The following is a 285,233-nucleotide window of genomic DNA, read 5'->3' as shown; positions in this document are numbered from 1 at the left end:
CTTTTAAAGAATATCTCAGCCAGACTTACAGCCTAGGAAGTATGAGGTGGAGGTAGTTCAGTAGTCCAAGCGCAGGACTTGAGTCAGTAGGATTTGGGTTTAATGGGCAGTCTCCTGCACTCTTATCTTTCAGTAGGCCAGGCTTACCGATTCTTTTTTTCCCCAGAAATATTAATTTCCATTGCCTAACTTTCATGGCTGGTAGTGTGTAATCACCAGAAATGCTCATAACCTTCACTGAAATAGAGAGATAGCCTGAATGAGTGACCACTCAAAGACTTGTTGAGGCTGGAAGGGACCCCTGGAGGTCATCTAGTCCTCTTTGCTCAAGCAGGGCCACATCCAGTTGGGTTTTTAATACCTCCAAGGACTGAGACTCCACAACTCCTCTGGGCAGCCTATACCAGTGTTCCATCACCCTCATGGGAAAAAAAAGTGATGTTCAGAAGGAACCTTCAGTTTGTGTTCATTGCCTCTGATCCTGCCACAGGGAATCACTGCGAAGAGCCTGGATTCTTTACAACCTCCCTTCTTTACACCCTGCTTCTTATTGAGGCTTGTTAGTCCCAGCTCTAATTCCCATGTATAGAAAGCTTACTGACTTAAAATCACAGTCTTAAACACAGGCTTACCTAAACACTCACCTGTGATGGGTCCTCTCCAGGATGCCTTTGAACCTCATCAGCAGACCACTACAGAGAAGACTCAGCTGCCCTGAGCTCTTGAGTAGCTGTTGGGGGTTTAAATGGGAGGTCTGTCAGTGCAACACCTTCCATCCAGCATGGTTTAGAAGTGGTAAAATTCCATTTGTTTGGAAGGTTTGTCCCTGTGTTTAATCACTTTCCTTGTTTGCTCTTTGATAATGCTTGCTTTGTTTCCACATCTTTTTTGTGCATGAATTTAAAATGGGTGGGGGGAGGTATTTCTCAGGGAAAAAAAATATATATATATATTAGTAAAAGAGTTTCATGCAACTATAATTCCATTTAGATCACTGTCAGTGACAGGCGGAATTTACTTAAAGATATTTTCTGTGCTTTACGGTTACTCATTCATGCAAATAAAGATAGCCCTTGAAGCCAAGTCACCTTGCCCTCTCAATCATCCACCTTGCCCTCCAGAGCTCTGGGGGGAATGCTAAATTAAAATCTGTCTGCTCTGGCAGAGGTGGGTTTTTTGATATAAAGCCAGAATAATTATTCAGACATATGTTTACAGCTGCAAGGTTATATTTTGCTGAAGATTTTTTAAAGTGAAAATGTAACTTGGTTGCTAAAGGGTTTTCTGTTTAATCGCTGCAGAGGTATGAAGACAGGGAAATTTGTGAATTTACCCTCTTTCATCTCACTCCTTCCAACTTTTGTTTGTTTAGTTCACTTTTTTCCTTTCTTTTGTTTTTTTTTTAAAATAACCTAACATTTTAGAGGGTTGAGAACATTTCCAAATCATATTATTTAAGGAGCTTCATTATATTTTGGTGCGTAGAAACAAAGTTACAGTTGTGCCCCTCTTTTGGACTTCTGTGATGATTACAAACACCAGTCAGGCTCAAGTAAAAGGCTACAGGAAGGTTATGTTAGTCATGTTAAGAAGGGTTCAACAGAGGTCTTCAAATAATATTTGAAGTTGTTTTGGAGCACTGAAAATTACCTTAAAGGATGACAAATGCAAATTGAGAAATGCCAGCTGGAATTTACAAACTCTCCTGTAATGAAAAGAGATCCAGACTTTAATTTTTTAACTGTAGCAATCCTTGAAGCAACAGGAGGAACAGAAGAAACAGAAGAGGGAAATTCTCAAAAGGAAAATGACTGTGTCTTTGATGTTTTAATGGCACTCACGTTGCATAACCCTTGCAGGAACAGGTAACACGATACAAAATAAAACTTCCTCAAATGGGGCAGGATTCCACTTTGGGTATTAAACTCTCGAGTACTGATGCATTTAAACAAACTTTCATAATCAGAGGCCTGAAATACCTCTAGATGCTTCTCCCTACTTTTTATTTAACCCAGCTTGAGCTTGCAAAACAATGCCTGTTGTGACCCAGGTCTGTCCAGTTTGGTAGGCTCTGCATTCCCACCTCCACAACTGGAACACCCATACAGCGAATGAGTGTCGTGGTTTCACCCCGGCTGAGAGCCGAGATCCACGCAGCTGCCTGCTCCTTAAAGGAAAAGAGCAGGTTAAAGGGAAGGGGGGGGGGTGGGGGGGGGGGGGGTGGGGTGGTGAGAAGTAAGGGAAGGGAAAAGGAAGAGAAAGGGGCAAATAACCCCAAAATCAAGAAATTAAGAGGCCCGTGGGTTGGGATAAGGATAGTTTACTAAGATAACAGAAAGATACAATGTAAGAATGCTAACAGGACTTCAAAACAAAAGTATATGAAGCTGTTGATACACAAGGCAGTTTCTCACCAAACCACACAACTCAGGCCGTGCCACCCAGAGCCGTCCCAGAACCCGACCGTCCCCCAAGAACCGCGCGTCCCGGCGCCGCCCCAGGCCTTCCTCCCGTCAGCCCCCGATATCCTGGGCAGGACGTAACTGGCGTGGAATACTCTCTTTGGTCAGTTGGGTCACCTGTCCTGGCTTCGCCCCTCCTTTCTCATGAAGAGCTGAGAAAGTCCTTGACTGTCTGACAGCAACTAGAAACATCAGGGTGTTATCAGCACTACTCCCATTTTACTCTCAAACACAGCATTCATCTGCTGTTACAAATGAAAATAACTCCATCCTGACCAAAACCAGGACAATGAGATACATAGCAAATCCTGATTTCCATTAGTGTGTTGTCTAGCTGCTCTCAGAAAAAAAATGAGTTATAGTTAGATCAGGGGTTTTCAGCTGTTCACCTGGCTTGAGCTAGGAAGCCCCTGGCAGCACGACCTGATGAAGCTGCAAAGCCAGGAATGTGAACGTCCAGATTCTGAGCAAGTGGAAATTGGAAACACTGGAAAAAAACCTCAGGTTGTAGCAAATGTTCAGGAAATTTGCCACAGAGTAAACCTCCAGAACATTAGTTATATTATTTAAAAAAAAAAAAAAAGTGATTGATTGTTGTGGTTTTTAATTCAACAGAAGAAGACATGCAGGAGTTAGAAGCCAAAGCTAGAGAAAAAAAAAAAAAAAGGTAGAAACAGAGTTTTTAAAAGAAGCACCTAAAAGAATCATGGGATGAAGTTTTGTGGATCCTTTAAAGCTTTCACTTCGGGACTGGATAGGTTTCTAAAGATGTAGGAGCTGCCTGGGTGCAGACACCTGAGGAGAACTTGGCTGTGTCCTGAGGAAGGTTGCACCAGATGACCACTGAGCTTCCTCTGGCCCTGTGGGCTGATGGAAACAGTCATGAGGCTCCAAGTTTCAAGTTAGGAAGCTTGTAGATAGAGAGCAATTACCTAGACCCTACAAATCCTTACTTGCAGTCCAGAATCACTTCAGATAAAATCTTTGAAATTAACTCTCATTTTATGGGGTGAGAATGGGCGAAAGGAGGAAAAAAAAATTCCATGATTGATTCAGAGAAGGCTTGCTTGTGTGTTTCATTCATCTGCCTGTCTCATACTACATTATACGTAGCAGTGTTGAAATTTTTTAATGCTATCTAATAATCAAGAGAGTTTAGGAACAGATTTATGTACACAGCCAAACTTTTTCTCAGTTATAATCTCTAATCCTGGATAATGACATTACGTTTTTGAGACACTGAGATCAACATTGTAACTGAGCCCATTCCAAGACCTATCAGCTTTCATTAGCACACTCATTCATCCCTGCTTTAATCTTTCTTCTTAAACTAATCAAACTATGAATCAAAGAAAATGTCTGTGTCCGTATGGCTTAAGCTTTACTGAAGTCTGGTATTTAGCTCAGGGTCTGATTCACAAAAAACATCCGCTTGCCAGTCTAGATTTGTACATTAATTTCCAGGTAAGACACCTTTTTTGAAAAGACCATACTTCATACTGGAATGTAACACTGACTATAGGAAAAAAAGCATCCTGACATTCAGTTCAGGGGCTTAGTGAATCAAACCAGAATGATTCAGGCCTTATTAGCCCTAGTTATGTGTCATTTCATCTTATACAATCATTTTCCCCACCCATTTAATTTAAGAATAATCTTTTTTTCACAGTTATTTTTTTTAGCACTCAGGAATCAGATGGGCTGCCATCAAGACCACTTTCTGATACAATTGATTCATTTTTAATGAATTGTCAAGATGCTTTCTAGCCTTCCTGCAGGCAGCTCATAAAAGGCACTCCTTGTGTTTGTTAACAGAGTGGGTTTCTGCGCTGTGGATCTTCCAGAGGATTTGCACTCCCTTTTAATAGAACAGCAGACATGTTAGATGGAGAAATTCCAACCTATGGTTTGACTGCTGATCTGGGAAGCAGCAGTGTCCTCTCATTAGCCTTCTGCCTTTAAGGTTTCCAAACCTGACGTTGGGTTCACCGACATTTGCCGGTAACAGGATTTTTGAATGCCAGCAAAAGCTCATCTGCTCTCTGACACTTTTGAGGTATCTAAAATACTAAGTGTTCTGTTTTAGTTGCATTACATTGTGAAAAGACAAGAAGTTAAGCTATTTGTAGCAACACAGAGAGATAGACACCATCACCTGCCCTTGGGCACTTTAGGTCAGTGCTGCAGTCCTGTAAACAAGTACCACTACTGTTAAATAACATAAGTTTAATAAAGAAAGTTTAAAGAAAATAAAATACCTCCTTAGAGAAGTTATTTTCAGCACATGCAAATCCTGAAAGTTTCCTTTCATCGCATACAACGGAGTGACAAGCATTTACAGGGTGTCCACTGAGCCCATAATTACAACTCCTTGTGAGCACATGTTGCTGAAAATAAAGGTAAAGGCTGAGGAACGGGAGAGTATGATTACATCAAGTTGCACAGAGAATACCAAATCCTTGCCTCCTTTCATGATCAATTTTTGAAGTGGTGTTTGCTGTCAACATGAACAACTAAGAGCTAGATCCAAACCCTTTCCTCACTAACTCCTTACTCCCTGAGTAGTCTTGCTGATGGAGAGGTAAGGAAGTGTGGGAAGCCTTTGGTTATATAGCAAGCTGAGGAGTTTGCTACCAACCATGGTGCAAATATCTAAGCAAGGTGGCAAGTCCATTGCAACCATTGTATGCTTACATGAGCTGATATACAGACCTATCTGCATCTACATATGTGACACTTATCAAATCCCACTGATTGGATGTAATGATAAATAGAAAACAAGATTTTTTGCAAATGGCTGTCAAAAAATATCCTGCACCAGCAGAAAGATCAAGAAAGAGGCAGAACAGGTCATGAGCTGTTATAAAACATCTCTCTTCCTCAGTCCAAAGTCCTCTTAAAATGTATTGTGACAGTTCCATGAAGAGCTACAGTTGTCTCTACACCCTGTGAGCCAACCCTCATGTCCTCTAAAAGACAAAACTCTGCACCAGATCCTGACAGCCAGCCAGCTCCATCCCAAGGCTGAGTCCCTCTCATGCAATGGGATTCACCTTCCTTCTGAAGGCCTCATGTCCAGGATCTCTGTTGCTATCCTTCCACTCCCTCCCACAGCCTCCTGATGCTGATGCCTAGAGAAGACCAGACAAGCTGGAGAGCTACGTAGTGCCACGGAGATAGCTGAGGTATGACAGTGAGGAGACACAAGCCTATGCAGGTGGCACTCATTTCACACTGTGTGTTGGAATGACAGATTTGAAGCAGTCTGATGTGTGAGGTTGGTTTTCTGTCTCCTGGAACACCACTGTATGCAAGCAGGAGAGTTTTCATAGATACCTGGAGAGAAAGACGCGTGACTTTGCCATCTCCTTTAGCACCACTGGAAACAATGCTCTCGGTGAGTAGGTAATACCTTCACCTCCGTCCTTTGCAACTGGCACTGCAGTGCTTGGTAGCCTTGTAAACCCATAGCTGACTCAAGTTAGTATCGACCCTAGGGAATAGGAGACTTGCTTGTAGTAGGTCCTATTTAGCTGCTGATGTTCCTAGCAGAGGTAACACGCTTTTAAAGTGGACTTAGTGCAATTAACCCTTTTCTTTGGGAGGAAAAAAACATGTAGCTATCAGACATCTCCTGAGATCAGGAGAACGTGTGTGCCCAGTACTTAAAAACTGTAGCAGGCTCCTGTTAGTTGTTAAGAGAGACAGAGTACCTCCTGCTTAATCACTCATGTCTTAAATCATTTTGCAGAGATGCCTCGGGTGAAAACCCTGTGGTCCTCAGAAGAAAATAAGCAGGACCCAGGTCTGAATTTTAAAGATATATACACAATCTGGTGCTGCAAATGAAGCCAACAGAAAACAGGTATTAAACACAGAATTATCTCTTATCAAGTTATACAGGGGTGGTTCACCTAAATGAGAGCTGTAGCAGCCCTTGCAAAGGAAATATGTTTCCTCTAGCAGACCGGAGAGAGAATTTATGTTCTTCCGTGATGAAGCCTAGGTAAAGAAAACCATAACCTGTAGATGACAAATATATGGATGAATGAGACAAGCTCTATTTTGAAGAGGAAATTGTCATAACTACATAAGGGGATACAGATGGGCATTATAGTTGCCTCCAGTAACTGGGAGCAAATGTAAATTGCAAAATCTGTCTTCACTGCTTGATGAAGAGCCTTCTTAGCAGAGACCGGGTATGTGCTCTCCATACTGAAGGACTGCCCAGCCCACATGTTTCCCAGAGCCCACCTATGAGGATGAGCCCTCAGTCAGCTTGTATTGACTAGTGTCCCAGTATGCAGCTGATGCTGGGAACATGCCTTGTCTGGGTGGGACAGAACCACACAGAGTCATTAAGGTTGGAAAACACCTCCAAGATCATCTAGTTCAACCATCCCTCTGCTACCTGTATTACTAACTAAATTAACTAAATTAAACCATGTCCCTATCTTTCCTTGAACACCCCGAGGGATGGTGACTCCACCACCTCCCCTGGCAACCCATTCTAATGCCCAACCCCTCCTTCTGAGAAGAAATTTCTCCTAATTTCTAACCTGAACCTCCCCTGGTGCAACTTGCAGCCATTCCATCTTGTCCTATCACTACTTATCTGCAAGAAGAAACTGACTTTCAGCTCACCACAACCTTCTTTCAAGTAGTTATAGAGAGCAATGAGGTCTCCCCTCAGCCTTCTCTCTCCAGGCTAAACAGTCCCAGTTCTCTCAGCTGTTTCTCATAAGACTTGTGTTCCAGACCCTTCACCAGCTTTGCTACCCTTCTTTGTACACACTCCAGGGCCTCGTTGTCTTTCTTATAGTGAGTGGCCCAAAACTGAACACAGAACTCAAGGTGTGGCCTCACCAGAGCTGAGTACAGGGGGACGATCTCCTCACTGATCCTGCTGACTACGCTATTCCTGATGCAGGCCAGGACGCCATTGATCTTCTTGGCCACCTGGGCACACTGCTGGCTCAGGTACAGGTGAGTGTCAACTGACACCCCCAGATCCTTTTCCTCTGTGCAGCTTTCCAGCCATTCTGCCCCAAGCCTGTAGCGTTGCCTGGGGTTGTTATGACCACAGTGCAGGAACCAACACTTTGCCATGTTGAACTTCATCCCATTGGCCTCTACCTATCAATTCAACCTGTCCAGGTCCCTCTGGAGGGCCTTCCTACCCTCCATCAGATTGGCATTTCCCCCCAACTTGGTGTCATTTGCAAACTTACTGAAGGTGCACTCAATTCCTTTATCCAAATCATCAATAAAGATATTAAAGAGGATGGACCCTAGGCCCCTGCAACTGCATAATGGCATTAAACATCTCACCATTGACACCCCCCACTGAGACAGAGCAGAATTTTGTGATGACCCCAAGGAAATAGACACCGTACAGAACTCCTCAAAGACAAATCACCCTGTTTTCCTGTCCTCCACTTATACTTGGGTAGGTCAACCAGTGAAACTCATCAAGCTTATGGGCTATGCTTATCTGCAAGGTGGGAAGGGTGTCAAGAAAAGTAAAGGAAGCCTAGCCAAGATTTTTAATAACTGACACTATTAGCACAAAATCCTGCCATCTAAAAACTTTCAATTGAAGGTGTGCACTAAGCTTCTGGATCACTTTTGTTTTTCCTGATGAAACTTCCCGTTCTTGTCTTCACGACTGTGCAGGAACATTAAGTGCCTGGAGTATGTTGGCATGCACCGACTCCCTCATAACTTCTCCCCTTCCTAGGCTCCCTTACTTACAAAGTCTTAGGCAGAGGAAAAAGTTTCTTCAGCTTTTTCAACGTTTCTGCTATAGCACCTGGCCAAGCCAGCCTGATCGCAGAGAAAGAAAGTGACAGTGTTCACTGCCTCATCTCCTTTCCTCTCTCTGCATGGTATAACCAGCCTGGATAATACTGGAAGCCACCAGTCTGGTGCGCATTGGTCTGATATGAACCTTTACTGATCATGTTTATCCAGCACCTACTCGGGTTGATCTGCATACCGAGCCACATGAAAGCTGTGAGGCAGAAAGTGCATTTCCAAAATGTGATTTTCCTTTCAGATAAATGCGCTTTACTCAGAGCAAGCTGAATTCTAACTTCTCTCCCAGATTTTGCATTTAAAAATTGCTCTTGAAAGTTGAGCAGCTAAGCGTCCAAACCTATGGGGAAAGTTCCAGTGTCAGTCTGTAAGGCAGGAACCATCCTCTATCCATGCCCTGTGCTTTCAGCTTCAGCTTTTGGCTCACCTTGAGTTTATTTTATTTTTTTTGTTGTTACAGTCAGGACAGATTTGGGTGGCTCTGAAAGCCTAGAAGACTACTGATCAATTAACATATTTGTAGATCCATTCCTAAAATTACCAGAAATGGGAACATTTTTCATTTTCACTGGAGTTACTTAGCTGGACCTCTTTAATTGACATTAGCTGTATCAAAAGTGAAACTGATGGCTGGGAAGCACCTGCCCAGCTGTCACTGCCCAAAGCTGCTGCCATGGCTCACTCACGGCTGCCTTCAGATGAATTTTCTTTATGTAGGACACTGTGTTGTGTGGGAGTAGCTGGTGGCTGCCTTCAATATTGTAGCTGTGGTCTATAACGAGGTTTCTTGTGATGCCCCTTGTCCCTTCAAAGGTGAGGGAGAAAAAGCTGCCCCTCTCAAAAACCTCTCTCAAAAACCACAGCGGGAGTGAACGGTGTCAGGGAATCAAAGAGGGACCAAGAGCTAGGGAAGAATATGAGGCTAGAGCAAGAGCCTTCACACCACAGTGTGTGAAGATCAAGATGGGAAAATGAGCTGAAACAAAAGAACAAAAGCTGAGACAAACAGAGCAAGGAGATGGGTCACGGTGACCGTGCATTACTTTATAGGTATATGCTTAAATGTCAGTACAAGTGGTAAGGGAAAATAAAGCCCAGGCCTCAGGCATTTCAAGCTGACCACTGGAAGGAAATCTACCTGCCACCCCTCCATGCCTCTGCTCCTCATCTGTAAGACTGAAACAGCCCCTCCCCACCCCTACCCTCACCGGAGAGCCATGAAAACAAAACAAGGCTTCTGAGGCACCGCAAAACCCCAGTGGTGGACAATACATCAAAACCTCAAGAAAATTAACAACTTCTGCCTGCGGAGCCGAGTTTGAATAATACACAGGGACCACACACAGAATAAGTTAAGAACGAAATGCTGAATAGTTGCCCGTTGAGTAAGTATTGCCCCTTCCACGTACAGAGTGAGGCCACAGCCCCGTGGGAAAAATGTTGTGCAACGCTATGACTAAAGCTTGTTATGCAGGGGGTAAATTAAGGGCTGCTTAGAAAGCTTGGACACTATTGATGTATCTCTTCTGAGTGCTTGTCCACATGATAATTTCCTTTGAAAGCATCTTTCAGTGTAATGGATATAACAGAGGGGAAACAAAATTATTCGGAGCCACGTGAAATGCAATTAAAAAAATTGTTCTGTGCTTTTGAGTGGACTTCCAGATGAGTCCCCCTTGGATGGATTTCACACCCTGTCTGCAAACTTTCCTAAAGAAAAAAATAAATAAATCTAGAAGCCAAAATAAACAATTTAATTGCTAAATTTGAGGGTTTTCCGATTTTTTTTTCCTTACACTTCTACACAATCAACAGCAAGTAAATGCCTCTTTCTTTCTGATAAAATATACATAAAAAGCAACTATAGCTGTTTTGGGGACTTTTTTTTATTTATTCACTAGGTTGGTTTCTGAAGAGTTTATCTCAAAATTTCTACCCAACTTGAGATTTATAGTTGTCTGACCTCAGATTTTGAGGCATCCCAGCAAAACCTCCTAGAAAAGTATACCCATCTCTCTCTATCTCTATATAAAAACATCTATGTATGTACTAAATACGTATATTTACATTTCTATTTCTATTTAGATGAATTCATACACATAGAAATACAGATGCGGATGTAAGTGAGTTGGAGGACAAAATTTTGACTCCCCTGTGCAATGCAGACCCAGCCTCAACATACAGGGGAAGCAGCAGGGAAAGGGAAACCCCTCATGTGCTGTTGCGGCCGCAGCCTCCTCATCCCACCCCACCGCTGGCGGAGGGTGTCTTGGCCAGCAATAGCACCCCCAGGGGACCCCGCAGGGCTGGAGCTGGTGGGAGCAGCAGGATGGGAGTAGGACTGGAATGGGGATGGGGAAGGCTATGCCTTGTGCCTTGCCGGCGGGGTCCCCAGTGATGCCGCAGGTATCCCCTGCTGCAACTCGACCTTCCCTGGGAAGGAGGGGCTGGGGGAGAGGAGGAGAGGTTTGGTTCCCCGATTAAATTTTATACATCCCTCCACTGTTTCTCAGGTTGCTTTCAGAATCAGAAAATCCAAGAAATATATTCACAGATGTTCCCTTGTTTATTTGTTGACTCTATGTAATTTGTTTGCCCTAATTTGTTTTTGTCTATCATGGGACTTCCCTTTTTAATTTCCCTTTCTCTGTTTACCACTCTTTGTGGAGCAGCGGTCTGTTAAGCTGTGAGAGGCACATGCCAAATTAAAAAAAAAAAAAAAAAAAGCCAAAAAAAAAAAAAAAGAGGCACTGCAGATTGTTTTAAGCATTGGCTGCCCCTTTGGGCCTGAAGGCCTTGCTTGCAGCCTGCACCTGCTCCTCCTCTTGAGACACGGGGCTCCTGATCTTTATCCCCTGCCTTTAAGCTGCCTGATTCCTATTATCCAAAGTCAAACAGCGTTCTCTACATTCACGCCTCCAGCACTTGGCATGAAATTAATAAGCCTGGCTGATATATTTCCCTGGAAGCCTGCCACTCTTTAACAGTGGTGTTAGATTAAAAATTTTGGCATGGTTAATGAACAGGGAAAAGCTGAAGCCAAAAGTTTCATGCAGCAATGCAAAGATTTGGGGGTTATGAAAAGAATACCAACTTTGTTCGCATTTTCTGAATGCCGTCCTAATTACAGGGTTAGATAACAGACACAACAAAATAGTCATGGCTAGAAGAAAGGATGTGTTCTCATCCTTCCCTCGCATTTGATTTTATCTGTAGCCTTTTCAATCTCATCCCATTCTGCTGTATTGTTGTCGTGGTTTAACCCCAGCCAGTAGCTAAGCCCCACGCAGCCACTCGCTCACTCCCCCTACGGTGGGATGTGTGAGAGAATTGGAAGGGTAAAAGTGAGAAAACTCACGGGTTGAGATAAAGGTAGTGTAATAGGGAAAGCAAAAGCAAGACAAGGAATTCATTCCCCACTTCCCATGGGCAGGCAAGTGTTCAGCCATCCCCAGGAAAGCAGGGCTCCGTCATGCATAACAGTGACTTGGGAAGGCAAACGCCATTACTCTGAACATCCTCCCCACTTCCTTCTTCTTCCCCCAGCTTTATGTGCTGATCGTGACATCATATGATATGGAATATCCCTTCGGTCATTTGGGGTCAGCTGACCCAGCTGTGCCCCCTCCCAACTTTTTGTGCACCCCCAGACTCCCTGCTGGTGGAGTGGGGTTAGGAGCAGAAAGGACCTTGGCTCTGTGGAAGCACTGCTCAGCAGTAATGAAAGCATCTCTGCAGTGCTTTGGACACAAGTACAAAACACAGCCCCACAGTGGCTACTATGAAGAAAATTGTCCTCGTCAAAAGCCACACAGCTCTGTAGTCTGAAACATGGCAGTGCTCAGTTGGGTTCCCCTGCCCATTTTCTCCTCATTGCAAACACATATTTGTCACCATGCCTTGACCAAAGCCATTTAACATCTCCTGGCTCTTCTGCTACTCCCAACTTCTCTCATTACCTCCTGCCTCCTGGAGTTCATTTGTTTTCTTGTTTGTCAAGGCACCCTTTGGAGCTGTGTTTTCCTGGTCTTTCTATGTCAATTTTCTCTATCAAAATTTCTTCTTCTGTAGTCTGTAAGGACTTCTGTCTGAGTCAAAGGGACATCTCTTCCACCTTAAAAAGGTTTGACCATTCTACAGCCATTGAGGTAGCCATACTCCTTTCCCTTTGAAGAAAAGGCCCATCCTCAGTACTATTTCTCTAGAGTGGAATGTGTTTCTCCCTTGGATTATCAACATGAGGTGCACTGGTTGGACTGGCTGTGAGCTCTTCACCCACAACGCTGTCTGATTTTGCTCAGAAAGTGACAGTATCACACAGCAGCTAATGCATTAGTGGCTAGCTTACACTACCACATCAACTGTGGCCTCAGCTGATAATGTAGAAAAGTGTGAAACGATAAGGAAATTGCTAATCTGAGTGATAGGGCATGGCTCTGTGTGCAACTCCTACCTTTCACAGCTGGTCTTTCCACATGCATGGCCTTGGACAGCTTCCCAGGCTGTCTCACTCCAAGGGTCTTCCGTAACACTCCTTCTCTCCACCTAGGGTCAAGTCATCTTCTCCTACACTAGCACCAACAGCTGGAGGCCAATGACATATGAAGTGCATGCCGAAAGGAATAAGAGTTTACAATGCTAATAACTTAAGCAGGCAGCATTTGACCGAGGCGTAAGTGTGAAATGGCAAAAAAAAAGTGATACAGAAGTTTGGACAGCACAACTTGTCAGGCTTTGCATCTTACATCCAGATGAAAGAGGGCATCTGCAAAACATGACCTTTCCTAAGCTGTCCTGCTTGACCTACGGTGGAGCTGTTCCAGGAGTCAGGAGGGACAGGCGCATGGGGAGCTGATTAGACAGTGGGAGCTTTTGTTCAAGAATTTTGAAATTTTGCTGAGAATCTAGAAACCTTTTTTTTTTCCAATTCTCTCCCAGTGAACAAAAAAAAGAAGGAAAAAAAAAAAGAAAAAAAAGAAAAAAAAAAGCATCTTATAGGTTTTAATTTGCAAGCAACAATTTAAAGGAAAGTGATGCTTTTTTCCCCATCAAATGACCAATTTTCCTTTTGAAGTATACAGGTTGGAAAGAAAGCTTTTGTGCAGTCCCTTCCACCAAACATCAGTTTCTTAATTCTACAATCCTACTTTATAAGTTCTTGGAACTCAACTCTTCCAGCCTGCCTGACGACATCAGGCATGGAGAGTTTCTCTGTACAGTCAGAAATGGTGATTAGATTAGAAATGGTGATCCATTAGATCATAGGGCCAGGTAGTCCCACCCATGTGCCCCAAATATTAGCAGTTATGTTTTGAATGTTCCCCATGCTTCTATTTTTTTTTACACTTGACATTTTGTCATCAATCAAACAGAATCAAAATCGATCAATGATGAGCTCACTGTGTATTAGTCGGCATCTTCTGCTACTACCATGGTTAGCAATTATTCTCTATCACTGTGGGAAAAACAGAGGACTGGTTTAAATAACTGGTAAATCATCATTTATGCAGCTCCTGCCTTTCTGGTGTCTCTATCCCAGATAAGAATGGCAAAACCAACAAAAAACATGTAGCACATGATGATATTGCATTAACTACTGCTGGTAGAAACAATAATAATACAGAAATTATTTGTTTATGTGACATTTTGAAAAGAATGTGACAAAAATGCTAAATATCTCTCTAGATAATCTCGCTACATAAGCTGTTTCTAGCATCTGAGGCAGCCATACTACGTGATACTGCACACTCTTCAGATTACATGAAGTTTGAGAAGTGCGGATAAACACAAATGTTATAATTGCCAAAATAGAAGAGTGTTAAGACAGGGAGCATCCAGCTTAAAGCCTAGCTTAAGAGACTGGATCCGTCCTCTTTCTGAGGCAGCCTCATCTGAGCACATTTAGAAATCTCCCTATACATCTTCCTCTGTAGCAGCGTTTATTTCTTCCATTCCCCGTAGGCAGCCCGATACCTCCATGGCTTGGAACTTTTCCTTTACATTAATTCTTGCCCCTCATCCTTACATTTCAGCTGACTTGTAACTATCTTTCCCCCTTTAATCTTTATTATTATGTTCACATATGGAAATTAGCGATCATAAGGGTAAAAGACATCCATACTTAGCTTGGGCTACTGGAATCATTGGTTCAACAAAGGGTGGCTGGAACCTGGTTTGCAGTGTTTTCCCAGTAGATGCTCCTCAGACAGGTATGGACTAGAGAGCTGCAGCTTAACTCTCTGCAAAGACCTCTGCATGATGTTAGTCCCAGTTTCAGGCCACATCTGTCCCTGTTCTGCCACATCTGTTTGTCTGTTTTCACTGTCCCCAAAGCCTGTGAAAGCAATTCCCAGGCTAAGGCTGGCACAAGATGAGACACCAGCAGAACAACCAGCACGCATCAACATTTAGGGCTGAACGAGTCGGGGAGATAAACTCCAGTATAACATGGCAGGACGTGCTGAGAAATGAGGCAGTGAGGGTTATCCAATGTAGGAGAAGTGGATACTATGTGCAAGAGGTGTACTTGTGTTTTGGAGACCCACACAAAAGAAAAGTCACAGGGACAGTAAGCTAGAGAAGGTACACCAGAACTGGAGGTGAAGACAGCTGTCTGCCATCGTGCATTCATTCCCCTGGCTTCTTCCAAGTGGCATCAGGTAGTCAAAGGTACTCCCCCTCCCCCAAGTCTCCCCAAATTATGATTGAATTGTACTAATTTCAAGATTTTCTCACAATGATTTTTCTAGTGGAGGGGGTGCCAGATATTTTCTCTGAGACCTATTTAGCTGGTGCCACTTTCCAGGGAGGGGTGCAGCTGCTGCAACACCACCTCTCCCAGTCCCCTCTCTGCAGGACGCTCCTCACCACTAGTCACATACAGGTGCTGGGAGAAGCAACACCAGTGTGGGACATGAGAAGTATGTCTCCCACAGGGTCCAACTCCCCCAGCCTGCAACCCAACATATTCAGGGGCATCGCTTTTGCTTGATCCAATACTTGTGGCTGCAATCATTGTATGACTCAATGCACCAGATTTCCAGCCCAACACATGACCTGTCTAATTCATACCCATCTAATTACAAGTCACAACTCATCAGTTCATATTTCCTGTCTTTCTATAGGTTTCCCCCTCCTCTTTTTCTTCTTTTCCCAACACCCCCCTTATTTTTTAAGGCAATGGGTGGTTGTCAAACATCTTATCTGCACAGATCAGTCCCAGTTGAAGCTGGAACGTACCACTGGAGCTTTTCCCTGGGGTTGTCTGGGAACTGTGCTCGCTGCTCTGTGGCAAGCTCTCCCTTGCTCTGCAACCAGCAAAAAGATCTTAAACTACCCCAGGTGCCAGCTGCATCCTGCCAGATGGTCAGGGATTTTTCTCTTTCGGTTTCAGACTGACCCAGCAAAGATGGCACGCTCCCACCAACTCTACGTGACCCTCTGCAAAACTATGTCCTTACACTCCAGCAGCTTTGAATGGCTGATCTCCCATAAACCTGCTACCGTCTCTTTTTTTGGAAGAGATCTGGGAGGGGAGCATCAATCTTCATTAATGTGTGGAACAGGGACCTTGCTGTTACTGAATGATTCCTTTCCTCAGCACCTGGGAGCGCGCTGCTACCTCCAGCCCTGGAAAACCCCAGTTCCAGGCACCAGCAGGCACCTGGTGCAAAACTCCGTGCCACGGACTCGCGTCTCGCCGTGCATTTGCTGGAATGCCAAAGGCCAGAGACGCTGAAGATGCCATGCGTTATCCTGGGGGCTCTGCTGACACCCTGCCAGAGTCGGGCTGGCAGGAGCTGCCGAGGCAGATGCTTGCCCACATCTCCCAGCAGAAGTGCAGCCGAGTGGTGACTATTCAGGAGAGGGGAAGAGGTACGAATAAAATCCTCAAAGTAAGAGCATGGTGTGCTCATGAAATCTGATTCTTTCCTAATTATTTCGCTTAGCACTCTTAATGTTGCCAAATATACAAGAGGGTGCAATTATTCATGCTGTAGGAACTGCGACATGAGAGCAGGTCAGCGGACTTTTTACTATTAGATAAAGTTCATCTCTCCAGAAATATTCTCGTGGGCCAGTCTGTGGCAGCCGAATGAACCCTCAAAAGAGTGATGAACCGTCGCTAATTCTCCACTCCTCCATATGCAGAGCACGTTTCGCCATCCTCATCGTCTTTAATGCTATCAGCAAGGTACCTTTCAAAAAATCTGAAAGACCCTACAACAGCTACCTCCACAGTTCTCTGCCCTGGGAACAATATAAAATTTAATATTGAAAAGAAATTAAAATATACACTGCTTAATGTAGGACAGGAGAAGCTTAGTGTAGACACATTGGATTGTGTTATTGTGATAGAATAGAGCAGAAGAGAATGGAGAGGAACAGAGCAGAAGTCACTTCTTTCTCCAGATCAATTAGCCTATATTCTGGCAATTAGGAGTAGTTAACATTGATGATGCAGTCAGCTATCTCTTAGAATCATTTTTATCAACAGGCATGTACACAATGCCCTGTTCCCTGAGCAGAGCAGGAATCATGAGGAGAGTTTCCTCAGTCCCAGCTGGGGGAAACTTTTCCATTTACAGCCCTTGCTTTGCCCAGAAAGGTAATTCTCTTCCTCTGTTTTGCAGCATTGTATTTCCTGTCTTTTTCTTTCTGTTCCTTGGATTTTCTTGGCTACATAGTTGGTCCAACTTTTCCTCTCCTTCCCATAAACAAGTTAGTTTCTGACCAGGCTTACAAAAATATTTACAATTTATGCAACTGTTGTATCTATTTTGGTCCTGAATGGTGTACTGAGGTCACATTCACCAGTTTTGATCAGGTTTCCCTTAATCTCCATCATAAAAATAGAATGGGAAAACCAAAGTTCAGTAACGTGCAGTCACAAGTGCCTTGAAGAAAGCTGTAAGATGTCTTCATACAGGTAATTAATGAGAAACCTGCTCTTGGAGGAAGTGCCTGCTTAACCCCTGTCTCTTGAATTGCTTCTTTATTCACTGAGGCAAGAGAGTTTACATCCCTTCTGCAATTTCATCCTATGAAACGTGGCTGCAGACTTCTTAGCTAACTGTAATTGCCCTAATAGTAAATGTCTAATCTGCTCTTAATCCTGCTAACCTCTTGGAGCTCTACGATAGGTAGCCACCACAAGTTTCACAAGTTTATTTTTGCTTAGTGTTTAAAAGAGCACTTCTTTGGCTTTGAAGTAGCAATAGCTCTCTTTAGCTTAGAAATTAATTTCATCTGGCATTACCAGAAAGAGTATGCAGTCTGTTTACTTTCTCCATTTTCAGCATTTTATATTCTGCCAGTATGTTCCCACTTCCTCGTCTTCTTCCCAAGCTAAGCAGTCTTAGTCATGTCAACTGCAACTGATGGAAGGACCTTCTATTTTTACAACCACCTCTGCTACCGAGATGGCAGCTTCAGATTCACGCTTCTTTTTGAGACAAAGGAAGGAGAATGTAGACCAGAATTCTGGATGATGTCATATTTTATGAACTGTGTCTTCACAACATGTCAGGTGTGATTGCAACCTGTACGGTATTCAGCCCCATTCTTTGCACGGCCAACCTTTCAATCCTTTTCTCTATAGCTGCATATTGATCAGCCACTTTCACCAAGCTCTGGGCTACCCCAATTATTTTCTTAGTTATGCTGAACCAAGATCCCAACAATATTTATGAGTAGCTTAAATTATTCTTTACAATGAGCTGTATTAGAAGGAATAATTTAAGACTCCTTGTATTCACTAAAAATTCACTTTCCATGTCACAATCTGTAAAGTAGTTTGTTTTCTTTTCTAAATCATCTTTTCAAAGCCTGACTGTCAGCACCCTAGTTTTTGGCATAAGCTCTGCTCTTGGGTCACTGAACCCTTTTTTTCCCAGTGGTCTTACTTTTTCAGCCACTTCCCTGTACTTCCTACCTGCTCTACGCAAGGGCTTACATGTCCATCCTCCTCCAGCAGTTCATGGCATAAAATAGAGCAGCTGATTTCCCTCCCTGTATACCATTAAAATTTACATTCAAACAAGGTAAAGTTTACACCCTGTGTCAGGAGCCTCTGATGATTGTGCATATGCTTCTTGGTACTTGGGCCTTGGGCTGCTGAGGAGCTGGTTTTGCCATCCTTCTCGTAGTACAACGTAACTAAAAACTAGCAGTTCATTATGTCACTCATTTTGTTTTCTGTAAACACAATGTCTGAAAGTACATTTTAGTATACAAATTAATATACAAATTAGTATGGTTTCTTTTGCTTTAAGTGATACAGAATAACTTCCAACATTCCCACCACAAGGTAAAGTGGGGGAGTTAGAGAGAGAAGCATGACCTGTGGAACTGAACATGGCAAACCCTTTGCAGTAAGTGGAAGAATTTCTCCCTTTGGTTTTATACCCATAGACACCACAATCGATGTATTAAGCTATTCATAATTGAATGTCTTAGGCCTGGCTCTTCCAGAGTGTAAATTGATTATAACTACCGACATACAGGAGAAAAATGTGCAATTAGGCTTGGCCTCAAATATCCTAACAATAAAATAATATCGCTGACCCATCTCCATGACAGAAGAAGTGCAGCCTGGACACTGTCAGAAGATGGGGTATAATTATGTAACAAGGAAAGAGAGAGACCGTGAAAGAGGGAATGATATATGGGAACCTAGCACTCTGACAAAAGGATTTGTCTGCCCTAAAGTTCAGGGAGAAAAAGATGTCAGAGCCTGACCTTGTCAATTTATGTTTTTTTAATTATCAATGGGAGGAAACAGAGGTCTCCAGAAGGGATTCATTGTCACCTGTTGTGGGTGTCTCTCTGAGGCTGTTACTAAATGCTCTCTGGAGATACATGTTCTATCCATTGGACTCCGAAGGGAGCCTTCATGATCTAATTCCAGTGTAGACACCTAAGACCTATAACATAATTAGCTTTGATATGGACATCTAACTTCAGGACAGCTGAATTAGGCTGGGTGCACTTCACCCAGTCTTCCTTTTGTTTAATGCCATCTTAATACCTCATCAATAAAAGGGTAGATGAGGTGTTTAGGGATATGGTTTAGCATAGGACGGGAATGGTTGGACTTTATGATCTTCAAAGGTCTTTTCCAACCTTGTGATTCTGTGATTCTTCCCTTTCCAGAAGGCAGAGAAGGAAAAGATTGTGACCCCAGCACATAGTGACCATGCATACACACTGTACAAGGGATCCAGAGAGATGCTGAGCTCAGCAAGAGCCCACAGCATCTGGCATTCCAGTGGCCCAAACCTCAGCAGCAACTTCAGCAGAGGTGAGCTTGGCCACCTGCCTTTTTAGTTCTATACGTCTTCCCAGCGTATACATAGTTCTGCTTTTTGCTGTAAGCCACAGAAGACTCAGGCTAGCAGCTCATACACCTGTGTTCACAGCAAAGAGTCAAAATTGCATGCAGACTGCAAAAATAAACTAAAAAAAGAACCCAAAACTCGAGATTTTCCCCATTACCCCATTAAATCCACACAGAAGACAAGGAAGGGAAACATGAGTGGCTGTGAGAGGCACACTGAAATGACTAGATACAGCTGGATCTAATCTGACTTCAGAATGATAAAACAGAAGGGCATGTTAGTGCATGGATGTGCTCCAACCTAAAAACTCACCCCTATCTCTCCTCAGACCTCAGCTTCCTTGCAGGAACACTGGTGGGAATGGCAGTTGTGAACACCTGCTCAACAGAAATGAGTGTGAAATGCAATAGTGCTTGATCAGCTCTTTGGTTATGTTAAGTGCCACTAAAACACTGCAAGTGCTAAATATATTATTCAACTTTTAAAGGTATAACGGGAACTGGCAATTATTATTGGCCTGGCCAGAGTCTGTGTCAGATTTGTTCTGGCTGGAAATAAAAAGCACAGCTATTACAATTTGAGCAGGAAAACTTGATCATTAGCTCATATAATTGCCTCATAATATATAAAGACTGGTTTACCCTTCTGTGATCAGGCCAGGGAAATAAGTTCATAATTCTCACACTGCCAGTCCCACCCGTTTTACTCCTGGCCAGGCACAAGCCAAAATATCCATCACAAATGCTGCTCTGGTAGAGACTCCATAGAGACCCAGCACAGGGGAACGAGTGGGTGGAACATGAATTCTTGTGATAACAGCAGGGAACAAGAGGGGAAAATGAACCACAACACAAAATACTGCACCAGAAAACAAAATAAATAAAGAAATCCACTCCTACCTTAACAACAGGACAACACAACCCCACCAGTTCATTGCCACTGGACTTCCCTTGCAGTCAGACTTCATCAGCCAGACCAAGGCTGTGCACCAGCAGCTGCCTTGCCCTTGCACAGGACCAGTAGGCCCACGGTCACAACTGGCCAGGCAAGAGTTATTTCGTCCAGAAGGTCCTACAAAACATCTGCTCCAGTGTTACCACACTGCCTAGCCCAGAAAACACTTTCTAAACACAATCATGACCCTTAGCAAATGCCAAAAGTCATTTCCTCAGAGGCATAGAAAAAGAGCAAAACATATCTGTCACCATCTAAGCAGCTAAGACCATGCTGTTTATATAATTATTATATTAATAAATGAGAAAGTAACATAAGCATTCAGGAGTTAGGAAATGACAAAGTGGATGTTACCCTAAAGCTGTCTTATGTGCATGTTTTACAATACAGTCCTTAATTATATTACCACTGGGTTTGATCTTCCTTTCCATACCCAGGATATTTGGTGCAGGAATTGCTCTTTTCTGCTTAGAATTTACTATCAAAGCACCCAGCCTTTTCTGCCAGCCACCCACATCAATGTAGCTACACACCCTCCAGCAGCTGTCCCACATCCCCATGTTAGGTCTGATGCTTCCCAGAGCATGAGGTTAACAGTGGGGATGCGGGGTACCCCGTCAGCGGGTCTGACAGCCGGGTTTAATGCACTCACTCGCAATCACAGACCCCACACAATACTTCTCCTGAGTCCGCTCCATAAACCTGCTATTTCTGGGAGCACCTGCATGTACAACACCAAGCCTTCAGTGGGGTAATGCCATCTGGATGAACCTTTTCCCCCTCTGATTGTGTCTCAGCCACATAGTTCCTGACTTCAGCATCAGCTGTTAACAGTTCAGCGGGAGGAGTAAGCACCAGTGCTGCCTGTTTTGTTGGATAGCCAGCATTTTTGTAGTAGCTGCTCTGTTTGGATCAATCTCCATGGACTCCATTTATTGCTGCATGTTTCTGTGCTCTGAGAACCAGGGGCTGAGTGACTCAAGCTGGACAGCCTTCAGAAGGGACTGCATGAGTGTGGCTACCTGCGAATACACAGCCACTTAAATTACTTGCTCACTATCATCAAAAAACTCTATCTGGGCTGAAGTCTGACTCTCCAGGGTGGTATTAGACAACTAAACCATGGTGCTGTCCTTTTCCTTGCTGCAGTTTTCTGGTTTGTTCACTACTCACTTCCCATCTTCTACAGAAGACACTCTATAGATGCTCTGGAGGCAACGTCTCTTCCTCTGCCCAGTCCTGCTACCATTCTGGCACACCCTCCCAGCTGTGCTCTGGGCTCCTGGCAGCTTTCCCTGCTCCCATACCCACAAGGCTTCAGGAAGAGCTAATTGAGCAAGTAAGTTGACAGACTTTCTGGAGAACTTAGCTCCTCTGCACTGGAAGTGGGAAAAAAGTTTGCTGAATGTCATTTGAGTGAAAACAATGGCCAACGAGCTCATAAAGATCACTAGACAAAAGTTTTAAGTGCTCTTAAACTACACTCTGTCCCCTTTCCTGGAATTAAATACACCATGGGCACATCTTCTTGAGGAGTAGGAGAGCATTTCAGGAAGGGTGCAGTTTGACAAGCAAAGAAAAAAAGGGTAAGACAGGTTTTTTCAGGCCAAGAGATACAAACATGGAGCTCACCAAGGTTTAAAAGAATAAAAATTAAGGGATGCAGTGAAGAAGCCCCAGGACTGACTACACAGTAAGAAGTTAATCTGACAGAGCAGGATCAGAGGGTCTAGAGGATGAGAATGTTTTTCGATTAAGAATCAAAGGAATGTTACAAAGGGGAGGAAAACAACAGGTAATGAGGTTAGCTTTAAGATACCACATCTGATCTAAAGCCCAGAGGAACCCGAGACTGTCCAAATATCTCAATGAAAATTAAAGAGAGCCCCCAGCACCAGAAATTAAGAACTTTGCCTGAAGCTCTGACCTGGCTACAGCAAATAGTGGTCCTTAAGTACTGGGGAGCATAAACAAAACTCTTAAAAAAGAGGGGGGGGGGGGTGTCTAAATGCAATCCTCACTTCAAATGGGCTTGGTGATGAGTATCTACTCAAGATAACAGAAAACCTTATCCTTTCTACTCTGCAACTTTCACCTGCAAGCTTATCATTAGGCTCTTGAGATGCATCTGTGACTGTTCAGGAAGTTGAAATAGTCAGCAGGGCCTATTTCTGCCTGAGGGTCATCTGCAGAACCAAAGACAAAGCACAGAGCTTTCATCAGCCTTCCCAATTTCCTCCATTAAAATCGGGCTTATGTAAAGCAATTGGGTTTGGAAACACCCCGAAAACCTCTTGAAGGTCTGTTGGAAGGCAGATAGCACTGCCCTTGCTGGAAGTTCAACCAGGACTGACACAGCAGGCAAAAATACAGAAATAAATTTGGTCAGAGGTATCTGAATTTCACTGGCACGCAGCAGGGGTGGACTTGACCCACTGTTTTGATGCTGTAATTATCTGCTACCTGATTTATCCTCTACCCTATAAGATGCAACAGTGTTTACTGAGCAAACACAGCTATTTTTTCTGAACAAAAAGGGGTCAGAATCTTCTGGTTTAGGAACCTGTGCCTGGCCAACCAGATCTCTTTGTATTAGTATTCTGAGGGTGGCCTGGCAGCAGGGTAGTATAGAGGGGAGAAGTTGTTTTGGTTTGAGTCCACTTTGTGTTTTTTAGCCCCGAGCACTGCCTCTGGCCACTTGCACTTCCTTAAGAGGATTATCTGCTAGTGATATTCCTTGAAAAACAACATCAACACAATGTGATGCCATTGCCTTTGCTTAGGAAAATAAAAGAAGTTAATGACCAGGCATATGTCCTGGGGGATTACTGATGTCATTTATATTTCTTGTTTATTTAGTGGCTTAAAAATAACAACAGTGACAAAAGCAGATTTCTCTCAGAACTTTGTTTAGTGGAAATTACCTGATCTTAGTAATAGCATGTCCCTCTGTCCAGTACCCACTTCCATTGTGTAGCCTGGGAGGAGGATTTGGCTTTTAGGTCTACAGGCAGCACAAACAGCTCTCAGAACCAAAGTGTTCTTTTAGGTTGACCCAGATCACCATTTTCTTGCACCATTTCTGGTGAATTTAAGCTGATGTTGGGATCATTTTTGATAAAGACTGGATCGCTGAGAAGAAGTCAATGTTGAAAAAGTATCTCTTGGGAGGGGAGGTCATGATGGGGAGAATTTTGTGCCCTGGTGCTGAAGGCACTGGTGGAGCTTGGGGTGCATTGATGTGGGGACCACTGTCCTTCCATGAGAGCAAAGAGCTAAACAGAAACACTCCACCATTCAGAGCAGTGCCCTAAACCCTCAGCAGTCCCTCATTGTCTCTCATTGAATGGATACAGGGGATGCTTTTTGGGAGGACAAAGGAGTCTGAATGCAGACCTGCAATCCATCCTCTTTGTTCTCCTCCTGAACCTACAACTGCTGTGCTGGGGACTGTGAAGAGCACATCCCCGCCTCCTATGTGTTCGTGAACCTACAGAGCACTTGTACAAAGCAGAACAGCTTCAGCAGGAGAAAGTGGGAACACGTCGCTACAGACCACACAGCACTCTGGTGGAAAACACACAAGTTTGGATCTGGTTTGAATTAGAGGAGGAATTTGTAGCATCACCTGCCACAGTCCAAGTGACTGTCCTAACTCAGCTGAGAAGATCTACTGTGTAATAGAATGACTCACAGGTAATACATGAATAGAAAAGGTTAAAAGTCATTATGGATTGGGACTACAAGTCAAAATTAACATCCTGTTCTGGAAACAGTTTGTCATTTCCATGTCCTGCTTCCCTCTACCTTCATGCAGGCCCACCAGCCATAGGCAATAATTCCCTTTCCCTGCAGAGAAAGCTTTTGCTCATGGGAGAGACATCAGTACTCTTTAAATGGGAAGTCTGTAGGTATGTTCCAGGTGGGACCTTTATGTGCCACAGCAGGTTTCCAGCAGCACCATTTCTCTATGTCCTTACATGGTGCTCCCAGCAAAGCAGCACTCAATACAAAAAAGTAAAAAATACATAGTGTGGGCAATGGTATGTCTCTGTCTCAGGACATGAGAAACACACAGTTTCCAGTGGACTTTTCCTCAGAAGAGGAAATAATGAAAGAGTACCGTTCCTGCTTTATCAATAGGGAACCTGGAGGCCAAGGTGGCTGCCAAGACCTCACAGCAAGGAGCTGAGATTTTAGAACTGATTGTTGACGTGCTGAGGAAAGCTCCAGATGTTAAAAGAGGGGGTCTTGGGGTTTATTTTTTTAAAGGAAATACCTATTTATTGGTAGCTGGGTCACAAGGAGCCAACTGACAGTGTGCAATATTCAGTATTAGAAACAGTTGAAATGGTTGTCACCCCCACGGTGTATTCACTGCTTGGAGAAGGTACCATGAACGAGCATCTCTGCAGATACAGCTTCCCAGTTCCTTCCTGTGGTGTTACTCAAGTAACTTAAAATTCACTTTACTGGGAGATGCTTCTGCCAACAAACCTACTGGCCCCAAATATTGAGGGAATCAATCAGAAAAGGGAACAAGAATCAAATAACAGCAACACTTTCCCTGCCTTCCCCCACCAAATCGGTCACTGGTGGTCTGGGGGGGTTGCATGCACCCATGCCCTGCTGTCGAGACCGAACCCAGAGGCTGTTTGAGCAGTGAAAGCACAGAGAAATCCTGCTTCTCAGAGCTTATACACAGTGTTGGAGGCACTGTGATCAGTTCAGGTTCAGATCAGATGTTAGGAAAATATTTTCACTGAAAGAGTTGTCAGGGCCTGGAACAGGCTGCCCAGGGAGGGGGTTGAGTCACCATCCCTGGATGTGTTAAAAAAAGGATAGATGGGGTACTTAGGGATATGGTTTAGCATAGGACAGGAACAGTTGGACTCGATGATCTTAAAGGTCTTTTCCAACCTTGTGATTCCGTGATTCTGTGATCCAAGCTGAAACGTGTTGCAAGCCAAGGCCAGTGACAGGCCACAGTCCCATGCTAAATAAGCCAGATTTGTAAATTCGAATAAAACCACAGAGAGATAAATCACATATGTCCCCACACAGCGAGTCCAATCCTCTCACAGTGGGCATGCGGAGGCTGACCCAGCAAGCGTCAGGCTGGCCAAAAAGGAGATTTTCATCAGTTACCCCGTGGTTTCTGGTCCGCCCTTCACAGTTAAGGGTCAGGCTCCTGCTTTTCTGGTGCCATCTGAGCATCCTCTCCTGTCAGCATGGGCACGCTGAGCCTTGCATCGGGAACTGGTGTCCAGCCAACCTGGCAGATGAAGTGACGGGTCGCTAACCTACTGGTATCTGTATCTGGCCGGTGTATCTGCTACGTGGAGTCATAACGACTCCAGTACAAGTCGCAGAGCTCCTGCTTGGTCAGCTGCTAGGGGATGCTCTTCTGTAGTTAGTTGATGGATCTTGCACGTGGGCAAATGCGAGCTTTGCTTCTGCTGCAACCTTTCTTCCACAATGGCTCAGTACAAAGACGGGCTACTCTACTGCAAAGATCTAAAAGCTCCACAATGATGCAGAGATGATACTACTAATGGTAATAATTAAAATTACTAATGGTAATAATACAAATAGAGAGGGGGAAAAAGTTAGTAAATCAGCTCCCTGACAGCCATTTCGAGGTACTTTTGTCCCAGATTTGTGATAGGGAAACTGAGGCACAGCATGCGTGGGTGACTAGCCCAAGGTCATACACGCCAGTGGGAGTTCTGGGAATAAAGCCCAGAAGCTTCTGGCATATTGAGACACAGGAATATATTTCATACCGCCTTGGCAGGCTGCGGATGCTCTCCTCTCTCCTCCGCGCACTCAGAGTGCCACAGAAACAGCCTTTGTTCTCCTCAATTTGCTTCCAAATATTTCCAACATCACTTCATCTGTGAACTGCAAAACTCAGATTCAGTCCCTATTCTGCACTTGTCCAGCTGGTACATGGCTGTATCTGCTTGTTGCTGGGCTGGACTGCCTCAAATCCCATGTATATACCAACTTCTGTACCTTTGATCGAGGAACAGGGATGGTCTGCAGAGCTTCTCCTGGCATTTTTATCTGTCTTTTCTCCATCACAGAGATGCTCCAACACTTACAACGAGGAGACCTGCTTTCACTTGTTTTTACCAAAAACATTTACCGAATCACAAGGTTGGAAAAGAGCTTTAAGATCATCCAGTCCAACTGTTCCTGTCCTATGCTAAACCATATCCCTAAGTACCTCATCTACCCGTCTTTTAAACACATCCAGGGATGGTGACTCAACTCCCTCTCTGGGCAGCCTGTTCCAGGCCCTGACAACTCTTTCAGTGAAGAATTTTTTTCCTAACATCTAATCTGACCCTGCCCTAGCACAGCTTTGTGCCATTTCCCCTTGTCCTATCTCCTGTCACTTGGCTGAAGAGACCATCGCCTACCTCTCTACAGCCTCCTTTCAGGTAGTTGTAGGTGGTGATAAGGTCTCCCGTCAGCCTCCTCTTCTCCAGGCTAAACATGCCCAGCTCCCTCAGCCAATCCACGTATAATTTGCCCTCTGATGATAATGACAACAGACAATCGGATTTAATTCTGAGGATAATGACAACTTTTCCCTTTGCTCACTTAGGCTGGATTTGCCCGAGTAGCACAGCATCACAAAGGCAGACCAGCCCATCAGCAAATCTTTAGGCCACAGGAGGGTCTAGAGCTGTGGTTTTGCCATTAAACTCCTAGTTGGCTGAAACCTGGGCTGAACATGGGGCAGATCTTCCAATGAAGGAAGAACTCGGAGAGCATCGAGGAGGGTTTGTGAGCACCACAGGTAACCATTGAACTGCTTGTGGGCTCCCTGTTAGGTTGTGCTTAGAGGGAAGTGCTGACCTTGAAAGCTGCGTGAAGGCAGGAGCTGTACGACCACGCTTCCCCTCACGCCCCGTGTGCAACACCAGGGATGGTACCACACGCTCTCTGCACGCTGAGGATAACCTGAACTAACAAGAATATGAAGAAAATGTGCCAAAACCGCAGAGGGAAATGAAAATCAAATCCCCTTACTCGCATCAGCGTCAAATTCTTATTTCATGACAAGATAGGAGCTCAGCAGAAGGGAAACTAAACGATTAAAAACCCAGATAAAAAACTAGGAGGAAAACCGCATATCCAAGTCATCCACTGCCCTCCCGTGGCTGTGTGTGGAGCACCTCCGGAGCCCCTGGGAAGAGGGGTGCCTCGTCTCCACCTCCCTTCAAACACATTTCCCAAATTATTAGATCGCCTTTATGTTGTCTTTCTGCAGCGCTTAATGCTTGGCTTTGGGCTGAAAGGTTGTTTCTAACTTAAATAGTGGGAGGACATTAATTAAAAACCCCCAAAACCCAGAGGTATGTTACGTGCATGGTTTTAAAAGCACAGGTAAGTGTAATGTAGCAATAATTCTCTGCAATTTTTAGGAAAACATAGTGGTGTGCTCTCGTGTCTAATTCAATTAAAACTCTTGCTATTATAACATTAATCTTCCCAGATTAACCCTGGATTTTTTTTCCTTAATACAAGGCAAGTGTCCCTGGAAAATTCCTGGATCGAGTGCAGACAGGATTAGGAAGCCTTGCTCGCTTTCCTGTGCCGCTGCCGAAGGAGCAGGACCGGGATTGTCGCGTGCGGTGGAAGCGTTTGGTCCAGCGGCGCTTTTGGCGTGCGGTGTTATTTGCTGCCAGCGCACGTACGCCTCAGGTGTAGGAGATGCTCAGGAAGCCTAAATCACAAACCAATGGCATTTTTGGAATTCCCGCTGGCAGCGGGAGCTGCTTCCCACTCTCTGCAATCAGTAACCTACCGATCGCTAAATATCACCACCACACCACAGAGAGAGCTTCATCTCGCTTCCATGAAGATAACGGGAAGATGTGCCATCACCACAGGGGTGAGGGCCAAAGGTCAGGTGATGGGCAGGTTGCCAATGGAGGCAGTGTCAGTGCAGACGTGATAATTAAGGGACAGCTGCTCTGCCACAGGTGTCCCCACCACAGCATGCAGCTGTCCTGTGCAGTGGCAAGGGAACCCGGTGGAGGGATGTCCCAGGCTGCCCACGCCCACCATGGGCCTGCCGTGGGCAGGGTAGTCACACAGACTGGTCAGCTTGGGGATGCTTCTACTGAGAAGGGGGAGTTTTGAAGGGTGTAGAATTCTTCCTACTTAAATATGGCTCCGCAGGAAGTAGATGACATGGAGGGAGGAGGAAGGGCCCTTGCTTCCTCTCCACCAGCACACAGAAGTGATGGCTGAGTTGGTGACACGCAGCGAAGCCTGAAGGCATTTGTTTCAGCACAGCATAGGAGGTACACATGGACAGCTGCGTCCCAGCCACCGCGAAAGGAAAGTGTTGGTGCTCAGGAACTGGAAACAAGGGAAACTAAGGAGGCAGATTTGTCTCCACGGGGGGAACCAGGAGTCATCTGAGCACACTGGCAGTACTCCACTCCTTACATGTATCCGTCAAAATAAGCACAGAAGAGGTGCCTGCAGAGGAATGATTCAGGACGCAACAGGGACCTTCCCTGCAGCTGACAGCCATCCATCATCAGCGAGGATCCTGCAAAAGGAGGCAGAAGGGGCACAAACAACAGAATTATGTCGCTTTCCCTGGTGTATAAATACAGTAAGATTGGATGGGACATCTCAAGTCTCCCTTCTAGTAACAACAACAGTGCCACGCGGGCAGCCTCTTGAAGAAAGATGTCGGGGTCTTTTCTGCGGCTTCTTCCAGAAGATCGCTTCAGAGTCTCTTTCAATATTTTTACCTCAGGAAAGAAAACTGGAATATTTATGGTCAAAACGTTCACTGCTGGATCCTCTCCTGGTGAGATGGCAGGCTGCACGAACAGGAGGGAGCACATCATCGCGTGCGGGAGCAGCCGGCCCTGCTGGAGACTCGTCAGAACAACCAGGAGGAGGTTGAATTGCTGGAGCAAATTGAAGGTAAATAAACCAGAAGCACCAACTTCAGTCCTCTGCAAAGACAGTTTGCTGAATGAAAAGTTGATGATTGTTTCTCCTTCCTCACGTACGGCTGCTAAGAGCTGAAGTACCAAGCAGGAAGCGATAGCTATTTTTAGAAACATGGTATATCTACCTTAGGTGATGTAACTGTGCCGCTGAAAGCTCGTGGCATCCTTCGCTTGGCTTGAATGTTAAACGGGCTGACTGCACCCCGCTCAGGATGGGGAGGCTGAAGGAGGGGAAGGACCAGCACCTTAAATTACAGACGTCGTTCTCTCATTTAGAGTTCTGGATAAACAAAAACTAATGATATTTGAATACACATGGAACAAAATGCTGACTAAACGAGGCCGGGAGGGGGGCATCTGAGGGGTCTGACACCTCCAGCGTCAGTCAATCACTCATATCTATTTCATTTCATTCACATGTCAAAGAGAAAAAAATATTTACTTACCTAACAAAGCTTCGGTTGCTTATGTTTGCAGTGGCCTGATGACACGAGCTACCCTCAGCTCTGGTGCGGCAGCAAACGGGCTTAGATTACAGAGAAGAACAGCACTTCTGTTTGACGGAGATTACACGGAGCCAGAATGAAAAGCCGGCTAAACAGGGACTTTGTGGGGCCTTTCCTTATTCGGGGCATTGTTATACCAGATCAAAATCAGGGTGATTGACGCCTAAGTTGTCATTTTAACCCCAGCACAGAAGTTTGGGGATGTGCAATTAATAACTGGCCCCGGCACCTCCCATCAGCAAGGAATCAGATAAGCACGAGGGACCATACGAGGCTGCTGCTCGGGCCAGGGCCACCTCAAACTCATTTCCCTAAAAATATTTCAAGCCTCCTTCCATCTTGAGTCTGGGTGGAAACAGGGAAGTTTAATAAGATTTGTGAGCAGAAATGCTGCAGGATGACACGTTCTGCTTCAACATCTTTTTGCCTCGTTGAGTGCCACGGTGCGTGGGGAAAGGCTGCCCCAGAGGGCAGCATCTAGCAGGCTGCAGGGATGTACTCAAGCCAAAATAAACGACTTGTGTCTCCTCTGAGTCATTCCAGACATGTTTTGGTATCCGTTAAATTTAATCATTGATGTTTGCAATCAGGGCTGTACAAATTATGATTCTATAAACATGTTTAGCTGAATGTTAAGTCTTTTATTTATCCTTTCCTTCCTCACCCCACTTTCTTCTCCCTACTCCCGTCTCCTCAGCCACCAAAAGGCAGTAGAATAAGAGATTTGTAGAGCTGAGAAACTGTTTAATTTAGATGATGAATGAACCTCTTTCTGACTTAAAATTCAATGAGACATGTACTTATGTTTCTACAAGTGAAAATTGTCACAGAATCCACTAATGTTTCCTCACGGTGCTAAAAGAAACCCGCAAAACCAGAAGCTTCTCACTTTATTAGCACAGAAACTGCTGAATTTTAAGATAACCCCATAGAACCCATTCTGAAGCCTTCAAGATGCCACCAAGCCCAGGCATCATCTGGTTTTAGGCAGGTAAAAGTTTATCACAAAACTTACCTGGCCTCTTTGCCAGCATCTGCTCCTTACAGAGAAGGACTGAACCATCGTCGCATGATCTTAAAGGTCTTTTCCAGCCTAGTGATTCTGTGGTTCTGTTGTCATAAACCAAGCTGTTTCATAAAGACTTTGTGAATGGGAATGTGCCAGCTGCAGCCTCTCCATCTCTCTTGTTGGATACCACAGTGTTAAATATGACGGAGACACCCTCCCATGGATCCCATCCCTCTTCCTCCCCACATAGCAACCATTAGGTTTGCCTTTGCAAGACCATTGCTCATCTTCTGCATCCTCCTGCTCCTATCAGCAGCTTCTGGTTCAGCCCATTGGATTAAATGTTTCCCTCTTCTTTTCATCACCCACCCGCCGCAGCTATTTGCCAGCAGGTATCACATACATCATCCTTCCTGACATCTGCCCAATGCTGTCTCAGGAGAGGCACATTTCTAGAGCTCTCCAAAAACCTATCTACGGATTAAATATATATATATATAAAATAATAGATAAAGCAAGTTGTTACTAAGTACCTGACTTTCACCCATCTCGTCAGCCAGCTCCAAACCTATGGAGAGATTAGTTAGCTATCACACCCTTTGTTCTTCCTTGTCACATTTTTTAGGCTTGTTGCAAAAGCACTAATATTGTCATGGCTTTCAATAAAAGTCTGCAGACTTCTTCAACAACTAGTCTAAAGGATTCGATATTGTGAACCACTTCATTATGCAGGCCTTAAAAAGATTGCTCTTCCCTCTGATTCCCCCAGCAGGTTCCAGAATTATCCATTATATAATTTATTTATTATATAAGCAGCGTGTCAGATTTAATCACTCCCTTCCCCCAGCTTTGGTTAAGATTTGCAAGTAAATAGTGGTAGCAGCTACAAAGTTTTTGTATCATTCTCAAACTTTTACAACCCCTCGGTGTTCTGCAGGGTTTCCACAGAGTCATCACAGAATTGTGAAGGGGTTGGAAGGGACCTCCAGAGCTCATCGAGTCCAAACCCCCTGCCAAAGCAGGGTCCCTAGGACAGGTCAGACAGGTAGGTAGAAAGATCACTCTTTCTCATTGCAACGGGGATGTTGAGAAAACAAACCAATTAGTATTTTCCAAGGACCCAGAACCCACAGTGATGGCTGCAACAGAGAACCTCATGAGGAAATTAATCATTCTATTGCCACTGTAGGGCTCGAGTCCCACGTGGTATGCAAGCCTCAGAGAGTCACACAGCCACCCTTGCCTTTTTGGCATTGTCAGGCCTACCGCTGGGTGCTATGACTGACCAAATTCCTTCTGGGAAGGCTGCAGTAAGCAGCTGCCACGTACCCACGTGGCCCAGAGTAACAGTGTAACACGCAGAGTACTTCTCACATGCCGTCATTTAAAGGTTGTTTTCGGACCAGGGGATAAACAGAGTTTGCATTTCATTGAGACAGAAGTTCAGTGGAACGGAGAGAGACCTGACCTTGTCAGGGCTCTCAGTTTTGGCTGCCAGCTCTTCTGTGCTTGCAATATTGAATGTTTCAAGTCCTATACTTCAACCTCGGGGCCTGTTTCTGCCCGCCGTGTTTATTAAACACATTGACACTTCCAGCTCTCACGGAGAAGGAGTCTATAAATATCAATGTCACTGGCCACAGAACAGGAAGGCAGCGAGAGGAGCTGACACCTACTCAGAACGGTACCGCAGGGTCGGTCCCGACTTGTCTTTTATTTCCTTAATGTCCAGGGAGACGAAGAGCACCTGCAACACTGGCATCAGCACTTACCAAGCAGGATTTGGTATCACGCCTCTGCGAGGTCTGAAGGCACCTGTGTGCAGTCTTGCAGCAGCATCACCTGCGCGCTGTTGTCCTGTGTTGCTTCCAGCAAGGCCGTGTGTCCTGCCGTGCAGTCCTGCTGCTGCGTCTGGAGCAGCACACCAAGTCTGGCTAAGGACTCAGGCTTGCTGATAAACTTCCAGCATATTATTGTAGAGTTAAACTAGCCAGTGCTTTGGGCAGAGACCTTAAAGCTTTTGCACTCCTCTGATGGCATTCCCCTCTCAGCATTATTTATTGTCACCCTGGTAGCATTAACCATGAAAAAGAGAGAGGAGCAAGGACCCCTTCTCGACCCCAAGCCTAAATGCAGTCCTTCCTGCCATGCTGCCCCCTGAAATCCTTCCTGCAGTGCCAAGGTGAGAGATGAGCAGTGACAGAGTGACCCCTTCCAAATAACCATAGAATGGTTAGAGCTAGAAGGGACCTTAAAGACAATCAAGTTGCACCTGCCTGCCATGGGCAGGGACACTCTCCACTAGCCCAGGTTGCCCAAAGCCCTGTCCAGCCTGGCCTTGGACACTGTCAGGGAGGGGGTAGCCACAGCTTCTCTGGGCAGCCTGTGCCAGGGCCTCACCGCCCTCATAATGAAGAATTTCTTCCTAACATCCAATCTAAATCTACCCCCTTCCAATTTAAAACCACTCCCCCTCATCCTATCACTACATGTCCCTCTAAAAAGCCCCTCCCCAGCTTTCCTGTATGCCCTCCCCCTTCAGGTAGTGGAAGGCTGCAATATCTCCCTGGACCCTTCTCTTCTTCAGGCTGAACAAGCCCAACTCTCTCAGCCTGTCTTCATAGGAGAGGTGCTCCAGCCCTCTGATCATCTTCATGGCCTTCTTCTGGACCCATTCCAATAGTTCCATGTTCTTACATTAGGTATTCCAGAACTGGACACAGTACTCCAGGTGGGGTCTCACAAGAGCAGAGTAGAGGGGCAGAATCACCTCCCCCAACCTGCTGGCCATGCTCCTTTTGATGCAGCCCCAGATACAGTTGGCCTTCCAGGCTGTGAGTGGGCATTGTCAGCTCATGTCAAGCTTCTCATCCAACAACCTACCCCGCCCCCCCCCCCCCAAGTCCCTCTCTGCAGGGCTGCTCTCTATCATATCATCTCCCAGCCTGTATTGATTATGAGGATTGCCCTGACCCAGGTGCAGGACCTTGCACTTATTCTTCTTGAACCTCATGAGGTTCACGTGGGCCCAGTTCTCCAGCTCCCTCTGGATGACATTCCGTCCTTCCAACGGGTCAACTGCACCCTTCAGCTTGGTGTCATTTGCAAACTTGCTGAGGGTGCACCCAACCTCACCATCAATGTAATCTATAAACTTATTAAATAGTACTGTTGGTAGTACAGACCTCTGAGGGACACCAGTTATCACAGGTCCCCATCTGGACACCAAGCCCTTGACAACTACTCTCTGGGTGCGACCATACAACCAATTCTTTATCCATCCATCAGTCCCCTCATCAAATCCACATCTCTCCAGTTTAGAGAGAAGGATGTTGTGGAGGGACCGTGTCAAAGGCTTTACAGAAGTCCAGATAGATTATGTTCCACTGCTTTTCCTGTGTCCACTGATGTGGTTACCCCATCTTAGAAAGCCACTAGGTTGCCCAGGCAGGATTTGCCCTTGGTGAAGCCATGCTGACTGTCATGAATCACCTCCTTGTCTTCCATGTGCCTCGGCATAGCTTCTAGAGGGATCTGTTCCATGATCTTCCCAGGCACAGAGGTGAGGCTGACACGTGGGTAGTTCCCCAGATCATCCTTTTCACCCTTGTTAAAAATGGGTGCGTTGTTACCCTTCTTCCAGTCACCAGGGACATCCCTGACCACCATGACTGTTCATATGTGATGGAGAGTGGCTGAGCAACCACATCAGCCAGTTCCCTTGGGACAATAATGGTGGTGGCTGAAACATCTGCCCGAGGAGCTGTGGGTTAACTCAGCGGCCATGAAGGTTTCACGAGCTCCCCACTCTCACACCTAAGAGCAGCCCACTGGTCCACAGCTCCACAGCAAGCAGAGAGACGTTCAGAAGAACGACACGAGCCAGAGGAGTATTTTAGATCCCGTAGTTCTAATTTGCACACCAATGACGTACGGCATAAAGACAAAATATACACATCTGCCATATATACACACACGGATCAACACAGTGCACAATCTGAAGTTATGTTACAATCAAGTGTACAGCTGTAAGTATGGCTTTATAAACTAGTAGTAATAACAGTGCTAAAATAACTTATGTCTCAGGTAAATTCATAGACAAACAACATAATGCAGCTACAGCATTAAAGTCCTCATTTAGCAATGTGTTGCTTCGTTTTGTTAATTAAACCCTGCACACCGCGTCTAGCTGGATATATACACATCCACAAGTACTTTACTCCTGCTGGATTGCACACCCCAGTGGTTAAAACTTTGGGACCTGCATTCTTCAAGTATCCTGAAAAATAAAAACCTGTACATTCAAGGAAAGGTCAGTCGTAAGAACAAGCTACAAAGTGAGGGAAAAACACGCGCAAACACGGTGCCCAGTGAACCACGACCGGTGAAGCTTAAAAATGCACTTTTTTTGTTGTTTAGAGAACTTTAAAAACAAAAACAAACCCAAGGTCACATCCTGTCTGCTTATTGCCCCAAATAAGGCAAATTTTTAGGTGAAGAGAATTAGAGGAATAAGAGAAGTGGTAAATTCTGGGTCACTTGGAAGCTTGGTCAGAAACTCCGGCCTCACTGAAGCAAACGGCACTTTCCTCAGCGACTTCAAAGGGGGAAGGATTTTATTTGTTCTGGAAGAGTTGAATGACTTTTGGAAGCAGATGCTCCATTTCAGCTTCAGTTTGCTGAGCTGAATGTGGAAATCGTTCCATGAAACCCTACAATCCTTTTTATGCACTAGCCAGACTAAACCCCTGTAACCATCTCCAGCCTTAAAAATCCAGGAGTGGGGCAGCCAGGACATGGCACTAAGTTCGGCACTGCAGGGACACATTGAGACTCCAATGGTGTACATGGACATCCCATTTCTGTTCCAAACTCCTCAGGGAGCTGCAGAAGCCTTTGCTGAGAAGTATTGCACACCAGGGTACTTCCATAGGGAAGGAACACAAGAAAAGCCCTCCCTGAATGCCATATCAAAGGGGGGATTGCCCAAAACCACGGAGACAGAGTCGATTCGCGTTTCAACACCTCTCCACTGAGGCAAAGCTGCAAAGCTGATGGTCACCAGCCTGAAAATTAAATCCCCCCCTCCTGCCAGAACCCCACACGGTACAGGGGGATGGGAGATGCCTTCCCTTGACAGGGCACCACTGGAGACCACAGCCCACAATCACCAGTGACCTCTAAGCTGTGCTCGCTGCAATGCTCTCTACAGGGGTCAAATCCAGCTGGACCTTTGTCCTTCGTCACCAGGACTGGGACAACTCTGCAGGATGGGATGACAACAGGCTGGCAGCCTCACTGGGGACACAGCTACCAGGAGGAGCCTCTCTGCTGCCTGCCTGGTACTAACAAACACCCAAAGCACAGCACAGCATAGCACACACCAACACCTGCAGCACTAAGCAGCCGCCGGAAATCACCACAGTCAAAGGTACCTCTAGTTCTCTTGGTCCACAGGATTAGACACAACTACTTGGTGGCTGCTCCTTCAGATCACAGCCACAGACACTTACAGGCACAACTCACACCTACACTATGTACATCTATCTCCATAGACCAGCTATGAGGTCGTCCAACATAATTCTGTGTTTAGGGAGCACGATTTTATTTCGATCTCGTGCCCAGTTCTTAATTTTGCAGCACTGGGGGGTGAGGGGGGCTAGACTAAACAGCCACTTGTCAGAAAACAGATTCAAATTCTTATTCAAACATCTAAGGACAAGACCCGCTTGAATTCATCCTCTGCCACAGAAATTTCACTTGGTGAGCTGCCCTGCATAAATCTGCACATAACACACTTTTCCAGCAGGCAATATTTTGTAAGGCTTAGTATCTGACAGATACAGCCCTTTCAATGAGAACAGTATGGAACTGCCATGATTACTCGAGCAGACATCACTGACAAAAGGGAATTTGTGCCTGAACTGTTGCTGCAGAAATATTTCAGGCAATATTTTTTTTCAAAGAGAATATAGATCTGGAGGGACACTGACAAGGTTTTAGAGATCAAAACATGCAACTTGCAGTGTTATAATTGGATGGGAACAGTCCTCCAGATCTGAAGCATCAGGTTGGGTTTGGTTTTTAAATCAAGCACCATGTTTGTAGGGTTTCTGTAGGACCTATACAACCCAGCATCTGTTTCCCCAGCTTGGTAACAGTCAGCGCTGCTGACAGAGCCAAGGAGTCCAACAGGGGTAAACAAATCCCTTCTGACATGATAGTGTGTTATGAAGTCAAACACTGCAATTCACATGGGAAAAACCAGCCTGCTTCAAACCTAACTCTACTGGAAGCACAGGGCTCCCTTTAAACTCCCATTTGCCAAATGAGGAGCAGACCAATTATCCCTTCTCTCAAAGCAGCACTGGGAGGAACTGTGCTGTCTCCTCACCTCCTGGGCAGGGCAGGGCTCCTGCCTGGCTGCCCAATGGCATTAGCCAGGCCACAGGTTCACCATGTGTCTTTCTGTGGCGACCTGACACTCAGCACCCGACTCAGGTCCCACCCTCTCCTCCCCCACCCACTGCCTCCTCCCCTGACCATCCAATGCCCCCCTTGCCCTAATTTGGGATGGGACAGACAGCATAGAGGACAGACAGCACAGAGGAGCCCCAAACTAGTCTTCCTCCTGCCAGCATCATGTACCACCAAAACCAGCCCAGAGCTGCAAGTGGGATCACAACCACAGTGGGCGCTGGCAGCTGCGATGCTCTCAGAGACCTCAGGGACATCTGACTCTTGTCACAAGGGTCCCTGAACTCTTTCTAACATCTCCCCACAATGAGTGCCTGGCCATGGTGGCTGGACCCCCAGCCAAAGAAAAGCCTTATGTAGTCCATGTCACCTCAGACACATCATGGCATCCACAGCTCTCCAGCTCCAGCCTGATGTGACCACCCCAGCTCACCTGTCGAGTGGCTGGCCTCCCACAGCTGTCCCAGGTGTCACCTGATGTCTGCTGACCCCCATCAGCAACACAGACAGGGCATCCAGCATCCCCACAACTGACTGGCTTGCAAATTTTGATCAGGGAGGGAAAGATAAACAACAGCAAAACCAACAACAACCAAAAACCCCACACAGAAGAAATAAAGATGTTCTCCAGCTATTTTTAATTCTGTATAGCCCCTCAGCACTACGATAAAAAAAAAAAGAGATGACTGAAGGGGCAAAAAAAAAAAACCCCAAGACCACAAAACACCACTAGGAAAACATTGCTCTTTCAGCAGAATTCTGGGAAGTCAAAAAACCTGATAGTTTTTTTGTGCTTTTTTCTTTTTTTTAAGAAATCTCATTTCCTCCTTCCTCATGCAAACCAACTAACACTATTTCACAGATGTTTAAAAAGTAATTTTTAAATTATTTTTTTAAACACTCTTCCCCCCTCCCCTCCCTGGAACACTTTATCAAGAGCAGCTTCCAAAAGAAAAAAAAAAAAAAAGCTTTGATTAAGTCCTTTTGAACAGACCTACCAGTCAGCATTTGTTTCTGGAAGGGATAATTAAACCCAGGGATTTCCTACAAAACCTGGACAAAACACTACACCTATGAATTCCTAAGGAGTTTTCCAGTTTCATCTCTAGTTTGAAACACTGCCAAACACCAAAACTTTACCAAGAGTAGCTGTCATGAGGAGAGAGCCAGCTAACTTCTCCCGACTAACTTCTCCTCTGAAGTAACCTGAGTAGTCCCTCAGAAAAGGGAGGCATGTGATGAGCTTCAAAATACATTCACCTCACTGATTAGCCACCTAGAAAACCACAGTAAAAAGCCACTTTTCCTACTGCATCCCCTACCTGTCCTTCCTTCTTCACCCTCCCCAGGGGTGAAACCTGTGTCCTGGCCTTTCAGGGTGAGGTTCAACCTCCCTGAGGCACGCTGATGACTCACAAAAGCCAAAACACACAGGGCACAAACATAACCATGGCCCCACGTGGCACCTACATCCTCGGTGCAGGTACCCATGCACAGGCTCTACCCACCATGCCAGCTGCTCTGGGGGCCGCAGAACAGGGCTGCAGCACGATAAGGGCTCAGCACTGCACCAGGGTCTCCTGTCTCTGCACCCAGCCACACAAAATCCAAGCCTGGCTGGGTGCACAGGAGGGCAAAACGCTGTCACCAAGCTCTGGCTAACCCACATTTTGGCATGTCACACGGGCCACTGTCAGGGACAGGTCTGTGACCTCACTGAAATGATAAAGGTGGAAGTGTCTGCTGAACTCAGGCTGGTCTTTAGTGACTGTGACTCACAGTTGGGACTCATCTGCTGTCAGCAGGAGCCTCCAAACCTACAAGCACACCCTCCCAGCACTGAGGGGATGGAGAAAGCACAGCCTTCAAACACACATGAGGAAACCTCCATTTGAATTTCAAGCACACATAGGAGTGTGTTTTTTTCCTCCTTTTGAAGAGGAGCTTATTCACACAGGTGCCATTTATCCAGGATGCCAACACCTACATCTTTGCAGGTAGCATCTGCCCTAATTTAGCTACTGAATTTCACAGGCATCTTGGGGACATAATTTCTGTGCTTTCATGCCCAAGACTTAACTTCTTGTGCCCTATTCCTAAGCTTAGTTTCCTGAAAAGGGTCCCAAATAAATGGATGACATCTCCTTCCTTCTCAGTTTTGGTTCTGTACAGAGAGTGGTGAGGTGCTGGAACAGGCTGCCCCAAAGAGGGGGTGGGTGCCCCATCCCTGGAGGTGTTCAAGGCCAGGTTGGATGGGGCCCTGGGCAACCTTGTGTAGGTCATGCCTGGAGGTTGGTGTCTCTGCCTGTGGCAGGAGGTCGGAACTCTGTGATCCTTGGTGTCCACTCCAACCCAGACCACTCTGTGATTCATTTTGCAAGTGATACTTGCCCACAACAAAGACCACTGACTGGGACACGGCTCCAAGGACATGCCTGGGGAACTGAGGAAATGGGTACAAATTCATACCCCTCTCAGAGCACACCAAACTCATCAGCTCTCACTGCAGTGGTTCCCATGCATAAAAAGACCTGGAACTCACTGCAGACTTGTGTGTCCCTGCTTTCAGAGCCACATCTGGCTCACTGTTTCCCCAAAACAAATGCTTTCCTCTGCAGGAGACACTCCACAATCAAAGAAATAGGGGTGTTCTTTGAAGGCTGGAGTTATTTCAAGCTCCAGACTGCTAGGACTGTGAACAACTAACATCCTAAAACAGTTGGCCTATCTGACCCCAGCCAGCACACTGCAAAAATTTTGCTGAGGGATGCTGGTTCATCTAACTGCACCTCTGAGAAAGTCATCACTAAAATATTTTTAAGTGGGCCACCACCAAAACCTGCAGGCAAGCAGTCGGTTTTATACGTTTACAAGGACTGCAGCTGTCTGTATGTCCTATAAGCTTTATCTCTACTTAAAACCAACCAGTTATGGCCCAGCAACACTGATGCATATGCTTACATTCACACTGCTAAATCCAGTGGATTCTCACCTTCAACCTGTATTTTAGGGAGATATGAACAGAAAACATGTCAGCACCTGTGCAGTTGCTTGGGATCTGGGGTTCCAGAGTCACAGATGTGTTAGCAAAGGTGCCTTAAAATCACTTCTGGTCACTCGTTCAGCACCTGGAAATCCCTGCGGAAGGACAGCTGGGTCAGCACCTCCAATCTCAACTGCCTCCCTCCACTGGTTTTAGGGATCCTGCCCTATAAGCCAGCACAGCACCCAGCTCCCACTGAACCACCCTCCCAGGCACCAATAAAGCACCTGATCGCAGGGACAAACCTTCCTGCATTTACACAGCATCCCATGCCTACAGACACCCCAAACTGCTTTTCAAGGTTCATGGTTTTGATGTGTCTGTTGGTAAAGAGCACAAAGCACCCACTGCTGAGACATACCAGACTTTCAGTAGCAAATCCCAATTCTTTACCCTTGTCTAGCAATAGCAGGCAACAGCCATTGACAGGAAGCAAAAAAAAAATAATAATTCAAAAACACAGAAGAAATTGAGATGCCTGAGGCTGGCTTTGGCCAACACACGTTCCAGATGAGCGTTTGGGAGATTATACATTAAAACTGACATTTCCCCTCTGAATGAAAATATTCTAGAGCAGCAATTTCAATCTTCTGCAAAAACCAAGAAACACTCAAAAGCTCCTTTCTGTAGGAATATGCTTCCCTCCTGCCTTCTTTGACTGTTTCCAGAAGAACCAGAAGTTCTTTCCAGCAGACACTCTTATAACATATGCACCCAGAATGTGAGTGGCTATCAAATAAAATCACCCCAGAACTTTGCCAAATTGATACAGCATCAATCATCTTCTTCCCCAGGAGAAAGATGTGCTAGTCATGCCTCTTCCATTTTTGTCCCCAACCCATTCCTGTGAAGATAAAATACCAATGAACAAGCTCTGGCAAATGCCCCACTTTCCAGAGGTCTGTCTGACCCGGTTCCGAGATCTGGTTTTGAATGTGAACAAGAACACAGACTGAAAGGTCCTGTTGCCCTCCAGACTGCCCAGATGTGTTTTAAATACCTGTTTACCTCGGATCCACCTGAACATTTACACAAAATGAAATAAGGTTGAAATAGTCCAGGTAGCATATGACAGCTGAGTTCAGCACAAAGGTCTCTTCCAACGTGGTATAAACCCCTTCCTGCCCTGGAGGGAAAAAAATAAATCGGACTGATCCCAAGAAACAGCTTGACTGCAAAGTGGGAGATGCTTGTCCACATCACTTGCATTGTTCATGATCTCTGTAGTCATCCATGTCCACATCCGAATCGAAGAGGGAGTGTCCAGTGTAATCTGTGTCAGGGGTTTGAGAAATACTGTTCCCCTCCTCATCAAATGTTTCTGTCCTTGAATAAAAGCTGAAGTCCTGCAAAGGGGAGTAAGTTTTGCTTGCTTCGCTGCTCTCCTCGGATTCGTAGAGGGTGTTATCATCGTCGTGGTGCCACTCCGGCCAGAATTTCCTCCGTATCCTCTCGCAATACATAGCCAGGTTAATCAGTTCGCCTGCAACACAGCACAACAGACCCCAGTCAGCACACCCAGCCAGCGCGGCTCCGGCAAAGGCCCTTGCCAGAGAGGTTTCACCAGTCCTCTGAGCGGACCCGTTCCCCTCCACGCCCGCGAGAAGGGTCAGGCGGGCAGGAACACGGGCAGCAGCGCGGAGCGGAGGGGCCGCCCCAAGTGCGGCCCCCGGAGGGGACAGACCCGGCACCGGCACCGCGCGGAGCTGGGCGGGAGCGCGCGGGGGGCACTGCGGGGGTTCCGCCGCCAGGTGGCAGCGCTGCCCGCCAGATAAACCGACGTGGCGGCGCCCCCACCCCACCCCCCCCACCCCCCGCCCCAGCCCGCCCCCGCCTCGCGCTGCGCCGCTGCGCGTGCCGGCGGGGCTCACAGCGCGCTCGGCGTCACGGGAGCTTCACAGGGCAGAGGAATGACCGCACGGGAACGGGAATGCCGCCTTAACCTGGGCCAGCGGTGTGCCCCGGCGGCCAGGAAGGCCAACGGCACCCCGGCTTGTGTCAGGAACAGTGTGGCCAGGTCTGGGGAGGTGATTGTGCCCCTGTACTCGGCACTGGTGAGGCCGCACCTTGAGTACTGTGTGCAGTTCTGGGCTCCTCACCATAAGAAGGACATTGAGGTCCTGGAGCGAGTGCAGAGAAGGGCAAACAGGCTGGGGAAGGGGCTGGAGGGCAAAGCCTGTTAGGAGCGGCTGAGGGACCTGAGGCTGTTTAACCTGGAGAAGAGGAGGCTGAGGGGAGACCTTATCACCACCTACAACTACCTGAAGGGAGGTTGTAGAGAGGTGGACGATGGTCTCTTCAGCCAGGTGACAGGAGATAGGACAAGGGGAAGTGGCATGAAGCTGTGCCAGGGCAGGGCCAGATTAGATGTTAGGAAAATAATTCTTCACTGAAAGAGTTGTCAGGGCCTGGAACAGGCTGCCCAGGGAAGGGGGTTGAGTCACCATCCCTGGATGTGTTAAAAAAAGTGGGTAGGGATATGGTTTAGCATAGGACAGGAACGGTTGGACTTGATGATCTTAAAGGTCTTTTCCAACCTTGTGATTCTGTGAATTTTATCTGTGTCTCCCCAGATGCCAAGGGGAAGAACTGCAGGAACAATACTTAAGTCTTCATCTCAAGTATTTTTCTCCTCTAAGTTCAATATTGAGCAAATCTATTCCTCCTGTTGCTTTAGTAGCGCTCTCTTGCGCAGAGTAGATCTACAGGGCAGATTCATGCCTTTTACACCTATTTCACATGCTTCTCATCCTTAGCTTTTCCATTTTTCATACTGCATGGCTTTATTCCAAAGAGAGATGTAAAGATACTTTCACTTGCCTATACCAACTCACAAGAAAAGAAGAAAAACCAAAGCATGGAGGGGAGGAACATGTTTGTTTCTGATTTATGGAATAACACAGTGAAGACAAATCAGGCTGGCCTTTTTCCTTGCCCAACACCTTCAATAACAGCAAAGGTTGTAATTTTAGTGGGACAACAGCTCTTGCAGTTCCACTGTCAATGAAACTACTCAGTTCAGAAGAATTTGGCTCGTGGCCACGCTTCTGTCTCCTCATACTTTACCCAGCATTCGCCCCTTAGAGCCACTGAGTCTTTGCTATGTTAAACAGTGACAAGATCAAGTACGGGAATAGAAACAATTACCACATAGAACATTAAAGAGGAAGCAAGAGAGATTTTTAAAAGAAAACATTACAGGCTCCAAACACTACATCAAAGGTGAGAAGAGTCTGCAAAGTGCTGCTGCAGTTCTCAAATGTCCTTACAAGGTGCTCCAAGTTTAAACACAGCAAATACCACCAGGAGCTTTTCATCAGAGGTCACCTAAGCTTTCTTACCTTTGATTAGTCTCTCTGGCCGAGTCCCTGGTAGCGTCCACATTGCCTGTGCCAGATGCCCAAAGACAGTGGCATCAACAGTGGAAACGGTTGGTCCCATAATGTACTTCTTGTCACCTGCAAATACAACAGCAAACATGTCTCAACCAGATCCCACTTGTCCTCAATTTTAAAAAAAGATAAATACATACATACAGTCCCAGGTTGTACCTTTAGTATATTTTCTTTTACTGAAATCATTTGGCTAAAAAGGTTCACTGTTTCAGAGGGATTCATCATTGAATACAATTCAGAAGCTGTTGCTAGGAGGGTTCAGCAGGTGAAGTCCATTACTGCTGCTTCCCTGTCCTCACCACTTGTGTAACTAGGCCAATTACAGAGCTACCACTGGCCAAGTAACCTCCTCCGCTCATCACAGCTGGCAGTGCATACACACTGTGCTCTTTCTCCTGCATTTAAAAATCTTCTCTGCAGCCAGCAGGTGCCTGGGAGCATAGTTTCCTCCTTTGGTGCAAACCCAAAATCGTTCAATCATGGTTTGAAGTCATGAATGCACTCTGCTGAAAGAGGCTGGTCACCCAGCGTCTCTCGTGCGTGCAGACCCAGCTTCAGGTTACTCATCCGACCACACACAAAAAAGTCATACCCAAAGCTTTCCTCTCCCACCAGATGTTCAGGCTGGACCCGATGCACCAGTCAGACTGACAGCAACTGCTCTGAAGTTACCTACATCATGGAGGAGGACACAGCCAAGCAAACTGCTCCTCTCACACGCCACCACTGCGGTGCCCCCACCCCAAACACTGTTTTCTACCTGGCAGTGACCAAACAGAGGCACATCAGGCACACAGGCAGGCAAGTGGAACAGCAGCTGCTTGGGAACTGGCCTGGGTCAGAGCAGGGACATGACTGTTTCACACCATTAATCTGCTTACTTCTCTGGGCACCCCAGAACCATGATGGTCCCAACTGGCCACCACAGCACTAGCAGGTGGATAACTACCTTAGGCAGGGAAGAAAATCATGTTTCAAAGCCACTGTTTGCAGAAATATATCCAGTATAAACTTGTTTCCTCAACACAGGCACAAGACATGAGGCAAAGCCCACACCATGGTGCCCGCAGGTGAAATGTGCAGTACTGCAGAGGTCAGGTTGGATGGTTGCACTGTCCCTGCCTTGGCCCAAAGCACTACACACTCTGTGAAACATGGTATGTAATTGAATTCTACAAATCCAGTTATCCCATCTCCCCAGGACATTCTTCCCTGCCCAATATAAGCTGCCTACTGTAATTCACCAGGTTATTAAACGTTAGGGTTATTGAGTGAGTTTAGAGAAACTGTCCAGCAGTAAAATGCATCAAACTCCAGAGCAGGGCACAAGGAATCCTGTACTGCAGCATAGCCAAGCAGTGCTTGGGAACAACCCATAACAGTAACCTCCTCCAGCCTGCCACCTGTAATTTTAACATGGAGTTAAGTCTCCCCAGGTCTTCGTGGCTGCATCAATCTATTGTTTGAAAACCATGTACAGTGTGAATGTTGTGTTTTCGGGATTTATGTGATGCCTGGCATTCACTGATCTCAAACACAGCTCAGGAATTAGTCCCCAAACCACAGTTACATGCCAACACTAGGATTTAGCACCTTACAACTGGGTCTGAGACTCGACCCGTAACGATGCGCTGGGAAGCAATACTGCCGCTTCCATCTTGCTACAACTAAGGCAGGCAGTGAGTGAGGGCTGAACCATCCCTCCCAGCAGCTCCCCAAGCACACCACTGGCACCTTCAGGTGTGTGGAAACAAAGGGGAGAGGAGGAAGTAGAGCTGTGGTTCCAATAAAACTGTCAATCTGGGTTTTGGTCACCCTGCATCACATGAAGCGGCCCCCATGTACATTCCCTTCTACCAGTTCCAATCTGTTCCCAATGCTCCCAGTGCAACATTTGTCCAGAAGACACTGTGACAGACCAGATATCATGTCTCAGTGGGTAGTTCTATGCCAGACTTCACAGCACCTGTCACATGGAGGCTGCCACAATGCTAATTCTCCCAAACACCTCACTCCATCCCCCAGCTAATCCAACAGAAATAAATCAATCACCTGGTCACACCAGACTTGGATCAGATTTATACTGCCTGGGGATCTGACCATAAACAGCTCCACTCTTTATGAATGCATGCAACCAGAGGATTAAAAACCAGCTACTTCAGCACAGGGTAGAGACAGCTGTATGGGACACAGGGCTGGCAGCACACCTGCACCCTTCCACAACAGCACGTACAGCCCACCCAGAGCATTAGAGGCTGGCATTCAGGTTAGTCCCACCTCTGTGTTTCAGCTCCTGGCAGCCCTGCCCTCCACAAAACACCAAGTGCTTTTCAAAAGCCAGTTCAGCCTGCTGCCCTGCAACTCCCTGCTCAAAATCCCCATTTGCCCAAAAGCCTGAGGCAGGCAGACAGCTGAGCAGGCACCAACAGATTCGTAGGCACGGCTCACTCATTTATCTTTTAAGTCATTACCAAAATGTGTGCTTGTATATATTCCCAGTTCATATGCCCAGTTCCCCTCACTTCCTTACACTACTGACTGGCAGCAGGGAAACTATTACAACACAAGGGAATTATGTTTGTGACTTAAAGACTGCAGGACAGAGAGCAAGATGACATCAAGGGGACAGGCTGATCCATCACAGGAGGATTAGTTTTAATTTCCATCTTTTTAAGAGATCTGAAGGAGTCTGTTAAGGAACCAGGTAAATGGGAGAAGGAAAAATGATTCTCAGAAATTAAAAAGAAAGTAAAAAGCACCAAAGATATAACTGGGGATGTCAAAATGAGTGGCACAAGACCTTATAGCTGCCAAGTTATTCTCTGGAAGCAGCTTTTGGAATTTAAAAGTTATTCTTGCTCCCATATGAATTGTCTCTCTTAAAAAATGGGGAGCATTACTCTGATACACCAAATGACTGACAGCTAGAGTCTGGTATGCACAGCTATTTTGCATGATAAGCATCCTTTTTAAGATCTTAAGATTACCCTCTAATTAACAGCCAAAATCCCAACTGCTTCCTCTTCCAGTAAAATACATGGGAACATATACATGGAGGGGAATCTCACAAGGATTTCTGTGCAGACAACAGGCTGGCTCACCACCTTCCCTTTCTCCCAATGAAATGGAGGAGTCTCCAGTCAGGATGGAAGTCCTCACCCTGCCTTCCATCCATATCCCAGGATACCTACCTGGAGGCCACAGTTGGAAGACCCAACCATAAGCAGCTCACCAGGGAAGACCTGAGCATGCTGGTGTTTATGAAAAATTGAGGCAATTGTAGAAAAGTAGACAAAGGCACCGATAATCAAAAGTGCACATACATGAATACATAACTGCACACTGATTTATCTGGTATCCATTTCAGAAGAGAAGATGAAAAAAAAATACAATATTCAGCTGGCAATGCAGCAAAATAGCAAGAATGCAACAGATGCCTATGAAAGCTTTTTGAAGCACACAAGGCACAACATTCTCATCAATAATCTGGAAATATAAAAAAACCCCAACCCTTGCTGATAACATATGTATCATACAGTTTAAAAATTTGATATAGTGAAGAAAAAAGCCTTATCTCTTTCCTGTGATATTTTTTCCACTAAAAACAAAACTAAGAGACTTATTATAGTATTTACCTTCACAGAGATGACACAGGCCACCCAGGGAAGAACTAAGAAGGGGCATCTACCTTCAGACTGGACTCAGACAAGCTCTGATTTGGAACAGGTCAGACTTTGAACAGATTCTAATGGGGATTAGCATCTACCACCAATTACTAATAAATGTGGTGGCATGTCCACCTGTTAAAACTGGGTGCCTTTTAGAAAGAAACACTTCAGCCAGAGAGACAGGCACGGGCCTCAAGACAGCAACCAAACAGCAGAACTCTCACAGATCTGTCTAGCAGACTTAACGATCCCTTTTGAACTCCAAACCATCAATCTGAGTGTGAGAGGAGACTCCAGGGACAGAAGGATGCAGAATTCAAATAAGCAAACCAAAAGTTTTATAAGTACTCAGGAACGAGTCTCAGGTTTGTCTTCAAGTCTACTCTTGGCAGACAGGGATGACTTTAGCATAGGCACATCCACTGCTGCTCCATTCAGCCTGCTGTGTTGTCCAGCCAGAACCAAGAGGCTCTACTGAGCTCCAGAGTCACAGGCTGAACTTGCTCCAGCTCCCACTCTAACCCTGCTTCTCTCTGTGACATACATGGAGCCATGTGGCACCAACCCCAAAGCTACAGCAGCAGAGTCCCACAGCTGTGGACACCCTGAACCAGCCACAGTTCTGCAGCAGATGTGCCCAGGCCACCTCTTTCCAAAATGAGCTGCTCACTCCCTTCCTTCCCCAGAAAGAAAGAGGACCTCTTAAACTCCAATTCCATGTTTTCTTTGAAGAGGCACTAGACTAGGTAATATTTTGTTAACAAAATACATCATCAGAAAGCATTGGCAGATGAGGAGCTGTCAACAAGCCTTCCCCCTTGCATCACATGTATTTTTCCACTTTGTTCCCAATCCAGCAACTCAAGAGGTTTGTCTCAGAAAACAAAGTTACAGAAAAGCCTACACAGCCCCATCTGCAAATAGCTTCCTTTCCAAACCACTCTGGAAGCCCAGAAGCACCTCCCTCCCTCCCTTTCCCAGCAAGCACTGTTTCTGTCCCCTCATCTTACCTCCCTCCACCCACTCCACACTTACCTATTTAGAGCATGTGCAACATGTGCATCCCTCCCACCCCTTTAAAGCGATCACAACAGGGAACAAAGCAGCCACACAAGTACTGTCTCTCTCAGTTCCTTGCATCAGAGAGACACAAGCTCAAGGGAAGTGACAATCTGCCCCAAACAAATTCCTCAAAATGCAAATTTTACACAGAAGTGTGGTATGGTTATCTCTCAGCAAGCTGCAAGGTAAGAAGCACAGTGTAGGCAGCTCTGGTGCAGACTTCAGCCTAAGCTACACAACAGAAATGAGGCTCATGTGGTTCTAGCTAAGTGGGCTCAACTCCAAGACTAACCCTATGGGGTCCACCCATGACAGCCAAGAATCTACCTCCAACCAAGAATCTACCTCCAACCAAATACAACAAAGTCCAGCTCATCAAAATAACACCTGGAAAGGGTTTTCAAATGGCAGCCTCATAATGATCTACCAAACAGCCATGAGCACCATGAAAAAACCAAACAAAAAGGAAAAAAAAAAGAGAGAGATTTTTGGGGGCAGTTTATGGGGGAGGGGGCCAGGAATAAGAGGTTTCATTTGCATAACACCACATTTTCTTAAATTGACATAGCAAAACGCTCTTCCCAAGTCACAGGCCATGTTCTGCTCCTCTAGACACGCACCCCCAGAGCTCAGAGAAGAAAGCCGCTCACCCCTCTAGAGACACAGTTTGGTAGCAAACAGTAACACCACAGCAAGGGAGGCACTGAATGACAGCTGCAGCACAGGCTCCAACCTTCCAACACAACACTCAGGTAGGTGTGACTCAGTGTACGTTACCCAGGAGGCCGGCCAGAGTCCGCATGTCCTTCTCCATCAGCGTGTACATCTCCTCCTCGGAGAAGCGGCCAATGCCGTGGCCGTACATTTCCCGCTTCACGATCCCTTTGGTCAGGTGGCAGAAGATCCACTTCAGTAAGTCGCTGAAGGGGCCGAAAAGCGAAACCATCTTTTGCGTCTCGTGAAGGTTTTCCACCCACTGGCAGTACGCTAGAGTCCTGGAAGGATGCACGAGTGAGTTACAGCAGTACGATGCCCTGCCAGCCTCTCGCCACCCCCCAAGAGCTGACACAAAGGGCAGGCAGCCAGCTTCCCTAACGCTGCCCTGGTGGAGAGGGAGCAGTGAAGGGGATCAAATCAGGGTGACAGCAGAGAGAACTGACTTTGCAACACTTTCAGGGGCTGCCCAGCGCTTACCCTCTCAGTAAATAGAATGAGATTCACACTGAAATATACTACAAAAGGTGCAGAGTTCTGCTGGAGGTGCACAACAAAAACACAGTGCCAGAGGGATTTATTAGCTAAAGGCCTCTGCACAGATTGGAGAAAAACAACTGAACAATGCACAAGGAAACCAACCCTTCCCAGCAGCCTGTTCTCCTTGCTTTCTATACTGCTGAAACCCAGCCAAGCGGTAACTTTGTCTCAACATAAATACTACAGCAGTCATTTTTCAGGAGATCTCTGCTGTCCTCAGAAGCCAGCAGAGATTTTTTAAAAACAGAAAAGTGAAGGGGTGGTGATTATAGGGGCACTTCTGTACTCCCCCTCCTCCCTCACCCCACCCCCCTTCCAAAATGTAGATTTTATGAGAGACATATTTCTAAACAGCTCTGTTGTATTTCAGCTTTATTAAATAGCAAATATAGAATTTGGAAGTGTCTTTTTATTAAAGAAAATTGTCATACCAGATGAAATTTGTTTCCTACATTAATTTTTGTTCTTCACAGTAGACAAACAAAAAATTAATTTGCTGCTGTTGCTGATCAAGAAACTTATGAAAAACAAGAAAAGAAACATTAACATTTTTATATCTAATGCCTTCTGACATTGCAAAGGAACCAATATTCAAGGGATGCTGGAAAAGGGCTAAACTCACCTCAGAGTAGACATGACAAGCATACAAAGCCAACAGGGTGTCAGAAACACTGGGAGTCGACACCCATATTCCATTACATTCATAGCAATTTTCAAACTGAAAAATCCCAAAGGGGATTTACATATTTCAGATCATATGAAAACAGGCTCATGGAGACACAATAAACTGGCAAAGCTACAGCAGAAACTTGAAACATCAAAAGTTGAATGTACTCAATTATATGAGCTATTAACTTAATGCTTCCAATATCAGAGCTCGGGTTTTCTTTTTTTTTTTTTTTTTCCTCTTTAGTTTGGAATATGACTTCATTTTTACCACTGTACATATTTCTAATTGCACATAATTTCCTTAGTGCTGATATGGACAGAAGTTGAATTCAACAGTACCATCAGGAAGCAACTAAGTTTACACCATGAAAATGGACTACTCTAAGTTTCTGGAAATTCTTCATGTGAATTACTAGTAACATGAGGTAAAAGAAAGTATTTGGCATAACAGCTAAAAAAACCCAATCCACGTCCAGCTCAAATTTAGAATGCTACCAGCAGAGTGGGCAAAAGGCATTTCAATTCTGTTAAAAATTGTCAAACTCTGCTGTGCTGAAGCCAAGGCAGACTGAGCGAGCGGCACCACCACGACAGGGGGGATGTGATGCCAGCAGGCACAGGAATAAACAGCTGTGGGAAGTCCTGAAGCATTAACTCTGGCTAGGTGGTGTGGTGCACGACTGCCTTGCTCTGGGAACAAAGGTGAAAGAGGATTTAAGAAGGATGGAAATAAGACTGGCACTCCATAGAGCAGAACGTTTCAGCACTTGTGTTTCACAGGCCTGGGAAAGGACAAGGTCTCCTGAGCAAGTACAGATCTGAATAGGAAGAAAAACTCCAGTCTTAGCATGAACACTGGGAAATAACTGCCAATACTACCTGTATATATAAGTTATTATTTATTACTTGAATAAGGTAAGCAAAACCTGCTCTCTCAGAGTACTGCTGTGTCTCACTGCTGTGTCTCACTGCAAAGACCCTCGTTCTCCAGCTTCACCTGGCAACTCTACAACACAACTCACTTGCTTTAGGATGACAGGCCCAGCCACAGAGAGGGACAAGAAGAAACCAAACCAAAACAGAGAATGAAGGGAGGAGACTCTGCTACAGCATTTTATTAAAGCCACCTCAGTCACACAAGGCTAACTTGGCCCTATGGACTGGCCATCTCTGCTGTTCACTCCAATCACACCAGTGAGCTGGCACCTCACCAAGCATGATCAACCACATCCAGGATGGCTTTAATTTCACGAGACAGGATGAACAAGGTTTCCCACAAAGCAAATTAGTTTGTACTTTAAAGCAAAAATATGTTTCCCTAGCACTCACTTGCTCTGAGGGAGAAGGTGTTTGGGTCTGGAAGAGACAGGGATCAGATGAAGCGTTCAATGATCAGGACAGCAATGCAGGGAGAGCAGAACTGCACAGGATTTAGGTAATCCTGCTTAAGCTAAACTGTCAAGCACAGTCTTCGGTATCTGCTTGTCAGTTTGGATGGGTAAAGTTGTCACACATCTCAGATCTCAAATTTACATGGCAGTGAATGCAGCTAAACAGACTACTAAGTTCACTTCAAATAGTTTATGGTTCTGAGAATGCAAAAGCAAAGATAAAAGTAGGCTTGGAGTCAGGGAGACATTTAAAAGCACTTTTAGAGCTGGATTTAAAAGCACTTTGTTAAAAAAAAAATCTATTCAAAGGTTCATAATCTGTGCTTCCTCTGCATTTAATCCCACTCATCATCCCTCTGCTCAGTCTATATTACTAGAGCATTATCAACATTATGAAAGGTTAGGAAACGCCAGAAATTGGGTTGTCTACAGAAGCTGCTTCAGCGTACAAATTCCTTTCAAACTACAGTTAGTATTTATAGGATGACACAATTATTTTAAATATCAGTCTGAACTGGGCATTTTGGGAAACATTAACAATCCCATTTGTGACAGCACATCTGTACAAATCCTCTAGTATAAATAAAACAATAAGGCACCAGAGCAATGCTGCGGGGGTGAAGCAAATCTGAAGTCTAAATGTAACAGCAGCTTTGGCCTCAATACATAAATCAGGAGAGGAGATGGAGAAAGTGACTCATCAACAGCAGCTTGCCTGATTTTCCCCAAGATGTCTGAACATCAAGGTAAGGGGGAGGTGCTCACAAGGATATGAACTGGGGGCTGTTTTTCCTATCTGAACTTGTGCAGACTGGAATTGCTTGATCTACAAAAGGATTGTGACAAATTCATTCCACAGTCAGCTGCAGAAACCCTACCTGCTGTGCATCAGCCCAGAGCAAACGGCTTTTAAGCTGCCAGTGGCATTCAAATCACATCACTGTTAATAGCAGGAGAGTCATCACTCTTCTAATTGGTTTGATGTATTTAAGCATATTTATATTATAGCCATATTTTATGTTTAATACATGGCAGGTCTGAATCCAACTTTGGTTGGATTCATTTGTATCCTCATATCATGCTTTTCTTAAAGGCATCACATTACATGAAGTTTACATTGTCTTCTTGAAAGACAAAGCAAGAAATGAATTAAATACATCTATGTGTGTATAGTATGTATATATACATACACACACCCCACTCCTAAAAATCACTAGGGTTTGATAATACAATTAAACCAATCTAACTGGTCAGTTTGGTTAAGCTGCATTTTCCAGGCTCTAGGTTCCCACTGAGCACATTAAGTGTCACCAGCCTGAGGTCCCTCTCCTGAGACTGAAGTGCAGGAAGCACCTCCCAGCAACTGCCAGCCCTCCAGGCACCAGGAGCTGCCTGGTCTGAATGTCAGCAGTGCTCCAAGCCCAGCACGCCAGCACCAGCAGGATGTAAGCATCTGACATCCTCCAGCCCGTCTTACACAGGGGTCCATTCCCACAAACGTGGTGCAGATTCACCAGGAAGTTAATGCACCCTGAAAGCAGCTGTGGGTGCCCCACTGTTTTTTGAGAGTCCATGGGTCACTGCAGGCATCAGAGGTGAACCAGGGCAAGCCTTCAGCAGATGACAGATCTGCACTGGATCCAAGACTGAGGGCGAGAGCCACAAAATCTGTCTGCTCCCATCTCTTCCCTGCTGACTCAGCAAACACCCACTCAGGTTAGCAGGCTTTTTCTCTTTTGCCAATTTAAACATAGCAAAAGCCTAATAGTTATGGTATTCACCAGGGACAGGAGCTCTGATGCCAGCTCCAAATCAGTCCTGTGCACCTCAGAGACATGGTCTAATCCTGGCACTAAAACGAGTATGCACCGCAGCCTGGGGTGGGGGGAGGCAGGGGGCCCAGGTCTGGGGTTCACAACAACCCTGCACCACTCTCAACTCCAGCCAGAGCAGCCATTTCCACCTGTAAGAGGCACTAATTGGTGAAGATGAGCAATTACCTCAGCAAAAGCAAAACATTTCAGGAGATCCTGAGCACCCCCAGGACTACCTCCACCCAGGCACAGCACACCACAGGATGTACTTAGCTCCTTTGTTCGATAAATGTACTACAGTGTTACTTATTTATGATGAAGCTGCTTTGCATGCTGCTGGCAATGAGGCTGTATGAATCATGTTTTGTATTGCTGCTTTGGAGGCTTGATTTTATAAACCTGACTCTGCAGAAAGGCCATCGCTGTTACAAATTCCTCAGTGTGGGACTTGAGGACACCACGAACAAACCCTAAGGCTCTGGCGGGAAGTGGGCAGGTTAAAGGACTGATGTGAAGAGATCCCACAGCCGTGCATGCAATGATGTCAGGGGGAAAGTCCTACACAGCTAAAGCCTGATTTTATTTTGGGGTAACTACAGGATGGCCAAAGTTGCTACAGTGATAGAACTGTGAGGTCTCCTCACTTGGGCTTTGCCACACGCAGAGAACCGGCGTGGTGTAACCTCACCCACACAGCAAGCCTCTGGCACAGCCACGCAGCAGGGTCATGCAGGAAGACTTACAGTTGGATGCTTTACTACACAGCAACAAAGCCACGTGCCTTGGGGGAAAAATCAAATCAAATGTGTGAGTAAACAGCAAAGACAAGGGGGATATACAGCCAGGCAGGCGCATGGCTATCCTTACTTGGCCTGGCTTTGTCCACCTATTTCAATGGCACCTCTCTGGGTCAGCATCTGAATTTGTAACACCTGCTGCCCATGTCCCCCTGCGTCATGCCCAGCAGTGCGTGACATAGTGAGCCGGCTCAGAGGAACTCCGAACGGACAGGCAACAGCTTTGCAGAGGAAAGAACGATTTGTAACTGAGACACCGCAACGGGGCAAGTTTGTCATCAGTTATGTTACATTTAAAGCAGTTAAGTCTATGGACCATGAAACAACCAAAACTAAGGCAAGGAGATGAAGCCTCATCTTCCCTTTGGCAGCTATAATAATCGAGGGGTGAAAAATGAACAGAAGACAGTTACATTTGAAGGCTGAATCAGTCAGGTTTTTGAGGCTATGGCACTGCAGATGGGTATAATTAGTGAAGGAAACACTTCTTGGAAGCAGGGATTAGATTTCTAAACCACATCATTTAAATCTGCCTACTGAATGCTAAAATTGTTCCCAAGACACACTAAAAAGTATTTGAAGAACTACATGTACACGTGTTGCTGCTCATCTTCAAATACAAGGTGAAAGAAAAAGCAGATCAACACATTCAATTTAAATCACATTAAGAAAAAGAGTGCAACACGAATGCAAGACTTCCTACAGCAAGAGCTTAAACACGTGCTGGAAAGCAAACCATTGGGGAAAAGCCTCGTGCCTGCTGAGGCAGCCAGTACAGCACCCAAGATGCCACGTCCACCTGGGACTTCTCTGAATCCAGACGGAAAAGGGCACTTAAAAAGGACTGAAATGTAAGGAGATGGGGTGGGAGGGGAAATCGCAGGCATTACTTTCAAAAGACGTCAGTATGAAGTGCCAGCAAGGTTAGATTTATGTTTTCCATTTACATACATACTGCAGCTTCTCAGGATACAAACACCATGTCCTATCAACTGGCAGCATGCCCCGGATGGAGGAACAGCCCCACTGCTGCTCCCTTCTGCAAAGCCACAGGCAAAGGGCCTGACTCCTCACCTCGCCTACACAGCCTGACAGCTGCTCAGGGGAACAATCCCTGGCTCACACCTGCATACACAGGAAGAAGCAGCCATTTTCTAGGGTGAAGACAGTTATGAAATTAATCATTGGGTACCCAAGCTTTCTGCAAAAGAAAACCAGCATTCACATCCAGGCATGAGCACAGGGGCAGATGCAACAGCACCAGACCTCGGCCAGCCTCGCCACGCCAGCTTACCAGTACAAGTGCTCCTCCACCATTTTAGTCACAGCTCTGGAAACAGCTCTTTCATGTGGGCCAAGGTGTTTATTTAAATTCACTCCAAGTTTCTCTTCCAAAAAGTCAATTATGAACTCAGTGCCAGATACTTTCTTGTGATTGTATTCAATCCAAGGCATCTTCCCTTGAGGGGAAAGTTTTCCATCAAAATAGTTCTAAGGAAACAAAAAAAAGGCAAGTAAACAAACAAACAAACACAGAAACAAAAAAATGCCTGTTGGGTTCTGTTTCAGTGTGGATGAAGCTTTTAAAATATTCTTCTGTGTTTTTAAAGGCAGTATTATCCAACAAACTTTTTTTTTTTAATTAATACTGAAGATTAGTGGTAGAGCAACAGCTTTACCCTATATGACAATTTCGATAAAATTATTTCCAGGTCCTCCAAGGTGTTATATGCTTTTATGCTGGATGACATGTGATGTAATGTACTAAGGTTATTTAAGGGCTTGGAGGTGCTCACATCTTCTGGAAGATTGGGTCCATTATTCTAAGCAAGTTTTTAATCACAGAACTCACACCTAAATTTGGCTCTTGCACATTAAAATACCTTATAAAGGTTAATTCACTACCTCCAAGGTAATGCAGCTATCTGAGAGAGGTAGTGAATTAACAAGCATTACGTATAACAAAAGCATTACGTATAACAAAAGGCGTATCATTCCTCTACTGGGCTGGAGGGAAATCTGCCTTACATATGCTCCTGCAACTTTATATCTTAGAAATCTCATGTATTTACAGACACACTTGTTACAACTGGGTCTCCAAGTGTCCAGCACCCATACATTGCTGAATACTGGTGTATCTGCTCAGTGTAGCACTCATGCAGAAGTAGCAATGCATTTTTCCCATTTTCCAGTTGGAGAAGGTGAAACAGAGTCTCATCTGACTAACACAAGGTGGAATTCCCGGCTTCCAAAGCATAATCAAAACATTTTACTTCAACTCTCTTTTACTTCTGAAGGCAAAGACTCAAGACAGAACTTCCTTCCTTTCCTGTAATTCCCACCGTCATGTCCTGTTATTTAGTGAATGACAAATCCTAGCTTAGAAAGTTGAACCATAAGGGCTCACAATAAAGACTCTGGACATCACCATGAGCACCTCGGGATCTAGCTCTTAATTGCTGAAGGTTTAGGGTCAGCAGTTCTGGACCCACCTCTTTGGGTCTCAAGTATTTATCCTTTCTGAATCCACTAAAGATGGATTAAGATCCTCCCACAGCAAGGAGCATATGCCAGAATGTGCCTCCAGCTCAGCACCCTGGCTCCCACTCAAAGCGCGGATGAGCAAAGCACTACAAATGCCCGGCCATTCCCGGAGGCTCCTCGCTTGTGGATGAGAACAGATGACAAGAGCAACATTGCTGGGAAAACAATGCCTTCCAGCCACAGCCTTTCTTGGGATTTCTGCCTGAACAAACAGCATGGTAGGAACACTGGATTGTATCCATGTCTCACCTGCTGCATCCCTGTGTAGGTGAATCAGGAAACGGAACCCAGCCCACTCCCACGTGTTGGTGACACAGGGGTTATTACTCTGGTCCGTGGGAGAAATGCTAAAACTGCTAAATAATGAAACTGAAAGGAGAGCACTGCCTCATCCTTGCAGGCCCTTCCTTCATCAAAAAGGTTCTCCCAGCACTCAAACTTAATTTTTCATTATGAATTTGCTGCAGAACCATAAGCTTTCTTCTGGAACGACACAGTGTGTCTGTATGGCACGGAGCATCGCTGGCTTCGGTTTTGTTAAGCCCTTCCAGAGTGAGATGCTCCCTTCTCGTGCACAAACACTGATGTTTTGCAGAAGCTACTAGACTTGAAGATGTGTTTATTACATACTGCCATTTCTGTAGTTCATATCATTTGCAACCCAGAAAAGAGGCATGGTCTCATTATTCAGCTGCACATTTCTTCTAGCACATACATATAATATTTAAAACTATATCATTATATATATACATATGTGTGTGTGTATATATATATAGCGCCAGCTAGTAACGCCTTAATATTACACTCTCAAAAACACAAAGGAGACCTAAAGTTCTTGAGAGGAAAGTCAGTTTACCTAATAACAAAAAAGCCCTCTCAGTATTTTCATATTGCATAGCAGTTTAGCAAGCAAAATGGAAAACATCTTTCAATGACCTGAGAAAACCTCAGTCTCTTGACAAATCTGTCGCACTGTTCTTGTATCCACTGTTCTCAAATGGGTATTTTTAGGCTTGAAACCTCAGTATCCTTATGGCTGCTACTAATTGCCATCAAATATTTATCAATTTTCCACTTAGAAATTTTTCCAGCTGTTAAAAAAACACCCAAGTATGACCAAATAAACCTAGTACATTTAACTTCACTGCTGCCTGCAAAGCAACAATAACAAGAGCTCCCCAGAACACCATTTATAGTGCAGTTTATAAACAGAATGGCACAGGGCACTTCTGGGGTAATTCTGTAGTACTACCCAGAAGAAACAAGGTTCCACATTGACAATTACTGCTGCTTATGCTTTTACTTTTACTCATGTCTCCTCCAAGGAGGTTACCATCTTCACAGACCGGGCATGAAAACAGCGTGTTTCTGCTGTGCTAGTTTACATAATTTGTTAATATCCACAAGGAAAGCAAGGAACATCCAGATTATCTCCACAAGCACCCAGAATGAGCTCCTTCAATGCAAGCTTTATCAAGAAAACCATCAAACACTGGGGGGGGGGGGGGGGGGTAGGAGGGAAACCAAACGAAAAAACCAAAACACCTACGTACAAGCCAGCTGCCAAAATCATTTTTGATTGGGAACTCACACCTACAATGACAGCTTCAAGAAAATGTAAGCACATTACAAGAGCACATCTGTTGGGAGAAATTCAGATGAGAGTAAGGTAGGAATGTGTCACCCACTTCCACGTCTCACGTGCCATTTTAGTATGTTGTGTAAGAGGCAGCACATTATTCAACAGTGTGATTCATTAAGTATAAACACAAGGAATCAAGAGAGTACACAAAGTCTGACTGCCCCACTGCCTCTTCTTAACTCCATTTCACAACCCTCCTTTTGAAGCATCCCCTCCCTGGGGAGGTGGTGGCTGCAGCAAGACTCTGGCAGCAAGACTGGGCACCAGCAGTCACCAGAGTTCTATGGCTGCTCCACCATGGCCCCTGCCAGGTGTCTCCTCCTGTATCCAGCTGTACCTCCCACACCCCACTGCCCACAGAGCAGGGGGGACATCAGATGTCTCATCACCCACAGTGTTCCACAGGTAACAAAATAAGTCTCCCGGTAGTTCAAGTATAAGGAACTTTGTAACTCCAGCTGAGAACAGTACTACTTGCTGGCTCCTCTCCTACTACCTCCTGCTCCCATTTAATCCCACATCAGCATCCATACCTTCAGCCAAACACAGCACCATACTCCTAACGCAAGGACAGGAACAGAACCTGCCATTCTGGAATAAAGAGGCTGCATCCTCAGCTCATAAACTCAGTTCCACCAAATTTACCTCTGAAGTCCTGCATAGGGCTGGTAACCCCACAAAACTCCTAAATCTGTGTAAGCAGCACAGCTAAAAGCAACAACCTGATGCTCCCAGCACCCACAAGGTCCATTCCTGCCTCATGGCACATGGGGCATGTGGAGAACAGCAACAGTTTAAAACTAAATAACCTAAACCTTCACAGCTCCAGCTAGGCCAGCTCTGGGACAGAATGGTACATGACCAAAGAGACAAGGGGAAGCCATGAAGGTAAGACTGCTTTTGGTGGTCCTGCTGGCCTACACCAGCTTAGTGTGCCCATCACAGCTAGTGAGTAGGAATAGAGAGAGATGCAACATCAAGAAGCAGTGCTGACCTTCAGTACAGAAAATAAAGAGGGGAGGACAACCCTCAGAAAACCCTTCTCTCTGAAAAGCTGTGTGACTCACTTCTACCCAGCATTAGCTGTCTACACGACTCCATCCTCAATCACACAAATACGCAGTGTTATCTTTTAGGAGTGGCCGCGCCCTCTCACAACCATCTTTTATACCGCAGTTTTCTTCAACTCCCCTCCACCAGAGCAACTCTGAACACTGCAAATCTCTGAGCAGCATCAACCACCATTACAGACAAAAAAAGATCTCACCAAAATACATTTCCCTTCAAACATGCAATTTCTACCAGAACTCCTCTGGGTGGAGAAGCAGCATCCACCAAGTCCTCCTGCTCCAATGACACGTTCAAACTTCAGTATCCTACAGGTTCTGTGATCCTAAAGGAAGGAGGTGTCACCCATGGTATGGAAATCTCTCTTTAATGCTCTGAAGTATCTGATTCAAGTACCATTAAATCTTAAGATAATAAGCATTAAACTGAGGCTCTTAAAGACTTAAGCAAAATGTACTAATTAGCTTTTCTTTCACTTCTGATGTAAAGGAGTTTAATCATGCACAAAGCTGAATTCATATCAACCACAAACATGTTAGGAAAGAAAGTTGTCATATGGCTGATTGTCTTCTGTAAAACACTGGACATAAATTAAACATTCTTCCTAACAGTTTGGTATGCAGCAACAAAAAGGGACTTGAACCCATGTGGGGCAAGTACGCGCCTTACCCACAGCTTCGCCTCTTTGAGGCAAAGATAGACGCCAAATTTACATCACTTATGGGGAAGGAAGAGAGAGGAAAAAAGACATTTCTTCTACCTAAGATCCTCATTACATTTATCACTACCATCCTAGGTGCACTCAATGGTTTACAGAAACCAAAAAGAAACCCACCCAGTGTTTCAAAGAGCTTGCATGCTGCACAGCTTGCTGACACCGCAACGAGGGGCACGCCAGACCCACAGCGTCACAACTAAACCTTGATGCTAACAGGCAAGACTGATAGATTCAAATTTCTGCTTTCCTGGCTTTCATTCACTGTAGTAGCTCGGGCTTCATCTCCTGCAGGAATATGGCATGGGATGCAACCAGCCACAATTGAGGAGCAGCGTTCACAACCTCTAAAAGCAATCTTTTCTTCCTTCACTGGAGAGGGAGTACTGGCAATGGAGGTGAACCAAAAAGCAAGCATGTCTTCCCAGGAGAGGTCCAGAGAGAAACCCTCCAGGAAAATAAGAAGGTGCACCTATCTAATCTTGACCTCTTTAGCATGGCAAAATTCAAAGCCCAAACAATTTTATGCTTTAGCTTTGGGTATTATTTAGCGTTATATAAAACCCAGACTACTCTCCCACTTCAGCATTTCCAGCCAAGTTACCTTCTAACACGCAATTAGCTTTGCCAGTTAAATCTAGAGATGTTCCAGACCAACGTTATTCAAGTTACATCTTTAAAGGTTATACACTGAATTTAACCAGAGATGTAAAATTGTCAGCATACCCACCTAGTCATAGGTATGTGTTTACATCTCCCTGGGTGAGACAGACCGGGGGGGCGGGAGGAGGGGAAGAAGAGAGGGGATGCTTATTTGCCATTTCACACAACTACAGTGAGCTGGAATATAAAGGAAAACAGCACAAGGTACCTGGTAGGGTAAATCAGCCATCCTCAAGTAAGTTTCCATTTTTAGACAGAACGGAGATAAACTTGGAACACCGTTGGTAGGCCTCGAAAACTGATGCAGTATGATAGCATCTTTCGAATCGAGCTCTTCCTCTTTCCTGTCAAACCCAAAACAGAATTGAAAAATAAAATTAGATATAAAAAAACCCCAAAAGACAGAAAAAAAATTCCAACCCCAAAAGCAGGCACAGGATACATCGGTACATTAAACAGGTAAGAGAGAAATCCTGCCCGAGGATTCCTTACACCCTCCCTTAATACGCTGCTGCGGGTTTCTGATTCCTCAGGCGCAGAGGCAGCGAGGAGCAGCCGGAGTCACCCTGAGCCAGAGGCAGCCGAGAGCGGGCTGAGCCCCGCACTGCCCCAGCACCGGGGCTGCCAGCCCCCGCCCCCGCCCGGGGACACCTGTGGAGGGGAGCGCCGAGCACCCCTTCACGTCCACCTCCTGCCCTGCTGCTGCAAAGGGTAAACGGGGGGGAAAAAAAGGATTAAAAAAAGGCAAAATCACGCTGAGGCAGAGACACCACCCCCCCTACCACCACCCCCCCAGGCCTCAGCGGCCTCCCCCCCATCAGGTAAGCGCCTCCGAGCGCCGCCTCAGCCCCGCGGGGAGCGCGCCCTTCGCTTCCACCGCTTCTCCTCAGCGGGCGGCGCCGGGCCCCGCGCAGGCCCCGCAGCTGCCGGGAGCCCCCCGCAGCCTCACCGTATGGCCAGCAGCTCGTGGAGCAGGTAGGCGGCGGCGGCCAGCAGCGCGCCGCCCGTCAGGTACAGCGTCTTCTTCCACCACGAGTCGGAGCCCAGCGCCGCCATGGTGCCCCCCGCACCCCCGCCCGCCAGCGGGAAGGCGACGATCTCGCCCCCATAAAGGGCGGGCGGCGGCTCCTCGGGCCCCGCGTACCACCCCAGCGACAGGCTGCGGTTGCGGCTCAAATCCGCCACGCAGGAGCGGGGTGCCGCCAGGCCCACCCCCCACAGCATGCTGCGCCCGGGCCCTGCATCCCCCGCCGCACCACCGAACGCCCCCACCTGCCCTGCCCTTGCCCAGCCCAGCCCAGCCCAGCCCAGCCCAGCCGCGGCGGCGGGGAGGGCCGCGCCGTGCCGGCCGGCTCCGGCGGCTCCCTCAGCCGTCGCTGCGCGGCTGCGCAAGGCAGCAGAGAGGAGAAGGGAGGGGAGGAGAGGGGAGGGGATGAGGTGGGCCGGGCCGGGCCGAGCCTGCCCTGCCTTGCCCTTGCGGATGCCCCCGCGTCCCCCCCGGCCGGGCCGGGCCCCGGAGGGCTTCGCGGATAAAGGCCGCGCCTCCGCTCGGCAGCTGCGTAACACCAAGTCCGGTTCACACTGTCACGGGTGTGGGGCTGGGAGCCGTGCTGCTGACCCCCAGCTCATGCCCGAGTTTCCGCGGGCACGTCGGCTCTGTTACAGTGCCCGTGACCTGGTGCTGCGAGCACCCTTCACGCCTTGTGTCTCATCCCGTATTTGGGACACAAGGCGCCCCGCCACCGCACCCCAGCGCCTGGCTGCAGCTGTACATCGCCACAGGCTTCTCTAAAAAACAGACACCCAGCAGCGATTTTCTGTTTGTTTTTCTGATGCGTTATGAGGTGACGGAGGAGAACACGTCACATGCAGAGAGGTACAACGAAAGGGAAGCAATGTGACCCTGAAGAAAGGCCTTGAGATCCACCTGGCACTGAGGGTCCCAGTTCTCCCTTGCCTGCAGTTCCAGCGGGAGCCTTGGGTGTTCTCTGACAGTGTGAGTGGGACCTGGTGTTGCATTCTGACAAATATTCACAGCTCTGCACATCATGCCAACCCTAAAACACTAATAGTGCCCTTTGCTGTCTGATTGATACATTGCCTAAACACTTAGTTCTCTAGTAAATGCTGTGGTGCGTACACAGCCAGTCCGAAAAGCTCCCACGAGTTAGATATTTCATTATGCCATCAGGGGCAAGAGAAATGACACGATTCCTCACACAAATGGAGCAACTTTCAGTGCTCAGTAGGGGATAGACAGAGTCTATGACCACAGCTTTGTAGACACAGGGCATGGGACAGATTAGACAAGGCAGGAAGATGAGAGCTCTAAGTAAAACCATGGAGCTCAAATCTGTATCCCAACCTCTCTAAGTGCCATCTGTGGCCGGTTTTTCTGGGCGTCATCAGTGACAGCCAATGGTCTCTGCCTCCTGCCTGCACTCGCCAGGATAGCTGCTGTCCTCTGATGCTTTCCTGCAGTAGGTCCTTGCAGCATTTTGTTTTATTCCTCACTTTTAACTTGTTGTTTACAGGTATGCAGCTGCCACAGGCTACAGCGCAAGAGCCCGTGCTTGATACATAGCCTGTGTTTGATACCGTGCTGGTGCCTTGCTCTCAGGAATTAATGGGATCAGTGAGGTCCCGGGGATCTGGAAGATGTTTTTGCACAAACAGGTTGCTCCCTGCAAAACCTGCCATGCTCCTTTGCCCTCATCCTTAGAGAGGTGCTGACTGAGCACCTTCTTCACAGCTTTTACACCACTCCACGCTACAGATGATGCACAGGTAATGAAGTAAGAGAGGAAAATGAGAGCAGCAGCCTCTTCATGCCACAGCTGATCATTTGCAGCATGAGGTTTTGTTAAATTCTTTTGACAGGGCAGTGAAGAGACAAAGGAAAACACTTTTCTCTGCCACAGCACCTGCAAATCTCAGGCTGAAGATTTGTTTCAGGTGTCAGACAGCCTAATAAATCTGGACCGTCACAGCCTGGTAGCTGGTCTCAGCTTTTGCTTCTGCAAGGGAATTGCTTGCTGTGTTACAGATAAGAGGGATCCAGTTACAGATGGGATCTAAGCTTCTGTGAGGGCAGAGAAAGGTTCTGGGCATCCACATCCCAGCTGCTGCCACTGCGTGGCTTTCAGAGGCAAATGAGCTATCCTAAAACCTGTGTTTTAAATCAGTGGCCAGCATAAGCGGAGAAGATGTGACGGAGAGAAGGAAGGAAGGAGGGAATAAATCATTCATCTCAGTGCTGCCCTGGACAAGGTAGGCAAACCTGGCATCCTGAGGAAAGAATTACTGCAAATTATGCTCTGAAAGTCAGTGCTGTGTTCAGGGGGTCCAGTTTGTGCCTTTGCTGGCATTAAGATGCTGGATGGATGCAAGGCAGACTGTAAAGTGAAGCGACTGTCCACTGGTGAGGCTGCACCTCGAGTGCTGTGTCCAGTTCTGGGCTCCTCCCATAAGAATGACGTTTTGATCCTCGAGCAAGTCCAGAGAAGGGCAGCCAGGCTGGTGAAGGGGCTGGAGGGCAAATGTGCGGGTTTGGCACATTTTCTTCATATTCTTGTTAGTTCAGGGTATCCTCAGCGTGCAGAGAGCATGTGGTACCATCCCTGGTGCTGCACACGGGGTGCGAGGGGGAGCGTGGTCCTACAGCTCCCACCTTCACGCAGCTTTCAAGGTCAGCACTTCCCTCTAAGCACAACCTGTGGAGCAGCTGAGGGAGCTGGGCATGTTTAATCTGGAGAAGAGGATGCTGAGGGGAGACCTTATCACCACCTACAACTACCTGAAAGGAGGCTGTAGAGAGGTGGGCGATGGTCTCTTCAGGCAAGTGACAGGAGATAGGACAAGGGGAAATGGCACAAAGCTGTGCCAGGGCAGGTTCAGATTAGATGTTAGGGAAAAAATTTTCACTGAAAGAGTTGTCAGGGGCTGGAACAGGCTGCCCAGGGAGGGGGTTGAGTCACCATCCCTGGATGTGTTTAAAAGATGAGGTACTTAGGGATATGGTTTAGCATAGGACAGGAACGGTTGGACTTGATGATCTTAAAGCTCTTCTCCAACCTAGTGATTCTGTGAAATTAACACTTTTCTGTTTTTTATTTTGGAGCAGGGAGAATAAGAGCTATTGGTGATACACCCAGATGCCTGTCTGGCTGCAAACACACACTGAGAACCATGATCCCTCAGACACATGGTGCAGAGCAAAACAAGGTCTAACACATTGAAGTACACATTTACCTGTACTGTGCTCTAGTGCAGCTGCCTGAAGGAAGAGGGAGTAACAGAGTAAGGTAAGTAGATTTTTCCCGTTTACATAAATCTGAGCCTACTTTCTTGTAAGTCAGATGTTTCTTTTGAAGTCTGCAGTTTGATCTGGGGTCGGGGAGGCACTAACAAACTCATTAATGGTACTAGATTTTCTGCAGTGGTACGAAACCTCCTGTTGCTCATTGCGTTAACCTGCTTTTTTTCCTGTAATGTCTTTGCAGCTCTTCAAAACAGCCTGAGCTTAGCACAGCAGGCTCTGGTCTGACCTCAGTGTTTGCAGTGGATCTTTGTGGAGTCCCACCTGTATTTTGGCTGAGAACTAACTAAACATTTTAAAAACCAGGGCTCGTGCCCAGTGCCTCACCACAAGTTTTGCTCTCCCGTACTGCTGATAACTGGGTTTGAACAGCAGAGCTTCACTTGTCACATCTCCCCCATTCTCCCATCATCTCCCACACTGGTATCACCCATGGCTCTTACTCACTGCCCTCTCTCTCCCAGGCTGCCAGACTTTAGGCAACACGAAGCATTTAGCAGCTCTGTTTGTCCATAAGGGTTGTGGTTATGGGTTGCTCTGCCTGAAGCAAAAGCCTCTCACCATTCCCACGCACGGTGACCAGCTGTCCCCAGGCAAAGTGACACCTGCTTGGGTAGGACTCCTGCTTCGTGTGCAGGCAGGGCATCCTCCAGTGGTACAGAAATGCTTTCCTTCTCTGTCAAACAGCCCAAACTTACTAAGCCCTTGTCTGCAGAAGGCATAATTCAGTAGGGTTTTATGGCGAGGGCTGTTGATGAGAGGGTGAAGAAAGGCTTTTTCTTCCCTGGCAGGCTCTCCAAGATCCTTCTGAGAGAATTGCTGGCTGCTCCCAAGACTGGTTTTGTTGTAATATTAATGATCTCTCTGGGCAGCTGGAGTTTCATATACAGGTCTTTTTAATTATTCAGATAAAAATTGCCAGTGTAAAGCTGCAAAATAGTGATGCTGCATTTCCATTTGTATTCAGAAAAGGGATTGATGGTAACTTTAATGACATGCAAATTTACAAATACATAGGAAACGTGAAACAGCCAGAGTCCAGGCTATGTCTTCTGTGCCATACCAGAGCATATCTAAGCCCACATTAAGTGCAATTCCAGCAATTCCCTAGAGTTTTACCTTGCACTTTCTGGTAAACAGAAGCCACTTTCTGAGGTGATGCATACTCCCAGACTGCCCCAAATGATGTAAATAACTTGGTGTTCCTTACTTTTGCCAAAAATAAAAAGGCCTGGCCTGATACCTCCTGCTTGCTGCAGGTGGAAATACTCAGGCTGGCAGCTCCCTGCAAAGTTGGTCACATTGGTAAGTTACTAATACAGAGCCAGAAGAAGATAAATGGAAGATGATGCTCAGCTGACAGACCTACAATGTCACAATCCTTTAGTTGCTTTTACTTTATTACAAGCTCTTGGGTGACTGACAACCCGCCATGGATGCAGTTACTTTACTAGTCAGATCTTTCACGTGAAACTTTCTCAGTAGAATCATAAAATTGTTTGACTGGAAAAGACCTTTAAGATCACTGAGTCCAACCATTAACCCAGCACTGCCAAGCCTGCCACTCAACCATGTCCCAAAGCACCACATCTACACGGCTTTTAAATACCTCCAGGGATGGTGACTCAACCACATCCCTGGGCAGCCTCTTCCAGTGCTTGACAACACTTTCAGTGAATAATTTGTTCCTAATATCCAATCTAAACCTCCCCTGGCACAACTTGAGGCCATTTCCTGTTGTTCCATCCCTTGTTACTTGAAAGAAGAGACCAGCACCCACCTGGCTACAACCTCCTTTCAGGTAGTTGCAGAGAGCAGTAAGGTCTCCCCTCAGCCTCTTTTTATCCAAGCTAAAAAATCCCAGTTACCCCTGCTGTTCCTCTTAAGACTTGTGTTCTAGACCCTTCCCCAGCTTCATTGCCCTTCTTTGTACACACCCCAGCACCTCAATGACTTTCTTATAGCTAGGGGCCCAAACTGAAAGCAGCACTCGAGGTGCAGCCTCACCAGAGCTGAGCACAGGGGGATGATCACTTCCCTGGACCTGCTGTCCACACTGAGCTGCCACTTCTCCAACAGCAGGAAGGCAAACCTGGGAGTTAAACCCCAAGTTTCAGTGCTGGGGTGACAATTTGTCAGAGGGCATCAAGGTGTTGTGGTTTTGTGTGGCTGGGTTCTGGTGGAGGAGGGGTGGCTGCAGGGGTGGCTTCTGCAAGAAGCAGCCAGAAGCTCTCTCAGTCGCTAAGGCCAGTGAAGATGGGAGTGGGGGATGAGGTGCTCCAGCTAGCTTTTGCCATTGTGTGAGCTGGTTACAGTGATCTGTGGTCTCCTTTTTATTGCATTTTTTTGTTTGCTTTCATTCTTCTCTGGCTCCAGGTTGTACGTGCTTACTGTAATTCGGGACACCAAACACCAGAGCTTTTTCTATAAGCATTTTAATCTCAAAGGTGTTTCATGGCTGTTTGGGTTTTTTTAAGTTAACACAACTCATGAGGATGCAAGAGAGGTATCAGATTTATTAATGGAACACTAATGGTCTTCACCATCCTTTTAAACAGAAAAGAAAAAAATAATTATATTTTAGAAAAAGTGAATATTGATTATATTGCTGGAGTGACTCCACGTGGGAATAAAAGCACAATAAAATGCAGATCAAAGTATATATCCTGAATTCCTGATTAATGCACTGAGAGGTGGCTGTGCAATTAATGCATGTTAGAAGTCCAGGCAGGCCAGGTGATTTTATATCCTAGGTGAAATCCCAGCCCTTCCCATAGATTAAAACATCATTTTATATTGCTTAAAGAAAATGGGACAAGTGTCAATACAAGTAAAGCCTGCTGTTAGCACAAACTTTAAATAATTACAATTTTGTCCTAATAGCTGGAGGAACCAGAGGAAATGCAGGCAGCTTTTTATCATCAGAACATCACCTGAAAATAATATTTTTATTCAAATTTATAGCACTATTCAGCCTGAGCAGAACCATAGTATTTTGACAGGGCTATAAACGCAGTGTTCTCTTCCCCCTGGCAAAGGGGCTGGGGAAAACAGACAGCTGTGACAGCAAGGCAGCGTGTTACATACAGAGAACTACTTTTTGTTCACTCATCACAAAGCTGGAGACAAGGGAACAACATTCACCCCAAGCTGGAAAAACAGGAAGTTATTCTGAGACAGCACAGAACCAAAGAGACCCCAAAGTTTATTCAGAGGTCGTGAAGGATGGCTGGACACGAAGTGTTACTGTTCCCTCGCACGCTTGGCAAAGCCCAGCAGAGGCAGGAGAGGAGAAGCAGCGGTTTGAGGACCTCAGAGGGGAGGCATGGGGAAGAGAAGTTCTGTATTTAGGCATTTTTCCCCTTGAATATTAGGAATTTCATTCAAATGTTGATTGAAGTCAACAGTGTAGCAGTTTAGGACAGAAGTTGCTCTTACCTGTGGGCATCCTGGGATAGCCAATGAAGTTCTGCTCCAGCACATGCTGAAAGGAAATGAAGTGCAAAGTAGTACAGTGGAAGCTCAACCGCAAGCAGTGTGGCAAGAGATCCTCCACACAGACAGGGGAGCGCCACGAAGGAGGGAGGTGGCAGCTACTCCTGATGACTAAGTGACCAGTACTCGGTCAGGAGCTTGGCAAAGGTGTAGGCATCTGGAACAAGGTGCTGGAGGTTAACACGCAAGAGGCTGTGAACACCTGAACTGTTGTGCTTCAGTCTGACACCAAGGGGCTCTCCCAGCTGCCAGTGGCTCCTCTCCAAAGGCATGCCAAACCCGACTGCCCCCTTTGCTTCCCTCTTGTCTCCATCAGAATCGTATTTATCTGCCAAGCATCATTCTTCCCTTCACAGCCTCTGGCTTTCTGATGCAGGCGCAGTGTCAGCGCCGACGGGGTGATTCACGCTGGGCCTCGGTTCTTCTCCGCCATCAGGCTGGCCAGTTACAGAAGCTGGGCCTTTTGACTTTGAGCCTCTCAACTGCATGCCATTATGCCTTTCAAGCATTCCTTAGAAGCGTGTGGAAAATAAGCTTGTTTTGTTGTTTGCTTGTTTTAATTAAAGGTGAGATTTTAACATGATAGAACTTGAGAAGCCACTTTCAGAAGTAAACTTTATACAAAGCAGCCTTTTTCATGTTGCTACTCACAGCCACTACATTTTCCCTTTCCCACTGCACTGTCCCTCTTTCTTCATTCCCTAGGAACCTGACACAGGGTGCTTGGGGGAAAATGCACGTAAAGAAACCAGAAAGTTCTGCAAAATTGGCTGTGAAAGGTCACAGGACACCAAGGAACAGTGGGCACTGAGTCAGCGTAACGGGACGTCATGAAAACTTCAAGTTCTTAGTCAAAAAGGAGATTAAATGCCAACCTCATACTACTCAACCTCGGCTTGAGTGCAAGTGATGTTTTGGTTACTGTCTGAAGGTGTCGTGCTGCAAGACAGGGTGAGCCACCCTGAGAGCTTACTGCCCCTACCCTCTCCCTCGACACGTGCTCCCACTGCTTACCTCCACACTGGCACTGCTCCTTGCCAGGGACAAAACTCACCTCCCTGACCAGCACAACCAGCACCAGCACCCCATAGGAGAGAGAAAAGATAGACAGACAGACAGAAAAAATAATAAGTTTACAAGGCAGTTAAGCATCAGTCTCAGCAGAGGGCTGGGACTGTGTCGGGCGATGCGGGGGGAGGTCAGACAGCATGATGAGCCACGTCAGAGCTGAGATCACCCTGAACAGCATAGGTTGCTCTGTTGGATTTTCTTGGCCAGATCAGCTCCTTGCTCTGGTTTGTTGTGTTGCAGGGAAAAAAATGGCTGGGAATAGGACAGTTAAGGGTCCACACGTGGCAACAGATGCAGAGGCTGAAAAAGAAGGAGCCCCCACTATGACCTCTTTCCAATCTCAAGGTAACAACCACCTCTTGCCTCAGCCCAGCTCCAGCTGTGTGCCTGGTGCTATAATATTAATTCTTTTACCTCCTACCATCACTACCCCTGTAAGCACTGAAGCTTCATCCTGATGAACAACTTGCAAAGGGAAAGCCAAAAGATTACACATTTATTTGACTTCAATTCTGTCCATTCCAACAAAACTATTACATTTTCTCAGCAACCACAGCAAAGAGACACATGGCATCTCAACTGGTTTCCTGTGCACAGATTTTTAAGGAAAAAAAAATGTTGCTGCAGCATGAAATTGCTTACACTGTCAGAGGCACATTTAGGAATAACACAAGAATTTTAAAAAGCTAAAAAGCAAGGGGTAGGATGTTCCTGCAACGTTTGATAGCACACCAATGATCCCTACTGCAATCATTTAGTTTCTAGCTTAAAAAGAGGAGGTTTTAACTAGAGCCACAAAATGCCACCAGGTAAGGAAGTTAGGTTACTCCAGCAGAAGAGGGAAACTGACAGCTAGAGACTGAGGATAGAGAGTACAGGCCATCTGGAGCCAAGCCATGGGTACAAGGACCTGTTCAAGCAGTCCCTGCTCTCCTGTCCCCTGTGGAGGGCTGACCCTGGCTGGAGGCCTGCCAGGAGCTTGCTCCAGCATGGGCTTCCCAGGGGGTCACAGCCTCCTTTGGAGGGATCCACCTGCTCCAGCGCGGGCTCCTCCATGGGTTGCAGGTGGGATCTCTGCCCCACCATCATCCTTCATGGGCTGCAGGGGGACAGCCTGCCTCACCATGGGTTTCTCCACGGGCTGCAGGGGAATCTTTCTCTTCAGCACCTGAGCACCTCCTCCCCGCCTCTTCTTCTCTGGCCTTGGTGTCTGCACAGTTTCTTACATCTTCTCGCTCCTGTGTCTGAAAAAGGTGCCACTTCTTTTGTTTTATCCCTTCTTAGATACATGATCCCAGAGGTGCCATCATCATCATCACTGACTGGCTCAGCCTTGGTCTGTCTTGGAGCCGGCTGGTATTGGCTCTGCTGGACACAGGGGAAGCTTCTGGCAGCAGCCACCTTGTAGCACCTCCCCCACCAAAGCTTTGCCACACAAACCCACAGCACCCCCACACTCATTACACTGTCCCAGGTTGACACAGGGCTCCTACACACAGATGCTTGCAATAAGGTTTTTGTCAAAAAACGGGGGTAACTATGGACAACCAGGTCCACATGCTTGCTGCTTAAATGCCAGCCACTGTTAATTTGGTATGAGAGCCCTCTGTGAGCCCGGGCAGAGAACCCAAGCAGCACCAAGGGCTTTTTGTGCTAGGTGCAACAGAAACAGCAGTGAAAAAAACCCAGTTCCTTTGTCAGGCAGCTCATGGTTTAATGAAAAAATACAAGGAACAAGCAAGCAGGAAGAAAGGAAAGGGTGAGAAAGGGTAATAGCTGTTTACCCAAACATCTGGATTTAGGAAACAGGTGAATGAGGGACTGTGTCCCCCTTGGGGGATGTTTCTAGTGGGTACCCCAGGAATCTGTCCAGGTCTCAGTGCTTTTCAGACACTGTTTCTTTCAATGCACTGTTCGTAAAATCAGTCACACAGTTGTAAGTAACTTCCATCTAAGCTGATCACTCAGCTAGGGGCACTCACTCATGTGCCTAAACACACCCTTAGGAACAAAGCTCCTGGTTATCTGCTCTTGCTCCACATTGTTCCCAGCATGGCTCCTCTCCTGAACTCTACCTGATGCGTGGCCAAAGCAGCAGAGGCTCAGGCATGAAAGGAGAACGGCCAGCAGAAGCAGGAGGGCTCTGTCCCTCCTACAGACAGCAGTAGCCAGGCCCTCACCGAAATGCTGTGTCTGCTTCCACTGCCACGCTTCAGCAGGGATGTTTACCACCAAATGTTACACCAAGCCAGAAACTACACAGCTGGAGAGATCATTTCAGTCCATTTTATCCAAGAGAAAATTAAGGCGTGGCTTGGCCTAAAGCCACACGGGCTACATTCACTAGACAGAGACAGGTGGTAACAGAGGTCCTTCACCCGGAAAATGAAGATGTTAGGGCATCACTGGCTGGGATCTCGGGTTAGACCACTTCAACTGACAACTTCTGGAACAATTTACCTATCAACGCAAAAGTGCAATGCAATAATTTAGCCCATCACACCTCTACAGCAGGAAAAACGCAGTAGTAGCATAAAAATCCCCATGCCCTCTCTAACAACCACCCAAAAAACGATTTCATTTTTATCCCTGCAAAATAAAATTTAAAAAATAAACAATTTTATTTACCTGTATACAGGCAGAGAGAGGCAGAGAAAGAAGGAAAGAGATAAAACCACAGATACACACAAGACATTTTATTTAGACAGTCCTACTTCACTGCAGATCAAGACTTTCCTTAACCTGGCCCCAGGACTTTAAGACTGAGCAGGTCAATCCTGGGACAGAGTGCCAATCCATCGCTTTCATAGCACAGAGCTCTGGCTGCTTTGTAAAGTATTACCTGCAACTCCCCTTGGCTTGGGTAGAGTGTTGAAGCAAGAGGCACAGATACAAGAACTTTTGTGGTGAAGAGCTTTCTGACAGCTGAGCTCTGGTCTGGGACACTCTTCTTCCTCCACTGCAGTGTCAGCTCACATCAACTGCAGAAACAGCATGACCCAACAGAGAAGGTTTGCTGCACTCTTCTATTTATTTTTTGTCCTCTAAGTGAGAAGATATAATATAGAAATAAGCACTTGTGGTTTTTAAGTATTTTGTGTATTTTAACTGGATTGGACCAGTAACTTAACTGTCTAAGGCATTTTATTTATCATACACAGTTGTGTTTTTAAGCTGGCTGTACATTTAAGCTACTGCTCTATGGAGATCTGGGTTCTCTTAGTGGGACTGAAAACGCCACCACATATAAGAGCTTCCTCCAAGCTACTGCCACGGGAATTTGCATTTCCCTGTCCAACAATCTGGAACTACTTTCTTATAAAAATACTTACTCTTTAAGAGCCTTGCTCACTTCGCTCTTAAACGGTTCCTGAGATAATGGGCACTTGTGTTTTTCTTCTGAGACTGCCCTAAAATATTTGGCAAAAAATAGCATAACCATTAATGCAGATAGCAAGCTGCTTGTTAAAAAGAGGTTTTATTGTGTCCATCGGGGAAAACCTTCTTTGCTGTTCCTGGCGGCAGTCTGGCACCACACCTCCCAGGCAGTCACGCTCCAGTGCCAGCTGTGGCCGAGGGCTGTTCGCCTGTCACCTCCACCGGGGTGTCCGCTGGGTCCGACTGTCCCTGAGCCCCGGATCTCACCGCGTGCAGCGCATAGTTCACGCTGGTGCTCTCCATCCAGCTCCACGAGCCCGAGAGGGGATTGTACAACATCCCGTTCACAGCCTTGACTGAAAAGCCATCTAGCAAAGAAAGAAGCCATGAAACGACGGGTGAAGACTGTAAGTCACCACAACAGCAAACCCCTTAGAACAGCAAGTCAAAAACACACTTATTCCTCCGAGCTGGGAGGTAGAGCCAGCCATGCACCACGAGCACGCTACACAGTGAGCCAGGGCTGGATGGTGAGCCATGGCTACACAGTGAGCCAGGGCTGTATGGGTGAGCCACACAAACACTCAGTGAGAGAGTTTTATAGCATCTGCTGGGAAGGAGGGTACTGAGCAGAACCCTTCCTGCCTCAGTGCTCTGCCTATTTTAAAAGCAATCAAACCAGGGCAATTTAACTATTTCCTCAAGTCAGTATCACGTGGTTTCTCTAGGACTGACCAACGGATTTGGGTAGGTTTCATCTTCTCCTTTCTGAAGAAATGTTTCAGTAACATAATCCGAATAAAGAACATGGAGCAGCAAATTACAATAAAAACCCCTTACTCCCAAGGGAAGGGAATGCAGTGGCAGCAGCTCTGGAGTGCCAAGACAGTTCTTTTCTCCAACCTGACCTAGAGCACAGGAACCACTCCAGTGCATACACTCTGTCACCAGAACAGGGTGGGAAACCTTGGCATTTCCATTCAGGCTGTCACACAGAGGGTGGCTGTGACAGCGGTTGTGTTTAAACAATCCCTGAGTTCTTAGGACTCCACTTTAGTTACTGTGTGCAAAATCCAGTAAGCAGCAGTGTCTTTAAACCAGAATTTATAACACAGGACTTGTAACTCACCCAGGAAAAGCCATGTATGGCTGCCAGCACTCACCCAACCCAGCTCACCCCCTTCCCATTTCTGCAGGGACCATTTGGATACCCCCAGCATTCCCACCATCAGGCTTACTTGATTCCAGGAGGTGCTCCAGCTCTTCTGGGGGTACAAACTTCTCCCACTCATGCGTTCCTTCTGGTACAATGCCTATTATTTTTTCTGCAACCACAATCCCCAGGATGTAGGACAACTGTGTTTTATTGATTGTTGTAATGAATAAAGAACCTTCAGGCTAATTAAAAGATTAAAACGTCCAATTAGAAGAAATTTTGGTTTTAATTGTAAATTTAATCACATTAAAACACATAATTTGTCTGTCTGCTCCAAGGGTAAGAACTAATTTCATCCCAGGATAGATATTTACCAGCAAACCATTTACATACAGCAAATACAATGTTCTAACAGTATGACACAGTAGTCCTGAAAGAGTCAACAAAATCGAAGTCTTGTGTGGTCTGAAAACCATTTCTGTGCCCAAAAAAAAGCCTCTAACAAAGTCCCTTGTACCATAACATTGCCCAGGAAACAGATAAATAAAATGGCATTGAGCTATATAGAACACCTATTGTAAAAAGAAACATTTGTAAACATTAAAATTGAAAGAAAATGTGCAATACTCCTTCATTTTTCAGACTGCTCAGTGCCCTAAATTTGGTTTTAGATAATTATGAGGCCACACAAGAAAGCCAGAAATGAACTCTAACACCTTAAAAGACCACTTGGTAGAAACAAGGATAGTTTTATGCCTCCAATGGGCCAAGCATTAGGTAAGGTTTCCATTCCAATAATCCACATTCCTTCTTATGACCAGAGTGTGAAATCAAGAGATTAAAGAAGAGCTGTTGCTTGTGCTCTGGGCCTACTGTCCCTCTTCACCAACGAAATAACATCAAGAGGAATCAAACAACACTGATTGTCTCCAAGCACAACTATGGTTGCTTTAAACACAATCCAGGAGCACATCTGGCACTGTGCTAGAGCTGGAACAAAACCCTGTGAGTCAGAAACATCACTGCAGTCTGTTTCAGTGCAGGGTGCACCACTGCCATGTTCCCTCTCACTAGATGAAACCAGACCCTCGATTTCTTAGGGGCTCAATGCAAAGCAACCAGGTGATGCAGTGAACACCTTCCCAAGGCAGGGCTAGGGAAATAAATTTCCTCTTCAGTTACCAAAGTTGGGAAGATGTACCTGCATCATGGAGGAGAATGGAAGGCACTTCTGGAGTACGAATCAGATCTCAAGCGCTTCAAGGTGGAGGAACAAATGCAGATTTAGATGCTTTCACACGCCCTCAAACAAAATTCTTCACAGTAAAAGAGAATAAATATTCCCAATAATGAAAGCAAAAAGTCTCTTACCTTTAACACCTGAGAGCAACACTTGATAAACATTTCGAGGTCAGCCACATGCTCCACTACTTCAGAAGCTACAATTACATCAAAGGTTTCCATCGACTCTTCCACAATCTCCTCCAGTGAACTGGACTTGTACTGTATTCTCTTGGCCAGGACCGGATCAAATGACTTGTGCCGCTCTGCTGTTCTAATGTTGTCCTCCAGAGGATCAATTCCAGTAACTGAAGCTCCCAGCCTACCTAGAGGCTAATAGTGCAGAGGGTAATTTATTGTCTGTGTGAAAACAATTTAGTTAAAGGTTTCTCCAGCTTTGCAACGTACATACAAGGTGCAGACAACACCTACCAGAGCACAAGACACACAATAGTAAACGATGAGTTCTGATGCAGCAGTTTTATTTTAAATGTTCATTAAAGCAATGAAACCCTTAGATCTGGGGGAGGCAGTGTTAATGTTCTTGGGAAACTGTAGACTGGAATGTACACATTTAAATCTTCTTTTAGAGTAAATTGTTCTGAAGCCGTTTTATTACACCAAATAAAGCTTTATTCCATTATTACCCTCTGATAGAGGAAAAACAAAGTGGGGGAAACAATGCCATATTTAATTACTGTCATTACTTTCTTCAACATCCACCTGTAATGGTAAATCCTCATATCTTTTTAATGGTTACTTAATATATGATTATCTCTGGGACTTTCTCACTGCTGAGAACTAAACACTGATGTTTACTAGGATAGCATCAGGCTTGGCTGTCACTCAAGTTTCTACAGTGTCTTCTTACTCACAGGTTAACACCTCAGCCATCACCTCTTTTGAAACTGAAACAGGCTGAAGAACATGACCACATGTATGTTATTCCAACCTGAAGTTCACCGGTTGCTCAGCCTGAGAAGGTGATGCAGCACAGCAGCTTTGCCAGCCCTGTCGCAGAGCGGGCTCTCTGAAGACTACAGGAATTTGCTCACAATAAAAGAAAATTAAAAAGAAGAAAACCCACCAAAGCCCAACAAAAAACCCCAAAACACAGGGAGAGATTCGTGTCCCTTTGTAACACCTCATTTCAGATGCTGATAGAGTTCCCACAGAAAATTGTCCGAACCTGTAATCCTAAATTCCCCCCCAGTCCACTGACAGGATACAGCACCATCAGGAGGAACCCTGTGCAGCCCAAGGGTTCCACCAGAGACAGCTGCTTCTGAGCCCCAAGTTTGTGCAGACTCCTCAGGAAGCCCCTGTAGCATCAGCCCTTGTACCAGGAGCAGCTCACCTGACAGAGGGGAGGTATGTCTCGACGTTATTCCATACTTTTCCCATGAGAAGAAAGCAAAGGCAAGAATCCTCACCCCCCCAACAGAAAGAAATTGAAGTAAAATCAAATCAATGAACATGTAAGAACAAGTTTATAATAAAAAATACTTCTTTGGTGACAAGGATTATCATGAATAAAATATTCTTGTCTAGGCTTGTAAATTAAAAAGAAGAAAAAAAGAGTGTTTTCATAATGTGACCGCCCAGAGAACACTCACAGACTTTTACATCATTCTTCCCCTCTCCTTTTCTTGACAGTGTTTGAAATCTTATTTTCCTGATGAACCTCAGGGTTTTAGAACCTCTCATTACCAACTCCCTCCTGTTCTGTAAAACCACTATGCTAAACATATTCTATGGGGTTCATGGCACATGCTGCACTCCAAAACATTCAGTAACTGATGTATCACAGAAGAGAAAAGCTCCTCCTTGGAGGATCAGAAAATTAAGCAGTGTAACAGTAAAACAATTCAAATACTTTGTATGCTTTGTAACAAACACGCTGCTTCTTACCTCACTCAGCAGCCCACCACCACAGCCAACATCGAGAATCTTTACTCCAGAAAGTGGACTTCCTAGGCTGTAACTGCTACTCATGCTCAACAGGGTATCTCTGAAAGAACAGGGATGTGACTAAGGGCAAACACACAAGGTAGTATCACAGATGCAACACGCAGTTATTTCAATTATTGGGAACTGTTTTATCTTTCTGAGGTTATGCACAAATAGCATGTATTTAAAAAAAAAAATCTGTCTTCAAGAACTGTACCTAATAAATGGCACTCTAATGTCATTCATGGAATGAAGGGCTGAATATTCTCCATCTTCATCCCACCACTTCTGTGCAAGGAGCTGGAATTTTTTCATTTCCTTTGGATCCACTGATGAGTGTGAAGTGCTGAAAAGTCTCTTCCCAGTGAGCCTAAGTAACGAAAAGCTGAACGTCATGACCCTAATACTGGTATTTCAAGCCAGCTGAAATACAGGAAAAACAAATCCTGCATCAGAAAAAAATAAAACATGCAGCTTGTGTCCCTTCAGCAATTCTAGCTATGCTCAATTAAAAACAAACAGCAGATTTTATGCACCCTACATAAAACATATCTACCAAAAGATGGCTGCACACCTGTCATTTTTAAGATAGTAATTAATAAAAGTAGGCCACATCCAGCATTTAAACATCTGAGGGATTTAAAAATTACTTCGTGTGACATTGTCACAAAGTAAAATTAAATTGTTATAGAAAATGGTCGTCCTTGTCACGCAGGATTATTTCAGACACAATACTTACATGGGACCCTTTGTTTCTGTCAGAGAGACAGGCAAAGAAGTACTAGATTTCAGCTGCATTTTCCAGTTGCAGTTCTGAGGGGTACCTCTCACGCCTGTCTGAAAAGACAGATCAGTGTGGTCATCTGCATAGATAAAAGAAAGGCAGCTGAACGGAAAACATCAGCTTTATGAGAGCTCACAGACCAAAAACCCCCCTAGTTTAACTGAGCCACTCTACAAGAGCACTGACGGTGCCAACCTTCGCACTTTGCTTGCTGTCACACTTAGGGAGCGCGTGGGGATTAAATAAGAGCGCATACCATAGTTTGCCCCCCGAATTACGCAGACGCCGTTTTTCAGAGCGTGAACGGAAAGGGACTTTTCACGCCGCCGAAACGCTTCCACCGGTGAGAATCTGGCTCACGCCTTTACTCTGACCGCAAGACGCGGTGACCCACGGCGCCACTGCGGACTGGAGCAAGCGATAACCGCCTGCAGGCTCACTGGGCACCGTGTGAAGCGGTAAGGAAGCGTGCGCAAGAAAACCGCACGGGAACTGCAGGCAGGCCAAGGGCAGCAGCTTGAAAACCGCTCTCCCCGCCTGCCTGGCTGGGTGCTACCCACGCTTGGTGACCGGCCGCCCCAAACTACAGCAGCGCTTCACCCCCCCACCCCCCACCCTGAGTTACAGCCCCTTCAAGGCCGCAGGGAGCAATGGACCTTCGGGAATACAACCAGGCCAAAGAGCTGCACAGGGGCCAAGGAGGCGGCAGGGGGTCAGACCGGGTGAGCAGAGGCTCGGCCGGCCTGGAGAGAGCTCTGCCGGAGGTGTGAGAGCCCCCCGCGGCCTGCCACACAAGGCCTGACGGGCTGGCGCTGGTTAGACCGGCTCTGCGTTAGCAGCACGACCGCGAGCACGAACATGGTGCGTGTGAGCCGGTGGCACAGGCTGGCGGGCGCAGCCGCGCACCAGCGCCGCTCCGCTGCAGGAGAAAAGCGGCAGCGGCCCAGCGCAGCGGAGCGGCGGTCACCAGGCCGCTCCCGCCGGGGCCAGGGAGGTGGGAGGTTTGCTGGGACCCTGTAGGGCGGGGGTGAAGGGACACCCAGTTAGGCCGCCTCAGCCGCCGGGTTGAAGAGGGACGGTCCAGCACCGCCACCCGGCCCGGTACCGCCGCCCCTGGAATCGTCACCGAGCCGGAGCCCCCCCCTCCACCGCGCCCTCTGCGCCTGCCCGCCTTCTCACCGCCCGCAGCCCCCGGCAGCGCGGCCGCCATCCGCCGGTGCCCGAGGGCGCGGGTGAGGGCACGGACCGCCCCGCCGCCTCCCCACATCGTCGCGGCCGCCGCCGAAGCACCGCGCTCGCCCCGCCCCGCTCGGCGTGCCGGGCGTGCGACGGCGACACGGTGCCGGCTGCCTCTCGGGGCGGGCGCCGGGAAGGTTGGTTCCGGCCGGGGCTGTGTCAGGCGCTGTGAGGCCTCACGGCCGGGTGCGGTGGGGCGGGAGCGGCCGCGGGGCAACCGCCGTTTGGAGGGCTTTATTAAGTGTATTTATAATAGCAGTAACATTGGTATTTATAAAATGGAAGCCATGGCTTCACCGGGAAGCTCTGCTGAAAATTAACAGTGATTTCATTTAAACTGATGCCCTCTGGCTCCTGCGTGCCTTGGGACAAGAAAACATTCCTTCAGCAGCTGCCTGCTGGGAAGCCAGAGTGATCAGCCACCGGCTGCTTTTAATTCCGAGTCAAGCCCTGGACTTGAAGAAGGCCCAAACGACAGAAGGCGGCCCTTCTTCTGGGAGAGAAGCCGTACACAAAAGCCTGTGGCACAGAGCAGAGCTCTTGGGCCCCAAAGTAGCCGGGCTTGAGACAGAGTCCCGAGTGCTTCCTCTGGGGAACCATCCCAGCTGGTTTGGAGCTGCCTGTCCCGTGCTTCGAGTGCACAGCCCAGGTTGCAGCCTGGGAGGGACTGGCCTGCCTTCCCCACTCCCTCACCCGGGCACTGCGGCCCAGGGCCCCCAGCTACTGAATGAAACAGCTCAAAGCCCTTCCCACTAAGGCACATGGACAAAACGATGTGCGAAACTAACTGTTCCTTCCAAGTGTGCTGCTGCATACTGTTTTGCAAATTAATTGGTAACTTTTCACATAATTAGCACACCAAAGGTAAAATCTGGAGGGAGAGAACCAATCCTTACGTGGCTGTTGTTTTTGTATTTGCAGTTTTCAAAATTTCAGTAACAGGCAGGTAAGTAAGTGCACACTGGGAAGTGGTTTACTTAATGGGATAAGCTGCTTTTAAACAAGAGGTAGCTATTCCATTTTTGTATTGTTAAACAGGTTTTAAAATAACAGCAGCTATGAGCAGCAGACTAGACACTAACCTCTTCCGCAGGACAGGGCTTCTAACAAATAAACAGTTGTGGGTTTTTTTGTCTGAAACCAGTTACCATACCAGATTCACAGAGTGTGCAGTCGATGAGAATACTTTACCAAACTATTTGTTTGGACTAACCATGGCTGCAGTCAGTTCTTGTTCTTAGATGGCATCAACGTGTACCTTGGGGTACAGGCTCACATTGGGGTTGTTGTCATCACCTTCAAAACAATTATTTGCATGGAAACCACTTCTCAGGTGATTCCACTGCATCTTATTTTTTAAAAAGTGTGAAGGGAACTGCCTCAGAGTCGCTGCATGACATTCAGAACTGTAATGTTTCCCTGCAGTGCACAAGCACTGAAGTACTTTCAAGTATTAAAAAATGTAAAACAACCACCAAATGCAGACTTTTCCAAAATGATGCATTCCCATTTTTGTATATATTTGCACATGTTTTAATTTAAGATCGCTTCAGATGTATGGAATTAAGGACTGGATGTTATTATTGCCTTTACCATCAAAAACCATTCATAAGGAAGTTACTGAAACACGAAGGAGTCTATTGTGTGTGCAGCTGACACAGAACCCATGTATTTGTCATTACTGGTGTGCTGAGCACGCTGTTCAGGAAGATGTCTGAAACGGTGAAGGTACAGAGATCGTATGCTCTTTTTATTGGCATACAGTCACTACCCATAGAAGTGCATTTGTGTCAAAAAAATAATTTTCATATTTACAGGAAGTGACAGAATTCCAGTCGTTGGCAGAGTATATAAAGCTTTTCATACACAATCTTTTTCATTATTAGACAGAGAATATAAAATCTGAACTGAAAAGTCAAATTCAACGCATCATGGAAACTGTATTCCTCAATAGCTTTTCTCAAACTTAATTCTAGTTGCTTTCTTTTTCCCCCATGACATCCTTCTGAGACACCTGAAGTGTTCCACTGCCTATTCCTCATAAAGTCCTCGCTTTCACCAAGACCCAGCAGCGCACCGACGCTGGATCAGTACATCCTTATCTATATCCATACCCATGCAAGTAAAAGTAGTGTGTGGCAAAGTGTGCCTTATTTTGCTAGCAGGTATATGGCTGCTTACCCTGTGTCAGAAGACTGAATTGGGGGGGGACGACACACGTTATTTATAACTGATTAACTAATTATTTCTCTGTAACAGTGTTTTCATAAACATGCATGTATTTGCCAGCCATTAGCTTGCTTAATAATTGTACAGTTAAAATGTGAATCTTTGCACTGAAGCTGTTTACTTCTGCATCTGATTTATGAAAAGAAGAAAATTACACTGGAAAAAACGCTACATAGCTGAATTCTAATTATAGTTAAATGGATTAATCTGCTCATGATGACATGCTTTGCAAGTTGCCTGTGCTGGTATGTTTTTTTCTAAGAAGATACAGCCAAAGACATGTTGCTTTGATGTTAAGCCTTTTATCATTTTCACAACTGGTATCTACCAGACTTTCTAGGCACAGATCTCCAATCTTTTCCTGAATTAATGTTCTTTTGTAACAGTCACTGGCCTAGGGTTGTGTATTGTTGGGTTTTTTTTTTAAATTAGTATTATTTCACACTCCTGTTACTAGCAGCAAGTGTTTGTTCCTGAAGAAGGAGGTAATCCAGGACCTCTTTCACTTTATGGTGATAGTAAAAACAAACATCCAGTTAGGTTGCTGTCTAATCAATGCATTAGCTCTACAGGAATCACAATTCTCATAACGCTAACAAAAATAACCAGCTTTAATGTTTACCACACGTTTAATGCCTGTGCCAGAATGTAAAGTTAAGCTACTGTCAGTTTTCTAATGTGTACTGAGTGCCACTTATAGATATATTCCATAAAAACACCTAAAACACAGAGTCGTGTTCCTGTAATGTCCCTGAACGTCCAGAAAGTTCTCTCTGAAAACTGGGTGAGGAATATAGTTCCCGAGCTCAACACTGTCACACAAGATCAGTTAGTTGCGTTATTCCTAATGGGGTTCAGTCTGTTGAAGTATAGCTTGTATTACAGTGACCCATATTTTACACACACAGCATATATTACTTGCTAGTCCAAATAAAAAGGATATTAAAAATCTATTACACATATCTAAAGAAAAAAAAAAAAAGATGTCTTTTCTTTGTTGTTCCACAAACACCCCCACCCCCACCATAGATTAATCTCATCAGGTCAATGGGTTACATACTTTGACAAGTGTTTTACGTTAAAATCTTTTTCAAGTACTTTAAAAATTTGTTATACCAAAAAAAGCTGCCTTTTCCTTTTTTTTTTTGTTTTTCTTTTAAAAAGTATTTCTACAATTCAACACAAAATTCAGGTGCAAGAATTTTAAACAAAAAAATGAACTAAAGAGCTTTATTGACATCACAGTACATTCAATAGTAATTTTAAGAACATTACAGCTGAAAGAGAATGGCATGTTTTATATTCTTAATAAGCACTACCGTTCTTGAAAAAAGGTAATACAAAGAAATCCTATTAGGTATTTAATTCTGAGCAGCATTTGGAAAAAAATACACCTATTTACAGATAAAAAAAGGATTCTGGTTTCACCTACATAGCCACAATGTGCCTCTATAATGAGACAAGCCTTTTATAACTCATGGAATTTTTAAACGTCATAGCACTGGTGCCATAAATTCCTCAGCGTTTACGACGAAGAGGAGTTGTCGATCTGAAAAAAAGGAAAAGGGGGGAAAAAAAAGTTAACTGGAAAAAATTAAAAGATCCCCAAACCCACACACACTTTAGGCTTAGTAATTAATAAGCTTTAAAAGATTTTTCCAAAGTTACTTTTGCCCAAGATAAAAAAAAAAATTAATAAATACCATACTTTATTTAAAAAAAAAGTTCATATGGTGTACACATGAAGACGAATAGCAAAAAAAATAGTAAAAAAAAAAAACAAAAAAAAAGAAGTCAGACAAAATACTTAAAAAGTATACTACCTTGATCGTGACTTAGACTTGTGTTTGCGGCTTGCCTTCTTACCAGACCTTTGAGATTTCTCCATGGAGCATGACCGAATATGCTTCGATTTCTTAGCCTTCTTTTCTTTGCTGCTTCCTGGCGACTCAGAACTACTCCTGGCGCTAGATTCAGAGCCTGACCGCTTTTTGCTATCTTTGGTAGAAATTTTTTTGCTCTCTTGCCTGGAATCCTGTCTTATTATTTTCACACATATTGAATCACTAGTGCGAGTGAAGGTTCTTTCGCTGTCTCTTTTCCTCTTAAACCTACTGTCATCGTGATTGCCAGCCTTGCTTTCTTTTTCCTCCTTTTTGGGCTTATCTTTCCTTTTCTCCTGATCTCTCTCCCTTTCTCTGTTCTTTTTTCTGTCTTTATCTACACCACCTCCGCCCTGCTCCTTCTTCCTTTCTTGGTCTTTACCCTCGCTTTTATGTTTGTGCCTGTTTCCAGTAGGGCTCCTACGCTGCTCTTCGGCTTTACGCCTATCCCTGCTCCTGCTCCGGCTCGCACGGTTAGCTCGCCTGTCTCTCGAGCGGCTACTGCTCCTACGTCGGTCCCAGCTTCTGTCTCTCGAAGGACTCCGATTTCTTCGCCTCTCCCCCCTTTCAGCACTGCGATTTCTACTCGATCTTCTCCTTTCCCTTATTTTCTCCCTGCTCCTACTCCTCTCTCTCCTGTTTCTGTGGGTGTAGCTCCTGCTCCTGCTGCGCCTAACCTTATGTGAGGGCGTCCTACTGCGACTGTGTCTCTTCTTCCTTTTAGGAGAGGAAGAACGCGAAGTGCTGCGGCTACTACCTGAGCTTGTGCTATAGGATGAACTAGATACGGTGCTGCTACTGCTACTGCTCCTGCTATTGCTGCTACTGCTGCCACTGCTTGAGCTTCCTGACCCGCTCCTTCCTGTCCTCTCTTTACCCTCTTTTTTGAGTTCTACATCAGGTGCGATCACATTTGGAGATCTTTTCTTTTCGTGAACCATATCTGCTTCCATTTCTTTTGCCTCCTGTGATGCTGAGTTACTGTTTTGCTCTTTGTTGATATATTCATTCATCTCTTTTGAAACTTTTTCGTTTTGTAGCTTTTCTTCTGGGGAAAAAAAAATATGCAAAACAAAAACACAATTAATTTGGAGTAATATGTCAATAATCCCCATATCGTTACTGCTGGCAAACCCAAATTTCCAACCACCTTTCATCATACTTCTAATTAACACACTGTATATGCCATCATACCAACCATGTACCAAACAACTTATTTTTCTCTATAATTCAAGAAAAGTTCTCCTCCTGGTTTAAAAAAGTGCACAACCCACTTTCACAAGTCGTTCCATGTTCTTTCCTGTTTCAGTGGTTTCAGACAAAGTTCTCAGATGAATACCCTGTAGTCCCAGAACTCCTGAATTCACTTGAACATACATGCTCTTTCATCCTGCAACCTGTCTACAACCCAATTCTCCCCTCCTCCCTTCCTTCAACACTCCTCCAGCAGTACCTAAGCGTCCTGCCTTCCCTCCAGCCCCATTCATCTTGGTCTGAGTAACCACCGGCTGGTCTGATGAAACTGTGTTTCCCACACACTGCATGGGTGGCCTCTCAACCTCAGAACCACGTTGGCTCTGTGTTTGGTAGGCCTCATTATCCAAAAAAAGGCCTTGGAGAAGTATCTCCTGCTGTAGTGACCCATGTTGGGGGTTTTTTCAAAAAAAAGTATCAGGTTTATGGCTTTTCCAAGGACAACTTAAGATTATTCCTCAACGCTAACTACGACTTGCACTTTTACAATTTACTTTTGTCCTTTTTTAAAAGGTTATATAACAAATGAATTCCAAGGAAGGGCACAACAGCATAAAAAGGAGACTCAGATAATCCTTTGCTTAAGACTCAGCTCAAAAATGGAGACCACAGCATTTAATAGAGGGAGATGGTGAACAAGAAGTTAATGTCAGCTAAAGTTACATGTAGCTTTGGTAGTCAGCAAATACTATACATGTGGCGAGAAAACCACACAAGAATTAAAAATACATTTCTTGAAAGCAATGTAATGACTTATCAGGCCAAGATTTTCTTCTAAAATAAGTAATATAGAAATCCAGACCCTCGGAGCCTCTTCCAGAGGTTTCCAACTTTAAAGAAGTTTTACTTATTCCTAATTCAACCTAGGATCCTTTGCATCACTGGCCAAGTTTATCTCCCCTCCCCATTTTTAATTGAACCCAGAAAAAATAACTGGCATACAATACAATGGTCTTTTGATGTGGGCCATCAGCTCCTGAATTCACTTAGGGAACAGAACTGCATCCGGAAACCCAGAGTACTCCAAATGGCAATTGATGGCCAAATCTGATGCAGAAAACAATTCCATCTGGTCCCCAAGTTAGAACACAGGCAGAAGCCAGGTGTATCTTAGAACATGCTGCATTGTATATTAGAAATCTTCTGCTCTTCCCAAACACCACTACAAATGAGATCCTGTGTTAAGTATTCTTCAGATGTGTAGAATCAGCTCCTTTACTCTAGATTTCTTTTTCTGTTAATAGCCCCACAAAGGTGTCCCCAAACTGGCACCTGGCCTCTTGCACTAGGAAGCCAGAGGTCACTCCCCGTATGGCTATCCTTTTACACATAAATCTTAAAACACTCAGGAGAGAGACAGGAATATTAAGGAAACCAAAAATTCAGCAAGTTCAGCCTTTTTGTAAGAGGTCTGTATGTCTTATTTTAGGCCTTTAAGAATTAAGAGGAAATCATCCATCTTAAAGTAAGAAAAAAGCATGCAATAGCATAGCACAGTGCTTTTTTTTCCCTCCAGCTTATGAACTCAGATCTTGACTCCTTAACCATCCAGCGATCTTGACCGCTCTCCAGAAGTGCAAGGTGACTGTGATACCCTTTTGACCTACATTATCAGTACAAAAGGACAAACCTCACCTTGAATGGAGAAGCAGAAGTAAATAACTGATTTATTTTTATTTTTTTATATCAAGCCTGGCGCCTTCGCAGAAGCTAAGAGTGAACTGACTGTTCAATAATCTTTCCCCAGTATTCAATATAAAGATCCAGTTATGAAGATACAACATAGGGAAACAAACCTCAACTTCAACTGAGAACAGTGAGTTCTCTGCCTGCCACTGCACACTCTGAAAGGCATGCTGCACAGGTTTATGTGACAGAAAAACAGGGTTTTCAGGTGAAGTGTGCTTCATATACTCAAGAGTATACAACTCTGAGGAATCAAGTTTATATAGACTGCAGTCTGGTGCAGAAAGGTGAGCTTTACCCCCAGTCACAGCTGGAATAGTAATAATTTTTTTTAAAAAATGCATATACATATTTTTATAAAGCAATGCTATTACTTATGCAGTACAATATCTATAGCATCTAGATAGATATGCACCACATCTGCTCTTTTAACACTGAAGTAGACTAGTTTATGGAAAATGTTACATGGATTCTTTTCTTATTAGAAAGAAAAGAAGCAAACCCCATTTTGATCAAGTGGCTCAAACATCCTTTTTTACATTAAAAGAACATTATTCCCAACTTTGGCTTCATATTTTTTGGCTTAAAGTGTGTTTTCTCTCCCACGAATGTACACATCCTAGGGAGTAGATTCCATACACAGCATCACAGTAAGAAGAGATTAAATGACTTACCTTCTAGCTGTTTTTCTAGTAGCAGCTGCTGTTCTCTCTCTTTTCTCCAAAACGCTTCCTGTTTTTGCCTGATTCTATGTCGTAATTCCTCATCATCAGTATCAGATGATTCAGAGCCTCTGTCACTCCTCTCATCTTCACTGTCTCCTGATCCATAACCACCCAGTCCACCTGCGTGCATAAAGTCCAGTCTATCACGAGGAAAGGTTAAGCTTTGTTCTTAATATTTCTGTGGGGCAAAGAGGAGAGTAACATTGCCCTTCCTTCACTTCCTCTTCTCTGAAGAAGTCACTTTATTCTGGTAAGTGCCAATGTTGTTTGGCTGGTGGCCCCCATATCTGCATTGATGCTCACTGTCTGGTTCTGGAACAGCTCGTCTATTTTCGGCAAGCACCCACTGTGATCACGGTATTTCCATTGTATGGAATGGCAAAAAAAGCTCCCTGCAGAGACTGTAACAGTGCCTGTCTCTGTGTCAGCACCTGGACAGAACATGCCTGGCACCCCTCCTAGAAGAGATCTCTGAAATGACTTCAGCCGCCTCCGCAGTCCACGGCTACAGAAACTCTGAATGAAATACCAATCTTTCTACAAGGAATTAGGAAACACTGCACTTTCACAGGTACAGAGATGGGACAGAAATGGACGTTCTTCTCTCCTAGAGATATTAATAACTACTGGACTGATAAGAAAGATGAAGTTAATGTAAACATCTGTCATGGAGATACTTTACTTTCTTTCAGTCTGAGGTTCTTCTGATCTACCTTTATTGAGTTAGCTTTAAAACATGAATACTTGTGATGGTAACATTCAATCTAATTCACTGGAATTCCAGGTAACGAACACGTAACCAAATCACTGGCACTGCTGTAGTATGTTTTAGGTGATAAAGACCACGTTGGGAAAGATCTTTTGCTGCTGTGTCTCAAGCAGAAATTTCAATCCTTTTCCCGTGTTGTTTCTGATAACCTATGATATGGGAGCCTCTGTGCTTATGTGGCTTTTCAATAAAATAATAATTATTATTATCCATTTCCCTTCTGGTTTGGATGGATCAAAATAGGAAAAAAAACATAAACCAGTATTCCTCTCTCTGAAGACCGCAGTGTGCTTCTGAAACAGTCATACTTTGAAAAGTAAATTTATCTACAGTTTTTATGTATTTTCAAAATAAGGGCAAGATTCTCATACACTAACTCACACTGACTAGTCCTTTACTCCAAAAAACATCCCACTTATACCAGTAGGATCACCTGTGAAACAAAGAAAGGTGCTGGTAATGATAAAGTTATCGGAAAGTGACCCATAGTCTTGGGCAATTCAAATCTAGTTTCATAATGCAATTTCTAGAAATGCAAGGCAAGAGTGAAACTCCCCCTTTAAGCCCTCTCAAAAATAAGGAACATACTTACCGAGTCCAGTGAGGGAAGCCAGTGCACTGGACTGTGCCAGCTGTTTTGCAGGAGCTTTGTATCACATCAACAACAGGAACAACATGTTAACACAAATAGCCACGATTTCATAGTCATGAGTCTATGGTATTGTTAAATCTACTACTATTGCTGTTCTTTGGAGGGAGAGAAGAAACATTAAAAACGCATCATCCATTTAAATCCACTTCTAGATTTTTCTGACCATGAAGATTTAAACTGCATATCAACAGTGAACAGAAAAACACAAATATATATTCATAAATCACTTTCCAAGTTATGGCAGCTGCACATAATTTCCAAGTTTCAGTAGTTACATATTTAGATTAACTCATTTATGTTAAAAAAGCCTGGTATGTAAGTCAATACATGTTAATAGTGAAAGCAAATGAATTACTAATTGAGGACTCAAAGCTCGTCTCTTTTCACTTCTGAACAGCTAAGAACTTGAGATAAAGATGATAGCATTGAGAAACAGCTACAACTCAAGAGCCATTGACACACAGGTACCCTTTTAACTAAAATGAATTGTATGAAAGAAATGGAGTAACTGAAGTAACTCACGATACACTGCACAGGACAACAGTACATGATTACTGGATTTGAGCTCTACCAGGTTGGATGCACTACACTGGAATTGTTCTTGGGGGATAACTATGGAGGTTAAATGTTCTAGAGACATGCAAATATAGAATATTCACAGAAGAAACTAAAAACCAAAACAAAACCCGGCATACCTTTAGTTGCTTTACGGTGAACATCTTTGGCCACGTAATAAATCTCTTCATTTGTGACATCTAAAAGAATCTCTGTCAGAAGCATTTTTGTCAGCATCATCTGAAGAGAATTGCAGACACAATTAAAAACCTCTTAAATAAATGCTACATTCCAATTACATCCGTGCAGCTTCACTTTTTTTGATGGCTGTGAAAGTACTCTCCTGCACACTTCATTTAATGATTTCTTTCAACAGACATAACTTAAACACATAGATCTGGACATTGTTTAAATCTGACCTGATTTCAAAATTTTCAGGACAGTCTGTAGCTTGGCTATTACACACAGTTATCCAGGGCACTGATTCCAAATTTCAAAAATGATACAACCAATGAGTACATAAATCAGAATATACTCAGACTAGTTCCCATTTATTCTTTTAAAAAACAAAAAGCACCTTCTGACTGGTACAGTGCCTCCCTGACCCCTACCTTGCAAAAATCATCAGAGATTACTTAGATAGGATTTTATTATTACATATTTACTGAAAAAAATGCTAGTAGCTAGTTCTCCAAGCTACTCAGTCTGGCCACATGCTTTGCAAAAATACATTTATCAAACTTTAGAATTCAGCATCTTCATTAACAATGTTCCTGTTGTACAATTAGCATACAACTGAAACGTCAAAGTATGAACTTTCAGCAGATGCAGTGAAATTGTTGCTGGCCTAGGACTTAGGTTCCTAGCATTTCTTTGCAAGAATACACTTCTTAAATTCCCTTTCACGGGAGCTGAGGTTGACACATAGATTTCAGACAAGTACATTTGATCATCACAAGTTTCCAGCAATGTGACAAGTTAAGCTAAACCACAGAATTAACAATGATCAATGTTAAGATCACAGTCATTACATTCTTTCAGTGTTGTGTTAAAATACAAGTTATATAACCTACATCCTTGTCTGTATGAGAAAGACAGCATTATAAGAAGACATGCAAATATAACCCTGCTTTAGTGTCTATGTACATTGACAGTATCAGGCAGAGAAAAGGTGTTTCACTGTGCAGTGCCCGAAAAATATGAGCAAACAGACAGAAATACTTAGAGAGAACTGTGTTATTAATACCATTTGATATTCCTTTTCCTCTTCTGTCATTTCTGGTTCACTTTGCTCCTCTTGAGGAGCTGGGGATGGACTCCTACTGATTTTGCCAACGCTTACAGCTTCTGTGTTTTCAGCATCTTCTTCTTCTTCATCACTGTCCTACAAGAACAGGATCATACATTTCAATAAAACTTTAGATGTCTATCTCAATGGTTTCTATTTGTGATAGTCAACTTTATAATTAAATCTGTATTAGTTATTACACTATTTCTTTTCTCCCCATCCCCCCCCAATAACCATGCAGGTACCCCTCTAGCCACATGAGATTAAGTAAATATCTAGTTATCAGTTCACTGACAGACAGGCACTCAGAACTGCAAACAAATGAGGTAACCACTAAAGTGAAGGCAATACAAGGCTTCCTAAATGGGTTCAGTTTAGCAAACACAAGTATCTGAGTTTTTTCAGCTACTGATTTAGGATTCAAACCTTCAGAGACCATGGATATTATCAAAATACAGAAAGGAAAGAAAAAAAGCCCATCATTGCTTTGCTACAGCAATTCAAATTACACACTTTTGCCCCTTGGACATTAACAACTTCAAAACACAAAGTAAATACCAACAAAGCAGCAGCTTAACTTTACTTTGAGCAACAGAAACAGAGAGATAACCAGAAACATGGTCTCTCACAGAAATACAGACCTGAGCGAAAAGCAAACACTTCTACTTACAAATTTACTTTTCTGTGGTAGCCGTGGGCCATCCCCTTCTTCAGCCTCCTCACTTTCCTTTTTTTCTTTTTTAGACATCTGGGAACGTTGCTGCTCCATCCTCTCTTTCTCCAATTTTTTCTGTTTTTCTCGTTCCATCTTTTCCAGGCCCTCACGAATCCAGGCAGGCAGAGTTCTACGCTTCACAGCGTCTACAGAAGCAAGATTTACAGCTTTAGAAGATGAAAAAAACCCCTTTCCCCAAAAAAGAAAAAACAAAAAACCATCACAAAACCCCAAACAAAACCAACAAAAAATACCCCCACCCCAAGAAAAAAACCCAAACCAAAACCAAACCAAAACCAAAGCAGCCAACCCTCCACCCCAATCTAAACAAACCACAAGTCTGCCTGTGGGGAAAAAATCCATTTATAAAGCCTTTATCTTTCCCCCATTTTTTACTTTACTCAGTAAAATCTCCAAATTTTGCAATTCAAACACAGCTTTTATGTTTTTCCATTAAGGAGTTGTTAACATGTACCAATCTGTGGAGGCTCCTGTTTCACGGGCATCGCAATAGGTGAACGCTGTCGGTCTCTGAATGAGGGTCTTTCCCTTCGATTTTGAGGAGGTGCAGGAGGTGCTGGTGGACCTGGCGGCCCTGGTGGTCCTGGCTGCCAGTAAGGTGGATGAAATCCACCTTGAGGTGGACCAAAAGCAGCCCCATGCTGAAAGAGTAATGCAGTTTATTTTTCTTCACATGTAACACCAAATACAGCGTGTGTGCAAGTCGGTCAACAGAAATCCATGCAAGTAGGCATCCACCATTTCTAGGCTACTGAGATCTCTCAATCTCTTTTTCTGTGGTCCTCAAGAAACAAGCTTCCTTTATATATTTAATGAGTAAACTTAGATTTAGGCAGGGATACTAACGAAGCTCAAAGGGCTTCGAGCAATCGCCTTTCATAGTGTGCTAAACATTAAGCTCTATAATCACCATCCATCTCCAGCAGTTCCTTGCCAGCTTCCCATCAGAGCATGCAGTTAAAGAAAGAGGATACAAAACTAAGGTTGACAAGTCTGGCTACGTAAGCAGTCTTCCCTTGTAACTACAACACAAGGACAAAAATGAAGAGTTTGAGCTTTTATTACATGAGAATTTTGCACTGGGCACTTTCCAGTAATCCTTCATGGATGTAATTAGTAAGGCTGATTTAAGTATTAAATGCATAAATATGCAGGTTCGGTACAGACCCTGAGCTCTGAGCGTATCTTGAGGCATAAATGAGGGGGGTTTTTGTTTTAATGTTTGGTGCTCAGAAATCCTAACAAAACTATTTAATAGGAGTGCTTAGGAAGAAGGTTCTAGTATCAAATATGCTTTTATTATAGTCTACTGACTACTTAAGTCAGTGGATTTCTACCATACCACTACAATTTCAGGTCAAGCATCCCTCTGTTATTCACTACAAGCCAAGTTTTCTATAGTATTTAGAGAAATTAATTTTAAGAGTTGGTCCCACAATAGCAAACAAAGAAAATCGTAATAATTGAAAATTACTGGTTCTCTTCCTAACAATATTGCTGAGCAAGAGAAGTTAATAATAGAGAAAGAAGGCCAGAAGACAGAAACACATTTCTGCCTGTCTTCCCTTGGGTTTGTTCATGGACAGAGGTACGTGCTTTAACAGGTACGGTTTGTCATTTGTACCAAGAGTTTTGAAAGAAAAAAAATAGGGAAAAGATCCAAAATTTCTTTTTGTTTAAAGATTTGTGCAACGCCCCCTGCTATTATCAATGCTAAAACCACCTACAGGCTTATTATGCTATGCAACTTTTATGCCAGAATGAAGAAAAAATTGGATTTTTTTTAAGAAATGCCATTCTTTATTCAGAGAATCACAGTAGATAGATATGGGAAGGATCAATGGATCATCCAGTCTATCTCCCTGCAAATACAGGGCTATTCCTTACGGTACATTATCTAGCATGTTTAAGTATATATTTCTGAACTTTATATTTTTTTTCCTTCTCCTCTGCCTTTTTTTTTCTTTTAACCACAAAACTACATAATGTTCATTTATGTACTGGAACAGAGTGATATATTTTAATATTGCAGACAACAGCCATTTCTCATTACTAGTATAGAAAAATACCCTTTGGGCTCAGAACAGAAAACTCTAAAGTCTCTTCTGTAAAGCATTTGGTAAAAATGTGTCTGAGCAGGTAACAGACTCTGTAGATGTTTGCAGCAGTGAAGAATGGAGGAACACATCCACGGAAGGGACTCTGCGCGTCTACAGTACTAAAGCAACAAATATGTTTCACCTGATAGTCAAACTGGTTCACTGGCCCCATTGCAAAGTTATCGGGAGGTCCCCCAAAGTTGTGATTGTTCTGGTTAAACATATGCCTGTTGTCAGGAGCAAATTCCCCACTGTCCTGACTGTTGCTGTCCTCAGATGGAGGCACAATTTCCATTTGACCTGGGGTAGGAGCCATCCACTGCTGATCTGGAGGTGGGTGAGGGGGCTGGTGAGGCATTCCCCATTCTGTACAGGATTTAGAATATAATTCAAAACCAAGTTAGTACGAGTTATATGAGTCACAAATCACTCAGTGTTCTTATATTTGTCACAAGGTTCCTCGAAGCAACACAGATGATAGTTACACAGAATCATCAATCTACAGGTTGTATTATACTCTCCCAGTAATTTCTCCAACAAACTGAAAGAAATACAAATAGCTGTAGCTGAACTAAAACATAAAGAGGGCAGAACTGGATGGACACAGACACAATGTAAAGTTGTTTTTATAAATCTCCAGTGCTACTGAATCCACCCTAGCACTTACACTTTGTGTAAACTGTTAAAGAACTGCTCTTGTTTCTCTGTGCTGTTTCAACTTTCAAAGTAATGAGGCTATTTCATACCTTTACATAACAGACTTAAAACCATTTGCTTTCCATAAGAAGCCTTTTGCAAGCAGCAGAACCACTGAAACCTGCTTTCCAAAGTCTTGTAACTTGACAAGAGATGACGCCCAGGATTCTGCAATACCCAGCAGATGTACCACCATAAGCTACAGTCCTAAGTCCACAAACACAAGCTACAGTTGGCTATCAGAGTGAAAAGAGTTTATGGAATTAATTAACAGCTCATGTGGCCATAAGCTTTTTCTTCTTAGAAAATCAGCCTAAAAATTATGCCAAATTTGCCGATATTTATGTAGTGTGAGAGAAGCACCTTGTAACTTTCACCAGTAGCAGAATTATTACCTAGTCTCTCAGCTATCCTACTCATCTGCATAATAACTGGATCCATAACTGTAGCAACTAGGATGGGTCAACACAACTTTTCTACTTGGTTGTTTTAAGATCCCAGCGCTTCCTTCACTCTCACCACTACCCTGGTAGGTCATGTTTAGCTGATTGATTAAATCTTTTCCCAAGTAAATACTGCTAATGCATTCTAAAGGACAGAATCCTTTATCCTTTAAGTACAGATAACAACAGTTACTGTTCATAAATGTATAATATTTCACACTACCTAAATGCCCAGGTTACTTCAAGCATACAACAGGTGCTGTTTTCACTTGTGGAACATGAATGCCTTCAAAATGAGCTGTCTGCTAGTTATGCAGATTGTTTTCAGGTTGCCATTGTGATTTTTTATTAGTAGAACATAAAGGGCTTTTGGATCCAAAAAGAAACTTGGAAGGATATAGAGAAAGGCGAAGCTTTGTAGAAAAAGTAAATACATGAAGATGACTTTGGCTAACCATGTACATACACTGTGACTTAAGTTTGTCTGCTATACCTTTACACTTTTAAGAGTAACAGTGCCTAATTTAAGGCTAGGTGGGTTGTATGCACATGGTTGTTATCAGTGCCCCCCCAAACCAGGAAAAGAACATATTGTTTGAGTAAGATATCCAGTGACAACAAAATGCATTGGAACATTGTTTCCCATTAACAAAAGGGTTTATGTTTTTCTCACTCCTGTTGTGTGTCTTCTGGGTGAGCTGAGGCTCCCAATAACAAAGAGCAAAACGTCTTCTTTTTAACCTTGTGTGACTATCTGTCTGTAAAAGCTACCACTTAAGATACTGTTCTTTTTCACTTCACAGATGAAAAAGCATAGGAACTCACTACCACAGGATCATATGAAAAACAAAGTTGTCCAATAATGACACAGTATTTCTGTGAAAACCTCTATAGTTAATGTATAGAATTAAATACAGCAAAGTTAAAATTTTTACATGTGGCTACAATAACTTACTGCCCAGGGCAGGAAGGTGAAACTGAAGCGAAACCTGATGGCTACCTCTCCTTATGCACATGTAAGAACTGCCAATGACATTTTAAGTATAGTTTTATTAAACTTGGACAAACTTGAAAAGTCACAATGAAAACTGGAGACATTTTCTTTCAATCACAAAACAGAACTGAGCATGGGGTGCAGTTCTCACCAAGACAACAGAGGGTGTGCACAGAGTGCCTTGTTCATTGCAGTGTGGTGACAGAACAGACCTTGCAGAAAACAACTTGAGACAAATTCTTAGGAGAAAATACCCCACCTCTGCTGCAGGTGTACTGATGGTGTTATTTTATGAAGCTTTAAAAATAAAATGAATTTTTGGCCAAAACTGAAATTTTGAGAAAATTAAGAACTGAAACTAATCAATACATTCTACATGCCCAGATCTTGCCAGAAGCAGGTATTGGGTATTACACTACAGGAGAAGGGAACAGGTGCTCCTTAATTCTGAGGTACCCTGTTGCCTTCTGTGCTGCCATTCCTATTGCAGGGGGATAATCAACAGAACACACAGGGTGTAGATCCAGGGAAATAAATATGTAACTGCAATTCATGATTTATTTCTCTACAACATTCACGGACAGAACATATATACATTATAAAACCAATTTATATATTGTATATAGAGATCACTGCGTTGTGCTATCAGACTTTTCTGTCTGTACTGTCAGTGTTAATTAACTCAGTTAATCAGTTGAGGTTACTGGTAGTTTGGTAGGATGGGGCACATTCACATCCACAAATGTCTGACAAAATTAAGGTTTCATTGCATGAAAAAAAAAGAATGAAGGGGAAGGAAAACAAACCTGGCTGCCACATTCTGTTGAAGTTGGGATCCCCCTGAAAATTATTATGGTTGTTTGGACCAGACTCTATTCCTGAAATGTCCTGTCCGTTTGGCATCATTCCTTGCTGTTCCACTACACTCTGTTGCCCTGAGGCTTCTCGCTGAGCAATCCATGCTTGAGCTAGTGCAGCCCAGTCAATCTGGCCTAAAATAAACAGAGGAAATTTAACAGGTTAGCATCCACAGGTCTGAAGTTTAACACTGTTTCTCAATTACATGTCTCCTGGCTCAAGAGAAACAGACAAGGTACCAGGAGCACCATTACAACTTATTTGCAGTGCACAGTAAAACAAACTGAAAGCAAATGTCTACAAACTTGCTGAAGTAGTTTCTCTGTATAAGTTCAAAATGCCACAAGGCAGATTATTTTAGGTTCACATTAGCAGTAAATGAGTGGTAGTAATGCAGCTTTTTCAGAAGTGAACCGATTTTGACATCAGAAAGAAATAATATATAGCCTTACATTCTGAATTAATGAAGATTCCAGTGTAAAAAAGACACGTGGAAAACTACATTTTCCAATTTATATTATTTGTATAAAGCCCTGATTTATTGAATTCTATTTAATGTTAAAGTTCTCTCCCCTCTTTTTTCTCTTTACTACCATTCCTACCAGTATGGAAATGAACTGCACTCTCAGATGAGGCCACTAGCAAGTCTTCTGCTCATTATCAAGTCAGGAAATCTCTCTAGTGAAGTTACAGAAATTCAAGTGACAGAAAGCAATGTAAAACCAGTGTGCCTGATCACTCTGCCTGAGCATTAAATATACAACTCCACCCTCCTTATCCACATCTATTATTTCTCTTGATACTTTGAACTGTTGTCACCTCTCAATTTAAGATATAATTTAAGTTCTGTTGTTTAAAACATGTGGGGTGGGGGTGGGGTTGATGGGGAACCTAAACCAAACAGGTTTGGTTATATTTGGTTACTACTAACCTTTCAGTGAGCGTTTTTCTGTGTGTACATCTGCATTAGCACTTCTGCCACACAGGCACTAAATAAAAAGCAGACTTTCTCAAATAAATTATTAGGCTTGGCTAAAAACTGTCAGGGACACGGATTCTATAAAGTAAATGAGGTTTAAATGTTGATCTGTATGACTAGTAAAAGGCTGATAATTTGTCAGGGATAACTCAGGTTGTTTGCTGGTATTTTGCATATTAAATATTAATCATGTCAAAACATTTGGTATGGATGTATGTTTTCTGTTTTTTTCTAGCTGTTCAGAAAAGCATCATAAATGTATTATCTTGAGAGCAGCTACAAAAAAAAAAAAAGCAATTATCAGTCATGCTCTGTAACAAAGATTCAAAAATTCAAATGACAACAGGTTTAAAAAAAATTAATCCACAAAGCTTTCTATATACTTACTGGGATCTTGCTGGTGCTGAAATGACTGCATCCACTGCTGTTGGTTCAAAGGCCATTGCTGCCAAGGTTGTCCACCTTGATCCCACATCTTTTAAGTCTTTATATAGTCTATATTTCAACTAAAAATAATAGTTGTATGTTTAAATAGATGCCCATGAAATAGCACATAACTGAAACTTACATAACTGCAGATATAGTTAAGCCTTGCAAAGCAAGCTGAAGCAATGCTGGCTTAGTATTTTAAGCTGGAGGAAATGGTTCATCCTTTAGAGTAATATCTGAAAATATTACTGTAAGGTTTCAGAAGCCTAGTATGCTTTCTCTGCACTTTTGCAAAAAGAATTAACTGCAAAATGACGTTCAAGGAGAGATATGACAAGTCTGTAAGACAAGAACTCATCTGGCAATAAATGCAATTTAAAGTAAGTCAAAATATAGAAGACATTACTTAAATGATATGCTCGTTTGGTTCTTAGGGAAAGGATGTGTATTCTTCTAGGCTGGTGTCATGCAAGGTGGTTAAGCGAGACAAAGGAAAATCACGGAATGGTAAAACACATTGTTAACGACTGCACTGCAGAACTGCACAGGTACAAGAGGGTGCCCACATGCATTTAATGCACTCTACCAGGCTCATTATCATTTCTAAATAAAATACGCCTTCAAATCTGAGAGAAAAATAAATAAATCACTGCAAAACTGCACATTTACCACATGGTCCCTTCAAATCACACAAAATGTTTTTTCAGTGCTGTGCTGTATGTCCTCACCAAGCAGGCAGTGGCAGGCCTCATGGCAAGGGAGCTCCACAGACTGCTTTAAGTGAAGCTCCAGGACTAGCTCTGCAAGAATTCAGTGAGGCAGAGCAGCCTGCCAGGTAGATTTGCCTATAATGGCACACCAGCTCCTTCTGCTCATTTGTACCCACTGTGTACACACCTAACCTCCTACACCAGTGGGGAGGACCAGTGAGCAGGCGCCTTACACTGCTCCAAAACAGCTTTTCTGAAGACAAAGCCAAGGCCCAGTTTTGGCAACACTCCAGGAACAGTTCCCAGTGTCCATGTGGGTTAGACTGCACCAGGCACGACTCCCTCTGTCTGCCCTTCCCAGTCTGTTACCAACAGGCCTACCACCCTCAACGAATATACTCTCACACCATTCAACACAACAAACTTTGATTTCATGCTGTGAGAGCATCACCCACAGAGGCTGTTTCAAATGCTCTACACTGGAATGAAATAGAGAAACAAACATAAAAGTCATTCCCAAGGTCCCAGGAGCAGCAGACAGGCCTAGTCAGCGCTGGCAGCCCAGTGTAACACCGAATAGATGAATACAGCCCGGCCACTTCACAGGAAACCAGCTCAAAGCTGCCGGGGCCACCAGCCAGGAAGAGAACCCCAACCCTTCTTACCCAGCAGGACACAAGCAACCCCACAGAGCAAGCTGGATTTCGGCACACACAGGAAGAGCAATGAGGAGGGGATCCCTCTCGCAAAGGGATCTCGTGCTTAGTGCTCAGGCATTCATGTAAATGATTCCATGACTGTAAGGGGCAGAGCATCACCCTACAAAAATGCATGACAAAAAGGGCTGCACATCACCTTGTGGGGTGTTTGCTGGGTCATGCAGAGATGAATGCAAGCTCATGTTTTACATACTTCTGTCAAATTCTGGTTGTAACCTGAGAAACTGTAGATCACCTTTGCTTTGAGATCACGTACATTCAAGCAAACAATCTACACAGGTATGGCTCAGAAAAATTCAGTATGTATTTTGGGAGGGGTTTAAACAAGACCAGATCAGGTTTGGGAAGAGGTGGAGGGGGGATTGTGGAATTACTGGGGAAAAAAATTCCTTTTCTACTTTCATATTTTTTTCTTGCCAACTTATTTGGGTTTATTTCTTTTTTCACAATACCTTCATAACATTCAAATTTTTAGTAGGTGACGACAGTGTCCCTCTTTTGGGTTTGCTTTTAGGGTTTTTGCTTGTGGTTTTATTTAACATTTTGATTTGTACCTAGGAAGCCAACTTTCTTACTCCAGTTGACAGTAAAAAGGTGGCCAATGTGCATTAAATCTGACATTTAATGTGGCCCTGCCACTCCTAGCTCTCCTAGTACTCACATATACATATTTAATATGCAAAGTATGATTAAGTAGTTTCTCGTACTATTTTCACCCTAAAGTAAGAAAAAAGTAAGTACCAGTTTCCTCTTCCCCTTAATTCACCTTTCCATCCAGAATCCAAGTTATTTCAACTGTCAAAATAAATATTAGGAGCATCTCTACAAATTCAACTGGATTGCAATGTCCTCCACACACAGTTTTTTTCTGAATTGCATCAGATGATATTTATTTTTGTGTATTTCTGGCTGTACCTGGCCTAAAATCTTGGACATTCAAGACTATTTTTTTTTTACATGCTCCAGCTAACACAACTAGCTTGTAATAAACCACTTGTCAGTTATTCTTTCTCATGGATTCTGCACTGAAAAGGATATTTAGTATTCCAGCCTTTTTTTTTTTTTCATTATTGTCTCACTATGGACAAACTGAAGTGCTAGTCTGGAGCATAAGAAGGTGTAAGGCAACAAATTCCTCCAAATCTCTTCTGTGCAAGCTGCCCCCAAGATGGCAACTGTCTTACTGTTTTACAAAGTGTTCAAATAAATTCAACTTTCTTTTGGGGAGGCAGATAAATTATTCTGCAGCTTTATCATCTGGCATCTGAAAAGGTGATCAAAAGACACAGAAGACAGACAGTGACTTTAGGCAGCAGCAGCATTCCTTCCCCTCCTGGCTTCCCTCTCAGCCAGTTATTATCCCCTAGGTCACTGAGGCCAACTCAGCAGTGCTAAAGAACTCCACCACTTCCTTACCAGACCACCTAGTACTCCTCCAGGCTGCTCCCAAAAACATTTCAGGTCCCTGCACAGACCTGGGACCCAGAGGACAGATGGGATGTGTCAATTCTGGTTTGGAAGGTCAGAGACCTTCATGCAGTGCCAACTGGCTTCAGGATCAGAGGGGAAAAAAAGGAGTCAGGTTTTAGTTCTTAGCGCACATAGCTGCTTCTCCATCCCTCTGCAATATAATATGGCCTAGAGTCTTCAACTTTCCCCAGAGAGATTATTTCACCTTATTATTGCTATTTTGGGAAATCAGGTGGGGAGGTGCAAAGCAAGAGGTCAAGACATGCAGTTGATTTCTATTTTGATGCACAACAGTATGACAAGACAGCAACAACTGTGTAAAACCTTGAAGAACTTAAACATTTGGTTAATTTATGCCATCCAGAGCAGACTGATTTAAAATCACTGACATTTGAAACTGCTAATTTTAGTTTGTAAACTGTATTTGAAAGCTATTGATGCTGTACTGCATTTGTACTTTTACTGTTTTCCTGAAGAAATGCTTATTTTCATAGCTTGGCAACTATAAAACATGCTGGCTTTCAAGCATACAGATTAGGAAATTTAGTGTAAAAACTTTCTTTGTTCATTAGAAATTCATATTACACAAATCCTTAAGCAATTACATAATTTTATGCATCTGTGTATGTACACACAAAAGCCCTTTTCCAATTACCAAGTTAAAACCTGGCAAAACTATTTCAAATTTTGTATTTATTTCAACTCATCTTCACTGTTGTGCTAATTTTTGGACAGAAACAGTAATCACATAAGAAAGGAACAAAATGAGAGTCTTAAAATATTTATAACAGTAACCTTAAGATATACTGGCTAAAAGACATGACCACAAATCTTAAAATTCTTTTAGGATTAAGAACTAAATGATGTATTTTAATATGCACTATTCACAGCTAGTGAACAGAAGAGGTTTGTTCTAAGGCCTCCTCTATGGTGACCTGAAACAGCAGAACACCATCGTTTTCTGAGAACCAGATTTCCCTACTTGGTTTGTTGCACTCTTTCCCAAGCTTTCACTAACTAGTACCTGGTAAACATGAAAAAAGACACTGGATGAAAAGTCTTCTCACTTATTACAGGGAGGTCACAGCATTTAAAGGTGGTTCAGTGTCTTCACAGACTGTTTTGCTACACACTGAAGTGTTTAATGGTTTCATCTGCTTTTACATTTCCAGTGCAAACGAAGTGGCTCTTCCTTATCATATTCTAACAGATAACTAACTCCTGCATACAGGAGTATGACATCTATTAAGTCACCAGCACATAACCTATTTGATGTTACTCTTTTTTTAGGTGAAAGTACTTAAGTGTATATACTACCTGTGAAACTTTACTGAGAAGAGTGTTAGAACATCCCAACAGATGCTCAGCATTGTCCCACTGGACACCACTGACATTCTCCTTTGCTAGTGGCACTATTTTAAAGATGTCAAAAATGAAAACAGACTGAGCCAAGTCTTACCATAATCAACAAAACAGATCTAAGTTACCAAACTCTGGAACACTTTTGACCCTAAGCACAATGAACAGGCAAGGGCACATACTTCTAAAGAACTCACGGAACACAGGAAAGAAAATGTACCCTGTTCTGAGTACTTTTAAATTTACCACAAGGGATTCAACACCAATATGGAGTTGGGTAAAAAAAACCCCAACAAAACCAAAACCCCAAATCAACAAACAATTCCTCTTCCCCACCACATCAGTAACTTAAAGGCTTGAATCAGCTGAGACCGCTTGTGTGTGACAAGAAGCAAACATTTTCCTGAGACATGTCAAGGAGCAGTAACAGGGAAAAGAGAATCAAAGGCCTCTCCCACCTCATTAAAATCTGCATTGCCAAAACTAACTTAGGGTGCTGAAACATGAATTACAAACTTCTTACACAGTTCCCACATCAGAATCACCTGAAAGAAAGGGGCTTCACCCAAGACGGCGAGCAGCTCTAAGCCTAGTTCCCACTAGTGACACAAGGAAATACACAAAAGGCATCCAAATCGCAGGGAAACAAGCTTTACTTTCCTCTACGATGCCTGGGGAGGAAGATTAATACTGGCTAAAATCTACCAAATTCAAACATTTGCAAGGCACTAACAGATGGGTACATAACTGAGAATCTTTGAGAGACTCTGGTTTTGATGTCACCAGTGTATACAACAGGTTCTGAAAAGCAAACAAGTTCAAAGAACAGATCCATTTTGGATCCTGCTTAGAAAGGAAAACACAGACACAACCCTCCCTCATGATGATGGGTTAGGGTTTTTACTCAGCTCTTCTACCCTCCAGTTCAATCAGATTCAGCCTTTCTGTTTTCTCTCTCTCTCTTGCAAACACGAACAAACAAAAGAACATTTATTGGTGCTTCAAGAGCTGTTCCCTAATGTCTGATCACAGAACAGGAACCTGAATCTATTAAAAATCTGTTTACCAATGAAGAAACAGAAGCCAATTCAGGATTCTTTTTGTTTTACGCAGAAACACAATCACATGAAAGGAAAAAAACCCTGCCAATTAACACTCAATTTCAATCACATGTCCTTAACAGATCATGGAAAGTTAATGTGGAATCTCAAAGTTTTAGAATCATTGAACTGCAGTTTTTAAGAGCAGACATGTTCTAATGTATGTTCTGCTGTATGTTTAAAAAACAAAATAAAAGATTCCTGTTCAAAGGCTGGACCTACTGGAATTTTATTCAAAGTCTGGATCTGCTGATGTTTCATTATAACAAGCTACTGGTACTACAATGTGCCACCTTTGAGAGGCTTGCTGGGGAAAGTGTCCCTGCTGGGCATAAAAGCTGACATAGTGGCATAGATAGGACTTACCTTGATCCCCAGCAAATGGCAAAATCTGAGAGCCAACAGCACCCAGAAAAAATTAAAGTTGGTATCGAACTCCCTACTATAATTTAGTGTTTTGCTCAATTAAAAGCCAGGTTAAGACAGAGAAAGAAGATATTTTAAAAGGCAGCTTTCCACTCTTCTCCTTGGCTGCGATGTGCATCTCAGCTATAGATCACAACTAAAGTGCTAACCTGTTCTTTTACTAGAAGGGACCTGCCTACTTGTCTGCAAAATAAGGTATTTTCCAATACAGTTGTATGATGTGTCCAGACACACCACAGGAAGAAGTATACCAACAGAAGCTACTTACCAGTACCAGAGTTCTTTGCATGGTATTTGATATGCTTTACTCTGGGAGTAAATACCTTTAACTCTGGGAGCCCCCCCAGCACTCCCCAAGAAACAGTTACCTTAAAAAGAAATTACAGACCTTAGTGCTGAGGAAACACCACCCTGAAAGCCAGTAGAGCATGGTTTCCTGGTGACTTCCTAACAGCACAGTGCTTGGTGAAGGCACTCATAGTTAGCTGCCCTCTGATGTCCTGAACAGGCCCAGGGCCCACTTGCCTAAACGAGACCACAAACAGAACCTGAGCTCTAATGGACTCGCTCAGATTCCTCAGACAGCTCTACTTCAGCAGCTTCACAGCCTAAGTTCACAAAACCTGTTAGCCAGTTCAGCAGTGCTTGTGGAGAGGTAACTACACTCAGTTAGTGATATCATCAGACAGGAGAAATCTCAGGGAGAGAGGCTCAGACCTGCAAATGGCAAAAGCCAAAGCCCATACGGGAGATGCTGCCTTCCTTACATGACTTAGGACACTGGCTGCAGCAGAACTGAAAAAGAGCTCAAAATTCTACCTCAAAGGATAAGCAAGACCTGCCCCTAAATAAAATTTAATGGGGCTAATGGATAATCTCAGTTCCTCCAGCTTATGTAGGTAGTCCTTGTAGACAAGAAGCACAAAGTCAGCTCAAGAAGAACACAGATTTTGCTTTACCTATTAAACCACCTTTATTTCAACCCATGAGTTTTCTTACTTCTACTCTTTTGATTCTCTCCCCCAACCTGTAACCCAAGCAAACAAAATCAGCTGGTTTGATGTGTAATTTTGTTGCCATGGTAATAGATAATGACTAACTGACCATGGCAATGAACAATGCTGCTGCACTTCGTGCACTGCCCTACCCCATCCTGTTAACAGGCCAAGGAATGTTGATCACGAAGCAGGTCATTCTGGACAGATGAATTACATTGCATGAGGTTGGTGATGCTGCACATGCCTGCAAACACAGGTGTGTGACCACTGATGCCCAGCAGAGTCCCTTGAGGACCACCAACTCGAGTCACTGAGCACACGTGACGAGGAGGAGAATTTGCAGATAACTTCCAGCAAACCACCATCATAAAATGGCCTTTTCCAAGAAATATCATGAACATGTTTATTCTATGTAACCTGTATGCTTTTGTCTGTGAAGCATGCACGTTAGGCATCCAGCACTGCAATAAATAATGCCTGCCTTTTAACACTGCATCTGTGTTACCAGGCTTATTCCCAGCTTTCAGTGACAGTCTCTGGTGAGCCAGATGGGACTCTGCTCGTGAAGCCCAACGGATCTGTGGGACCACAGGATCTCCAGCCACAGTACTGAGGGATTGTCAAGCAGAACTTCCAAGCCCCAGACTGAAGGATTACAAGTCCCCTGGAATTGAATAGGAAGGCATTCTTTTCTTTAAGTAAGGGAGCTCTGGGTAGGAGGTGGGCAAAAGTCCCACCACTGGGATAAGTTCCCACTGAAGCCTGCTTGTAAGGCAGAGCAAAAACTACACAGTTGGGCTAAAGAGACGCCTCATGTGGTAAGTCTCTCCTAGGTGAAAGCCTGTGGAGCAGGGCCCAAAAGGGAAGTCTTCAACATGGGGTTGAAGTCTCTAAGGTTGGGATTTCTGGCAGGGGGATGGAATTCTGGAGGGAGCGCTAACAAGGGCTAGGGTCCCTCCAACAGGTGCCTGTGATAGTGCACAATCACAACCACTATCCTTTTGGGAAATGGATATATTTCTGAGTAAGAAACTCATTCCACAAAGAACTCCTGTGGGATGTATTTTAAAACATTGGAAAAATCTGTGGAGGATGGAATCTTTATCTTGGAAACAACTGATTATTGTAATCATGGTGGCCAATGTGTACCTTAGACAACTGAGAAAAGTGGCCAGAAAATGGGACACTGTGATATATCATCAACTTGCAATTAACGTTGGTTTACAAGAGAGAAGGTAAACTGACTGAAATTACATATGTGGACTTCTTTTTTTTCACGCTACAAAACCATCCAAAGTGGCACAGGATACCTCTGAAAGTTTCTATGGTAATGGTGTTCAAAGAGCAGACATCTGACAAAAACTTGGAAAATGTAATTGTGATATTCGTAAAAAGTGTTTTTAGTATGATTTTGAAGATGATGTATTATTGGTTGCACCTCACAGAAGGGATCAAAACTTAGAGACTGATAACGCTGCTTCTTCATCTCCCCAGTGACATGTAATAGGACAAGGGGAAATGGCCTCAAGTTGCATCAGGGGAGGTTCAGATTGGATATTGGGGAAAATTCCTTTACTAGAAAAGAATGGTGAAGCATTGGACCAGGCTGCCGGGGAGGTAGTGGAGTCACCATCCCTGGAGCTGTTCAAAAAACAGGTAGATGTGGTGCTTTGGGAGATGGTTGAGTGTGGAGTAGGGCTGACATTGGACTTGATGACCTTGGTCTCTCCCAACCTTGATGATTCTATCATTCTGTGATGCTGCTCCTCCTGTGGAAGGAGAGGCAGAACGATTCAGACTGACTGCAAGGAAGGACAAAGGGAAGGGGGGAGGGAGCCCATTAACTCCCCTCTGGGCCCTCTTTGATAGGCAGGTGGTAATGATGGTCCTGTGGTGGTAGAAGTTCCCTTTTCAATAGCTGATTTAAGAGCATGGAAGGAAACTGCAGACATCTATTGGGAGGATCCTAAAAGAGTCACCAAGGTAGCTGAAATAATAATTAGAACTGAAGATCATGATTGGAATGATTTACAGGTGATTTTGGATACTTTGTTGGGTGACACTGAAAAAAGCACAGTATTAAGTGCTGCTAGGAAACAAGTGGAAGGAGCACATGCTAATGGGGATATGCAGGGCCCAGGGGACCAGAATTTTCCATCCACAATCCCCAAGTGGGACCCTGTAAGTGAGGTAGTCCGAGATATACAGCCAGCAGTGCCTAATCCATATACCTTACTGACTTCCTTGAAAGAGGAACATGAACAGTTTACTGTGCTAGACTTAAAGGATGCCTTCCTTTGCACACCTCTGGATATAGAAAGTCAAAGCATATTTGCTTTTCAATGGGAGAGCCCTGCCACAGGACAAAAGACACAACTAACATGGACTATATTTTCACAAGGATTTTAAAATAGCCCTTCAATATTTAGAAATCAACTGGCAAAAGAATTAGAAATCTGGGGAAAAAATTAACAAAACCAAGGAAGAGGTGTTTTGTTGCAATACATGGATGATATCCTGATAGCTGCAGAAAGTAAATGACTATCAGTTTATTGAATTTTCTGGGCAAAGGAGAATACAGAGTTTCCAGAAACAAAGCCCAGATAGGAAAAGAGCAGTAATATATTTAGGATTTGAGAGATCTCAAGGAGAGAGACAATTAGGAAACAAAAGGGAAGAAGCCATCTGCCAAATTCCCGAAGCTCAGAGCACAAAAGAATTAAAAGTCTTTCTGGGTATGACTGGATGATGTCAACTCTGGATTTTTAACTAGGGACTGTATACAAAATCACTATTGAGGCTCCAAAAGAATCCAAAGACCAATATCTGACTTGGACACCTGACTGTCAGAGCTCATTTGAAGAGCTTAAAAAGGCATCAATGATGCCCCCTGCACCGGGTTTACCGGATTTAACCAAACCTTTAGAGCTGATTGTCTGTCAACCACTGGACAAGTCTATTCCAACAGACCAGATCTGAAAGATGAACCTTTGAAAGAGCCTGATCTGCACTTGTTTACAGATGGAAGCAGTTGAGCACAAGAAGGAAAGCGAATGGCCAGATATGCTGTTGTCAGCACCAGTCAGGGACACTACCTGCAAACACATCAGTGCAGAAAGCAGAACTGGTGGTGTTAAAGGAAGCTCTAGGGTGGCAGAAGGAAAAAGGGTAAACATATGGACTGATTCCAAATATGTATTTCGTGTGATCCATGCTCATGGAGCTATTTGGAAATAAAGAGCACTGTTATCCCTTCAAGGATCACTGATAAAGCACAAGGAGGAGATTCTTCAACTCCTACAGGATGTGCAGAAGCCGAAGGAGGTGGCTGAAACGCATTGTAAGGCTCCTCAATTTGGTCAAATGTCTGGAAATGTGATCAATTGGCAGATAAAACTGAAAAGGAGGCTGCAGAATGAGGTATCTGTCCACTAGTGCCAGTAAAACAGATGAAATCCGAAATTTAAAAACAAGACATAGTAAACTAGATAAACAATTGGCAAAACAATTAAAAGCAACTCAAAATACAGGACAGGTGGGTAACACCAGAAACTCATGTAGTACTGACTCCACAAGTTATGTCAGAACTTGCAAAAAAGCAGCATGAGCAGAGGCATTGGTGTACAGATGCTATGATTCCAAGTTTAAGAATATCTGTAGTGTGTCTAGGAATGACAGGAATATTAAAATAAGTAATAGCCAAGTATCCAATTTGTCTTTAATCCTTTAAACCAAAGGAAAGCACCTTTATGAGTAAGAAATCAGGGTAATTCCCCTGGAGATTACTGGCAAGTTGATTTTTTCTGAGTTACCTAGAAAAAATGGATATAGGTATTTGTTGGTGTTAACGGATAGGTTTTCTGGATGGCCGGAGGCTTTTCCTTGTCACACTAACAAAGCAAAAGAAGTGGTTAAAATATTGTTACAAGAAATAATACCAATGTTTGGGATACCATTAGGCATGTCTTCTGATAGAGGACCACATTTTCTAGCAGAGATGGTACAAGCAGGTAAAGTTCTAGGAATAAACTGGCATTTGCACACTCCCTGGAGATGGCAATTGAAGTGAGAAAATTGAAAGGATGTACCAAACTCCAAAAAGGCACCATGGGCTGTATTCTGGTAATTTAGGGTGAAAGCATTGGGGAAAAAAATATATTTTGAAACTTCCAAAGTGGGGAAAAATAACCAAAGCAAGCGAACCTACCCTGTGTGATGTGTACTTTTGTAACCAAGGTAACAGATGATGGCAGATGAGGTAATGGGTGGTGAAACTAACTGAACAATGTTACCAGGTTTATTCCCCTTTTTTTGTGACCACCCCACTACGTGCTTAGTTGCTGCCTGGCATTAAACCACAACAATCAGGAAGACAACTAACCATACCTAGTAAGCCAGGTAAGTACATCTAGCAGACTCTCTCTTCCTCCAGAATTCTATGAGCCTCCCAATACTGTGACAAGATGCTTCTCACCAGTAACGACGTTACATGACGACTACACAGGACACCTTACACATCAACAGCTCCTGCAGAAGTGTAGGTCTGGGTATTCCCAGCAGCTTGTCCCAGGAAATTCATGAACATGAAATAACTTGGCAGTGAAAAGTAAGTACTTTTTGGGAGAAGATTTAAGTAGGGTATTTGTTAGAAGAAAGATTACCTCAACTCCAAGAAATCACAAGACAGCCTAGGACTCAGGCTGTCCCAAGAGGGAAAGTTGCAGTCACCTTCTGCTGCCTACTAAGATGAAGAGATCAAGGTTAGATCTTCTTACATCACATACTGGCATCATTTGACTAGACCAGATGATGAAACTATCTGTCAGTTTGGTGGTGTTCAATCTTGTAGACAGGTAGTCTAACGACAGACAATTCTAGAGCCTACAGAACCACAGCCAATAAGCAAGTGCTTCCTGATGCAGAGAGAGGCCGTTGCATCACCTTCCTGATAATGTTACTCATCATCCCTGAACAGCAGGTCCATATGTGGCATGAGATGCCCCAACAAGTTTTATTTGCAACCTGAGCTCTGACACGTAGCTGCCCAAGTTCTTCTGCTGACTAAAGATCTTGTCTTGCAAGCCTCCCCAACAGGCATTGCATTTTAGCAAAGAAGTATCCATTGTCTAAATAAACAAAAAAAGATGAAACCACAGGCCACTGTGCATGCTTTGGGATCCCCTATACAAGCTAGTCTTTGGTCCCTGGGATTTAAAAGCAACACACTCTTTTTGATATTCCATTCACTGGCCAGGTACCTAGGTTAAAAAATACCCACTTGTTCCATCTGCTCCAAAATAACCTGCCACTGCAGACATAACTTTCTGATTGTATTTAGGTCTGCAGAGTAGGTGATGAGAAGGATCCCAAAAGGTATATAATAAACTGCAAGTACTGATTTTGAAACAGTCTTACTAATCAGTATCATTAGCTAAGTAATCTTTTGACATGAGCTCAGGACAACACAAGAGTAACACAACACAAGGCACATCAGTCTGATGCTCTCCGTGGAATTCCTGGACAGCAGGGAGTCATCTCAACAGCACCACATGTGCTGTGGGCAGAACTTCTCTGTCCCATACAGGCTTAGGCTCTGGAAATGGACCTAAAGGAAGCAGAGGTTCTTTAATTCAACAGCCAGATCTCTTGATTTTCTGTGCAAGGGCCTTGCTCTAATGTAAGGACTGTTCCTTTCGTTCAAGGTAGCTGACAATGACTCCGTGAACCTTTAGTACAGTGATTGAAAGTTTATGGTGAATTTCCATGAGGAATTTTGCAGAGCCATTCAGTTGCAAAGAGAGTAAATCTAACCATACACTCACAACACCTAGAGCAGTTAGGAGAAAAACAGGAATCAGAAAAATGCCATCAAGAGTTCAAGCTGAACAGAACTGCTTGAGAACTGGTTTTCTGTCCCCTTCCTCCCAGTATGCTATTGCTTTGATAAGGGTCATGATAGCATAGACATCACAGATGAGGCTGGAAGGACCAGTGGCAAAATACTCTAGGGATACACCCCAACAGTTCACATATTTCTCCCAAGGAATTACATAGAGCAGCTCATCCACGGTATTACTGACATCCAACCAAGCTGGAGTCCAAAGTCAGTAAAAGACACAGACTGTATAAACTCCATGAGTATCTATGTGACTGTGCTCCAAACTGAAAGGAATTATAAACTGAGCAATTCTTCCATGACTGTGTCACTGGAATGAAGAGTACTTTAAGAATCTGTACATAACAGGAGAGACTGAAAAATGGCCTTGCATACCCAGAGAAGCCCCTCTACAGAGAAGAAAAATTTACTGTAGAAAGGGCAGCACAAGAGTCATCAGCTGGTGGTCATAACGTGAGACACCAAGCCAGTTAAATCAAAATACCTCTGGAGCAGAAAAGACCTGGGAGTATGCACCCACAGAGGGACAAAGTCTGGGAGTTACTCTAGTAGAGCTACAGGTACACACTCACTCAGATATACATATCAGATTCTATTTTATTTGGGAAAACAAATATTTCCTACTGTATTATATTCAGCTGCTGATTAGAAAATTTAGTGTTTATATGGTGAGTTAAGTTCCTAATACATGGAGGAAAAAAGCATTTAAAATAACCATCCTGACTGCTACTCCATTTCACCATCCTGCTTTTAGCTGGCCAAAGATTTCTCTGCATCACCTAGGGCATCACACTAAGTTGTTGCAGGTATTTAATGCCCAGACACTAATGCATCTTTCCTCTTCCTGAGAACCAGAAGCTATGCCGATGTGTCTGATGGGATCTGTCAGCAAGACGGCCAGTCAAAAAAATTCTTCAAGCCCATTTATAGCTGTGTATCATTAGAGCACTGGAAGTCAACTTCAGTTACTCCACTGCATTTTAACATGAGAACTATTCTTTCTCAGACTGAAGAACAGAGGCTTTCCAAATACGTAGCCAAGATCCAAAATAAAGAACCAGAAAAAGAACTGGGAAAAGAACCAGCTCATTCAGCATCTATGAAGTTTTCCAGAACCTAGTTCACATGTCAGTCACATGGCTGACTAATATTTACAGTGCTACAAGATGAAGCATGCTGAACAAAGGCCAAATTTAAAAGGGAAAAAAAAAAGAAAGTACTATGAAAATCTCTTCAGTGAGTCATTTGAGCAGTGTGGCTTCCAAGGTCTGCTATTTTAAACTTAAATCCACATAGCCACTAAGCTGAAGCCAACTCTTTTAAAAGAACAGAAGGACCAGATATTGGCAACTTGGGTATCGTTCACTTGTTTTTTGTATTTTGAAGACATAAGGACAAACACATGCTTTGATTATCATAAAGCACCAAAACTACTGTTAAAACATTCACTCTCACAGACACACCATAATTACTTCAGTAGTTTGAGTCAAAACTCTATTGAGTTTGAGGGGGAAAAAAAGTCCAATCTCATTATTTTTCGGACGTCATTCCAGTAGAAGACCTGATGCTACATTTCCAGTTACCCATGTAACACAGCTTCTATTTTTTTTCCTGAAGTTAACTGTCAATCTGCAACTTCTTCCACGATGAACACACTCTATACAGAAAATCAATAGCACCAGTAACTAAATAAACAACTGTTCCTCACTGCTTGTGAGCAGATACAACCCTCAGTGACAGAGAGTTATCACTTAAGGAAGAGAGATCAGCCAGTGACTAAAGAATATCTAATAAAACATACCCACAGCATTACTTGTCACCAAAGGTAGACTTACAACCATTGAGCACTTCAGACATGAAAAGCAGTGAGACTGGACACTCCTGTCTCTGTAATATTTTTGTGTAATTCTGCACCTAACTGAAAATCAGACATGGTTAAGACTCCTCTGTGCCACTACAGGTTACGTGGTGAGCTGTCCACTGAAAATTTGTGGAACTGTGCTAAGTTTGTGAACTCTTAAGCCCTGCAATACCTCTGAGCCCCAAAGTGGAGACACCATTCTTTCAGAGCAGGACATCACACATCACACGTGAAAAGGGCCACAGGGGAAGTCTTGTAATGGCACAACAGAAGAGATGACACTGGGGTTGCTGCTGCCCCAGGGCAAATTAAAAACCAGTCACTTGTCTTCTGATTTGCCACTGAATTGTCAGTACTGCTAGCTGCTTGCCCCTGGACAAAGCCGAGGCTCACAGTTCCTCCTGTGTTTGTTCTGCAGCCAGGGAGAGCTGCAACGACTCTCAGTTCTGCTTGACTTCAGAATTGGAAGGGAGTTTCTTCAGCTGGACTGGGCTGTTACTTGTAATCCTGCCTTTGCAAATGATGCTTGACTAGTGTCTGCTGGTAGACACGTGCCTTATGCTTTGAATACCACCACTCCTCATGTTTAAAAGGTGGTTGACCCTTCACCTTAAAGAAATCCTTTGGAGCATCCCTTGCTCCCTGTGCCCCATATCTTTCCTTAAAGATTGCTTGTATACCAAATTTTACAGGTATGACTGTAACAGAAGACTCAAAACAACCACCAATGTGGCTGAATACACTGCATCATAATTTGCTTCAGAAACCTGGGACATTTCAGCTGGGGTGGCACATCATGGATTGTTTTAATGGCTTGGGTTGGAAGGGGGCTTCAAAGAGCATCCAGTCCAACACCCTGCCACGGGCAGGGACATCTTGCACTAGCCCAGGCTGCCCAAAGCCCCATCCAACCTGGCCTTGAACACTGCCAGGGAGGGGGCATCCTCAACTTCCCTGGGCAGCACGTCCAGTGTCTCACCACCTTCATCATACAAAATTCATTCCTTACAGAATGCTTTGGGCTGGAAGGGACCTCAAGGATCATGTAGTCCCAACCCCCTGCCACGCGCAGGGACACCCTCCACTAGACCTGGTTGCCCAAATCCCCATCCAACCCAGCCCTGAACACCACCAGGGATGGGGCTTCCAGAACCAATCTGGGCAATCTGTGCCACAGCCTTGCTACCCTCATAGTAAAGTCCAGTCTAAAGCTACCCTCAGTTTAGAAGTGTTGAACTATTACACCATGTCCTACCACTACAGGCCCTGGTAACAAACCTCTCACCATCTTTCTTGTAAGCTCCCTTTATACACTGAAAGGCCACAGTAAGGTATTCCTAAGAGCCTTCTCTTCTCCAGGCTGACTAACCCAAATACTCTCAGCCTGCCTTCAAGAGGAGGTGCTCCAGGCCCTCCCCCCCCATTTTTGTGGCCCTACCCTTTACTGTAAGGCCTAGTTTGACACTGAACTTTGTGGGATTGTCTGACAAAGTACAGAGAATCTGCCTGGATAAGTGCTTAATGCAAAAAGGTTTGCCAACCTGTGGTCTGGTTAGGGATGAATTTAGAGCCGCCCTGCACTTGCCAAGCTACTGAACCGGGTTGAGGTACCTTACAAACGTTGCTGCGTGCGATGGCACGGTTAGTCTTAGTTCTCTGGAGCCCTCCAGTGGAACGAACTCATGCGAATAGCCACGAAACCCATGAAACAGCACAGGCGTTCCACAAAGACACTTCATCTGCAGGAGCCGGGCTGCCCTGACACAGCCAGCCAACAACCCCTGGCACACATGTTGCTTCCTAACCGGGGCACTGCTCAGAGCTGCGGTTGCTCCCCCCGGCGCATCGCGGGGCCTTTACTCCGCTAGCGACGAGCGACGTTCCTTCGGTGGGGCCCGGGCCGGCCCTGCGCTCCCCCCGCGCGTACGTGCGCCCCGCACGGGCCTCTCCCGGTCACCTCGCAGGGCCGAGCGCACCCACGGCGGGTTCACCCCCGGGCAGAGGCGCTGCCGGGCGGCGCCGGGCCCCCCGCGCGGCCCTGGGGCATGCGCACTGGCGGGTAACGGTACCCGTCCCCCGCAGGGCACCGGGGACCCCCCAGCGGGGAGGCGACGCGTGCGCCCCGGGCGGAACGGGGTACCGAGAGCTCCCCGGCACCGGCCGCCCCTCGTTCTCCCCGCGCCCCCGCCGCGCATGCGCAGCGGGCTACCCGGGCGGCAGCGGCGGCGGGGTGGGGGGAGGGCGAGGAGCTCTAGTCTTCCCTTCTCGTCCGGGCCGGCGGTTCCCGCTCGGGGCGGCGCGGCGCTGCCGGCTCCTCGCGGCCGGCGAGGAGCTGCCGCCACGGCGCGCGGCGCCCTCCAACGCCTCCCGGCTCGGCTGGGGGAGGAGGAGGAGGAGCAGCGGAGGGGAAGCTCGGGTCAGCTCGTCACCCGCCGACCCCCGGGAGCGCTGGCGAGCGCGGCCTGCCCTGCTACTTACACTCTCCCCTGCCTCCCGCCGCAGGCGTCGCCGCTGCTACCGCTCCGCAGCCGCTTTCTCCCCTCTTTCGCTCCTCGTCTTCACGAACAAGACAATATGGCGCCTACTGGCGCTCACCCGGAAGTAAAACGCGTCACAGTGGTGACCCTGGCCTGCGACATGAGATCGCGTCTCGCCACCATCTTTGGTGAGGGCTGGCGGTGCCTCCCTTCCCCCCCCGCTCCCCTCGGCGGGCAGCGCCGCGTCGCCGCCATCTTTACTGTGGGCAGCCACACAAGTTCCTGTCGCTCGCCGCTCTCCATGGCAGCCGCGGCGGGGGAGGAAGGCGGGGCCGCGCTCCCGCCAGCCTCTCCCTGTGCGGCGGGGGGAGACCCCGGCCGGCACCGCCGCCCCGCCCCGCACCTGCGCCTCCCGCCAAAGACTGCCGCTCGGGGCCGCCGGGGCCATGCCCGGCCCGGCAGCCGCGGAGGCCCCGCGGGGAGGGGGAGGGAGGGCTCTCCCTCGGGCCCACATCACCTCCTCAGCGTGGGACGCCCCAGAAGCCTCCCGGCGGCGGGGCTGGAGCGCAGCTGGGAAGCAGCCGGTATTCACCTTCCCGCCCGCCTGCGGTAGTGTGAGGAGACCCACGGGAAGGTCCCGGGCTCCGCGGCCGCCGCAGGTGTCTGCTAGTCAGAGAGCATCATCGTGGGTCCCGCTCTGGGCGCCGGAGCCCGCCTGAAGACGTTCAGAGAGCCGCCTCAGCAAGGGGCTGAGCCCTGGGCAGTGGCACTGCATCGCAGTACACAGGCGGCTTAGATGTTGCAGGGCTGCAGGGTTTCGGCAGCCTGCGAGCCCGCAGATCGGAGCATTGGCAGAGCAGGACAAGTCCTCAAGTACTTTCATCAGAACACCCGAATTAGCGTCTGAGATTTGCCTTAAAATTGCCACTGCGTGAAGATAAACCAAAATCGCCACGTCTCTTGCACCAGCACTGGGGGTTGATTCTGTTGGCAAGGGCGTCGTGGTTGCATTGCGTTTCGTGGAACAGATTTCCATTAGCTAGCACATTTCTTACTGCTGGGATCACTTCCTTTGCTTCCTCTAGCGTCATCTGTTGCAAACGCTGAAAACATCCATCATCCCTTTGATCACTGGGTAAAGTAACATTAATCCCCTCATGGAGTTAGCAGAATAAATCTGCAGAAAATTGAAAGCTTCAAGAAACTTGTGCTTTACCTCATGTAATGATTTCATTGTAAGATTTGTCAGTGCCACCTATGCTGCATTTTGCTGTTAAATTAAGTGTTCTAGAGATCTACCTCTTTTATTGTCACAGTGGCCAGCCCAAGAATGCTTTCCATGGGCAGAAGTGTGTTGGAAGTTTTACATCTGTCCAGCAGCAGCTTGACGCACAGCTGGAACCCAGGAGTGGTACCAATGGATGCGCAAGCTTAAAGCTACTACCGAACCTGGGGATGTGAGGGGAACTCACTCTTGGTCCTGGTCTTGTTACAGAGTTACAGAACTCGATTCTTGTAAAGGGAACAAACTGTCTCTTAATCTGTGGCCTGTGCCACAGATGGTAAGGCAGGGGGGCACAAGTGGTGTAGCTTAAGTGTTTGAGGATTTGGACTCGTCTGTGTAGCTCTTCCAAGTGAAGCTGTGGCACAAGATGAAGGGAAAAAAATACTCTCTCTTTACTTAGGGACATAAAATGGAAGCTTTGTGAACTCAGTTGTACAACACACAGCTTGTATTTAAACAATATAGATTTCCAAATGGTTAGATGTTTTATTTATAGATTTGTCAAACAATATCTCCACCGTGGATGAAAAGACAAAATGAATAGAAGACAAATGGCAGCTTTGGGGAAACTTGTGGGGGGTTCCAGGTGTCTATATACAAATAAAGTACTTCTCATAAATCAGGTTTACTTACTGAAGACTGAGGAACTATTTACTTTGCTTTCATCTTCATAGCTTTAAAGGCACTGTTGTGTGACTGGCCAGCAGAGAGCTGCTCAGGAGTCACACCTTTTCTCAGATACCCCTGCTGCCTTGCCAGCAGAGCCAGGGTGGTGGTGAGGAGAGGCAAGACCATAGTTACAGCACCTCTTCCAGTACGAGCTCTGCTAGTTCACGAAACGCAAGGGATGGGACTGGGAAACACTGCGTTATGATTAAGGATCGATGAAAGAAAAGGCATTGCTGCACAGGCTTATGGAGACCCTGAAAACATGAAGATGAGGATGATGAAGGAAACAGCGGTGCCCTTGTGAGAGGAGAAGGGTGGGATGAAGAGAAAGCCATTTCTAAGCTGTTCCCATGTGAAGCAGCGGGATACCTCACTTTCTCGGGGTCGGGGGAGCACACAGGCACAGGTAGCTCTATGATGCTGTAGGCCTGAAAAATTTTTGGTTTCTTACTTTACAGCCCTTCACTTAAATTCTGAGAAGACAGAGGGTTTTTTTGCAATAACGTGCACGCATCCATCAGTTGCAGGAAGCTACAGGTTCCCAGACTTTGCAAACTGCCCCTAGGATCATGTTTAACATTTTAGCAAACAGAGGACATGCATCCCCGTTTTCCTGGAGCGCTGACCTTCTCTTGCAGTTCCTGAACCAGTACACAGTTAGGTACAATCACTTGTTTTGGAGCCAAATTTCTCCACACACACACACAAAAAAAGCAACCCTACATCTTGAAGGACACTAAGTCTGACTTGTATTTAAAACTGGGTATGTTCATCATCAGTTCTTCATTCTAAAGCCATGACTTCACCTCTTGCCCTCACTCTTACAGAGTGTCTCCTTCTATATTTTCATGCCTGGTCCTGCCTCTGAACTTACTGGAGTTGCTGCTAACTCTGATTCTTCTTAATTATTTCTTTTTTTCAGCTGGGGAAGCCTCACCCTGAAGCAATAGTGATGTCTGCCTCAGATAAAGGCGTTATCTTTTTTTCATGCTATTTTCTCTCCGTGTCCTATAAAAACCCACCGTTGTTCTGTTTCCTTCCTAGTTTTATACTCTAGGGAGGTAATTCTAGTCTAAAAAGTAGGACATTAACATAGGTGCTTAAGTTCAGTAGTTCTGTAGAAGTCAGCAAAGCTGGGAGCTTTGGCCCTAAAGTCTTCTTTTTAAGGTGGACAAAACACACTCTATCTGTGGTGCCCAGCAAGACTGTGTCACAGAAGTGAAACTTCATTGTTATTTGCTGTGATTCTCACCTAGAACTAATTCTGGGTTTTGATCGGTTATATACAAAGAGAGGGAGGAAGGTGTGTGTAGGTGGATGAAGGGTACGGGAGGAGAAAGAGGTAGAAGAAAATTAACATAGTTTAACCAACTCTAGCCTAAATATGACCCTTCCTTCTGTCCTTCCTTCCTCTGCATTTAGCTGGAATACAGACGGCTAAAGCTGACCGCTTGGTTTCACTGAGATTTACGTCTTTTGAGTTGTACAGAGACGATTTTAATCTGTGGAGGGGAAAAATAATTGCAGTGTCCAAAAAGCATAGCCCAATTTTAACCTAAACAGTGTAGTTTTCCTTTGGAAAACTGTCCTGGTTTCAGTCAGGATGGAGTTAACTTCTTTCGTAGCAGCGGATGGAATGCTGTGTTTGAGAGTTAAAGTGAAAGCAGTGCTGAGAACACCCTGATGTGTTTAGTTGCTTTCAGACAGTCAAGGACTCTCTATATTTCTCTATTCATGAGAGAGGAGGGGCAAAGCCAGGACAGGTGACCCAAACGGGCCAAAGAAAGTATTCCACACCAATTACATCATGCTCAGTATAAAGGGGGGCTGATGGGAGGAGGAGGGGGGCTGCTCCAGGATGCGCGGTTCTTGGGGGATGGTCGGGTTCCAGGATGGCTCTGGGTGGCACAGCCTGAGCTGTGGGTTCGGTGAGAAACTGCATTGTGTATCAACAGTTTCATAGATTTTTTTGCTCTAAAGTCCTGTTAGCATTGTTATATTGTATCTTTCTGCTATTTTAGTAAAATATCCTTATAACAACCCACGGGCTTTTGGTGTCTTGGTTTTGGGGTTGTTATTTGCCCCTTCCTTTTCCCTTGCCTCGCCTCACACCTCTCTTTCCCTGCTCTTTTCCTTTAAAGAGCAGGCAGCTGCGTGGATCTCGGCTCTCAGCCGGGGTAAAACCACGACAGAAACAAAATCCTGTGCAACCAGGGGCTCACTCTGTTTTGACAATCAGTTGCCTGGCCTAAAGACCCTTAGTGCCTGCACAAGTATCTCCAAGCACCATGACTGCAAAATGCAGTCTGAGCAAATGCAGCTGTGGCACGTTGCACTGTGTTTTCTTAGGCAAAAGAGTGAACGTAGGTGGGATGAAGCTCTGAAACAGAACTAGAGAACAGGAACGTCGTCGCATGAGGAGGTATGACAGCATGTGGTGGAGACAGTCAGAGGAACAGCATGTTTTTTTGGCCAAAAAACATTTCCATAAATGAAAAGAGTAAGCAGGAATAAACACAGTCGTGTCTCCACCAAAGATAAAGTTGAACAGGATGGAACTGTTAGGGAAGTAATTTGTATTTAAGTAACTGCTTATTAAATAATTACCACGTAGCTTCAAAGCAGTCATCAGATTTCAACCTTAAAATGTATCTATTACTCCCTGGGATGGAAATGAGTAATTACCAAAAGAACAACTTGGAACAGGAGAGTCAAACAGGACACAGAGACAGGTTCTGCAACTGGGACATCCGCTGTCCTCCACTGATAACAAAGGTAAGCCCAGAGGGCAGAAGTCATCATTTACTGCCCAACTCACACACACAGTGCAAAAATAATGTATAGTTTATTACCCAGGTGAGAAAAGTATTTGGGAACAGATAAACAAATTCATGTTTATAACCAAAAGCAGCAACTGCCCAGTTACACTTAACCCCCATACATACTCATACACAAGCCTATGTGCTGTACATTGTCATTATTATGAAGTCAAAAATTTATTAAATACAGAACTATTTGCAATTCTTCTTCCTAGTAGGTAAACTGACAATATATATTGATGGATTTTTTTATATTTATATATATATATGAAGATATACATATGCACACCAAATATATATTTGTGTTGAAACAGGACTACTTTGCTATACCAGTTCCAGTTGGAGACAGCTGAAAGGATACTGGAGATCTGAGTGTTCACTGTCACTTTGCAGAAGCTGTGTTTTCCCAATCTATTCCCAGCTCTACCACAAAAGCACAGCTGTCACTCCATTCGGGAAGCACTGTGCTTTCCAGTCACTACATGTGCAAGTGACACGATTTGATGGGTTCTTGTTGGCAGAAATCTTAACAGCTGACACCCAACCCAGTGACAGGAAGGACCAGGACTAGATCACAAAAAGTTGAGATATTTTATATATGTCGTTACTGTACACCAGCAAATCCAGGCACTTTATCAGTATTTTTATTCTCAACTCTTCTAGAGCTATGGGTGAAAGCTTATCTACTGAAATCAAGAACAAACTTTCTATAGACTTCAGTAGGGTAGGACATCAACTTACATTCTAATGACAGTGTGTTTTAATGAATCCAGGAGTTTTAATGGTTTGGCAAAGTGTGTACTTTAAGAGAACTGTTCAGATATTTATTATAGCGTGACTGAACTTCAGAGTCAACATATGATAAATTCTCTACAAGGCACAATATTTACAGGTACTCTTACCATTGCATCTTTAAATAAGATAAACTAACTGCTACCATCTTTTAAACTAAACTGTTGAGAATTATAGTAATAATCTCTCATAAAAAAGTAGATATGCTTGTGCGTTTAGTACTCTCGATTCTGGAACCACCTGAACATGTGCATCACTAACATACACCCACTGTCCTCCTGAGGCTCCCATGGCTTCTTTTAAACCTGAAATGCAAAAGCACAAAAAGGTTTTTTCTTGTCTTTGACACCATCATCAAACAAATACAGTGGATATTTCAAAAAGCAAGAGCAGCTTCTAACACACAAGAATAACTCATGACTTAGATGCAGTCTGCTATTTGTAGTCTGAAATTTACAGGCCAAAGAATAAGAGAAACTGGTGGAAGACAACGGTTACCAATGTTCTCTGACATCACTTTTTTTTTCCTCATATTTTTTCAAGCCTATGATGTTTTGAGTAGAGGTTACTGAGTCCTAACAGTGAGTCACACTAGCACACAACCAGTTCCAGCATAGGTAAAAAAAAATCACATGGCAGAAGCTGACCAGTCTGAAATTAAGAACACAAAAATATCTCATCTGTTCTAACAATCATTACAAAGGAAGCATAAAAGTGATTTAGAGTCACAGGCTGGTTTGGGTTGGAAGGGACCTCAAAGCCCATCTAGTTCCAACCCCCTGCCATGGGCAGGGACACCCTCCACTAGCCCAGGTTGCCCAAAGCCCCATCCAGCCTGGCCTTGAACATTGCCAGGGAGGAGGCAGCCACAGCTTCTCTGGGCAGCCTGTGCCAGTGCCTCACCACCCTCAGAGTAAAGAATTTCTTCCTAATATCTAGTCTAAACCTGCCCTCCTTCAGTTAAACCCATCACCCCTTCTCCTGTCACTACACTCCCTGATGAACAGCCCCTCTCCATCTCTCCTGTAGGCCCCTATAGGTACTGGAAGGCCGCTATAAGGTCTCCCTGGAGCCTTCCCCGGGCTGAACAAGCGCAACTCTCCCAGCCTGTCTTCATAGGAGAGGTGCTCCAGCCCTCTGATCATCTTTGTGGCCTCTCTGGACTTGGTCCAACAGGTCCATGTCCTCTTGTACTGAGGGCTCCAGAGCTGGACACAGTATTCCAGGTGGAGTCTAAGTATATATATTTATAAAAATTGGCCTTCTGGGAAATGAGCTTCAAATATAAAGTGACACTACATAGGACAGACAGGATAGTACTTCGTTCCCACTATCTCTGTGAAAGGAAACAGTAAATATATTTACCTTGCCTGCAGAAATCATTCACTAACACATTACATCCTACAATTGTATTTAATTCTGCATATCCAAAACATTAAGAACTAGTGTGCTGTTCCTAAAATACCAACAGAAACCCTATAGCAAACCTTGTATCCTCCATGAAGAAGTTTCCTACTTTTCACATTAAACCAGAATATTCCAGACTTTTAAGCATTAAAAAAAATTCCAATCCTAAAATAGGTAAAATGTTCAGATATACAGATAACTGAATTTAAGTTGTCATAGATTCAGCTCTTGTACTGGAATGTTTTCAAATACCAAATATGCCAAATAATTACATTTTACCAGGCACAACTATTCATCTGGATATATTATTGTGACTAGGAAAGAGAGGAGAGTTTTCCATCAATTCTATTTAATAACTGAACCCAAATTCCATTATTCACTCAGCTCTACATGGGGTTAATACAGAAGTAGGTCACATACTGGGTGTAACAGAAAAAAAAGAATTGATCTATGTGGCCCTAAAGATAAGAGAATATTCTGAGCTAAAGCAAATCTAACAGCTCTAAATCCCCTTAAGGAGAAGGAGCTATAGCCAGGGGTTGCTTTTGGCTTTACTCACAGAGAAAGGAGGCTCTGTCTGTACGTACCCAGAACGTTTTTAGTGGTAGAAATGTGCTCTAGTAATTTCTTGGAGGACGTCCTGACTTTCACATACGCTGCATAATGACCACCTCTCATCGACCCACTGTGCTCCACTATTCCATAGAGACTATACAGGACTCTTGCGCCATCCGTCACGTTCTGCATTCCCAGAAACACAGAAAACAAAGACGAATTTCACAGATACCTTAACTAGCTAGCAACAGTACTAATAAAATAAGCAAGCAGACATCTACAGCATTTCCAGTGGTGAAATGCATTTATTAAATATTGTCAGCGGCCCGTTAATTGAACTTAGTGAGCATGGAAGCTGCAATACTTGTCCTGAGTGCTGTCAGACACACTAACACCCTCACACCCACACTGATACTAGTTAACAGCCAGGATGCTCTTCATAGGAATGGAATTTCAGTTAGTTACAATTCTGGCCTTGGGATACTATTTGGAAACATTTCCTCTCTAATTTCTCTAGGAGAGGAAGTAGTAATAACCATCATCATTAACAACCCTGTTTAACTTGTGCTCAGGACAACACATGCTGCAGTATGATAAAACCAAAGATTTGAAATGGGTACCTTGCAAGATGCAGAACAGAACGGCGCCAAGTCTAAAATCAGGGGGAAATCCACATGCCTATTGACTTTCCGCAGACTCAAACCAGCCTTCAAAAGAAGAGAAAAAGAGGGGAAAAAAACCCCAACACCATAAAATGAATGTTTTACCATGAAGCTTTTGAAAGCTAAAGTGTATTACTATACTATTATAATAAGCCAAGAATACGATGGTGACTGGGAGAAGAGCTTCTTGAGAGCAGCCCTGCTGAGAAGGACTTGGGGATTCTGGTGGATGAGAAACTTAACATGAGCCAGCAGTGTGCTCTTGCAGCTCACAAGGCCAATGGTATCCTGGGCTCTATCAGAAGAGGAGTGGCCATCAGGGACAGGGAGGTGATAGTCCCTCTCCACTCTGCCCTCATGAGGCCCCATCTGGAGTCCTGTGTCCAGATCTGGGACCCCCAATACAAGGAAGATGTGGAACTTTTGGAGAGGGTTCAGAGGAGCCACAAGGATGATTAGAGGGCTGGAGCACCTGCCCTACGAAGAGAGGCTGGGGGAGCTGGGCTTGTTCAGCCTGGAGAAGAGAAGGCTGTGGGGGGACCTCATTGCAGCCTTCCAGTACCTGAAGGGAACATACAAACAGGAGGGGAATCAACTTTTTTAAAGGCTAGGCAATGGCAGGACAAGGGGGAATGGATTAAAACTAAAGGAAGGAAGGGTTAGATTAGATATTAGCGGGAAGTGTTTTACAGAGAGAGTGGTGAGGTGCTGGAACAGGCTGCCCAGAGAGGTGGTGGATGTCCTGTCCCTGGAGTTGTTCAAGGCCAGGTTGGATGGGGCCCTGGGCAACCTTGTGTAGATCCAGGCCTGGAGGTTGGTGTCCCTGCCTGTGGCAGGGGGGTTGGAGCTCTATGATCCTTGGGGTTCCTTCCAACCCAGACCATTCTATGATTCTATGATTCTTCATGTTATTTTCAGTATGGTACCTGCTGGCTATACATAAGCGTGATGGTCACATAAGAGGTTTCCCTGGACACATCTGAATGGCTAAACGTACTCTGAAGGTATTAGACACTCAAAAAACCCATAAGCATATTTCAAATGGTGGTTCTACCAGTTCTCTGTGTAAAAAGCAAGTATCAGTATGCATGATGACACTTAAACGAACGGCTCGTCCACCAGTGGGGTGGAGGAATATGCAAGGGGGTTTTGGCCTTTTACCTGGTGGAATCTCTTCAGATGGAGAATAAGAATAGCAGGAACTGAAGAAATCAGGAGCTGTTTCCGAGCGTTGGTGTAGACACCCTCCATTTTCTTTTCTGTATGTGTGAATATCAAAATAATTTGTGAAGTGAAGGCAGTCACACAGAATTTAAGCATCTGACAGAGCAGATCTGTGATGCAATGACTTTGTGCATATTCTATAAAACGCAAGGGAAATTTTGTGGAGTAACAGAAAAACATTTTCTCATTTTTAGTTGTTAAATAAACATAATCTGCCAAACCTGAGCATTATTTTAGCCTGTCCTGTACAAATCAGACCAAAAGTTGGATGGATGTACTCTATGTAGGTCAGCCTGCACACTGAGATACCTATGCTGTCTGTTACTATAGCACCCAACTTTCTTGTTAAAGCCCTTTCACCTGAAATAAATGGATGATCACTGAAACACAAAATGGAAGGCACAGGTCTCTCTATGCTGGAGATAAAGTCATAACCACTAAGACAGAGATTAGTTTTCCAGCCTTCAGTTCTTTCTGAAAGGCTCTGTACTTTGTGCTTATTTAAGAGAAAGCTCTGTGGAGACAGGTTGAATTCAGGATGCTTTATAACCTGCTGGCTGGATCACACAGGACTGGGAAATTTGGACCCCAGTCCTCCTGTGGTGCAAAGGGGAATCGTGCCACTGGTATGTATTTATTTATGTATTTTCTGCTGAAAAAAAGGATTAATTTACTGTTTTTACACATATCCAAAGGAAAATATTTCGTCTGAGGTGGAACAGAGCATTTCATGTAAAAGTAGGAGACTTCTTAAATCTTTTGTTTTAGAAGGGAAAAAAATGATTAGTTGTGAACTGATCTTCCTTTTCCACTTTCCACTTTGGCCATGGAACCAAAATATTATTGCTACAGCACCTACTCTCAGCCCAACAATGATAAATGAAAGATTATAAAATATATATTTTTAGATTTTTTTTCTGAGTTTACTAATACTTAACTTGTATCTCCACAGACATCTATAAATACACAGCAAACAGGCATTTTTTTGTCACTGCAAGGCCTCCCTTTTTATTTATAAATAATCAGAAAATTATTTTATATTTTTTTAATCCTTCTGAATTATTTTGCATTAAAAAAACCCCTCCAGTCCTTTTTAAAAGTTTACTGTTCATTGTATTGCAGCTTGTACTCAGTGAACCCTACTGGTCTGCTTGGACTATACAAACATCAAGGAAAACAATGTCACATGACAGCAGATCTAGTTAAAACAATGTCACATGACAGCAGTTCTAGTTCTCTCTCATTTCCATTCTTACAAAGCTTTGTTTTTTTCCCCTGCATATTACAAGTGTCTTTTTCTGCCCCTCCTACACATTTAATTACATTACTTCCCTGAGTATGTAAGTTGCTAGAGCTGAGCATTACAGCATTTATTTCAAAGCTTCTATAGGACTGTAAAGAACAGAAACAGCAGCAGAGAGTCATATCAAATGATGGGCCTGTTCAGTTTATGGTCATTTTAAATTACATATCTTGCATAAAATAAAGAAAGGATGCAAAGTAAACTCTTAAGTTACAGCTACAATTACGTTCCAATCTAAAATTGAGTAGTGTTGCCCTTGCAGGATGAAGTTTTAAGCTGTGAAAAGTAAATTCTGCTTTGGGAGACACTTTCTGTTCAGCTACAAGGGGGAAGCCCATGCTAGAACAATGAAACAGCTGGTTCTGAGAGGCAGACAGATGTGTCTGTACACATCTGTAGCATCCAGACAGATACAAGGACTTTACCTGTGGAGTTGGTTTTCCTCTGATACTTCTGCTTCCTTTCTGTGCAGCTCTCGCATAAAAGCTTGTTGTTCCCCATCAGGAGCTCTACAGAGGTGAACTGGTAAAGGCAGGACTGAACAGAACATTCCTTTGAGCTGGTTATGTAGCTTTGGGAAAGCGTCTGAAAAGCATTTTGAGGGTTTTGGGACAGCTGAGATTTGTCTACCGAGAACATGGAATTACTGGATAAATCTAATGGTGGATCCCCATGGCTTAGTTTTTTATCTTCATGTATAGTATCACAGAAGCTGAGTTTGGCTATGGCACTGGAAATCATCTCATCGTTACTGTCACTTGGTTTGTTGTGTGGCATTTTAACATTTATGTGGTTGATGTGCAAACCAGACCTGTTGCTGGATGGGCTGAAAGCTGTTTGCTTAGAAGCACTTTCGCTTTCTGAGGCTTCGCTGTCTGCGTCAAAGCTGCTCTCAGAGCGGCTGGCTTCCTTTTCACTGCCATCTGTCTGGCTCCCATTCACAGCCGACTCAGCAGTCGTGTCTTTGGAGCACAAGATGCCAGAGCTACCCTCCAGCTCGAGCTTTTTGCTTTTTTCCTGCATGATAACAGGACTTCTTTCTTCTTCGTTCGAGGAAGCCTTTCTGGCAAGACGTCTCTCCTGGTTCAGTTGATTCTGTAAAGCATGACATGATTATTTCAGTAATATAAGTGAGAAATGGAAAACAGATCTGTGTAGAACTGTTGGAGAGGGTTCAGAGGAGGCCACAAAGATGATTAGAGGGCTGGAGCACCTGCCCTACGAGGAGAGGCTGGGCTTGTTCAGCCTGGAGAAGAGAAGGCTGCGGGGGGACCTCACTGCAGCCTTCCAGTACCTGAAGGGAGCAGAGAAACAGCAGGGGAATGAACTTTTTAAAAGGCTAGACAATGGTAGGACAAGGGGGAATGGATTAAAACTAAAGGAAGGAAGGTTTAAATTAGATATTAGGGGGAAGTTTTTTACAGAGAGAGTGGTGAAGTGCTAGAACAGGCTGCCCAGAAGAGGTGGTCCATGTCCCGTCCCTGGAGGTGTTCAGGGCCAGGTTGGATGGGGCCCTGGGCAACCTTGTGTAGATCCAGGCTGGAGGTTGGTGTTCCTGCCTGTGGCAGGGGGGTTGGAGCTCTATGATCCTTGGGGTCCCTTCCAACCCAGACCATTCTGTGATTCTATGATCTAGCATAGCTTTTGAAAAATGACACATTCAAAGCAAATTAAACCTATTACCTTTATATTCTCCGTCTCTCACGTGTTTAAGCTACTTGATCTCCTTAAGATCTTTCTTAACCAGTTTAGGATTAGAAACCTACACTCCAGACAGCTAAGAGCATTATACTTACTGTGAGATCAATACTTCCCACAACTAAGTGCATTCACTCATGACAGCTGTGGATGACACGTACGAAGTGCTATTCATTTAATCTAACTTAAGCTTCTAAAAGGTTCACAAGTCTAAGCTAGTCCCCTGGCCTCCCATCAGATGAGCAGCTGCAGAACAAAATTCAACTCACCTTGTAGGCATCTGTCTTAGAATTAAATAAAGCATCCCTACCTGTATGTTTACTAATTGTATATTATCTAAAGTTGATTTTTTTGGAAGAAAAAAAAAAGTTGCCACAAAAACTACTACTGTAGATTAAAATAAAAAACCAAAACCAAACCCTATCAGTTTTTCATAGGGTTATGCTGGTATGTTTTTTCCCCACATGTATTCAGTGTGTTAGGACTTGACTCTCAGAGTCTTTATGGTCCCCAACAGGGCGCAGATGCAGCCAGCAGGGCTCACTGCGATAAAAGAAGCTAAAACTGTATCACGACCTCATAACCTGTAGCCTAGGCACATGCCTAAAAAAAAAAGCTCAAAATTCCCTGGAGTGTCAGGAACCCTGCACTTTGTATCTTCCACTTCCTGGCACCAATAAGAAAACACCTTGGAAACACACAATGACACATGTCAGGAGTTAAGCCCCCATCAGGGCTTCCACAGAGCAAACACAGAAACCAGCTTTCACGAGTTGCTTCCCTAACAGGGGAACTGAGTGGACAGAAATACCCTTCCACACAGCCAGTCGAGCACCTAAGCTGCAGCCATTCCAGACATGGCACTGTGTTTAGTATATCCCACTGACTATCTTCAGGTAGCTTTGCATTTGGTAGAGAGGTTTTCTGGGCTGGTTTTGTTTTGGCTCCCAACACAGAGCATGGGGACAGGTTGTTCAGACTATCCCTTAACTATATTACACAGGTGCAATTCATGAAGAATCCTCAAGCACATTTTCAGTTTTAAAACTTGAAGCGAGTCCAGATGAACTCCACATGAAAGACAAAATATATTCCCAAATATTTTCTTAAACAGGGTTTAAACATACACGAAATATACGAGTGTGAGTGTTTAAGTTCTTACCTTATCTTTTGCTAAAGCGTGTTTCTTGACAATTTTGGGTTGATTATTCAGTGTAGTGATCGAAGAACAGTTATACTGACCAAGATCTGCCTCTTGTGCACTTTTACCTTTACCTGTTCTTCCCAAAGGCACAGGTTTAGCAACCTAAGAAATCAGACAGGAAATTAGGACAGGAAATATGCCCATTTTGTATTCCTTCGCAACCTACAGAAAAGGTTCATCTAAGTGGGGTTTTCTTCCCTTTACTTCAGAAAATGGTAACCTACATAAATCCAATTAACTCTGCCCTGAATGGTGGTAAAAGACTGCTCTCTAATTTTATCATAAATTCCCTGTCAGCATCTTTGAAGTATCAACTGAGAGCCACGAGAAATAGAAATGATAAAACATTCCTGTACAGAATACATACCAAGTAACCCATGCTAATGTTGTGTAAGTACCTGCACGGCTGTATGAGATGTGAATTTATCTGAGGTGCCCATAAGTCAGCCTCTGGTGCTGCCTACCACCTTATGATGTCATGAAGGAGCTGCAACACATCCCCCATCACGTTAATGGCAGCAGCATATTACACTGTTCACTACCATAAAGTAAAGTATGTCCTCAAGTAAGAGCAGCGAATAGCAGCAGACCCCTCTCTGTAACAGAACCCATGCAGTTCCCATGTCAGGTGTGCGAGCTGGGAAGCCCAAGGGCCCGGGTACTCAAAACCCACTTAAAGCTTTAGCCCCCACAGATGCCCACCCACACTCTACACAGCAACCAAGGGGAAGGATTCATGATGAACAAAGCCAGTGTTTGGAGACAAGTACATTTTATACAGGATTAAATATTACATTAAATACTCACCCTTAAAGGTACGTGAACACACGCAAGGGAGGGCAGGGGGAAAAGAAACACTCCTGACCCCTCCCCCCAAATGAAAACCCCAACTCCTGCAAAACCAGAGAATACTCCTTCAGAGGAGCACAATTCCTCCACAGCTAGTGGAGGCGTTCTGTGAACCCCCCATGTCAAAAAGGCCAGAATAAATACATTCAAAGTCTACCCATTTTTACACTGTCTCATCCCATAGGCACACTTCAGTTCGGAGGATCCCAGTTCCCTAGATGCAAACTAACAGATTAGAATCTACTTTCTGGACCTTCACAAAAAGTCTATAATCACTCTATTCACATATGCCCATACTAAAATGCTACTAAATTAAACTAATCTCAGCCCTGCATATACTGTAAATTACAGTGGTCTTTTGTTCAAAGTTTGGACAGGTTTAAAAACATATGTACTTATGACACTGTGTGTGTATCTATGTGTGTGTATGTGTATATATGTAGATAAAATCCTATAATGAACACAAGGTATTACAGTACATGTAATACAAGCACAGACTTGTAGACTTGGAGTCAAAACTGTGTGTGTATACATAAACAACTTCATAAAGGTGTGTAAAAGTCCTCTGGAAGCAATAGTTACTTATACATATTCTGTTTCTTACCCTCTCCTCTATTATAGGAAGTGAAAGATCAATGAAAGGTTCTTTTACTGATGAAATCTTGAAGAAAAAGAGAAAATGCATATTAAATGGAAAGAACATCACATGTGTTTAGCATATAGCTCCCCTTTTAAAATCAAATTGTTATCAACTATACAAAAAACTAATTAGTTACAAGATGTATAAATTACAATGAAGAACTTCATGTATTGGGTTTTTTTTAATTAATATTTTAAGTTAGCTCTGATTTTTGTTCTAACATGGCACAAAACTTCAGCATAGAATCATAAAGGGCAAGGCCATTTATCTGGGCACAAACTGGACCTAGAAGTAGTGTGGTGCTCAGTTTCTCTGAGCTCCAGACAGATTTTCAGGTCATGTAGGCTGTCTAGATGGTACAGTTCTGCAGAAAGCTAATTTTTAGAGTTTCCTGATCTTGGACACTTCTACGCAGGTGTGTGACCTTGTACACTGTTAAGCAGCAAGAACTGGTTAATGACAGTTAGATGGCAGGTTCTACTCTGATGGTCTCAGAAAAGAGTAAAGTAGGCTTTCTGGTTACAGCCAAAAGCTTTATTAGAATTATTCACACCATAGCATATTCTAGCAATTGTTAAAATAAATCAAATTACTAGGGACAAGGGGATTAAAAAAAAAACCCAAACAACAAACCCAACCTTGTTTTCTGTACTAAAGTTTTATTTTGCCATCTATACACCACATAAAATCTGAGCTGAAACTGGAAGTACCTGGTAAAGCATACCTAAAGACTCCCTGAGCACTTCCAATCTGTCTGACTAAACTATCTCATCCAAGCCTGTTCCTTAAGGTTCTCCCTTGCCATTCTCAAATTCCTTCCAAAACTGACTTACCTCTGTAAAGCCTGAAAAATGAGAACTTTAAAAAAAGAATATTTATAATAATCATATTGTACATGCAAGTTACTGAACACAGTCGTGCCCTCAGTGACTGTCAGCATTGCCCTTCTCTCCTATCTGTGACCCTGTCTTCCACCTGCAAGGTTAGGTAAGGACTGTAGGCTTACTTCTACCTGTCGTGCGAGGGACTCAGCATGGTTTAGGTTCCAGGGAAGCAACAAGCTTAAAACTACTGTAACTATGGTGACTGACTGCCTGATGAGTCAAGTTCAGACAGGGATTCCTCTAAAAAGTGAGTCTGCATGAACAAACATAAGTCAAAAATACCTTTGCTACTGCAGGCAAAGGAAAGCCAATGCTTAACTCTTCCTCAAAAGGCTACAGCTAGCAAATTCCCCAGTCCTCTGCAGGCAGAATACAAGGACCCAGCAAAAATAAATGAAACACACAAAATACATACATCCTCTACTTTTCTTTTTATGTAGTCAAAAGTTCTTCATTGATACTAGTGGCACACCGAAGTGTGATCTGCTCATCACACAGAGGGAAGTTCACCTGGCACCGCGGGGCTACGCCTCGTTATTCGCACTGATTTACTTAATCTCTATAGTATGAAATATAATGCTTTAGACTAAACACAAACGCAACATTCAATTAGAGAAGTCATGCAAATAAGAATTTTCTCTTCCAAAGGTAAATAAAATTATGGAAAGCATTTACGATGAAATGTCAGTAATATTAATTATGAAAGGAATATGCTGTTCATTAGAGTTGTTACGTTAATTATCAAAAATACTTCAAGTAAAAAAAAAAAAAAGCAAAACCAATTTTAGCATTTCCCCACTCATGTTAATTCAAAGTAATCAATTCCCAATTTTCACATATATCCCAGAATGCCAGGCAGGAGGATTTATGTTTTAAGACTGATAGATGGGTTTTTTTAAAGTATCAAAATTGGGGTGTAAAATGGATGATTACAGAATTTGGAACCTCCAGCCTTAAGTCAGATGTAAAATCAAGCCCAGTACTCAAATAATTTTTTAATTCAAAGGACCCCTTCTTCTTAGGTTTAAGAGGATAATGCTTAATAAAGGAATAAATAATTTTTCAATGAGAAACTTTCAATAAAGTCTTGTTTATACAGACAAACAAACAAGTATAAAATTGGGGATACAATTTTATACTTTCAAGACAACGTAATCAAACCAGAATGTGATCTATTCCACATCAAACCAAATTCCAGAATACCTACATTTTCACATTCCTCACACATGACAGTGCTAGTCAATTCACCAACAAAGATCCTATCTATGAAGTTCATCTTCACACCCTCTCTTCCATATGCTGAAAAAACATTGCCTTTTTTAAATGTGAAAAATAACAGATCCAATGCCACACTATAAGCACAACATAATTCTTTCTATGATTTATTGTGAAAGAACAATTTTAAACATATTCAAAATGTTTTGAACAAAACACAATAACTAACACATCATATACTGTATTATCTCAACATTTAAATATGTTTTAGCAGTACAGTTCCCTTTTATCCTTCCCTTCCCCACCTATGGTAACAGAATAATACCACTGTATCTCTCAAGAAGAAGCCTTTTAAATAAAATCTCAGTTTTCTTTTCAATACATCATATTGTATTGCCTTGATATCAACGCTAGGGTAGCAGACAGGTTGCCATCCTTTTCAAATGCTTTCTGAAGCAATAAAACTCTGAAAAAATGAGACAAATGCCTGATTTTATACATCTCTATGCCTTAACTGTTGCAGATTTGGGAAAGGTGACTTTTAAAGTGGCTTAGTCGTTATTAAGCCTTTAATTAAAACAAACTGCCCAAAATTAGAACTTTTGCATAAGGATAAAAAGAGGTAAAATTTAATTAAAATCATCTTGTTTTGATTTTTTTAAAAGTGCCTTTGTTTGAAACAGTTTCCTGTCTTGGCTTTCTAATTGTATTTATCAGTGACCGGGCAGCAATCACTATCAGTTTCGTTTACATAAAGCGGCCTCTCTGAAGGATACAATAATTGTGGGTATATAACAAGCCTGATGATGTGGGAAAAACCCAAACCCCAAAACCAGTTTAGAAAACAAAATTGTATTCTACCTATCATTACAAGAGGTTATGTTAAGACAGGGTAAGCCTTCACCCCGGATACAAAGATGCAAGTCCGCACATACTAAGCACTCTATACATCAGATTCGCGCTAGGTGGCACTAGAATAACACGTAAACTCCCAACTGCCTGCGGGGTTGCTGCTCCCAAGGCAGTGGTATTTAGGAACTTAATGCTATTTTTAGCGATATTCAATAAAGAACTGCATACCTTTGACTTTTCTTCTAGTTTCTTCATCCGCCGTCTTAGTAGTTGGGTTATTAAACGCTTTTAAGATACCAGTTTGTATACGCTAGGATTAAAAAGAAAACACACCTTGCTAGTACTCCAGGTGTAAACATTCCAAAAAACATTAACACGTGATTAAATTGTATCCACTCTTATTTCCATACAATAAGCGCAATTTCATATATTTAAACAAGTGTTGTCCTTCACTGACAGCCTCGAAGCTACACTTTAAAGCTTAACTTTAGCAAGTAACCATCCAGAAATTTCCTCCCCTGAAAAGGGAGCCCTTGGAGAGCACCCAAGAGGTTCTCAAGAAGCTGTAAGATCTTATTTCCATTTCTTCCACTGCTCGAGGGGGTAAATGCTGGAGAAAAATGGATTAGTACTGGTTGACTAGAAGACAAAGTACTTAAAAGTAGACAAGTACCTTTCAATAACCAGACGTGGATGCTGGTGCCTGGGCACTACTTTTATTGCTTCTGTTTATTTTCTAACCCTGCACGTTTCAAAGTTATGTTAGAAAACCATAGGAGAGAGACAAACATTTTATGAATCCCCATAAAAGTCATAAACAATCTCTCAAAAAAAAATCCTAAAGACTACATTTTTGAAAGAAGAATCAGAAAGCAATGAATTCATACAGGAAGTCGCACCATCAAACTGGGGGTGCTCCTCCACCCTACCCCCCACCATGTCCCAGCTGCCCTGGGCTAATGAGGTGCTGTATTCCTGAGAGGGGTACCCTGGCAAGGGACGGCTGCAGTGGGCATGACCCCCATTTCCCTCTTTCCTGGCCCTCGAATCCACAGGCTCCAGTAACGTGTGCGACATTTACAATGACATGTGTCACTGAAGTCACACTTAGACCAAAGTACCACTCTAGAGACAAACTGTGACACAGAACCTTCTGCAAGTAACTCAACCCCCCATGTCCTAACAGGGAAATAATAATAAATAACTCTCGTTTGCAGGCAGCAAATAACACTTTCAAGTCGTATATTACAGAAGCGTTATGATGACAGACAGTCTCAGAGGCTGGGTTTCCAGTTCAGGCACCCATCAGACCAAGTCACACTCTTACCTTATGAGTATGTGACCTGGCTTGTGAATTAACTCCCGCTGCCCCGAGCCCAGCTTTGTTCATCTTAAAGCCAACAATATACTAAAAGGACTAATCAATAGGTAATTCATGAAGTTGAGCACCATAAATGGGTTTAGGGCCATAAGCAACCCTTTTGTTAGGATTAGCTCGTTGAACCATTTATTTAGGTCAAAGAAAGACACAGTCTTTGAATGGGCAGGGCGCTGCGGACAATGGCAGCAGACATTAATCAATTAGCAGCAGGGTTCAGCCACTTCAGGCCCCGGTGTGAAACCATCTCCGGCCCACATTGCTGGAAACGGCAGACGCTATGTCATCTTTATTGTAGTATCGACAAGCTTTTATCTTCAAAAACCCACTGGCGCACACAGGCACTTCCCAACTTTTTCTAACCTGGATAGGAAAAAGTTCAACACTGGTGCCTGAGAGGCTTTTCGTGAGACACAAATCAGGGAGAAGAGGCAAAAATAGAATGCCCGTTTTTTGACAGTCGCTGTAAGCAGTGCTACGGTATGTATCGTGTATTTCTCATCAAAACTCTTCAGGTTTAAAAACAATCAATCCCTGTAGGGATAGCGAAGCGGGGATGGCTGCATTCAGCTGTCTCACCAGAGGATGGCAAAGCACGCGGCTGTCCTTTCGGCACGGCTGCCCCCTCTTCTGAGAGTAAGGTTTAAAAGCAGGGAGAAAGAGAAAGGTCAGCGGCTGTCACCCCTGCTACAGGAGTCTGGTGGCAGGCGCGCTGCTGCAGGCAGGCTGTGCTCAGCCAGAGCCCGCGTTGGTGGGGAGCCCGCAGGGGCAGCTCCAGGCTCCCGCTGCCGGCAGGGATGCTCCTGTCTGGGTCTGGCCAGCACAGCAGCCGGCACTCACCACAGGCACGATGCTCACCATTCCTCATGCCAAAATGTGGGATAATTAGAAAAAATAATTTAAAAACCTCGACTGAGAGCTTTTTCTAGTCACTGCTGGAGCAGCCCGAGGCGGTGAAGACATGTTTGCAGTAATGCACCATTAGGGTGGCGGAGGGGTGTGAGTGTCCAGCACGGCGGGACAAACCTCTCCCCGCTCACTGACAGGGTCAGCAGAAACGCTCTGCAGTCCGAAAGGTCACTGGAAAGTCTCACCACCTATTAGTCTGTTGTGGCAGCTCTGGAGCTACTGTAGCTGTCTCTGCTCTCCAATATTAAACAATTAACAAACACAGGTTATCATTACGACAGCGTATTCATGGGGGAAAACAGCAGACTCACTTGAGGGGAACACACAGTCCCCTCCTGGAGAAGCTGCTTTCGTTGCTGCCATAATCCTGCTCTTGGTGAATTCTCTCTTGTGAGGCAAACACAGGTTCGACCTTTTATTGCACGACAATCAACAAACAAATTAAAGTTGGGGTCTACTGCAAAAAACATGATGACTGCTGTTCAACGAAGGTCATCTGCTTCTGCTGCATGCTCTGTTCAACACCTGACTTCATAGTGTGACAGGGTCAAGGCTTAGCTGTAGTTCAGTTCTGCTTATGATTGAGTGTACTGCTCATAGGACTGATGTATATTAAATATTCTGGTAGAATGGGGATTCATTCACCACTGCCAGGATCCTGGGTCAGACACAGCTTTATATCTTATCTCCAAGATAATTCAGGTCAGGATCATGACACTCACCACGTTACCAAATGAGAAGGAAGTACGCGTAAGATTTAAGGCCCTCCTTTTGACAAGATCTAGAAAACACTGTTTACCAAAATATCATCTGAAAAGGAGGGTCCAAGACTAAGGCAGATGAAATCTGACAGTGTCAAAATAGTTTGAACAAGCAAACACACACGTCCCTGATTTCAACACTGCAGGAGGCCAGAAGCTTGAGGAAAAGCACATGGGGATATTTTTAATTGAACAGGTTATATACTCTAACATACTTAGATGTAGATCTTGAATAATGAAAAGCAGTGCCTTATTTATTCAACAAGTAGTTCTTCACACTTCTAAGAGAGATAAGAAGTTTCACAGTATTTTTTTTTTTACTCGTTTTTTCACTTAAATAGATTCCAGTGAAAATTATGGGCAGGCCCACAGCTGGCAGCTGCTCGTTTCTGTCCCAAAGCTCTACCGTAAAATGCACTTTGTCAGCTACATCAGAGGTTCTACTTCTACCCAGAAGTCCTTCTTTATGTCCTTTTATTTTTCTCATCAAAGCAAACAATTCAGATTCCTAAAGTTATCACGATCTACTTACTGTTCTCTTTCTGAAACGCAAACCTTCATTCCAATCAGCAGTTTTAACACACCAACATGAACATAAATAAATCCTCTTTCAAAAAAGTCATTATTTTTCTTAAGACAACAAAACCAGCCACTGCTACTCCATTAAATGCATCTTTAAAACATGAGGAACATGAAGAACACTGAAGCAATGACTAATAGTTTGTCATACAGTCAAGTAAGTTCTTTAAAAACATGCAGAAAGATGTTACCTTTGTTTCTTCTATCCTCATTGCATCCAACAGATAGTGCAGAAGCTCCTGGCTGTCCTGCTGCTGGAAGCCCTTGAATCGAGGAGCCCTACAAAAGAAGTGGTAAGGAATTTAAACTTACATTGGGAGGTCCTTAGTGAGAAGTGACTTCATCAGACTTGTAGTGGATGTCAGGGGTACAAATAGGTGCGATCCCAGCTGCACCTTCAGCTTTACGAAGCTCCTGGTGGGGTTCTAATTACATAAAATAGGCCACCCTTTCCTCAAGGTAACATACTGACCCTGTTTGGGATGGCTTCACTAAAAACACAGCTGTGCCAGTAGTTTCATCCATGCTAGCAGCATTTTGCTGACAGACTACACCAGTATTTCTGTATCCCCAAACAGTCCCAATGTCATGGATGAAAAGAAGATTTTCAAAGTGCTTAACCTCCCCTGCTACCTCACCCTTCTCGCTACAAAGAAGAAATCTCCATATAGAGTAAAACAGAAACAGCACAAGAGACTGAACTGAAAAGACACAATCTTGAAACTTCTTAACTTCTTAAACAAAAGCCTGCATAACCATATTCTCCAAATGGCTCCAGGGGCAATCCATCCAGAAATCTGCAGCTTACTGAACTGAGCGCACAGTCAGTAACAGGCTACACACACTAGGAATGAGCAGCATCGCGTAAGCACAGGGGTGCTACTAAGAGAACATAAGAGAAAATTGTAATAATCTGATATCCTGATATATGTAATTTACATTGTATTCAATTAGTCTTTTGTTTATACTAAATCCCTTCAATTAATACTACAGATACTGGAGATAAATGCTCTAAAACATAGGATTTCCCTTCTAAGAGGCTTGCTAATGAGAAAAGCCAGGGTTTGGCAGGCAGAGTTCAATTATGCTTCTGTTGTTAGACAAGAGCTACTCTTATACTTGCTTCACAGAAGTTTTAAAAGGACATTTTACCATCATGAGTTAACAACACACACCATATCCACGTCCCAACTCCTGTTCTACAGTCTGCAGTAGTTCACATCTGAAATTCAGAATAAAGCACACGGTATAACCAGAAACAAATTAAATGTGAAGAGCCTAAAAATGACAAGGCAATCTCGTCACAGTTGCTTTGATTCAGACAATACTTCTGAATCCAGATTCTAAAAACTATCAGGTCTGCAAAAGCAGGTAATAAATTGGCTACATATAATCTGTTGGGTTTTTTTTTTTTCCCAAAAGCTGGCTATTAGAATTGTATACCCAATGGGTTCTGAGGGGAAAAAAAAAATAATCTGACATGACAGAGGTTGAATAGTCACAAATCCGCTGCACTAATTCAAAGAAATCTTACTAACACAACAACCAGGCATACCAGGTATTTTGCTCCCACTGCATATCGAACATAAAAACATTTCAAATTTCTGAGTGGAACAAACCAAATTATTTGGACAACCAAGGGAAGCTCATTAAGTGTCCACCTTGTTACTGTGACTTAATATCATTGCATTTCTTATCACCATGAGCTTACTTTACTGATCTGAATAGCCAGAGTTAAGAAGAAAATCCTGCTGCAGTGTTCTTTTCTCATGTTCATCACGTTTAGAAGATGGGGAATAGTGTGACCCATCCCATCCAAACTTTATAACCCTTGGCAAAACTTTTTAAAGTATCATTTCCACACCATATCTGTAAGTGCAGGTGGCAGATACATCAGCCTCAAGCCCACAGCAGCCTGCCATGGAGATTTCTCTAGTCATCCCCAAAACGGTGGTGAGCAGCATCTCAGGCTGAAAGTGTGAAGTGGCCTGCAGGAGAAGGCCAGGAGGCTGCAGCTCTCCAGCCATCCTGTTCATGAGGTGAGTGATAAACACTTCTGACACCACGTGCCACAGCCACCTTTTATATAATAAAGCTGAATTAAGGGAGGGTGGGGTTTTTTTGCTTTGCTTTGTTTTTGAGATCCCCAGTGAGCTAAAAAGCATTAGAGCCACAACTGAAACAAGATCCTGCTTCTGCATAAATAATATCATCACCTTCTGAATGTGCAATACTGAATGAATGTCTGAAGTTCCTTGATTACAAGCCCACCTTCTAGAATGATATACACTGGCTACTCAGGTTAAACTGAAATCTAAGTCACCAAAGACTGCAGTGGCTTCTAAAAATAAAAATCCTGCGTGCTTCCAAAATTTTAATCTCTAGAAACTAAAAGTCTTGAAGGCAAGGGTCCACATGCTTTGGAAAATGCACATCTGGTGTCACCCTCGTCCTCTCACTGTCCTTTGAGCTGTCCTCCTCTGTGGTGTCTGGCCACAGCACCAGCAGAGACAAGCCAGCTTGCAAGTCAGCCCAAGGATGCAGAAGGGCCCCTGGCACTGGCTGAGTTTGTACCATTAGTGCTTTACTATGCAGGACAAATAAAAAGCAAAGGCTCCACAGGAAAAGCAATTCTTGTAAAAGGGCCACCAGCAGCATCCACATGACCCTCATTAACCAGAAGAGGAAAAACCTCTGTTTCAGGCTACGGTCCTGTTTTCTCCAGTGATGCTTTAGCCAACTGCAAAGGGGTAACACCACATCTGTTCATGAGGCAGCCACTCAGCAGTCTCAATCACTGCTGTTCAGAAACTGCAAATTCCTTTTTTTACTACTGATGGCACCCAAATATACTCTAAATATCATCTTTTCCAGGCACAGATCACATAAAAATTACAAAATACACTTATCAATACACAGACAGATCCTTCAGCTGTATTCTTTACCAAGACAACCACAGCTAGAAGGCTTCTCAAGGATCCTTTGGATCTCCAGCTTCCTGCAATCCCAAAAGAGACGGCATACATGTTCACTATTAACACATCTCTCCTCACACTAGCTTACTGGCCAAACCACACCTGTCTTGCCCTTTTTTATAAAACTGTCAGAGTGGCCAGAAAAACCAACCACTTAGTCACCCACTTTATTAAATGCAGGCTGAGCCAGTTTTCATTTTCAGCCTCATGTTCCCTGCTCTGGCTAAGCAGTGCATTGGGCTGCAAACACACAGCAGTATTTTCTCAAGGCGCAATCATCTTACTCGCCCCCTCAAGCTCTTTCAGCTGCCCCAGGGTTCCTGAGGGTGAGGTTTCTTTTCCCTCTCATACAGTAAAGCTGCTCAGATTTGCTTCAGAAACTCCTGCTCACGGACGGGAGGAATTAAAGGTGGTCAGAAAAACACATCACACGTGCAACGTTGTGCCCACAACAGCAAAACTGAAAGGCCGGGTGAGACGGCCGGATGCCAAGGTGGGGAGCAGCAGCCCCGTGGTACAGCGACACACAGGTCTCCCTTCTGAACTGCTCGCTGGAGGCACTTGGGGATGTAACTGGAGAAGGATCTAAGGTGCCGAGGCATTCAAGGTCAGTGCCTAAAATTAAGTGGAATAAATCTGGACCTGCATATGCAAAACAACATGTCCACACGTACAAATACGATACTGGCACATTTGTACTTCGTACCTACTTCTTGACACAGAGTTGACAATATCCCTCGTTAAAAAATATTTAACGATGCTGTTCTGCCATGAGGCTTTCTATAAAATCTGGAATTAGCAGATTCCATATGATTTTTTTGAGTAATTATTTTTAAAGCAAATTTAATGTCCTGGCTAGAATCAGGACAGCAGGTCAATCTAAAAAGAAAATTTGATTCAAATTAAAAAAGAAAACACTCAAACTTGAAATACTCCTCTCAAAACCTAAAAAATTTGGCTTAATATTTTTAAAATGCAATTTTTTACTGCTATTAAGATTAAATATTTCCAATTATTTTGATTATAAACCCTGAATTAATTCTGAAAAGCTCTGAACCTTTATTTTTGATCCAATAAAACACTCAATATACATTAAAAAAACCCAAACAGCACATGTACCTCCATGGACATGTTTACATGCATGCACAGTTTCATTTTTCAATTTGCTAAACCAGTTTTATCTTTGTTTCTTTCACTAAATATCCAGGAATTTGAAAGAATCTTTTTTTTTCTTTTTTATCATAGATGCAAAAACTAGTTCAAGTCTGAGAAACCTTCTTCGTTAGCCACAGTATTACCAGCAGTTTTGTCAACGAGAAAGTTCCTGTTTTCCTGAGACAATGAGAATCACTGGGTAGATTCAACTGATCCCATCCAATAAATGTACAGCCAGAAAATAAAACTTTGCTTTACACGCTGACTGATGAACATACAATGAGCTTTTCGGGTGAAAAATAATTTAATAAATTATTTCTAGGGAAAATAGTTTCATTTACCCCTATGTTTTGCACAGTTTTATCAGCTTAAATGAAAGGGGAGAGAAGGGGATGCAAGAAATTAACTCAGCCATGGCATCTTTTGTTTCTCTTAGTCTTTCATTTTACTAGCACACAGCGCATCATCCACAAGGACAAGATTATTTAGGCTTCTCAGTGCTTGCACTAAACCTTCTTCCGACCTCCCATAAATTTACGTGCTCAAATTTTAATGGAAACAAGGATGATGGGAATGTAACAGCTACCACTTTAAAAGCGAAGTGGCAGAGAAAGTTATTTGTAGAGATGCTATGTAAGGTTTGAGTCACTTATTTTGACTGACAAATGGTAACATTGTTAACACTGTTCAATATACAGTTAATCTGTCATTCATCCACAAAGCATGCTATATAATGTCATCATTCTAAATATCTGGTGTTCTGTGGAAAAAACATTTCAGAGTAGTGCATTTGTTTGGAGAGGGTTGGGGAGGAAGTCACAAAAGAAAGCAAACAAAAAAAAGCAGTAACAGAAGAGAAGGGAGGGAATTCCACACCACACAATGCATTTACTGGAAACTTCCACACTTACAAACCAGTATTGGGGGGGCAGGGGGGGAGGGGGGAGGAAAGGAAGGAATAATTAATCCATGCTGATACACAGAAATCTGACAACTAAAAGATGTGCACTCTTGTCTCCTTGAAAATATGCTTCAAGCAAGATCCTTGGCGAAAGTGGGGGACTTGGAGATGGTTGGTTGAGTTGACCGCTCACAGATGTGCTGACATATGGAAGCCAGTGCCAATGCGATACAACCTGTTGTACAGTGTCAGCAGGATAATGACAGAACAGGTTGAACTCCTGCTAATGGCCATAAGTGGTGAAGGGCAACTGTGACATCTATACGCGTGCTACTTATCTAGCCTCTCGTTTCTCATCTGGAGACCAGTTACAATTGCTTGACTGTCAGTTAAAGAAATACTTCCCATGATGATCTACTTACTAGAATGTTTTAATAACAAAAAAACCCACAAACCCAGTCCTCTAAGCATTAATATTTTTAATTCCTATCTTATATTCCTTTGAGGAAAATCAACCATGTGTTTCAAAAGCAAAACTGGGATACAATTACAGTCATTCAGTCATGCTGCACAGACCTGCCATACCTTTCCTGTCTCTAATGAAAATTCTCTCCAAAACTATCTTTGAACCTAATACCTTGAAAAACTTTAGAAACAGTAATAAGCATTTGGAAACAGAACACACTATTCCAGCAGTGCAAAACACAGAGGAACCCATATAACACTGCAGTAAGCTACAGAGAAGCAAAGTAAAATCTTTGCTTCACCTTAGCCTGCAAGAAGGAATTTTGCTTACCTGCAGATGAAGATGTTAACCTCTCAAGACTGATCCATTACCACTGCAACTTACAATGAAAGCATGCAAAGGGCCAGTTTATAAAAGTTACCACAATTCACAGTGCTTACCTTTCCCAGTGACACCATCAAATACCTATTCACTACCATAATAGAATAGCTAGGTCCAAAGCTTTGTTCTTCCTAAAGCAATCACTGTCATTTGTGATCCCATTATCTGCAGTGCTATGACAGAGAACAGAGCAAAATCCTACAGTATGATTACTCTCCAGAGTCCTGCTACCACAAGATGCTTGGTAGGAAAAAAGCCAGCGAAACACAGACTTACCCTCACCATAAACACCAGACATGCCTGTCCGAGCTCGATGGCAGGGACAGAGAGCACTGAGCTCTCCTTTGGACATGCTGGATGATTCCTTTCATCTTTTTCTGTCTTACCTTCCCCCAAAAGAGAAGATCAAGCACAATCACTTTGTTGTGATGCCCAAGATCTCTGGTACCTCAGCAAAAAGCACTTGTTAGAAGTAGCTCTGAACAAATATGTGACAACAGAGCCATTTCCCACTTGACCATCAGAGGGAAAATAGATCTCTCTCTACAGATACTGGAAATAGCTGGCTGGGGAAATGTCTTCCTGACAGCTGGTAGCCAAGTGAAGGCCTTTATGCAGGTGGTCTTCACCTCTACATAAAAAGAAGTCTTCTCTTTGTATGGACGCCTAATTCTTCTTTCTTCCTTTAAGTCATACTAATATTTTCAACAGCACTCTGTGACAGCAAATTCCACAGGTTAGATATAAAAAAATGTTTAAAATCCCCTTTTTTCCCCCTGGCACTAAATCTGTTGCTTTTCAGTTTCACAGACAGCTCCTTGAACTTTTATGAGGGCAGTTAAATAAGCACAGCTTATTATCTTCTATCATTTATTGTCTTCTCTTGCTGTCATGCCTCCTTTTTCATGTCCTCTCCCATCTAAAGTCCCAGTATTCAAGTCTCTCTGACATGAAGGTTCCTATTTTTGTTACCCAAACTGACTTTACCTTGCAATTCTCTACTTTGGTTAACGTGAGCATTATTTCTAAGGATATACCTCCAGATACCTAATGGAATTACTGGTTTCCTCCTCCATGTATTTGGATGCACAACAGACACAGAATAATCCTTCAAACTGGTCACAGAAACATCAGCTATGTGTTCCCCTGCTATTGCCTTTAAAAGTCAAATAAACAAGTAGGAAATCTTTTTTTTTAAAAGAGACTTTTCTCTACAGCAATATTATTTCAGAAGAAAAGGTTGAGAAAGATTGCTAATTAATGAGAAAAGTCCTGTTTCCTTCACCCCTTACTCCACTCCTGTACAACACCACCTCCATTTCCCTTAGCACTTCCTCTCAAAAGTGCTAAACATGGAATGCCCCCAGCACTGTTTAAGTTTCCCTCCAAAATTAATCAATAGCCCCAACTGCCCAAGTCTTCTGTTCTGTTAGTCCCACATAAATGTCTGTCTGGAGTTCTATTTTCTGCACTTTCTTCTCTCCTGGGGAGAGAAGACCTACGTGTATTTTGTGACCACCACCACCATCTTTATTAGGTAATGATTTTTTCCCTGCATGTTATTGTAGCAATATAATAACCCTACAAATAGGTAACTGTTCAGCAGAGGTTTGAAGCAGCTAAATACTGTACCTAGTTTCTGGACTCATCACTTACATGCTGCAACACTGACTCGCTACACAAATACAAGCTTTCTTCCACAAAAAAAATCATTCAATCTTAACAAAAAAAGGAAATAAAATTTATGTCCTCTTAATACATCAGCGTTGCATTAGTCACCAAGTCTCCAGATAAGTCAGAAGTCTGCAGTCCTGATATTCAGCATAGTGGAAAACCAACAGAAGGGCCCCGTAGCTATGCTCACAATCTGTCCTCGCACAACATCTGACAGCTGCAACACTAACAAAATTAACAGTGGATGAATTAGTACCAGACGCTAAACAGTTGCTACAGAAAGACTCGCCCATTTCTTTTCTTCTTCTCCCCTTCTTCAACCTGGCTACCCACCACTTGATAAAATCAACACTATCATTTTTTTCCCCCTTTTATTTAATAGAAAAAAGCACCACAAATACCACAAGGGGATGAACTTCACGCCGCGATCTCCCCAGACTCTTAAAGAAGTATTTCACAGCTGAAAAGGACTGTGTCCCAGTTCTCCTACTGCTTTTGAGCAGCAAATGAGCCTCCAGTTACAGGGTTTCTCACTTGCAGGTTTCGGGACCACTTTTTTACAGGCTCTCTGCCCACACCTAACTGCATTCCTACGTGCTTTTACCCACTGCTTTTTTAGCCATTCCTTCCTTCCTGCCTGCCTTCCCTCCCTTCCCACCTTCCCTGCCTTCTTACGTCTTGTTTCACTGAGCCCTTTCCAATATTTGAGTATGGACACCCAGTTCAAATGCGAGCATTCAAACTCATACTGCAACATCTGAAGCAGGAGGGGTCCTGAAGTCCTACAAGGACATCCAAAAAAGCAACTCCAGAAATTCAGAAGTGTTATTCCAGCACTGAACTGAAAAGAAATGAGGGCAAGTGCCAAGTGTTAAATTTATACAGTTACCTTTACTATACCTTGTATCAACTGGCCCAAGGTGAAAATATGTCACCATTCAGCTCAGAGATGAAACAAAAAAAACCACCCAAACTTGCCAAAAGCCATTTAATCAAAAATTATAGATTTTTTTTCTATGTAACTCAACTGTGTCATCATGGGAAAGCAAGCACTGTTAAAGAATCAGCCTTCTGCTACTCATGAGAAAAATGTTACTAAGAAACTGCTTGACAAGTAGATCTAAGTATATAAAGAACAGCCACACACATCATCATCATCTGCTGACAGCTTCAGTGCTTCAACCATTCATGTTTCTAAGAAGCCTAGTAGGATCTGGAAGTGACTACACTAAATATTAAGTAAAACATCTATATTTTGTATGACCATTCAGCATGCATGTTCCTGTTCTGCAAGCTACAAGCAACGATTCAAAATACCATTACAGTAAACACTGGGAGTGGGAAGACAATTCCTGAGTCACTGAGTCCAACTCTTGATATCACAGACAAATACATCCTATAGTGTCTGTACAATCTGCTTCGTAATTTCTTGTTATTGATACTACAGCTAATAAAGGATTTCTATCTAAGTTGTGTTCTGCAAGGCTAACAAAAATAAAAAAGTAGGGATGAAGGCAAGAAAAGCTGACAGATACATGTCTAAAGAGCAAACGCCTCCTGCTCACATTAAAATCACAGAATCATGGGATTATTTATGTTGGAAAAGACCTTTAAGATCACTGAATCCAACCATTAACCCAGCACTGCCAAGCCTGCCACTCAACCATGCCCCAAAGCATCACATCTACTTTTAAATACCTCCAGGGATGGTGACTCAACCACATCCCTGGGCAGCCTGTTCCTGTTTCAGTGAATAACTTGTTCCTAATATCCAATCTAAACCTCCCTTGGCACAACTTGAGACCATTTCCTCTCATCCTATCCCTCGTTACTTGAAAGAAGAGACCAACACCCACCTGGCTACAGCCTCCTTTCAGGTAGCTGCAGAGTGTGACAAGGTCTCCCCTCAGTCTCCATTTCTCCAGGCTAAACAAGCCCAGTTCCCTCAGCTGTTCCTCTCAAGACTTGTGATCTAGACCCTTCACCAGCTTCATTGCCCTTCTCTGGACATGCTCCAGCACCTGAATGTCTTTCTTATAGTGAGGGGCCTAAAATATGCTGCATAAATATAAAACAAAAAGCTTCCAATTTTAGTTAAAGTATATTCCCATCTTAAAGACCAAAAAACCAACAAAAAGAACAATGAGATTTAATACCTATATATTATGTAGCCATCACTTGATGACTACACAAATACAAACACCCACAACTTGCACATCAAGGTCGCCCTGAATGCCATGGTAGGAGCCTGAAACTTTCCTCCTAACTTCCTTGCTACAAAACAGTTAAAATTCCAAACAAAAATGTAGCAATACATTAACATGTATTATTAAACTGGTTTAATGCAACATTCAGTTACATCATCCTCCAGTTACTCTGTTTCTACAGTGCCTTTTTCTTGTAAACTCAGCATGTAAATACTTGTAGCAACTTTTAAATAGGTCTTCTACAGGTGTTTTAAAAAGCAAGATTGTTTGCATCATAATTGAAGGCACCTACAAAGCACCACTGTAAACTTTTTCCACACCAAGAAACAGGAGTTTCTTTAGGGCTTGTAAGCTCCTCACAATCTGGAGCCATATGCCATTTCAGTACTGCTTCAAGTCCTTACTTGAAGTCCCTTTTTAATTTTGAATTGATGCCAAGGTCAGACATCATAGCAGAGGTTTCCCATTTTAAAAAGCTTGTCCTCCTTTTTTCAAAATACCTACACATTCTTTGCAGTATTGAAGGGAACTACACTAATATACAACAAAACCTGAAAGGTATTTCTATTTTCTTCAGTTTTGCCATGCCCCCTCACACTCAGCTCAAAGCCCACTGAAAGTCAATGGTTATGGACTGGGCCAACAAACCATGAAGCACAGGTACAACCCTAGAACGCCAACAAGGAGCCCTGCAACTTCAAAACATAAAGAAGACATTTTCTGAACTGCCCAGTAAAAATCTAATGTCACCCTAGAGAGGACAACAGACAGGGTACACATCTCTGGAAATTCAAAATAAACATGATAGTGAGTACAATACGTACTTTTGACAAAGCTGGCTGAACAGGACTTTGGGAGAAAGAGGACCTTTTCCAGCCTCCCTCATGCTGTGAAGGAACAAGAACATTCCTGAAGTCAACGGTCCTGGGCTGGAAAGGTTTACCACCAAAGGATCCTTCAAAGCAAAGGTAAAATGTACATCAGATTTCAAAGTTAATGACACAGAAAAATGTATTCAACTTCATACATTTATGACAAAGAGCAATGTAACTCTCAGTCTTAGAGTTTTGTGGGGGTTTTTTAATGTTGATTTCACTAAATGATTGAACTAGTTGAAGAGAAAGCTTATTATTTAAGCAGTAATAGCTGCCAAATCAAACAATCCTTGTCAAGCAAATTGGTTGGTAACCAACAGTTTTGGAACCAGGCATAGCAATGAGCCAGTCTGATTCTCACAAAAACAGACTACCCTCTGTATTACCTACTTTACTCTTACTCCCACGTGCACTGAAATGCAGTTGGAGCGACAACACGGGCGACCTCCTTGATGAGCCAGCATAAGACAGAGCTCAGTGGCACTACATCTACTCAACTTCAGGAAAGCTCTGGCCAGCTTCTCTGACTCATGAGCTGCACACTGAAATTTCCTCACATCCAACGCTCACAGAAGCAAACATCTCCTGTTCCTCCAGGAGCCAGGTGCCTGGAAGGTAGCAGCAGTGGCTGGCAGCAGAGGCTAACAGAAGTCCCCACGGGTCGACCCTGTTAGTGGAGGTCAGGCACAGGGCAGAGTCCACACAGCCCCTCCTGGTGTGAGGTACACCCCAGCCAGCAGGTCCTGGGCCAGCAGCTACTCCAGCCAGTCTTAGAGCAGGAGACACACCCCTGCACTGTTTACATGCCATGTGCATCTCAAAAATAGACTGCCAGATCTCCCTAACATACTCAGAGATGACCATAATGCTTCCTACTAGCTGGCCTGACCCTCACAAACACAGCTTACAATTGCTAGAAAAACCATTAGGGAGACTGCCTTGCCCAGAAAGCAGATCCACACAGAACATATGCACTATGGATATGCCCAAATATGAAGTATGTGTATTATGTACACTATCTAAAGGTGGAACAATGCCCTTTACCAAGTGGGAAGCTGGGAGTTTCTATGTTGCTGTTAGACTACTGCAGCCCTCTAATCCTGTGTTGACATACAAATACCAGAACATACAGCCTGCTCCAAAGATGTCGTTTACACTGGAAGCATTGTCATTAAACAAAAAATAAATCTTCCAACCTTACGGCTGTGCAAGTTTCACATCAAGCATAAGCCAATGTACCACTGGCTTTCTAAGCCTCTGGGCACAAACAAGCTCCAGACCTCCACTGGGGCTCAGGATAACTTAATGAAACATGTTACTCCTCAGAAGTGGCACTGGAGGTAATATTGACAGCAATGCAGCAGATTTCACACTGTTCTTGCCTGGAGAAGCTATGAACATCACCAACAGCAACACACAGAAATGTTCGTCATTTCAGAGGTATCTGAAACAGAACCCCACACCTCAAGCCTCCCTGCCACCAGAAAGCTCCCAGCAAACAGCAGAAAAAGAAAAAAAGAAAAAAAAAAAATCCTCTGTACACTGCTTTAGCTAACAGAGGGAAAGGGGTATTGTCTTTATTGCCAACAACATACTATGAAAACCCAAGTCTCTACAACCTGACCCGGAACACCAGCAGATTCTTTTCATAATGACCACAGGAATCTCTTTCCCATATGCCAGCAATGAAATTGAGGGCAAGAAATTTGGCCCTCACTGAAATTTTACTTCTCTGTTTAATCCTCTAACCTGTGAAGCACGCAATAAATTTTACAAGCCTTATCAATGAAGGGCTGACTAGAATAAAATATTTCATGAACACTTTCTAGAGCCAAATATACCATTTCCTATATCATACATTCATACTGAAGAAATTAAATGGGAAACAAAAATAAGCCAGCCACTGTTTCTTAAGGTCTGGCATTATTTGCTACTTCAATATCACAAAATGTGAAAGGAAGTGTTTATTTCTCCTCCTCTTGGGCTGAATAATTAGCTTTGTAAAAGGAGTGAGTTCACAGTTACCATAAAGGCAAAAGAAACGGGAGAGTGAGAGTGTGCCTTTAGCAGCAATGCCATTTACCATCCTCCAGCTTCTTCCCACATTTCCCCAAATCTGTATTTCTCACTGCATACTTACCAATTGGGAGTCTGAAGTATGACAGATTTTTAACTTTGTTCCTTTCTCCTTCATCTCATACATCAGCTCATTTAGTATGTGCGTCTGTGCCAAGTTCTTAAAGAAAAAACAACAAACCCAACAAACACAGGCTGATCTTTCAACTATACATTTGACTTTAGTTATAAATGCTAGCTTCAGGAATAGAAAAAAAAAAACAGGTGTATTTCACAATGTACAACTGAGGTTTAAATCAAACCACTAGAAAAAGCAGGTAGAACCTTGGTAAGAGCCAAGATCATTGATCTCAGACTGTTTTTAAAATTGTATCTGCTTCTGTAATTACACAGTAGTTTCCTGGTAATGTTTGTTATTTTTGTTGAATAAGAAGATTTTTTTTAATGGTGAGAACATTTGTAGCAGAAATAATTTGCTTCTTTTAAACTCTGCAGTCCCCTTCATCATGACCCAAGAAGCACAAAAGATGTGGTGCACTGTCAACCCTTCTCTCTCTGAATTTAAGAGACAAAACAACTCACCACATCAGTCTTTTTTCTTTATGTTTTGTTAACTTTGACAACACCCTAAGTATGTACTGCAAACAATTTGCAGTATTTCTGTTCCTTACAAGTTCACTATTTGTTTGCTGAGTTTTGTAATCACCACCATAAGCACAAGGCAAAGAGTGCCAGCCCAAAACACCTTTGTAGCAGTTCTCTCTCATTTGTTCCCTCCTGTCTGCAGACATACAGATGTCCCTGCTCAACTGACAAGCAACGGGATGGTCTAATATAAAACCCGCTGAGGGTGCTGCTTTTTTGAGGATATTGCATTAGCTGCACATTCAACATCAAGATAAGTTAATTACCATAGTTTATTTCTCTTATTCTGGTCAGGAAAAAATCCCATCATCAATAAAAGTACTTTTATAGCATCGTAGGGGCTTAAAATCACCTCAGTGCACTGTGCAGACATTTACACTGTGCATAAAGTACCACTTTCCACACCCACCAGCGTGGTAAATACTGTGCATTACTCATGACTGTCTAATGCTGAACTACAAATAAAACCATATGCTAGAGTACAGCCCACACACATATGCAGTGTGTAACAGGTCTGACATTTTCATTTGTCTCATTACTGGGAGATGCTACTGAGGCAGGAATTCTTTCTGTTGGAACAGGGAATACCACTTGGATAGCAAGGAGCAACAAGAATTTGAGAAGGCCCTTCAGAAAGCAGAATGAAGACTGGTATGAGCCAGAACCTTCTCTGAAGCCCTCAGTTTGCACAGGCAACCTTCTTTTCTGAAATCTGTTACAAGAAAGGTGTATGATCTTTCCATCTTACCTGCATGACAGCATTAAAAAAGCACGTATTTCCTAAATTATTTATTCCTTTAACTGGAACTGATGCAGCATTACCAGAACTTTTTCCTTTCAGTATTTCACTTGTTTCACTGTTTTCTTCACGGAGACGTATGATTTTGGATGAACCTACAATTAAACTATAGATTAATATTAGTATATAATTACATAGTTTAATCCATTCAGTCCTTCCATGTATTATATTTATGATTTTTAATATATGTGGAAAGATACCTTGACGGTACTTGAAGCTAGTTTATGTAACCTTAAAAATTAAGGCGGCATCAGCAGTTAAACACCTGGGGAAGAAAAGTCCCCCCAACAACTACATATATCCAACAAAACCTTCCACAATAATCATACTTATCATCTGATAAGACTATAAGTTCTTCAATTACCCAACCAATAAATAAAGAACAACAGGCCCTGTGAGTTTACCACCAGTTAAGATCTATGTTCATTAGACACCCCCAGAAACACCACAGAAGGCCAGTTTTGGGGGAATTTAAGAGAGGCAACCACAAGTTACTACCTGAATGCTGCAAGTCTTTACCACTTATTGCGCTCTGTTTGAATTTCCTTGTACAACTCTGGCATTGGCCAAACTGGAGCTGCTACCCGTTTCCCCAAACGCTACGTTTGCTCTTCCACCCACCTCCCTCCATCACAGCCTGAGGAACTGTTAACACAACCCAAATACCTACACTGCTGCTGTTTTAATTTTAAACAAACAAAAAAAAAATGATAAAACTGCAATGGAATATGCTACCAGTATCACATCCACGTTTTCCCCTATCTCCCTTATTATTTAAATAGATGAGGGACAGCAAAGTTAGGCAGTCATTAACTTGTAGCCTAGAGGTAGTGGAAAGACTTGAGATAACGATATTTAGCCTCAAATTCTACTAGCAACTTTCATATTGTCATGGTTGCAGGACTAAATATGAACATTACTGACATCTGCAGTGTCTTAAATATTGATTAACAATGCATGTCAATGTAAACGAGTTATGGACTTAATAGATGCCAAGAACTGTGATGCTGCAATCTCTGTCTTGACATATGAATTCATATATTTGTTCTAATGAGTTTCACATTGAAGTCTCATTAAACTGTTCTTGAGAAATAACTAACAGACCTATTTATGTTAATGAAATGCTCATGCCAAAAGGTTCTTTTATGTACACTCTTAGGTAGTTTCATGCTTAGAAGATGAAAAACTATAATTAAATAAAAAATAAGTCATTAAAGTATCCATTGTATCTGGCAACAAGCTTCTGACGCAATCTGTCTGCACCCTATAGTGCCATCAAGGTGTAATTATTCTTCTAAATTGCACCCAAGTTTGTCAAAACACAGTTAGAAGTGCTTTGCAGTTTAAAAACATTTTTTAATGTTCTTGGTAATACTGCTTACACAGCTTTAAAATATTCTCCTTTGCACTCATGTGGAAAATTAAGACGGTACAAGGGCAAAGTAAGACACCAAGTTCTCCTTGAAAAAGCAGACAAAGATGAATGGCAAACAGCTCGGGAGCTGCTCACACCCTGAAAGAGTCACTGGTCTGTGGGCCTCATGCAGCAGCACCTTTTCACTGATGTGCTTATGAGGGACATGCTACAGCGTCTGAGACTCATCCACCCCCACAGAGCTCCAAAAGAATCATAGCAGGAGGCCAGGAGCTCCAAGTGCCTGCTACTTGATGGCACTGCTCACTCTCAGAAATTTACTATAAGTGGAGACTTCTTCCCCTCAGAGAAGCGTGCCATACAGAGAGGTGCTGGGGAGAAGAGACAGTTAAAAAGAAAAAAGAAAAAAAAAAAAAGCAGCCAAAATTGTGTAAATAATTTGTGTATTAGTATACCACAGTTGTTGCATTTATCCATCGGCATTCAAAAACATCTGGGACAGCATCTTAAAGTAAACAATGTTCACAAGGCCATCTGGACAAAACTGCAGGCAAAAATTAAAGCATAAGCATATGGAAAAGCAGATTTTTCTCTTCCCTGTAGCAGTACAGGATGACAAATGTCAAACCTAGATCTGTCCACGCTTCACTGTGCTATGCTTTGCAGCACCACCTGGCTCTCCTTGCACAGCCACCAAATATGGACAGCACTGCCACAGCGGACCATATCTGCAGGGCAAACTCGATAAAAGCATTTCACTTCATGGTTAAATGGCAGCTTCACACAAGTAGCAAGGCTCCATTTGCTGAACCTTACATATAAATTATTGGGGGGGGGGGGGGGGCAGGGGGAACAAAGCTGAAGCATCCAGCTCTGCGATAAGAGCTGGATGAATACGCAATTATAAAACACAATAAATGAGAACCAGACATCCAATTGCCACAAAGCTGGATAATTAGTACAGGGATAAGGAAAAGTAGTAGTAAATTAAGAAAAGGATGTTGTTACTGGAGCCTAGAAACCTACTTTCATTCAGAAGGTTTTAATTACTGCCTCTTGATTTTTTTAATAGATTTTAGAAACACAATCCATGTGATGTTTTACCAGTTTTTTGTATCTGTGAGAAAGTTTTGACAGAAAAATGTTGCTTTGCCATTACAAACATTATCTGCTGCCTCATTTGTTCCATGCAGATATTTTTAAGGGCATATACAGAGCCAGAGGAGGGACAGCAGTTTTTAATTTATCTCTGCTCAGTGTCCCCGGCTCAGTGATAAATGACAGACAGGCCTGAAGCTGAATGTTTAGTTGACATGTGAAGAGTTGGTCAGTCTTAATAGAAGATGCTGGTAATGTCTGTAATAGCTAATACTTCTACAGATGGGGGCTGGAGGGTCCTTCTGCAGGATTAACCCAAGGCTACAAACATGTTATTAATCAAAAGGGTAATATATAATTTTTTTAAGTGAATTTGCACTGAAATGTTCCAAAGACTCTTGCTGACATGATCCTGCAACCCTGCAATGTTTTAACAGGCGTGCTTTTGGATACAAAAAGTGACTTTTATGCCAGTAAAGACCCAACAAGGACCCCAGCAGGAGGACTCCATCGAAATGGCTGTCATCTGCTACTGTCCACAAGGGTGTTCAGCTCCTGGCCAAACAGTGCTTCAAGAAAAGCAGCACCCCAAGACATCCAGCTGTGCGCAGCAACACTGGTTATAAAGGACACCATTAATGTTACCAACAGCAAGGCAGGTGACAAGCACAAAAGTAATTACATTTGTAGATTGATTTCTGTCTGTAGTTCACTATCACATCTTTTTGAGAGTTGACATGGTGCCCCTCAGCCTCTCTGCCCTTCTCAGGCACTGTGGACATCAGCCCCAGGCAGCCCAGTCCACCCACAGTGGGGACAGCATATCTGACAGTGACTGTTTTGGGGTTCAACTCATTCTACATCTCTCTGTCACACTCCTTCTGCAGCTCTGTTGTAGTGGTGCCCTTTCAAATCCAGTCATGCAGGGAAAACTCTCACCCAAGTTGTGCCTTGATCACCACAACCTCCTTTTTACCTCAGTAACACATATACCTGACTGCAGAAAAGCCCTACTAGAGTGCTCGGCCAAGACCCACTGCCCAGCTCTCTATCCAACTCATCACACCCTACTGACCAACGCTTCCCTGGCACCAGGTCAGTGCCCACCTCTGCTCCCACCATGACATCCACCTCCAGCCTCACTCCTTTGGCTCTCAGACGGCTGCATTTGTGCTTAGGTGCAGCCTTCATGCTCAGCAAAGCTTCCCGACGCCACCCCAGGCTAGCAAGCTCCCTTCCCACCAGCCCAGAGGAAAGACCGCAGCCAGAGCCTGCTCCTGTGCTCCAGCTCTTGTTTGCAACGCACTCTTGTCTTACTACTCCTTCCTTCAGCTTTTTTATATTTCACCTATGTCTGCTCACCTGTAGTCTTGTCCCATAAGCTCCCTGGAGGCAGGGAACATCATTCTGTCCCACAGCTGCACAGCACTGGCCTCACGGGTACACAACTGAGATTCCCAAAACCAGAGCTAACACAGATAACGATTCAGCCTGTGAATCGGTGCAAGTCACCGGGCCAGATGTACAAACACACCCGGTGCTGACACATCCAATTGCAAAAGAAAACATTGGGAAAACTTGTTCTCTATCAATTTGTTTTGCCAGTGTTTCAAATGTTTGCAGCGCACGTGGACTTCTGCACCGCCCTTGCTGAAACTGAGCTGTGCCTGGGGGTGCAGATGGTATGCAAGCAAAAAGATAAATGACATCCAATTTTTCTTTCAGCTGGGGGAGTAAGCATTTTTGCTCATCTTTTCAATGCAACTTTTTTTTAATTATACATGAGGGTTCCAGGAATATGCACTTTTATTCCAAGGTCAAGCCTTTTCTATTGAATACAACTCTGGTACTTCAGCTGAAGGTCTTCACAGCAAAAGCAAGGTTAATAGATTGCCTTTCTTTTACCAGGTTCTCATCATGCTGTACTATGAAATACTACTAAATTGTCTGAGGCTCCTTTTTTATTTAAAAAAATTAATTTTTTTTCAACACTGTACAACAATGAGAATCTAACACTTAGAAAAACAGCACTGTTCTCTTCTGAAATGGTCACTAGCTTTACATTTTAAAAGTCCAATTTCTCTTGTAGCCTTACAATCCTACCAAATTAAAGATTACAGCTACAATTTTATTTTTCTGATTCTGCCAGAATGTTATAAACTAAAAACCCATGTCTGCACAGTGTGAAAGAGCAAGCTATTCAAGCATCAGTTTTGATCCTCTATGCTCAGATGACTTACACTACGCCTCACAAGTAAATAAGCACTTGGAGAGGAAAGGGAAGAATTTGTGGATAAAAATAGGAGACCATCTAAAAAGTTTTTTGCCAATGATCCAGTTCTCATTTCTTTGCAATGTGTATAATTGAGAGCAGCACCTCACAAGTAGGTGCACTCGAAAGAAAAATACACATAGTGATAAACAGTTTATGAAAGGATACAGTTAATTTTTTCAGCACAATCTTTTGTCAAGTGCTAATATCCACAGGCAAATGCAAATCATCGTACTCTGTTTCTCCACACAAATTAACTCCTATTGCTTTTGCTGTAAAACTACCTATTTTTTAATCTTTGTTTTACACCAGTTATATCTGTTTAAATAGAAATCAAGTTTCTAACTTTCACCTATCAACAAATCTGGGCAGCTGAACTTACTAGCAAAATCTCATTTCTCTGCTTGACCTCCCCAACAATAAATTTAACTACAAAATTTGAGAATATTCTTCCCATTTCTATTGCCACAAAAGCCAATTTAATTAACTGCTCTGCAAAAAAACCTAAGTACGCAATCTTATATCTCCACCGATGTCTAACGTGGGTTTTGTAAAGCAAAATACACATAATCTTCACTTTTAAGACTGCAAACCAATTTATTTTCTCCAGCAAATGAGCAGACATGTGGATCGCAATGTCTCAGCATGGTTCCTGTGTACTACATGTGCATTATGCCCATGTGAAGCTCACAAGTGTGCCACACGGACAATACTGCACCTGCCTTTCCGTGGAAATCATCATGGCCTGCTAACCTCTTCCACAAAACAAATTTCTGGGTGGTACACCCTAGAAAGCAATCTTGCTTTATTCTTCCATCTTGTGCCCACCATGACCTCTTAACCAAACAGACTCCTCTTTAAAAAAAAAAAAAGAGGGGGGGTGGGGGGGAAAGGCAGGCATTGCTGGGTACAACAAACCATAGGATCAGATGTGAAAACCACACAGCTGCAAGCATTCTTTTGGGAACCCAGCACTGGGATTTATCTCAATCGCTTAATGTAATTACAAAAGTCAGTCATGTAGTAGTAATGTAATTTGCACATTTTTACAGCTGAAGTGAAGTTGAATCTTTATGAGAGGCCGAGTGAAAAGCAGGGATCCTGCTGCCACACTATTCCACCACATTAGTACCAAATGACAAGCATTTTGCTTTTGTTTATTTTCCAAGATGCATTAATTAGGAAATCTATATAACCCACCCCTTCACATGTGCAAGCTGACTACTTTGTCTTTAAATGACTCCTGTGCTTCTGAGAACTAAAACCCAAAAATCTAGCAGCTCTCATCTGTTACTTATACCCATGTTCATACTGCATTTATGCAGAAATTTCTACACAACGCTATCTGAATTTTAATGCTGCACCATGCCAACCAGTTGTTACAACAGAAAGCAAGCCAGACATAAGGTGAATTGTTGTTACAGTGCCACATTCCTATATGAAAATTGTTTTCACTTCAGCTGTCTTTTTAGAAAGAAATAGAAAAGCAGTAAGAAAAAAGCACAAGATTGATTTTTAAGTGGGAAAATATGAATTATTAGTTGTCAGTTTTACTCGTTTCTCACAAGTTATTTTATTGGGGGTTTATTTAGAATTAGTTTATTTTTATAATATAATAAGTTTTAAAGCACCTAAGCCAACTAATAATTTAAAGGATAACAGTTATACTGAAAATATCAGTGTGACATGAAATAAAATGCTGCACTTAAACAAAACAAGTCAGTCAATAGTAGGGTTAATTGTCACTGTTACACTGTGTTCTGAACAACATCATGAATTAAATTACAATTTCAGATTTTACTTTTTAAAAATTCCTATAGGCAGCCTGATTTAAAGAAAAAAAAGTTATGCTTGTTTAGTGGAAGTACTGAGTGTGCCAACCCAACCAAGTATTTGACATAAAACAGAAAAGGCATTGCTGGTACATTTATCCAAGAGAAACGTGAATGCCAGCTCTGACTGGGAATTCCCTCTCACACATACCACTTATTTATCAATCTGTGACTGTTTCCCAGCCTTTTCCAGCCAGGAGCCTGGCCCAAGGCAACAAAGCATGCCAGGCAAGCAGCTTTTTCTTTTTCCCTGCCACTTAAGAAACCCAACAAACTATCTTTGGGCCAATGTTCCCAGAGCTCTCAAGAATGGGATCCAAACTGCTCGGCACAGTTATACTCTCTATCACGCAGGGAGGGTTGCTGACTCCAGCTTTAAAAAATTACTATGCACTTGGTTTTTCATAGAATCACAGAATGGTTTGAGTTGGAAGGGACCCCAAGGATCATACAGTTGCAACCACCCTGCCACAGGCAGGGCCACCAACCTCCAGGCCTGGAGCTACACAAGGCTGACCAGGGCCCCATCCAACCTGGCCTTGAACACCTCCAGGGACAGGGCATCCATCACCTCTCTGGGCAGCCTGTTCCAGCACCTCACCAATCTCTCTGTAAAATACTTCCCCCTAATATCTAACTTAAATCTTCTCTCCTTTGGCTTTAATCCATACCCCCTTGTCCTGCCATTGCCTGCCCTTTTAAAAAGTTGATTCCTCTCCTGTTTACAGGCTTGCATGTCAGCTTTAGCCCCTTCCCATCTCAGAGCCAGATACATGACTGCCCTTCAGCAGCAACCTCTGTGCTGAGACCTCTGGTTGTCGCAGGGGCCACCCTTGCAAGGCGTGACTTCCTTAGCTTTGAAGGATGCTGGTGTGTCTATTCACTCACAGCTTGCCATGCGCATGAATCTGAAGGATGCAACGTAACCCTGCAGATCAGTAACACACAGTCCGAGATGCTGGGAAGGCAGGTTCCTCAATCTGTCACCGATTTAAAACCACCCTGCACTTCCCACCGCCCTGCAGGAGCACCCTCACGCTGCTCACAACACACCTCTCGCCTGACATCACCACTGGTAACCACTCTACCTTTTACATCACTTCCTTTTCCAAGGCACCAAAGCAAGCAGGGCCAACTCAACGCAACACAACACACTGCTACCACAGAACACATGGCTGCAGATGAAGCTGGATGATAGACAGATTTTTATTTCAATGCCTGGTTTCAGAAACCAAAGGGAAATCTGGTTTAAATAAAAGGGGGAGAAAAAATTTTATGCCCTAAAGAAAAATAATACAATTTTGGTTTGTTATAGAAAAAACTCCACTTAGCTCCAGTAAACTTAAATATGTGCATTTTCAAAAGACAGTATCAAAATGAAACACAAATACATATACAGCAGAAATATATTCTGCCTTGCTCTGCCTTTATAGCAGATTTTTAAGAAATACTGGGCCTCATCTAAGCTGACTTTTCCTGAGTTAGCTTGGAATGTCAGTTGCTTAATTTAAAGCTTTTCACAGAAAACTTCTAAGTGCCATACTCTGAAAACTTCAGATATTTTGAAGTTTCACAAATTCAGAATCGAAACCATAAGCACACAGTTATACCACTCCGACAATCTTACCCAGCAACACAGAAACAGAATTAAATTGTTTCCATTCCATTAAATTAACTGAAACAAACACTACAGCACTTCCCCTGCAAGCAAACTGCAACACCCATCTATTGCATGTAAACGTGAAACCGAAGCTGTGAACAAAAGTGAAATCATACCATATTTTCATTGCTCCAAGTGAAAAGAGTAACAACTGAATAATTTAGCATGCAACCTGTGACAAGATCAAAATATAAAATATGCATTTCTGAGCGGCCCTTCATTTCTTTTCCCCAACAAAAAAATATCTACTATCTTTCACAACTGGCAGGATTTATGCACATGCAGCTAGAGGAGTACCTAGTCCAATTCAGTAAAGCAATTCTTTCATTTCTTGCTTCTAACCAGTTGATCATCTCTGCTAAAACCTGGAACCAATTGTTCTGAAGTTTACTAAAGCTAACTTTGGTGAATAAAATCTGGAACCCGATGCACTCTCAAAGCCACATGCCAGAACTGCTGGGATGACTAACATCAACATCATCGGATGATAACACCAACATCACCGAGAGCAGACAGCTGAGGGCCACATACACAAAGCCCCATCTCCTATTACACACACTGAGAGGATGCAGTACGCTCCCAACATAAGAAAATAACATTTTCTATTAATAAAAATGAGCATTCTATCAACTGAAACCCAGTCATCTAAATGAACACAGAACATTACATACAACAGAGCACTAGAAAATGGAAAACAAATTCCACATCAGAAAAACTGTAAGATATGACACACCCACGGTAGGAAAATTCAATTAATTAACACTTCTATATAGTTTTTGTGCGTTATTTAAATGGCATCTTTTTTAAGGTAATATGTTCTCCACAATAAAGAAAATAAAGACAAAATTTTGAAGTATGTCCTATGGTACCCAAAGTATTTTTTAAATGCAGTGATACTGGAGGAGAAAAGAAAAAATATGCTTTGACAGGCATTATTTGCACAAGTACCTGTGCAATTACAAACTGCATTATACTCACACCATACATAATTCTTCAATGTACATTTAACATGACTCAAAACCTGCAATGCTCACTTTTAGTGACAATGCATTACAGATCTCTCCAGACAAAATCATTCTTGTAAACTTACTTGGTTCAGCCCTAGAACCGTGTTTTTGAAGAAAGTCAACTATCTGTGCCAAAACCTTTTTGTTGCAGTGTGTTGACAGCTCTTCATCACATTCATAACACCTAAACAAAAGAAGAAACCAACTGAAATTTAGGCTACCTGGGTGCACCTCCCAGCTCTTACAAACTTCTCCAACAACCTTATGCAAATTACTTCAGCTCTAGATTTCAATTTTTCATGCTAAAAAAGGAGTAAAATTGAATTCTCTCATCCCACATATGCTCTTCTGTAGATCAGCCTCAATTCACTGCAATCCTTCCAGGTTTAAATAATCTCAGTTGATAATCATATCAATAATCATCTAGAAACAAGCAGGAAGGACAAACTCCTATAAGCAGCCAACTCCACAGAACACAATGGACTCAAACTTGGATCTCAGTATGGATTTGTGACTCCTCTTGAGAGTCCCAAGGATAGACTAGTCTCAAGAAAGCCTGCCCTTTCTCTATATGAAGTATCCATTTTAGCTGTCAGAAGCATTCTTTATCATGAAAAGGCACTACTTTAAGTTAGGAGTCGTCCTTACACACAAGCATATACAAACACCTGCAAACTCATTCTTACCATATGATCCATGTGCTGAGGTTGATAACAATGCAATGAGGTTCTGTGCGTGCTGTCTGGAAGTGTTTCAGAGAATGTTGGCCTTCTGAGTTCTTACCACATCCCTAGAAATGGAAACATGAACACAGTAAGGGGAAAAAAGGGTAGTAGAAAAGTGATGGGATGGCTCCTATGACTGGAGTGTTGGGATGGAAGGAAACAGGCTCTTTAGGAAGGAACAGGCAGGGGAGATGGGGAGGGGTTGTCATCTTGTGTCATTGACTGGCCAAAGTACATGGAGCTCCACTTAAGGATGGATAAGGAGCTGACAAGACCTTATGGGCCAGAATTAAAGGCAGCACAAGGACAGGGGACACTATAGTGGGCATCTGCTACAGGCCACCTTGGTAAAGGATGTGAAGCTCAAGGGCAGCCTTGGCTGCAGTGCCCATGAAATGGTGGAGTTCAAGATGTCAGGGCAGTGAGGAGAGTGAATGGCAAACTCACTACCCTGGACTTCAGGAAAGCAGGTCGCCTTTTCAGGGACCTGCTTGGTAAAGTACCATGGGACAAAGCCCTGGAGGGAAGAGGAACCCAAGCAAGCTGGCTAGTATTTAAGAATCATCTCCTCCTAAGCTCAGGAGCAATGCACCCCAACAAAAAGAAAGTCAGGCAAAAAAACCTGGATGTTTGCATGGATGAACAAGGAGCTCCTGAACAAACTCAAACACACAAAGAAAGCCGACAGAAGGTGGAAGGAAGGGCAAGTAGGCTGAGAGGTATACAAAAAAACTGCCCAAGCAGCCAGGGATCAGGTTAGGAAAGCTAAAGCCCTGATTCAATTACATCCAGCCAGGGACACCAAGGACAATAAGAGAAGCTTCTATGGGTATGTAAGTGATAAAAGGAAGACAAGGACCCCTTCAGAAGGAAATAGGAGACCCAGTTACTCAGGATATGGAGAAGACTGATGTACTCAAGAATTTTTTTTGCCTCAGTCTTCACCAGAGAGTGCTCTAGCCACACCACCCAAGCCTCAAAAGACAAAGGCAGGGACTGGGAGAATGAAGAACTGCCCGCTGTAGGAGAAGATCAGGTTCAAGAATGTCTGAGGAGCCTGAAGGTTCACAAGGTCATGAGATCTGACAAGATGCATCTGTGGGTCCAGAGGGAACTTGTGGAAGAAGTGCCTAAGACACTCTCCTTATTTGAGAAGTTGTGATGGTCCAGTTGGATAGAAAGCTATAGTGCCCTACTCATTTAGTATTCTCAAGGAGTGAGAGGTTTTAACAATCATAAAATCCAGTATTATAAATATATATCAAATAACTGCCTTTTTTTTTAATTAACACATTTTCTTTTTACTAATAAAGGAAAATCAGTGACAACATAAACACAAAATCTCATCATTTCTACTTGGAAAAATCAGTTAAAAGTATAGAAAATTACCAAGTTTGCTTCAACTTTAAAAAAAGTAATTCCTAGTTTTTGAATAAGTATCAACAGACAACAAATGATGTAATTCAGAAAAGAAAGAATTCTCTAAAAAAAACCAAAAGCAGTGAATTCAGTGACTACATAATATATTTGGTCCAAGGAATAACAAGGAAAGAACATATATAGGTAACCCTCGCTGCTCAAGAATGCCAAATGGATTCCAGGAAGCAAAAGGTACTAACATTGGTTTTCTAACAAGAAACTACCAGAACACACTCTTTATGTACAGCAACTTTGAGAGAAAGCATTTGCAAGTTTTTAAGTATCTAGAAGGTGGGGGTCAGAAGATTCATGCCTGGTCTCTGAATGGGGCATGAGTTTTGGAGGCTCGTAACAGCACCAACATAAAACAAGCACACAGCTTTAACTCAAGGCAAAAGTGCTCCTTAGCTACAAAGTTTCAGGGACAATCTATACGAGTCCTCTTCAGACCTAGTTAACCCTCTTCTTAAGCCTACTGATAACATGTTTCTTTGCAAAATTAAATCTGTTCAGATATTTGCAGGAGCTGGCTTCTGTCCTTACTGTGGCAAGACCTACCGCAAGTCTAAGAAAATTGTGAATTGCTTTGTTCCCACAACTATGAGCTCAGCCAAGGCTGACACTGGCTGGGAACTGAATTGTTCTGTATCGGCCTTTACTCCACTTACAGGAGACAGAGACCTGTCCAAGCCCCTGAAGTGAGGACCTGCCATTTTAAAGTCCAAGGCTGCAATTTGACATTGTAACTGATCCGATATAATGGTTAGCTGCCACAAAATAACAATGTTCTCACTCCAGCACAGACCTTTCTCCCGGGTTTCAATCAAATACAGAAATTAAGTGTCCACAATGTAAGTTGATTCAGCAATCTACATATCTGTTTTCTCATTCATTTGTATCTGCAGCATCTTCCGCCAGATGAGCCAGCTGCACAGATGCATTTGGCAACCACACAGTTCCTGGAGTCAATTCTCCCTAAGTAGCAAGAGCGTGCAGACGAAGAACAGAGAGAAGGCAGGATAATCACTCACTACTTGTGATGCTGAACCACACCCTTAGCACATAAAGCTAACCCAAATCACTCCCAAAAACCAACCAAGAACGCAAGGCCAGATTCCATTCCACCGAAGAAGCTGAAGCACAGACTCTCCAAACTGAGCATTTAATGCCACCCTGTTTCACTGAAGGTCACGATAAGGGTCTGTACCGGTTATATCCTTTAGATAACCAGGGTCTATCCACCTCAGTAAATTTCCAGCATATGCTTGCTTACCTGAAGGCCACATTTGAGACACAGCCATACATCTGAACGTGCCACAGGCTCACCGTCAGTCATCCGCCTCTCCTTCAAACACTCTGCGCATATTGACCAGATGCTCTGCGCTACCACTCTCTTCACATGGTGCACATCCACGGCTTGGCTCACGTGCTGGCATGTCAAGCCTGCAGAAAACGACACCTTTTCAGTTTCATCCATCAAAAATAACAGTTATGAGAGGGAGCATGTGTGCATTAAAAGAGCAGAATCTTCAACAAGGTCAACATCAGGAAAAAAAAAATAGCCAGAAGCTAAAATAGGAAAATTCAGTCATATGCTCTTCCTCCTTGAATTTTATGGATGGTCTATTTCAGTTATTCTACAATTAATATTCTTTTAAAGTCAATAAATGACACCTCTTACAAACAGGTAAGCTGCACTGTACAAAAGTACAAGCATTGCTTTTGTACAAACTTCATTTCACTGTGTCTTTCTGTCTGGGCTTTTTTGGTTGTGGGTTTGGGTTTTGGTTTTTTTTGTCAACAGTAAAATACTACATGCACCTATTTCTGCATACAACACAAGCAGTTATCCCCTTTCCTTTCCATAAAGAAAGACTTCCAAATACGCATGCATCAGTACTACAACTGCCTGTTCCAAAATGAGTATCAACCACTGTTCTTCTCTGCCACATTTTTTTCACAAATTCCACTATTGACATCACAGAATACTTTTGGTTTAAAGGGACCTCTGATGGCCATTTTGTCCAAACTTTCATTCAAATTAGGGTCAAATACAAATTTAGATCTGGTTGCTGACAACTTTCTTCACCTATATGTTGAGTTACCTTCAAGGACAGTAGCTTCACCATCTCACTAGAAAATCAAGTTTTGTTTGACCATCCTCATGGTGAAAATGAAATGCATTTCCTCGTAATTAACCACATTTTCCTTGCCCTGGCTTTTGTCTGTTGTCTTTAGTCCTTTCATTGTGGATTTTCTAGAAGACACTGGCTCTCTGTCATCTTTATAACCACCTATCAGGCAGTGAAGGAAACTATACTTTCACTCAATTGGCTAAACAAACCCATTCCCTTTAGTCCCTCAGCATCATGTTCTTCATCTCCTTAATGATGTGGAGGAGGTGACTCACTGCCGGACTCACTCTGACAAGTCCTTATCTTTCTTGTAACTGAGACCCCACAACTGGACAGAGTCCTCCACACAAAGTCTCACAAGTGCTGAAAAGATTAGAAGAATCTTACCCTTTACAGCCCTCATCAGATTAAACTCTGCAGCTGGTTTACCTAATCCCATCCCTACACACTCAGGACCCCTGCAAGGGTAGCCCAAAACTGTCTCCACCCTTTCTGCCCTTTGTTTTTGCCTCTGAGGTCAGTTAGAAGCTCCCCGTTCAGCCAAGCAGCCTCCTGCCACTTGTGCTTAATGTTCTGCACACTGGAAAGGATCATTCTCCTGCTCTGGAGAGGTCGTATCAGAAGATCAACCAACTCTTCAACCCTTTTTGCAGTCACATAGCATAACAATGGATCATGTCACAAACACTTCACTAGGAATATTTATTTCTGTTGTAAATTCAATAGAGGAAATTATTTTGTGGTACTGCTGATTTGTGGTTTTCATCAGTCATCGTGGAAGTTTGCCAAACATCACCCAATGTACTTACCTGAAATATCATCTGAAGAGTCCTCATCCTGCGGCCTGTTAAGCCTCTTGCTTCTCTTTGGTTTCTCAGGGTTGGCTCTTGATGGATCTTTCACCCGCATCTGTTACTTACTAGAAAAGAGAAACAGGTTGCTTCACTGTCCAAACACTTCATCAGATGTGATAAGTTTGAACTCCAAAAGCATGAGATCTAATCACACATTCAAACCTCACAAGCACAGTTTTAGGCTTTGACTAATGTCACCTATTGTGTAACAAGGAGTATGAACGTGTCAGGAATGAACTCTTCGGAATGCCACAAGATCAGCTGGTTCCACTGTATGACATGATTAATTGGATCTGCAGCTACAGGGGACACACATTTCCAGGCAGTAGTGTTAAATATTTGAGATACCAAGATCTTTAAGTAGTAGTTTAGTAAGCTGCTAAGGAACTCCAGCCATACCTGACCACAAAAACTTCATTAAAATAAAAGCTTTCCTTCCTTAACATATCTCACTTAAGAAAGGTTGCACATTGGCTAAAAGTATTTGAGCAATTTAAAACACTTTATTAAAATACAAAAATCTTCCAAATCTCATGAAACTCTCCTATGAGTGAGCCCAGATTACTGTGGCTCATAATCAAGGAGTTCTATGAGAAACAGAATTAAAGGAAACAAACAGCATCTGGAGAGAGGAGTTAAAGAGTACCTGACATAACTGCAGACACCAAGGTTAGTGAAGAAGGAGGGGCAGGATGAGCTCCAGGTGCTGGAGCAGAGATTCCCCTGCAGCCCATGCAGAAGACTATGGGGAGGGAGACTGTCCCCCCTGCAGCCCATGCAGGTTGATGGAGGAGCAGACATCTACCTGCTCCAGTGGAGGACACCACATCAGAGCAGCTGGATGCACCCAAAGTAGGCTGTGACCCTGTAGGAAGACCACGCTGGAGCAAGCTCCTGGAAGGACCTGTGGAACCATGGAAAGAGGAGTCCAGGCTGGAGAAGCTTTGCTGGCAGGACTTGTGACCCCATGAAGGATACATGTAGAGCAGTCTGGTCCTGAAGGACAAGCACCCCATGGAAAGGACACGCACTGGGGCAGTTTGTTAAGAACTATATCCCATGGGAAGGACTCACACTGGAGAAGTTGGTGAAAGACTCTTTCCCATGGAAGGGACCCCACACTGGAGCAGGGGAAGGGTGTGAGGAGTCCCCACTCCAAGGGGGAAGGAAAAGCAGAGGCAACATGTGATGAACTGACCACAATCCCCATTCCCTGTCACCCTGTGATGCTGGGGGGGAGAAGGAGGTAGAGAAACTGCAAGTAAAGACTGGGAAGAAGGTTTGGGTTTATTTCTCATTACTTGACTGTGATTTGTTTAGTAATAAATTAAATTAATTTTCCTGAGTTGAGTCTGTTTTGCCCATGATGGCAACTAGCAAATGACCTCTCCCTGTCCTTATCTTGACCCAAGAGTCTTTCTTTATATTTTCTGTCTCCTGTCTGGCTGGGAAGGGGAGTGACAGAGCAGCTTCAGTGGGTACCTGGCCTCCAGTCAGGATCAACCCACCGCACTTGTAGACTGAATTCAATACTCTCCCTTTTATTCATTAAACCAAACAGCTGACCAGTCATCAATATCAATACTAGAGCTCTACCATCACTGGTATCTGATGAAGCAAGCAACCAGTTTATACTTTATCAAATACCATGATGTTCTTAAATTATAGATTTCAGAATTTCCTGCACCTAAGGGTTTACAGAGTGAACAATGCCGCTGAATTCAGCTTTGCTGATTTTGTAGGCTGACAATTCATGTTCATACAGCAAGGAAGATCTGAATATTGCAGCTCTTGACTATTTATATTCAACAAATGTTAGCATGCCTAATGTACATCAACAGCCATGCACCACTAGAACATGAAAAGGTGCTTCAGACCCAAACAACTTCAACTGTGTATTTCTGCCTTGGCACCTTATCATACATATCCAAGCTTCATGGGAAACTACCCATCACCACTTGTCACAGTGCCACTTAACTGAGCACAAGATTCATCAAGACATTTGGCAAACGGCAAGGCTGATACAGCTGCTGTTAGAAACCCCATGATTTTACACTAAATATGTAAAGAGTCAATACCAAAGACAGCAAAATTCCCCTCCCTAAAGGAACATAGTTGTGTTTACGTTATCCAACATTGACATAAATGATCTATGAGCTCATTTCAGCACAACAATTTTTATCTCTTTGGACAGATTATGTAAGACTGTCCAAACCACAGATTTCACCCAAATGAAAGTCATGTCCATATCAGTACACTTTGAGAGCTCATATAATTTCATGAAAGAATAATTACAGGCTCAACCAGCTGAAATACAAGTCAGTCTTTACCACCTGTGACATCCTGTGGCCCATAGGCCAGGTGATATGACCCGGAGCAGGGCACGCACAGCCTACCGCTGTTCTCCTCTCCAGGTTCTACTCTCCAGGCTTCTTCAGGACATGTGGAAAAGGCAAGAGCGCCAGCTGCAACAACTGAAAATGTGGCATTTCAAGCCAAACATAATCAAGTGGCATTAGAAAAGAACACTGGCTGGCATAAAAAGCTGCCATTCACACTACAGGTTTGGGAACCCACCCAGCAACCCAGAGACTTTTCAGTCTTCTTTCAGTAAGAGCAGGCAGAACAAAAGATAACATGGACCATTAGATTAATCAGTCTTCATGAACACACAGACAGACAGGCATCCATCAGACAATGTTTACTGACCTGTGAGCTCTTGGAAAAGCCAGAGTATCAAGGACCTAGCCAGCACGGGTTTCTGCCTGATTTTGAAAAGCATATAGGGGTGATGAAAGGGTAAGAGCAATGAGCCACTCAGAAAGCATTTATGATGCAAGTAGCACAGTATATATGCAGTACTCTCTGCCCTTTTCCAGTATATTTGAGGACAGGAAATGTTACAAGTAGAAGATTTCCTTTAACAATTTAAAACACAGTCAGCATTTCAAAATCAAAATGTTTATGCGAGGAATCTTATTATTATATTTGAGATAAACAAGGAACAAACCTAAAGTGCTTCAGAAATTACTTCTCAGAAATATTTCAGCTTATGGGAAATAAAAGATGGACAATTTATTGGAAGGAAAACCCTGAACAAGCACAGACCCAAGAAAAGATAAAATACAGCTAAGAAAAGCAAGAGGGAAATTTTCTAGGTTTCTGTTGACCGTAGGCACAAGCCATTGAGGATAAGCAGGCAGAGAAGAAAATAACAATTTACACAAAATGAACTTGATACAGTGAAGATTAAAAACCTTGGCAATTTTCCCATGATTGGTCTCTTTCCAAACCCCTTCTCCTGTTTTTTTAATACATCCAGTGAGTAATTTGCAGCTACAGCCATCAACTGCCTAGTGCCCTAAAGGAGACAGACTCTGCCTCTGAACGCACATGCAGAAAGTCCTCTCTCAATCTCTCTCTCTCTCTCTTTGCTAGGAAGTTTCTTTTTGTGGTGGAAAAGAAATATGCTAAGTTTTTCATGTTACATGCACAAAATCAAGACCCAGTGCAAATTATATTTGACTAATGAATCCGAGAATTTTTTCAAAAATTATTTTTGCAGTAGAAAAAGCTGAGTTCAGAGGGCATGTGAGCTCCAATGGGATCTCTATCTGGCACACAGTAAAAAAAATCTCAAGTAAAAATTGTGCAGCTTCATGGGAAAAAAAAAAAACCAACCCTAAAAATAGAGCTAAATCTCTTCCTTTTAAACAATCATTTCATACAAAACTAAGAACTAGCTCCTGCAAAATGCATTCTGATTCTTTGAGCTCAGTGTACAAGAGTTTGAAGTGTAAACATCATCACTTGCTATTCTCCATTTACCTTTCACTTCTTAAAAGACTCCTAATAGCAGCCTGCCTACAAAAAGCTGATTAAGATCAAAAGCTCCTTCACCACAACTGCTCGCTTCCACCTTTCTAGAAAAATCAAACCAGTTCAAAAGCAGCAGAATGATCTGCCTACCTAATTTTAAAAGCTTCAAATCTGACAAAGTGCCAAAAATCAGTGTTGCAAATTTGTTAAGTTAAATCCAAGGCATGCCTAGACTATTCTAAATGTAAGATGTGCCTGAAATAGTCTATATTTAACAGCATTAACATTTCTATGTTTAGAAATGCACACTCTTCATAAAGTATGTCGTTAAAAACTAAAAAAAGAGCTGGATGTAGTTCCTAAAATAAATGTTATTTTTTGAAGTTTCATATATTACTAGAGCTCAGTGGAGCTGGGAGCAATATAAGCTACAAGGCTAGCATGAACTAGGATTTGCTTTTCTTCTGCGAAAATAAACCAAAACCAAACAGGTTGCTCCTCTTCACAGCATCTTTATGGAAGACAGGCAGAGAAAAAAACCTATTTCTTCACTGTCTAGACTCCCCCAAACCTATTCCCATCTTACTATCTTGCACTCCTTACTCAGAGGTTGGATCTCTCCTCCTGCAATGTCCACAGCTCACTTGTTAAATTTTGAGATGTGCCACCTTAGTGAGTTTCCCCATGCTTGCACCTTCACTATGAAGCTTAGAAGAAACTTGAACCAGATCATCAGTGTGTTAGAGAAGTAACCTGCCCTCCTGACTACTACCATATCACTTCTTCCATCTTCCAGGATCCACTTCTTCCCTCCTCTTATAATTAGGGTGCCAGCTCTCTCAAGCAAGCGGCACATTACTGCTCCTACCTGTGTAATACTATCACATTTTTCCTGACTCCTGACTAACTAGGAGCATTGCACTTGCATTACTAGAATGCAAACAAGAAGATTAAAAAAAAAATATAACCACCACATCATCTAAGCATGCCTACCCTACAAAATACAGCCAAATGAGTCTCCAGATAATCTCCAGGTACTATTTTGGATACAAGTTAAGACCTTCCCAGTAGGACCAGCCATCAGCTGTGAAACCAGTGTTGGCAATTATTTCATTGGTGAGCACCTGAATTCAAAGAAGCCAGGGCAAAACCATTTACCTCATTCCCTCAATTCATCTGAGGTATTCAAATTCCAGCTCTCTCAGCACCAGCAGTCAAACTTTAAAGTTAAAATAATACCATTTTATGCTGCTAATGCAAAAAAAAAAAAAAAAAAAAACAAAAAACAAACCACCCCACATCACACTGAAAAGGCAGAGCAGGCACTGAATGTAGTGAAAAATTAGCACTTTGACTTAACTTAACAGGAGCACCCAGCTGTCAGCAGCAGCCTGCCACCAAAGCTGGATGCTAAGGAACAGCACAGATGCACACCTAAAGTCCAGAGGCCAAAATGCTCCACAGCACATCTGTGAAGGGTCTTTATGAGCTTCCACATAACTCTCAAGAGTACAGAAAGAAGAGCCCTGAGCGGGTCAGTAATGCCAGATCCTCTGCAGAATTGCCTCATGTTTTGATGTAAGCTGCAAGTTGATCTATTTTAGACGTCTGGTTCCAAGCATTACCTGTGGCATTTTGGCTTGCTTGCCACTAGATCAAATGTCACCCAATCAGAGCAAGAACCGCATCCATCAGGGTTAGCAACCGGGCAGTGTCACCCATCAGCAGGCCACAAGGCTCAGTGCTCTGACAGCCACCAAAACCTTCGCAGCAAACAAGCCCCCGCTGCCTGCTAAAGCAGTAAAAGGACCAGAACTGCTGACTGGTAGTGGCAGCAACACTTCTTCCCCTGGAAAATGTCATCTGAAATTCTGAAAGTGTCATCTCCACGATTTCCTAGCCCAAAGGCACATCACACATCCTACACCGTCACTGAAGCTCAAACGCCGATCCTGACATGGTATTACAGTCCTAAAAGAGTGAGACACTGATGTACTTTTCGCACAGGGACGGAGATGGAGCCTTTGGACCTCTAGATACAACTGTCCAAGTAACAATAAAAATCCCCTAGCACTTCTCACTTTTAACAAACTTCTTTATCCAGCCACCCATGCTAAACATGGTCTGTCAACGTTCCTGTTTGCATCCTGCACAAACCCTCTCAGATTTCCTCCTGAAACCCACTTGCCACAGAAAAACTACTTCCAAGGTTTAACAGAAACTAGATGTGTCCAGAAAGAAGAATGAAAAGACCCTGTTCATGGCTAAAGTAAATTAAAGGATTGAGTGAGTAAAAGGAGTAGTATTTTAATGACATATTTTTGCTAGTATCTTGTAGCAAAGATCTCATGGAAAGTTTCAGGGATACCGGTCAATATCCAATCTCATAAAGCAAATTGAAACTTCTGCATATGGTCCCTACCCCACTTTAAATGTATTTTTTTTACATATGAACACCCCAAGAAGGAAAAATATTTGGGTAGATGCATTTATGGTCTAAGATGGACTTCCCTACAAATTCATGCTTCACAAAGCAAACCTTGGAAGTACTAGAAAAAGAGCCATGGCTTATAACTAATGATCTTGGATGGCAAGTGAAAACTTCTCGTGTGAAAAGTCAGATGACAGAGCTGACTCACTAGGTACTCATGTGATATGAACACTGATGTTAACAGTGCCATCACCACAGAAAATGTGAGTGCATTACAACTGAAACAGCTGGAAAATAACTCAAAGTATCTCAGTGGGATGACCATGCAGACAAAAACTGAAGAAAAAGTGGTCCAAGATGTCATACCAGAACGCAAGGGCAACATGATGAACTTCAGAGAAATACTAATTCCGTGAAGTCAAAAAAAACCCACAAACCCAAAAAAAGAACTGTGGTTGCAGCACATCATGTGAGATAGCAGGCTGAAGCCCACACAAGATAATACATTAAGCAGAGACTCACGCTGTACCCCTGCCCAAAGGGCTGGGTCAGAGCAGATAAAGGAAGACAAGGGCTGTGCGTAACTTCCAATCTACTCTGGAAGGGTGTTGCAGGGGTTAGCCAATTAATGGGGGTGAAACAGACAAACCCATAAAGGACTACAGAAAACTAGTTTAAACTCTGAAAGTCAAAGTCTTGCCACCAAGAACAAAAAAAATTAATTCTATTTTCTTTCTCCACACAAACTGCCCCAGTTGGTTTTGATGACACGTCTGAAGTGGAACAACTCGTCCTTGATCTACGACTGATGCTCACAGCAGAATCGGTGAGATCCTAACTGCATTTCTGCAGATCCCACAGAAACAAAACCACAGAGCACCAGTTCTTCAATATTTCAGGGAAGAAATCTGACAAAATATTTACAACCGCAGTAAATTGCAGAGCAGTTTCACAAAGGCATATTTTGCTATCAATCTGGCAGGTGCTCACGCCACTGTTTAAAAAGCTAGGGAACGAGACCAGGTAGATGCCTTTAAACACAGCTCTCCTTTATACATTTGTATGAGGGGGGTATTTAAGGGAATTGGGAAATGCTTGTAGCTAAAGATGATGTGCAAGAAGGATACGGTGCTACACCTGGAGTTATTGCCATCTGCTTCTTCATTCTTGACATCTTACTTTATTCTACTGTGTCTGTGTTTAATATGCCATCGTGCAGATCCTGTTTAACCCTGTGAGTAGTAACATATCTACAGAAAGAGCAAGCTGAAGTCCTAAAGTAAAGGGCACCAACAACAACAGGCCAAATGAAGTTCTAAAACAAAGAGTCCAGGAATCAGAGCGTCAAACAATTCACTCAAATACAACGCACACAGTTGCAGCTCCCTGTCTAAAACTACCCCATCTTCCATTAACCCAGCAGCTCGTCACCAGGCTGTCACTTCATCAGCTGGCACGTACCAGCCTGCCTTTGCTGAACACTAAACTTCGGCTACGGGAGCACCAGCGCTGCGGCCACACGCGCCGCCTGCCACAACACTTGGCGTGGGGAGCCCGCAGCCCGGGTTGGCGCGGCCAGGCAGCAATGGCAGCAGGCCGGCGGCGGCATCACCAGGCCGGCATATGCCGCGCTGTCAGAGCGGGGCAGAAACAATCGCGCCGGCTTCACGGCACGGAACGGCGAGGGCATTCTGTACGCGCAGCCGCTCGCTGACTCGCTTAATGCAAAGTGAACGGAGCTTATGTTTATAGCCGACCAAAGGCGATGCTACCAACTCTCTCTTAATTTAGCAGACCAAGAAACTTACTGCTGGTCACGGAGGCGGCCCGGTGCTGCTGCTACTACCGCGTCACGGTAGGGTTAATCGATTCTAGACCGGCAGTGGACGGGCGGCGGCGGCAGCAGCTTGTCTCCGGCTAACCCCAAACCGTGCCCTATTCGGCCAGCAGTTCCGAACACGGCGGGAGAAGCGCCGGGCAGGGCAGCCCCGGGCGCCCCGAGCAGCAGCCCGGAGCCACGGCGGGGCAGTGTACCCGTCCGCCCCCGTCCGCCCCCAGACCGGTACAACCGTCGCCCTCCTCCCCGCGCTCCGCCCGGCTGCACCTGCGCGACGCTCCCCAGGACGCGGCTCCGCAGGCCGCGGGCCCGGCCGCCGCCATGGCGGGGCGGATCGGCCCGGCGTGGCCGTCCAGCAGCGGACACCGCGGGTCAGTGCTGAGGCTCGCGGCCCCGCCGGCTTCGCAGGAGAAGCCCGCCGTGGATACGGCGTGCTCCGAGCTGGGACGGCTGACTCCCCCCCGCTCCCCCCTCCCCGCCCTGAGCGCCCCGCACTCACGGAGCGGCGGGCGGCTGGCAAGCAGGCGCGGCGGCAGGAAGCGACGGAGGAAGCTGGGCCTCAGCCAGGGCCGCTCCGCTCCGCCCGGCGCGGCCCGCCCCCGGCCTCGCCGCGCCGCTCCCCGCCCCAGCGGCAGCCGGGACGTCTTCCCCGTGGGTTCCTGGGGCGGCCGACGGGCTGCTCCCGGCGCCGTACAAGCTCGGCCGGGGGCAGGTAGCCTGGGGTGCGGGCGGGATCGGGCGGCGATGCCGGTTCGAGGGCAAAGCGCGTCCGTCCCCGGGTAGGAAGGGCGGTGGGGGAGCAAGGGCTGCCCGCTGGGCCCTCCGAGAGGCAACAGGTAGCGGCGGGTCTGGCAGCGGGGCACCTTAGAAACTCAAGGCAGAGAAAGGAAAGGGATGCAAAGGAAGGGGAGACATGATGGGATTCCCCTCGCATTTGAAATTAGGAGAGTCTTGCTGGAAAATCCCGCGATCCTGTGCTGGGTTCGTACCGGTGGAGAGCAGACTGGCGGGTATGCCTGTGCACAAGGGTGTGGAGTCGTAGCCAGAGGTTATGGAGAGGGGGCTGGGCCCTGCGTAGATTTTCAAGGTAGCCACCTCGTAGTGGATCTGCTGAGAAACAGGCTGAAAGAATGGTTGGAGAAGCTTGTAGAAGTCATTGGACCAAGGAAAGACATGATGTCAAGAAGAGTATCGTTTAAAGAGGTCAACAGATCAAACAGGACTTGATTTAAGTAGGAGGAATTGTTCAGGCACTGAAGTGACAGTGGTGACAACTGAGCATAAAGATCTGCGGGCAGAGTGCAGGCCATATAGCGGGAGTTAGGTTTGTGGAGTCTGTATGTGAAAGGGAGAAATAATTGCACTGAGAAGTAGGTTCTTCCTCTTCCACAGAGGAGACAAGTCTTGCAGTGCAGGAGCAGTAACTAGAGCAAAAGATTAAAGAGAAAGAGAAGCAAACGTGTGTGATGGGGGATAGTGTCATATGAAGGAGAATACATTCATCTAACATGGGAGAGGAGAGCAGAGATACTTGGAAGAGGTAGAACATCAGGACATTGGCCAGGAGGGGAAGGCAAGCATAGGAAGTGGAAAAGATGAGGTGAGGAAGTGTTTCCCTTAGGAAATGGTTTGAATTCTGTGCAGAGTTCAGACAGCATGCTGTATGCATAGGTTCCCATCGTGCTGGGTAAAATGGGATATAAATTAAGAGTTGCATGTTAGGAAAACAGATTTGCCACAGAGATCACCAAGGTCCCCATCTTTCCTGCAGGAGCACTCAACAATGCAAAAGCAAAGAAAGCCAGTGTTGTGGCTGAATCATGCCTGAGGTTTGGAAATGAGAGAAAATGAAGGGTCAAGAGTAAAGGAGAAAGAAAAATGAAGAGCATGAAAAAAAGAAAACAGAAAACAGAGAGGGAAGGCCAAAAGCAAGTAGTAAAGCGTGGTGAAGGCTGAAAAGTTGGGGGGAGATAGAAAAAAGATGAAGTAACAAAACAAAAAAAGTCAGTAAGGCTTGCTGAAAGCCTAGGTCTGTGAAGCATTTCTTCAGTCAACAAAGGCTTCAGTCAAATGAGAAGATGAAGATAAGAATGTGCAAGAGTAATCAGTTGGGAATGACACCACTGAGGACAAGTGTAGGAGGCTCTGTGGAAATGAAGAGTGAAATGAAGAAAAGGTGAAATGGAGAGAGAGGGTGCCAAGAGGTGAAATGAAGAAAGCTGCAGAGGAAGGGTTGGGTGAGTGCTGGATGACAGTGCTGCGAATGCGAGAGGAGAAATCAGTGTACTACTTCCCACCCTGTCACTGATCAGGGGAGTTTGCCTAGCTTGATCTCATTATGACTTCAAACTCTCAGCCTTTCACAAGTGGTTCATTCCTATTTCTGCAAGCAAGCTAGTGTATTCCCTGTCTCTATATATTTATGTTCTAGGATCAAGTTAAAACCATAAATTAATTTACAAAAATACAGCTTGATGTGAGTATGCATTTCATACAAGTATCCTGACACAGCACATCATGCCCTTTATGGACCTTATATATGCAATAAATGGTGAGTAACTGTGGTCATTATTTTACTACAGATAAAATATACAGTAAAGTATACTTCAGAAGATAATTTCTAGAAGTAGTATCTTCTACCCATACCTTGTTGAAAATGGAAAATGCATAAAGCTTCGACTCATATATAGATTACTGCTTCAAAGAGACAATTTGCAAATGCCTGTCAAGGAGGCCATATGGAGAGGCTGGCAGAAGGGCAGCTAGTGAACCAGTTACATGTGCCAGGATCGATTTGTCACACTTTACAGTACCAAGAAATATTTTGTTTTCATTTTGAGAAGGCAAACTCTCACTGAGAAAGATTCAACAACATACCGCTCAAAATGCCTCTTATAAAGAAAGAAGATCCAGCATGTCTGCCTTTAAAGCCTGGAACTGCTGGTACATCGTATGTCTACAAAGGTATGTAGTAAATATGGAGTAGATTTGAAAGGCACTGAATGGAAGCACCTTAATTTCTCCACTTAAAACACATCTCAGCCTTCAGGCCTTGGGGCTGGAAGACTGACAGCTTTCAAAACCAAACTTATGGAAACCAGGGAGATGGTTGTTACCCTTGGACCGTGGTTCCTGTTGCTCCAAGGGGACAGTGGCGAGGCTGAAAGCGGTGCGGGCTGGTGCTAAAATTACCTTTTCTCCTCAGGTGTAACACGGGGGAAAAAGGGGGGTGTTGGGATTACTTTTAAGTGGCTTTGGCAGCAGAATTTCTTATCCACGTTCAATCTCACGGCCCTTGGTACTTTAAGCTTCAATTGTACCCTGCCCAGGCGAAGTGGCTTCCGCCCCTGAGGAGAAGGCGTTGCCGCCCGGGAGCCGTCTCCTCCCCCGCGGGCGGCCGCCATCTTCGGAGGCGGGCCGATGGAGGTTAGGGGCTGGTGGCAGGCGGTGCGGGCCCTGCGGGCGGCGAGCGACGGCTGGTGGCGGATGGCGGCGCCCGGTGAGGCGCGAACGTGTGGGGCGAAGCGGTGGCTGGGTCTCTGAAAGCGGGCGGCGGAGTGAGGCTTGCCGGCGCCCGGGGTGGGCTGGGGACTGGCTGTGAATCTGTTAAACGTTCTTGGGGACGCTGGCCTCTCCCGGGAGAGCGGGGGCTGTGCTCCGGGCTCACGGGTTGCGCCTCTCTCCTCAGGTGCCGGGGTGGCGGCTACCGCCAGCCGCAGCTTCTGTGCCGGCGGGGTACCGAGCCTTTCCTACCAAGAGCTAAAAGAGTTGAAGAAGACCAACGTCCTCCACATAGATGTGCGGGAAAGGTCGGAGATTGACAAATTTGGAAAAATCCCTGAGTCCGTCAACATACCGTGTAAGTTATTCTCTACTGCTACGTGGAGGTATTGGGTGTCCCCGTTTCCTTCGTTAGGGTGTGGGCAAGTGGTGGTGATAGCAGAGGAGGAGGGCTAGACCACTGCTGGTATGTTGTGAGGCTAAACTTTTCCTCCAGAGGAATTGGAAGCCTTAGAGTGTATGCCTGTCTGTGGATGGAGACTGAATTAGACTTCTTTTCTTTTTTTTTCTTGCCTGTATGTCCCAGTGGGTGAATTAGTGGAAGCTCTACAAATGGACCCAGAAAAGTTCAAGGAGCAGTACAATCAAAAGATGCCATCCAAGTCAGACCCTGTGGTTTTCTCCTGTTTGTCAGGAACAAGAAGTAAAAAGGCAATTGGTTTTGCAACATCCTTGGGTTTCAACAGGTATGACTTGTGTATGTAGATAGGGATGGGATTAGTGAAGCCTCTCCCCACAAAGCAGAAATATTCATCTGCTTCTGGGTAACAGTAGAAATATAAATTTGGAATATGAACAGAATGTCTCCTCTTGTCTCTACTGAACTTCGAAAGACATTGTTGGGTGTGCCAGCAAAGCAATGTGTACCACCCTGTGAGACCATGCCTCAGCAGCTCTGTGCATGTGTCACAGACTGCTGCAAAACCATGTTCCTGCTGAAGTGGCCTTCTACCTCCTAGGGTTGCCTCACTGAGACTTTTGAGACTTTACTTCCTCATAGAGCTTTGTAAGCACTAGTCCTGAGATGCAGGATGGTTGGAAAGGTAGAGAACTGCTTGCTTTGGTTGAAGTACAATCTCAAATTAGACTAAATAGATCATGAAACCACACCCTTTGTTAAATTGCAGTTCTGTGCAGTTCATTGGTGACAAAGTACGCCTTTGCTTTCAGTAAAGCATTGGATTGTTTGTCAAGAGTAAAACAGTGAAGGCAATAGCCAAAAAGACAATGAGATTGAAAGAGTGAAAGGAAAAACAGCATTTGGTTGGCAGAATTACACCTATGTCAGAAAGTGCCTCACTGGCTTGAAGACTGCAGGTAGCACGTTAAAAATTGGTTGTTTGATCATGTTTTCACTGAACTGACATTTATCAACTGAAATATCCCTGCTAATTCTAGTCAAAAGCACAGAACTGCATTCTTGGTTTATAAAGTTATAATATTAGTAAGTGCAAAATCTTCATTACTTGCTTTTCATGCTGCCTAATGGAAGGAGTCAGTATAGTTTTGTACGGTGGCTTTCTGTTTTCAGAATTTAGCTCTCTGCAGGCTTATGTCAGGTCTACAGAGCATGCAGGTTTGCAAGACCAGTGCATGGCATTTATTTGATGACATCTGTAGTAGATGTAAGAACATGTACATCTCTCACTGCAGTGATTGTTCTTTTTTATTAAAAAAAAAACCCAAAACCAAAACCCCACCACCAAACTGTTTAATTGACCTGGCTGTTACTACCTGCTTGATGTTTGATCTCCAGCATTGTGTCATTTGGAAGAAAGAGTTACAGAACAGCTGCAGGCAGTACTAAAATACAAGGAATGGCTGTCTGGCTCACTGAAGCTAGGTACAAGTGTATTTGTTTGCAGAGAAGTTCTCTATGGGTTTTTTTGTCTGTTTTTTTTTTTTTTTTTCCCCCAAGTTCTCTTAGATTATCTTTATCAAGAAGAGTCCATCTTAATGTTGTTTCTTCTGCGTATTTCCAGGGTTCAGCAATATGCTGGTGGCTTTGAGGATTGGATAAAACATGAACTTCCAGAGAAAAAATGAAGATGCCTACCCTGACCCTTGGCCCATCAAGGCTTCAGGATGGTTTGTAGGTTTTAGCATTCAAACTATGTGCATTCCACTTCCAGAGTACAGCCTGCGCCTGTTTTCTCCTGTCAATGAGCATTCATTCACCTTCAAGTATCTATTCATATCAACTGCTTGTTTTAAATTATATCTGAAGGCTATGCTATGAAGAGAGGACATTCACTTTTTTTCAGCCTTTATTATGGGCTATGTTTTCTTGGTGAAAGTATGTGAAGAGAACCTAAGTGCTTATTAGGCTTACTAAGATTTTTGTATGATGCAGTTTATGACTGCTGAAACTAATGATGATATGATAAATAAAATCATCCTTTCCCAAATAACTCTGTTGGGTGGTTTGTTTGGAATAGTTAAACTGCAGATATTTTAATGGAATTGGGCTAACTGCCCTAATCACAGATTTATCATATTTCATGTGTACCTGGAGTTTGAAAATAATTGCTGTGTTATCAAAGAGTACAAGTAGAGTACAAACAACAACATGATTGTAAGCCCAAAACTTCACTACTGGTCAAAAAATAGAAAGGGAAACTGTCCCAATGCTAGAATACTCACTGTTCAGAATGTTGTGTGATTCATTATTTTCAAGGTGTATCCTTTTTTATGTGCAGATCTGAGCACAACATGCTATAGAGTTCAGTCAACAACTTCTGTTCCCTCAGCGGCTCAGTATCAAGTGAGAACTTGCCCATATCTGAAATTATCACTGCAGAGATGTAATCATTTCAGGCTGAAATATTTGAGGTGTCCAAGGAAGTTACTAAACTCCCTTGTGTACATCAATTTGCATGTCTTAAAAGTTTCAAAAACAAACCAACACATCTCCTCCCCACCTATGAATTTGCATAGCCATAATTTTAAGGCTTTTTGTTTCGTTTTTAATGCTATTAGTTCAGGGAAACTAGCAAAAGTAAATTGCTTTGGCCTCTAGAAGATTTAAACCATTACACAGAAGTTCCAAGACTCTACAGGAACTCTCTGGAAAAAGAAATTTTCATTTCTGGTTGTGTTCCAATGGGTATTGCAGGCAACAGACACTTACCTAAGGGCTCCTCCATTCTGACAGTGCAGTACTCATGCTGAGAAGAGAACCTAAAAAATAACACCCTGTTGAGAGATCAAAGGAAGAGTAGCTACATTTCTAGCAAGTCCCGCAGCCTCTCTGCAGTGATTTGTTTCTAGAGGAGAACAGGCGTGTTAGCTGCGCTGCCCTGACACAGTGTCTCACAGGGGTTTCCATTCTCTCTTCTTTGCTAGTAATTACAGAACCCGTTGTGTAGCTGTGATAACAGTAACAAGTGCGTGTTTCTTCAAAGTACCACTCACTTTTTAGCACTTCTATTGCTATATTTTCTTTCCAACTCATTTAAAAAAAAAAAGAACAAAACCAAACCCCAACTTAAGAACCAGAATTTAGACTCACTTCCAAAATCCTGGGTTAGTTTAACTGAGGAGTTAACGGGAGTAAGATGAAAATAAAATGCCAGGATGATTATGGGTGTTATCTTGTTGCACAAGGTAATTTCTGCAATTCTCACTATCTAGCTGTAAGTGGCCAATCCTTCCTCTCATAGCTACATTAAAGTTTGCTGGGAAAAACTACATAGCCACAAATAAGAAAACCAACCAACCAAAAAACTCCCCAAACTATCACACAAAGGTCCGTCTAGCTCATTATTTTCTGTTTGGGAGCAACTAGTAACAAACATCAGAGGAAGAGCATAAACCAGGGTAACTATGTGGCAATACATAATCCCCAGATGATTCTTGTTTACTTCTTTCAGGCTTTGCCTGTCTTGGTGTACTTGGGTATTTGTAAAATTTCCCCACCACCCCTCAGCAGTGACAGCAGGCTACAGTAGAAGACAGCAAGGCTTTGTGAGAAGTCTTTCCTTCTGTGGCTACTCAACTTGCCTTGTATGGTCTTGGGTGGGACATTCCTGCTGCTTCTGTCAGACATGAACAGCTGTCACCTCGAGTCTTCACACCACTCCTGATTTTTCTAGACCTCTTGCTAGCTTTTCTGAGCTGAAGAGTTGTGGGGTTTTACTATTTTTTTACTAGGAAAGCCACTGTATACCTCTTTTATTTTCATTAGTTTTGATTAGTCTTGGTAGATTTAATTTGTATCATTTTTTTGCAAGGTGTTTCTCAAACCAGTTGCAGCCTGTCAAAGTTGACAATCCTTTCTGTGTCTTCCTATCTGCTTTATGTGGGTATAACTCACTTTTCACATCAGGTGCTTTGAGTTAAATAACTTCTCTGATCCAGTTGGGTTTGCTTCCTTTCAGAGTTCTCCTCAACTCTTCCCAGCACAGATGGCCTGTGTTTGCTTTGTCACTTCCTGGTCACCTGTAACCAGCTAATCTGTGAAGACTTTGAGCTACCTCTCTTCCAGTGGGGTACCTCCCTTCCATGCATTTCTCTCCTTTGAATTGAAGCACATTAAACAGGATGGTTTATTATTTTTCTGCGTGGTTGGTGGCAAAGCTGTTGAATTCACATCACATTCCGTTCCCTGTTGCTCCAATCTATGTGTTTCCTTTTATAACCATCATCCCTGAGCCCAGTTCCTTTGACTACACTTTATTGCCATTCAGCCTTTACTCTGGAATCAGAGCTGGGAAAAATGTCCTCACCACCCCAGCAGAGAAACACCTTAAGATACCTTCAGTTACCATCAAAAAGCACCCAGTATTTTATCTCTGACATTTAGGTCACTGGTGATTTCAGTGTGAAGTTTGCAAAGGCTCTTGAGCAGCAGGAAAATACTTTTAATTGCTCCAGCCAGATTTCTTTATTAATAGTCTGAAATCCCAAATTCCAGAACAGTTTCTTTCTTAGCAGATGATGTGGTGCATGTGGAAAAACTGCTATTTACCTACAGAATGGTTCCTGGTGAAGAACTCCACACAGCGCTCGAGTTGCATTGATTTATTTCTACTCCCCAAGTCCACGTTACAAATAGCACATTTTAGACTTCAAGAAACAAAGGCAAATAGCCGAATTCCACTTCATCAATCCAAGTGTCCCTAAAAGGTATGGATCCAACAGCCACTAAAGTAGCAGAGACCAAAATGTTTATGGTCTCTAGCTCAAAGTGATTTGCGCTTGTTTACCTAATGTTTTAGGAATACAGCCTGAACAGAAACAAACGCTGGTAGCCTAATGGGCAACATACAAACACACTTCAGCTGTATTTCACCCAATGACCAGCTGATTACAAAGGCAGTTTGTTGTTTGATCTCTTTTTTTTTTATTTTTTTAATGTCTGAAGGGCCAGTTTTGGAACCAAGAGCCATCGTGGAGCAAGGGTTCTCAAGAATTCCCCTCCAGTATTTCAGACCAGTGAAAGGTGTTGCTTCAGGGAAAAAAAAAAAAAAAGACCAATGTTACTGCACTTTATTTTATCATTCAGTTTCTGTACTTCAGCGAGTTGGCATTATCATTCAAAATGAAGTTGTACATAACTTAATTAAAAACAAAGTTATCTTTTTAAAAAAAAAAAAAAATCAAGAAATTCAATTTAGGCCAATTCCTGACTTCAGTGGGATATCTGCCTGAGTAAGGAACACAGGATATGGCCTGTTAGAAGGAATCTCATTTTCTCCAGCACGTAGTTAACCAAGGAATCCCATTTCATTTATTCTAAAGAGTTGCTCCTAACACCACAATTAAAATTAGCCAGTATGAAGCTCACCGAAAGCTTGATCCTCTTAAATAAACTCTCTAATGACCCACACAAACTCACGCTAACAGTGAAGGCAGACTAACAGTGTAACAAATAAAATCCACCATAAAAAATAGCAATTGTATCTGGGTTTGTACTTGATTGTGACACAGTCCAATTGTACTGTACAGTACGTTTACTTTAAAAAACATTATAGTATTTTGGGTTTCTTTTAATTCCTAACACTTGAAATGTTGAAGAAAACCGCAGAATCACTATACATATTGCACTTCTCTGGTAAGCTGGGCTACTATGCTTCACGGCAAAAACATCCAAGTACATCTACTGAGTAAAACGGCATTTCTCTAATCCAGAAAAAAACAGGAACTGAATTCCTTTCCTGACTGTAACAATACTCTTTGCAGGCTCTTCTAGGCTTTGTTTCTGAAGGATTGCTGTGATACTTGTTACAGGATCCATATTTATTTTTTAAGAAAATCAGCAAAACTCAAGGTAATGAACAGATTTACCATACAGTCACTATCTTCCTTCAGTCACAAACAGAATGAAGACAACACAGGTCATTAATACAGTTACACTTAGGCTTCAGGTTACTGTCGCTTTAAAAATTGTTCACTTCAGTGGTGAGTTACAATTTTCCCAAAGCAAACAAAAACAATAATGAGCTATTTATTTTGAGTGGATAGTGTTAATCTGTTGCAGCTCAGTTTAACGTTTGATTCCTTATACTGAAAAAACCCTTAGTACATTTGCTCCAGCGTCAGAGAAAATGATGGAGTTTTAGAGAGAAAGCTTTCACAATGCTTGACATAAACAAGCTATTAGTCTTCAAGTTCTTTGTTAACGATGTTACTAAAACCTTCTGTCCATTTCATGAACACAGGAAAAATCCCAGGATGTCTTGAGTCAAAGTGGTCCATAAAGAAATTCTTTGGAATGTTTTAAGATTGGCTGTAACTAGAGTTCTGGCTACCATTCGGACCCTGTTCTCCTTCACTGTTGGGAAGAAAACAAAACAAAACACGTCTTCAAAAATACACATGACCATGTTAAATTCTGGGGGTTTTAAATTAAGAACACAGTATTATGAAAGTAGCAAGAACCTTGTGAAGGCAAATACTTCAACATACAAAACTGAGCGAGCTGTCTTAACCCATTTGCGTATGTAACCCACAAAACGTTATTCTCAGCAGGCATAAATAACTTTGGTGTATTTATTTGCATAGTGGTTTCCATATATCCCCATGCAGCTGCCTGCTGAACCTACTTGTGAAGTCAGCATCTCAAAGTTGGCATTACATAAGCACGCACACAGGAATCTGCGTTACATAAGCACGCACACAGCTTCCCAGCAGTGGCACTTAATCACAGTAATTACAGATGACATTCAAGAAGGGCCAGTTCCAACCAACCCTGCCCAGCCGTGGAGCCCCACACTGCCGTTCCTTACACTCACTGAGCTGGATTGATCCCACTCTAATCACATTAACGCTCTCCATAAAACTATCAGTGCTCTGCCTCTCGCTAGCTCCTGAACCACCAGGCTGGCTGTCTTGCTGTAGAAAGGTCTGCACTCTAAGAAACATGTCCTGTACATCAAACTCAACGTCTACTCATCTTTAAGACAGTAGTTCAGTTTTCCCATATGAAACTTGTATTAAGGAAGTACAGTACCTGTTTGGAGGTGGTTTTGGTTTAGGCATTTTACTAAGAATAGTAGCCATCTCTTTTCTCTCATCAAAGTTCTTCCACTGCTCGTACAGCTTCAGAATAACCCTGATTATTTCTAAAATCTGGTCAGAAGGAAAGAGAGATCCAAAGGTCAGACACAGTAGTCATTTTGTCTTTGTTGTAGCCAATGTATGTAATTAAACATACCCCAAACAGAAACTAAGCAGTGCAATTTTCATATTATGAACAGAGTTGTCTCACATTTAATCTGGCTTGGCAATCAACCATTTCTGTAATTAGTTTTTATGATTTAATTGTGAATGGAAGCCTGAACAGAATACTTTCCCTCCCATTCAACTGTACATACTGCTTCTCTCCCCCTGTAAGCCAAGTAGCTTTTAATGTATTTATTTACAACTACTTCCACAGTTTATAACTGTGCTACTGGGAAAACACAGGCACCTGGCAGCACCACTGCAGCTCAATGATGATGGATTGATGGATTACCAGAGAACTGTTGAACTTCATTATTCCACTTCTGGAAGCGTAAGCATTCTTTACCAGTCTGGACATTTTCTAGCTACTGCACCTCAACTGCCTTAATTTCCTATTAAATATCTCCTGCAATATTGTATACCAAAGGTGGACACCATTTGGTTCATAACTTGTTTCATTATTCCCTAAATTAGACTTTTTTCTTCTTAGTACATGGACTCTGATGAAGTTTTAAACCAATACATATCATTGAAACAAGTGTCATAGTTGTCTAAGTGGTCCTTGGTGTTACTGTTAAAAAAAAATATCAATAAAGCTTAGATTGTATCACTGGCATGAGAACCAAGACACGTAAACATTCCAACATATTGAGTATTGAGCTGATGGTAACCTTATCTGACAAATATAGGTTGGTTCTCCTCTGCTGCCAATTTATCATCACCCTGCTTCTACATGCATGACAGCATAATTCACAGAGGTCTTGATGCAGCACGGCATCCACACTGTGTTTAAATCTAAAGACGAATCCTGGAATACAAATACAATGCCAGGATACCACCAGGGGGACAAAAGGCAATTCCGAGGGCGCAGATGGCAGTGGTACCTCTCATCCATGATAGGCTATTCGGTTCCAGACACTCGGTTTGAAAAAAAGACAGACTGAAAAATATGTGTGGAGTGAAACAACGTGATAAGGAGTATGAATACTGGTTTGGCTTGGCTGCTGGAGCTAAACAAAGGTTAAAGAAGCCGATCTAAAAATTAACTTTTGAAGATGAATATCACTGGTATGAGAAGAACTGCACCTTGGAACCTCATAAATGTATGAAGGGGGTTATTTGATACAGAATTTGCAATAGCAGGGAACTCAACTGAATGATCTTGGCATTCCCCTGTTTAACATTGGCTGAAGTCACGGTCTTGGTCACTCTGCAAGTGTCAGGAATGATTTGCACTCTGCTGTGCTACATAACACTTACAGGGAAAAAGTAAGAGCAGTAGGTAGGCACAATGCTGAAAGGCAAACCAGAAAATCACATGCACTAGAATGTAAAAGTCAAACTCGTGTCAGTGATCTTGAATGACAAAAGACACTGGGAATTCTTTTTCTGGCTAAAATTGCAAAGGATATTCGTTTTATACTTCCATCTGAAAAATGGCAGCACCAGCAACTCTTCGTTGTTACACAATGGTTCTGTCCTGACTTTCAGATCAGGGTGATAATCGCATGACCTAACATTGTGTCCCACCCCAAGAGGTCTACCTCATTTCAACAGGCCTAACATAGGATCACTAAAGGAAGTTCCAATCAGCTGCAGACATGTAAGACAGGAGCTTTCTAACCATGACTACCACTTCTGGTCAGTCCATTAACAGATGATGGAATTAAAAACAGAGTACCTTTTCCATATCAACAGATAACTCAGCAAACCACTGCCTTGCATCCTTCTGCTGGACAACACAGGCCACATGTAGGCAAGCTGCAAAGATCAGGTGACATGGGTATTGAACAAAGTTCCACTTCTGACACAGTTACAAACATTCTGTATTTTATAAAAACCACAGAGCTCGACAGAGAAAACTCAGGAGGCATTATCTATTTTTCTACAAGACTTTTAAAGCTGCAAGATGGGACAGCACACAGTATATATCCTTTTAAACATGACAAGAGACATTACTTGTGGTACTTACCTAGAGCTATCATGAAAGGAGGGTACAGCAGACAAAGATCAGTTCTATATGTGTCATTCACTATCCTCCTGTGTAAAAAAAGAACTTGTTAAGTATCATCCTATTCACCTTTACACTATATGACTTCAAAAACTACTGGCAGTTTAAAAGTATTTTGTCAGTTTCCCGGCTGGTAGAAGCAGTGAAGCTGCAAGGTAAAACAGCAAGGGAGGAGTTCTCTTCCCTTGTAAAAACCTCTTAAAGCCTTTATTTTTTTTCCTTGTAGTCACAGCAGAAGTCTATTTGGAAGCACTATTGTAGTACCACTATTGTAGTACCATACATGTCTTTGCAGAGGGTGTTGACGTGTACAATAAAACAATTATCCCTGTTTCACAAATAATGACAAGCATGAAAGTAGTATTTTTACTTTCTTTCTGTATTTGAGAAACAGGTCAAGAATAAGAGTTCTGCTAAGGCAGGTGAGAACCCCTGCATACAGCTTCCACCGCTTACGCCAAGATACAACAGAGATCCACCACTGATAGAAAAGGATTACCTCTACTCATAGTCACCACTCAGTAGTGTGAAAAACTGTGCTTTTAAAGCTAGTCTGAAAATACAAATTAGACTGCTGCAAAGTAAAACGATCACTGGGTTAAAGACAGAACAGGCTAAGTCATGGACATAAACCTGCACAGGTTAACTAGGGCTCCCACTGCATTCAAATATGGCTAAGATGGGTTTTGCTTAACCATCTTTGGAGCATAACTGTTAAACGCTTGCTTTCTTGCTGAAAGGAGGCACTATTGTTAATCACTGTCTTCATTACCATGCGAGAGGTAGCAGCATGTCTTCTTGACCCATATCTTGCACATATTGGAGCAAAGGTCTATAAGGATGATATACTATCAAACAGCAGTCCTAGGAAAAATGTCAATGGGATAAAAGTTAGATTACAATGCAGAATGTGTTGTCAGTTCATATTAAAAACATTCAGTTTACAAGTCAATTACTAATTATTTTTTTAAGTAGCATTCTGACACCTAACCGTGCTCTAACGAGGGCAGTGCTCTCTCTAGAATACCATTACATAGCATGGTTGCCAGTCTGTCAATGTCCTTCCCCTAAGAGACACAGAAAGCCACATCTGCAGCACACTGAAACCTCATTTGCTTACAAACCCGTAATTCCCACTTGGAAATAATAAACACTGCCAGAAAACAGTCTGTCACTAAATACCATACATGGAAAGCATGCCAAAATAATTGACACTGGCGAAGAGCAAAAGAGGAGAGAAAAAGGAGAGAAAGAAAGAGGAGAGAAAGTATTTTTTTTTAAATTCCACTGCTCTCAAATCTCCTCTTTTCAGGCCCAGGTTGGGATAAGTGAGGAGGAATAGCCCTCACTGAAAGCAGCCAACTGTATGGATATTACAGGAAAAAGCCATGTTCAGTTACATATGCTGAACACTGAAGTGAGATGCAGTTGTTATACATAGTATATACTGCACAGCGTACTGGAAAGATACATTAATCCCCAAAACATAAGTTCTTAACAAATGCAGTCACCTGTGATACAACTCCTATGTACAAAACTCAAGACTTACTCCCACGTAAAGCAGAGGTAGCAAGGACTGAGTGTAAACAGGATAGCTGAAGAGGGGTTATAACATCCGTAGGTACAACTGAAAACTTTGATCTGACCTCCTGTGTGCCCTGTTCCCAAAACATACCCCTTCTCAGCTCACTAATTCACCAGGCTCCTCCTCAGTTGCTCTATCCTTTTCTCTGCACTTGGCCAGAACTACCCTAGCACAGTGAGCTCGGTGCCTAACCATCCAAGCCCAACCAATACACAGAAACCCGGCGCTGCTTTACCTACGCCCCCTAAGAAGTCTGGGCTGCAACCTTTCAGCTGCCCTAGAAAACACAGCAAGGGGACAGCAACCCTTCAGAAAAACAGCACAGCTCCACTCTTTGAAAGTGCCTGGAAGAAAATGTCCTGTTGTGCTCCTTCCATCCAACAGCCCAAGAGTTACAGCACCATCTCAGAAAATGGGAGGCCCTGAATTTAGTCCTTTCCTCGCAGGACTCAATCTCACACCTCACTTTCTAGAAGAACCTCTATTTATCAGGTTACAGACCAGCTTGAGTGGGATACTAACCACACCTTCAGCTGGAGCTGGACTGTTTATAGGTCCAGAGTCTTCTGGGCAAGAAGAATAGAACTCTCTGTGCTCTTGACTGACCATTCATCTGGGGAAATCAGGACACTGACATCCTAGTCTCTGCATCAGGACTTGCACAGAGTAACCTTTCTTTTAAAAAGAGGAGCAGCTCTGCAAAGAGAACTGAGGCTTTACCCTTCCCAACAGTGCCCTAACCACCATGACGCCACACACACTCCTGTCCCCATTGTTCCCCCAACAATCTGCACTCTTTCTGCTGAGAAGTTCAGCTTCAATGCAAGGAGGTGAGAATGCCTTCACTCAGCCTAGATGACAGTATGATAATTACATCTATCTGCTGGAAATTTAAATGTTAGACCTGCATGGACATCATTCTAAAACTGGAGGGGGGAGGGGGGCAGGGAAGAGAGCATAATGGGTATTTTGGAGCACAAAATTCAAAATATTCTTCATCAGTAAAAAGTAAACTGAGGCAACAGCAGTAAAAAGAAAAAAAAGCAAACCACAAAGAAAATCCCACCTACCATTAATTCTAAGAGATAGAATTCACATTCTAGTATCTGCAAAGAAGTAAAACCACAGTTAAACAGCAGCATGTTTTAGCCAATGGAGAGAATTAACTGGCGTCCAGCTTAGCATCTCAAAATTCTCAACACATATTTCCAACAGTCCTAAATGCATTTCATCTGAAATTACAAATCCAAACAAAAATCCAACTGCTATTAGCCACTGCCTTACAATCCTTACAATCACTATAACTCAACTCCAGTGATAATAACAACGTATTTAAACAATTTGGATCAAATTTACTATGAAAGACTTCTTCACTGGCAGTACTTGTGTGATTCGTTTCAACACCTGGCAGCAGCAAATTGTTCCCAGTGCATAAACAGTTCACAGCAATAGAGAAGTCCTTTTGCAGAAGGATTACAGCCTCTTCACCAGGCCACTAACATGCCAAACTGCCTTTTAAAGTATCTTCAGATTTAATTTCATATTGAATATATAAATACAAATTGTAGCCATTAAATCCACTCTCATTTTCCATAGAGATAGTGATGTATTAGTGATATCAAGCATAAAACCAGTCTGCTTTGACTACAGGAAAGCAGCATTCTGAAATGTATTTCCATTTGCCTTTCTTTAGGTGCAAAACAGCAGCGCAGTTCTATCGCCAGGTGTTAAGATATTTTATGTTCTGGACTGGGTGAAAAGCAAACCAACAAAACAGTTAGTATTTGGCACAGTAAATTTAAAAATTATTAGTTCTGTTTAACTTTGGAAATACTACAGCACAGGTTAAAAATCAATTTCAAGAAAAAACTACAAAATTTCTCAGCACTGTGACCGAGAATGCCTTGAAAACCACTGGTAAATCTCCATTTTAAATAATAAATAAAATTAATTTTCAAGAGCCATTGCATTTTATAGGCAAGAATAAACCTGCTTTCTGATGCCAACTGCTTGGAAGCATCCCAGGTGCAAGGGCTATTTACCTTGCCTGGAGCAATGTATTTGTAAACAAGAACACTCAAAAAAAAGCTACATCTCTTTTATCATCACACTGAATAAAAATGACTACTTCAGTCACCCAGTCACATCACTTCCCCTTACAGCATTCCTGTCAACTACTTAAAGAAAGGAGGTTACATACAATTTATTACTTTTAAAAGGAGCTTTCCCAATAATCTATCCAGAAGTAACTATGAGTAACGTGACGTACGAGTATGAAAATATTTCTTTCTTTGAATTTGGAAGACAAGGCTTCCTGCTAACAATTATTTGTCTTTTAATTTATTTGACTAAGTTGTATTTTGAACAGCATACTTACATGGTTCATCCTATAAGGAAACTCCTTCGGAAAGGCATATGAAAACCTAGTTTTCACTGCAGCAAAGAGAAAGCAGTATGTTAAAAACGATGTAATTAATACTTTTGCTTCTTTCCCCTTTCTATTAAGTCTTCTGTAGCCCTTCAAATCCATTTGGCAGCACAACCACTTGCAGTACAATGGGTTTGTATTTGGAATAGAAAAGATAAGGTCTCAGATTTAAGATCCTGGAAAGGAAAGAGGAATACACCTGAAACCCAGATTTGCAACAGTACTCAGCCAGACACTTGTCTGCTGCTTTGGGCACCACTAAATCTTCTGGTTAACCACCAACTACCTTCATGGCAGCTAACTCCCACAGGTTATATAGTTAAGAGTTATCTACCTATGGATGTCACTCCCTATCAGGTGGTCTCCTCAGGATCTCAGTTCCAACACTAAATCCAAATGGAATTTCCACATAGGATTTTACTTCAACATGCAAGCTTTTAAACAGTGTAATGGGGCCTGAGGAAAGCTAGACTGAGGGCAGGGTGAGGGAGCTCAGCCAAGAGATCTCCTATGTCCACGGTGTAAAGATTTTGGATATGCAAAAACCAGGCTCAAATTCAAAGCAAGAAGTCAATTCACCAGACTGCAGATTAATGTTCTATGCTCTGGCTTATCAGACATTTTAAGAGTGTTCCACTCCTTGGGAGAGACACATAAGCATCTGCTTGGGCATACGATAGGATGCAAGTCGCCTGCCTCCAAAAGAATTTTCAAATATATCCTCGGTTTTCTAGATACCTAAATCAGGGATCATAAGGTAATTATCCTCATGTATTTTACAAAGAGCACAGGTACAGCCAGTACAGTTAAGAATTACATTAATTTGCAAAAACAGAGTGGTCTCTATTAGAAGAAAAACCTTAAGTACACTTGAGGATTCGGATTTGAGATTCGTATAATTGAAACATTTCAAACTCTATTTTAACTATGTGTCCTCTAAGGAAAACAAGTAACATCATCTAACATCCTGGAAGTGACCATATTCCTTATGTTAGCAACAGACAGTGTGTTCTGAATTGATACTACTTCCAGACAAGCAGTATGCCATTCACCTTGATACGAAAAGGAAGCATCAGTCCTCTGGACTAAAGACTTCAACATTCAGCCCTACGATGGTCTTTGCTATGAGATTTGCCATCAGGCAGTAAGAGGTTGAAAATGTTCCTTATTTCAAGGAAGAGAAGAATTAATAAAACAGGCTTCCCAAGAAGCATGTAAACTGGAGAAATAAATAGTTTAAAAAAAAAAAAAAACCAAAACCAAAACATTTTGAGGGGGAGGATAGGGAAACAAACCATTTTTCCCACAAAGCAAGCTGCAGACACAGCATATGGAGCTGTCTTTTTAGTGAGCTGTGGAAAAAAGAGCAAAAAGCTTTCAAAGAGGTTGCCAGAAACCAATCTTCCTTACAAAGGAAGCATGTGATGCTAACTTCATGTTTCTACCTAACTAAAAGCAGACAAACCTTTTAAACCTGCACTGTTTACACTAGTTATCCTTTTGTTAACTTTGTTTTACTTGTCTCCACCTTTTTTCACCTTTTGCATGAACATCTAAAAAAAAACCCAAACCCCTCTGTGCTACTGAAGTATCTCTGGTAAAGGAAGACCAGGTAGAACAAGAGACATAAGTGCTAGGTGGAAGCCTGATGGCTTTTAGTCCCCACTTCCATTAGGAACATTGGGAATAATTTCTTCACCAAAAGAGTGATGAAGCATTGGAACAGGCTGCCCGGGGAGGAATAACCATCCCTGGAGCTGTTAAAAAAATGGGTAGCTGTGGTGTTCTGGGAGATGGTTTAGAGGTTACGGTGGTGTAGGGCTGATGGTTGGACTTGATGATCTTGAAGGTCTTTTCCAACCTTGCTGATTCCATGATTCCATGAAATGCAGAGTATTTATTGGGACAGACAGGGCTTCTAGGTCTGAAGAAAGAACTGTGGAGGAAATCTTCTGTGGGATTCTGAGACTCGGGATTTTCAGAAGTGGCACAGCTCAGGACTGGGAAGTCCAAGTAAAATCAGTCTATTTACCAAATCCATCTTTCTCACTGATTCAAAACTGCCACATGGATCTGTGATTTGAGATGCAGCTGACATTAAAACAGCAACTCATTGCTAAATCCAGTACTGGTCTTGGTCACACTGGCACCAAAGATGTGTTTCAGTTCCTGGTGGTGGAACTGTCATTGGGCCAGCCCCATGGACTGATATACTTAATGCATGTGGAGGCTACAGATGCAGCCAGTCACCTGTTCACTCCACAGCTAAGAGGGATTTCTGAAAGCACTGACCTACATTTTGAAAAGCACAGCCAGGAATTGCCTATTGAGAGCAGCTGGACCTTCTGGGTCAAATTATAACATTCAGCCATCACTTTAGGACCTTGAAGGATGAGATGCAAGTTATAGGAACTGGGAAATATAAGGTAAACAGAGAAGATAATTAACAAACTACAGTGTGTTTTTACTGAATTTATTTGTGAACAATAAATAGGTTATAAAATTTAATTTTAGAAAAAAATGTCACGTGCAAAGACTAGTTTTATGATGGGGGAAGTAAGGATAAAAAAAAAAATTAGAAGGCACACAGCCTACCAAAAATTCTGAGAACAGGTACTTCTGTAACTTCTGTACCTTCTAAAAAAAAGGCAAATAGAGCCCTAAGTTTCCAGTTGTATCTTTGAGTAGTGCAGAATTCAGTTTACTACTTGAAACTGTTCATAAATGCCAACATTTTCATTTTATTACTTTGTTTTTCTTTATGCCTGGCATAAGCTCCAAGCAGAATCAACCAAAACTAATACAGGCAGGACCCTTCTGTTTCTGTATTTAGAAACAAAGTTATCTGTTTTAAATGGCTTTAACTAACTCCTAGCAGCCAACAGGCAAGTCCCCCCCACAACTTGACAGAAAGTGACCTTTAAAACACAAACAAAAATAAATCACAAAGCAAATGTCTGATCTCTCTATAGAGATAACTAACCACAGTATAATGAAAATCACCAATACTTACATACAGAAGTAGCAGCAGAAATCAACCTTGTATTTGAAACAACACCAAATTCCTGGTGAAAGAGAGTGGTAAATGAGATGAACCACCTGAAATACCATATATTCATACCATTATCAAACTAAAATAATGGCTTCTTACTAAACTGGGCTTCTTTATGCAGTGTTTCTTCCTTCCCAGCCCCCACCCAAACATTTCTCTTTCCCTTTTTTCCCCCCTTAAGGTGAACAGGGTAAATTTAAGAGTTTTTTCACCAACTGCCTACTTCGTTGATTTGAGTTGTGAGGAATAATAAACATTTATGAAAGATACTAAAGCCACAAAAGCTCAGTTGGCTAACGCTAGGTATAAAATAGACAGGAGAGCTTCAAGAAGGTATGCTGGTTTTCCTTCACCCACTTTGACAAAACTGCCTTAAGGAACTTGTCATTCACTACCTTATTTTATTACGTTCCATGAAGCCTTAGCTCCTCTGCTGAGACAGTCAGCAAGCTGAAAAGTTTCGGTATACAGCATTCTTTCAGAGAAGTGTGTAGCTAAATCATTACTGCTATAGTCTGCCCTCAAAGCTGTAGGAGCTTTAACGTAAGGAAGGCTGCACAGACTTCTAGTATTTGTTTTAAAATATAAAGTACATCATATATATATATATATATAAACACACACACATCTGTACTTAATTAACAGGATGTTTAAAATAATACTTTCTCCAATATTCTGCATCTTTTCCTTTCCTCTCTTCCAAACGCTGACAGGCATCACAGGGTTTGTACAGACACTATCACACATAGACACTGGTTTAGTAGGGCTGGTTCTACCACCCCCTGGGGATTTAAGTCCCTCTTGTAAAATTCACTACTGCTGACATAGCACGAATGAACCCATTTGATTTCCACACATCCCCCCCCATTTCACAGATGCTTCTCAAAACAGCTGAAAAACTTCTTGTGATACAGAGGACCTAGAGCAGCATGCAGCTGATGCTAACCCTTGGCCAGGCTCAAAGTGCGTGTCTGATGGTGGAGGCACGGAGCCTTCTCACCGCTATCCCTACTGCGAACGTTCCTTACAGTAACTTCTCAAAGACAGCACATGAGCCACAACCTCCTTTTAATTCAAGTAATGAAAGTGTGGTAAACTCTGAGGATCCCTCACTATATGAAAGGGGAAAGCATAATTAAGGAAAAGAGAATTAAAACTACGTTTTAAAGTTGGGAGTAAACATAAATAAGGAAAAACACACCAGAAAGGAGACACTGCATGGTTTAAGATACAGTATATGTAAGCGCTGTATCATAGTGAAACAGCCATTTAAAACACCCTTTCCAATTTTCAGGTCAGTAATTCAGACAAAACTGTGAAAGATCAAATACTAAATAACAACGTTTGAAGGCCTTCTCAGTCTCCTTTTCTTAAACGCTACAGAAACCTATGCAAAAGAGAGAAGGTTTCAACCCCCAAAGCATGAAGAATGACAAAAAATTTAAGGCTTAAACGTTTTCTCTCTCTCATACATCACATAATTTTACATTAAAAAATTGTAATACTTCATACCTCTACTTTGGATGCCAAAAACACACACGTAGGAGCCATTAATACTGGATCTATACTTTTTAGGGAATATCTGAAACGTTATAACAAAATTATAATGTGTTGTTTCATACATGTAGAACGATTAATCTATTAAGAGCACCACACTTCCTTTTGAAAGAAGCAAAGCTTAAGTTAAGTTTATTAGCATAAAAGCTTTACACCATCCAGAAAACAAAAGTGGCACTGTTTTTAATACAGAACTGCATTTTAAAAGGGCTACCAAAATGTGCCTAGCAAATGTTTTATTCTTGTACCATCATAGTAAACAGTCCTACCTGGCATAGAATCTCTTGAAGTAGACTGTAGCAGTGGCAATAACTTGTTGTCTTAATTTAAGATGTTCACCTAAAGCCTGGATAACTTAAAAAAAAATGAACAAAAGCTTGAGTTGAGTTTTTACAACACTTTGACACCAAATAGCAAAGGATCTCAAAACACGACTCGTGCTGAGGATCCTAAGGAGCAGCAGCACAGTCTTCTCCCTCAGTTCAGACACGCTGTTCTGGTGAGACAACATGTTGCTGTAAACCTACAGACCTGCAGGTGAAGAAGCAGCATTGTGTCCTGAAGCTTGTGCGTGCCTTCAAAAAAGGGAAAGGTAACTTGACTTCACTGGGTACAAAGTGACTATGACCTTTAAGAAGACGACAACACAAATCTCAGAAGGGTGACGCTTGGGTATTCCATTTTAAAGCAAAAGAAATTCAAGCACTTGAAATACATGTCTGTGGCTTTTCTGTGCCATGTGAAAGGGACGTTGTTTTGTTTTTTTCAAACAACTAAAGCTGCCAACACAAACATGGTCATTAAATTTGGCAGAGGCAGCAGGTGTTAAAAAAATGACATATTTAGTTTAGGGAGAGGGGGTGGGAGACCAGAGGATGCAGTCAGCTGCTCCATCATAGTGGTCCTTTGCCAGTTGGCCAAGAAACAACCCTGGTGTCATCTGTGCAGGTAGCTCTTGTTTGGCCTCCCAGGCAAAGGAAAGGTGCCAAGCAAATTAGATGCAGCAAGCTGGGATTAAGAGCAGGGGTTGGATATAGAGAATGGCACAGTGAAACATAAGGCTGTCACTTGTTATTTTTCCCACAGTTCTTCGCGGCCATTATTCTGAGCAGGGCTGGGCTGCGCTCAGACTCCCTCACCAAAACCATCATTTAAAACACACTTAAGTGTCTATTTAAAATGTTTAAAGCAAGATCAAGACAGCGACCACTGGTGCAAAAAGCAAACAATTCTGTTATCAGCCATCAGGAAATTCTTAGTCTCTACTTCAGCACCTCAGTCCAGATGTTTATCTCTTGGAAACAATTGGGGTACACCCTACTCTCACTTCTAATGGGCATCACAGCGTTTTACAGCCCACAAATATCAAGGGCACTGATGGCTAGAAAAGGCCTGAATGTAGGAGAAAAGGAGAAAACCATCCTGAACATCCTGAATGATTCTATGATTCTGAACAGCTTTGATCACTGGCAACTTCCCACCCACACACCCCCCACGCAGAAAAAGGTAACTAATTTGTCACCACTGTGATTACCCACAGCAACATTAAGTCCTTGTCCATGTCATATCACTCTTTCTTCCTAAAAAGATGAACACCAAATAGAGACTACCTTGCCAGTGACAAGCAATACTGCCAAAAAGGAGGTTAATCATAGAATCATAGGGCTTGCAAGGGACCTCGAGAGATCATCAGGTCCAACCCCCCAATGCTCTGTACAGATACTAAAATATTTATCAGCACATTCTGGAAGATTTGAAAAAGATCTTCCCCTTTGATTTGACCATGGGGCTACAAAGCTGTCCTACTACTACTAGGGCATCAGAAAAATTCAAATATTAAGCTAAGCTAAACAGAATTCTCCAAATATGTTTCTCACTCCCATGGGATTTTCAGGCCATCTGCTGTCAGAGAAAAATCAAGTGTGGTTTAGGAAAAAAATGGACAAGAGCCTAGAGAGACTTAATGAAATGGAAGCTTGTATATGCTGGGAAAAAGTCCAATGCTTGCAATTAATTTTTTAAATATTTTAAAAGAAACTACTGGATTATTTATTCCCTCACATTTATAAAACAAGTGCTTCCAGCGGGTTTCTTAAATAAAAATTGTGTTAAATCTGAATAGCTTGAGTAGCTTGTAACACAAACATTACAGCTTCTGCCCTTACCCAGAAAAGAAAATCAATGCATTTTTCAACCAAAAACTCTATTAAGACCTGTGATCCAAAGACAGAAATCAACATCATTTCCCTTTCTTGAACTATTTTAGAAGATAACAGTTTTCCCCCTCTACAGTATTAACATTCTGAGTAGTTGTGCATGGCTGTACTATCCATTGGTGATCTACCACACTTGTTTTGGAACAAGGAGGCAGCAGGAAGCTGCATTCCTTCAGGCAATTTTTTGGGTTGCTTTAGAGAACAGCCATCTCCTGGGCAAACACATCCCCAGGGTGACAAGCTGTGGCCAAGACTCATATCCCTACCCAGGTAACGCAGGAGAGAGAAGAGACCCCAAAGCAGGGTCCCTGTTCAGAGGCAGGTGATGATACAGCACATTGCAAGGGCTCAAACACGGCAAGCTCTGCGTGAGCTCCCACCAGTACAAAGCAGCCCCTGACTGTCCTCCCCACAGAGGTGCCTCTCTCTGCTTTGGAAGGGCCCAGTGAGAGCCCAGCGTGGCTCCAGGGCAGGCTGTGTTCCCACGCGCGCAAGGGAGATGCTGGCAGAGCTGTTCTCCAGCTGCCATGGGTCACACGCTGCACGTTCAGGAGAGGCAAGGAGTGCCAAGGAAAAGGAGCCTGAGAACCACACACCAGAAACACCTGGTCTGCTTTGTAAATCTCTGTATACTCAAGAAAAATACTGAAGTGAAACATTTAAAAAGCGCACATTTCATAATCCAAATTAATACTAATGACAGCACAGAAATACAGGTCTAGAAACACCAGTACCCCACTTTCTCTTTTCATATTATGAAGCTATGATGCTTTCTTTTAACCTCAAGGAACTTCAGGAATTGATCAAATAGGTAAACCATTGCTGGCTTGATTTCCTGATGCCACATAAGCAATAACACACGTATCCACAGCAATCAGATTTGCAGCACAGGCAATTATTATAAAAATAGCTAAGCTAAGAGAGAAGCTGGGACAAATATCTTTCATAAACATCATTCCACCACTGACATAAGATCTTCCAGTGGCCTTGGGAACGTTACTGAACTTCTCTGACTCAACTCTGGCCAAACAGCTGTAAAAAAAACCAAGCATCCTGTACTTTAAAGGACTGCTGTGAAAGAGCCATCCGCAAACAAACTACTACTTAGCAATATCCTTTGCTCAGGGAGATCTTCTTTTTAAATGCTGAATAATTGCACAGAAAAAGAGTTCCTACATCATCTGACATGCTCCCATGCGGCCATCTGTATGCTTCAATACTCTGCAGGATCAAGTAAGTCTCAGGCAACTTCTCAGCCAAGTTCCAAAGTCTCTGGGAGTCCAGGCTGCCTGCCAACAGCTCTCACAAACTTGTGGACAATTTGAGAGCCACCTGGTGCTGGGGAATCAGTCACAAGGCAAGACATGGGCTGCCAGGCAGGTTTCGAAGAATGTTAACTGAACACAAATAACAAATTACCAAGTTTGGCTGCTTAACAGGACTGCAGAGATCAGCTAAAATACTTACCCCAGGCCTAAGAGCCTACCAAAAGCCCAGTTTGAGCGTTAACGTGTGACACAGCCTTTAACAGGCTAACTTGGCAGTAGCTTCTCCTCAAGAACTGCTTGAAAATAAGAAAATGTACCATGTTTTGTCCCTTCACAGGTTAAAACATTGTATATGTGACTAATTTGTCTGTAAGTTATCTTACAATTGTGATAATATAACTAACAAATAACAATGCTATTGACGCTCCAGTTCTTTGCTAAAATAGGTTGCGAAAGTGTGTGTAATATCACAACGAAGGCACTCCATTCTCTGAGCAATTTCAGCTTGCACTTAGACATGGCAGGTATCGCACAGATTTTATGGCAGAAATAAAAATAAACAGTTTTACCATTAGTAAAGAATATCTGTAGCTTCCAATATTCTTCTTCAGTCAGAAATTTCAAGTCTTTCTGGCGCTCCTTCAACAGATCTTGTTTATCCAAAATCCATTGTAAACTAGAGGAAGGGAGAAACGTTTCAGCAACTCTTTTGTCAACTTTGTATCAAGTGACTCCCGTACAGATTACACATTGCAGCCCTGGGCTAGTGACATTTAACCAAACCACGCACAATCTTCCGAAAACCTCTCTGAGCATTTGCTTGAAAGCCAGACACCTGGAAAAAAGGCACTAAGAGGGCTGAGCATCAATCACCCTTTACCTACACTAAGCTAAACTGGCTGTGCAACACTCACACACTGTCAGATACAAGCAAAGTCTACTGTGAGGGCTGTGAGGCCCTGGCACAGGCTGCCCCCTCCCTGGCAGTGTTCAAGGCCAGGTTGGATGGGGCTTTGGGCAACCTGGGCTGGTGGAGGGTGTCCCTGCCCATGGCAGGGGGTTGGAACTGGATGGGCTTTGAAGTCCCTTCCAGCCCAAACGCGCCTGTGGTTCTACGGTACGGATCACATCACAGCCACACACCTAAACCTCCACGCACTCAGCACGAGATATTTTAACGCAGCTAAACCCCGGCTGCCCTGCGGCTGGGGATGAAGATCGTACCCCGGAGACTGCAACCGCCCGCACCCGATCGCTTGAGGCCAAGGCAGCGCGGCCCCGGGAGGCGACTCCTCTCCCGGGGAGCCCAAACACTTCCAAAGTCACGTCGAAGCGAAGCCGGGCGGCTGGCACGGCGGCGGGAAGCGGGGTGGCTCCGGCTGCTCTCGCACTCCAGCCCGGCGGCCGCCAGGTCTCTGCGGCGAGCAGGCCCCGCCGCCCGCCGCCGCTGGGAGACGCAGCCCGGCGCCGCGGCGCTCCCCTCGCCCCCGCCGGGCCTCCCGACAGAGCCGTGCCCCGCGCCCCCGGCCCGGCCCCGCCGCGCTGGCCCGGCCCGGCAATGAATGGAGAAAGCTCGGCGGCGACCCGCAGCCCCCTCGCCCCCCAGCCCGCGGCCGCGGCACCCACTAGTGCGAGCTCTGCCAGAAGTTCCCGGCCATGGGGAGGAGAGGAGAGCAGAGGGGAGGAGGCGCCCGGGCCCGCGATACCCCGGCCCCGCCGCGCCAGCGCCGCCACCCCCGCGCCGGCAACAGGAAGGAGACGGCGGCCGCCGCCGCCACCGCCCCGCGCCCGCCGCCGGCCGGCAACACGCGGCACTGGGAACCGTTCCCCTACGCGCGGGTTCCGCCCGGCCCCGGCAGACCCGTCCGGCGGTTGGAGTAGGCGGTCCGGGTGGCACAGCACTGCTGTGCGGCCTGACGGCCCTCGCACGGCCGGCCCGGCTCCCGGAGAGCAGCCGGCCGCCGCAGCGGCGAGGGCCGAAGGCACCATGGACACACGGTGAAAGCGGCGGGCAGGAGCCGTTTGGGATGCTGCTGACTTGGCAAGGCTTTCACCTTGACACGGCTTCGCCAAGGGCAAATCGTGCCTGGCGAGCTTAGTGGCCTTTTATGGTGGAGTTACCGCGTCAGTGGGTAAAGGAAGAGCACCCAACGTCATCTGTCTGGACTTCTGCAAGGCATTTGGCACTGTCCCACGTGACATCTTGGTCAATAAATTGGGTAAATATGGGTTTGGTGGACAAACTATTCACTGGATAAGGAATTGGCTGGATGGTCACACTCAGAGTTGCTGTCAATGGCTCGATGAAGACCAGTGACAAGTGGTGTTCCTCTGTGGCCAGTAGGTGTAGGGAGGTGATTGTGCCCCTGTACTCGGCATTGGTGAGGCCACATCTCGAGTACTGTGTGCAGTTCTGGGCTCCTCAACATAAGGAGGACATCGAGGTCCTTGAGTGAGTGCAGAGAAGGGCAACCAGGCTGGTGAAGGGGCTGGAGGGCAAATCATATGAAGAACAGCTGAGGGAGCTGGGGATGTTTAGCCTGGAGAAGAGGAGGCTGAGGGGAGACCTTATCATCGCCTACAATTAGCTGAAAAGAGTTTGTAGAGGAGTGGTAGAGGTGACAGGAGATAGGACAAGGGGAAATGGCACAAAGCTGTGCCAGGGCAGGGTCAGATTAGATGTTAGGAAAGAAATTTAACTGAAAGAGTTGTCAGGGCCTGGAACAGGCTGCCCAGGGAGGGGGTTGAGTCACCATCTATGGATGTGTTTAAAAGACGGGTAGATGAGGTACTTAGGGATATGGTTTAGCTTAGGACAGGAACAGTTTGACTTGATGATCTTAAATCTGTTTTCCAGCCTAGTGATTCTGTGATTCCTCAGGGATTGGTACTGGGACTGGTACTGTTCAACATCTTTGTTGCTGTTGTGGTTTTGCATGGCAGGGGGAGAGAGTTTGCAGAGGAGGGGGCTACAGGGTGGCTTCTGCAAGAAGCAACTAGAAGCTTTCCCCAGGCCTGAAACAGTTAACACCAGCTGGGATCAAGACCGGACCCACCACTGACCAAAGGCCGAGCCCATCAGTGATGGTCACAGGCCTCTGGGAATCACATTTAAGGGAGTCAGAAGATGTAAGAAACTGTGCAGACACCAAGGCAGGGAGGTGTCCCTGCCCATGGCAGGGGGGCTTGGAACAAGATGGTCTCTAAGGTCCCTTCTAATCCAAATTGTTCAATGATTCTATTATTCTTTCCTGCTTCCTTTGTAGAGACAGGGAGAGGTTTGGGCTGGAAGGGACCTTCAAAGAACAGTCCAATCCCCCTGGACAGTGACACCCTCCACTAGACCAGGTTTCCCAAAGCCCCATCCATCCTGGCCTTGAACACTGCCAGGGAGGGGGCAGCCATAGCTCCACTGGGCAGCCTGTGCCAGGGCCTCACCAAACCTCATTGCAAAAAACCAAAAAAAGACTTCCTTCTGTCCAGCCTAAACCTACCCTCTCTCAGTGTAAACCCACTGCTGTCCAAATTCCACACCTGCCTTCCCCCAGTAAGACCCCAGCTGGGATCACAGACCACTTACTTGTCTTGTGCCATCCCCACCTCACCAAAACTTCCCCTTTACCTGGACATGCCAAACACTCACAGCTTTCAACTTTTGGGTGGGATCTGAGATGTATTCATCTATGTACTGCTGGGACAGGTACCACAAGGCAGGTGCTGTGGGTCCCTGTACCTGCACTACCGGAGGGACGCAGCACTCCCGTTGGGGTGAGCATCAGCAAGGGAAGGAGGGATGGTGCCTTCCCTTCTTCAAGCAGAATGGTCCCTAGAGGAGGTACACCTGAGCTTTTCATCAAACCAGTAAAAAAGGACATATTATAAAACTCTGAAGGAGTCTAGCTGAATTAATAGCCATCATCTCCCAGATGAGCAAGCCTGCCTGGCATTTGGCTTGGCCGGGAGTGTATGGCCACCAATGAGTGACACTGAGCAAGGCTGCCAGGCTTGATGCTTGTGGACCAAGGGTCCACACTCCTGTCACATGTTGGCTAAAATCCCACTCCACATTCAAGGAGAGGGCTCATTAATGCTATTGGCAGCATGTAGCAATGCCTGACAGCTTCCCAGGGCTGGGATGGGGTCCTGGGCCATTGGTGAGGAGAGAAGCCCCAGGGGGGAAGGCAGGGACAGACAGAGCTGTGGGTGCCCTTAGGGCCCTGGCACATAGAGCTGGTGTGTGGTGTGCCAGCAGAGATGCAGTAAAAGGGACCTGTGCTTCATGACATTTAATATTTTGCACAAACCGTTTTGTATTAAAACTGGAAATCTAAATCATTAGGTTTTGCACTTTCTTGTCTCAGCTTTCCAGAACATTTTCCTAATTTGATAATTAACTAAGAATCTTAAAAAGGTGAAATGTGCTGGGTCTTGAAGACAAGCTCTACCCATGTTCACTGGTGTCAGAAGTTACACTTATAAACTCCTCTCCCCTGCCCTACACATGCACTGTATATAAAATGAGTGTAATTGAGTAAGTCAGTTCTGGGTGTGTGCCCATTTCCATGTCTTCTACTGAAAAATCAGCAATCAGACTTGATTACTTCTATCAAGGACCCAACTGTGGCAGGACCTAGATCAGATGAGTTCTTTCCTTCCCTACCCAGAAACATACCTGTGCAGTCTTATACCCAGATGAGTGCATGTACTCATCCCTCCACAAGCCCAGTTTCAGCACTGAATGTGGACGGGAAGGGGAAAGCTGCCTGGACACAAGACAGACAGACAGACAGCAGCTGGCAATAGCTGTGGGGTAAGCTGCAGCCTTTGTGGCCTCCCCATTCTACCCTGAACTCAGGCTGGGGTTCAGACACATCCCTGTGCCCCCAAAAGTCAGCAGAGTTTCTGTCAGCGCTCACAGTGGCAGATCCCACAGGGCAGATCCATGGCAAGGTGAAGTAACTCCTGGTTTATCCTGCTGGGAAGGTTGTGCTTGGTGCTAATGGTTGACAAGACCCATGAGCACAAGGACTATTTTTTGCATGGTCTGACAAAAACTCTTTGTTCTGAAATTTGAGTATGCCTTGTCCATCTGCATGCAGCCTACCGTGCAACGAGCAGCCTGCTTGCTCTCTAGGGAGGTCTCCTCACAGTGAGCACACTCTCTCCATCTCTGCCCACCACTTCAAACATCTCCCTCAGCTTCACCAGCCTGAACTGAGAGGCTGGCTGTGGAGCCAGAAGTAAATACCCTGCAAGGCAGCCAATATCACCACCAGCCATAAGCAAGGAAGTGGTTCCTTTCAGTAACACTTAGCATAGGAAGTTTCTACATATTCAATGAGCAAATAATGTTATTATTAGTGTAGTTCTGGGTACCTTTTGGGATATTCATGAATTCATATGAATATCTGATACCCAGATATTACATATATATATATTAATACATTTGAAATTGTGTTAGGACAAAATGAGCCTAAAGGTATGGAGGTGCATATACATACACATGTACATGCTCATGTAGAGAAACCTGAATGTTATATTGATGTTGTCATGCCGGTGATGGTCAGTGAATGTGTCTCCCTGTCCCTGCAACATACAAGGATGCTTAGTTAGAACATCGTCTTGTAACTGGGCAGGGGCTGGGGGCTGGAAGCAACAAACCAAGAACTTCTGGGTGGCAGGAGCAGTGAGAAGGACCCAGTGTTTGTCCTGAGACTGGACTGAGTACCCCTGAAAGGCACTGCAGACCCAGTTCCACAGGAGTCTGCAGTGATCTGTTGCTTGCTGATGATGTAGCCAAGATGCTGGAGATGCACAAGGAACTATAAAGTGGAGGGGGAAGGTGCATGGAATAGGTGGAGATGTGTTTTTAAATGGCTTTGCTGGCAGAATGAGACACTTTTCTTGGCATGTCAGAGAGACTCTAGGTTTGAGACAATTTATAATTAGGAATATGAGGTAGGAGAGAAGAAATTCGCATACCCAGGCTGTGATTCCTTTGCTTCTCCCTTCTCAGTGCCAGGAGACATGATAGAGACCACAGGTTGAGTTCTACAGGATTTCTGTGGAGGTTCTCTGACCCAACACCTTTCTCCAAAAAGCCATCCAGACCTTGAAGAACTGGCTGAGCATGTGAAAACTCGAAGGAGATAGTTCATATTCCACTATTCCAACATCACAGCTACAAAGAGGGGAACCAGATCGCCAACATGTGCCTTCAGATCCCAGCCACACACAGTTGCCTCACATCCAGCTTAGCACAGCACCCAGGAGCCAGCAGAGAAAGAAGCTGCTGTCCAACAGAGAAGCCTGTCACTGCCTCACTGAACTCCAGAGCAACTAAAATAGCAGCAGACCTCGTGCTGCTGCTTATCACATCAAGCAGGCATCTCTTTGTTTCAGCATCCTTCTCCACCTGCTCCTTTGCCTGTTTCTTCCTCTGCTTTGGTACCTGCATTTTGTTACCTCACGCTGGCAATCGGTGTTTCTGTGTGACACAGGAGATCATTAGCAGGGGCTGAGCAGACTTACCTGAGCAATACCACTGCTTGGCTGCACACCAGGCACAGGGAGCAGCTCTGCTTGCCCTGAACATGAGCCCATGCTGCTGGAATGGGAGCGCCTGGCAGTGCAGGGTCTTGCCAGCCCTGCTACCAGGCTGTCTTTTCCTTGGCAGGACAGACCTCATATCGCATGACCCCATTTCACAGAGCAGCAGCAGACCAAACCAGTACCAGAGCTGTGGAGGAGCAAACCCTCCTGGTGCCCTACAAAGGGGCATCCTGCTGTGCTGCAGCCACCCCGGGGGCTCAGAGTGCTTTGGAAAGGGTGTCTGTCCCAGCCCTACAAAAGGGCAAGGGCTTCTCTCAACAGAGGTGTCGTGAGGGTGCCCATTGCCAGGCCAGGAGTCCTGCCGCTGGTGCAAAGCCATGAGGCATGGCAGAGGAGGATGGCCATTTGCAGTTTCCATGTTTCTTAGAGGATGTGGGTGCCTCTGTGTCTCTATGTCCCTGGAAGCACAGCTGGAAGGTGCTTTCATGGACAGGGGCACGGTGGAGGGCAGTCAGGACAGAGCTTTCTCCCCTTGACATTGCTTTCCATCCTTTCTTTTCCAGGAGCTGTGCAGAGGATTGCTTTATTTGCCATGTCCTCTCTGTGTGTTTCTGTCAAAACAGGCGAACAAAGATTTCATGAAACAGATGTGCAGCGCTGCTGTGTGTGCCCATGTCTCCTGCTCAGCCTCGGACCTGGCTGCTGCTCTGAGGGACATCCAGATATAGGATGAAAAAATCGCAGCCAAGAACCTGCAGGTAAAATTATACTTTGTCGTATTTGTGAGATGAAATTATCTGTCAGCTCTGGCTGATCTCTTCCCCCTCTGCCCCCCCTAATAAAACCCGTCACAAACATATTGAATATACTTAGTAGTCCATCACTACATATAAATATACACAGGATACTTGGATAAATTCTAGGTTTTCAGGGTTTTTCTCTTTTATTTTTTTGTTCTTTCTTTACAAAATAAATGCTTCTTCCAATCCACATGTTATAAATAGCATTTAAAATGATGGAAGGATGATGCACGTTCAGCTTTTGGCTCATAGTCCCTCCTCCACAATTCCAAATACAGCATTTTCTTTAGCCTTTTCTCTTAGTTGCACACACACAAAAAAAATAGTCTACTAATACTCTGGGTTTTTTACATATTTACATATTCATCTAATGACTGAAAACAGTATGTATCTTCTCACAGATCTGACAATAAGCATTCCTGTTTGCCCTCTTCTGCTTAATACCCCCTCAGGAAATGAATGAGTGGTACAAAACCAGATCCCCTGACTTTAATCAAGCTTCCACAAAACATGCCGAGAATGTGAGACATTTCAGGAAAGGAACGGGGAAAAGAAGTGTAAGTGGAATTGAAAACCCCTTCCAGCTTATGTTATGTCACTTCTAATGGAAGCCTTTGTTATGATTTCACTAAGTTAGGTAATGTGACAGTTGTCTGATATTTTTCCCAATAATGGGGGTCTTTTAGGCTATATTCTGCAATGAGGGAGGTGGATTGGAGGAGTGGGAGCTCTGTATGTGACCCCATGTCAAACCAGTAGGAAGCATCCACAAATATTGTTTATCCACAAATAATGTTTGAGCGTATGAAATAAAAATCTAGCTGCTCAGCAGCACGTATCTGAGCACAAGGAACCCGTTATTCCTGACTGACAGTTTCAGGGGTAAAGGATTTATAACGGGGAATTTTTTTGTTTGAAGCACCCTCACTCCTCAATGCACACGGAGACACAAAAGATTCTTGCAAAGGCAACCATTTAATGCTTTACGTAGAAGACATTAATGGTAATTTCATTAGATGAGGGAAGGGTTTTAGAATAACGACGGTTCAGTTTACGGCATGAGGATAAATGGCAAGAGACAGAGGCATTATTAAAACCATCAGCTCTGCTGTGAGAACTCCTTGGAGAGGGTAGCTGGGTCAGAAAGATGCTCTCAGCCACCTCCTACCAACCTGCGCTTAAAATAATTTCTAAAATCGCCAACATTCCCCCACAGTAGCCTGTTATTTCAAAGGGGTTTCCTTTCTGGGTCACAGACGCGCTGGCATTTAACCCCACCTCCTCCCAGTAAAACACACACAGCAGGAACATATGCAGGACTGAGCATCACATCAGCGTTATGTTGGTTTGATTCCTTTATTTTCTGTGCTGTGGTCAGCTGGAAAAGCATCCTCTGCCTCGATAGCTCAGGGGCGCCGTGCAGGAGGTGACCCCGGCATGTGCGGCCGGATCCTGAGCAGGGAACCCGGTCCGGGCTGAGACAGGGGTTCAACTGTCCTCCAAGCCCTGGAATCGATCTCCCGCTCCAGGCATCGGGTGGACTTTCACTCACATGGGGCATACGTCCCATCAGGGAGGACTTTTCCTCGTGGGGAAAAAACCCTCCACCAAGTTCCCGGCAGGAAAAGCAGCCCCGCTGAAATGTATATTGCCCCCTTCCCCCCACACACCTACCCCCCATTCTTCCCCTCCATCCCCCTAAATCCCAGCGCTGAGCAGTCACGGCTCCTCCTTCCCCTGTGTTGGTGCTGCAAAGGGGAAGGTGGCTCTGCTGGGGACCTCCGGGGAGGGGACTGAAGGTAACCTGCCCTTCGCAGGGAGACTTTCTCTGTCTCACCTCTCTGCAAACGTCCAGTTCAGCAAACATTAAGCCATTGTGAGCCATGAAAGCGTTCCTGAGAAGTCAGAAGGCTGCCCAAAGCTGCTGCCCAGCCCCGGGCAGGAGCCATTTTTACCCGTTCCCTCCCTGCTGGGTGTTTCGAGGGACCCCCTCTACATACTGAACACCTTCGAGGTACCCCCTCCGCGCCCTAAACACCTTCTAGCGAAAGAGAGTCTGCCCCGAAACCGCTGGCTTTTGTGTTGAGCCAGGTGTTGTGTTGAGGAAAGGTGCTGCTGTGGGATGGAAACGGCCCCCATCCCCTGGTTGTACCCCCACTCCCCTCTCCGGCATCCCCGGGGCCACCCCAGGTTTGAATAGGGCTTTCCCCACCTCCCCAGGAACTCTCCTTCCTTTCTCACTACTCCTCCAGGTTTTCACTCAAACCCCTGCTTTTGCCGCCCTCCCACGTCGGTGTGTCCCCCCTCCCGAGCATCTCCTCCGCCTTCAGCCCGAGCCTCCGGCGTTTCCAAACCTGTTGTGTCGGGTTTATTAACTCGAATAAAATTAGGAGCACGGTTTTTGTTTGGTTTTGGGTTTATTTTGGGTGGGTTTTTTTCCCCATTCGTCCCCGCGGGACCTCGGGAGACCGGTTTTCTGCACGACTTCGCCAAGGTATCGGGTAACCTTGAAGCGACTCGGCAGGCAGGGGGGGGGCTGCGGCTCCCCGGTACGCACGGCGGAGCCTAGCCCGGGGAGAAACACCCCCACACACACACACATACCCCCACACACCCCCTTCTTCCCCAACAAGACCCTGACATTACCGGAAAGAAATGAGCGGAAAAGAGAGACGCGAATTAATTAGTTGCATCCTCTCCGGATCACGCTTGAGAGACGCTTTTCCGAGGGGAGGCTGCGCTGCCTCGCTCTATCGGGCAGCAAACGGCTTAGAGGGGGGGGTTCTGAAACTATCTAAGCGAAGAAAAACTATATAACCGAGGAGATAAAACATATCACTGCCGTGTTGTGTATTCCCGTGGCGATTTTTCCCCGGACAGGTTTCATCTAGCTTCTTCCCCGCTTCCCTCCCCCGGTTTTGCGAGCTCCTAATGGGAGTTTGGGAAATTGCCGTCTTCCAGCCCCAGGTTTCAACCACCTCAAACAACACACCGCTTCCCCCCACCTCCCGGGGCAACCCGGCGGAGCAGCGGGACGGGGATGCGGCAGCCCGTCAGCCGACGGCACCCTTCACCAGCACCGCGCAAGTTTGCGCGGTCGCGCTGTGGACCGGGCGGCTCTGGGCCGGCTTCTCCTCCAGCGGGCAGGCTGCGGGGGGGAAGGAGGGAGGGCTGCCGGTAATGTTGATATTTATAGGAATTGAGAGACACGGAGAGCGGGGCTAGCTGTGACCACTGGCACAACGGGGTGGGGTGACAGCTTCAGGTGTGCCGTGATGAAAATCCAGATATTTCCCCTCCTGGGAACTCATCCCAGGGGGCAGGCATATTTTTGCTCTCTTGGTATAATAATAATTTTTTAAAATAATAAAAATAAAAAAGCCTTTCCCCCCACCCCCCTTCTCTTTGCAAGGTAAAACACTAGTAGAAAATCTCAGCACACCGGCCCAGGGCGAACGGGGCCGCCTTTTCCCAAAGAAAGGCTGTCCAGGGTTGCGGGGTCTTCCTATGGAGCGGGCAGGGCAGCGGCGCTCAGCACCCCAAGCCTTGGCGGGGGTGGCAAGAGCTTGGTGCGGGGGTGGGAGCCCAGGACCGAGCGGGTGAGGGCACACCTCGGGGACTAGCCCGGGTCTCACGTTCCGGAGGAAAAGCTGCCTGGAAAGCTCGTGAAGGGATGCCCGAAAGTCAACTGTTCCCTCCAATACGGGGTTACGTTTGCAGATAGAGGGTCCAATCCCGCTCTCACCCGAGAGCGGTTTCTGTACCTGGGGTGAGCCCTCAAGCCCTGGGGACTGCTCTGGCTAACACGGGCTGTTAGGAAACCTCTTTGGTAGCTGAATGTGCACTGTCGGTTGTTCTACAAATGCCACACGGGTGGTGGCAAGCACTCCTTCTCAGGCAGAAGTACCTGCACGGTGGGCATCATAACGTACCTTTAAAACCAGTGATTCAGAAGCAGGAGGTACCTTGACTCTGATATTTTTGAGCGCAACCGGCTTAAATCCCGATTTTAGGAAGGGTTCGAATAATTTAAAGCTGTAATTTCATTAAGACGACGCGCCCCTCTCCATTGCCAAGCCGTGATAGAAATATTTAAAGACAAATAGGATTTTTCTTCCCAGTTTGGGGAAAGCTAACCCTTCTGTACGCGTGTGCCTGAAGTGTGCCCTGATTTTTTCTGTGTGGAAGACATAGAGTGAGACAGAAACTTTGAGGTTAATCTGTCTTCTTCTAAAAGCATATTTGAATATTAAGACTGAAAGATGATGACACCGGAGAAGCTGGGGGCAGCGGTCCACAGGCGATCGGGCAAAAAAATACTGAATAATTTTATTTAGATTTTATTTTAATAACACAAACAATGAATAGGAAGAACAGCATTAAATCTGCAGGCTGTAACGACAAATTATTTCCGACAGATGACACCTACAAGTTCCTTTGGTTTCATAACTCCGAAGCTGTCAAAAAATGATGCATATTTCAGCATCAAAATATGCAATGCCGAAATGAAGAGAAGGAAAAGGGCTGCACTTCGTGCCGTACTTTAGGATAAATCCTAGAGAACGTGGGTTTAACCTCCGTTATTCTGCTTATCTAATCCAAATACTTTTTTGTTGTTGTTTCGAATGTCTTTACTGGGTTGGAAAAAAGAAGAAAAAAGAACAAAACCAAAATCAAGTCACAGGAACCAGAGGAAGACCTTTCAGTTTGTCAAATTCATTAATTAAAGCGCTGCACATACTAGAAAGAAGATGAATTTCCCTGCACTGCCTTCCGCCCCCACCAACAATTTCACCATGAGGGGATGTTTACCGGCGTGTAACGAACAGTTTCTGATGGCTGCAGTTGTGCTAAAGTTGGGGGTGGGTTTTTTTCCTTGCTGATAGCCGTATCTTGAAAAGCATAAAATGCTGAAACCCTCTACAACATTATCTGCGCTCATTAGGAAGTCAGCTCTCTTACAGCCCTTTCTCCTTGCTGGCAAAACCTATCTCTTTCTCCATTTACATCATGACCAGCCAGCCAGCAAGCTCTGCCCTGCTCTCTGGTGCCACTGCAGAGAGAGATTCCTTCCAGCAGCTACCGTTTTATCATCCTTTTTTTCCTCTCTTCCGTGCCAATGACTTATTTTCCCTGCCTCTACCCAGAACAATACTCACTGGGAGCCTAACTGGCGAAATCACCACGGTTTTCACCTCCCGACTCCTGAACCGAGGGCATCCGCAGCGGCAGCGGGGTGGGAGGGAGCCTTCCCTCCACCGTGCTCCCGGTTCCCGGCTCTCCGCTCCCACCCCAGCACTGATGGCACTTGGCACCTACCACCCGTGCTCCGAAAGAGCCAGCTATGTCGTTGTTGCTGTTGCTCTACTATAACGCTGCCCCTCGGGGAGATGTAAACAAATTAAGTGCCTCGTTCTACAGCTCCAACTCTTCTGCTGATTTTAAAAAAGATTAGTTCCCCCACCCCACCACCTTCGCCCGTAAGCACTGGGGGAAAACGCACGATGTATAAAGATTTAGTTTTACTTTATTTTTGCCTTGAGCCCAGCTGAGCACGGTAGAGGGGGGCCGAGGAGGAAGAGGAGGAGGAGGAGGCGGGGGGAGCTCTGCGGGATGCGCGCTCTGCCTCCTTCCTCTGTCGCCGCGCAATTTCATCTCTGGGAGAGACTCAGGGTCGGGCTGGGCTGTATCCAGCTGTCAGGGCGCAGAGACACAGCCCGCGGAGATGCTCACAGAAGGGGACTCCCGCTGTATTTTAAAAAACCCTAACAATTAAAACCCGGGCTGAAGTAGAAATTCGGCGATAGTTTGCCTGCCTAGAGGTGGAAGGACCATGTGATTCAAGTGGCACAACCACTGCCGTTAGAAAGCCCGGCTCAGGGGGAGTTAAAATCAGAATATAGCTCTGTGAATTGGATCCCCGGGGATGTTTTCGATGCTGGAGGACGGGGAGGGAGGGAAGCTAACCCTCTGTTTCTTTACCCTGCTGTTCTCCGCGGTGCCGGAACAACTTGGTTCCTCGGCGCCATGCAGACCTTTGCAGATGCTTCCTCGCTCTTTGCTCTGGTACATTTTGGGTAACGTTTGGCTCTGTATGTACAGTCTGCTTTTCCATCAATCACAGCCCTGTCTCTCAGGGGCGACTGGGAGGGAGAAGAAAGGAAGGGCCTTTCTCTCTGCGCTCCTGTCACCAATCCCATAGAGAAAAAAAATAAATCATGGTGACTTCAGCATGCCGACATATAAATAATCTGTGTCTGTATGTATGGGCACAGACATACCCGGGTGTATGTATACGGACACAGAGACAAACCCGTAGACCTCGTGCCTCTGAGGTACCTGTGGATATAGGCGCGACAATGTATGGATGCTGTGACTGCAGGCTGCGCAGCTCTGCCCCTAACCCGAGGAGGGGTCTCCGGGGCAGCGGGGTCTCTGGAGCATCCCACCCGCGGGAGCGACGGACAGCCGTGGGCCTGTCCGCACCTCCGGCCTCGGCGTGTCCCAGGTCCGCGCTCCTCTCCTTGGGCTGGGGAGGGAGATTTGGCTCCCAGGGAGGCAAACACGGGTCGTCCCGGCTGAGGCAAACCCGCCTCGTCGTCCCCCGTCCGTCCCTGCAAGCTGGGGCAGCGCTGCGGGCTGGCGCTGGGATGCTCCTTCCTTTTTCGCTTAAATATCTGCCCCTCAGACGGGGCGGGGAGGGGGGAAAGCATGTGAAGGCTCTGCATTTCCCTCGGCCCGTATCCATATCGGGTGCGGCGAAATTATGTCAGGGGCTTCCCCCTGGCACAGCCACCGCTGTGCCCCAACTCTCCGCACACCGCCACGCACGACCGTGGCCGCTGCTCCTTCCCGCTCTTTGTCTTGCAGAAATATGAGTGTCGGGTACCCGGCGGTGCGGGAGGAGACGCGGGGGGGCTCCGCTTCTCCCGGCCCTGCCTCGGCTGCGCGGCCGAGCCCAGCTCAAGCTCTGTCAGTCTCCTCCAAAACATGATCTTCCTCTTATCGAGGACAGGTTGCAGCGGTAAACCCACGCTGCAGGGTGGCCTTCAGACCTTGGTCTGAGACTTCAGCAACATTTGCTCTTAAGAATCATGCTGCTTCTTCCCAGGCCAGACGGACTTTCCATGTCGCATCCCGACCGCAGTTTAGCTCTGGGAAGAGGTCACCATGCCAGGGCCACCGGGCAAGCTTCGGCTTGGGTCACCCCTGTCTCCTCTCCCCACCCGACCAGACCCGTGGGGAGGTGCCCGCATGAGTGAGCGGCGTTACTACCTAAACACGGGGCACGGACGGGACCTTTCCCCACTACGGACCAACCTATAGAGAGTGCCAGGGCTTTTCCCGTGCGGAGGGGACACCCAGCTCTATATTGCCGAGGAAGTTTGCCTCTGAATCTCCCCGGGGTTACCGAGCCCTCCGGGAGGTCCCGCTGGGGCTCTGGGTCCTGGAGCCCGGTGGGAACGGCAGCGGGATGCGGCCCGGGAACGGTGTTCCCTCCGGGACACGGGCTTGCCCGGGACACGAGCACAAGACCGCTCCGTCTGGGTTATGGGCGCTTCGCAGAGGAGCGTAGAGAGAGAAAAAGCAGCAGCCGGTCACCAGCTCTCAGTCACTTCGCTGGGACAAAGGATCTTCCCCGTCTGACTGGGATGATCTCCAGAGGGATTAAACACCATCTTTTTTATATAACCGAGCACAGAGTTTAAAAATCACTAACCCAAGTAGTATTTTTCTCGCCACGTTTCAGGCTGCCACATCCAGACGACCTCACACCCAGATTAGTCACAGTGTGAAGGCCATGTCTGGGCTTCGAACGTTGCCTCTCACCGCAGCTCCAGCCAGGGCACAGCCTTTGGCTGCAGGGTGCTTTGCCCTGCCAGGGCCGCTTGTGCACAGTGGGCACACAGACGGGTAGGCGGGCAGACGATGGACGGATACGGACGTGGAGCATCTTTGGATTAAAAGCATAGACTCACAGGGTAGGTGTTGGAAGGTACCTTTGAAGATCGTCTAGCCCAAACCCCTGGCCGTGGGCATCTTTTGCTATATCAGGCGGGCCCGGCGCAGAGGGTACGGCCCCCCACCAGCATCCCCCGCCGCAGGGTTGCTTTTGCAAAACTCTCATTTCCCTAGTACCAGTGCTAGCCTGGGCAGGGAGCGGCGTCTGCCTGTGACCCACATCTCCCCTCCTTTCCTCCCCCCTGCGAGCCTGTTCCTTAGGCTAGAAACACACGGGAAAAGTTTCCTTGCGGGGTTTTTCATTCGCATCCCCTATCACCCTCCGACCCCGGGGTTACGGCTATGCATTACGTTTCCAAGCCTGCATACAAGCCGGGTGTGAGAGTGACGATGCTTTCTTCCCCCCGGACGGAAACCCGGCGCCAGGTTCGCTGCCGGCCCCGCCTGGCCCCGGCCACGCCTGGCCCCGGCCCCGCCGCCTGGCCGGGTCCCGCTGCTGCCCATCCCTTGCCGGTCGCTGTCCCCGGCGGTTGCCGCGCTGGCAATCCCCGCAGAGGGACATTAGCCCGGTGGTTTTCTACGTCTCCTTTATTTCCCCAATTTCTCCCTGAAATCTTTAGAAAATCCTTTTCCAGCGGGAGTGTCCAGGCGGGTGGAAGTCTGAGCACAATGAAACCTGAGAATTTCTGTCACTCTCTGCATATGGTCCGAAGTGCTTTAATCCCAATTAGGGGCGGCTGACACACGGTCCTATTCATCCCAATCAGCTCTTGAATACATTTGCCTAGAAATGAACTTCACAAATAGACTCTCCCCTAAATGTGCCCAACAGCAAGGAAAATCGAATTGAGGCAGGGGCTCATTCTGAGGCGATCGAGGGAGAAAAGGTATGAATTTATAAGGTACACCGAAACATTGCAATTCAGCAACAAGTTTACTGACTTTTATTTGCACCATGTCAACCGAAAGAACCAAGAGATACGGGTGGGGGCTGCGGGAGGGGGAGAATCCGGTTAAAAGGCAACTTTAGACAGACTTTGAATACTTTATGCGGCAAGTTGCGCCTCCAATTGAAGCCGAGCTAAAAGAAAAAAAAAAAAAAAAGAAAAAAAAAAGGAGGAAAAAGAAAAATCTCAGCCCCTACACTGGAATTTTTAACGAGCACAAAACGTGTTTGAATCCGATCTGGGCTGGCGCTCGCGATTAACAATACGAATACCAAATCGAGCTCCTGTCATCTGCCCGGGTTCCCATAGAACCTGAATTACTATTCAAAAGCTGCTTTAATATCCCACCCGCATCTCGTCTGCACCGCACAGCTGGTTGGGGGCCGCCGGCCCGGGCCGCGACCGCCCGGCCCCGCCAATCGGCACCGCCCGCCCGTAGCACCGGGCACCGGCAGCGCCCTGTGGCGGGGCGGCGGCTGCGGCGGCTGCGGGGGGAGTCACGGGGGAGGGATGGATGTGGCGGGGAGGGACGGAAAGCAGGAAAGAATGGGAAAGGGAAGGGGTTTTGAGAGAGGGTGGCTGAGGGAGAGAAAGTGAGCGAAGTCGAGGAAGAGGTTAAAAGGAATGGCGAAAGAGAGGGGGGAAGGTGGAGAAGGAGGGAATGGGGAGAGGGAAGGGGGAAGAGGGAAAGGGAGAGGGAAGGGGGAAGAGGGAAAGGGAAAGGGAAAGGGAAAGGGAAAGGGAAAGGGAAAGGGAAAGGGAAAGGGAAAGGGAAAGGGAAAGGGAAAGGGAAAGGGAAGAGTAAGGGGAACGGGGAGGGGAGGGGGAAGGGAAAAGGGGGAAGGGAAAGGGAAAGGGAAAGGGAAAGGGAAAGGGAAAGGGAAAGGGAAAGGGAAAGGGAAAGGGAAAGGGAAAGGGAAAGGGAAAGGGAAAGGGAAAGGGAAGAGTAAGGGAACGGGGAGGGGAGGGGGAAGGGAAGGGAAGGGAAGGGAAGGGAAGGGAAGGGAAGGGAAGGGAAGGGAAGGGAAGGGAAGGGAAGGGAAGGGAAGGGAAGGGAAGGGAAGGGAAGGGAAGGGAAGGGAAGGGAAGGGAAGGGAAGGGAAGGGAAGGGAAGGGAAGGGAAGGGAAGGGAAGGGAAGGGAAGGGAAGGGAAGGGGGAAGGGGGAAGGGGGAAGGGGGAAGGGGGAAGGGGGAAGGGGGAAGGGGGAAGGGGGAAGGGGGAAGGGGGAAGGGGGAAGGGGGAAGGGGGAAGGGGGAAGGGGGAAGGGGGAAGGGGGAAGGGGGAAGGGGGAAGGGGGAAGGGGGAAGGGGGAAGGGGGAAGGGGGAAGGGGGAAGGGGGAGGAGAGGGGAGAGGGGGGAGAGGAGAGAAGAGAAGAAAGAAGAGAAGAGAAGAGAAGAAGAGAAGAGAAGAGGAGAAGAGAAGAGAAGAGAAGAGAAGAGAAGAGAAGAGAAGAGAAGAGAAGAGAAGAGAAGAGAAGAGAAGAGAAGAGAAGAGAAGAGAAGAGAAGAGAAGAGAAGAGAAGAGAAGAGAAGAGAAGAGAAGAGAAGAGAAGAGAAGAGAAGAGGAAGAATTCGGACCATGTTGATATCTTCATCCTGTTTAAATGAGATTTCCATGTTTCAGGGTCTCAGCAAGCCTTCTCCCCCCTCCCCGCTTCCTGGCAGCCCCAATCGCCTTGCAGCGGGGCCCTGGGCCGGAGCCCCGGATCTGCCTCGGACCGGGCGGTGAGCCGCGGGGCAGGCCCGAGCAGACCGGGGGGTCCCGGGGCCGGCTCGGGCAGGGCGGGGAGCCCCGGGCCGATCCGTTCCGCAGCCCGGGGAAGGGCCGCCCCGGCGGGGCAAAGCCATTTCGGAAAAAGGTCACCCCGGGAGCCGCCGGCTGGGCTGCCCCGCCAGAGTATGGCCTGCTGAATGAACTTGCAGCATTTTGTTCGAGCCTCCGCTGCGGTGCTCCGAGGCATAATGAGCCGGTCCCTGTATACAGGCATTCATGCTGGTCTGAATGTGGTGTTGAACCTTCTCTGTGCCGGAGCGGTTTGATGGTTTGAATGGAGCTCCCTGGTGGGACATTGCTCTCTGCAACTGTGCCTCTTTGGATGACTGTTGTTCCTTAACATTCATGCCTCATTATGGGGCAACCTGTTAAATCAGGGAGAACAGTGTGCCAAAGTGTTACTCAGGGGCACCGGCAGTTCAGCGGTGGGCATAAATAAGGGCCGCCGAGGAAAATAACTTTCATCGCATCCCTGGGCAAAAGTGATCTCGCTGTAATGGTGCCTCTAGTAGCCCGATTTAAGTATATAAAGAGCGATAGTGGAATGTTTTGATTGAGTCTAAACATTGTCTTTGAATAAAGCTGAAACCATGTAATTAATGTGTCTTTTTAATAAGGGACAATACGGTCGTTCAAGCTATTTAATTTCATTTAATTTTCCATCCCATTTGCTCCAAAGGCTGCTTTTACTTTTAACACCCGGCCTTTCATGCTGCATCTTGCTCCAGTGGGCACATTAGATCGGTTTCACCCTTCCTTTTTAGGGAAGGAAAAATAAAAGAAAATGTGGTTCCTTTCCTCTTTTGTGGACAATTTATTTCACTTGGGGAACTTCAACTTTGAGCCACAGGACAGAATAAAAATTGGAGAACTGGTGTGAATGCTTCCAGAGCAAGGGCCTTTCTTTTCTGAGTGGATGGGAACCAGCCACAATCGGCTATATTAATAAATAACTTTCCTCACAGTCGGCCTTTACATGGTCCTATTGATAAAATTGTTCGCGTGTCGTTCACGCTTTTTGACTCATTAAGGCCCGGGAGGGAGCGGCTCCCGAGGCGGAGCAGTAGGGTACCTTGGTCGCCTTAAAAGCCCTCTCTCTACCTCTGCGGCTCTCAGAATTTCAACCCGGTCTCATCCTCGAGTGGCCAGGCCAGAGGTTACAGGGACATGTTCATGGCTTAAATTTATTGCCCTCAACTTCTTGTTTATCCTTTTTTCCCCATTCAGGCCGCTGATCAAAGGGGTCATCTTCAGTTCCCCACATCCTCTTCCCCCCCCCCCTCCCCCCCCCCCGCCTCCCCTTTCCCGTCCCTGAAGTGAAAAAGAACCGCCCCCCCCACCCCCCCCCACCCCCCCGCCGCTCCCGGGACGGTCCCTGCCATTGCACCCCGGAGAGTCGCGATCGATGATCATTGATGATGCTGGGGGCAGGCGCGACATTTATCTCCCGTGCGCGCCAATACGTATCATTGCTAAATACACACCCGCGGCCCGGGCGGGCTCAGTGCCGGCCAGCAGTCCGCGGAGCGGGCGGCGGCAGCGCCCCGGTCCCCGTCCCGCCCGGCCGGGGGATCCCCGCGATTCCCAGCCAGCGGGCAGCCCAGAGGGCGGAACGGGCGGTGATGCCGGCCCTTCGCCTCTCCCTGGCCTCGGCAGGGGTGCTGGCAGTTCAGGACTCGCCCCGGCTATGTGAGCGGACGCCGGTGCCTTGCGGAGGGCAGCCGGTGGGCAGCGGGAGGGCTGGGAGGGCTCTGCCGCGGCGGGACCGGGACGAACAGCGACCGGCGTGGGCAAATCGTCATCAACGGCAGCGGTAACTTGCCAGGCTGAGCTTGAATTGCAGGGAAAAGAGCATCTTCGCGACTGCCAACTCGTGGGACGCGCCCGTTCCAAACTGCTCTGGCCTCCTGTGCGCATCCGGGTGGCTCCCGCGGTGCCACGCGTGGCGGCGGCAAGTGGGGCCGGGCCCGTGCCCACGCTGCGACCTCATCCAAAGCGGCGTGCCGGGGTTCGTCTTCTGCAGAAACCAGGATCACCTGAGAAGAGCCCGCTCAGTTTACCTGGCACATCTGGGCACATACACCTCTAGGCGCAGCTGGTTTTGGGTTTTCTCTTGAAATTTATTAGGTCTGACTGTCAGAAAAAAGGCAAGGGGAGGGAGGTGGGTGAGGGGGGAGAACCTCCGTACCTGCAATTGCTTCTGAAAGCAAGAGGTAAAATCTGAATGTGCAACTTGTCCTCTGGAGAAAGGTTCAGAATTCTATCTATTTATATATATTTTTAATTAATTTTTTTTGAGTTATGAGGTATGGGGAGGAGAAAACCTGCTAGAGGGAATTAGACAAGACTGTAAAAGCGAAAAGGGGAAACCAAGTCTGTTGCCCTATTCTTAGGTCTGACACGCACATCTGGACTGTTGCACGTGCGAAGGAAAAAAGCCGCACACCTTCGCTTTTCGGCTCCTGGAGATTTCTTGGGATAGTTACTCAGCCTGAATCATACACCGACTTAATCCTAGACCCACGTTGTGTCTTAATTAAAATGTTTACGTGAAGAGGGGGGGGGGACGTGGACGCTCTCTCCTCGAATCGCTTCGTTCTGGCTTTAGTTACAGCCGCTTTTTGCAGCCTCCACCTCCGAAAGCAGTCTCGGTGCAAGAGATTTTGTATGTAGGAGAGGAACCTGTGGATGTATTAAACGATTAATCCAGCTGCACGCTGTTCACCAGACATCTGTGTTATCTTCTGGCCGTGCCTCTCTCTTTTCTGGTGGCTGTATGTCTCTATTTCCTCCTGTCTCTGTTTCTTAATCGCGCGAACTACAGACACAGCTTCCCCCAGCGCTCGCAGATGCAGCGGTTTGTGTTTTACAGGGGCTGCGGCGGCTCATATTTTGTGCTATTCACCCTCCTTAAGGATCAAAGCTCTTCTGAAGAGATTACTGGCCTGAAATCAAGCCACTGAAATGGTAATATGGTGGTTCTTAAAAAAAAAAAAAAAAAGAAAGAAAAAGAAAAAGAAAAAAAAGTGTAGGTATTTTCTGGTGTTTTCCCATCAAGTACCTGCCCAATTTCTGTATGGCACACGCCGGGAATCAATAGAAGTTAACAAGTCCTCAAAACATTCCCCATCTCTTTGTTTAATCTCCTTTACAATAAAGCCAAGGGAAGAGAATTAAAAATCTTTGAAGTATATTAAACCTCAAAAGGCTCAGCCAAGTAGACTTAAAATAGTCACTTATTTTCCAAAACTGGTTTGTCGGGGAACAATAAAAGGAAGTAAAATTTATGGAGAAATTATACAGTGGATTTGTCACTTAAAATATCGTAACTGTCTCGGGGACAATACCCCATGCTGAGGATTAATGGTCCCTCCAGACCTTTGATTCACCAGCGCCTTTTCTTTGCCCTTGACAAATTGGATTTTTAGGAATGGGAAGGTCGCCTGGCCCATTGTCTGCCAGCCATTCACTCCGCCTGATTATGCAGGAGGGTTAGGGAAAGGCTCCATGTGACCCTCTTGGATGGGACTCCGCAGCTGCTCGAGGAGCCAAACTCTCTCACCAAACTCTGCGCCCCAGAGCATCCCCCTGCCAAGGGGTACCCCTCCTGCTCCCGTTGAAAAGCCGGCGGTCCACACACCGCCGCGTCACTCTGCGGGCGGAGATACGCCTGTGCTCATCCTCCCCGCTGCCTGCCGCTGTCACTCCGGCCCCCTTAAGTAGTTGGGGTTCCCGAGCGCTCACACCCAGAGGCAGCGATGCAAACCAGCAGGGCTCCGGCCATCAGCGTGAGCGCCGAGAGCTGCATCCCAGCCGGGCTGCGGCTGGGTCCTGTGCCGGGCATCTTCAAACTGGGCAAGTACCTGTCAGACCGCAGGGAGCCAGGACCCAAAAAAAAGGTATTTTCCTACGGTCTCTCCTGCACCGTTGGACCTCGCTCTTTCGTTGACTCGGGGGAAGCCGGCTTGGGAGAAGAGCCTGCTCTTCCTCCCTCTCTCTTCGATCCTCCCTCCTTAGAGCGAGCCAGGAAAGGAAAGGGAAGCGTTTCCAGAGCGTCCCGAGATGTCTCCTCGCGGCTTTGCCAGGAAAGCCCGGTCGCCCGTGCCCTCTCCCCATCCTCCCCAGGGCCGGGGCCCCGCTAGCCCGGCCGGCTTCTCCGGCGAGGCCAGGGGACCCCGGGGCTCTCTCGGAGGAGCGGACGCGTCCCCGCCTTGGACATAGACGTGCTAAAAGCGCCACCGCAGCTCTGTGCCCGGTGCCGGAGGGCGCTGGTCCCGCCACCCGACCCCGTCCCGCCGGGCTCCACTCACCCAGGCATTGCCCCTTCCCCAGCAAGGCCAGGATGTGCCACGACTGGCTCCTCGCCTCTGGAGCCCCAGCGAGACGGGGGCGTGCGGTTTTCACAGACTCCGGGTTTTGTCCGGAGAAGGAGCGGGGGGGGAGAGGCAAGAAGGAGAGAATTATTTCTGCGTTGTCTGGCTGGCGTTTGTGCCCCCTTCCCCATCCCTTTTCTCGGCCGCGGGTATAGCGGGTCTTTTGGCTGGGGCCGAAGGGGAACGAGGGACAAGCGGGCCGGGGGTCCGGCGGGGGCGGCGGGGTGCGGGGTCGCAGGTGTCGGGGTGGCCCAGCGCCCGGTGGAGCACAGCTCGGCCTCCTCGCAAACCAGCTCCTAACCCCGGATCCGCAAACAACCCGCCCAGACGGAGTGAGAGGGGGCGACGGCCACCCGGCTGCCGGCTCCGGGGTCAGTCGATGTCCGAGCTGTGAAGGAGAGAGGAGGAGGCGGTGAAGGGGTACTGGCCCCGTCCATCAGGCTCTTCAGGGGGCTGCGGATGAGAGCCCTCCTTCCACCCCCCGGGCAACCGCGGCTCACGCGTTCCGCTCGGATTTTTAATGCCCTTTAATTGTTTTTAAACGCTCTGCCAGCCCACTCAAATTTATTTCTCATCTGGCTCCCTTGGTTTCTCCCTTTAGACTGCTTTGTTCAGATGACTTTTATTGCACGGTCATTCAGGGAATGGGCACTTCATTTTCTCTTTGTATGGGCAAGCAGATTATGAACTATGGGACTACAGAGACTTTGTAGCTAAGCAGAATCCTCTCCCCTTTTCTCTTCCCCGTCTCCTGACACGTCGCAAATGTTTTGCATGGACTCAGAAGCCGCACAAACCCTTCAAAAAAAAAATAATTAACATTTGTACCTGGGCATTTAATATAGCTTTTCGCTAAATGCGGCAGCTGAGACTTGAATAAGGTGCGTTTGGGCCAGTGCGACCCAAGGGAAAAATCCCATTTCCCCTCGCAGCGCTGCAGGTCTTCGCCGGGCCAGGGCTCTTCCATCCTCACCCCTGAACGCCAGCGACTCCCTCCAGGCCAGCCGCAACCCCCCCAAAGCACCTGCGGGTCGAGGAAAGTCCTACTCAAAGGCGGGTGAGGATGGAAGAGTCAAACAGGCGGCAAAGCAGGATGCCGTGGCCGCCGCTTCCGAGCTGCGGTGCCCAGACGCCTGCCCGGTGCGGGAAAGCAGGCTCCCCGCGCACCGCACAGCAGGCAGGCAGGGGGGACGGGTAAGGGGTTTCTTTTCTTTCTTTCTGTTTCATCTCGCGTGGAAGTGACAGAGGTGACGCCTGTCTTCCAGGTGCGGATGGTGAGAGGGGAATTAGTGGATGAAGCCGGGAGCTCAGCTCTGGAGTGGATAGGGTTAATCCGGGCTGCCCGAAACTCCCAAGAGCAGACACTGGAGGCTGTTGCGGATCTGCCAGGAGGACAGGTACCCCACTCGCGGCTCCGGGCCGGCCTGGCACCGCTCTCCGCTACCTGCCTCTCCTCTCAAGCCTCCTGAAGAAGTTCCCTTTCTCTCCCTCCCAGATTTTCTACCGGGCGCTGCGAGATGTCCAGCCGGGAGAGGAGCTCACCGTCTGGTACTCCAACCCCTTGGCGCAATGGTTTGACATCCCCGTCACGGCCACCCCGACACACGACGAGAAAGGTACGGGTGCGGGCATTCATTGCAGAGCAACCAAATGAAACGAAACAAAACAAACCCTATTTAACTGATACCTTTGACCGGGAGCTCAAATTGCGGCGGGCAAAACATGGGCCCTTCAAATCTGCCCCCTCCAAAACAAAAAAAAAATCAAGGCCAGCACAGTTGCAGTGGCTTTTAACCTGCCACCCTTTAAACTAAGACTCCATCTGCTTATATTTAAAGGGTGATCTATTAACTTGGTAGCGTATGGAAAGGCCCCAGTGCCCCGAGTCGTTCCGTCATCGGCACAGTTTAATGATCTTTTGATAGGCAAATGAGATTTATATGAAGCAACGCTAGTGTTGTTAAGCGAGGCAGTAATTTGGCTCCACAGGTTTTCAAAACAGCGCTTTCACCTTGCGTGTTCCTCGGTCAGAGCTGCAGAGCCTCTTTTCAGGGATATCTTGCGGGCAGATTCATAAACGGGTATTAGGCAGTCCCTGTAAATTAGGGTGCATCGGGTAAAAAAATCAAGTCATCGTCAAAACACATTCGGATGAGGATATCTTAGGATACCGGGAAGGGGAAGATACCTGCCTGGGACGACTTGTTTCTACCTGCAAGCTGATTCTTAGCTGGAATTACACCGATGATGACAAAAATGATAAAGAGGCAGGTCATTAAATGGGGGAAAAGAAGATGAAACCCCCTCAGTGGTCCCCCGTCGGGATGCTCCTGCTGCGGGCTGATTGCGGCGGGCGGACACGGGGTCCCTGCGCCCCCTGGGGCGGCGGCGACTCAGCGCGACCTGCGGGCACTCGCTCACCTCGGGCGGGCTTAGCTCGGTTGCCGGCGAGGGGTGCCTCACCTGCTCCTGCCTTACGCAAAAGTTCCTTCGGCCTGACGGGGTTCTTGAGAAAGGAGCAAGGGCATGATCCGGCCGGGGGTTGAGCCCTCCCCACCCCTCAAAGCTGGCTGCTCCGCAGGCTAGTTCGGCTCGGGCCTGGAGGGATGATTGCCGAAGTCCCGGGCGCTGGCTGCTCACTTCCCATCCGACCCGTACGATGCGCAAGATCCCAAATCCCTCCTTGTACTAAAACTGTACCTGGAAAAGAAACTCTTGGTGACGTCTTTGCCCTCGCCGACAAGGGCAGTGAAGCCACGGGTTTGCGGGGAGTCACCCCTCTGGCCAAGTTTCGGCTGCAGGAAGGAGGATACGGTGCTGCGTTCTGCCCCCTCTCCTCACCAGGCAGCCCCTGTCTGCGGATGGGTACCGGTGCTGCTCGAAGGAAATAAGGGAAAGCGAGCTCAGGTCTGCGAGAGGCACACAGCGTGCGGCATCTTCCTCGCCCCGTCGAAGCGAGGCTTATTTGCAGACTGACCCCCCGGATCTGCCGTCTCTCCGGTCCCACATTTTCCAGACTAATTAAGAAGGATTCAGAATAGATGTATCAAAAATACCGAAGTGCTCTTCTTTTGAGGACAGTACTCTGAAAAAAAACCCAAACAAACCAAAGCAACCCATCTAAACCAACAATCAAAGCAAAACAACCAACCAACAAACGAAACAAGGGCAGAAGAAATCCAGACAGTTTCTTTTTACGAAAAAAACGAAACCAAAACTTTTGAAATCTCATGTGTTTGACTCCATTTATTGGGGGTTTCCCGTGATGTTTTTCGTTTTGGTCTTTTTTTGTTGTTTTTTTTTTTTTTAACCGGAGCGATGGTTGCTGGGCTGGACCTGAGCCCGGGGAAGTGCCGGGCCTGGCTCCGCGGCTCTCGGGACGCAGCCGGTCCCGCCACGCTTTTGCTGAGACCAGCCGGGGCCAAACCGCGCCGCCGGGAACACCCGCGGAGGGCGGAAGGAGAGACCGCACGCCTTTCGGTCCGTACTGCTCCTTTACCCGTCTGCAGTCGGTGGGATCGCGGCCGTGGTTCTCCCCACCCGCGCCCGGGCAGACACGCTCCCACCTCCCTCCCTCCTCGACGGGGCGAGAACCCACGTCCATTGGCTTCATACCGCTGCACAGGCTGGGACCGCCGCTCCGTGGCAAGCGAGGAAGGGCAGCGCACGACGCGGGCGACGAGGCACGGGCACCAGCGCTTGATCCTTGCACACCAGTTCGCACCCGAGCATCCCGCGGAGAGCGAAGGCTTCGCCGTTCACCCGCAGCGGCCCCGGGTGCTGCACCCACTGCCACCGGCTAATCCCCCACCCAAACCCTGCGTGAGAAGTCCTCTCGGGAGGCTGGTTGAGGCCAGCGTGTCCGCCTCGGTGACCCCCCGTCCCACGGCTGCCTGGCAGCGCAGCGCCCGGCCGAAGCACCCCCTGTCCCCGGTCGTTTCAGCTTCACCTAACTTCCCCGAGGGGGACACCTCGCCGCCCCCTCCCATCCCCCCCAAGGTGTTAGGAGCTATCTCCAGGCCTGCAGCAGCCTCTAGTTTCTTTGTGGCACTGGGCCCCACCTTTGGCGTTTTGGTGCAGTGACTCAGGGTCAGATGGGGACGGGCAGGGTAGGCAGCTCAGGGGAACGCCGGGGACTTCTGAAACGTTGGTGTATTGTAGTGACTGGGATGAACGAGAATAAAGGGGAGGGTGGTGGTTACTTATAGACAAAGAAAGAGACAAGAGAGGAGGGAAAGGGAAAGGGAAAGGGAAAGGGAAAGGGAAAGGGAAAGGGAAAGGGAAAGGGAAAGGGAAAGGGAAAGGGCGAGGGAGGGAAGGAAGGAAGGAAGGAAGGAAGGAAGGAAGGAAGGAAGGAAGGAAGGAAGGAAGGAAGGAAGGAAGGAAGGAAGGAAGGAAGGAAGGAAGGAAGGAAGGAAGGAAGGAAGGAAGGAAGGAAGGAAGGAAAGGAGAGAGAGAAAAGCAGAGAGAGAAGAAGGAAAGAAAGATAGGGAGAAGGAGAAAAAGAGAGGGAGAAAGAGTGAAAGAGAACAAGATAGAAGATACCAAGGCAGGTTGCCTTCACAGGCATCATTTGACCGTCGGGGCTGGGGAGAGGCCCCTTCGTGGGAGGACGCTGCTGGCAAGCAGGGCCAGGATGGGAAAGTGAAGCCTGTGCCTCCGCGGTCGCGGCCACCGAGGTCTGTTCCGCTTGAGAGAAGTCGAAATGTTTAGGGGACGGGGCACAAAGGGCATTGTCCTCTGGAAGGGAACGATTACATATGGCCCATACATATCGGATATTGTCTCGACGCGTAATGAGGGGCTCACGATCATTAGATTGGCCTTTGTTCGGTGCAGCCGACTCCCTGACATACGCTACCTCCTCTGCAAACTCCAACAGATGGGCCCCCTGACAGACGACTCGCGGCAGCAGCTGCTCCCCCCCGGCGCCACGGCGCCCGGACCGCGGGAGCGCAGCCCGGTCCGCGCAGCACCCGCACCGCAGCGCGGGACGGCGGGGGCGGGATGGGGGGTGCGGGGATGCGCGGGGATGCGCGGCCGCCCTTGACGGACCCCTCCGCTTGCCTCCGCAGGGGAGGAGCGGTACATCTGCTGGTACTGCTGGAGGACCTTCAAGTATCCCAACAGCCTCAAGGCCCACGTCCACTTCCACTGCGCGCTAAGCCACGGCCGGCCCTTCCTCCACCACGACCACAGCCGGCCCGGCGCCGGCGCCTTCGGCCTCCCTCCCAAGGAGCCGCCGGCCGCCGCGCTGCGCGGGCACCCGCACCCCGGCTGCGGCCCGCGGGAGGCCGTCAAACGGGAGGCGGCGGCGGCGACTTCCCCGCCGCTCGCCAAGCCGGGACTGCCCAAGCGGGCGGCGGGCAAGGACGAGCAGGAGCGCGCCCTGGACATGAGCGTGGGGGCCGCCCGCGGGCCGGGACCGCTGCTGGGGCCGGCGGGCAGCAACGGGCTGGCGCTCTGTCCCGGGGCGCGTTCGGCCTTCCGCCCCGCCGGGCCGCTGCGGGAGGAAGCGCGGGGCGCCGCCGCCCTCGGCTTCTCCAAGCTGCTGGGGGGGCTGAAGGCGGGACGCGCCGCCGCCGAGGCGCCGCCCAAGTGCGGGGCGCTGCCGGGCGAGGCCGCCCCCCCGGCGGCGGCGGCAGCGGCGGCGGCGGCGGCAGCAGCGGCGGGGCTGGCGTGCGGCGGCGGGCTGCGCGCCTTCCCACTGCTCTCGCCCCTGGAAGAGGCCTCGGCCTTCCGGCAGGTGGAACGGGGATTGCCCGCCGCCGCTCTGCCCCCGGCCCGCTACCCACCGCTGCCCGGCGGCGCGCTGGAGCGTTTCGCGCTGCCGCCCTTCGAGGGGCTGAAGGCGTACGCGGGGGAGTGCGGACTGCCGGTCATGCCGCTCACCGTCTACAACGGGGAGCTGCTCTACGGCGCCGCGCCCTACTACCCGCTGAAGCTGCACCTCGGCGGCCTGCTCAAGTACCCCGAGTCGATGTCGTACTTCGGGGGGCCGGCGGCGGGGCTGCACGCCGCCGAGCTGGGCTCGCTGGCCAGCATCGACCGGGAGATCGCCATGCACACGCAGCAGCTCTCCGAGCTGGCCGCCGAGAAGGGCCGAGGGCGGCTGGAGGCGCTGCCGGCGGGGTCGGCGGGTGCGGCCGGAGGGAAGCCCAAGACCGGGCACCTGTGCCTCTACTGCGGGAAGCTGTACTCCCGCAAGTACGGGCTGAAGATCCACATGCGGACTCACACCGGCTACAAGCCGCTCAAGTGCAAGGTCTGCCTGCGGCCCTTCGGGGACCCCAGCAACCTCAACAAGCACATCCGCCTCCACGCCGAGGGCAACACGCCCTACCGCTGCGAGTACTGCGGCAAGGTGCTGGTGCGGCGCCGGGACCTGGAGCGGCACGTCAAGTCCCGGCACCCGGGGCAGAGCCTCGGCAAAGCGGCCGAGGACAAGAGTGACTCTGGCTACGTGCACCCCGAGCAGGACCAAAAGACTGACAACGAGAGCGACGTGGACGTCTGCTTCACCGACGACCAGAGCGACCCGGAGAGTGGCAGCAGGAACCGCGAGCAGTGATGCAGGAGCCGGCCGGGGCGGGGCGGGGGGCGCGCTACTGCCCCCCCTCCTCTCACTTACTCTGAGCTCCCGGCTTCCCGGGGCGGTCCCTCGGGAGGCCGGATCGCGGGTGAGCGCGGGCTGGCAGGCCCCCGCAGGCGGTGGGGCGGTCAGGAGTTGCGCGCTCGTCGCGGGGGTCCCGGGGCTCCCGCCGCCGGAGGTGCAGCCGCGGTGCCGGGAGAAGGCCAGGGGAGGGGTGGGAGGGGGTGAAACCCTGGCGGGCCCGGGATCCCACGGGGCAGGCACCGCTTCCCTATAGGCGCCCGTATTTCAGTGGCCATATATTTTTATCGTACCTTTGTGTCAAGGGAATTTTGTGCCTTTTGGAAACGATTTTTTTTTTTCTCTTTTCTCCGTTCTCTCCCGTCACTTGTTCCAGCGGCTCGAGCCGCGGGGCTCAGCCGCAGTCCCGGGGCTGCAACCGGCGCCACCGGCATCCGTACACTTTATTTGGCACCTCAGATGTGCTTTCTCGGGTCCTAATAAAGCAATACCATCAGCTTTTTTTATTTTTCTTTTTTTTTGGGGGGTGGGGGGTGGGTGGAGAAAGAAAACAAGGCGACAAAAAGCCACACTTGCAGCACTGAAGAGGTTCGCCTAACAGGTGCACCATTTGATCAAGTTGCAATTATTTATAACAGATAATATTTGAGTAACAAATGTAAAATAAATATTGAAAAGCATGATTCTAAAAGCACGCACTATATAATTTTCAAAGGAAATTCTGTTCGGTAGAATACAAATGTGGTGTATGTTTGTTTTCTGATGAATGATGTACAGTGGATACCGTATTTTGGTCTTGGTTCCAGTTTGTCTTGAATTTTTATTATTTTTTTTTTTTTTTAAATAAAGTTACTGCCAAACTACGGTTTGTCTAGCTGTTCACCGAAGCGCTTTCGGCAGGATCTCGTTCTTCTCCATAACGCTTCCGACGATGAGGAGCTCGGCCCAGATGCCCCTTCATTCAGCGTCTTTGGACCAAACTCTAAGGAACTTGCCCCCGAATATTTCGACCGGTGTTTTTGTTTTCCTTCTCCCACCCGGCAAAGCAAACCAGCAAACACCCAAACAAGTTCCAGCCTGTTCTTCCCCACGCTTACGACATTTTTGATTCTGCTTTTTATTTTCCCACATGGCCAGAGGGAAGATATTAAAGGCAGTGCATGGTTAATTCGCTTTATCTCTTTGTGCCCTGGCAAACGCGCCCCTTCTCTTCTTTGGAACCCCTGTCGCTTTTATCTGAGGGGAAAATCCTCACACCGGTGTTATGAAACCCTGAAACACATTCAACTTAAAAAACAACAACAAAAAAAAGACAGTCGGCAAAAAAATACCTGTTTGCCCTGGAAAACCTTCCGGGACACCAGGAGGAATGACGCGAGGCTGCCGGCAGTGACCCGCCAGCTGCGCGGCTCTCCCGCTCAGGTCTGAGCTTTTGGGGGGACCTTGCACTGGGGCAGGTAGAGGAGACAGGAGGGAGCCCCGCTTTTACAGTTTTGCGTAGCTCGCAACTTTTAAACACGTTGTAAATGCTTTCGGTTAATGCGGGTAGTCAGAAAGCTGTGAGTGCCCAGGATCGGGACTTATTTCAGTCCGGGGTGAAGGTGACGCAATGTGAAACGCAAACAAATTGCTACCAGTATCTGAACGAATCGCAGATATACAGAGCTGAAAGAATTTCAGATGAGTCTAAAAGTGGTTGACAGTAATAGGAAACGGGAAACAAAATTCCAGTCTCGGATTTCCTTTAAAGGCTTGATTTAGATTCAAAGGTGGAGGATTTAGGATCCTTTATTTTTTTCCTTTTGTTCTAGTGCACTAAATACCCGCGTAACTCAATTCGATTATATCCCCGGACCCAAAGTGTGGTTCTGTCACCAAAGCAAATGGAAGAGATCTCTCCTGCGGGCAGCGGTGTCTCGTTCATCCTCGGTGGAGTCGAAAATCCTGTTGTCATTTATAGCACCGGCAGTCGCACTCGAAATGTAGCCGGCCGGTTCTTTATTTCGACATGTATCTTTATTTCATCCCGCCGTGGGACTGCTGCCGGGGAGAGATGCCGCCTGTACGCTGCGAGGCAGTGGCAAAAGGGTAGAATAAAAACCCCTCAAAATCCCATTCTGTAGTCCCGGAATTATTTATATGTCGGTGGAGTTTGTGTGTTTTATAGAAGTGTCCCATCAAACGGTAACACTTGGGCTACCTTTGGGGAAAAAGAAAAAAGGAAAAAAAAGAAAAAAAGAAAAAGGAAAAAGGTACTCTGGGCAATCGACTTCTGTGAATTACCTGTCCGTGTATTTAAAATTTAACGTAATCTTTGAGTTGACAAACAAAACACAAACCAAACTAAATAAAACCAACCAAAGTCGAGAACAAAAAAACCCCCAAACAAACCACAAACATCCCCCCCTACGTTTTGCCTCCCCCCCTTTTCTTTTTTCTTCCTTTCTTTAACCTCCACTCAGCGGCTAAATCAAAATACAAATCACAGGGGGAGATACAGGGAGAAATTCTGCCACATTTCATTTTTAGGGCCCCATCCCTGCGACGTCCCTAGCGAAGACCCGCTCTCCCGCACCGAGTGCGCCGGGTCCTTGTGCGAAGGCAGAGGGCGAGCTCCGGTGACCGGCTTGGGATGCGCACCGGCGCGGCTGCTACGCAAAGCCGGCCGACCTTTTCCTCCCCGGGAGGCTCTGTCGGGCCCATCGGGACCGGGCAGGCGGGAGCACGGCGCGCATCCTGCGCAGGGCCACCGCGCTCGGTACGGCTTGCGATCTGGCAACGGAGCGATGAGCTGGGACAGCCCTCTCGTGAGAGGAGCTGGTTGTTTGTTACGATTTGTTTATTATGATTTATTTATTATAATTAGTGATCACTATTGGATTAAATTTTTGTTTTATTTTATTTTATTTTATTTTATTTTATTTTATTTTATTTTATTTTATTTTATTTTATTTTATTTTATTTTATTTTATTTTATTTTATTTTATTTTCCTCACTCGGGCCAGGGATGAGGCAACAATATTCTCCCGAAACCTCCGTGATTTGAGCAGCGGCAGAAGCCCGGGCTGCAACCAGAGCCAGGGCAAGAAGCAGCTCGGGGGAGAAGCAGGCGCGGACCATCACCCGCAGCCCCGGGGCTCCGGCACGCCCCTCGCACCGCGCTGCCGGGCGCGGGGCGGAGCGCAGGGCTCTCCCTCTGCGCGGCCGCGGGCGCCGGGCGGGCGGCTGTCCCGGGGTTGCGGGTCCCGGGCGCCGCTGGCGGTCCCCGCGCCCTCCCGCGGCACCGCCGGCGAGGACGCTGATTGGCCGAGCTCTCCTACGGCCCGCGCCCCTATTGGTCATCCCGCGATCCAGGCGGCCGTTCCGAGGTGCCGGCGGGGCCGGGTCGGTGCGGGAGGGCGGCGAGGCGGCGTGGCGGCACCGCAAAGCGCGAGGAGCATCCTCCCGTGGCCTCGGCCGGCTTGCCCGGGGATTGCAGCTCCTGGGGTCATGAAGTCATACGCCAGTCACGGCGGTTCCTGCGCCCTTCGGTTTCCCCGGAGGCAAATTTGGGTCTGGAAGGAGATGGAAAACCTGCGGGTCGCAGGTCATGTGCTGAGCTGATGGCAGGCAGAGCCTTGGTGCAACAACATGCTCTGGATTTCGCGTTGGTAGCATCTCCAGGTCTGCCATCGCTGCTGGCTGGCTGCCACCGCGACTACCATTTGCCACTAGGAAACAAACAAAAAAAAGAGCAACTGGGTTTAGTTTCTGAATTTGTAATTGTTGATAGCTGCGGTGGAGCATCCGTGTCCTCTGTAGTTTATACTATGGAGAAAACCATAACCTGCGTTTATTGGTGGGGGGGAAGAAAAAAGAGCTTTCCAGATGAGAAACACACACTGTTTTGATCCACGAGAAGTGGAAATCACAGACAGAAAGAATGGTGGTGAGGGTGAAGAAAAATTACCTCCTTTAAATATTACTCATCGAGAGGTTTGCTTGCTCAAGGGCCATAGAGATTAAATGACAAGGTTTCCCTGGTTTATTTTCTATGGGAGAACTCAGATTTCCCAAGTAAAGTTGAACAGAGAATAATGAAAAGCTGCATTTTTCGATTGAAGAATAGAACATTATTTGCTTGCTGGAAGTCAAGAGCAAAGAAGAATGCATACACTGGGGTGGCTTTTGGACATCATTAGAAACTAGAGCATTTTGGAAAACAGTCTTTTGGCTTCTGAAAATTCATGCTCAGCCTTAGGTATTCTTGTAAAAACAATTTATTTGGGTAATCTCCAATTTTTTAAATTCTAGAAATAGTGTTGATGTTTTTTCACTTGCCTTATATTGGTCTGTTCACAGAAAGAGCATCAAGTAGTCTGGGTGCATCTGGTAGGAGGTGCAAAGTTTTGCAGAGAAGCAGGCCATAAGGGTCTCGGGGGTAATTTTGGTTTCCAACCAATCTTGGTTTTGGTGTGAAAGTGCCATATATCCTAACAGTTCATGCTGCGATTATTGTTGTGTCCATAGTTTGAGGATGCACACGGGAGATCAATGGCAGTGTGAATGACCAGGCTGCAGTAGGGCAGTGCCTTAAAAACCAGGGATCTATGTCTTTCTCCTCTAAACCTGCTGAATGGGTTTAAACAAATGACCTGCTTTTGCAGAGGTGTTCAATGCCCGCTCTTCCCAGGGAAGCTGGTGGGACTGGTTTAAAATTTGCCAATTTCTTTGCCATGCAAAGGTGAGGTAGATGTAGCCTGCTGTAATGCAAAAGCGTTGAGGTTTCGGACTGGTTGCTAATACAGCACTCAGGGAGGACGTGGTCAATTCTGTGCAAGGCACTGGCTCTAGATACTTCAGGTTTCACAGCTTTCTGTGTTAGACTCATATTTTAAATTCACACACACACACACAGATGTGATCTGATCAGAAAGCTCTGCTACAGGTATGAAAATGAGCATATTCTTCAGGGCTCCTTTCTACGGCCACAACTGTAACGTGGCAAAGAAATGATTTATTGATTCAGAAAAGCCTTTGAATTCATTTGGGTGCATTCATGCTGAAAAGATTCTCAGGGAACTGCTGTTCTATTTTCACCAGAGGTTGTGTGCTTGAAAGTACCTTTTGCAATAGTTGCTGTATTTGTAAGCTGTGTTTTCAATACAAAAGAGGCTCCCCAGACCTGCACCTGATGAAGTGAGCAGCAAGCCTTGGCTTCAACCCTCCTATCTGACTGGGAGACATGAAGATGGGAGAAAATCTCTAACCACACTTGGCTTCAGGTCAGGGAATGGAGGAGGTCAAGGATTGGTTTTGATCTTTTTGTTTTCCTCAAAACTGTCTGAAAAAAAAAGATTTTTAACTTGACTGTGAGCAGTTACTTTCTGAATTATCACCTGAAGGTAAAGAGCAACATGTCAAGGTCGGGTTCAAGCTCGCTGGAGTTCATTCGACCATAGCAGATAAAATCTAGGAGCAACAAAATGCTTTCAGGTATATTCAAAGTCAATCCAATGAGGAATGATTCCCTACAGCATGTCGGATGCTATAAACTTGTCTTTTACAGGAAACAGGAGAAAGAAGTATTTTAGCAGCTGAAAAAAGAAGTAGCTGAAGAAACGGATCACTAGGTCTGAGGTCTATGTTCAGCTGTGTTTAGAGCTGATTTTCTGAAACACTATCGAAAACTATGAGCAAAGTTCACAAGGTTTTTCTGTAGACTTGCAGCTGGGTGTGCTTTTTATGTGTAATCGCAGGATGGCAAGGTTGGAAAAGAGCTTTAAGATCATTGAGTCCAACCATTCCCATCCTAAGCTAAACCATATCCCTAAGTACCTCATCTACCCGTCTTTTAAATACATCCAGGGATGGTGACTCAACCCCCTTCCTGGGCAGCCTGCTCCAGCCCCTGACAACTCTTTCAGTGAAAATTTTTTTCTAACATCTAATCTGACCCTGCCCTGGCACAGCTTCATGCCATTTCCCCTTGTCCTATCTCCTGTTACCTGGCTGAAGAGACCATCGTCCACCCTCTACAACCTCCCTTCAGGTAGTTGTAGGTGGTGATAAATTCTCCCCTCAGCCTCCTCTTCTCCAGATTAAACATCCCCTGTTTTCTAAGTTTTGATCTATTCTGCTTTGGAGTGGATTATCCTCTTTCAATGACAATGGAGGGGTTTTTATTTGTTTTCTTTTTTTTTTTTTTAGAAATTGTAGACTGCTTGCTCCTGAGTAGAGTGAATTGGCAGCGGGTAATTTGAAGTCCTGATCTGAAATGGAGAACATGTGATGATGTCAGTAAATGAAGGGGTCCAGAGTGCTGAGGAATAATACATAGCTTTTCACTGTTTGCATCATCCTAGCTTCACTGCTGAACAGGAAACAGCTGCATGGGGAAAACGCTAGGAAGAATGGACAGAGGTGAAGTCTTTATGCTCCTTTGTCATTTGTAAAACCTGCTGGTGAATCAGAGTGGCTGGAGCCTGTCTTTAGCTTCAGAACATGTGCCTTATAGCATGAGCAATTTCCCCCCCCCCCCAGGTCTATTCAGAAAATTGGAATCCTAAAAATACATTGCAGCTCTGAGTCCTGTTTGTTTGTCTATAACTTCCATGCTTCCAGTTTCCAGTGCTCTAAACTGTGCAATATGTCACCAAAATAAATGCTCAAAAAAGCAGACATTATGTTATTTTTTTGCATATTTATTAAAAAAATCAGAGGCTGGATAATCTGGGGTTTTCAGAGGTAGCACAGGGTTATAGCATCCTGCTGAGAATGAACATATGCAGCTAAGCAGCAACTTAAAATCGTGTCCAAATAGCTATGTGACTGATGGCTGGCCTGTAGTTTGTGCTTTTTAGCTGTTGAGAAAGGCCCCTCCTTGTAGAAATAAGCAAAATAGAGATTTTTGACTGAAACAAAGGACTCTGGAGACCCTTTTTGGCCTCTGGTCCGAGTTCAAGGCAAGATTTTGGTCAGGACTTGCAGCACCCTTTGGCTGTAGGGTTTTTTTTTTTTCCGTTTCTGTTTTTAAAGCAGAAACTTTGTTTTGTGCTGCTGACAGCCAGCTCACTAGGAGCAATGTCTTTTGGACAAAGCAGAAGGAGGAAGCAAAGTAATTTTTCAGTGTTCTAGTGCGAGGGACTTAAGAAACCTTAAACAAGTTTGTTATATTAAGTTAATTCAGTGGTTCCGTAACAGATTGTGTGTTCAAGTCAAAGGAGGCAGCGTAGCTATTGAAGACACGAAGGAGATTCAAGTTCCTGAACAAATTAATTTTAGTGGCATGTGGGGCAACTAAATTGCTTAAGCTTAATTTTTTTGAGGGAGCCTGTAATCATTTTAGAACGTGCCTCTATGCTTTGTCATGATCCTCCAAAAAGAGAGATAAAAATATTTAGAATTTCAGGAATATATATGTATATGTATATTAAATAGGACGACAAGTAGGAAGGAAATGTTTAACTTTTGTTCCTGAATGAAAGTTGTTGAAAATAAGATCTCATGCTTTTGTCATAGTTAATGGGGCGGGGGAGGAAAAGATGTATTGTGAGGGTATAAATAAAACATCTGAAAAAAAAATATAATTAATAAATTAAAACACTTTGATGATTCAGATGTTTCAATTAGTAACTCCAACATTTGTCTTAAATTAGCAGAATTTCTGTATACAACATAGCTCTTGTCCCTGATTCCGTGCCTCTCTTCCACAAAGGTCTGATTCACCACACTTCAAGCTAGACCTTCCTGCTTCTTGTTCTCAGCTTAGTGTTTTGGAAATAAATGAATTTTAATGCAGTGTGGAAACTAGTAGTAAATGAGAATCCATAGTTTGAAGGATTTCCGTAAAACAGCTCTTTACAAATGCTCATTATATTTAAAGTCAAGCTAAATACTTGTAAAAAGAGACATACATGTCACTGATTAAGATGTATCATGCAAGGAAAGGAACAGATCCTCCTTTGCCTTTAAAATGCCTTCCCCTTATACGCAGCAGATGGTGCTAGATTGTGAATATATGTCAATTTGATTTATTTAAGGTCTGCAGAATATGTGGTGAAAGACATGGCATGTCCAATGCTCAAATAGACTACATAGCAAAGTGATCTTTATAAACTCATTTGTTTTGGCACAGTATTCTGTGGTGTGCATGCTTTTCCTGATGTCTCCTCTGTGCCCTTCCAAGACTTTCAGAATTGCTTCTGTCTGGTGTGCTTAAGAGAGATGCCAAAGCTAACAAGGAATTGAGTGACAGAATTACGGTCAGTACTAAAAGGTACTTTTTATCTAAAGAACATGTATAGCAGAGTTAATAGGAGTTTACACAGAATTCATTTGTCTTTTGTACTAGAGCCTCTGTCACCAGCATCCCCAAAGCCTGGTCTTTGCTGACCCAAGTCTGTGTGTCAACACTGCTGGATTTAGCTTTGGCAGGAACAGCCGTGCTACTAAAAACACAAGCCAGACTCCAGCTGCCTACAGATCCTGTCTACCCTTTTGGCATGTGACAGGGCCTTCTCCAGAGCGGACTCTGGAGTGAATTTGTCTGCCATATTCTGGCTGTACAATGCATTTCCATGAAAACGAGTGTTTTGGACATCCATAGAAGGACACATGTTTAGACCTGCACTCAGACTGCCTCTCGATAGTCTTTGGGCTCACCTGAAGTGCCTATTGGCAGCCTGGCACCTAAAGTTGATAGAGAGGCAAAAGAGCTGCAGAGGTGATTATACACAGCTATCGAGGCAGAGGAAGCCACATGACTCCTAATTGCCCTTGTGCCCTTACTCAAAGAGCCCAGTGTCTGACTCTTGAGGAATGACAGTGGACATTTAGTGCGTTAAGTTTTTATATCTCTTTAGAAAATTCCAGATGCAATAGTTTGCAAAATCGGCTGATATTTTTCCTTGATTGTAAGAACCTTAGAGTTAGCACTGGTCCTGGAGAGACCCTTCTGCTGTCAGGAAGGCATAGTTCAAGAGAGATGTAAAGTTACAGTTCATTTGCCTTATCCGAGGTGTAGAGGATGAAAGAGGCAGTGTCACTGCAGCCTTTCCAGAGGCCTTTTCTGGAATGGAGAAACACCCTTTGGGATCCTTCCTCAGGTGCTGATTAGATATGCAACAGAGAAAAAAAGCTTGTTCAAACACCGAGGAAAACTAGGATGTATCTGCAAAAGCATTCTCAGATATCACCCCAGAAGACATGACCTGTGGTCAGTGCTGTTTTCTGGTGGTCAGTAAGTAGGAAAAAATAAATTAGTAAATTAGTAAAGTAGAACTAAATTAGTAAATTGGTAAAGTAGAGACTAGAGGGATTTCTGAAAGAGTGAGAGAGTTGCTTACTGCTATCAAAGAGGTGGTTACTGAAGCACCTTCAGGTAGTTTAATGACCAAACCATGGTTAATATCAGCATATCCAGGTGTTGCTGAAATTCCTCAGAAGTGAGGTCAATCACAATAATGGCATAATTATATAGTGACTCAGCAGACAGCAAAAACAATATGAGGAATGATCCTGAGGCTTAGATGACCTGAGTCATTCTCTCAGAAAGACAACTGAAGAGTTACCAAAATTCATATCTTATTAAGGCTTTTAAATATCATTCCTTCTGTGTGAATGTTTATGGAGAAATAGCTTTTATTTCCTTATTCTTTCCTTGTTCTTTCCTTCAAGGTCTTTTACAAATTAGCTCCCATCTGTCTTTCTAATTTTCCATCTTCTAGCCCACTTCCTGCCTGCCTTGCCTGGCTCAAGCTGCCCCCTTTTCCCACCCCGCACCTCCAATTTCTTTTCTGGCAAACTTTTTCTTTTAAAACTTTTCAAGTTGCTAGTTAAAAGCCTTATGGGACCCTAGTGAAGAAGACTAATGTGTAAAAAGAAAGAAATCATACAAGAATAGCATGCCTTTTTTGTATGGACCTTGCCTGAATACCAGGAATGAACTATATGTAACAACTCTCTACTTGCTCAATTGTGCAACATACTCATGTTGGACCATATCACATTGTTAATAATGGAAATGCATCTTACTCCCTGCTGGATCAGGTCCTTGTTAGGGCTGTGCTTTTGGGTACAGGGAAGATGTCACAGAGACTAAATAAATTGCAGAGGAAAGCAAGCTGTGAGGAAAATGATGATGAGCTAAAGGTAGTTGGTAGAGATGTTGTAGAGGAGATACAGGACCATTTGATTAGACCCTTGATGTCATATGAGAAATATTTCTGAAATGGAAATCACTGACAGCTTGCTTTGGTGCTCTTTAGCAGAATTAGCTGTTTTGTGCCCTTGAGTTAGTTCTTCAGTACAGTTTAACTTCAGTTTTAGCTCTTCAGTAGAGTTAGCTCTTTTGAAGAAGCCAAGGCAGTTTGTAGTCCTTACCTGGGGACTCACTTAATCTGGGTCTTTTTTATTGATAATAGACAAGCCTTTTTAACCAAAGTCAACATGCACTTGCCCTCTTTTTCATCTACCTCCAAACCATTTTAAACCAACTTTTTGATTCCAGATGATTTCTTTGTACATCCTGTACTGAAAAACATTGCAGAATGTCTGCTGACATCAACATTAAGCATTTTGCTCTGGCCTTGGATAGGGTTGAGGAGGGATCTGTCCTGGACACTCCTCTGCAGCTTTTCTAAACATTGTTGAAACAATTTTAGCAGTATTTCTACAAAAATGTTACATACCCATGACAATTTCACTGCAAACATGACTGAAATAACCACTTTTGGTCACAATTCTGGTTTTCTCATATGCCTTCAAAATTAGCCTACTCAGGAAGATGCCTTAAGGTGTCAGACACTAAATGTGCACAATAATAAAGATTTTTATGTGGGAATGCCTTATTTTCACTTCTGTCCTTCTGCACCTCCAGGCTTTGTGTTGTGCCCATTCCTGCTCCTCCCTGTAAGAGATGCCTACTCTTCACTGTAAATTCAGTTGGAAAAAACAGCCCAAAGTTCTTAGAGCAAGTTTGAGGAAAAGGATTTGTTCAGGATTTTTGTGTAAGAGGGCAGTTTGACTGAGCTTGTTCTAACAGGGTTTGGGTTTTTTTTTTTGCTTGTTTGCTTGTTTTTTCCTGGCTGCCTAGGCAATTAGTCTTCAGTTTTTATGTCTTAGAAGAGAGACATGGGTTTTGTGGGGTCTGTTTCCTTTGAGTGACATTTCTGGACAGAGCTATCTTTCCTCTAGTCTCCTGTCCTCAGCTTAGTGGATTAAGCCTGATTGTAAGTGGCTGACTTCAGGGTGTTTGAAACTGTGGGGCAGATAGCTCTCTATGAAATGAGTGTAGATAATCATGGGGTACTAAGGCGGTGTTAAGAGGGTCTGCTCTTTGCCCATGATCTCTTTGAGTAGGAGCTATGGTTTCAGACTGCAGCAGAGGTTTCTGGAAAAAATAAAATATGTCTCATTCGTTGACATGTGTCTTGTCTCTTGAATCAGTGCCCTGGGGAAGGACCTTAGCTTCAGGATTCAACCGAACATACACTAATCAGAGAAGGCCCCTGATTCCCCACCAGCCTTGGCCATGTCCCTGGGTAACAGCGAGCACTACTGATGCTGAGCTAGGCTCATGGGCTCCCTCCAAGGAGAGGGATCACAGGCTTGAGGACACATGCTGAGGAGATGACAAATGAACACCATGAGATGTGACAGTGTGCCGCATCCCTGCAAGGAACCTCCTGCATAGGGATGAGCCGGTCCTACAGAGCAGATGTTCACTGCTCTGTGTATCTTGCCCATAATTCAAAGCATGGGAAGAGCACACAAAAGGCTGTACTAAACAGTCCTGTTTCCAACAGTGGCCCTGGTTTATAACAGGAAATAATGGCAAGTCTGTTACAAAGCCTGTGAGGGATGCACATGGTACAGCAATGACTCTGGAAATTCCAGAAGGCAGGTTGCCAAGTGTGCAGTAAGGTCTCACAGGAGAGGTGAGACACTTTTGGGGCTGTATGGATGCAGTTAGGAGCCTCCAAACGTGCTGTGCAGTGTGGGTGGAGAAGAATGATGTAGTCCTCAATGTGCTCACAGGGACAACTCAAATGAACAACCTCGTAACAATATTATTAAAGTAACCAACTGGATTTAACATCCGCTATACTTTCAGCCTGTAAGTGCATGCTCTGTTTCCCAAAACTCTTCCAAATGTTATCTTTCTGAGATCTTATTTTACCTTACCACATGGCTTCTCCCTTATTTCAGTTTTAGCTGTCTGTGTTCAAAATAGCTTATTCATGTTCACACAGACTTTCACTTTAATGTCAGGCACTATCTTAATTTGTACACCAGATACATGTTTTTGCAATTTATGGACACCTCAGAGTAACTTTTTCTGTGTCTTTGACTTTCAATCCCCTATATTATTTATATTCCCCTTAAAGCTTACTGCAACCTTTAGAAATCCAGATAAGAATCATCTAAGTTACTTACTCAATTTTGTGTTTCTGATACTTATTATAAGAGGATTTGGAGTTAATGTTGCCACAGACATTACAACGCTGCATGTCTGACTCAACAGTCTCAGCCATGTCAAACGATAAAAAGAAATCACCAGTTTGAGATTTTAAAAAAAGTAAAATGGTATCTTTTAGAAGTATATTTTTTTCTAGGATCTCATATTCTCTGAGTTTCTTTAGCAGAATCTAATAACTGGATTCTTTCCTCCCTGCACTGTAGGCTATTGAAGTCTAGCATCTCTGAGCAAACAATAGAAGAAGAAATCCTTTTTGCACACTGCTGAGTCTGCATCATCAGCCATTGTTTTCTTGTTATTCACCTCTTTCTGCTCCCCCCACCCCAATTTAATGCTCTGGCTTTACTTCCACTCTTGCAACCAGGAAATATTCTTTGGTAGTCATAAGCCAGAACTCATAGTTATGAGGTGGGCTCACGCAGAGCTGGCATCTGCCCTGAGCAGCAGACTGCCGAGGCTGACTTCAGGGACTCCCACACATGGTGTAGTGGTTCCTGGGCTGTGGGAAGCTGGGCTGGTGCTGAATGTGGGAAATGACCCTCCTAATAGCAGCAATTCACTGCTTTCCTCTCTCCTGTCCTTCTTCTCTCCAACAGGAGAAGTAAAGCTTGATCCTTCCACGGTGGTCCCTTGGCTCTCCCATTCTAGGTCCTTCCTGTAGAAGGGAGAGCTAAGCCCTGGGAACTCTTCTTCATGGGGTGTAAATCATCTTTCTTTGCTGTAATGGATCATAGGATCATAATTTGAGGTCATTCAGCCCAATATCCAGCTCACAGCACCGAGGGGTTGCTATAAGCCTGGTAAATGCAGTGGAACCATGGCTTATCTTAGGTAAAAGAGTAAGAACAGAATGTCTTGCATAGTTGTTTATCTTGGCATTTAATGAGGCATCTGACACTGTCTCCTACAACACTCTGATTGATAATATGTAGATAGATAAATAGATAGTGGATAAGTAATTGGATAGTGAAGTGGGCATAAAACCATCTGAACTGATCTCAAAAGCTGGTGATCAGAAATTTGAAGTCCAGCTGGAGATCAGCTATCAGCAGTGTGTTCTGGTTGTCAATACTGGGGCCAATAATGTTTAACATCTTCATTAATGGGGAAGAGTGGTCCCTCAGCAAGCTTGCAGAACTGAGAGAACTGATTTATAGACTAGGTGATTGTACTGCAATTCAGAAGGACCTTGGCAGCCTGGAGAAATGAGCTGACACAAGTCTTATGAAGTTCAAGAAAATTAAATGCTAAGTTTTGTCATTGGGAAGGAATAATTCCATGCACCACTATGTGCTGGGGACCAACTGTCTGGAAAGCAGTTTTACAGAAAAAAGACTTGGGAGTCCTGGTGGCCAACAAGTTGAAAATGATCCAGCATTGTGGGGCACAGTCATAAAATCATAGAATGTCTCTCAGTCTCTCAGGCCCAGGCTGCTCTAGCCTGGTCCTCCACGGGGTCACAAGCCACCCTCCAGCAAAACTGCTCTGGCGTGGGCCTCTGTCTCCAACAACTGCAGGTCCTCCCACGAGCTTGGTCCAATGTGGGTCACAGTGTCTTCCATATGTCTCCACCTGCTCCAGCATGAGGTCTCTGTTCCCCATCATCTTCCATAGGCTGCAGGGACACAACCTGCTCCATCATGGTCTTCTCCACAGGCTGCAGGGGAATCTCTGGCACCTGTGGCACCTCCTCCCTGCCTTTTCTTCATTGGCTTTGGTGTCTGCACAGTTTCTTACATCTTCTCACTCCCTTCTCTGGTGGCAAAAAGTGGCTACTTGTAGGATTTTTCCCCCATAAATGTGATTCCCAGAGGCGCTGTGACCGTTGCTGATGGGCTTGGCCTTGGTCAGCAATGACTTCAGCCTTGAGTCTGCTGGTGTTTGCTCTCTGGGGCCTGCAGAGAGCTTCTGGCTGCTTCTTGCAGAAGCCACCCCTGCAGCCACCCCTTCTGCACCAGAACCCAGTCACACAAAACTGCAGCAAACAGAACGTGGAGTGATCATGCTCTGAGCACTCAGCAGAAAACTGCAGTTTGACAAGAAGGAGTGTTTTTCAAAGACAGCCATAAACCCATGCCTCATATACACATACACATCCTTTTGTTTTACCATTTGCCACATTTCATGTTTCATCCTTTCTTGGCTTATTTATTGTCTCCAGGCTCCACTTTCATAAAACTTCCTTTGCTCCCTCTCCCCCTCTCTCTCTTTCTGAATTTGATTCAAGGCTGTGCTCACTGGTAAGTGTCTTGCATCAAATAGCAACCACCAGGCATTGCTTATACAAGCTAAAGAAAACCGGTAAGTACTCCAGGACAAAACCGGACCTGTAAACAAGACCAATTTTGCAACGGAATGAAGAAAAATGCTTTCATTTGTAAATTAATATTGTGTTTGATGTGAACCCGGTGAAAGGGTTTTACTGAAGAACCTAAGAGGTCTGTACAAACCCGTACATGGCACTTGCATATTTGTACTATTTAGTATGTATATCACATAATTCGATCAGTAAACTGTGATTTATTTCCTATAACAGACTGAAGAGTGATAAAACTGACTTCTGTTTGCTACAGCAAGTACTGGAGACAGTCACAGGTAAATTTTGGCTGCTACCGTGAGTTTTGAAATACGAGATTGAAAGTATTCTGATAAATCACTAAGACGTATGTAATTTTACTCCAAGCTTTTTGGTGACATTACAAATTAGCAATATTATCACAGAAGGTATTCAAACCCTATATATAAGCACAAAAGAAAGAACAAGGCAGCAAAATTATGCTAAAACAAGATGTTTAACAATTAGTCAGAAAGAAGCCACTTCAACAGTCTGAGTCAGCTAAGGATAGACCCTTTTCCTCTCATCAATGTAATGAGTGGGAGATGTGAAATCTTCAAAGATTCAGATGAAGTATAATGTGTTGAAATATTTTTCCCCCCATAATTAAAAAAATCCCTCCACTCTTTTAGAAAATTAAAGAAGACCTTACCTGGAAAATTAGGTATCTTGCTCACGCCCTCACCCCAGTAATGAAGCCATAATTTCTTATTATCAGCTCAGATCTAACCTGTAGCTTAATGTTGGAAGAGCTCCCTGGGAGAGAGCCCTTGCCAGGCAGAAGCATCTGGTGGGCCAGAGTGTGGGCTGGGGGAAAAGAGACATGAGTCTGATGGACTGGCCAAGCAATGGGATTTTGTATGCTTTTCCACATTTTGACTTATGGTTGGTTGTGGGGTTTTTATTGGGTTTGTTGGGGTTTTTTTTTGAGCCTTCGGCTGCTGTTATGGTCCAGGGTAGCTTGGGACAGCAGCAGGAATCCACTGCTGGAAGTGCTGACCCCAGAGCCCCAGGGCTATTGTGAAGATGTGAATGGTTTCACCTTCTGCCAACAGAAAGTGTCTTGGAGGATTGGATATTTACTTCTGTATTTCTTGTGCTTTCTGACTGTTTGTATCCATTTAGAGAAACACTACCAATAATAAGACACATTCTGCCAAAAGACAAGTTTCTTGTGGACTGTGTGATGACATCATGATATTAATGCATCAAACTTCAATCCTCCTTCTCCATCTAAATGTAGACAAGTCTTTCTCTCCTCTTTGTTCTCTGTATCACTCCTTTTGTTCCTTTATATTAATATAGATTAATATACGGATTTTCAGCCTTTGAGACGTTTGAAGTTGCTCACTGTGGTGATTTAGCTGTCAAAAAGCTACCCGAGCTGTAGTTCACAGAGATATAAATATCTCCTAAGAGTTGGTTATTCTTTATTTTTATATTCTTTCACTAAGATTTTGCTTATGCTCAAACATTTTGGAACTGCACCTGTGAATGAGTGCATGACTAAATGTCACAAATAACATCTATTTCATGGTGGACTGACATTTTCTGGAAAAGGAGAGTAGTGAGAGCAGGGAGCTTTTTCTGTCCTTTTAGGAATTTTTGTGATCTTTCTGTTATTTTAGGTTTGCTGCTGGAGGTTAGTAGACATTTTCTGAACGAATGAGAAACTGAGAAAAATGGAGAGCTTGAAATAATGTGTTGGAGGTAATAAGGATAATTTATTTTTTGATGGTGGAAAGATAGAAATTGATCCTTTTTCAATACAGAAAAAAAAAGTTCAGTTTGCAGTTTTCAAGAAAAGATTTTTTTTTCCTGCCACTTGCTTCATGCTGAACAACCAGTTCTAATAAGGAACTTTCAGTATTTGCATCTTTATGTTTATTTCAGAAACACTAGCTCATTTGTTCTTAATAATGTTACTGAAAAATACCAGTAATTATATAATGGCTGTAGAAATCACATTTTAGGTAAATGAAGAGAGAAATTATTTTTTTTATTATAACTCTCCAATTTATATGTAATTACCAGCTATAAAAGAACCTTCCTGGTATGCATAATGACCACCTTTTGTCCTTGCATGAAAAGTCGAGGTGTTTTCATTCAAGGTTTTGTTCTCTTCAGCTTATTCCTGGCTGGTTGGGGAGACAGAGGCAGCTGTTTTTTACGGCAAGTCACACAGCCCTTCCCCGGACTATTGAAAGTGTTGGTTTGAAAACCAGCTGGGTGTATTCTTAGTCTGTCAAGCCCAGGCCATAGAAACAAGAATCCTGGGCAAGCTAGTTGAAATGTGCCATTGTTAAAAAGGAGCTGTTCTTGATGTTGTTTTTTAACGTTAATAGAAACTAGCAATTATTAATTACCTGTAACTGCTATGATTTAAGAGTAATACAATAGAAAACACGCAGACCTCATAAAGCGACACGCGTTGTTTTTCCAGTTACTTCGGGCTCCACTGGAGCTTGATGGTCTGCTGTCTTTTGTGTAAGCATATATAAAATTCTAAAGGAAAAGGAGGCAGGATTACTCTTGCTACTTCTTTGCTGTTATAACTGTTAACTGTAAGCTGCAGTAGAATTTGCAGTCAGAATGAATCTACTTTTTTCTTTTCTTTTTTTTTTTGACAAAAGGTGCAAGTTTTCAGTAAGTGCAACACCACAGTCACCTTTCTGATAGCAGTGTGTCAGTTAGTTGGCAGGGAAGAATGGCACTTTTTGGCCTTTGTATTTTGTTTGGACTAGAGGAGTGTTGCCAGAGGTGGAAAATGCAGAAAAGGGGTGCTTGCTATAAATGATACAGTCACTGACTGCCCCAAGACCATAATTAGTGGCATAGAAGGAAAATGCTGGATGTAAATCTCATGGAGACGTGAGAGCTGGTGCTTGACAACAGCCTGGATACACAGTCCTAAGGTGGAAGATCCTCAGGTGATTGAACCTGAATGACAGGTAGGAGAGTTCCTGAATAGCCTAAAGAAGTTTTATATACTTGACTCGTGTTGTGTGAGAGCACTCAGAAACAGCAATCTCTTCATCGTCACTATTGTGATGGCATGAAATTATAGGTACAGCGAATGACTGGCACAAAAAAGACAAATGCATCTGTCAGCCTGTCATGAAACTAATGGCAACTGAGATGAAGTGGCTGCAGAATTTAGTACATGTAGATCTGGAAGAAACATCGCTGTCAAGAATGCCCCATATTCTCCTTCAAAAAACAAGGAACCAGACAGACATTTTCCATGCTTCAGTGTCTATCATAGGTTTGACTCTGTTTTGGCAGAAATATTCCCAAGAAGTTGGGCTAGAGGAAAAAAACAAGTCTTGCTGCAGTGTTAGTTTTTCCACACTTTAAATAACTCACATTTTAATTAGGAACACGGGCGAGTAAATCATTCTGGAGCTTGATTTCGGTGTTCTGCCATTCTTGTGAAAATCCCCCCAGATTTGGGCTCTGAAAACTGCCCTTTGATCTGCATAATCTTTGTTTTGTCTTGTGCTTTTTCTACCAGTAAGCAATCTGGGGAGTGACAGGTCTGTGCTTCATTAGCACAGACTTCTCATGTTATGGCTGGCCAGGGAAGTGAAACGGGTATGTGCAGGAAAGTGGAGTTTCAATTGCATAAATAATAAATTCTGAATGTTGTAATTCTGAACATTTGATTTTTGGGTCCTGAACTATCTTCATACAGGTATGGATTTACCGATTTTCAACTCCTGTTTCAAGGCATTTTCCTAAAGATTAAATCTAGTCTGAGGTCTGAAAGGTGGACTGAAACTTCTAGTGAGCAGCACAACAGATAATAGTCTGGTTCCCCATGGATTTGTACTCCCTCTCTCTGAACACTCACAGGTTCTCTATCTCCCTGCAATATTTTTATTTTCACTCTTACTCCTTACACTTCTTTATGATGTCTTCTGCATGTCCCCCATCATTCCCCTTCACACTGAAGCCTTTCCTTCAGGCATGCTACCCATGTTAAGGTGTCCGTCCTGGAGGATCCAAATCCTACTCCAGTCCTCCTTGACTATCTTGCATAAATCTCTGCTGATGGTAGAGAGAACCAGGGCGTAAGAAGTCCATACCCATGTGAAGATATTTTCATGTATGTCTCTCAGGCTGGAGCTGAGTCTTTCCAGCAGCAAAGATGAGCTAAACAACAGAGGGAATGTTAAACCAGTGACCACATCAGTTACCTTTTTTACTTTCTTATGAGAAAAGCTGACAACTGTCTTCACCAAGTACTGCCAGATGTGTTGTGCTATGTTGATCTTGTGGACAAAGGTTTTTATGTGCTCAAGGGAAATCATACTACATTTCATCTCAGTTTTTTCCACCCACTTTAGACAGGACCGATTCCAGGTTATCCCACAGAAACTGTAAGTATATATACATACATATATATATTGAATCTATAGGAAGATTTATAGCATGTTGCAATATCCTCCTGGATAAATCTGACACTTCTATAACACCCCAGTGTATATTACCAAGTATGTTATCTATTCAGTGACTTCTTAAGTTCTTCTTAAAAATAAAACCACATCTTTCTTTGTTGCTTTCTTTTCATCTCTTTCCAGTCTCTGTGGATTTTTGTTTACCTTAAAGGTAAGTTCTAGGAGTTTTTTCTCTTGCACTAAAACTTCATGCTCATAGTTGAAAGTTTCAGTATTTAGAAAATATACAGGTGTGGGGTTTTTTTGTGTATGTGCAGGAAGAAGCTGTATGTGTGAGGCTAGGTTTGGTCTCACAGAGAGTCTCTGAATGATCTGAATGATTTTCCTTCTTAAAAGGATTTAATGGTCAGTCTGGGAGGCAGTGATCGAGTGGATCTCAGTTGGGCTTTTCATAGCTTTGTGTAGTCAAAAACAATGCCAGATTCCCAAAGGATGCATCACACTTGTGATGGATGGACTGGACAGGACAGCTCTTCATGGTGCTTTTCTGTCCTTAGCACTATCAGCTCTATCTTGCTTACATTTATACCCTCTGCTTTAAAACTACCTGCAGGGTATTGAGAAAGGTGAGGACCGGTGTGATTAACACACAATATACAAGTGATAACATGTAAATGCATGTGTTGTCTGCCCACTGTTACAGACCGTTGTCTCACTGTCTCCCTCAAAGGCTTTGTGTGATGCTGCTGTACGTGAAAGACCTGTCCTGAAGGAACCTGCAGGTGTTGCCACCATAGCCTGTGCTGCCTCTGTGCTGGATGAGAGCGGGAAACACGATGACTTCTTTATTCCACCCTGAAGTCTTTGGAGATGGGACAGAAATATTTGGTTATCACCTAACACCAAAACCACCAGAACATAGAGCATCTACATAGGGTTCAAATACACCTTCCTTTTTATCCCACAGAAACACTTGCATTATTGACCGCCGATAGCGCGTGAATGGTGAATTTAATACACAGCAACCCATGCTAAAGCCTACAGGTAAATGACTGTCTTATTTGTAACAAACAGCTTTCTATTTAATATACTGGAGTTGTTCCAAGGACATCTTTTCACAGGAGAAGCAGATGTAGATGAAGTTTTGCACAATTTAGCCTGTATTTTTTTTTAAATAAAACATTTAATTAGCAGGCATGAACACAGCCAGACACTTGAAATGGCACTAAAACAATTGTTTGATATTAAACAGCACACGCATTCAACTTGAGAATGCAGTTATGCTGAAAAGCTTGAAAATATCAACAGATTGTGGTGCGTTTAAAAAAGAACTTTTAATTTTCTTCCAAGGTTTTTTCTTACAGAAGTTGAAAGCTGGAAGGAAAAAAAAGTTCAAATGAACACACACACACACACAAAGAAAAAGAAAGAAAGAGAAAAGATTGTTTCCTTAAATGCCAAGAGCTTCTTAATGCTTCTTTCACAGATCAGAAAAAGAATTGTGACCCGTATTCTAAATGCCACATTGAACTGTTATGCTCTTACCTGGAAAAGTTTGCTCACATCATTGTGGGAGAGGACTCCGGATCATCTTGTTAAAAATTTTAATACAACAAAGGCACTGAAATAGTATTTAAAGTGAGAGGTTGGTAAAAAGAACAAAGAAACTCATCTTTGCAGTTATTTTTGCAAGTGGTTGGGTGCTCAGGGCCAGTTCCAACAGAAGATTGCAGAAGCAACTACTAGCTTTTCTGAACCACACTACTGATTGCATTGAGAGCACCTGAATGATTAAGACATAAGCATATCCCAAAAAGCCTTGGCGCTCTGGGATAAGGTTCAGCATCCTTCAAAGATACTTTTTAGTAGCACACTGAGGTGTAGCATTCTGGATGAATTGGGACACACATGATTTAGGAAAAAACCTTGTTTGCATCACCTAAAAAATTTGATTTCACAGTTTTCTACCATCAATTAACCATCATTTAATCAGTCTTTGTCTGGAGTACTCTTATATTCACACACCCTTTATAGACATCATTCATCATGAAGAAAATGACAACGTACAGGCGATTACATAAAACAATACCACAAACCTACTCCCATAGAATCAAAATTTTCCCAAAACCTGCTGAAAAAATTGTAATTTGCAGCTGAGCTCTCAGACAACATTGTAGGAACCTTAGATTCGCTCTGGAAAAGCTTTTCACCTTACCAAAGTAAAGAGCAGCAGTCACCCTTAAAGAATACTTCTGGATGAATAAGGTGGGTCTCTTACTGTGCCACCTGTTTACAGCATAGAAAGCACCCTTCCCTTAAATCGTATATTCACAGTAGTCATGTACCATCACACACAGAACTTCTATAGAAAGTTTTTAACACAACCCATAGTATAAGAAAACTATGTCCTTAAATATATGTTCCCAACTCCTCCTCCGTCCTCTTTGGCACAAGTCCTATTCTCACCAAACTCATAATGAAGAACAAACTTCTAGCAAACCAACAAGTACTGAATGAATCTGCCCATTGCAGAACCATGCGGTTCAAACCAAACATACGTGTGTAAGACTTCTGTAACTACCATGGTAAATGTATCTTACAAGGGAATCACCTGAATCCGGGAGTGTATCACTCATATTACATTCCTGTCCAGTATTTCAAATGCTTTTATGGAAATTAATCACAACAAAAAGGGATTAATTGGGAGAGCGGAGAAACAACCAGTTACCAAGAGAGCAGTGTGAAATGGCATTTGCACCTTTGACATATTAGTCTTGATTTTCAAGGAAAATCTATACAAATCCTTCAAAACACAAGTCTAGAAAATATCTTTTTTTTTTTCCTTCTGCTGGATTCTGGGCATCATAAACATGATAAACCCAAGAATTATAGGATAAGTTAATAGTGTAACTGATAGAGTGGGGAAGAATGAAAAAGATGAAAGGAATAACAACTGTTGGTGTGCATGTAATTCTAGAAATACAAAGAGCAAAGACTGCCAGGGAAAAACTTGTGTGAGTTTAACATAATCCTTTTAACCAGTTAGGCAATGGGAGTTGTTACTGGTGGAGGAGGGTGGGGATGTTACTAAGAGGAGAGAAAATGAACTTGGTAGCCTCTGTGTATCAGCATCATGGACGTGAAAGTGAATATCTATTTACCACTTGTAGAAGATTAGTGTTGAGCAGCTTATGGGTACGATTATAAATGATCTATAAAATATGACTCTTTCCTCATACCTTTAAAAATAACCATACAAGAGACAGAGGAAACAGACAAAAAAGAATCTCATATACCCCATCTAATAGCTGAAATATGTTTTAGACCAAGTGAGGAACATAGTCAGTATTTTAGGTAGTACAGATAAAAATTCAAAATAACAAGTAAGGAAAACAGGATGTTCAATTTCAACTACATATTCTGAAAAACTGCTAGTGAACTGTGCTTTCCAGATTCTACTTTTATAATGGGCACTGTATACTGCCATAGTCTGGTTGTGGCCATGCACAGGAGGGGCAGTGGGAGGCACCAGCCTTGAATCACAGTATGGAGGAAGGCACATCAGACCCTGTGTGAAACCACACAGCATGGGATTTTCAAAACAAAGCACTTGTGTGGCAAAATAAAGGATTTAGAAGAGAATAGTCGATGCACATATTATAGCGAGAAATTAGCATATGTAGTACCATGTTCACCGTCAACCCATGGGTTTTAGAGAGAGACAATTATTTCCAGCACCTGCTTTAGGCAACAGTTTTGTTTCAGCTGGCCAAGACATCATGTGAACGAGTCAGAAAACTTATATGATTCCCTTTATGCAGCCTGGTCCCTTAAGATTGTGATTGTCTGCCAGCTAAGGTGAGGGGTGAAGCAGAAGAGTTTTGGAGATGCCACTGTGGATACTTGAGAATGCCGTGCATACGGGAATAAGGAAGCATCAGTTTCATCTGTTGAGCCTGAAGAAGGCAGCTCTGTTCAAGGTCAGGATCATGTGTTTGTCTGCAGGTGGAGGGAGCAATGTCTCACCTGGTCTCCAGATGAGGATTCTTCTTCTGCATCTCATTTGCTGATTTACAGTATACTGGGGATAGTTATGCAGCTTAGTTCCAGACGCTGTCAGACTGCCGATGTTACCCACCTTAACTCCACTTAAACTGCTGGCTCACATTCAGATCCTTCATTCCTTACAACACAGTAGGTCAGGATTGTGTTGGAGCTGTCCCTGAAATGGTGCCTCCTGTTGACTCCACTGAGAGCGGGGTTGCTTATCAAAAGTGACCTTCACAAATGGGCAATGAGGAAAGAACAACATCCTGATTACAGGAGGAATGTCTTTTGAAATGATAAAGTGGAAAAGATTGGATATATCTGCACCAGTAAAACAAACAGGACCAGGGTACATGGCCAGGTGCTGTGTTGAAACTATCTATGCTATATTTTTAGTGTGGCCTGTGGCATGTCTGCTTTCTTGTTTCAGACACTCAGAGAGGGGCAGAGAAGTTTAACCCTGAGCAGCCTGCTGTGAATTGCCTGGGCAGCCTCGCTCGGTACGAGCAGACCCCGACAGCCATTGCCATAGGGCTACTGTGGAGACACAGGGAACATCAGGAACCGTCAAATCCGGGGGAGTTCCTTTACCTACACACAAGGTGATGTCTGAAGGCTGCCACACCTTATAATGTCACAACATATATTCATTCATTTTCACATACGTACCAGCTCACTAGTTACTCTGAATATTTCCTGTATATTGTAGCTAAGTTTTGGAGAAATATCAACATTTTAAAGTTGCTATGCTGCTTAGCCCGCTTCATTACCCAACCTTGCTCTGTTCTACCTGAGGTCAATAACTCCATATTGCACAGAAAAGTTGATTTGTCAAATAATTTAATCGCCTCTTCGTATAATGATAGAGTAAAATTGGCAGAGGAAGCTTGTTATCAATCTGGGGTACTGGTAAGCAGTAATTATGTGTAATGAGGCTTTTGTCTTGCAGCATTCTGAAGATCATCTTGAACTCCTCCTTGCGCTTTAGCAAAGGGACTGTCATGTTGAATTTTCCTTTAACATTTTCCCCACTCCCCGAAGAGAAATTATAGGTTGTTAGATGGAAGCTCATTTGAAGCCTCAATTTTCTTGAGTATCCTGCTCTTGTGGGGAGTACCAGGTGTGCTCAGAGACTGTGGCCTTCAGGTTCAAACTCAACTGGCATTCTACAAGTCTTTGATTTTTTTTTTTCCCTTCTGCTGAAGAGGTAGTGGTTGTCTTGACAGCAGGAACAAAGCTTCATCCTTATACTTTGATATGTAGCAAGGTTAAAATGAAACCAAAATAGGCTTTTGAGAAACTGAGTATTTTTTAAGACAAAGATTGTAGTAAAGGCTCTCGTGCTGATAAGATATATTTATAATTATTGGTTGTATTTGGGGCATTTTATTACTCTGCTCACTGTTGGAGATGAAGATGCCACCCATAAAAAATATAAGCTCTGCAAGATGATTTGTGAGGTGTCACACACCCTGAACTCCAAATGCTGTTGTGTTCTCAGAATCATATCCCAAAGGAAGATAGAAAAGCACTCAACAGATTAGTTTTGCATTGTAGGAAGCTGTCGTGGTTAAACCCCAGCCATCAACTGAGCCCCACACAGCCACTTGGTCATTTCCCCCCTTCCCGTGGTGGGATGGGGGAGAGTATCAGAATAATAAAAGTGAGAAAACTTGTGGGTTGAGATAATGGCAGTTTAATAGGGAAAGCAAAAGCCAAATACAGACTCCACTCCCCACTTCCCATGGGCAGGCAGGTGTTCTGCCATCCCCAGGAAAGCAGAGCTCCCTCACATGTAAAGGTAATTTGGGAAGGCAAATGCCATTATGCCAAACGTCCTCCCTTTCTTCCTCTTACTTCAACTTTATGTGCTGAGGATGACATCGCATGGTATGGAATATTCCTTTGGTCATTTGGGATCAGCTGTCCCAGCTGTGTCCCCTCCAAACTCCTTGCACACCCCCAGCCTCTTCGCTGGTGGGGTGGGGTGAGAAGCAGCAAAGGCCTTGGCTCTGTGTGAGCCCTGGTTTGTGATAATGAAAACATCCCTGAAACACCTACATTGTTTTCAGCACAAATTCAAAATGTAGCCTCATACTAGATACTGTGGAGAAAATCAGCATGGAAGCATTAAAAAACCTGTCTATCATCCTGGAGTTTGTTAGCTTCATGACCTACTGTTATCTCAAACCCTGTTTGTCTCTACAGTGAAGCTATGTTTTTATGTAAAAACATTTGGTGCAGGCAGAAGTTAGATATAAGTTATGATTTCCTCCTTAGTGTAGTTGTACACATATCTGAGTAATTCTTTTGGTAACTATTTCTTTTTTTAAAATTTTAAAAATTATTTTATTTCCCCCATACTTTTGTAGGCAATTCAGTAAAATAAAAACACAATAAATGAACTACTAGTGAAGAAAGCCAAGAAGCTCATAGACCTCTCAGGTGAATTACTGTGAGAATAAAATAATAATATGCCTGTAGTAGACTAATTTCTCTATCATGCAATTGGAAAGGAAATCCAAGAGGCAGTCCATATGCACATTCAGGTCTGTATCTGTTAGTACTCAATGAATACCTTTTCTATTATTTATTTAGTCCTGTTATATATACATTGATTGTACTAATCATATCTAGATATGGGCATCTGATAAACATTACATCACATCAGTTTCGATTTCCATCACCTGAATGTGATCTGCAAAAATATATTTGCTTACAATAAAGAAAATTAACATTAATTTCTTCTGCAACAGATTTGCATTTAATATTGGTTCTTATAAAAATAACAAAGATGTATAATGATGTCACAATTACAGATGGAATATTGGCAGAGGTTTGGTTGTGTTTTGCAGAAGGTTTGTAAGCAGATGACATAAAACAGAGGTAAAAGCTTTGTTCCAAGCTGAAAATAAAAAGAAAAACCAAAATCAAAGCCTGTAGTGGTGTCAAGTTGTTGAATTTGGTGGTGTCTCAATTTGAGATTAATGTGGAATCTCAAATTGCACTCCTGCAGGGGATGCCCATGGCAGCTGGTGTCCAAACCTCCTCTCATCCATGGTGAAACACTGGTGTTTGCCGAAGCAGTGACTGGTGGGAGAGGTGGCCCTGGTAAGAACAGCCAGCGATGGTGAAATCAATGAGGAATGATTAACGTTACCCTGAATGCCATCCAGCAGCATAGAATCATAGAATACTTTGGGTTGTAAGGGACTTCAAAGATCATCTAGTTCTAACTGCGCTGCCGTGGGCAGGGACACCCTTCACCTGACCATGGTGCCCAAAGCTCCATCCAACCTGTCCTTGAACACCTCCAGAAATGGGGCTTCTACAGCCTCTGTGGGAAACCTGTTCCAGTGCCTCACCACCCTCATAGTAAAGAATTGCTTTTTAACATCGTGTGTCAAAACATAATGGTGGAATCCTCAAGAGCCCCAAATCAGCTTACATTCTGATGAAACAGAATACTTTCTAAACTTTCTGACAGCCACAGGGAAACTAAAAAAACCTCACTGATTTCTATCAGAAACACCAAACACAATGCCATCATCATGCCTTGTCTGGGAAATCGTTATTGACAGACGAAAGTTAATCTGCTCCAAGGCTGTGCCAGGGAACTTCAGGTTTACAAACATGACTCCAGCCAAACTGTCCTCTTCAAAATGACCAGTTGTTGAGATGTAGGTCCAAGTTGCTACCTCTAAATGGAACAAAACAAAAACATGCTGTAAAAGATTACTTTTTTACCTTTTCACTGGAGTATTACACTATCAGATTAATTATGACAGGACATGAGAAAACGTTTATACAAAATGTGATTTTAATAATCTAAGTGGAAGATGAATCTGGAAGTCAGAAGGCACGAAAAGGAAGAATGATTTTTAAAGATTGACATAAAGAGGTTATAAGTTGCAAAAGAACATTTGACATTTCTGAGCAGATGATGTCAGAGAAGCTTTGGATAGGGGGGCAAAGAGCCTTTAAATTCATAGATGATGATTCTGTTTCACCTATTTTGAAGTAAGATTTATTTAATTCCTAATGTGGTTTTTGTGGTCACAGGATGTTACTGAAAATGAACTGAGTCTGATGCTCACATAACACATTAACATCTCTACAGTCATATGAACAAAAGTGGTGTTTCTGGTAGCATGGAGGTCTCGATTATTTGAAATTCAATGACCAGGTGTAGGAAATTTACATCCTTACTGTGTAAGAAGAGATTTGCAATTTGTTCTACTGCGAAATGCAACCCAAGACATACCTGCATACAACTCTGTGCTTGTTGTGGTGATTTAGCCCTGGCTGGAGGCCAGATGCCCACCAAAGTCAGTCTATTACTCCCCTTCTTAGTTGGACAGGGGAGAAAAATATAAATTAAGAGGCTCAGGAGTCAAAATAAGGACAGGGAGAGATCACTCTGTCATCCATGGCATGGGCAAAACAGACTCAACACAGAATGAAGGAAGAGAACTATCTAATTTATCACACTACAATACAAAGAACAGTGAAACCGGAGTCGAGAGAGTGACCAAATCTTAAAACAAATGCAGATCTTAAAACACTTTTCCCCCCACCACTCCCTTCTCAGCAGACTTTAGTCAGAATTTTGCTCCCTTCTTCCCCCGATCATAGCACAGGGGGGCAGGCACTGGGAGATGGTGGCTTCGCTCAGTCCCTTGCAAGTTGGTTTCCTTCTCAGCCAGGGCTGGGGGGGCGGCATTCATTCCACACCCTCCCCCTGCTGCACCGTGGGGTCTCACCCACAGGAGACAGTACTCCACGAACTTCTCCAACGTGAATCCTTTCCCACAGGGCTTTAGCTCTTTATCACAATGTCTCTCAGTCCCAGTCCTCCACGGGATTCCAAGCCTCCCCCCAGCAAACCTGTTCCGGTGCAAATATCTCTCTCTCTCCTCTGTGTCTCTGTTTCTCCTCATGGCTGCAAGTGCTGGCAGTGGCTTGTTCCAACGTGGGGTCACCATGTCTTCTCTATGTCTCCACCCGCTCCATCCAGTGTGGAGCCCCTCCACGGGCTGAAGGTGGGGTCTGGGCCTTTTCCATGGGCTGCGGAGGGGACACCTGCTCCCTTTCCATGGGCTGCAGGGGCATCTTTCTGTCTGGCACCTGGGGTGCCTCCTCCCCCCACCTTCCTGTCCTTGATGTCTGCACAGCTCGTTGCATCTTCTCGCTCCCTTCTCTGGTGGCAAAATGCAGCTGCTTCTGGATTGTTTTCTCCTATATGTGATTCTCAGAGGTGCTCGACTATCTCTCGGGCTGCAACTTTTGGTCTTGAATTGCTCGTTGTTTATAGTTTAGGCTGGCAGAAAACTGTAACTGCTGCTTAGAAAAACTGTCTCAGCAGCACAGCCTCACAAAACTGCAGCACTTGTACAGGAAAGCTAGCAGCTACTGGCAGTTTTCTGCTCCTTTGAAATTGCTCAAAGAAGCTGGTGCTTGACTTTATGAACCTGCAGCTGGGAGGAATGGGGAGAAGAGTCCACCAAGCATTGTTTCAGATGTATGCTCCTTTCTATACTTACTGAAAGACTTGTCTCATGCTTACAAATGAATTTTAATAGGACATTTATATGTAAAACGAAAGACTCACAGGTGTTACCTTGAGGCTCCATAGAGCAGATTTTCCCCATGCATACCTCTGTACCGCAGTGGCCCTGTTCTACCTTGCACATTAGAAAACCTGCCAGCCAAATTCAGGGCCTTGCTTTGTTTATTTGCCGCACAGGTCAAAGTAAAAGGACAAGTAGGAAGGGCAACTCTTTAGATCCCTTGCTGATATTCCTTTAAGACAAAATGAGCATGCAGACAAATACAAACCTTAAACCATATTCAGAAATCAGCACGCTGGAAGTGCAGTATCTTAGAAAGAAGATTATGTCATTTATCACATGCTGAAGCAAGTATAACTGCTTAGTAGAAGTTAGATTATTTTCCATTAAATGGATTTCAGTTAATAACAGCAGCTTAATCAGTGCTGTATATAATTTATTTTCATTAGATTCTGTTACAGAATCACAGAGTCATGAAGGTTGGAAAAGACCTCCAAGATAATCTAGTCCAACCGTGCCCCTACTACCTATATTACTAACTAAACCATGTCCCTAAGTACCTCATCCAACCTTTCCTTGAACACCGTGAGGGATGGTGACTCCACCACTTCCTTGGAAAAACTATTCCAATGCCCAACCACTCCTTCTGAGAAGAAATTTCTCCTAATTTCTAACCTGAACCTCACCTGGCACTGCTTGCAGCCGTTCTCTCTTGTCTTATTGCTACTTACCTGCGAGAAGAGGCTGACCCCCAGCTCACCACAACCTTCTTTCAGGTAGTTGTAGAGATCAATAAGGTCTCCCCTGAGCCTTCTCTTCTCCAGGATAAACAGTTCCTGTTCCCCCAGCTGCTCCTTTGTAAGGCTTGTGCTCCAGATCCTTCACCAGTTTTGTTGCCCTTCAGTGGACATGCTCCAGGGCCTCAATGTCTTTCTTGTAGTGAGGGGCCCAAAACTGTATACAGTATTCAAAGTGTACAGTGGGGTGTCACCAGAGCTGAGTACAGGGGGACGATCTCCTCACTGGTCCTGCTGACTACACTATTCCTGATGCAAGCCAGGATGCCGTTAGCCTTCTTGGCCACCTGGGCACACTACTGGCTCATGTTCAGGTGAGTGTCAACTGACATCCCCAGATCCTTTTCCTCTGTGCAGCTTTCCAGCCACTCTGCCCCAAGCCTGTAGCATTGCCTGGGGTTGTTATGACCAAAGTGCAGGACCCAATGTTTTGCATGTTGAACTTCATCCCATTGGCCTCTACCCATCAGTCTCCTGGGAGATGAGGGCTTAAGGAAATTCAGGAGTTGTAGGAATAGCTATATTTTCCTGGCCTGTATTTTTAGACTTGTAATTTATAGTATTTCAAGCAGTTTCTCTTTATGTGCTCTCTTTGTAACTGTATATATCAGAAATCAGAAGACCTTATGAGTCTCTTGCATGGTCCAGAAAGAACTGGGTTACAATACTATAGGACAACTTTTTCTTGTAGATGGCCTTGTATACATTTCATGCAATTATTTGGAAACCCACAGCAATAATTTAATGTATTAGCAACGAACCAAAAGCTAATTTGTTTTACGCTAATATGTAATTAACATCTAAAGATCAAGACCAAACAGGCTGCTTAGAGATGTAAAATTACACAAAACAATTTATATATGTAAGGGCATTCCTGTGGATACTCTTCACACAGCAACAAAATGTACAAGGGTTCTGGCTTCATGTGTAATAATTCCAGAATCTGTTCCATCAAAATAGCAAAATGGTGCAGTTATTCATACAAGGTTTGTAACTAAGATTTCTGTTTCACCTGATGGAACGCTCACTGAACCAAAAGCATGCTGCTTGTTTCCACAAAAGGTGCCAACCGTGGGACACTGCCTTGCAGGGCACTCATCAGCCCTGATGCTGACAGAAAGATTTATCTCAACAGCTCTGAGGTAGGAGGGCAGAGGGTGCAGCTTGCAGAGCTTGGAGTGTGAGCCTTCCACTTGGCTGGATGGTGGCAGTTGCCAGCCAGCTGTGTGGGGCTGGGCTGGGAGGCCAGCTGTGCCCGTGATGCCAGCTGTGCTCATGTCACCAGCTGTGCCTGTGCCATCAGCTATGCCTGTGCTCTAGGGTAGTGGGTGGCTGAATCGCAACTCTTTCTTTCTGTTAGCCTCACAGCCTGCCTGTCCTGAGATGCTGGGATGAGGGTTGTTTTTAGCTCTGACTTTCATGGAGTTCCTCTTATTCCCCTTTAGAATCAGACCCTTGAAGTTTCTCTTTTCTCTTCTTCCACCCAGCCTTTTTGCTTGGGCATGGCCTGCTATTAGATACCCAGTGCTCCTTACTGTCCTGCTTCAACACTCTGAAGCCATAAGAGTTTAACTCCTGTGGTTGTCACTTGTGCAGCCTTGGCTGAGTTGCAGGGTGACTTCTAAAGCTCTTGCCAGCAGCTAGACACCACACTGAATGGGGCTGCTGCCATCATACTGGCTAACAGCAAGTCAGAGCCTTAGTCCATCTCTCCATCTGCTTGTCGGACCTTTCCTCAGGCAAAAGCTTGCCAAACCCAGTGCTTTCTGTAGCTCAGCAGTAGATTGCTCAGCCATTGCTGTTGCTTCCACCACTTGGCACCGAGTTAGGCCACAACTGCAGCACTCCCATGACAGGTTTACTTTAATTGCTTCCAGCACAGTACAATAAGCACATACGTGAATAAAGTGAACAGTTGCCATTTGGCATCAATCTTTACTTTAACTTTCTTTTGGTCTCTATTCTCTTGCTAGACACCAGGACAGGCAGGCAAACGTCTTCCTTGCTCCTCTATGACTGCCTCTCGAGGCCAGCTTGCCAGTGAAAGATGGTTATTTTCACTAAAGTTCTGAGGAAGTGGTAATGGGCCAAACTGTCCCCCCTTTCCCACTTGTACAAAGTGATAAAAACTCCACTGGAGTTTTTAATTCTTATTGTAGTTGCAGGCGGATGTAAGAGGAGGGATGTTGAGGTTCTTCATCTGTCCATATGGAAGCACTGATGCATGTTTGATTTCTCCAAACAAACAAGGAAAGACAAAATGATGGAAAATGCTTTAACCTGCTTGTTGTTTTGGATGTGTATTAGTGTTACAGCACACAACACAGGTTTTCCTTGGGAGTGAATGTGCCTTGCATCCACACCTGGGGGCAAGGATAGCATACCTGGAGAAGACAAGGAGGAAGCTGTGTGTAGGATGCTATCCCGAGTACCTTATTGCAAACCGAAGGCAGGGTACCTCTAGAAGAAAGAGAACGAATAATTACCAAGGTTGTTTAAGCATGTGCTTTAAAGAAGGGTGTGAAGTGGTGTACAAGGCAGTCCAAGGCAGTCCATAACGGCTCAACAGGCTCAGTTCTGAGCAACTGAAGAAGAGGTCCTTGTCAGATGGTGCCATGGAGGACTCCTGCTTGCCACTAGCAGACAGACAGGGTGTGGCAGGCCTTCCTGCTAGCAAGGAAGGGAAAGACACATTTATACACAGCCGATAGACTGGTTAAATTTCACTGAAAATAGGTGGAAAGCTTTGCCAGAGGTCATCCTACTTTGTGGCAGCATGTGGGGATCACCTGCTGGCTCTGACATGGTAGGGTTTCCCAGAGAGAGGGGGTATAACACTGGGGGGGAATGTGGGGGCAACACCTGCCTAGGTAGCTCTGCCTGAGGTAGCTGCCACCATGCCAAGGTGCCAAATTGCATTCCTCAGTTTTAAGCCCCTGTAAATTCAATCTCTATGGTACGGGAGATAAAAGGAACTTGACTCCTACATGTAATCAGCGTTTTGGGGGGACACTGCTTATGTTGTAGCCTCTCTGAACATGTTTCTTAGCTGATCCCCCCAGGCTCTCAAAGTGCTAGGTGACCACAGAGAAACAAATCAGTAAATCTATCCACCCTGACCAATTTAGAGAAGGGAAAACTCTGCTCATTCACACCCATAACCTCCCCCTGCCTCCCAAAGCCTGTCAGCACGCAGTGCCCATGGAGACTGTAAATCCAAGAGCTTCTGCTACCAGTCTCAGCAAATGAAATTGCACAAGGAAAAGCCTCAATTGGTAAGAAGAGGCTTATATACCATCCCCTGTATCTGTAGGGGCTTTACCTGAGCCTCACTGAACAGTCACAGGTATAGACCTAGTCTCTTCCACAGACCTAATCTCTCCCTGTTACTTGTTTCTTTTCTTACCACCCTATAAGGTCACATGGGGGGAAAAAAAAGGTAAAAAAAAATGTGGTGATGGGAGATTTTTTTCTACAGAAGGATCCCTTCCCCCCCCCCCCTCTTACACTTGAGGTCTCAGGATGTGAATGTGACCAGCCTAATTTTCCTTTGTGTTGTCAAAGATTACCATGTTGCTCAAAAATTGTGGCTTGTAAAAATGAATGTGTTCATTGTGAGCTACACCGGACATATATATCCCTTTAATCATCACGTCTCCCATATCTGTATGAAAATCGTTAACAGTAAAAGGCTTTGCAATTATGCAGCCACTTTCTCTGTGAGTGTTCTCATGGTCCTGAAAAACTTTGCTAATTTCTCAGTGGTATATTCATAAGAAAGATAATAGAACAGAAGACTTTTAGCTGGAGCCTATTATGTGTTTTTTTCCATCTGTTTGTGGTGAACCAGAAAGAGCTACGTGTTAGGTCTTGCCTTATGGCAAATCCTGATCTGCAGTTGCTGTTTTCCCACACTTACTTAAGCTTCTCTGCACATCCCCGCACACAAAGCAGATGCCGGTGCCACAACAGGCCTGAGAGCCTCCTTCTGAGCGCGAGATGCTGTTATAGAGCCAGGTCCTTAGGACTAGCCTCCAGCAAAGCCAACCAACCAACCAACCAAACAACAACAACAAAAAAGGCTGCTTACAGTTGACATCAGATGATCTGAAACCGGTTTATTGATTGAAAAAGCAAAAAAAACCTGAACCATATGAGACCATCCATTGCCTGCTGCAGTCCTTTTAGGTTCAGCGCCCTTTTTGGTGAAAGGTTTTGGGAAAGGAAAATAACTGCAGAAAGTTCATAGTATTTGTCCTGTTTTCAAGCTCCTAGTTTTCAAAAATCCAGCAAAAAGCCGTGGTGCTGAGGAGACCTCTCAAGGAATAAATAATATTATCTCTTTTAAAAAGGATGATGGGATAAAACGAGCAGTAAAGTGTATCTTTCCCTGCATTGATGGTGATTGTCCCCTCTCCCCAGGGTTGAAATCTTGCCATATTAAAATAATTGGGAGGATGCCATTAATGTCAATCGGGCCAGGATTTCACCCCTTTTATTCAGACCTGGACCCTCTGGTTGGCAATTGGCCCCATATCAAACTTTCCTCCAGGGAGCCATTCTCTTTGCATTATATCCCAATCCCTGTCCTGTGCTACAAACCGTTTATTAGAACTAGACAGAGTACTAACAAGAAACAACGAAGTTGATAAATGTGGTGTTAAAAGACTAAAATAATCTTAGACTGCCCCCACCCCCCATTTGGTAGCTTTTGAGTCTGAGGTGGCAGAAATTATTTTCACGTGCCACGTCAGGAAAATAAAACTATTAATATAAGGAGTTACTCTTACCTACTGTACACTTACACTACGATTACTCATAAACTGTGCCTTTTTGTAGCAATAAAATAATCTACTGTGCCAGGTTAATTACTATGTTTTAATAACAGGTGTGATACTTGTTTTTCTTACATGTTGTAATTATGAATTAAATTGCAGACTGTGTATTCATACCGACAGGACTTTCACAAATATACATCAATTTATAAAGTAACTGGTTTTGCTTCACTCCCACACAGATTTTTGGGTCAAATTTTGCTTCCATTGTCTCAGCAATTAAACTAGAACTAACTTATGATTTTTTAACTAACTTTTATTAAAAAAATTAAACATCTATAATACTCTACATTTTTCGGCATTTTATATCTCAGGTAACTTAATCCATAGCTGTTAATAAGTTTTAACCAAAACATGGTTAAGCTATTTCATATCTATCAATTATTGTACATAATGCACTCTTTCAGGACTTGGTTTTGGCCCCAATGTAATATTCAGCAAAGTCCATATTTATTTATTTATTTCTGTGGATATTTATGTATGGATATTTACACCCAACCTTGCAAGAGTCTACTGAAAGGGCTTTGTGGGTCAGCTTTTCAATTTTGGCTACCCATATTAATGAATGGATGTTGATATAATCTGGCAATTTAATAATCTCTTTCCCTTTCTAGAGGCCTACTCTTAGGCTTAGAAATCTACTGGGGCAAAAATACGTCACCCGAATGATATTTTTTAAAAATATCTATAGATTCTTGAATATTTGTTTTTCAAGTTTATCATTTGGCACTGTTGCTATTAAAAGCAGCATAAAATCTTTCCAGTTTCTCCTTTAAAATATAGATACAGGAAGAAAGCCATGACAAACGTCTTGCCTTTGTGGTAACATTATTAAAAGTCTATCAGGGGTCTGGATCTACAGCCCTGGGAATCTATCTTATACCAAAAGCTCTCTGAATACATAAGGAATACTCACAAATGAGAACCTATTCAGATGGTGTGCTATTGAGTCAAGTTCATCGAAGTTAAAGAAGCATGTATTTTCTAAAGGATGTAGATGATTACACACTGGTCTAACTTCAATGAGTTCTGATAATCATAATTTCCTGCAATAGAGTTAATTAAATTATGTTCTGCCGTGGGGTTCCTTTTTTATGCTGGTATGATTGTAAAATAGTCTATTATGTTGCATTTCTGCCCAGCAGATTCTACTTGAAAGAAACCAACCCAATGACCATATTTGTTAGGTAGAAATAAACCACTTCTGTTTTGTGTCTACCGATTCCTTTAATCTGTTCCTCCTAAATCGCACCTGCCAAACCCTGTTGAGAGTGGGCATCTCCTGACCTAAAAGGAGCAGGTCCAGGCAGTGGCTGACAAGCAGCCTGCCTCATCTCTTGGGGGTCTTGGGGGAACCCATTCTCCAGCATGAGCCACTGCAGCGGATACCACCCCAGAGGCGATACATAGGGAAGGACACAGCCTTCATTCCTGCTCAGGCTGGTGGGAACTTGTCCCTGCTGCAAGCAAAGGGGATGGGGCAGCACAGGCACGCTGGTGAGGGCACAGGGGGTCAGCACCTTGCCAGGATGCTGCTGCTCTCCGGTGTCATGAACTGCCAGGGCTTAACCACCGGCTCAGATTCAGTGCAGGGACCGAGGTTGTTCACTGCTTTTTGCATGGCAGTCTTTAAACTGTCCTCCTATCTGCAGCAAAGCTAGGGCACTCCTACTTTTGAGGACCCGGGCATCTCACCTATGAACAGTGCTGCACCCCATGTTTCATTGTTCAGGGAAGAACGTTTAGGAAAAAAATTCAATTCGTCTTTATCCCCAGGTTAGTGAAAAGAATTCTAAAATCTTAACTGGAGTGGCCTGGGGAAGCTGGTACAGTGACTTAATGGAGAAATTGATTTCACGAGGTTGCTGTAATTGTATTTGATGTATTACTTGACAATTATTTAATCTCATACTCCAAGTCTGGTCAAACATGGTGCTTTTAAGATTTTAATTAATGGGATTAATGCAAAAGAATCTCTGAGTCTATGTTTGAAGCTATTTTCAGTTTCAGAGCTCGGGAAAAAAAGTCAGTTCAAATTTTAGGTAAAAGCTTGCCATATATTTTGTCCTAGATGAATCTTATTGATCCTTATTAGTTTAAAAGGAAGTCTTGAAGACATTTTTCTGCACCTTTGTGGTTCTAACACAAAACCTCAAGCAGATGGGGAGCCCAGATTTCCTCAAGTGCGTTTGTCTGTAGGGTTTCTGCTGTTACCAGAGCTTCACTGAAAATTATTTTCAGGTTATTTGTCTATTATTGTGTTGTTCTTTTGTTGCAATGATAAGGAACATTTACTGTTAGGGTTGGTTTTTTTTTTTTCCTTTTAATCAAAAGCTGATTCTATCTCCTTTTTATGTAGTTTTCAGGCAACAATGAAGAAATTGCATTAGTATTTACTGTGATAACAGAAAGTAATCTTGATGTTCCAGTATCGTCTGAGATGCCTGGAGTTTTGTGGTAACAGTCACGACTGATCTTTTGTCAGCCAAGTGTTACTTTTGAAACACGCTTATGACATGTAATTAAACAAAAATTGCACACCAGTGGAATTATACTAATACTGTAAAGACAACAATGGATAAGGTCAGATACGTAACAAAATCTGAGTAAATCTCAGCTTCTGATCTTGTTCAAACACTTGATCTTTGAACTTACGGTTTATGATATCTTTTGTCAAAGCCCTTTGATAGATTTACAGTTCATCTTTCCCCATCCGTTGCGCTTCAGAAGCCAATGCAGTTCTCAGGGTCAAGTGGCAGGAGAATATGGTGAAATATTTTCAAATTTACGAACCCTGTGAGTGAAATTATTTTATGCTGGAAATCACATACAGATACGTTAGATGCATATGTGTATTCCAGTTGCTGCAATACAGAGAGAAGAGCTGGTGTAATTTCCAGGGTACTCAGCAGTAACTCAGTGGATGACTGATTTCTGAACTGTCCAGCCCTCAGAAACTCCACCGCTTCGCCCCTTGCAAGGAAAATGTATATATTGTAATATTTGTTTTGAAAATTTATATATTGGCTGACCATATGAACATGTTCTCATTGCCTACTCAGGCCTTTGAGCAATTTGCAGCCTTTTGTTAGCAAATAAAGGCTCTCTGAGCCTCCTACTTGAGCACTGAGTTTACCAGCTGCTATCCACTCCTAGACCTCATTAGGGGCCTGCTGTTCTGCTGAGAACCACACCACATGCTACGCTCCGCGTTGGCGGCGGATTAGCCTGTTGCTGCTCCTTAAATTACCAGGTACAAAAGGTTGCTCTGTTTCTCCATAGAGAACTACCACTCTTAGCCGCTTTGAAGAGGCTCTATATCATGATCTCTCTAACTAATTAAGGTCTGCAGACAAGCCACAGGTTGTTATAGAGGATTCGTCCCCATGGTTGATATCAGTAGGGTGTTTTTTGTTGTTTTCTTTTTTTTGGGGGTGGGGGTGTGTGTGTTTTGTTTGTGAAGGATTAAGGCTGCTATTTCTCAAAAGAAAGTCCTGGAAAAAACCCAACAAAAACCATACACTGTCGTGTCACCATTTATAAAAATGCTTCTTAACATCAATCCCCATCAAGTAGATTTAATGTTATTTTACTTTGCCTTCAGAGCATTCTTTGAGAGAAATATAAATTAAAAATAAAATTATTTAAACATGAATAAATTGAATGTATTTCTCTGGAAGAAGATCATCCTGGTTGCAGCTACAGGTAGTTTCATGTAACTCTCTTTGCACATGGGGCTTTTGAAAAGGAAAAAGTTGACCAGGACAGGTTGCTTGGTCAGTACTGGTTTTTGGTGTATATCTGAGCTATAGTTCTGATGGATTTATGTGAACATGTGGATAATTTAGGGTGCCACATGGGAGGGAGGCTGTAATTTAGTGACATGCTTCGAGGTCTGCGCAGAGCAGACCTCTGCTCCCGTGGCACCTGTTCAAGGTTCCCAGTGAGTTATCAGTACTGGGCTGTGTTTATGGCATCCAGCGGGATTTCTCTGGTTTGTTTTTGTTTATTGTGTGGTGGATTATGTCCTGCCTGTGGAATTAGGTATTTTTTGTCTTCATTCCCACGACGTGTGATGCCCATGAATGAATAAGAATTAGCTGCATCTCTAATAAGGTAGCATGTGTTCCACAGATATCACATATTGATCTGAGACCTTGTTCAGCAACTGAAGCACTCGATGTTGAGTCAGGTCTTTTGTGTGAACACCATTATATGCTGGTGCCAGTAAAGTGCTGCTACTTTTCTGTGATCATGGGATTATTTACATATAGGAAACATCGATCTGTTCATTCTTTGGAGGGGTTCAAATAATGAACATGGAAAGAAGAAATGAGTTTATCAATTAAGGAAATGGTTTATAAGAATACTGATCATGCAGGTTGTGCTATTCAGTGTGCAGACATGTACCAATACCGTATGGATCTGACCTGCAAATGCATTTTGGCATGTGGTAGAATAGTCTTTTAATTTAGAATAGGAGAAAAACAGTGTTGGAATCTGTGGGGAAATCCATTTATATGATCCAGTGGCAGTCAATGGCTCTGTTACGTGTTCTGCCATCTGTTCAAAAAACAAGGAAACTCAATCATCCCAACTATCCTTTATCCAAGATCTCACAGCAGTATCCTAAGGTGTTCCAGCAACTCTATGATGCACGCAAGTATAAATACGCAACATGTATGAAATGTCAATTACAGGGAAATGTCTTTGTTCTGTGTGTTTAGTGTGTAGATCCCCAGCATTAGAGTTCCTGGTGGTCCTAAAAATCTATTAACAATAGGGCAGTCTAGCACCTTGGGCCCTGCACACAAAGATCCTCACCCAGGAATCTGTATTTAAGCCTGCAACACTTGAGCAATGCGGAACTTCTGAGAAAGAAATACTGTTGTAGCTCAAAGACTTCAAATTGTGCAAGGCCACCATGTTGATGGCTGTTTCAGGGTTTCACCTCTTCCACTGTTCAAAATTTGCCACCCTACTTGTGATCAGAGTTGTCTTATTTCACTTTCTAACCACTACACTTTGATCTTCTCTGGGAAGGAGATACTGCCAGAAATTTCTTCACCGAACGTGTACTTAACTTACTAGCAAAATTAAAGATCATTTTTCCTTTCTAAGGCTGAAAGAGCTTCCAAAATCCACAGATTACATAATGCAGGAATAACACAAACCCCATTTTTTTTTCATAATAACAAGTGTTTTAAGGACTTTAAAGATTTTGTTTGTGCTTTCTGTATTTAAAGAATTTCACTTACCTCTTTGGACACTCACAGATATGGCCATTCTACTGTTAGCTTTCCTTATGAAATATATGCAGTTAGAGAAAGTTATGGGAGGCTTGGTGACCTGAGGATGTGACTGCTGCTCTCTGTATATGCAGCCTCACCTGTTCACTGGACTGCCTTAAGCTTCCTAGATGTCAACTTTCCCATGTTTCACTCACTATAAATAGCTCTGAAGGATAACTTCGCTATTACCTTGGCATCTCTTCTCAACCAGGGGTGTTTTCTAACAAAAAACCCCCAAACAATCAACAACCTCAGACTGGATTTCTCCTAAAACAAGTGCAGCTTCAGAGATGATGGAGAGGAGATGGATTGTATCTCCTCCAAGACTCTGCAGCTACCAGAGCCTGAGTCCCAGCTGTAACAGAGAGGTGAAAGGCAGCACCTGTGCTTATGGATTTGGGAAAACAAAGACTCCCAGGATGTGGAGCTTGTGAGCTCTGTAACCAGAAGATGACTTCTGCCCCACCTATGGATCTGCTGCTCCAGAATAGGTTCAATGCCCTGGCAGCAGATGAAGGCAAGGATGAGTGGAGGTCTGCCTAGGAACAGATGGTGAAACAGCCTAAAGCTTCTAAGTCAGCACTAACTGGCATACCAATATGGACGATACTGTGGTGTGAGAGCTGTAGACCACCTGATTAGGAGGAGGTACATGAAGCCTTCTCCAGACAACTGGAAAGATCCTTACATTTACAAGGCTTGTTGTTCTCATGGGGGCCTTAAATCCCCCTAGAATCTTCAGGTGGGACAGCACAGCAGGGCACAAACAATACAGCAGGCTTCTGGAGTGCATTGATAACTGCCTGACCCAGGTGACGAAGGAGACAACAAAGGTAGAGTGTCTGCTGGACCTCATCTTTGCAATCAGGGAGGTTTGGATAAAGAAGGAGCTCCTGGCTAAGGAAAATGAGAATTTATTTGAGAGGTGGAAGAAGGGACGGGTGGCTTGGAAGGAATATATAAACACTGTCTGAGCATACAGGGATGATGTTAGGAAAGCCAAGACCATGAGGAGATGAATCTGGCAAGGGACAAGAAAGGCTTCTACAAGAATGTTGCAGCAAAAAGAAGGTGGGGAAATTTGGGCTTGCTGCTGAATGGACCAGGGGACCTGCTGACAAAGGGCACTGACACAGCCCTTAAGTTACTCAGTGCCTGCTTTGCCTTGTTGTTGGCTGATAATATTTGCCTTCAACGGGGATACACAGTGCCTTGTGGAAACAACACAAATGTATGCACAAGTGATTGAGGGTTAGTAACATAAAAATATTTTAAAAATATAGGAGTCAGTCCCATCAAGGGGACAAATGTTTCAGGGAAACAGGGGAAAGGCTTCTTTATAAGCACAGTTGCTACGATGAGTGCAAAGTGGGGCATTGTGTGAACAAATGTCTGTAAGCAAACATTTGTGTGTGCATTTGTGTTGTTTCCACACGATGCTGTACGCCTACTTTGTGTAAATGCCACGACTTGGAGCTTACAGGGCTGGTGATGCAACGTTTTGAATGACAACACCTTGAGTGACATAGCTCCTTGCTGTGTGTACTGAGCTGAACGTCAATGGCAGAAGCAGCAGGGCCATGGCTGCTGTGGGCACGGCTACAGCACAAATCAGCCAGCCAAAGCTGCTCTGTAAATTCAGTTCTACTGCATGCTAACTTATTACTCCAGGTCCAACCCAGCACAATCAAGTCATTATGTGGCTGCAGCTGGTAAAGCGGACTGACATTTATTTGACTGCGGAACAAAAATGTGTGGAGCTGGTCTAACTGCTCGGGACAGTGTGGATGGCTTTAAATAAAAATCACAAGGATAAATACTAACAAGCAGAATTTGAAGGAATGTGGAAAGTTCAGCTGATATACTGTGGCCAGTGGGCTCTAAGGGGATTTTGTCAAGATCTAAATGGGTTGTAATTGCGCATCTGTGCATCGGAAGTCTTTCTAAGTGACATAAATACTCCAGGGCTGTTTACTTTCTTCTTGCTAACACCTTTGCTTTCAGTCCTGCAAGCTGGGACTTACATCCCTGCAACATATTGCAGCTGGAAAAATGCTGATGCTAGGTTGCAGTTCTTTCAGCTTCAAAATATTCCTTCTGGAGTCTCATACACGTACAATTAAGGGTTCTCAGGTTTATTCCTGATGGACCTGTTTTAGAATTTTCAAGCACGTGGTGCAACCTGGCAAGATTACTTTGCAGGAGACACAGACAGAGCAACTGAGAAGTGAGGCACCCAGCACTGCAAGTTATCATGTCTGGGACTTCATGCAAGTGAAGTCAAAGTTTAGGGCTGCATTATCGTTTTTCTGAGACCTGAGAAAAGGCTGTGTGTAAAAAAGATCTGTAAATGCATTTGAAAAATATCACCAAAGAAGAAAATCTAGTGATGGTTTTTTTTGGTCAAGGAACTGTTATTTCAGATACTCTTTGCCCTTCCACCCAACACAGAGCTGCTGGGTTCATCTGATATGCTGATATTTCCAAAGTAGTGTCTCTGATTGAGGCTTTGGAACTCTCAAAATAGTTCTTTGTTGGTGGGAGCAGGAGCTCCAATGCCCACAGTACCCAGCTAAGTGCCATTTTATTACATGGAGAACTAATACTGACTGTTTGAAGCTGTAGTTTTCCATTTGGGAAGAAAAAAAAGAAAGAATATCTGGGAGGACTGAATACAGAAATAGGAGAAACACACTTATCATAGTGCATACAGAAGATAAAGCAAATAAAGGAGTGAGAATGAGGGTATGAGTTTAAAGAGGAAACATCTCATGTTGACAGTCTGGTTTAAGTTTTCAGTTCTCATAGTGAATATTTTTTTCAGGGATGCTCTCATTCAGTAGTTACTTGGACACAGGTTATACAGTGTGAGCGACTTAAATATCTGACTCCTGGCTTGGATATAACAAAGAATTCAGGAGGAGTTTGGCAGAAAATCTGATTTGTGAAGAAAGTAACATGGATCTGTATTTATGATTACCTTTGGATATACAAAACATTAAGTCATTGAATGGGCTATTTAGTCTATTTTTATGTATAATGTTGTGGCACAGATTTTTGCAGTGCCATCTTAGGAACAGTTGTATCTCAAAAATAATTCGGTATTGTAGGGGTGAGAACAGATCTGAAGATGATAACAAAGATAAGAAAATAGATTAAAGTAATGAAGACCTACCTATTGTTTCAGAATTGTGAAATAAAAGAAAATGGGAATATAAAGATCAGGAAGACCTTTTGGCACTGTGGTTCACTTAATTAGTTCAGCTGGGTTTAGTGGAAGACACAACCTATTGTCCAGCAAATCAGCTTCTCCAGTGGTACTTGCTTTCTGAACTGGTAAATGCTTAAGCCATTTCCACTTCGTGTGGGCTCCTAAGAAGGCTGGTTGCCCTCAAATACCTACTACAAATAAATTTTTGTCTGGGCTAGTGAGCACCATTATACATCACTCATGTAGCTCCCTATACCCTCCAGTTCCTAGCATTACTACTAAAAGAGAAACAACCTTTTGAATGAAAACCCAGCAAACTGCACTGCCTTATGTCAGCATCTCGTGTTTCCAGGAGCTGTTACATGGAGGTAAAGTGGGCATGATTCAAACCACAGAGGTAGAAAGGCAGCCCAGGGCTCCAGGGCACTCCTGCTTGCAGACCCCACCTCATCCACTGTGGTGGAGGGGCAACAGCATCTGTATGAAGATTGGCCACTTCAGGGTATCTTTCACAAAGCCCTGACCATAGTCCTAATGGTACAACTTTGCTTGCTTCTGTGCCATTGCTGGTAAATCTTTTCTAAATAAACACTACAGTCTTGGTTGCATGGTGGGTGTAACAGACTCTCTCTTCTTTAAGGGCACACAGTCTGGAAAACTATATATATGAATATATATCAGGCTTCAGCTCAATAACCATCAATGGGCTCATTTGTGGTGCCTTTCTTTCCCCATCCCTGGATTAAACAATATTAACTTCTCTAACTCCATCCACTATTCAGCATCACATCACTCCTGCAGTCATGTTTCCATTGTGCTAGAGTGCCTTCCAGCGCTCCTCTCCTAATATGAACAAAATAAGCAATTGAAAATGACTGTTGTGAAAGGAATTAAGTTTTAGCAGGGGTTGGAATGGGGCAGTATCACTGACTGGGCCATTCTCCCACCAGTGTGCAGGGTGAGACAAAGAGTTGGAAAACAGCCCCCACTCTCAGACTTTCTTCACTGGTGTCATTAAGGAACAGGCATGAGGAGGCAAGGTTGGGAGAAGTAAAATTATCTTGGCCCTTGAAATCATGAATGAAAGTCTAAGTTTCAGGTGGCTGGAAGAATAGCAGTGACAATTTAACACTCAGGGATGACAGTCAAAGTGATGATCCCAGGACTGATCTCAGTCACATAGTGTTTTACAAAAGCCTGAGTACCATGTGTCTCTGCATTGTCGCATTGGGGTCCAGGACTCAAGTCCAAGAATTCAGCTCTGGTTGTGTTAAGCTTAGGACAAAGATGATTAAATAATTCAGACAGAATGCCATAGCGGCAGGCTAGGATATTGTATTGGCTGGAAGAAGGCAGATGCAGAGATTGAGGCTGTACTTTCCATTAGTATTAACATAAGAAAGGCCATACTGAGTCAGACCTAGCCAAGTATATTGGTTGTAACAATAGCCAAGAGAAGATGTCACTTGGGGAAAGTGAATTGCAATAGAACAAGCATATGGTGATAATTTCCTGAAGAAAAGTGGAAAACAATAGAGAAAAAAAAGATCAATAAAACCTGGAGGGGATTTTCATGAATTGAGGGAGAAAGAAGGGGATACAGCAGATGAGATGCTCCAATAACAGTTACTTTGCAATGGAGTGAAGTTTGAGGGAAATCTAATGTTGAGGAGGAGGAAGTGCTGTAAGTGCAGGAGAGAGTACAGGTGTCCAGAGGAAGGAACACTAGATGACAAAGGGAAGTTGTTTTTCTTTCAAAAATAATTATTCACTGAAAAATGAAGTAATGGGATGGCTAACATGCTCACAAGAAACATGAGAAGGTATTCAGAACATATTAAAAACTGCTTTGAAATGTATGCAATGCTTCATGCTCTGACACTCGCCAGGAAGGAAGTAAGAAGCCAGTCTCAGGAAGCTGGAGGGGGAGGTTGATCATGCTCTTGTTTTCCCTAGTTCAGAATACAAAATTGAAAAGCATGATTTCTTACTAGAGGGAGTTGGAATTAGAGAAGGAAAGAAGTGCAACTGTGTGTGCAGTGGCTACATGTAGGAGGAATTCAGGTGAAGTGTTGGTGTCATGGACACATATTACTGATATCTTGGGAAACTGGAGAGCAACTGCAGAACAAATCCAGAACAGTTGAAGGCAGAAGGGCACAAGGATGGCTGTGAGATCTGATATTGGTAGGACAGCTGGAGGGGTTGGAAGCTGGAAAATCTTGGAAACAGAGGTGGGAGGAGTAAGATAGTTGCAGAGGGGGTGTTATGGCAGTAGTAAGTGTTCTCTCACAGGTGGTGTGGTATAAAGAGGTATGAACTGATGGAGAAGGGACCCATTTGTGTACAGCATCATGAATATCCAGAGTGTTGAAAAGAGTATTGCAGTGGGATCCACAGGTGTGTTCTTTTTCAGAAGAGAAACTCACAATGACGCTGTTGCAAAGTGAGTGCAAGCAGTGTTGCTTGTTACCCACCCCCCCCCATCCACCTCAATCTTCTCTTCTTGGTAGGTCACATAGCAAACCCAAGGCTGGATAAAGAGGTTACCAGCTATCATGATTGTTTCTGACAAACAGCAGCTTCTCACTGTGTGAGGCTGATTAATAAATGGATGACTTGTAAAACTGAACAGCAGAGATTCACCCAGAGGTGAATTTGGCCCCTGAGGCCATGCCGTGCTCTGACTTAATACTCTGATGTTCTGGGGTCAGCCGGGACTAAGGAGACAGTTTGGTCCATTGCTGTTTATGACATCTATTTTGAGACTTTTGCTGGCACAGCTGCATGGCAGACACAATTAGTGTTCAACAAAGAAATGCTAATTATTTACAGATGCACCAGTAACAAAAGCTCCTGACATTCAAATTCTGGAAACAAATGTTTCTGGAACAAGGGAAGGTGGTAGCGACACCAGTTAGCCCTGCGTGGCAGCATTCAAACAAGTAACTTGTATTAATGTATTAATGTTGGCAGAGCTGCTTCCTTGGCTACTGAATCTCAGGACAAGGTGCCAATTTGGAGTATCAGTGCTCCTGAGGCTCTTTTCAGGCACTGAAAAGACCAAGAGTGAATTATCTACTCCAGATGTATCAACAGTCTTTTTTTTTGCTCTGTCCTGAGCTGGAAGGAAAAGTGAAACTTCTGAGATTCAGCGTGAAGATGCTCGATACAGGTCCTTTTACACTGACTGGTCAATTGGATGATTTTAAAGTCTGACATCTTCAAGTTTTGTCTGAGAAAATATCTGAGTGGCTTAAATGTAGGCTGTGACAGTTGGGACATCTCAGTTCTGTCTCTGGACTAGTTATACCTGAGAAATACAGCTGGCTTCTGCCAAATACACAGGCTCTTTCTGCATTACCTAGAATGGCTATAAAGCAGTGGACTTGATTCCCTAGCACAGTGCAAGTCATTACAGTGCAGTGAAAGCTTCCAGCAGCGAGTGAAAAGCAAACCTTTAAAAGCCCACAGTCTTTGCTTCTTATACAAGCTTTGCTTCAATATATTGGAAATGAGTGAGCTGTGAAGAATCAGGCCCCATTTCTACTGAATTCAGGAAGGGTTTTCTAGCCAGATATAAACAAGGCTCCTACAAAACAGAGCTGTGACATCCTAGATTTTCTTTCTAAAAATCCATCAGTGTTTAGTGATTTTTTAATTATTTTATAAACCAACATTAGTGCTTGTTCGTTCTGTTGCTTTCAGTGGAACAGACCATTTGTGGGCTAGACTGAGATGACTGGAAATTCACGCCCCACCCTCCCCACCCCCCACTTTAGCCTCTGGGTGGGTGCTGACTTGCCATTCCAGGCATTCCCAGTCTGTTCTCCCTGCCTGGGGGGACCGGCCCTGGGGCCATGGAGGGAAAAAAAGCCCTTTGCGAGGCCATCCCTGCCCCGGGCTGCCTGCTGAGACTGCAAGCCAGCCTGTCACCAACGCAAATGGTGCTGATGTTGTCTGCGGAGCAGACACCTGCCCGTGAGGAACTGGACTGAGACCGCCAAATTGTTTTAGGTAGGTCAGCAAACAGCTGTCAGATTGTGTAATTTGGTTCCCCTTAATTTGGAAAGGGATCTCATTCAGAGACGGAGCTGTTTGCCCGCTGACAAGCTCACACGTTATTATGCTGTGCATAATGTCCGTGATTAGCGCTTGTTTATTGGAGCGATTGCGCTCTGCGACGGGGCCGGGGCTGCTTTTCTCCGCGCCGGTGGCAAGCAGCAGCCAAGCCCCCCGTGCTCTCTTCGGGGGAGGCAGGGTAGCGTGCGGTGCTTACAGCCCGGTCAACGGAGCCTCCCCCCTCCCTGCCCAGCCACACGGCAAAGGAAATATTGGGTTGGGAAGAGCTCTTTCGGTGGCCTCCAGGTGTGCGTGACTTAGATTCCCAGGCCGGCCCACGGGTAGGGGACAGCTGTGGTTTTTTGTTGTTCTGTTTTTCAGGTTTTCTTCCCCGTGGATGGTACAAACTGACTGTCTGGACAGCCGTCTTTCCGGGCTAAACTTTCAGTAACTCCTTTCATAATTCGCTTTTGAACCTCGGGGGCTTCTGCAATGCCACACAACATGGTGTTCTCGCTGGTTTTACTAGTATTCATCTTTGCCTTACAACGATTTTGCAATCTCATAATCTTGGCACGGTGCTCCCGCCCTTAGATAATGCAAACTCTGGTGAGACTCGTGCTTTTCTCACTGTAAATTCCAGTCAAACGTGTCACATATTTATGTGTCACCACCTGGTTAAAATCTGGGGTTTTTTGCTAGGTTGGTTTGTTTTCTGTTAATTCAGTGCTCTTCCTCAAGCAGAGTGCTGCAGACCACAATGCTGAGAATTTGTAGTGCAATTGAAAACTAATTAAGAAAACCAAACCCTAAGACTGTGATTAAAAATTACATTAAATTTTATTCTTTTTTTAAAAAAATATAATTTGGAATAGGATTGTATTTTTTTTCCTGTATGAGAAATACTCAGCTTCAGCAAGTAATTGCCAAAATCTCTTTTTGCACGAGAATGTGTATTTTCCTCTTTGTCCTTATCCTAGTTTTATAGGAAGTGAAAAAAGATAGAGAAACTAGTGGAAGATGCTGGAAAAAAAAGAACAAAATAGAAAGAGAATAATATGTTTTCACCTGCATCAGATATCAAGATACTCAAATCCAGAAAACATAAGAATTAAAACCCATGCTTCTGTATTTGTAATGGGAAATAATGTAGCATGTGAACAGCTTCTCCAAGAAAACACTTGCCCCCTATTTGCTTGTTGTTCCATTGTTTTCTTTAGCACTCCACTCTTAATTTAAATTGACCTACCTACTAATAGAGTTTAACTTATTTCACTCAGCCTGTAAGATACACCTGCAGCTCTGCCTTAAGTTTCCTCAGCAGGGTTGAAGAGCTTTCCACCCTTTTTCTGCCTCCCCCAGCTGTGTGTTCTCACCATCCTCCATGGGAGATTGCTTCCCCCCCCCTTCAGCCCGGAAACCTTCCTTTGTTTCTGTAGCCTGGCTCTCAGCTGGATCTGCCAAATAAGCTGCTTAAACCCCTCCCAACACTTGCGAGGAGGAAGAGGTTTTGTTTTATTTTGGTTTTACTTTGGTTTTGGTTTTTTTGGGACATTTACCATGCCCAGTTTTGAAGTGTAGTTGGCTGGTTTACTCCACATGGTGGAGAAGGTGATAACCGTGGTGGTGATGGGGGGGAACCGGTGAGGAGCAGGTACGGGAGGAGGGGACCTGGAACACCTCAAAGTCTTCTGGTGAATGAAGTGCAGCAGAAAGGAAGCCCCAAACTTGAGATTACGTAGACCAACCTATAACCTGCAACCTACAACTAACCATGGTCTCAACCTTTATGGAGCTGTATGTAAAAACAGAGGTTCCAACATAAATGCCATTTGGGAATGCACGGCTGCAATGACTGAGACACTTCCCAGTCTTACCACGGTATCTAGCTCATCTCACACGCGGTATCCTGTAAGTTAGGAATGAGGAAATGGAATGTGTTACACTTACAGCTGTCAATGTTATCCCTTCTTTTGTAGTCTCAATTTACCAGTGGGAAGGAGCAGGAAAAAACAGGTATTGAAACATCAGTCCATTCCACAGCCAAAGCACCCAAGGTCCCATTTCGATTGAGCGGACAGTGTCTGGCTCCTATTCAGGTATTCATTTAAACCCTCTGAAAGCTCTGTTGCTATTAATAGGGAAAAGTAATTTTTCTAGAGGATGCCAACATAAATCTTACATAACTACTGGTGTTACAACCAATAGAAAAAATTATTTCATTTGTTCTCTAGGAAAAAACTTGGTTTGTAAAATTCTCATGTCCCCTTCCATATATATGGAAACAAACACAAAAAAATGAACCAATTCCTGCAAGATCAATGGTTTCCTTAAAAACACTTTGAGAAAAAGCCTTCTATCTTCTAGTTATAAAGAACTAACTGCTTCAAGTGTGGTACAAATATAATGTCAGACTTCCATGTCTGAACTTGACTGAAACTTAACTCAAACAAAAATATATTTGCTTTTGGTTTTCCTGCTTGTCTGAGTTGATTTTTTAGGAAGAAAAATATAACTATGGATGATCTGAAGAAAGTCTGGCAAATTTCTCTTCAAGTCTGGAAGAGTGAAACTTAAATTGATGCTACATGCATCTTCAAATGTGTTCCTGCTTTACACTTGCCCGTGGGATCATCTGTGGGATTAAAACAGCAAGCAGTCCTCATGTCAGATCCCGTTGCAGACACGTATTTTATTTTTGGTGTGGACTAGGAGGTACAGTGAAGATGTCTGGCTGCTGCTGATGACGCGTTGACAGTTCTGTTGTGGCATCTTCTGAAAAGGGCAACTCTCACAGTCTTTCCCAGTAGAGCTGGTTCCTTTTGTAACTAATTGGCTGTTGAATGAAAGCTAGGATGATCACTTCTTAATACCAGCAATCAGCAGAGCTCATTTTCCTTCTGGGAAGCTGAAGTTCTAATTCCTCTCTTGGTGAATATTCAATCAGTTATATGCGGCAGAAAAGACTTGTTCTGTCTGAGTGCTGATCTGAACTCAGGCAGGTGTTAGATGTGAACATGGTATTTTCTTGTCTTCTAAGAGTGATCCAACAGGCAGGACACTTTCCTCTGACAACACTTCTGCATCCTGTCTCTGTGTCCCTTTATGTAGGATGTGTGTGATCCACGTCTGGGTCCTACTGCATGCCCTGGTGATCCCCAAGTGGCTTATGGGCTTATGGGGCTCGGTTGTTGCAGCTGTGGGACAGTGACACAAGGGCACAGTTGCAGTGTACACTGGAACATACATAGGAGCTTGTTTTTCCTGGGAGACAGAAGAACCACCGAATTTCCCTGAATGTTGCATATTTTATATGCGGTTTTTGAAGGAGGAACAAAGCTGTTAAACTCAATGAACACGAGTTTAGGAGGTGCTGGTGGTCTATTGTGACACCCATATGACTTTACATTCTTCCAAATGCAACTTAATGGTCCCTGTTTTGGGAGGACTGGGAATTAACCTCTGCTGTTCCTCAGCTGTGCATTTTCATTGACTGCAGCAGCTGGGAAAGACACACAAATCTCATGCTTTCTATTCCACCACAACCCATCCTTGCCTACGGTGAGCTCCCCAAGCCAGCAGCAGTCAGCTCACTCAGCAAGGGATTTCAGCAGCTGCCCAGCGCCCGCTGACACCTGCAGCAACCGGGCTTGGTGGGTGAAGCCACCTTCCTAAAAAGTTGTGAGAGCACATCTCAAGCTCTGAAAGCAGCTTAGCCCTTCTCAAACCCTGGGAAAAGTTTCCTTCGTGAATCAAGGACAATTTTCTCATGCCTGTCTTTCAAGGTACAGCCTGCTGGATTCTCGGGCTTCCAAAAGCACAGCTTGCACACTGGCATGTGTCTGTCAGAGCACTGCTTGCTGAGGGTTTAAACCTTCAACTTGGCCTCTGTGCTCATGAGTTTACAGCCTGACTGCTTTCATGTGATTCATGTCTTTTATAGCCCTAGGATTTTTGTGTTTTTCTTTTTTCTTTGCCAGTTACAGTGGACGCTCTCTGTATAGGGTGTTATTAATAATACTATTAATAGACAATATTAATTATATAAGAAATATTAAATAAAATTATTAATGAATAACATTTATAAATTAATATTATTAATAACATGTTATTACCTTAATTATGTCTGTTTATCACCTGTTATCCAGAAAACTGATGGTTGCTGTTCTTTAATCCTCCCAGTCAATTTTCATATGAATCCCTAAACTCTTAAAGTTATAGTCAGTTCCTTAATGGCCCTCTGTTGCTGAATTTTACTGAAGGCTTTTGAAACAGAAAAGTATCTTTATGATATTTTCTTGGTTCCCTGGAGGAATTCTTCTATGCTAACAAAAAAGATCTTTTTTTACTTATCCTATCATATCTCGTGCTTTTTGTAGCATGTTTTTCTTATGATTCAGTAGTTCTTTATTGTTTTAGTTAATTTACCTGGTACTCCAGTAAAATACCCTGTTCTGATCTCAGAGATCTCCACATTGTTTTTTTTCCTCAAAGCTTACTGTAGCTTGTTCCCAACCTCTGGTTTTAAGAAACAATCCTTAACATTCAGTTTGTAAGACAGGAGAAATGGAGACAGTGGAGAGCTCTTTTCAACATGTATCACCAACCTAACTTTTTGCTTTCATAACTCTGGCAGTCAAGCAGTGTTTGGAAGAGACAAGGGTATGAAAACCGAAGGACAAACATCCTTCTGTCCAGTCAAAGGTTGGGTGAATTCTTTACCCTTTTCTAGGCCAGTAGAGGATATTTAGGGAAACGTGTACCTGAAACACTAAAGTTTTAATAGCAGGCTGATCCAACTTATTGTACATCCTCCAAGCTTCAGACAGAATTTCATAGAATCCTAGACTGATTTGGGCTGGAAGGGATTTCAATGCCCCTGCCATAGGCAAGGATGCTTTGGATCATTATGTCTAGTAGTCACTGTTGAATTTATGTGAAGGGAATCAGGAGCAGAGAGGACTTCTTGAACCCAGTGTCCAATCCTTTGTATTAGCAAACAGGCTTTTCAAAATAAATGGTCTTTTTCTTGAGCCTCTATGATGTTAGAAACTCAATTTCCTTCATTTAGAGACAGAAGCTTGGACTTTTATCCACTGAATGCTGAAATTATGATTATGGTGATAGGCAAGACAGTCTGAGGCTTGTAGTATCAACTGCTCTGAATTAAAAATTTGCCCTGTTACCAAAACTCATGGTTGACTTCAAGTTGCCAGTGTGCCAGACTGTCAGATTAGCGGATGTGGGGCTCCATGGGTAGATCTAGGGAGGACAGAAGGTGTTAGAAGACCATACTGAAATGAGTCTTTGGTGAAGAGGTGATTTATATTATACAAAAACTACTGAACAACTGAAAACTAACCTCTGTGTGTGTGTGTAAACAGTTTTCAGGCAGATAGCTATATTCCCAGGCTCATGGTGAGTAGGATGGAATATATATCCAGAGCTCAGAGAGTGCTGAGAGGGGGGAAAAAAAGGGCAGTGCAGCATTCTGCAGCTGGACTCATTGCCTGCAACCCCATGTAGCATTCCCATCTTAAGTCTGTTCCCCAAATGTGGACACTTAGGTCCATTTTTAACTCCAAAATACAGGTGCTTCCACCAAGCAATGTCTGTTTTGTTTCCCTTTTGCACTCACACTTCAGGGTGAGTTCAGATAAATAGGTTTGGTTTTGGTGTTTCTGGCTGCAATAATATTTTCCCCAGCATTTGGCAAGTGCAGATGGCATTTGAGGTAGCTTTTCTAACACAAGGATCCTGTGGCTTCACTGGTTCTTTGTACAGGACACTAGACATATAATTGCATGAATTCCTTTGTGTATTATTCATTATTTGCAGTCACACAAATACATAATTTCATCTGTAGGCTATCATGTGACTCGAAATGAGAGTCAATTAATTGCTATTTTTACCATGGCCGAAGTTCACTCTTTATTACTGAATGATCTGTAAACAAAATAATTTTGCAGTTGAGATGATTACAGGATGTTTAAAATTGTTCTTTTATGAAATATTGGTTATACAAGTAAAAAATAGAGCAGAAAAGGAGCTTGCTATTTCTAGTTCAACGTTAATAAAATAACCCTGAAAATAACGGCTGCTCTTGCATTACTATATGCTCTTTGTAGCTTGGAATGTGACGTTTCATCCAATTTTACATCAATATTTTCTGACTTGGACAAAACTGCAACAGGTTAGATGCTGTCTGATATGAAGAGAGTTCAAGAGGTCTGAAAACTGGCCCATGGAGCCAAACAGGAATTCGGGTGTCAGTTCTTAGTTGTCATCTTGTTGCCTCCGTGGTAGTTAGCAAATATTCTTTGGAGACATCAGTCTAGTGCTCTGTAGTCAGAAGAGCACATTCTGGGAATAGCAGCAACTTTCATGCACTTGTAAATTGTGATGGAACCAATTATCTCCTTTGCTGCTTCCTGTTGCTCTCTTTCTCCCTCATAGTGAGGAGTAAGAAAGACAGAAACATAGCTGCTGCCTATTTTGCTGCCTTTCTCCCCCTTCTTGCTGCTTAGCCTCAGCAGGAGCATCTCAGGTTTGCTCAACAAGCCGTGGATAAGACTCATGCATGCAGAATATCAAGTTGTCATTGTAATGTTACTGCAAAATGAAATTAAGGCAGAAATAAGCAGGATATAGATACTAAAATTACATCCTGAACACACAAATACTTTAACTCATGGTACACCTGAGAGCTTGAGTTTAAAAAGGCAAAGATCACCTAAATCTAAGTATTTATTCCTAAAACGTCTTGGGATCTGCAAACCTACGGTCCAGTTCCTGGGCTCAATGTCTTCTTTTACTTTCTGCTGACCTTTCAATACTCTACAGATCACTCTGGGGAGAGCAGGACTACTCACCATGGTAGGAAAGACCTTCAATGCCAGCTTGTATTTCTGATCAGTCCTATCTGTTCCTGCTTGGCCTAATCCTCCTTAGCCACAATTCTTCCCAAAGGTATATAGAGATGGTTGATGTACAGATTTTTGTTTGATCTGTTTTCTAACCTCCTCCCCTGTATTTTGAACTCTTCTTCTGTATTTCAGAATAACTTAATAGGAGGGACAGAAAGCATTCTTCCCCTTTGCTGGTCTGGGTCCTTAGGAAGCATGACTCCTAACACAAACCTGGGCATCCTGCAGTACTGGTGGAAGCTTTGTGAGTCCTGTCCAGAGAGTGAGTATGCCTGACAGCCTTGGGGGAGTTCGGAGAACATGGGAAATGGGCTGCAGGTGCTCTCTTAAGTCCTGCAGATTTTGAAGTGGTAATGTGATGATACAGTTGTGCCGCAGTCTGTGCACTGATGGCATCTAGGGGCTTTGAGTCTCTGCCTTGAGGACTCACTAACTGAATAAAAAGGGTGAGGTGCTTCTCTACAGTCTTCATCACAATGAGGCCCTTCTGCTCTGTGAAGGATTCTGGCTATGAACTGGATGAGGAACATTAACTTGTCTGTGAATAAGACATTTAATCTCCAAGGGTGGATAAATTCTAGTGTATTCTGATATTTTCAGCCTGTCCCAGCAGTTCTCTGCTCCTGGTGCAGCTTGTTTGAATGGCTCAGTTTGAGGCAGCTGAGAGCATGCACATTGTTTTTGTTTGCTTTGGGAGTTCTTTAACGCAATCTGCCACTCATCTCCACTCACAGCAATTACTTTGCATCGCAGAGCTCTCTCATGGGGCTCATTCTGTTTTCTTTTACATGAAACGACATGAGAAGCTGTGTTCCAGGAGGATACCTGGCATGGTCCTGTTCTGGAGTATTTGGTTCGTGGCATCAGACTGAGATGCTGTGATGTAAATCTACAAAATTTGTATCCATATTCTGCAGTGACTGGGTTCCCAGCACCAACTCTTCCATGCTACAGACTGGCTGCTCTACTTGCTAGCAGAGACACAGCCTACCTGGGCCTCGGTATCATGTAGAAGTCTAGAGACCTAGCACAGAAATTGGAATTTGCTTCCAGGATCAGGTGCTTTGGGCATTGCAGGATTTGGAATCAAAACACCTCAGTCCTTCTTAGCTGCAGACCTAAATACATTTCCGTTGGCATCTACCCATATAATTCTGCTGTTAAGTTTACCAAATAGAGACATTTGTGACAAGCATGTGAAAGAGAGAAAGGGATTTATAGTCTACATTAAAATCTTTCATCAGGAAGAACATGCTCATTAGTGCAATATTCACTTTAATCTCATCTTTTTCTTCTGCTACTGCACACTGCTCTTCTATCAACACTGATTAGCAGCTAGAAACCTGGCTTGTTTTTTTCTTACTTGAGCATCCTGCGTATGGGAGATGGACCTTAGCTGTTGGTAGACCGGCAGTGGGGCTCTCTCTGTATTATGTTAATGTTGTCACTCACAATGTTTTCATTATGAGCTTTATTGTTTAGCGTTAATCTCCTGGCTGTTATAAATTATATCAGGATGAATTGTAGCACAAAGGCTTGTAGACTTGATTTGATTTCCTTTTCCAGAGAGGGTGCAAAACTGTTCTGCTTTTTTTATATTATTATTTATTTTAATGTGGGTTTTCAGATCCTACTTCCCTGATCATTTTTATTGAAACAGAATACAAATTAAAGGAGAAAAAAGAATTTTTTTTTTTTTTGGCTGTTTGTCTTCAGTCTTCCAAGTGCTTCACTACTAGAACTTTCTGCGAAAATGCTTGGGAGATCTTGGAAAGCCACTTGCCAATCCATTCTTAACAGAGCTGCTGATTTTCTCTGGGTGTGTGTACATGTGTGTGGCAAGAAGGAGATAAAATGTAGATTTAATTTTTTTTTAGAAGTATTTTCTTAACTCTTATAGGTGGCTGAAAATCAGAGGTCACCAGCTCTTGAGCACACTACTATCCTTAGTGGCAAAAGAAATGATTTAGAGTTGTAAATCTAAAGATCAAAGTTTAAGTCTGCAGGCAGTAAATGCAGGCTCTCATCTTTTAGAAGTGATGTTCAATGGGCACTTGGGAAAACTAACTGTTAAACCGTAAGTTAGTCACAGTTTCAGGGTGCTTATTCATCCATGAACATGAACATAGTAACAGACAATAAAACAGGGTCTGAGAATGACTGCTCATGTTTTTACAAAATAATAGGGAATGTGGAGTCAAAAGCTCCTGGTTTCCAAGCTGTCATGAAAGGGTATGACTCTTTTATGGCTCCTTTTCTGTATAATCCAACATTCATCCTCTAACTACTCACTGATGTAGCAACTTAGAAACTATTTTTAAAAAAGCTATTTGGATTTTTCAGCTATTTCACTTGTTAGAGGGGTTCTTTTGTCTTCCATGGTATCCTTTTTTAAGTGGGTATACATGTGAACAGCTTTAGAGCAAAATACAACTACGAAGAGATGTGATTAATTCTACTGGTTGCTACAGAAATAATGGGAGTAGCTATTAATTTGGGACACAAAAATACATTAAACATTCCATTTTCACTGCAACAAGATACAGCACGTATCAAGGGAGAGATACCTCAGGTCTGAATGTTTCTTTTAAAAGAAGGCACTGTGGTGTATGCCAAACCCTATCTCCCAACCTACCCCTCTGGCTTTGGCCCCCAAAGCTTTCTGTAAGTCACCGAGCTGCAGCATGTTTCTTTGCATGAAAAACCTTTTTCTTACATGACTTTCAAAACCTTAACATAAGAATATATATATAGAATCAACTGGCAGCTGACTGGCTACTGCATATGCCACATTTGTGATTGTAGTCGAATGCAGCGCTCCAGGAAAAGAAAAAAGACTCATAATTTTGGCTACTGCCGGGCATGGCTCAGGCCATCACTCAGACTTTGCTGTGCAGCTCTGTCAGGCACATCAGTCCTGGTTTGCAGCACCTCTAGTCTCCCATCCCTGAGGCGGTGTGGAGCCGACACAGCGGTTTGCAAAGGGGCTGAGGTAGGTACACGGGAAAGAGGGGAAAATCACCAACTTTCTGCCACTGCTTTGCTGCCTGAAAGCCTGGGCCTGGGTTGTTTTGGTTTTGTTTTGGATTGTTAGGGGTTTTTTTATTTTTTTTTCTCACAGGCTAGAGGAGGAATCCTTTATATCAGCATTTGCATTGCAATTGATTGCAAACTGCTTGTGTAGTAAATTAGTAAATTTGGATTGCAGAGTGATTTGTCTTATGAAAATTATTCCAGTCTACCAGGGCCACTGGATTAAATCCTTTCCATAAAAATGACTTCTAAACTGGTCACACTGATGGGGAAACTCATCTGAGCAAGTGTTGAAATGTTTGGCATAAAATACTGAAATTCAGAGCAATACATCTTCAGAAAGATTATTATTTAAG

General features: G+C 44.5%; 7 protein-coding genes across 18 annotated transcripts; 2 read left to right on the top strand and 5 right to left on the bottom strand.

Moving 5' to 3' along the window:
- Positions 1 to 41,799: 41,799 nt before the first annotated feature.
- On the bottom strand, positions 41,800 to 62,506 carry FAXC (failed axon connections homolog, metaxin like GST domain containing; the record flags this gene model as incomplete). The annotated part of the gene is made up of 6 exons (XM_084261948.1): positions 41,800 to 42,083; positions 43,942 to 44,058; positions 49,503 to 49,720; positions 55,945 to 56,141; positions 61,491 to 61,626; positions 62,232 to 62,506. 6 exons carry the CDS (start codon positions 62,504 to 62,506, stop codon positions 41,800 to 41,802), a joined length of 1,227 nt encoding a protein of 408 aa, XP_084118074.1.
- A 10,312-nt stretch (positions 62,507 to 72,818) lies between these two features.
- Positions 72,819 to 80,019, bottom strand: COQ3 (coenzyme Q3, methyltransferase; the record flags this gene model as incomplete). Of its 8 annotated transcripts, none has more annotated exons than XR_014617184.1 (9): positions 72,819 to 73,210; positions 73,499 to 73,576; positions 73,668 to 73,912; positions 74,783 to 74,942; positions 76,072 to 76,314; positions 77,893 to 77,992; positions 78,149 to 78,301; positions 78,671 to 78,794; positions 79,895 to 79,982. XR_014617184.1 is itself a non-coding variant. In XM_084261755.1 (8 exons), 7 exons carry the CDS (start codon positions 79,980 to 79,982, stop codon positions 73,716 to 73,718), a joined length of 1,065 nt encoding a protein of 354 aa, XP_084117881.1. In that variant the 3' UTR covers positions 72,819 to 73,576; positions 73,668 to 73,715. The 8 variants fall into 8 exon arrangements, 4 of the variants coding, with proteins under 4 accessions (XP_084117881.1, XP_084117882.1, XP_084117880.1 ...); XR_014617185.1 differs by having other exon boundaries at positions 72,819 to 73,147; XR_014617182.1 differs by having other exon boundaries at positions 73,499 to 73,912.
- Positions 80,020 to 83,188: 3,169 nt separating this feature from the next.
- PNISR (PNN interacting serine and arginine rich protein) lies at positions 83,189 to 115,339 on the bottom strand. 4 transcript variants are annotated; one of them, XM_084262486.1, is made up of 12 exons: positions 115,244 to 115,339; positions 98,185 to 98,303; positions 96,767 to 96,952; positions 93,970 to 94,193; positions 92,183 to 92,369; positions 91,663 to 91,853; positions 90,951 to 91,088; positions 89,845 to 89,944; positions 89,090 to 89,143; positions 87,678 to 87,848; positions 84,004 to 85,108; positions 83,189 to 83,729 (listed from the first exon to the last, which is right to left on the bottom strand). In XM_084262486.1, the coding sequence occupies exons 2-12, from the start codon at positions 98,270 to 98,272 to the stop codon at positions 83,699 to 83,701; spliced, it is 2,475 nt and encodes an 824-aa protein (XP_084118612.1). In that variant the 5' UTR covers positions 98,273 to 98,303; positions 115,244 to 115,339; the 3' UTR covers positions 83,189 to 83,698. The 4 variants fall into 4 exon arrangements, with proteins under 4 accessions (XP_084118612.1, XP_084118611.1, XP_084118613.1 ...); XM_084262485.1 differs by having other exon boundaries at positions 83,191 to 83,729; positions 84,004 to 85,111; XM_084262487.1 differs by lacking the exons at positions 83,189 to 83,729; positions 84,004 to 85,108 and having other exon boundaries at positions 87,684 to 87,848; positions 89,090 to 89,157; positions 89,846 to 89,944.
- A 4,680-nt stretch (positions 115,340 to 120,019) lies between these two features.
- On the bottom strand, positions 120,020 to 165,523 carry USP45 (ubiquitin specific peptidase 45). The gene is made up of 17 exons (XM_084262473.1): positions 165,414 to 165,523; positions 163,743 to 163,912; positions 161,012 to 161,115; positions 160,409 to 160,509; positions 151,031 to 151,176; positions 149,702 to 149,797; positions 147,511 to 147,641; positions 137,119 to 137,206; positions 133,529 to 133,610; positions 132,441 to 132,532; positions 130,314 to 130,370; positions 128,819 to 128,962; positions 126,384 to 127,053; positions 124,593 to 124,690; positions 123,390 to 123,476; positions 122,802 to 122,955; positions 120,020 to 121,112 (listed from the first exon to the last, which is right to left on the bottom strand). The coding sequence occupies exons 1-17, from the start codon at positions 165,511 to 165,513 to the stop codon at positions 120,979 to 120,981; spliced, it is 2,454 nt and encodes an 817-aa protein (XP_084118599.1). The 5' UTR covers positions 165,514 to 165,523; the 3' UTR covers positions 120,020 to 120,978.
- A 10,800-nt stretch (positions 165,524 to 176,323) lies between these two features.
- On the top strand, positions 176,324 to 179,451 carry TSTD1 (thiosulfate sulfurtransferase like domain containing 1; the record flags this gene model as incomplete). Of its 2 annotated transcripts, none has more annotated exons than XM_084261570.1 (4): positions 176,324 to 176,509; positions 177,234 to 177,404; positions 177,633 to 177,792; positions 179,089 to 179,451. In XM_084261570.1, the coding sequence occupies 4 exons, from the start codon at positions 176,431 to 176,433 to the stop codon at positions 179,150 to 179,152; spliced, it is 474 nt and encodes a 157-aa protein (XP_084117696.1). In that variant the 3' UTR covers positions 179,153 to 179,451. The 2 variants fall into 2 exon arrangements, with proteins under 2 accessions (XP_084117696.1, XP_084117695.1); XM_084261569.1 differs by lacking the exon at positions 176,324 to 176,509 and adding an exon at positions 176,966 to 177,044.
- Positions 179,452 to 183,416: 3,965 nt separating this feature from the next.
- On the bottom strand, positions 183,417 to 200,546 carry CCNC (cyclin C; the record flags this gene model as incomplete). Its single annotated transcript, XM_084261777.1, has 12 exons — positions 183,417 to 183,881; positions 184,560 to 184,678; positions 186,453 to 186,532; positions 186,744 to 186,811; positions 187,555 to 187,646; positions 189,438 to 189,473; positions 190,745 to 190,800; positions 193,809 to 193,860; positions 195,360 to 195,429; positions 195,674 to 195,758; positions 199,458 to 199,564; positions 200,515 to 200,546. The coding sequence occupies 12 exons, from the start codon at positions 200,544 to 200,546 to the stop codon at positions 183,827 to 183,829; spliced, it is 852 nt and encodes a 283-aa protein (XP_084117903.1). The 3' UTR covers positions 183,417 to 183,826.
- Positions 200,547 to 220,682: 20,136 nt separating this feature from the next.
- PRDM13 (PR/SET domain 13) lies at positions 220,683 to 227,868 on the top strand (the record flags this gene model as incomplete). The annotated part of the gene is made up of 4 exons (XM_084262472.1): positions 220,683 to 220,823; positions 222,563 to 222,694; positions 222,793 to 222,913; positions 226,373 to 227,868. 4 exons carry the CDS (start codon positions 220,683 to 220,685, stop codon positions 227,866 to 227,868), a joined length of 1,890 nt encoding a protein of 629 aa, XP_084118598.1.
- Between the last annotated feature and the right edge of the window lie 57,365 nt (positions 227,869 to 285,233).

This window comes from Gallinula chloropus (assembly GCF_964237585.1).
Source record: "Gallinula chloropus genome assembly, chromosome: 3".
NCBI classification, from domain to species: domain Eukaryota; kingdom Metazoa; phylum Chordata; class Aves; order Gruiformes; family Rallidae; genus Gallinula; species Gallinula chloropus.
The sequence above is the reverse complement of the archived record's forward strand: the minus strand, read 5'-3'. Positions and strand labels throughout refer to the sequence as shown.

Excerpts from the sequence above, each read along its gene's own strand:
- PNISR (XM_084262485.1), bottom strand. The coding sequence starts at position 98,272 with ATGTGGGATCAAGGTGGACAACCTTGGCAGCAATGGCCTTTGAACCAA. Across the intron at positions 96,953-98,184 it reads TCAGCACCAGCAAGATCCCA|GCCAGATTGACTGGGCTGCA; the intron begins GTAAGTATATAG and ends TGTTTATTTTAG. Across the intron at positions 89,945-90,950 it reads AGGAAAAGGAATATCAAATG|ATGATGCTGACAAAAATGCT; the intron begins GTATTAATAACA and ends AATTCTCTTCAG.
- USP45 (XM_084262473.1), bottom strand. The coding sequence starts at position 165,513 with ATGCGGGTGAAAGATCCATCAAGAGCCAACCCTGAGAAACCAAAGAGA. Across the intron at positions 132,533-133,528 it reads AACTAGAAGAAAAGTCAAAG|CATATGGAAGAGAGGGTGTG; the intron begins GTATGCAGTTCT and ends ATGTTTTTTCAG. Across the intron at positions 130,371-132,440 it reads TGTGTGAGGAATGTGAAAAT|ATTTCATCAGTAAAAGAACC; the intron begins GTAGGTATTCTG and ends TTTTTCTTCAAG.